Raw genomic sequence first — 288,358 nt, 5'->3', positions numbered from 1 at the left:
ACTGTGTTTGAAAATCTTAAAATCTGAGGTGAATTATGTAATTTTCTATATTTATTCATGGAAAATGAGATTTAGGTGAGGCAAACCTGGGGACAAAGAAAAAGCATTAATCCAAAATGGATTGTAATATCTTTAAAAGGAAATCATCCCAAAAGAGTGTATATATCCATGGCTGCATGTCATTAATAAGCAATTTCTTTGAAAATGCTGCAGGTCTGAGGAGAAAAATAAATACAAAAGTGAATAAATAAAAAATGGAAAGATGCTCTTGTGGCTCGGCTACCGAGTGAGAGGTCAAGGTCATTTTAGAGAAAGGTAAAAGCAAGACTACACCTACTTTGACACCTGACCATTTGCCACTGATGGGGAAGCGTACCGTTAAAGCCTATTATCCTCACATACTCATATCACAGTGTTGTTGTGTACCATATATCCTCCTAGATTCCTGAAATTCTCATTAAAAAAATATTTAGCCTTGTTAGTTTCCACCAGATGAGAAATCCCACACTGGAATAGAATTTGAGACAGAGAATAGATATTTACCAGATACCAGTGCTGAATAAACATAGAATAGGGACTCCTTCGTGTGGGTGCATCATTCACTTTGGGGGGTTATCTTATACAGCGGATCATCAGTGCTGAGCATGGAATCTGCAGTATGACTTAGGTGCTTCAGAGGACATCCCAGTTACACAGTAATCAAAAAAGAGATCTCAGGGAATATCATCCAAGCAGAATGTGGATTTGAGGGGATGGAATTGGGAAATATATTCGTGACTTTCCACCTGCATCCAGTACCTGTCTCAGTGAATAAATATGAACTGAGTGTCCATCATGCACTTTTCACTGACAGACAGTTGCTTGCAAAATGCAATCTTACAATATATGAAATCATATTCACACTCTACTTGTTCATATGTAAATCACACATAAAGGTGTTGTAACATCCCTTACAATATGGACAAACCAGTGAATAACACTGGAGTGGCTAAGTACCCAAGCCAAACCCAATTGTCATCTGCACCTGGTGTAAATATTTTATTGGATTCTTGATTGAATCATAATTTGCACAGTAAATCTAAAGTTGTATTCAGTAAGACCATGAATTCATTAGGAAGGTGTTTACTGAAATTAATAAATTATCAGTAAACAGCAGAGTCCTTTTCATGAAGACTTCCATGCATTATTTATTTATTTATATTTTGCAACCAGAGGAGTCCTGCTGTGCTGACAATTAGAAAGACACGTTTTCTTCAGCCAGTGTAACTTTAAGATAATTGATTATTGTCTGTGAACCTCTTTAAGCACAAAAGGAAAGATTCCATGACTCTGACAGAACATTTCTTTCTTAAGAAAATGGGGACAATCTAAAGTTGCACCATTCTTTCTTATTCATGAGGCTTAATTGTGCTTGTGATTTGACACTTCACCTGTATATAATAGGTGAATAGTCATTATGTTGACACAGAATGGTGTAAATGCTGTAAAATAAATCACACACACAAAATTATTCCAGTAAATTATGCTTCAAAATATTCAAAAATAAGGTCACATTGGCCCATAGTGAAAACTGCTGAGGGAATATGTGCCTTTCTAAGTGCAGAGTTGCGAACAGGAAGTTTTGTTATGTGTTAAGATACTTTAATGAGTGTAAAAACCAACTATTCCATTTGTACCTTTTGTAAAGACCTACAGTACATGAAATTGGCTCAAGCATAGTAGTGTTTGTACACAGAAATGCATTAAACCAGAAACAGTAAGGGAAACCTTTGACCATATTCTTATGTATTTATACAGGTTCAGAAAATGTATTCCTCTGTATTCTTTTATTTCTGCTCTATTTTTCAAAAAGAATACGCCAGTCAGTGTGATACAGTCGGACACAGAAAGGTCTATGTTCAGGATAGATCAAAAGCCTGATATCTAATATAGCACACGACTAACAACTGGGTACAATCTAGCCAGCTAACTTCCTTTGTTCTTCCAAAAAGCATTATACATAATTGTAAAACATTGTTTGGAAATATGTCATTAGGTATGCTAGTCTACAGACTACAACAGACTCGCACTTTGTCAATGTTTTTGGAAGTTTTTTGGGGAAAATGCTGCAATACCAACTGCACCAACTTTTTAAAAAATTGAGTGTTAATCCATATTTTTGTCGAAACATTTCACTCTGGAACAAAATGTTACATTGACAACCCAATGGACCAATAAACTGACATTTCAATCCCTTGAGCCATGTGGCAGGGGTGGAAACAAGTCATCAAAGTCCTCTACTAAAGTCATATTTAGGATTGTAACCTGGGGGATGATAAAAAAAACAAACAAACAAAAAAAACAGTTGCTGAACAACAGCCAATATTGCATCAGGATACTGTAAGTTGCATACTCAAAAAGCCACAGTATGATGGCATGGCTTGTTCTCATACAAACACAGACCCCTTTTGTGTCTAAATGTGCATTACAAACATATACTACAAAGTGATTTACAGAATAAATCATAGGAGTTGGAGAATCATCCATCTATCCATTTTGTTCTGCTCATCCAAACATGCCAAAAGAATGTCATTCCTCAAGAGACTGCATGTAGCTAGGAAGTGGAAGTCTGCTACAGAAGATTTGTTATAAGCACATCCAGAAGAGGATGGATGGATGGATGGATGGATAAATAGATGGATGGATGTTTTTGAGCTGCATGCTGATATCAAGGCTGCCTCATCTCATTTTTAAAGCAAAGATTTAATGTGTGAGCAATAGACTATATGCGGTAATAAGTAATGTGACACATTTCTTTGCTGTTACCAAAGTTTGGTAATTAGTTTGTTTGTTTTTTCCCAATGAGAAATGCTTTTTTAAAAATGAATGTATTCAGTTAACGTCCACCTATTTCAATAGACTTTTACTCAACTGTCGTGTCCTAAAGAGTCAGTTGTGACAAATTGACCCACATTTTTGTAGAGACTCTAATGTCTAGTCTGGAAAAAAGAGGTGGTAAGATTCAAATGAAACCGAATAAAATTCCCCATCTGGTAAATAAATAAGTAAGCATCTAAATAAGCACCAAGCAACCATGGATTGCTTTGAAGTCAACAGTGGCTGGAGGTTTAGATGGATGTCTTGTTACTTGCCCATGGCTACAACACGCAGTGGACCAGCCAGCCATTAGGGTCCTGTACCACCTGGCCAATGATCTTCTTTTGGAAATGCCCAGCTGAATCCACCTGCCTGCTAAGATAATCTGGAACGTATAATAAATGACATGGTCCACATGCACTAAAGTAACGCCATGCACTTAGTCTTTTTTTTTTTATCTGGCTGACAAGGCTACGATTCCTCAGGAAGTTGTAAATAGCTGGAAAGTTCAAATGAATGACAATGAAAACCTGAATTACTCTCTCAAACATTGGGTTAATTCTTTTGTATTTCATTTATGATACAATACAGTTGTGATAACCAAATCTTTGGTTTCCTTACCTCAATTGCTAAATTTAGCAGGATATTTTTCAGTACTACAAGAGTTAAGAGAAGTTTTAGAGGGAAAGGAGTAGACTGGAAAACAAGAGATATAAGGTTAGAGGTTCTGCATGTTTGGCTTGCAGTTGCTGCTTTTGTGTAACTGTCGAAAAACTAGCCAAACTAGACCTGTAGGGAAATCAGCTTCATAAGAGAATAGCATTAGAATTATTACGCACAACCACTTCATGTTAAGTTTTGGAAGCAAAACATATTTGCCTTAAGTACAGCTTCTATAGTGATATACACCAGTAAGTTTTCAATCACACCCGTTACTGAGTAAATTAAAATTAAAAAAAAAACATTGCGCTTCGGAAATACTGCAGGGAATGATGGGTAGTAGAACAAATTGCCGCTAAGGTCACGTTAAAGATGGAGTCTGACATCGGTGTTACGGATCCAGCGAAAAAAGAAGCCCCGTCGAATTCTGCTGACCCTGAACTCGAAGAAACGGATGTGAACCCCTGGCCGTATTTAAGGGACCATTTCGGCTTCAAGTGCAAGAAAGGCAACAGCTTTATTATGCAGTGTAAGCTGTGTTTGCCCAGAGAGACCGAGTTAGCAGCTTTTAAAAATTCCACATCAAACCTGCGCAAGCATGTAGAGGTAAGTTAAATACAACTCGTACCGTTATGGTAGCAAAAAGGCTGTGTTCAAATTAATCACATTACGTTAAGACATCTGTGAAGAACACAGGTAACGTTGGTTGGTACTAGCAACTTGCTGTAATCGGGCACGTTGTTGTCCACGCAACTTACATTTTTTTTACTGGGTTGGTAAATTGCCAAAAGAAAATGTGTTTACCTACGTTTTTCCTGTTTGTTAATAATAATAATTTATTTAAAAAAATAGTTAAATTAAAGACAGAAGCGGCTACTTTCTTACTTAACCCACATATGTTCACACTGCAGGCAAAAGAATAACAGAGCGCTCACTTACCTTAGATTAGTCAAAGACAGCTGACTTCTGTTACTTGTTAATTAGCACTTGCAACCTCCCGTTAACTAGCCTGTTACTGTCCAATAAAACAAAACACGAGGTATATTGGTATAATTTACCAGCGGTAGCTATGTAATGCATTGATGTCTTATTAGGGACGTCAAAAAACTTTCTCTCAAACTTAACACTGGCCTGCCTGCCTCAGCTGCCTTCGAGCGTCTCTTTAGCTGTGCTGGACTACTGTTCACTGCAAAGTGAGCAAGGATGAACTCTACTAACTTTGAAAATCAACTGCTCCTCAAAATTAACAGGAAGTTCAGAGAGTAACACTCTAGGATGGATACAAAGGAACTTTATTCTAGAGGTACAGTAGGGCAGGGCCAAGTTTAAAAAATTAAAAAACATTTTTAAAGCAGCTGCCGTTCAGTTCAGTACTTGTTCTCTTATTTGACAGTTTAGAACACATTCTCATGTGAAAGAATGATATGGTTTTGTATTGAAAACACTGTGATACCTGACAGTTTGGTTGATTGGTTTGGTGACCATTATCCATTTTCATGTATATACTTGCAGTTTAACTGCCACTGCACTTTAATTTGTAAAGTTTTTCTTTTCACTAAAAAAGAACTACTTTGAGATTTCTATCCCACTGTCTTTTTTTGCACTACTCAGAAGCGGCTGTCCTCCTGCTGACAGAAAAGTAACTATGTAACTTTTACTCTGAGTACATTTTAAATGAGCTACTTTTTACTTTTACTTGAGTACATTTTTAGACAGGTAATTTTACTTGTACTTGAGTAAAATTTCAGCAAAGTAATAGTGCTTTTACTTGAGTAAAATATTTTAGTACTCTTTCCACCTCTGGTTCTCAGTCATAATGCTTCTCTTATGTTTTTCATTTGCACAGTGCCATATGAAAGTACATGTAAAATGAAGCTAAACAGAAGCTATAAGCCTGTTTTTAAATGCAGGTCAGGTTTTCATATCTGGCTGAGAAGAAGATCCAACAATTAAATGGCGAGCCTTCTAGTTTGGTTTCCAAAAATCCAGATCTCCAGATCTCCATTGCCCTGTAACAGACGGATCAACTGTCTGCCTTGTGGTTGGAGTGTGGCAGTGACATGGATTACAACCAACTTGAACACATACATATAAGGACTGCACCCTGAGCCTACCAACACTGATGGGTCTCATATGCATTCTAATTTACCACCTTAACATGTCAGAACCCCAGTTTAGTTATATTTTAAGTGCTCAAATATGCTTTCAAATAGAGATATACCAAATGTAACAAATTACCAATATCCTCTATTTTGTTACTGTTTTATATGGGAATATGTGCACCCAGCTTTTGTTTTCCAGGTAAGACAACCAACAATAGCAAATATCTTTCTTATGTTCACAAGGCATTCCTTCCGTTAAGAGTTGATGTCCTGCTCTTGTAATATCTAGTAAACAAAGCTATAAGTTTTCTTCTTTAAAATGATTTTGTTACTATATGATCATAAGCTACTGTGCTATGTCAGTGGTTGCTTATACATGTATTTTTCATGCATTTAGATTGGGATTGTTATGGATGGAGGTTAGAGTGGGAGTCTGTCTGATCACATTTGTTCTGGATGCACTCTTCTGTGAAATCATGAATTGGAGAAAATGTCTCCAGGGAGCCATCAAAACCAGACACCCACTGTTGATCTTTATGACCACAGGATTTTTTCTGCTATGGGACACCAACTGTGTACGAAATGTCTCAAGCTCAGATCAGGAAAAAAAATCATCAACAAACAACAATATATATTCTACAAAACCAACATATGTCCGTTGGGTTTTTAAAACACTTTAATCCTACACTAGTTTAGGTTAAGCAGCCCAACACAAAGAGAAATCCATTATTTTCATTTACTATTTAATCAACACATGACACGCTCACATAGCTTAATTAACAAAGGCTTCACAATAGAAGGGGCATAATGAAGTAGGAGCATAACATTTTAAAGTCATGCAGTATATAGTTGCTGTATCCTTTTCTGGAAGTGAAAGAGAAGCTTGTGGCCTTTTCTGCAGAGTGATAAAGGACAGACATCAGCTGCAGAACTTGCTTGAGCTCAAATATTTAGAGGTCGTTAGATTTGTCTTTACTAGCACATCTAAAAGGGGCTCAGTCCTGGCTTGGAGTAATGCTGGTGCCATTATATATATATTTTTTATATTCTCTCTCATAATGAAGTTGAGTTTTGTCGAAGCATGTAAAAGCCATATCTGAAAACTCATCATACCTGTTGGATTTTGCTTTTGGTAAAATCTCCCCGAGTTCCTGCCAGTAGTTTGAGAAGGGCCTTGTTAAATGTTAATCGTATTTAAATATCATAAAGAAATTAAATGTCCTGTGTTCTCTACAGACATTCAACAGGTTTATGTTTATTTGATGACCCTAATGAACTGAAATAAGAGAGGGCACTTAAGCCAAGTTGGATATTGATGATCACATGATACAATATTTTGGAAACAAAGCTGACAGCAACCTTATCAATTGATTAATAAGCCATATCACATAAATGGTTATGCATTTTATGGTATTAAGAGACTGAAGGCTGAAGTATCTAAATGTTTAATGAATGCGCATCTAGAGAATGATTCTCAAAACAACAATGACGATGCAAAAATATAAAGATGGAGAGGGGGAAAAAAGAACAATATCTTCTATATTTTTAAGGCTTTTTCACAGCGTGAATTTCTTCTGGCTTTAATGTTTTTACCAATATGTAGTAAGACTTCAAAGTTGCATTTATACATTTTGTTTAATTATGAATATGTTTTAAATTATATGGGACAACCAAAGTGTCAGATGTAGCCTGTGGGTCATACAATACCCAGGTCTGCCAGAAGGAATCTTTGGACTTCGTACACTGGATCCTGAAATTGCAGAGTTATGAGAAAGTTCTGTTGAGCTTTGGGAATAGTCATGACACCATTATGAGACATGTGCATAATTCTATGATGGAAGTTTCATGGAGGGGTTTCCTTAGCCCTGAAGAAAACATGTCAAAAGGGATTTCAACATGGAATAGAAAGGGATAGTCTATTGAAATAATGTCAAAGGATGTGAGGGTATATGTCAATCAATTTAAGGTAATATAATGCTTCTATTGGACTTCATCCATATTATTGAGACCAGGGTTAAGAAATATACTAAACTACTTACAATACGAGACTGATGACAGTCACCTACTTGACAGTTTAAGACCTGTATATTTGAGAATTCTTTTTTAGTTGAAATGAGTAGAGAGAAGGACATAGTCACATTTAGCCCTACTGTCCTTTATTTGTTCTCATCTAAGTATTGATTTAAATAGGCCTTTCTCTTTTACTTATTATTGTTATGCAGAATAATCTTTTGAGATATGTCTTATTTAGACATCACTGTTTTCGATATATTGTACTCTTGTTGACAATCAAGGCCAGCTCTGAACATGGTCACGATTAGGTGTGGGGTTTGGTGTTGAAGTGAAACAAGAATATAAAAAAATACAAACTGTTATTCTGGAAAAAAAAGGGAAAGAAAGTGTGAATATCTTTCAAAGAATAAAACTCTCCTATGCTTTGCCCCTCTGTTAAACCCTTTTGGCAGTTGTGTCTCTTTCATAACTTGCTCCAAAAACGAAAAAGTACAATGTTTTTATACCTGGGGACAGAGAAACAGGAACACTGTTGGGACTAGAAAGAACCCCCTCCCCCCCCCCTAAAAAAAAAAAGAAAAGAAAAGAAAGAGAGACAGAGAGAGATGCTGGAAATTAGTGCAACCATTCTTCACCTGGATGGCCCAGATTCGAGTGCCCATGACAGCAAAGCCACCTACTGGATTGTCCTTGAGCAGTACACTAAATCCCTAAGAGGAGATATCAATGTCTTTGGTTCTGAAGGGTCTCAACTCTCTGTGGAATAGAACAAAAAGAACCCAACAAAGTTCACAAGGTTCAAAAATAATGCAAATCATATGTTTGCTATTGTGCTGCACACTTCCAGATGAAACTTGAATAATACAGAAGAGCAGTACAATATAATTTCAAGCTATTTGAAACAGTCTAGTACAATCTAAACCAAAGTTTCGTTTTCAAAATCTTGACAAAAGAACATTTTAAAAAAGATTTTATTGTAAAAGATTACAATAACAGAAAATGTTCATGTTTTTCTTCTCTATTCCCTGTAGAGAAAAAAAAGACCTATTTTTTTACTCATGCTTTGTTGACTTATGATATTAAAAATCAGACCTGTATTGTAATGACAGGGGATATATTACATGGCAATTACAATTACAATGACATTCTGTCATTCAATTGGGGAAAAAAGGAAAGAAATAACAAGTTCCAACTCAAAAGATGACCCGCTGTCATCTCTGTTTCACACAGTTAGTCTGCGTCCACCATGAGCAGTTTCAAACAGAGTTACAGAGCTTTTATTGGAAATTTGAAAGGAAACATTCTTTGCAAATGTGGCCGAATTGTACAAAGCATTCGAAATGTGAAAATTAGGATATTCTCAACAAGAAAAAATAATACTTTCCAGAATGCATTGGCCTATTGTTAATATTTCAACAACGCAGTCTTATTTACATTTGAACTTATTTCCATTGGACTGCCGGCTTCACGTCAGACATTCACAGATGGTATTTACAGCCTCCCTGCATTACAGCGGTCCAACTTGGAAAAATCAGGAGAAAAACATGGATGCCCTTGAGTCCCCCCTCAACTCCTGCCACCCAAGCCAAACATAATACACTCATTCCAGTAGTGGCAAATATTCATGCAGTTTCTCCACCCTTCCAAAACTACATCCAAAAAGGTAAACAAGTCATAAGCATTCATACTGTTCACAGCTACTCCTGTTTTCACTGTCCCATTGAGTTTTGTTATTTATTCCAAGAGTAAGAGTAAGAGCTATCAATCTGTCAATCCTTTCCGTGTCCGGGCCGGGTGAGGTTTCCCGTGTTGAGTCAAATTAAGCCGCAGGCTCCACTCCTGATCAATTTTTTTAAAAGGAAAAAGTCACATAAAATATCCCAAATATTATTTTAGAAAGCTAAAAAAAATAAATAAAAGCTATAACCAAATCTTTATAGTTTTCTAGACCCTCCCATATAAGCTGCAGTAATACACAGACCACCTCATTGAACATAAATATAGCTTCCACAGATGGCTCCTATTAACTGTTAAATCAAATTCTATTAGGAACAAAATGGTCTTATAAATTTTGTTTTAGGCAAAAGTAAAGTACTATAATTGCTTCATAAATCAAGAATGAATAACAGCGTACACCCTGTTAATTTACAGACGAAGGTGACAATTGTGATTTTCTTTCTCATATAATACATTTATTGAAAGAATCTCACCCAGTCGAGAGGAATTTTCGTGTGTGTGTGTTTTAACAAATTGACATGCTTCACTTATTTGGTTTAGGGAGGACCACAAGTTAGAGCTATTTTAAGTATATCACTACAGACAATTCTTTTCCTGGTGTTTTGGTTGACATCTCTTGATTTTCCCATTTCAAAGAAACAGGCTCTTACCAGGGAGAGGTAAGTGACGGAAGTGACGGGGAAAGGTAAGCGACCCATGTTGTAGGTGACGTCAGACGCCGGAGATTTGGCGGAAAAAAAAAAAAGCGAATGGTAGCATAGAATTTAACAAAGTTTCTTTAAACTTCAGTATTGCCAAATAAACTAACCAACTGTCATATAACTAACAACATCTGTCCTATCATCTCTAACACCCTGGAGGACAACGAGGAGAGTTTAGACGCTCTCCAAGAATACATCGACCGGTGCTTTGAAGATTTAGTAATGAAGAAGGCCCAGAGCGCGTCTTCCCCGGCCAAAGCTGAGACGCCGTCATCTAAAAGATATCGCCCGGCAGACTCCCCCGGCACAACATCGCCTGCCGGCAAAGATATCGTCGACATCCTGGAGTCAATCGATAAGCGATTGTCCAGTTTCGATGCAAGGCTGTCCCTGGTGGAGATCTTACACCGGGAATTTAAATCTCTAAAAGAATCCCTGGAGTTCAGCCAGCGGCAGGTGGAAACACTTGCTGCGGAAAACGCCACGCTACGGGACTCGGTCAAATCTCTAACCGATAATGTGACCCAATTAAACATAGAAAATAAAAAAATAAAAGAGACCGTTATAGATTTACAAGCCCGTAGCATGAGAGATAATCTGGTGTTTTCTGGTATTCCAGAGTCTGCCGGAGAGGACCCGGAAACGACCGTGAGAAGCTTCATTAAAATCCACCTGAAGCTGCCGGAGGACACGGTGAAAAACATAGGGTTCGATAGAGTGCATCGCATAGGGGCTCCGAAGACAGGAAGTGGGAGACCACGTCCTATTGTAGCCAAATTCGGCCACTTCAAGCAGAAGGAGCAGGTGAAGAGTCGCGGCAGAGAGCTGAAAGGAACGGATTTCAGCGTGAACGATCAGTTCCCCAGAGAGATCCTGGAACGACGCAGGGTCCTCTTCCCAGTCCGACGTAGTTTTATCCAGAAAGGCTCCCGGGCTGTCATCGCCGTGGACCGGCTCTACGTGGACGGACAACTCTACCGCGACCCTGGCACCACTCCATGGCTGTATTGACCGCACACCAGATAAGAATCCGCTACACTATTCTCTTCACTCACACTCTCTTGTATTAACTTTTGCTTAACTATGTAATTTCAGTTTGCTAATTTAGTATAACGTCACCGTCACTCTCCGCCAATGCTTTAATTGGAATGTTTCTGTTTTTATTTCTTTTTTCCTCTCTCTCTCTTGTCGCGCACCTTGCTCTTTGGTTTATTTGCTTCTCTTTTCTATCACTATGTCGATCACCTGTTTCCCTATCCATTCACAAACGACACTGTCTATTTCTACATGCTTACTCTGCACGATCACGCACACACATGCGTTTAAAGGCAACACATTTACAACAGCCACACAGCGCACACAGATATAGGACACATGCACACATTTGCTCATATTAGTTATTATGCACACACATAGTCAGACCTATGGAGCTTCTTGCCGTGCATTTTCTTCTCTTTACTTACCAAAAAAAAAAAAAAAAAAAAATGATGTGTTTCCATTTTCCTCACCCGTCTAAGTGAGACACACAGCGTACATCATTAGCCACAAACACACAACTATGGGCATGCTAAGATTTGTCACATGGAATGTGCATGGAGCTGGCTCTAGGGGAAAAAGGTTAAAAATACTTAACCAACTTAAAAAATTACAGGCAGACGTTGTTTTATTACAAGAAACCCACATGCCTGTCACAGGTTTGAATAAACTTAAAACACCTGAGTTTCCTAATGTGTTCTCAGCCTGTTATAATTCTAGACAAAGAGGAGTAGCAATTCTAATACATAAAAATATTAATTTCACAGTACTCGATACAGTTATAGATCCAGAGGGCAGATTCCTAATCGTCAAACTATCTATACTTAACCAAAAGCTAGGTATTGTAAGTATATATGGTCCAAATGTTGATGACCCCTCATTCTTCCACGGTTTTTTTAGTACACTCTCCGAACACCTAGACTGCACAATTGTTCTGGGGGGAGACCTCAACCTGGGACTAAATGAAGAAATGGATAGGCTCAATACAGCAGGAACTCAGCGTAACTGGCAGTCCACAAATATAATCAAACAGTATATGAGCGACTTTGGTCTTTGCGATGCATGGCGCTCCCTTCACCCCAATAGTAAGGAATATACTTTCTTCTCACATGTCCATCACTCCTACTCTCGTTTGGATTATTTTCTGGTCAGCAGCTCACTGCTGAGTAACATTACAGACACTGAGATTCATCCTATAGCTGTCAGCGATCATGCTCCTGTATCTTTAACACTAATACAGATGAATAATACTACACCAAGAAAAAACTGGAGATTTAATACATCACTGCTCAAAGACGAAGAGTTTATCAAATACTTTAAAAAAGAATGGACTCTATATTTAGGCTTTAATGACATTCCTGGAACATCAGCATCTGTCCTCTGGGAAGCAGGGAAAGCCGTGATGAGAGGTAAAATAATCTCTTTCTCATCACATAAGAAGAAAGAAGAAAACAAAAAAATTCAGGAACTAGAGAAAAACATCAAATCCTTAGAAAAAGCCTATGTGTCACACCAAGATCAAGAAATATTAAACAAAATACGCAAGACAAAACTAGAATTAAATGAAATTATTAATAAAAAGACTAAATTCTTAGTACAAAGACTTCGCCTGCAAAATTATGAACACGGTAACAAATCCGGACAATTTCTTGCTAACCAGTTAAAAATCAATAAAGAAAAAACAACTATATGTGCTGTTAAAGATTTATCTGGGAATACAATATATGATCCTAAAAAAATAAATAACATTTTTAGGGATTTCTATGAAACTTTATATACACCACAAATAAACCCATCTAAAAACGAAATTGATCAATTTCTCGACAACATAACTCTTCCAAAATTATTAGACACCCAAGTAATAGCACTGGATTCGCCACTGACGCCAGGTGAACTCCAGGAAGCTCTGATAAGTATGCCCAATAATAAGGCTCCAGGTCCAGATGGTTTTCCAACAGATTTTTACAAAGAATTCTGGACAATTCTGGCACCAGTTTTTCACAGGATGTTGCAGGAAATCAAAGAAAATGGTAGACTACCACCAAATATGAACTCTGCAAATATCAGTCTCTTACAAAAACCAGGCAAAGACCCTGTATATCCCTCAAGCTATCGTCCAATATCCCTTATTAATGTAGACCTTAAAATAATCTGCAAAGCTCTCTCAAAGAGATTAGAGAAAATAACCCCCCTTTTAATTCATCCTGACCAAACTGGTTTTATAAAAGGTAGGCACTCATCAACAAATACACGTAGATTACTTAATTTAATAGACTACTCATGCAGTAAAAACACTGAAACCATAATATTTTCTTTAGATGCAGAAAAAGCATTTGACAGAGTTAACTGGAAATTTCTATTTGCAACTTTACATAAATTTGGTTTTGGATCCTGTTTCATAAACTGGTTAAAAATATTATATAACTCCCCAACAGCTTGTGTCAGAACAAATGACCAAACATCCTCCCGCTTCTCTCTTCTGAGGGGCACCAGACAGGGATGCCCACTCTCCCCTTCACTGTTTGCAATTTTTATTGAGCCATTAGCAGCAGCAATTAGACAGGCTACAACAATTAAGGGCATAAAATGTAAGAATATAGAACATAAAATCAGCCTTTATGCAGATGATGTGTTACTTTTTCTCCAAAACTCACAAACCAATATCTCTGGGGTAATTGCATTGATAAATTCCTTCTCAAGTGTCTCAGATTATTCAATTAACTGGTCGAAATCAACAGTTCTTCCGATTAATTGCTCCTTCCATAATTCTTCTCCTTCCCCACTGCAATGTGGAAATATAAAATATTTAGGTATCAATGTCTCTCCTAAACTTTCAGAATTAACTAAATTAAACCACATCCCACTTTTAAAGACAGTAGAAGGCGACCTGGCTAGATGGAAATCTTTACCCATATCACTCATGGGAAGGGTCACCGCTATAAAAATGATGATCTTGCCAAAAATAAACTATTTATTTTCAATGATCCCAAATAAGCCATCACAAGATTGGTTCAGATCTCTAGACTCGTACATTTCTAAATTCCTTTGGAAAGATAAACCCCCACGTATCAGCTTAAAAACACTACAAAGGACCAAGGATAAAGGAGGATTAGATCTGCCTAACTTTAATCACTATTTTTTAGCCAACAGGCTTCAGTTCATCTCTAGATGGTTTAAACACACCTTCTTAGATGAACCTTGGATAGATGTAGAACAGGCACTATGTAATAACCTAGAAATTTCAGACCTACCATTTATCAGCTCAAACATCAAACGACATGAATGCTTTAAAAGCATCAATATTAGCTCTTCTCTGACAGCATGGTGGGAGTTTCTAAAAATGACAGAGTCTTCATTAATCCCATGCAAACGTACACCTATCTGGAACAACCCGGACATATTACAAAACAATAATATGATAAACTTTTCAGATTGGAGTTGCAAAGGAATTAAATACTTGGAACATATATTGGAAGGAACAGACTTTATTTCGTTTGACAGACTAGTTATACAATATGGGATCAACAAGAAACGATTTTTGGAATATCAACAAATTAAATCCATAGTAAAAAAGAAATTTAATCCCAGTGAAGCTGAATTACAAACACCACCAAGTGTGGTACAATTTCTTAGTCTAAAACCCCCCAAATTATTGTCTAAAATATACAGAACACTTTCTAAAATAGATGAATCAATATCCCTTCCTATTGCAAAATGGGAAGCAGATTTATCAATCAACTTAGACCCAAACCTTTGGTCTCAGATATGCTTAAAAACCTTTCAATGGATCAGAAATCCCAGTTTGCAATTAATACAATACAAAATATTACACAGAGTGCACTATACTGGTCATAGGATGTTCAAGATGGGCTATACGCCTTCCAACAACTGCTCACACTGCACAGCAAATACACCGGACAATTACATCCACGCTCTTTGGTTCTGTCCACCAGTTCAGAAATTTTGGCGTGAGATATGTGAAGACTTATCAAAGTGTCTGAAATGTAACATTCCAGCCTCCCCTTTAGTATGCTTGCTGGGCAACTTGGATGAGGTCACTGCAGAAATAAACACAGCCCACGTTGTTTTTACGGCCCTATGCATTGCCAAGAAAATGGTCCTCATTAACTGGAAAAATAAAAATAATCTTAATTCTAACCAATATAAAAACCATCTAATAGATCACATTAGTCTTGATACAACCTCTGCCATCACATTTGATCAATCCCTTTGGGCTCCTTTGATCGGCTTCATCACCTAGTGGGGGTGGGGGGTCATGGTTTGGTCCTGCCTTCGCTATTGTGGTTGATGTGGGGGTAGGGACGGCCTTAGGGCGTCTGGGGAGTCCCTAGGGACGTTTCCCTGGAGGGCCTAACCTGGGGGCTGTGGCCATGACCTGGTTAGAAGCTCTGGGGCTCTTGGATGGTGTTTTCCTTGTGGCTGCGTACAGCGGAGATGGGGGAGGGTCTGTGCTGGCGGACGTTGGTTACTGGCCTGGTAGCCTGGCTGCCCCTGGGAGGGTCCGGGACGGGCGTGGAGGCTTGGGGGTCTGGGGGTGCTCCGACCCCCGGTCTGGGGTGCTGGCCGGGCCTTGGGGGCTTGGGTCCTGGCTGTTGTGTCGCCGGAGCAGTGGGCGGGTGGGTGCAGGGGGGCTCAGCCCCAGTGCAGGGGACCTCTGGTGCATCGGCCCAACTAGGGGGCTCTCTAACTGGTGGGGAGGTTGTTACATCTTTGCAGGTGGTCTCCTCACTACAGGAGCTCACTCTGCAGGTGGGGGGAGAGATATAGGAGAGGGGGAGAATGAACTCAACCTGGGTGTCTGTTGTCTTGTGTAGTTTGGGAGATGATTGGATGATGGGGTGGGTGCAGTTTTCTCTGGGGTGGAGTCGGGTGGGCTGCCCCGGACTCTGTGGGGCTGGGCAGTGCTGCTGCTGCGGGCCCCGGTCCGGATGGGCCTGGGCCTCCTTGCCCTGGTGGGTTCCAGAGCGTGGGGGTGCCTACTGGGGTCAGCGGGGGAGCTGGCCCCAGGGAGGGACCGCTTGCCCCTCCCTTTCTTCCCTCCCCATCCTCAGCTGCCTCCCTATTCCCGCTCTACCACACCCACCCACACACGCAGGGCTTGGGGTGCAGGTATGTCACCAGGGTGCAGGGGAGGCACTCCCCCTCTGTCCCCTTCTGGCCGCCTGTGCCTCAATTTTATTCTGCAACCTAGACATCCACATTACTCACACTCTCACATAACACATACATATAGGGCCTTGGGGGTGGGCACGTTTTACAGCATCCAGAGGATGGTCGTTGTACTCCAACCCACCTCTGGCGCTGGTGCCCTACCCTCAATTTTAAATGCATTTAGACACTGAGGGTTTTCGGGAGGAGCCGTGCTGCTCTCTGAGAGGAAGCTAGTACCATGCTCTCCTGAGTTTTAAATGCACTTTAGAACAGCACACAACAACATTACATATGAGCGGGCGTAGGGAGGTTTGAGGTCTTCACTCACCCCGGTTCTGTTAGCCGTCAGGGCTGGGGGGCTGGGAGGAGGTGCTGGCCGTCAGACTGGGGTCTGGGATGCGGGGCCTCCCTGCTACTGCAGATAAGGAGGTGGTCCGCTTGCCTCCACCCCAGAGAGAAGGGTTACATCTCCTGGGTCTAGGTGCGGCTTGCCCCTCTGGGGGCGGGGGTACCTGGACCTGAGATATAGAGTATGTTTGGGGAGTGCGACTGTCTGTGCAGTGTCTATTTGTGTCTGTCTACACGTTGGGTGAGTGCCGAGTATTTGGTTGTGCATATGGGGGTGGGAATGCACGTCTGTGTCCGCGTGTGCCTGTTTGTCTGTGTCTATATGTCAGGTTGGGTCTTAGACTAAACCTCTCTGGGTACATCTCAGGCCCTCTAAAGTACGCAGGCCTATCTCCCCTCACCACACTCCCTGCCGGTGGCTGATGCCCTTAGACGTTGGTGTGTTGGTGGTCCTTGTCATCTGGGGCTGGGCGCTCATGCATGTACCGGCTCACTCCTGGTGGCCGATTGGCGGGGCCGGGCGCCTGTGGCCCGGCTGGGCTCCTTCCGGGGGGTGGGATGCCCTCAGGCCTCTGGCCTCTGGGCCTGAAGCTCGGTCCTCTCTGGCACAGCTGGCTGCCGGCGGAGCCCGCGGGCACGCCACTGCAACCCCCTCTGGCCTCTGCTCCATAGCTGCGGGGTGACCTCTCGTTTGGGGCTCTACTCAGCTCTTCCTAGGAGGGTGGCACGGTTCCCCCCCCCTTTGGTGGTCCTCCTCGGGTCCTTGTACTCTGGGGCCTCTGGATATCTGGGGCCTGGATCTCCTCCATACCTGCTTCATACCCTGGTGGACGGGGCTATGGCTCCCCACACTCCCTAGCAGATCGTTACATGGAGAAACCTTTGGAATACAAGCATGCTGATCCACACAGGTATGCACACAGGTGTACACACGGGTGTTCACAGACGCGGACTACACCTTTCTTGGCTGCTGCCTCAAAGCACATTGTGCGCTGTCTATCTTGCGTGCTGCACAATATCGTTTATTATTTAGTATCTACTGTTATCTACTGCTAGCTAGTTTATTGTGATGGTGCTGTTTTTATTATGTTGCTCTTTGTTGTTTGCTTTCTCTTCTGTTTTTTTTCTCCATACAGGTGATCCAGGCGTTTTGTTTGTTTGTTTGTTTGTTTGTTTTTTCCTTTCTTCCCCCCCTTCTCACCGTCTCTTCTCCCCTTTGGTTTTCTTTCTCTCCCTCTCTTTCTTTCATTCTTTCTCCCTGTCCTATCCCCAAGTCACGTCTGTCCCGTTTGTAGCAACCGAAAATAAAATAAATACATAATTATAATAAAGGTCAATCAAATGGACCAATATGGCAAGGCCATGATGATCCACTTGGTAAAATAAATCCGCTTGGCATCTTTCTTGGCCTTAAGACAACAATTCTGATGGCTAAAGATCCAAACGGGACACAAAAAAAAAAAAAAAAAGTATATCACTACATGCTGCTGAGATCCTACACAGACATATCACCGCATGCTCTTACTGTAAAAGATATTAAACGTTTAACCCTCATCATACATGGACGACTGGCTGGGGTCCAACAAAATATTACTAATACTAAACCATATTTCTTGTTAAACCATTATTAGTTGTAATGAATGCAACTATAAGAAGAAATAAAGAGTTCGTTAATTTTCATATTTTGTAAAATAACAAATGTCTACTGCAATACAACTTCCAACTTTTATCTAAAGTACAATCTAAATTATTATTTAAAAGATTACTTACCATCTCTTTATTTTGATAAACCTTTTCAATAATGTTAAGTAAAAATTATTTGTGTTGTATGTATATGATGAAATCAATTGGGGACATTTTATCTCGAATATAAAATAAACGCAATCAACACAGCCAGCCCAGTGATGTAATCTCTCCAAGATGTCCTGTGTCTGTCCTGGGGCCTCCATTGTGTGCCCAAAACACCTCACCTCGGAGTCACCCAGGAAGTATCCTGGTCTAAGGCCAAAAACATGGTGGCAGCTCTACTCTGAACTCCTTCCAACTGATCAAGTTCTTTACCCTATCTCTAAGGTTGAGCACAGACACTCTTCAATGTCAACAATTCTGTGTTTTTCTGTCAATATGGGGTGCTGTGTGTACATTAATGAGGAAAAAAAATGAACTTAAATGATTTTAGCAAATGGCTGCAATATCACAAATAGTGTAAAAATTAACGGGGTCTAAATACTTTCCGTACCCACTGTAGATCAGCCGGAAGATCAACTGGTTTGCTTTTACACTCAGCTTTCTCTTCACCACAAGAAATTGGTACAGTGTCTGCATCACTGCCAAGTCCACACTAATCTGCCTGTCAATCTCCTCCTCCACCATCCCCCCACTCATAAACACCAAGATACTTAAACTCTTCCACTTTGGGCAGCAACTTGTTTCCAACTACAGGTAGGCTCTCCACCCTTCTCTAGCTGAGAACCATCGCCTCAGACTTAGAGGTTTTAGATTTTCTCATCCCAGCCAGTTTAAACTGCAAACATGCCTCAGTTTGAGCTGGAGGTCATGATTGAATGAAGCCAACAAAACCACATCATCTGGAAAAACAGAGACAAGGCCCCACCGCCCACTGGCTGTGCCTAGAAATTCTGTCCAGAAATATTATGAGCAGAATCAGTGACAAATGGCTGCCATGGCAAAGACCAACATCCACCAAGAACGAGTCTGACCTATTGCTGACAATTAGGGCTGCCACAAACGATTATTTTGATAGTCGACTAGTCACCGATTATTTTTGCGATTAGTCGACTAATCAGATCATGCATCCATTGAACATAAAACGTACAGCTTATTGCACCAGCAGCATCTGCTCTTATATAACTATCATTAGCTTACAGCTTTAAGTGTTTAATGTATGTGCTAACTAAAAATAAAGACAAGATGATAGTTTATTAAATTTAAATGAAATTTGCAGATTGTTTCGGTGGAGCTTAATAAACGCAGCCGTCTGCTCCTTGCTATCTAAAATATAACAGGACACCGGAGTATATTCTCGAGCATCTCACGCTTCTGATAATCAGTTGTCTGCTTGACGTTTATTCAGCTGTGTAAAAACTATAACTTTAATCTCAGCCAAACTGATTTACTCAGGAACAAATAAAATACTGAAAAAAGCCAAACAATAACATTTTTAAGTTATCTAAGTAACTTATATATCATGTTTAACCTGAGTAGCAAAAGACGGGCTTGAAAATGATTTGCCGGGAGTCCGGTGTTCTCACCGGCTCTAGTGAGCCTTGCCCCCGGCTAGCTATCGAGCTAGTGGGTAACAGACGTCTCCGAAAACATCGGAGCGCTTTTGAAAATATGTGGTGTCTTGATAAACTGAGCAGAAATTTGAGGCTTACACAGCTACATTCTCGCCTGAAAATATGTTAAACGTTTATTTTGTGACCCAGAAAGACTAATAACAGTAATCTTAAAACTAACTAGCTGCCGCCATTGTTGGAAACTGAGCTGGGCCGCGCTATGAATTCTGGGACACAGTTTCTTCTTCTTCGGGGTTTAACGGCAGCTGGCATCCTTGTACATGCAGTGCTGCCATCTTCTGTTTCAGTCCGTTATTACACTCCTAAATCCTACTACTTATTCCTGCGTCTTTTGGGATCTTACAAAGCTTCAAACGACACGTCGACTATTAAATCAGTCGTCGACGATTTTGATAGTCGACGTAATCGTGACTAGTCGACTAATTGTGGCAGCCCTACTGACAATGTCAAACAACTCTCACTACGGTTGTGCATGAACTGGAAACAGGTAAAAACTAAAGGACAACACACACTACAGGCAGTTATAACAAACAATTTGCCTCGTGCTTTGCTCAGGGCATGCTGAGCAGAATATGAGGCAATGCCTCCTGGCATGTGACAGGAGAAGCAAACTTTCCTATCTGTGGTTCGGGAGCAAAGGTAACACTTTTTTCAAGAGGATGTCCATCGAAGCGTTGCACAGTCACATCAGCAGGGGGAGTTTTCCTCACTCCCAGGAGAGTCATTGCTGCTCAGACTGGGGCTTACATTATAGCAGCATCAGCTCTCTTTTCATGTCTGGCATGACCAGGGTGTCTGTCTGTTTCAGGTAGATCAACTGACTTCTCCAACATGCTGATAACTGGGTACTGTCTGGGTACTTCCACAGCTAGATGATAAATGTAGTGATGGCATCTCAGTTTTTCTTCTTTAAATGACAGAGTAACCCTAGCCTGCTTAATGTGATACTTTAATTTTTGATCCATGGCAAACATTAACTGAATAAATCATTCTATTTTTAAATTAAAAAAGCACCAATCTACATATAAATTGACTGACATTACTATTTGAATATCTCCAATAAAACCATTAAACACAAAGGTAAGTATTTCCCCATGTTCCCATGTACTGGCTGGGAACAAGACTCAAGACTCTTTCATCTTTTTTCTTTGGCTGTTTGTACAGATATATTTAATTACTGACCAGGTAGGGAATGTCCTTCGGAAAATGAGGTTGGACAGGAATATGTGTCTTCATATTCTGGGTCAACTGGGTCACTGTGGCACAAAAAAACCTCCAAAAAACTAAACTGAAACAAATAAACAAAAAAATCATCTGAACTGCTGAACTACGCTACGCTGTTTACTTGTGTTATCTTTGTCTGGTAATTAAATTGATGAAATATTTAAATGTTTGACGATGTAAAACATTTATTTGGGACAAACATACAAAAAAATAGGAAATAAGGACGTGGGCAATAAACCTTTTACATCAAACCATTAAGATATCAATAAAAGTCCAGACCTTCATGTTTAGGGATCAATGTCTATTTGCTATTATCCTACATTTTTAAGACTAAAATAGTTTGACAGCCATATCAGACCTGGTCCTGTCAAAGATTGAAGACCCAAATTCAAACTCTTTATTCAAACTAACCCCCCCCCCCCACACACACACACACACACACACCCCTACCCTTAAAAACAACAACAACAAAAAAAAACCCAAAGCAAAACACCTTTAATATTACAGATGGAAAGAACTAGCAACTCATATAAAAATAAGCCACAGACAAATTTCAGACAGAGATGATACAGACACAGAGAAAACATAATGGACAATGTGACAACAGCTAAACAGAAAGGCAGTAATGGATGGAGAACACAGATAAAGACACAACAAGGACAGTGCAGGGGCCAGAGTACTGAACTTGCATTTTTCTGGGCTGGAGAACCATTATTCATTATGAACTATTTTGCGGTGTAAAACAGTCTAATATTAAAATCAGTATGGTTTTTTACTTTTAAATAAGAGTAGAGGGTAGAGGTCAGAATGGTGGATAGAAAGTGTCTAATCAACCACCTCTGATTTCAATTCAGATTACTTGTTATTCTCTGTCAGTAAAGTGAACAAAACGACACATGCTGGATGGAACAGAGTGACTGTTGGAAAGAAAAGGGTACATGTGATTCCTCATTTACTGGGGAGGAGTTGCTTTTAGACTCAATGAAGCTCATTAAAAAAAATCCACATAGCAAAGACATGAATTAAGCACATAAAGCATTAAAGAACCATATTTTTTAATGGTTTGGTATTTTAAGTAGAAAAAAAGAAAGAAAATTATTTGACATAATTTGTATTTGACAAAGATTGTAGTCAATTTAATTTATCTATGTATGAAACACATCTCAAAATCTGCTGATGTGCAAACCTCCTTTGGAAAATAAAAAAAGAAAGATTTATGTACAGTATAATCTAGCCAACTTTGCACAGTGTTAAATTAATTATCCTCTCTTGATATACAGTAAAGAGAAAATTGGAACAAGAATAAAGTGCAATATTATTCATCACCCAAACATCAATTTTTTCTGTGCTTAGGCTGATATATGTGCTATAGTGCTGCAGGACAAAATCCCTTTCAAATTTATTGATACATCAAACAGAAACTGTGCAGTGCTTGCACCACGGATGTGACAGTTAGGATACTGTAAATCATATGGATTATATATTAAATGTCTCTTCTTACATTATATGCACTAGGGTAAAACGTGTTTATATTTATTTATTTAGGACAGTGCATGTTAATGAACGTAAATGTAAAAAAAAAAAAATTACATGAATGTAAACATGCCAGATTATAGCCAAAGGCTAATTTCCATCTGTTGTCCTTAAACATAAAAAAATAGACATAATAATTCATAAAAATTCATCATTCATTCATAATAAAAACTCCATCACCAAACTTACACATACACACCATTCTGTTCCCAAATAAAACATTAAAACTATACAACTCATACATGATCACACACTTGATTTGTCCATAACCAGTTTTTAACCTTTGCCTTAAACAAATTGAGTGTAGAGCATTCTCTAATGGGTTGAGGAAGACTGTTCCACAGATGGCCACCCTTAACAGAGAGGACGTTCTGCCCAAATGCTGTCCGTCTGTGGGGTATAAACAAGTCTCCTCGGATTGTAGCTCGAGTGGTCCTGTCTGAGCTTTCTTTATGCCTAATGAACTGCTTTAGTGGTGGTGGAGCAAGGGAGTGTAAGACTTTATATATTAAACACACTCTTTTAAGTTTCACTAAGTTATTGAAGTTCAGTAATTTATGTTTTTTTAACACATGACAGTGGTGGTGGGAAGTCGGTTTTTTGTCAAGTAGTTTTAAACTTCTTTTATAAATGTTTTCAATAGTTTTAAGTGTCGTTGGACAAGCAAGTGACCAGGACGTCAAACAATAGTCCATATGAGAGATGATCATTGAGTAAAAATAAGTTTTTGCAACATTCATATTTAAATTATTACGTATATGATTAAAATTTCGATTATTAAATTTAAGTACCTGGGACACTTTATTTATGTGACTCTTGAAGGATAATGTTGGGTCTAGAATGACCCCAAGATATTTAAATTCTGGAGCTAATTCAAGCTCTACTCCATCCAGGAATATGTTTGACTGCTTCAAGTTTAAGGGGCGTTTTGAAAAATACATACAGACAGTTTTTGAGGTGTTCAACATTAGGCATGAGTCCTCCAGCCAGCTATGCATTAATGCTAAAGCAGCTGTAAGATCTTTTGCCACCTGCTGGACACTATTTGCTTGCGTATATATAACTGCATCATCTGCATACATTTGAGCAAATATATTTGGACAGACTTCAGGTAAGTTATTGATAAAAAGAGAGAACAATAAGGGCCCAAGAACAGATCCTTGAGGAACCCCTGTATCACAGTCTAAATATGGAGATTTAACCCCATCCAACACCACACACTGTTTCCTGTGTGAGAGATATGAGGCAAACCACTGAAGAGCCTGACTGGAGATATTAAACTGAGTCAATCTGGACAACAATATCTGATGGTTTACAGAGTCGAAAGCCTTCTTCAGATCTAAAAATACAGCTCCAACACAGGGACTCTTGTCCAGCAAGCTCTTCAAGTTCTCCACTAACATACACAGGGCAGTATCTGTGGAGTGATGTGCCCGAAAGCCAAACTGCAATGGATGTAATGAGGGTTGGGTGTTTTCTAGGTGAGCAGTGAGGAGTTTAACCACCCACTTCTCAGCTATTTTAGATACGACCGGGAGTATGCTTATGGGGCGATAATTAGCCATGTCAGTCTTCACACCTGCTTTGAAAATTGGTGTAACTGCAGCAATTTTCCAATCTGTTGGAACAATGGAATGTTCGAATGACATATTCAAAACATGAGTTGTTGGACGTACAAGCAAATCCATATGTTCCTTTAGGAAATTTGTGTTAATACCATATACATCAAGTGCTTTTGATTGTTTTAAACCTGTAATTAGTTTAGCAACTTCAGTGTCTGAAATATGAGTGATGGTGAACAAATTTTGATCAGCATCATTCACATTATCAGAGCATACGACTGAGTCAAAGCTCTGACTGATCTCCTTAACAGATGAAATAAAGAAAGTGTTTAAGTTACTGGCAATAGATAGAGGCTCTCTAACAATAGAGTTATTTACATAAAGTTCAATTGTATTTTTACTTTTGTTTGAATGACGGCCTAGTAATTTATTTAAGTGTTGCCAGATAATTTTACCATTACCTTTGGCTCTTTCAATTATATTTATAAAAAAATTTGCTTTGGCCTGTCTCAAACTTCTTGTTACTTTGTTCCGCATTGAAGTAAATCTCTGTCTATCCAGAGTTAGACCTGTTTTCAGGAACTGCTTTAGTAATTGATCTCTTGTTTTCATTAAATTCTTGCACTCTTTGTTTAACCAGGGCAAATTAGATGTTGTCTTTATTTTTTGTCGACCTCTAATGGAGTATGTTGATATAACATCCTTAACAATGTCAGTGAAGTGACTGCTGCAGAATTGTGGATCATCACTACACAATAAAGGCTCCCAGTTAACTGATGCTAATGCTTCTGCTACATTTTGTCGCTGACTTCTTGGTATGAATTCATAAAAGGATCTCCTATTAGATGAACTTTGAAAGTCATTCTTAACCCGTGCTTTTATAAGTTTTCTAGAAAATAATATAAAATTGTGGTCTGAAATACCAGTGATAAAATTATAAGATTTAATAATTCGCTCGGGCTTATTACTGAAAACCAGATCTATTTTAGTTTTAGAGTGTCTTGTTATTCTTGTGGGTTGTTCAATGTGTTGAGTAAAGTTCAAAGTCTCCATTATGTCCTTGAGTGTTTTTCTGTCCTTTTCACAGTCCCAGTTGACATTAAAATCTCCCATTACAATTATTTCATTAGACTTATTATTTATAGCATGATATTTAAGTAATATCTGTAGTTGTTCATAAAAAATATTCTTTGCGGAAGGAGGGCGATATAAACAGATCAACGTAAATGACATTTCTGGGGAAAGAGTGATTTTAACAGAAATATGTTCTATTTCGACATCTATTGGTGAACTAAGTAAAGAGCAATCCAGGTGTTTTTTTACATACACAAGTATTCCTCCTCCTCTTGTTCCAATTCTATCCCTTCTGAATACTGTGTACTCTGGAAAGACAACCGCAGACTCAGGAGAAGAACTTGTGAGCCAAGATTCAGAGATACCCAAAATAGAAATGTTGGAATTGCTTAGAATATGTTCCAGTTGCTCATGCTTTGGTAACATACTGCGAATGTTAATGTGTCCACATAGAAGCCCCTTTGGTTTATTTTTAGTGTCCCAGATTACTTTAGCCTGATTAAATGTCTTGCAGATCTTTGTTCCTCTGTAAATTTTAATAGCAGGATTTATTGTCCTTTTGTTGACAATGCTATGAGCATTTAATGATGAGAAACCCTTTACCGGAGACTGTAGTTTTGGTACAGCAGGTGGGGGCCCAGGCAGCCGAGATGGAGGCCCAGGCAGCCGCGTTGGGGGCCAAGGCAGCTGAGGTGGAGGCCCAGACAGCCAAGGTGGAGACCCAGACAGCTGAGGTGGAGGTCCGAGCAGCTGAGGTGGAAGCCCAGGCAGCTGAGGTGTAGGCCCAGGCAGCCAAGATTGAAACCCAGGCAGCTGAGGTGGAGACCCAGGCAGCTGAGGTGGAGGCCCAGGCAGCTGAGGTGGAAGCCCAGCTAGCTGAAATGTAGGCCCAGGCAGCTGAGGTGGAGGCCCAGGCAGCCAAGATTGAAAACCATGCAGCTGAGGTGTAAGCCCAGGCAGCCAAGATTGAAACCCAGGCAGCTGAGGTGGAGGCCCAGGCAGCTGAGGTGGAGGCCCAGGCAGCCGAGGTGGAGGCCCAGGCAGCCAAGATTGAAACCCAGGCAGCTGAGGTGGAAACCCAGGCAGCCGAGGTGGAGGCCCGAGCAGCTGAGGTGAAAGCCCAGCTAGCTGAAATGTAGGCCCAGGCAGCTGAAGTGGAGGCCCAGGCAGCTGAGGTGGAGGCCCAGGCAGCTGAGGTGGAGGCCCAGGCAGCTGAAATGTAGGCCCAGGCAGCTGAGGTGGAGGCCCAGGCAGCTGAAATGTAGGCCCAGGCAGCTGAGGTGGAGGCCCAGGCAGCTGAAATGGAGGCCCAGGCAGCTGAGATGGAGGCCCAGGCAGGCCTAGGCTAACTAGGCTAATTAGTTGTAGCCAGTCCAAATCACTGATGTTTGAATTAGGTCCAGGATTTAGTTCTATATCACCAGCCAAAAGTAGCATCAGAACAAGTTTCAGAATCTCCAGCGACAGTTGTGGTATATTTGATTGTTCATGTTTACCTGGGGGTGGTCTAGCATGACCAAAATCCAAGAATCTTGTGAACAAAAGATGTTGACTCCATTTGGCTGGGAAAGTGGTATAATTATCCAGCTTTCTTGGACATGTCAAACTCCACAGAAGATAAAAATGTATAAAAACAAAAAGACAAGTTGATGTCAAGATCCAGGGGTTTTTAGATGGTTTTTTAGGTGGTTTTTTTGGCAAACGCACAGGACCTGCCAAGCTGTGTGTCTGCACCCTAGCAGCCATCTTGAGAGGGTTTGTGTTCTGCCAAGCAAACACTAAACTGCAGTGGGGGTCACCCTGCTGTCTTTTGGCTTTGGAAACAAACAAAAACAACAAAGCATTTTGAGTTTATGGTTTCCAATTTGTATTTCAGTGCTATTAAATCCCTCGACCCATTTTTTCTCTGAGATTGTAATGCATTTATTCAGCGTCTACTATTTAAGCCCCGTTTTATTATCCATTATCTTTTCTCTTCATCTTTTGTTTCCTTTAAAACACTTCTTGACAAATCTTTTTTAAAGTGTTTTGAGGATTTGACACAATTTGACTTGACTTGTGAATATGTAGCTCTGCAGGATGCATTTAGCTCTCCAAACTAGACTGAAACATTTTATTGAAGGATAAGAGTGCATACGTGTAAACTCAATTGGGAAATTGCTCCTACCATTTCAATGAATTATCTTTTTTTCTCTTCAGCTATGAAAATGAGCACATCTCATGAAAAATGATGGACACAGATACCAAGCAAGTTCTTTTGTATTTCAACACAAAACATCCTCGTGCAGAAAAAAAAAAGAAAAACATGAAGTTAGGAAAATTTATTCAGCTGAAAGCCAGGTTATATTGTAAGTACAGTGCTGCGTTGTACATAAATGACGTGCAGCCTACAGCACCTACAAATAGTAGTAGAACTGGAAAAAAAAGGGATGGTTTCAATCTACCAAACTGGAAACAGGGTGCTTTTGCCACTGGGCTAACTTACAGTGTTAAAGGTGCACACACTGTATTCTTTGTATCTGACAGGGCAAGTTACCAAACTGGTAGCTTTGTTAATGGAACTTACCAGTTTCCTATCTTCAATCTGTGCCAGTGATTAAAGACTGAAGATGACCTTTCTATTTTGATTGCATGTTACTCACCCAAGTTAGGTATTCTGTTTTAATAAAGCACTCTATAAGATTTAAGTGCTCATGAGAAAATATTGCTACCAGTGTTTAACATCAGGCTTTTAAAGTTCCTTGGTTTCTTTTGTTCTTTGTTCATTAAACCCTGTTTGACTGTATTTTAAGACTCCCATGGCACATGCTAATGGCAGCACAATCATTTCCTATGCTTATTTAATGGGGAAGCCTTGGAGGAAAAAATTCCACTCCTGTATCGTGTTTATGAAAGCAGCATGAACACTGACTCTTCCCCTAGCTCTCTAATCAAATTTTGAGTATAAGGGGCACCTGTAGCATATTGCTTAATCTCCCCTTGAACTTGGCTCTCATCTTGGTTCTGCATGACAATGACGGGCACAGGTATGTGAAAATTTCAGTTAATGTGTTTAGATTAGCTGTTAGAGTACATTTGGTGCCTTCATTTCTGTTGTAGTTGTAATTTGATTGAATGGTGGTCTGAACTGTGGCTGTCTTGGCAAAAAAAAAATCATATTTTGCATGGTTGGATCTTAACAAGGTTCAACATGCAAAATAGCCCAAAATAAATTTAAGTAGCCCGAATAAAAAAAGAGCAATTTTTTGATTGATGTTTTGTTTCCTTTACAATATTATACATTAAAGTATAATATTGTAATGGAAACAAAACAATCAAAAAATTGTTGAAACACAAATTACAACATTGTATAAAAATTACAATCATCAACTCAAATACTTGGTTCTAATTGAACAGAAATTTCTATGAACTTGTAAGAACTGTGTAGGACATGAATCAGTCTGTGTCAGATCCTGAATTTGAAATTTCCACTGAAGTCACGGGTAAGAGGCAAGTGGAACCAACATCTAGGCCATTTGGTTTTTGAAGTTTGCAAAGACTGCAAAATTGTGCCAGTGGTAGTTCACTCTTTGCAACATAGTACGCTGTTCTAAACAGATTTTTCAGGTTTATTTTTAGTATGTTATTTGCAATTGGTGTTTGCTCAGGGAAAGATATTGCAGACTGAGCAGTAATGCATTTCTTGCATTTCTCATGGGTTCTAATGGGGGCCTTTCTTAAAATTACTGGTCCCAGTAACAAAGGCGCTTGTCGACTCAGAAATTGAGGGGAAACCAACAACACACCCGGCAGAACATTATGTTATTTACACGAGTGCACACAAGTGGTCCGCATGTGCGCATTTGCTGTCAAAATAAAAGACGCGCAACAGATAAGAAGTTGCACTGTTTTTGTCCGCTAGAGTTTCACGGCACATTCTGCACCAGATCTCTGTGCATTCATCATTTGTTTGAAGCCAGCTCACTTCCTGCAACCACTTTTCCGAGAATACGCGCTTCTTTTGCGGTTCGGACTCCTTCTGACATTTCTTTGGAGGTGGAGGAATGCCAAAGTCATTGCTTAAAGGAGCTTCTTCGACATCTTTAAGAGTTCTAAACAAATGTCTGTCCTCCTCCAGAAAATCTTATGTACGCAAACACGCGTTGCAACTTCTTATCTTGTGCGCGTTTTCTATTTTGACAGCGAATGCGCACCTGCGGACCACTTATGTGCAGCCCTGGTTATTTAGCTTGGCATATTGGAGCCACAGAAATTCTTTTGTCCATGAAACCATAAAGCTGCACTTTCTTTTTGCCTTATAGTCTTATTTGTCATAACTTTTCCGTTTTGTGGTAAGCTTTTCTTTGGCTGTCACTTCTTCCCCCTGACCTGTCTTATTTGGCTCAGCAGAACGGAAATATATATCCTGCTGCTTTTACACACGGACTCACATAACGCTCAGCGATTCTCTGCGCGATCAACCTCTCACATGTTTAAGCTTGCTGCGGGAGATTTCACTTGTCATGTTTGCATAGTAAGCTAACGATTGATAAGACGATGTCAGAGGAATTGGTGCGCAAATTATCGTCACTCACCAATCAGTGCTGTCGCTCTCTATACACAGTTCGCGCGATTGCAAAGTGAAAGCAAAAAACAAGCGCAAATTCAAACGCGAATTATCAATATGTCACATATTGACAGTGGCTCACCGATGCCAATGACATAATTACCCAGCTACATTTCCGAAAGAATGCAAAAGCATTGACATATAATTTTCCTTCCTATGATAGCCCGACGGGCATGGCAGAGATAGATTTTGGTAGCCCGACTGGAAAAATCGCTACCCCCGGGACGTCGGGCTAGCGATTTTGCGAGCCCTGCATGTGGAGAATGTGTGAGCTATGTTTGGGAACGAGTAAATACACAGTTGCAATACTGTAAAAGTAACAAAAAGAGTGCATAATTGTGAATTTGAATAAATAATGGTGGAGTATTCACGAACGATAAGCCACGTCTCCCTGTCTGATCATTTATTTCCTGTTTACAGGACACATATATAGCTGTCTACGGGTGCTGCCACCTGGTAACTGTAACATAAGGAACTTTGAATTCAATACACTGTTTTCACTGACTGATCAGTTATAATTGCTCACTGCTTAAAATCCAAAATGATCCGCTCTGCACCACTCTGTCAGCATGGTCAACCGCAAACTCGCTCCTTGACTTTGAAATTTGGCCCTCCCCTCTTACGTCTACCTAGCATAATCCAGTGTTCGAAATTTACAAGACTAAATGAACCACTTATAAAGCATACCTTACCACCAGTGTGTATACAACTGAATTGACATCTCTTCAATCTTTTATTCAGCTTCAACCCCCCAAAGTCATTTTTCATAGGAAGGCACAATTGCTTTTCCCACAGATAAATGGACAGATTTAAACAGCGAGCAATCACATCAACTGGCAAACTATATACATAAAGGTTTTTCCATGGCCTGCAACACAAAAATTCAAATTTAGTTAAAGGTAATGCACAGAATACACATCAACACTCAAAATGTCCATAATGGGGCTTTAGTAATACTACTCATGCCAAAATGCATTATTTTTATGCATTCTGGCTTTGTATTCCAATAGAACAATTCTGGCCGGGGTTTGTGGGAGAACTGTCGAGGGGCCACAGCATCCCACAGCCTCCCTCTGTTTTAGTTCAAGTTGACTTATTCTTATCGACAATACACAAATTCCTCTAAAACTACTATCTTAATAGAGATTCTCTTCCATTTATCCTTATCATGGTTGCACGTGGGGTTGGGGGGCTGGAGCCTATCCCAGCTACCATAGGGCGAGAGGCATGGTACACCCAGGACAGCTTGCCAATCTGATGCAGGGCTAAGACAGACAACCAGTTGCACTCACATCCACACTTATAAATAATGTAACTGGAGAGACAGAACAAAATTCCCCAAAAATCATTGGCTCCCCTTTATAAAACATGGTGGAAAATTTTAAGAAATGTAGTAGACTTCAACTTTAAAGAACAACTTGATCTAATTATTTTAAAAGTGTCAATTTTTGTTCCACGTGACCTTACTCCTCTTATCCTAACCAGCATGTAGTTAGAAAAGAATTATGATAGGCTAATGTAAACCACATGCTAAGTCTCCCAAGATAGTTACATGGGACTCACTTCACTGTATTATTTGTTTGTTTGAGTAACATGGGGAGCCATGTCACAGTAGGCAGAATTACTGAGTATATTACCTCTGATAGAATGGGCCAAAAACGAGGTACGAGTCTGAATTGCCAAACTACAGAGGTGCGATGACCAAAAAATTCAAATTCACAAGACTGTTGCAACTGAAAGATGGAGGAGAAGTTAAATAGGAAGCTGTTGGCATCATGCAATCTTCAAGCAACACAAGTGAGTTCAAGGTGTTAACTCCACAAAGATATGACCAAGGTAAGGAAGGCTGACACAATATCACCATCAAATAGAAACAGGATGTGGCCAGGATTTTTTCCAATGCCAATTGGAATTAGTATTGCATCACAAATGGACACAAGGTGCCACTTTTGGCAGTATAGAACTATTTCAGTGTTAGCGATGAGCAGTCTGTCCATGAGCTATACTACAAGTCAAAGGTTTGGACCCACCTTATCATTTAATGTTTTTTCTTTATTTTCATGGCAATTCACAGTGTAGATTCTCACTGAAGGCATCAAAACTATGAATGGTCACATACAGAATTATGTAGTAATGAGATGACCTTCGATGAGCTTCATGAGGTAGTCACCTGAAATAGTTTTTCAATGGTCTTAAAGGAGCTCCCAGAGATGTCGAGCACTCTTTGGCCCTTTTGCCTTCACTCTGCGGTCCATCTCATCCCAAACCATCCGACTGGGTTTATATCAGCCTGGAAGAGTGTTTGTGATCATTGTCCTGTTGAAAAATGAATGATGGCCCAACTGAAATCAAACAGCATGGGATGGCATGTCACTGCAGGATACTTTGATAGCCATGCTGGTTCAGTGTGCCTTCGGTTTTGAATAAATCCCCAACAGTGTCACCAGCAAAGAACCCCTACGCCATCACACCTCCTCCTCTGTGCTTCATGGTGGGAACCATGCTTGTAGAGACCATCTGTTCACCTTTTCTGCATCGTAAAAAGACACAGCAGGTGGAACCAAAGATCTCAAATTTGGACTCATCAGACCAAAGCACAGATATTCTTTCTTAGCAGCTATTTGACCATAAAGTCCTGATTCCTGAACAGGAAATGTAGAGATGTGTCTGCTATTGGAACTCTGTGTGCCATTTATCTGGGCTCTAATCTGAGGTTCTGTTAACTTGCAGTTTCTGAGGCTGGTAACTCGAAGGAATTTATCCTCAGCAGCAGAGGTCCGGACTCTGACTACCCTTTGCTTTGGCTTATCACAATAGCTCATAGTGATGTGTCGGTCGCTAACGAAACGGCTCTTAGAGCCGGATCTTTGAAGTGAACGATGCGAGCCGGAGCCGTGTTTTTTTTTTTTTTTCTTTCTCTCACCCTCTCTCTCGCACTTTTTTCCCGCTTCTCTCCGCTCGCGAGCCTTGTGCTTTGCGCTGGAAAGAGGGGCGGTAGTTACACTCGCAGTAGCACAGGAACAGAGCAGAAGGGAGAGAAAGAGAGCCAGGGACAACAACGTCACATTACAAAGGTATAGTAATCATCCACAACTATTTTCAGTTGCGGATGATACAGGATTCAGAAAGTTTATTCATGCAGGCCCATATGACAGAGAATATGCATCTTCTTTTTGTTTTCATATTTTAATTTATATTTAATTGTGTTGTGGTTTGCAGTGTTTTGTGTTGTTTCACTTTGAATTTGTTTAAAAGGAAAAAGCTGAAAATTTAAATAGTTAAAAGTTGAAATGTGAATAGTTGGTTTTTGAATTATATGATTTATTTATTACATTTTATGTGGAGTGAATAAGTAAAAGTATATTTATGGTGGCCCCTAGAGACAAAGCACGTACAAACTCCAAAACACGTAAAAACTCCAAAGCACGTACAAAACACAACAGAAGTGCTCCCGGATGCTAGGGGCAGTGTTGAGCTTTTGTTACCTAGTGGCTACACAAGCCAGCAAGTACCAACGACCGGATTTGGTGTGTGGTAGTAACAGGTAAATGAACCTTTTTTTTTTTTTTTTTTTTTTAATTATTTGAATATATATGAGTGCTTGTGTATAAATACACAAACAATACACATATGCTTTCAATTGTGTAATTTAAGTGATCTAGGTAGCTGTTTTTGAATTTCAGTTAACTCTAGAAATGTGTTTTGGAGTTTGTACGTGCTTTTTGGAGTTTGTACATGCTTTGTCTCTAGGGGCCACCGCATATATTTATATATAAACATAAATAAAACCACTTTTTTTTACATTAGTAATTCCTTTTGTGCATAATTTTATATTATTGTTAATATTAAATTAATTAAAGCAACAAAACAACCTGAAGAGCCGGTTCGGAGCCGAAAGAGCCGGTTCTCTAAAAAGAGCCGGAAATCCCATCACTAATAGGTCACAACCCTGTCAAACACCGAACATTAATCCTAATTATTAAATCTTACACTGCAAGTGACACAATCTTATAATATATAATCTTATAACTACATAGGTTACATGCTTAACATGGTGATTCTCATATATAAAAACACTTCAGTGTAGGGTCAAAGTAAGTGTGTGTGTGTGTGTGTGTGTGTGTGTGATTATATTGTATGATATTTTATCGTGATGTGTTCAGAATCTCTGTTACAGTGTTACTGTTTTGGTTGTGCTGCAAGATGTTGAGTATACATTGGGGGAGGTTAGTTACCAGAGTTGGAGAGTGAGTTATTCAGGAGAACTCTCAGCAGCATTAACTGCCATGTTACTGTACCACCTTAATAAACCATGGTGAAGCAAAATGTCATGTGCTAAAGACTCTACGTGAAAGTTACAGTATATATGTTCAGTGCAGATAGATATATATAGTGTATATAGTTACATGGGTATACATGTCACACAAAGATCCACCACACAACTGATGGTCCCAATCCCATTAAGAAGGCAAGAAGTTCCACAAATGAACCCTTACTAGGCCACTTGTGAACTTTAAACCATTTCAGGTGACTACATCATGAAGGTCATTGAGAGAAAGCCAAGGGTTTGCAGTGTTGTAAACAAAACAAAGAGTGGCGACTTTGAGGAATTTAAAATAATAACATTTTAAATGTTAACTTTTTAAATTTTAAATAAAAATTCCATTCATCTTCCTTCATCTATTTGATGTCTTTAGTATGTAGAAAACTGCAAAGTAGAAAGTCGTAAAAATAAAGAAAAATCATTTACCCTTTATGCCCAATGGGAGAGGGCACGCTCCGTTTTGCGTAACTATTTTAAAGCCCGGTAGATTTGCAACCACATAAGCTAGCACAATAATTTTTTTATATAAAATCGGAGTAGTTGTACTTAGATCTTATGCATTCAGCTTGTCCTAGGTCACAGCTTCCTTCCACATATGGCTTTGCAAAAATGCGCAAAAAGCATTTGTAGCAACAAAAGCAGAATATTCTAGAAACACACTTTGCCGATCTGATCAGCTGTTCGTAACACTTCCTACGATGGAATAAACATCAGCAACGATCTATCTGATGTCCGCCATTACCTGCACAAAACCGGAAGTGATGTCATGTTCATGGAAAATTAATTTTTTCCTGTAGGGCATTTACAAAGATATGCTGGTGTTTTTAAAATTCATGTTTGAGTTTATGCCTTTCTGTATAGTTTCTGGGATGCTTAGAACTCAAATTGCACCTTTGGAAATAGTTTATTTTGATGCATATGCTGTTTTTTATCAATTTTTTTATTATAATATTTATTTTAATTTTCACGCAGTATATAAAAATTGGTGTATCTCAACAAAAAAAACAAACCTATGAAGACACTCAAAATACATGGTTGGAAACTATTTTGTGCAACTGTTTTGCATTTACAGTTTTGAGGGATATCCCTCTAAAATTTCTCTAACTAGAAATATGTGTTATAAAAAAAGATTTTCCATTTTTTGTAGTTACTATGGATTTAGTGCATACTTATTATTAAAATGTGGGATATTACAGTTGTATTGATGTATAGCAACTTGAAATACTCCCAAAAATGGCACTACAACATATAAAAATATAAAGATAAGCTCTGGCGGACTTAGGTCTTAAAGGGTTAAATGAGAAGGTGAGTCCAAACTTGAATGGTAGTGATTATGCTTGATCTTATTCCTGCGAATACTTTACTTAGCTAGCCAGCAAAGGGCTCACAAAAGACGGCAGAATAGATAATACAAAGATGATATACTAAGCCTCTGTCCATGGCTCAAAGTCACTGAAAGATAACTAGATACATCATACTTGGGTAAAATCTGGAAAACATGTTTTTGGCTTAAAATTATACTATAACCAGTATGTTAGCGTACCAAGACAGGGAGTCCTCACATCCTGCTTTGGTGGAGAAATATAAAATAAAATTAAATAAATAAATAATCAGGATCAGCACATCATGTAACAAAATGGTGATTAGATTATTGGTAAGGAGATTAAGGGGCAAGGTTGAATTAACCACAGTACAGTTCACATGCAAAGTCCCTCAGAGCCATTTTAGCTCTCTGTGCACAAAAAGGCGGAATAATAATGTATGATATTACCTCTATTTACCGGTACATAATTGAACACCTTTTGGCTATACTATACAATGCAGACAAGTAATGCAGTGTTGAAAATGAAATTCAATAAAACAGCTCCTCTGAATGCTAGAGATGAATAAAGAGAAGCTCATTAAATTTATCTAAACTACAGGACAAAATTCTGTCTTCTAATTAATGGTACCTGTGAGTAAGTGTTCCACCTTTCTGACATATCGGAATAAAGAAAAGCAAACGCTGCAACATGGAAATGCTTGGAAAAAATATTCATTATGTTAGTCTTTTTGAAAAATACATTTATGTCAAGCTGGAACCCTTAGATGGGTTTGCTTTGATAATAGCTCGTCACAGTTCCATGCAAAAGTTGTCCTGGGCCTAAGACTTTTGCAGGGCCCAGCGCTTTTATGCATATTAATCGTGGAGAATTCATTTAAGCATGACATTTTGACAAAAATCTCCTGCACCAAATGCTATGTTTTATATATTGGTGCATTCCTCTTCTTGCCAGTGGTGAACACCGTGTACTGTGAAAACTTTTCTGAAAAAAGATATACACAGCAGCTGTCAGTCAGTTTGAAACTGTCTCTCCTTGAAACCTTGCAGTGCCTCTGTGGAACACATGGGTTTTTTTGTGGGCTTTTCAATTATAGTCATCTTCATCAAATCTGGTCTGGTCTGGTTGATTCTTCTGGTTCGATATGATGGTGCCTGAAGTGCTCATGTTAAAAGCACACCATCCTTCCCTCCTGCTATGCTGTGACAGTTTTTCGGGGGTAAAAAAAAGCTTGCATGTATTCTCTGTGCTGTGGATGAGTAAAATAGGTGGGAGGAAATACTGTAATAAACAATTACTGCTCATTTATAGTGTAGGATGTTACAAAAATGGATAGATTGACTTAAAAAAAATTATGTCACCTTACAGAAAATCAGGTAGTAATGTTCAGTTATATGCACATAAGTGGTCCGCAGGTGCGCATTTGCTGTCAAAATAAAAGACGCGCACCAGATGAGAAGTCGAAACGCGCGTTAGCGTACATATAAAAGACATTGTTTTTGTGGGATTTTCACGGCACATTCTGCACCACATCTCTGTGCGTTCATTTGTTTGAAGCCAGCTCACCTCCTGCAACCACTTTTCCGAGAATACGCGCTTCTTTTGCGCTTCGGACTCCTTCTGACATTTCTTTGGAGGTGGAGGAACACCAAAGTATTTGCTTAAAGGAGCTTACTTCTTCGACATCTTTAAGAGTTCTAAACAAATGTCTGTCCTCCTCCAGAAAATCTTATGTACGCAAACGCACGTTGCAACTTCTTATCTTGTGCGCATCTTTTATTTTGACAGCGAATGCGCACGTGCGGACCACTTATGTGCACCCCTGGTTATATGTATATAATGTATGCATGCTGAGTTTGTTGTAAGCTATTATTGTTGGTGTGACAAAGAAGGGAAAAACTGATGAAAAAGTTAAATAAGTGTTCAATATTTTCTAAATGTTTAAAAGGGAGTACTGACCAGAGTTTTTGGAAGAAAGAAAATAATGGTCTTTCGTTAGTGTAGAATTCCACTCGGAAAGTTTTGGTTCTAAAAGTGAATCCCTTCTGAATTGGTGGGTAGCTTCCATTACCAGCAGTTGTAGCAAATCTGCTCCATCACCACATTTATCGATTTTTTTTCTCCCCCCTTCCCTTGTTATAGCAAATGTAGGTCATGGAAAAACGATGAAGTAGAAAAAACTTCATATGGTTTACCTGCAGGTTTTTTTTAGATTATAAACAAATATATGTAAAAGAAAGAAGTGTATTTAAAGATTTGGTGTTACCCTTTTAAATGCATAGACAGCAATGATCCTGGGATGGTCCTGGGTTTTTTATTTCTTCTAATCCTTTTTTTAAGCATTTTATTGTATTGTTTATTTTCTTGTGTGAAAATGTACAGAATATAAACAAGAACAGATTAAATTAAATACTAATTGGGTAACAATCATAACTGTCAGTTCTGTGAGATAAAAAAAAACAAACTGAAAATATAAAATACTGCATGAAACATAAAATACTACAAAATAATTAGTATGGTAAGATTGTTCATCCTTACCCACAGTAGGTTTATTCAATTTATAATAGTGATACTGTATCTCTTTTATAAAAGTAAGAAAGATTAAATTTATGAGAGAAAAACACATTAGTTAGTTTATGATTTAGGAGCGAGCGTTTTAGATTTTGGGCCACTATGGATTCAGAGGCATGCTGGTATAGAGTCAAGCGTTCTAATCAGGCACTAATTTACTCTCAGGGTTCAAGGTGAAAGTATTTAGCTCTAATCAAGTGCTTGGTTGGACAGAAAATGTGCTAAAAGCAATGCTCATGGAGTTTGTTTTTTTTGAACCCATATGGAAAAGATATATATAAATCTTATAAAGTTTGTATCTGTCTTGTGTGAAATTTGTATGAAAAGCATACAAGAGTGAAAACAGATATAAGATTCCTTGAAAAATTATATAATGAAACGTGTATGTTTTGGATACTTACTAAAACAATATATGAAAGTAATGAAAAAGTGGCCACTTTTATGAGTAAATCATGTAAGTTTTTACTATTTCTTTTCCATATGGGAATACTTTGCGGTATTTTCTTGAATATCACTTAGTTATCATTCCATTTACTCAAACTGCAACTATTAGTGTCAGATTTATGATATGGACAATCATTTTAATGTTTGTACACCCAACATCTGTTTGGCTTCACAAATTTGTCAAGTGCAAATTGGATCATGACTTTCGTGTCATGTAGTCAATTTATCCATACAAATTTCTTAAAAAGAGAGTTGTTAAAACCAAAACATAATAAGACAGTAAGGGGAACAAAAAGAAATACAGAAGTTCAACAGGTGTATTTTTACGTTTTTTTAACAAATCTGAAGATACTAAGAGTTAAATGCTTTTACGTTTTCATAGTGCCAGATCTAGACTGATAACTGACAAAAAGAAAAAGCAAAAATGTCATTATAAAAACGTCATGAATTCAGGTTAAACTAAGCCTGGTAACACTACTTTTGCTTGTGTTAAATCATTTTCAACCTCATAGGACCAGTAGAATCAGCTGTGTTGAAAATTGTAATTTTCAATTATATTCAACATTCATATTTCCAATAATGGTGTTAGAATGTTAAAACTGTCAAACAATTGTGCTCTAAAAAGATTATGTTAATATGTTATTATTACCATGGTTTACAGGTTTTTCAGAACGTGATACAAATCTTGGATGCTCTCCACCTTGGAGACAGACTTTGTCATTTTTTCTTAAAAAATCTCACTCTAAATAGTTTTTAAGTTTTCAAAGATTCCTGAAAAACACACACACACACACACACACACACACACACTCAGCAAACAAATCACCATATCAAGCATGACTTCAAATAGGCAGAAGCAGAAAAATCAAATTGGCAGGTGATTTCTGAATGGTGAGTGGCCTGAAAAGTGGTAGCTACAGGGGTAACTACTATTATTAAGGTTTGCTGGTTGAAGGCAAAGGACAGAACACAAGAGCTGAAAAATGTGATGCAAGAGAAAGTATAGTTAATCATCCATTCAGTATGGACGATTGTTACGTAGAATTTTTTATATCCTAAAAATAATACATTTTGAATCTCCAAAAGTTGATTCCGTTTATCTGGACGTAGAGTTTTCAGTGGGAGCAACGTTTCGTCATCTCTATTTCGTCACATATGTCATTTGCATATCGACTGAAACCAGCCCACTGAAGGAACAATGGGCTGGGAGGTCAGTTCCTTAATCATAATTATGCAAATTCTCATGACCATTGATCAACAATCAATGAACAAGGCCCACTGATCAATGGCCATGAGTACCATTCACAGAGAGTTGGGGAATGGCTGCAATCACAGCATTGTATGATGGTATGATGGATGATTGAGCATGCATCAAGACTGCGCCAAAAATTGGTCCACCCCAACGATCGGGTCCCCCGACACAGAGTAATATAGTGTACGCTGTTAAGTGCCAGGAGGATTGCCAGGATTTATACATCAGGGAAACCAAACAACCTCTGGCGAAGCAGATGGCACAACGCAGAAGAGCTACCTCGTCAGGCCAGGACTCTGCAGTCTATTTACACCTACAGGCCAGTGGACACTCTTTCAAGGATGAGGATGTACACATCCTGGACAGGGAGGAACACTGGTTTGAGCGCAGAGTCAAGGAGGCCATTTACGTGCAAAGGTAAAGACCATCTCTGAATTGAGGAGGGGGCCTAAGGGTACATCTTTCACCATCATACAATGCTGTGATTGCAGCCATTCCCCAACTCTCTGGGAATGGTATTCATGGCCATTGATCAGTGGGCTTTGATCAGTGGGCCTTGTTCAGTGGTTGTTGATCAATGGTCATGAGAATTTGCATAATTATGATTAAGGAACTGACCTCCCAGCCCATTGTTCCTTCAGTGGTTGGCAGACAGTACCAGGAGAGGATGCTTTACGTGTATGCGATTATGCATAGCAGATGTTGACAGATGTTAGATATATGTGCCTCTGCTGATTTGACTTTTGCACACATTACATATCACTTTGGCTTCATCTGCAGTACTGACTGTAAAATGCTTCCACACAGCAACGCTCCTTTCTATTTGGTTGCCCAAATCCATGTGGGGAGTTTCAGCTAAGTTAATGAGTGACGGGAAGCTATGCTAAAGTTAATTAGTCTATAGCCTTCATCTTGCTGTCTGCAAAACTAACTTAAACGTACCATATAATTCCCACAAGTGCATAAAATTCAACACAACTACACAAGCATCGTTTTAACCTTTTAAACCGAATGTTAACGTTACTCTGTCAACAGCCTATTTGTAAATTACCGAGCTAACAGAGCTACGTAAACTGAGAACATGAGAACACCCGACTACAGTCCTCACTAATACAGCGTAATGGAATAATCTCCCGATTTTCGTGAAAGTTATAAACTGCCTCCGAAACCCAGTTATGGTACAAAATAACCTATTCAACAAAAATAGTGATGCAGTTCAGCCTTTTTTCGCTTATCCAAGCCTTCTCTGTTGCTGTGTGCAGCAGCCCGTGTCAGTCAGCTCTTTTACACATCACTCAGTCATCCAGTCATGCACAGCGGCCTCATAAGGAAACTTAGCTTTTTGATATAGTTTTTCTTGTTCCCGAATATAAATATTTTTTAAAGTATTTGTTCAAAATAAGTATTCGTAAAAAACACGTTATTTGTGCCTTTCTTAATACCGTATATACCGTATATTACGAATACTGATTCAGCTCCACCCCTAATCTATATGCTAATTAGCTAGTGCCAACCTGCACATTGTTTGTGTAATACCACTTTGTCCCTCTAGAGGGCATTCTTTTTATACAGATATGTTTTCACTTCTAGTGAATTCTTCTATTCTTGAAATAGACAAAATTTTACAAAAACATTTTCATATTAGTGCACACACATTCATAAAAGTGCTTATAATTTTAAATTACTGCTGCTTCCCCTCACACACACACACACACACACACTTTCTTACCGTTAATTTGTGGCATTATATGTGTTTAACCTCTTCTTCTTTTTTTATTATAGTTTTCTTCTGTCACGGCGGGGTGCGCCGGTGTGTTTTTTGAAACAGGACCCAAAAGCAGATGTGGACGAGGAGTTGCAGGTTTAAACAGAAAGCGATCCTTTATTTGGATGATAGCAGGAGTTAAACACCCTAAGCAAACTAAAAACACTAAGAAACAAACACTATGAAGTTCTATGACTAAGACTATAACAATGACAATGACTAAGACAACGGTGGGGATAACAGACAACCTGACAATGACATTCAGAAAACAGAGGACTTAAATACACACATGAGGCGATCAGGGGAAGTGGAGACACATGAGGAAACAGCTGACTTGGATATACATAATGATGCAAAGGAAAGAGTAAACTAAATGCAGTGAACAAAGAACAGACTCTTTCAAAATAAAACAGGAAACACGGAGACAGAGACATGAAACGAACTAGACAACGAGCCACACAGACATGACACATAACGGGTAGGCGCACGAACCAGGGAGACCGAGTACAGGGGAAGATGACAGAAACGACAACATGAACTTGACAACATAAGACACACAGACATAAACACATGAAGGGCAAGGGAGACTTAACACAAGGGTAATATAATAACAAATGAGCTAGAATAACTTAATGAACCTAAACAAACAATAAACATCAAAATAGACTAAAACTCAAAACACTGGGTCACACGACCCAGGACCATGACATCTTCCTTTGTAAACTCAGTGTTTCTGCTGGCAGTATACTTATCCTTATTTATGACTGGTTTGATTGACTGAGAATGGTTCCAGTTCTTTCTTGGTTAACTCAGTGGCTTGATAGGCAGCTTTATATGACCACCTATCTGGATTGCCAGTGTTAAATAGTATAGGCCCGTGAATGGTTAGGATGTTTTCAACTTAGGACCCCTTGCATTGCCTATGCTTCTTTGCACACAACTTTTGATGTCTGATTCTCTGGCTCTTAGCATCAGTAGCTTTACTCTACATGTCAGTTTCTGCAACAGGCAATGTGCCATAGAGGTTAAAGTTAAAAATAAACTAGCATTGCTTGTGCACTGGAGTGGCCAATCACTCAGCAACCCCTTTGAGAGCAATGTCATCTATATCACTTTAAGGAATGAAAAACATGTCACCCTATATTATCATAAAAGTTGCAACTGGCCTCTAAAACAATACAAATAAACCACTTAAAGTATAAATGTAATTTGAGATGTAGAAATTAAGCCAGAATAGTGGTTTAAATGCGAGATTACTGAGCATAAAATCATTTAGATACAAAATGCAGCACATGGTGAAAGCCTCTCACAGCTCGCTGAAGTGCAGCTGTGCCCGAGGACCCATTTGTTCAGGTGCAGCAGTTCAACTGAGTTGACAGTCCCACGTACATACAAGTCAAAGCCCCAAACTACCATGTTTAATTCTATAATCTATACATATTGCATTTGAATTTTATTTTTTTAAGAATGCTCAAATAAAATACATGTGCAGCTCCAACATAACTTCAGATTGACAGGCATAGAGTTCTCTACCAAGCCAGTTTGGATGCAGCAAACATATTGCTATTTGGGGTGTTCTCCCCAAAATGTCAACTGTTATCATTTAAAAAATATTGATGCACAGGAACAGTTAAGGAACAGTGAAGAATAATAAAAATTGAGATGTGCCGCAAGGGTACATACCAAATTAAATGCTACACACCTTTTTCCTTACTGCATTGCTTCTCCAAGCATGCAATGGCACTACTAGTTGGCACTGAACTGAATAGGATGGTGTGGAATACAATAATATGGGCATAATTTGGTTTACTTTTACATCCTTAGTTTATTGCTGCAATAGGCCTAGGCTCTTGAAGGGCTTCTGTTTCTTCTTTAATCACTTTTTCCCTGAATATGTGCTTACATACCACTCTGTATTTAACTATATTATTAATCTCTATTAATCTCTGATTCTTTTTTTCCCCTGTTGTCCTCTTGTCACCCCCAACTGGTCACAGCAGATGTCTGCCTTTCCCTGGCCCTAGCTCTGCTGGAGGCTTCTTCCTGTTAAAAGAGAGTTTTTCCTTCCCACTGTTGTCAAGTACATGCTCAAATGAGGTTTCTCTGTATTATTGTAGCCTCCAGGCTGTTTGATCAAATCCATCATTGACAGCTATCACACAGTGGGTTTGCTTTATTTTATGACTAACTAATAGAATACTGAAATCTCTAGAGATCTACCTTTTGCGGCCCATACCCTGGGAGGGGTGATGGGCAGTAGTAGTTGTAGTATTAAAATAGAATACTCCACTTTTGTAAGTCATAGTAACTGTTTTACTTTTTTTTGTTTTTGTTTTAGGAGCCATGGGTTTTTGTGCCATAAAAACAAACAAATAAAAAAATTTCCACTTCATTCAACTGAAATAATGTGCAAAGTTGGCATCAGGCTATAAGTCAGTAGAACAACAAGTACATCCATGTATTTTACAGCCACTTTGGCTAATGGACAGTGAGAAATAAAAATGTTCACAACCCACAAGCTGCTGAAGCAACTCAAGGGTCACAGGTGAAGCTGTTAATGTCTACAAGCTCACACCTTTCTGCCATTAAGACCTGATGACGCAGACAGCTAAAATATGGCTCTGACACTTCCGTGTGGTGAATAATACTTTTAGCATCACTATTTCCTGTGCATAAGTGTGTCACCTACTTCAAAAGAGCAAATGTATGCATGTTGGAGCAAATTTTGTGTTTAATGTGTATGTAATTTTGATCAAGACAATTCTTGCAGTACAATAAGTAGTTATTACTGCAGTTTAATGTCTACAGTAATAATAACGACTCTTTGTCTTCTGCTTGTGACCACACCTGCTGTAGTGTTTTTAATTGCTTATATTATGAAAAAAAAAAAAAAGGAAATATATCAAACAAAAATAAATGACAGCAAATGAAATTTCAAAACTTCCACATCACTTCTTCCTCTGGACTGGAAGACAAGGGTGTGAAGTACAGAAATACAAAACAACCTCTTTGAGAAAACATAACCAAACTCAGGGACCATGACAATGAGAACTGTAACTAATCCTACACAGCAACAATTTTGATTTTTGCCACAACTGTGTGAACCATAAACGGACTTTATATATTAACTTTCAACATTAAAATCTTGCATTTGCACCAAAATATAAATAAGTAGTAAACAAAAATAAAAAATAGCTAGTGAATCTAATGGTATCGACTGTTAGCCATATATTTTCATGCTTTTCTATCTGTGTAAGGAAAATGTACATAGAGAAATATTTACAGGATTTCATATATTCATATGAATCTAGACTTGCACATGGTACATCCACTGCAGAAGCTGAATGTTTACTTATCTTGTTAAGTACTACTACAAACAAACAATGATAGATTAATATCTGGCCGGCTCATGCAGGAAGAGAAACAGACATAATTTCCTGACCTTTTGAAACATGCATGCTGTTAACTTTGAGGCTGTACAGGATTGTGTTATGTTGACTTCTTGGATATGAATTATGTGATAAGCATAAAAAAACAAAAAATGGACATTTATTTGTATGAAAATGCCATGAAATTCAATTAACTAAAAAAGCTTAAAGTTCAGCCTTAGTGTGCCCAGGTTCATGTCATATCTAATGTAAAAGTAAATAAATTATATATATATATATATATATATATATATATATATATATATATATATATATATACCTCCTCTTGGTAAAAGGGGCACATTCCTGCAAAGAGTGACACATACACACATGCACACAAACACACACAGATAAAAGCCAAAATGTTTATGGATGATACAATCTCGGCATGATTGAGCCATAGGTAAGGAGGATTTAAAAAACCTCAATTAGGCGCGGGTGTATTGTGGGAGGATTCCGTGGGGAGAATTGCATTTCTGGAGGAAAGCTAATGCTTTTTACAGTTGGTCACAAATAGATGGGAGGGAAGAGCAAAGAGGTAGGGTCTGATGCCACTTATTGGCCTCAATCATCGAGGGTGATTGGGAGACAGGATGATGGAGAGCTTGCAGCAGAGAGTCCTGCTCCTTCTCCACTCATCGTTCCTCCAGATTCATTTGTATGTGTCAGGGACATTCAGCGTTCTGAGTAGGCTGAATGGATGTATAAATGCAGGTGTACAAAAAGCAATTTAGTTTGCATTTTGTAATATCACTGCAGTGTAGTCTAAGTGTCTTGTCAATACTGAGAAGAGTAACAAAGCTAAAATGACAAGAGAAAGTGAATTTACTGTGCATAGCAACCCCAGTAACCTGAATGCGCACCACATTTTAAACATTATGTTCTGTAATGATTGCCTAATTTTGTAGAACAAGGTGGTCGCATGCCTAATGGAATACAATCAGTACACAAAATGTTGCTAACAGAACAGAACTAGCACAGACAGTGACCTTGGTACTTACCAGGGAGAGAGCCGCATCGAGCAGAATACACAACACACCCAGTCACTCCACAGCTAATGAGAGTGCATTGCTCAGCCTTATCTTCCTAATTAATGATTGAGACATGTCTTGTCAGGTCCTCGTGTGGATTTATGCATGTCAACTCCCTGGGAATGGAAGAGTACCAGCTCAAACAGTAGTGGGACTGTAAGTTGGAAGCAAAAACAATTACCAGGTGAGAGTTTGTGAAGTGTAAAAATATGTTCCCACTGAAGTGCAAATTTGTGAGTTCATTAATATTGTGTGAGCACAACATTTGCATCTTTGTATTTAGTTCATTAAGGTTTGCATATCCCAGTCGCAGGAGAAGCAGCGCTTGTAAACAAACGTCACATGGACTGAACAAGGATCTTATTTATTAACAACTATTAATCTAGAATTAGGTCTGAACAACAGGGGATTCAGAGCAAATCTAGTTCTGGCTGCTGATTAAAGACGGTAAAATTCCTGCCATTAACTGGCTTTGTTTACAACAGCTATTTTGACACATAGCAGGCTAAACACATGTGTAATTGATCAAATTGATTATGGGCCCATTCATTTCATTCTGTCACTATCATTCCAGTGAATCATTGTGACTATACCACTTCCCTGGCTCATATAAATGGAGGGCTTTATTAATGTGAGTAATTATACCTGTGTTTAGCTTGCAATGACATATCAAAATAACAGCTATAAAAACACCCTATTAACTTCTTGTTGGTTTCCTAACGAGAATAGAAAAGAGAAGAAGGCGTGAATGCTGAGTTCAAGTCGTCAAAATGACAAGACTAGGATGTCGTAAATAAATAAACCATATGTGTTATCAAAGCTGCATTCTGATGCCATTAACCAACCACCAACCATGAACCATTAACAGCTCATAATAACTGGGTTGTACTTAAAGTAATAATTTATGTTAAAACCCATCATGTATAAAGGATAAAATGCTGCCATTAAACATGTTATATAGTAGCTTATTAAGCAAGACTACACATTTACATCCATATTTATAAATGACATACTAAAATAATGCTTTATAAAGGATGAATTAAGTATTAATTAATACCTTATTAATGCTTAATAGTGTTAAGTTATTATAAAGTGTTACTGATAAACAGTGTTGGTCAAGTTACTTGAAAAAAGTAATCAGTAACTAATTACTGATTACTTCCCCAAAAAAGTAATCCCGTTACTTTACTGATTACTTATTTTCAAAAGTAATTAGTTACTTAGTTACTTTTAAAACACAATTTGCAACCTGAATAGGTGATAAAGCGATAGATCTTTCAGCCCAATTCTACTTTTTCTGCATAATCCATCATACAAAATGTAATCAAATGGAAAAGTCTCTTTTTAAAACTTGTTTTATTAGTTTTAATCTTTTAACTTTATGCATCAAGCAAAAATTAAATTATATGCACCATTCTCTGACTTGAAGAAATTAGTTTAACATTTAAACCTATTTTCTGCACATTCCAGCACATAAAATATTTTTTTTGTGTTTACACTCAGTCTTTCAAATAGATGCAAGTAAAACACAGCAGAAAATAAATAAAATCAAAGACTAGCGGTCCTGTTGCTCTATTTTCACCTGTAAAGCAGGAGTAGAGTAGACGGAGGTGTGCTCTGGTGCAGGTGTGCCGCAGCGGTCAGTGGAAGGACACGGCAGCTTCTCTGTGAATTTCCCATTACGTGGTAGCGCACTCGGTGCTTGTTTAGGGGTTTTTTTTTTCGCTGTAAAAAGAAGTTTTCTTCCCACGCACAACGGACGTTAATGTTTTTGTCACTTTTTATGGAATCAAACTCAAAATAAGGTCAGTACTTCCACGCTTTAAACGCTGCACGCACACACCCTCTCTCCCGCACTCGATATATTATCCATTGTTAATCTGCACACAGCTGTTGTCACGAATGTCGCACTCGCTTACGTCACTGTCATGAGACATTCTCACAAAAAAATCACGGTTTTAGTAACGCAGTAACGCAGCGTTCCTACGGGAAAGTAACGGTAATCTAATTACCGTTTTTGCAATAGTAATCCCTTACTTTACTCGTTACTTGAAAAAAGTAATCAGATTACAGTAACGCGTTTCCCATCTCTGCTGATAAACCATATGCGTTATGTAAGCTGGGTTCTTGAGTGCTCTCCATTCATGTGGTTGAGCCTTCTGGAAGGGTCATGACATGATCTTTGAATGTTTTTTAATGTCTTTTCCCAGGAGCTGGATTATTTATTTATTTCTATATTTGCCTTATTAGTTGCCTGCCTACACAATGATAATAGTATAGACCATTTTTACACATGCACTACTGCTGTCAAACATTCAGCGCTGCCCGCTGGCAGAGTTGTGTGTGAGAATGTAAATGTCCAATTCAGCTGGATCAGCCAGTAAATGGTCTTTACCTTGCCAGATCATGAGCACAAAGTCCTGTTGAATTCATGGGAGGAAAATGGCAGAACCTCATCTAGAAGATTCACAAACAAGACAGAGTGGTTCCAGTAATGATAAGGAGTCTACTCTAATGCTTGATTATTTTCTCTGCAGTTGCACATTTACACATGTAACTGGTCTGTCTCCAGATCATGTAAAGAATGACTATAAACAAGCAGACCTGTTCGCTTGCTTGTATTTGCAAATATATATCAGCCAATGACATGGCAGATAATCACATTAGACATGGTCAAGGCAATCTGCTGAAGTTCCAACTGAGAATCACAATGGGGAAGTAAGATGATTTTAAGTGACTTGATAGAGTTGTTTGTGGTTGGTCTGAGTATTTTATAAACTGCTGATCTGCTGGGACTTTCTGGCATGACCATCTCTATGTTTATAGAAAATAGTTCAAAAAATAAAATATCCAGTGAGCAGCAGAGATCAAAGGAGAATGTCCAGATTACTTCAAGTTGATAAGAAGGCAAGAGTAATTCAAGTGACCACTTGACACCTGGTGTCACTCTGGTCAGCAAAGAATGAATAACTGAGGCTAGAATTTGCATGATATCTGTAAAATGGTGAAATTCGAATGATAAGGTCAGAATTTGGCATCAACAACATAATAGCATAGGTCCAACCTGCAATGTATCAATAATCCGGCTTGGTGGTCATAGTGTAATGATGTAGGGAAAATTTTCTTGGCACACTTTGGGCCCCCTAATACTAACAGAGCATTATTAAAACACCTCAGCCTACCTGCATATTTCTGCTGACCACGTCTATCTCTTTATGACCACAGCATACCCATCTTCTGGTACCATGTCACAAAGCTTAAAACATCTCAAATGGATTTTTTTACTTACTTTATTTATTTTACTCAAATGGCCTCCACAGTCACCATATCTCAATTTAATAGAGTACCTTTGGGATGTGGTGTAACAGGTCACTCTCACTGTAGATCTGCAACTGATAAATCTACAGGAACTGTGTGCTGCTTCATGTCAACATGGAGTAAAATCTCTGAGCACCTTTTTGAATTTATGGCACAAAAAATCAATGCAGTTCTGAAAGCATCACTAGAAATGTGTTTGTAATGACTGACCAGTGTATGTAGTTATATATTAAAAGATATATCAAATAGAGAATCATGATGCTTAGGAACTGTATTTGATGCCAGGTGCACACTGGTAAGGACTCATTTTTATGCTCTCAAGAACATTACATTCTACACTGTCTTATGACCTGTTGCTTTACAAGTAATACATAAAAAGCTGTGCAGACACAGGCAAAACTGACTTTGCCACATATTCGAACCGCGCTTCTCTTTCAGCATTTCCTTAATTCAAAGGAGGCAACAGCAAGTTCAATGTCAGCAGGTCTGACTGTTCAATTTGTAAAGAAACTCTTACTTTTTCCTGTTCAGTGGTACAAATTAGCTCTGGGGGGATTTTCAGCATTTCACGCTAAACCATGCCAAAATTAATCCCTAACAGATATCACAAAGCTGAGTAAATTTGCATGGTTTTTGAGTATGAGTTTATAGTAATGCACACTCATATGTATCACCTACGTAAAGCTTACAAAAAAAGGTCATTTGACAAGAGTGCTTTGGAGCCACAGAGTGAGCCTATGATTTTGCTGCTGTCAGATTTTAAAACTGTTCCTTTCTCTGCTGTTGTCAGCTGCCATTTCAGTTTCAGATTGATGTAACCCTCCGCCACCCTGTTCAACTCCAGTTTTCATCAAAAACTCTGCTCTCACTGATCTCATCAGCTGTGTTGCTCTACATCACATCCATCAGGGGCTGCTCTTTATTCCTCCTCCACCCCCAAGGCGTTGAATATCCCTGTACACCTCATCCCTTTAAAATGACTTCATAATGGGTTCTAATAATCAAAGACTCCTCATATATTTCTTTGGCTTACCCTATTGTTCAGACAGTCAGATAAACCTATTTGATTACTCTGTAAGACCCTCTGTTCGCTTCTCATCAAAATACAGCCAGGAAAACTTTTCAATTCAATTTCTCTTAGCAAAAAAAATGAATGCACATTAATTCCAAAATGGTAGATATACCTATTTACTATGTAGCTTGTACTATATGATATTTGTTGTCCTGAACAAGACAGTGGATGATTAGCAGAAATCAAATAAAAGCAGATTGCTGTATAAACAGTTGCATTGCGGGGAAAGTAAGTGCTGAGTTACAGTCCTTAATTTTAGAGCACTGAGGCACCAAAACCCTGGAAAACCCAGTGAGTACTGTGATTAAGGCAAAGAGTCGGCACAGCCACTTGACTCTTGACTCAAGTATCGTCTTTCATCTTTACGTTGCTGCTGTGCTGAAAATTTCTTTTAGAACTTTTCTCTTCCCAACAGTGAATTTAAATATATCATTATGAGTCCTGCATATTTATTGGGATGGTTACAGATTAAAATCTGGAACTAAAAATGTATAATCTGAGAATTTATATTTGACTAACAGAGGAGGGCGGTATAAATTGTGGTTTGATGGCTATCAGCTGTCATATTGAGACGATGTCATAAAATGAAATAGAAATATTGCACATTAGTCGCATGTCAACAGAATTGAATCAAATTGAATAAATATCCCCTGCCCACCATCTATAGCTCACTTCACCCAACTGCAGTACATTCATGTTGCCATTATCACTTCCTAAAGTTGAGCAGCCTTTCTAAAAGCAAATGTGAGCCAGTTTATAACTTGTATTGATGGAGCAGCTTTTACTGTCAGGCAGGATTTCTTTATTTTGTTTTGAAGAGACAAGTCTGCACAAAGGAAAAATCTTTTTAAAACGAGTCATGAGGATAATCTAATATTACATAATTACATTGTTTTGGATCAATGTTGAAAGGTGCTGGAGAGAATTAATTTATCAGATAAATGCTGTAGATATAGATGCCAATTTATGATTCTTTCTTTATTTGTCTAATTTAAGCGGCCCTGTCCCCTTATGAATTACGTTTCTCACACAGCTATCCAGCATTCTTGATTATGTTTTTCTCGCCAGACTTAAAAAGAGACAAAAAAAAGACACAGGATGACTGGTTTTGTGAACTTTTCATACTGCCATCAGCCAGACGTAATAATCCGCTGTTGCCCAACATTGCAAAATAATGTATTTCAGTCTGACCTACTTCTAAATGTTTAAACTATAAACGTTACCCCTGCTGGCCGCTTTATACCTTTATCAGGTGTTGGACCTACTTTTGCAACCACTCTAATTCTTTGTGGTGTACATTCAACAAGGTGCTGTGGTCATGAAGGGATTGACATGGTTAATGGGTTGAGGTTGGTGGTGGTGTAATGGTGTGGGAGATATTTTCTTGGCACACTTCATTATCCTTACTACCACACAAGGCAGGATGGATAAATGCTTTTGTTTTGTTAATGCCGAATTTTGACCGTACCATTGAATGATTAGTGGAAATTAGTGGACTTATTAGATCAAGAAGCTATTGTCCAATTTTCTATTGTCCATTTTTGGTGCAAACCGCAGGCCTGTCAGCTAAGAGCAGGAAACAGAGTAGCACCCAGTGTGGTCTTCTGCTGCTGTAGCCCATCTACTTGATTCAGAGATGCTCCTCTGCATAACTTGGTTTTAACAAGTGGTTATGTGAATTACTGTTGCCAGCTCGCAGCAGTCTATTTCGCACTAAATTCTGCGGTCAACAGGATATTTCACCCAGAGAACTGCTGCTCAGTGCTCACTAGGTATTTTTTCACCTTTGGACCATTTTCTGTAAATCCCAGATGTGGTTGTGAAGTGATATTTCAATAGATCAGCAGCTGCTAAAATAGATCATCCAGTCTGGCACCAACAACAATGTCAAGTTCAAAGTCAATTAAGTCACCTTTCATCCCCATTCTGATGCTATATTTGGGTCATCTCCACCATGTCTACATGCATAAATGCATTGAGTTGCTGCCATAAGGCTAATTAGATATTTGTGTTGGCAAGCAGCAGCAAAGTTGTACTAAAAGAAATAATAAGTGGACACTGAGTGTAGCTATATTTATAGGTAAATGAGCAACTTAAATAGAGTATTGTTAGCACTGCACTCATTATATCAAATTACAGTAACGGATGTAAACAGCCATTCATGAAAGACTTAGGAAGTAAGAAATAGCGTGCCACTTTTAAATCCATGTGTAAGTGCAGTGTTAGAGCTGTAGTCCAGTCAGGCAACCTACCTGCTCAAAGTAGAAGAATGGGGAGAAAAAAATTATTTGCAGCTTGAAGTACTATCATATTCATCTCTTATGTCTCTGTTGTTTACACAAACACCACAACTGAATTGGCTGTTGGTAATTGCAGGCTATGTTTTGACCACCTTTCCAAAACGCCCTCTGGAAATTAATTTGGTTCCAAGGTGATCATTTCCCAGATGGACTGAATGATTGTTTCATCAACCTGACTACTGCATTATAAGTCAGCGTATCATTTGAGTAAGACCTTTGCTCTTTCTTTTTTCCCAGCGAGGTAATATGCAGCGCTAAAGTAGGTGCCCACATTATGCAAACAGGTAGAGAGAATGTCATCCATGTAAGTCTCTTTTCCTCAAATAACCTAAGGGGTTGTTTTACAAGGGGTGCAAAGAGAGAACACGTGCCTGTGTCTGTGATGTGTGTATCCCCGCTAGCTGCATATTATCCATTCTGCTGCCGGATTAATGGGGCAATTGATCAACAGCAGACTTGTGCAGAACAGCTGATCACTCACCTACAGCAGGGCAGCGCTGCAACAGCCAGACTGATTACAGATGCATGGCTGGGCCGAGTAGCAGAGGAGCCATCACCGACTCCCTTCTACTCTGACAGCCTGACACTGATAGGGGAAGGCGCTGCAGTTGGAAACCCAGCAGAAGCTGGGGATAGGTTCAACAAGGCAGAAACCTAACAGGGATGAAAACCCAGTTGTAAAGCTCAATCACAGAGCCGAGGGCATGCTCCAAGGGAGATAAATGCTTCTCAGTGGCGTCAATGTAATGACGTACACCTACAAAGACATTTCAGCTGATTGTATAGATAGAGTTACAGATAAAAAGGTTTGTATCAGTGGCTTCTGCTGGAATGGAGAACGACTGTTTCCACTAATTGGTATTTAATTGGCACACACGTCCAGCTCTCTTAAACTATAAACTGTAATCAGCTTAATGACCTGCCTCTCCCTGGGAATAACAGAAAACAGATTTACAGCTTAGCAAATGTAACTTCCACAGTTTCTTTCTTATATGACTGTTACACAGAGAGGTGTGGTGAGGGAAACATCAGACTTCACTCTATCTTAACTGAAGTAATTGCTTTATTGTCTCTTGCCAATATCATGCACATACAGACAGCAACTTCTCAAAATGCCCCCCAATCCAATTCCTGTCCACTTTAAATACTCTAAAGACCACGCCTTCTCAATTCAGACTGGCCTATAATAGAGCTGCAATTGATTGCTCTTTACTGGGAAAACAAGATGGCTGCCACAGAGGTAACCTGCAGAACACTTTGGCTGTGTCCCAATTAAGAGACCGCACGCTTGAAGTACGCATTTTGAGTGCGATTACGTCACCGCCACACGACGACGGCTGCCCCAATTCGAAGTGTACTCCAAGTGTGCCGTCGATTTCCCCAAATATCAAGCGTGGTCCGGTGCACGCTTCGTGGTCCCATATATCCCACAATTCATAGCGCGGCGGTGGGTGTGGATAATTTTGCCGTAAAATACGGCAGACGGCAGAAGGGAGCGGCCGAAGAGTGAACTGTCAAAAGTAAGTACTGAATATGATGTCACTTATATGTGCAAATGTTTAATAATGAAGAACATTAAAACATTACTGTTGACCACATGTCGGCAAAGTTATGTGACATTAGTGATGTTTGTACTTTCAGCGTTAACTTGGTTGTAGAGCCTCTACTATATATATATATATATATATATATATATATATATATATATATATATATATATATATATATATATATATATATGTATATATATATATATATATATATATATATATTAAAAAAATAATCTGGCAATACATATAATATTGGCCACATTATATTTACATTACCACAGTGAGATGATTTTAGTCTTATGAACAACATTAGCTGATTGTTATTTACTAACTAATCTTGAAATGACTGTTCAGTACAGAAATGAAGCCCAACAATCATGTTTTACAGTCCTGTGGTCTCAGCCTCAGATACTCAACTGATCAAAGTGATGTCATGACAAAAATGAATGACCAACAAAACATTTTTTCTCCTTCATTTCTGTCAAACAATGCTGTATGTAATGTTTCTCGCAGTTAGTATCATGGTTGCTAGGCAACCTGAACAGCGAGACGAAGGCTAGACCGTCCCATTTCACAAGCCTCTCACTTCCGCACTTCTCGTACTTATAGTACGCACCGTACGTAGTACGCGTAGTGCACGTACTTCAAGCGTGCGGTCTCTTAATTGGGACACAGCCTTTTTTACATTAGTGCTTCCCAACATTACTCACTACCCCCCTCTTCTGGTCGACACATATCCAGCAAACGGGAAAGACAGTCAGCAATAAGATTCTTCTTACCTGGACAATGCTGGATGGTGAACTGGTATGGCTGGAGGGCTAGGCACCAGCGCAGTATCCTCGCATTTTGATGTTGCTTGGAATGCATCCACACCAGGGGTCTGTGATCTGTCTGAAGAATAAATTCTCTTCCAAGGAGATAATATTTCAATGGATCGATTGCCCACTTAATTGCCAGTCCTTCTTTTTCTACTATAGAATATTTTTCTCCCTGTCAAACAGCTTTTTACTTAAGAAAAGAACAGGTTTTTCTTCACCAGCTTCTCCCTGAGCCAGTACTGCTCCAAGTCCAACATTAGAGGCATCTACCTGTACAACAAATGGTTTGGAAAAATCAGGGCTTTGCAAAACAGGGGCTTCAGAAATCTGTCTCTTTAAAGATTGGAAGGCATGTTCACAGTCTTCATTCCACAACACTTTAGAAGTGTGTTTTCTCGTGAGATCTGTAAGAGGGGCTGCCAAGGTTGAGAAATGGGGAATAAACCTCCGATACCAGCCAACCAAGCCCAGAAATGACCTCACTTGCTCCTTGGTTTTGGGTCTGGGGATTGTTTGTATAGCCTTTACTTTTTCAACTTGTGGCTTTATTTGCCCATGGCCAACAATGTATCCTAGATACTTCATTTCTTCTTGTGCCCAGGCACACTTGCTCACAGTCAAACCAGCCTTCTGGATCTTTGCCATCACAACTTTTAGATGCTGCAGGTGTTCCTCCCAAGACTCACTGTAAATCACCACATCATCCAGGTAGGCAGCTGCAAACCTGGAACAACCATTAAGGATAATGTCCATCAACCTTTGAAAAGTTGCAGGTGCCCCATGAAGACCAAAGGGCAACACAGTGTACTGAAATAAGCCCATTCCTGGAATTTGGAAGGCTGTGTATTCTTTACAGGATGGCTCTAAAGGCACTTGCCAGTAAACCTTACACAAATCTAAGGTTGTAATGTATCTAGCCTTTCCTAGTCTTTCCAGTAGCTCATCAATCCGTGGCATTGGATAAGAATCAAAACAGAAAATACTATTTAGCTTTCTCATGTCTGAACAAAATCGTAGTTGAGGGGAGTCTTCCTTTGGAACAAGTACAATGGGGTTTGACCACTCACTCCTTGATGGCTCAATCACTCCCAGTTCCAGCATCATCTGAACCTCCTTCCTCAACGGTCCCACCATCCATTCTGGTATCCTGTAAGGCTTAAGACGAACAGGTTTTGTGTCTTTCAAGATGATGTTGTGTGTTATGACATCTGTTCGCCCCGGAGTGTCTGAGAACAAAGATGGAAAAGATTGCCTCACCTCATTCAACTGATGCCACTGATCTTCAGTCAGATGTTCAGGAGGGTCTTCAGATTTGGGCATGTCTCTGAATGGACTCATCTCAGCTTCTCCAACCTCCAAAACGCCACTGTCTTCAGGCTGAACATCTTGTACCATCAGGATTTGCTTCACACCTGGTTCTGGGGCATTTCTGTCATGATACTCTTTTAACAAGTTTACATGTAGCAGTTGCTTTGATTTGTGTTTGTCTGGACAGATGACCTCATATGTCACTGGGCCGGTTTTTCTGGCCACAGTATAAGGTCCTTGCCACTTAGCCAGCAACTTACTTGGTCCAGTAGGCAAAAGTACTAAAACTTTTTGGCCAGTAAAAACGTTGAGCAACACGATTATAAGTCTTTGCCTGTCCCAAATGTCCTGACCATGGTACAGTGTGGCCCAAATGCAGAATTACTGATCGGTACTCTTTTGGTACAACAAGTCTGGGTTTCTCCATGTCTGCTATATACAGAAGTTTATCCTTTATTATGAAAGGTTCTCCAGTTACACTTTTAAGCCCTACAGCATTTTCTTTTCCGTCATCCACGTTGCATGCTTTCTTAAAGAGAGTTTTTAAAGATGGATCATTTCCTGTCTTTCTCTAAAATTATTGGGAAACTCCCACTGAAGATCAATAGGTGGAGACATTGGTAAGGTTGGTTCCGGAAGTTTTGCCCTACCACTGTTTTTATTTTTCTCCTGCCTATGTTGTCGTTTTGTTTTCCTGATTTTACTCCCTCCTTCAAATAAGTCATCATCTACATCTGGCAGTGGTTCTAAACCCCTTTTCATTGAACGAGTGACAACAGCACAGGAATAGGCTTCAGAGTTATTGTGAACCAAACTGTCTAAGATTGGTAAGTCTTCTCCCAGAATGACATCATATGCCAACTGATCCAACACTCCTACAGTTAACATACATGCTTGGCCTTCAACTTCAATAGTGACATCTGCTGTTGGATAATCTTTTTGACACCCATGAACACAAGTAATATTTACAGGTTTGTTAAAGTTGCTCAACATAGAAGATTCAACCAAGGTTTGTGAGCTACCAGTGTCAGCAAGAGCCTTTACTGTTTGGCCATTTATTGAAACATCTACCACATGCTTATGTGGCACTAAACCATCACCAGTTAGTTCACCCTCAAGACCTGTGGAGGGAACTACACACAACTCTACTGACTTTGGTTTTCTTAGGGGACATAAAGAAGCTTTATGACCAGGCTGCTGACAGTAATAACAAATGAGATTGTACCTTTGACTGCAATGTATAGGCTTCTTACCACCCCTAGTGTCCAAGCTTTCAACACTAGTCACCCCTGGAGGTTTTACCTCCACAAACCTTGGTCTCCCCACAGTCATCTTTGACTTAGAAGGTTCACTTCACGATGAGCAGCTAGGTAACGTTCAGCCAGATCTGCAGCTTCCTCTCCTGTCTTTGGGTTGTTCTCCTTCACCCATGTGCGGACATCTGGCTGCAGCACGCGAAGAAACTGTTCCAAAATAATTGTTCCGCCAATCTCTTCTTTGCTCCGACTGTCAGGACGCATCCATCGCTTATAGAGTCCCTTTATCCGATTGTAGGTTTCACGCACACTCTCTCCCACTGGTACACTGGTGCTCTGGAACCGGTATCTGTAGGTCTCCTCTGTTACATTAAACTTGGATAACAGCTTTAATGGCATCATAAGAGTCAGACTGTTCTTCATCCATGCCAGCATAAGCATCAAGGGCTTTTCCAGTCAATAACGTGACCACTCTAGCTGCCCATTCAACTTTAGCTATGCGTTCAAATCGTAAAAAGAAACTTTCAGGATCCTCACCTTCCCTGAAGTCAGGTATTCTTGGCTCACCTCCACTGTGTATTTCTGCTCTCTGCACTGGAGCAGGTTGAACAACATGCATTTGAGGCTGTGCATGCAGTGGCTGAGATGGAGGAGGCAGCTCAGCTTGGTCCTCAGTGGCTCCGTGAGCTTTTGGAGTAGGCTTTTATGTCTAAAAGCCTGCTCCACAAAGCCTCTGGCCAGCTTTTCGACAGGCCGACAGTTAAGTATGAAAAGTCAGCAAAAAGAAAATAAAAACCCAATACCTTAAAATCAAGTTTAAGATTTTTAAATCTGAGATTTCAGTATTATGGATGGTATACACCAAAGTATATTCATTTGTAATGCAGAAGCAGACAAACGGAATTCAAGTGGCAGCCAGATCAAAATGTTTCAGTCTTTCTCATCCTTGCTCAGTGCTGCAGTGTCCTTGAACTGCACTTTCTAGTGATCACTTGTCCATCACCCATAAAATATTATGCTCTCAGAGCTGAATATTGCGCTGGGATGGAAGACAGAGAGCCTCAAAATGCACTGCTATAACACAGGGCTGAGTTTGCCGGAGCATTCAATCAATGCAGGAAATGATCACTTGAACCAGTTTATTATATTCTACTGTAAATGATAGCTTTCACACTGTGCAGAATGGAAGCAGTAAAGCTGTAAGATAATGTAATGAGATGTAACTAACTCTCAAATGGTAGACGAGAGAGGCTTCGAGTTGCAGACCCCTGCCTTTTGTCTCGCAGTATAGCGGAGATGCATTATTACCTCTAGTTTATTTTCATAAAGTCTGAGGTTGATGAAGTATAAGTAGATGCTGCTAAACAAGGTGAAATATAGCTCAAACAGAAGTTTTTCAGTGAGACTCAGCTTACAGTTTTCAAGATTGTGGATCTACTTTGAAGGAGGTGACGTTTGAGGAGCTTTTAATGGAAATTCACTTAGTGTTTGGAGCAACTGAATGTTTTTTCTCACTGGCTGAGAGCAAATATCACAGGATTAAGTGGTGCTGCTAGAATCCTCTTCGCATTGTTTAAAAAGATGAGCAGTAGAAGAAATTTCGTCCAGCCAATTTAGGTTGCAGTAGTTAGTGTTTTTTGAGGGTTTTATTTTTTGTAATATGAAAGGGAAAATGGGCTTGCTGCTTGGTTTAGCTCACTAGTCAAGAAAGCAGCAGAGGATCCACCAAAATAGAAAGAATTTTCAAAACAACCAGCAAATTTCAGTCTGATTTCTAAACCTCTTTTCCTCATTACTCCAAAAGCCTTAATAGATCTATAAAGCTATCGGGGGAACACATATTCCAAGCTGTGTACTACACGCTATTCAACTGTTAAAATACACACCACTAATTAGAACCTGTTTCCAAGAAAGGGTTTTCTTGATGCACTCTCAATACAAACTCGGATGTACTTTGTTGTATAATTCATTCAGAAAGAGTATCAAGTTTTTACTCCACTTTTTGCCCTCCATAGTGTCAGTGAAGTGTGTGTTATTTGAAAGCACCTTAAGGCTCATAATGGTGCACCCACAGAGAATTATCAGCTGACAGTTCTTTAAAAAAATATAGATTTTATTTTAAACATACTTGGGCTCACTGCTTTTCGTTTTAGAGTGTACAACACACTGCTTCATTGGACTTTCCACCATTCTCATTAACAGCATTCCCAGCCAAAAATGAAGTTGTTTAATGAGGGATAGACTTTCCAGTTCAAATAGCTCAAATGAATAAAGTTAGCTGACCAACTTAGTGGAGCATTTAGCTGCGGTACAGACAGACTTTTTACTTATTAGTTAGCGGGTACAAAACTTGCTGTGTGGCCAGAGAGACAGATATAAATGAATATGTTAATGTTGTTCATATGTGCTAGATGTTTAATGAGCTAGCTCTTCCTGAACAAATCGAACATTCTAAATTTATAAGGAAACCATATCAATTTGCATTTACGTGTGATACTGCTGGAAAACAGTATATGTTCTACTGTTTGTCCACTCATAGATCATGGGAACACACATCACCATAGGGCTCTTGTTTAGAATGTATCATTGTATAATTTATACACTTAAAACGTTATAGTGTGCGTCTACAGAAAGTCTGTGAGGGACTTGAGGGTTACTTTCTTAAATTTTAATGGGTTGAGGAGATGCTGTCTGGTAAATTTGCTGCAAGATAAAACAGACTTAAATTATACCTCTCATTTCTTTATATTTTGCTTCCCAGGAGCCAGATATTCTTTTAATTTTGCCTTTCACAGCCAAAATAAATAAATAAATAGGAACAAACTGCAGTGTGATGCAAATAGTGTAGCCAGAAAACAAAGAGGAAAAAGCTCAGGGACCGCATCCTTTTGTAGAATATAATCTGATGCTAAAGAAAGTTGTTTGGAACTATGTTGAAACAAGCTAAGGTATTTAGAAAGTCTGGGTTAAGAAAGAACATATATTGTTTGAAAGGCAGTTGCCATAAAGAATCGCAGGTATTGATTACCTGAAGTATAAACTGCGTGAACAGAGGCGAGCTGAATGTGAAGTGAGGAGAAAGGAAGAAAGAGAGAGAGAAGCTAGTTAACAGCTGCTGCATATTTGAGCTGACGAATGGTTCTCCATACTACGTGTAACACTCCTCTGCTGGGCTGTTTCTCATATAGCATAACTGCCCCCCACCCCTGTTATACACACACACACACCACCACCATCACCTCCCCCGCCTCCCCCATTGCATCCCATTCCAGCCTCAGCAGATACCCTCTGCTCTGTTCACTGCGCAGATCCAGCCCTTCAGTGGACTGTGCCATTTGATCCATGCAGAAGATGATTCACGCTTTGCGATCTGGGAAGTAAGGGCGGCGGAGGAATCCCTCCCTCGCCCCCCTCCTCACCACCTCCCCTCCACATCCATAATTCAGCATTTGCGCTTTCTTCCTCTTCCTCCCCTATTTTTCTTCTCCTTTCCTCTCCTCTGACTGCTATTGCTGCTGCTAAACGTGTTTCCTCCTGTACACCATCCACAAGCTGAAGTATCAGTCATCTGTAAACCGCCCATCTGGAACTCAAGCTGCACAGGTAAGGTGAGAGCAAAACAAAGCGCTTTGCCTTTATAAGCTTCAGAGTTTGTGGTGTATGAAATGTATGCTGGCTGAATGCATCTTTCAAAGTCTTGTGGATGAGTCGCTTCCCAATTTATTGTTTAATTCACATTTAGTAGCAATTAGATCTTTTTTTCTTCAGGAAGGATTTGGTGACACTGTTGCTATGGTAGCTTAGTAAACCAGCCAAAAGCTAACTATGTAATGGTCTTTAAGACATCGGGGGTGGGGGCTACATTAGACATTTCTGGAGCATTACTTGATGGCATACAATAAAGTTTAATGTCCCCTTGCAAGTTACTAATCCCAAACCCCACCACAGACAACCAAACGCAATCATGGTTCCCACAGTCTGCAGGCAGCTCTTCCTTTAGCAACTCATAAAGAGAAACATTGAGATAAACATGTGAATTCAGTTACTGAACTCTTGGTGGAGCTAAAAGGAAACTGCACTGTGTTGCTTTGCCAAACAGAAGCACACTTGCTGGCTGAAACCCACTTCTCGGTATTTTATGGTACATCCTGCTTCAGTGGGACTTGGCATATACCAACTGTTGATCACAGGAACTGTGGAAAAATGCGTCAGAGTTTCTACCTTTTAAAATGAAGCTTTTGTATAAATGTGTTGAAATATGCTGCTGAAGGCACTCAGTTACTTATTGTCCTTTTTGCTGGTTGTTTTCCTTCAGAATGGGGGGTGGTAGGGTGGTGGTGGGGGTGGGGGTGAAAAACAAAGATTTTTATGAAGTTAACTGTTGTACTGCATGACAGATTTTTTAGTGCATTCTTCTCTATTATACTCTCTCTCTCTCTCTCTCACTCACACACACACGCACACGCACACACACACACACACACACACACAGCAAAATGTGGCGAGAGGTTGATATGCAACCCCAGCCCGAGGGAAGGGAATTGATTTGATACTCTGTGGCATAGCTTTAAGTTGATTTCATGTTGACTCTCTGTTTTATAATGCAGCCGGTGTAAGACAAGCTGCTGGAAAGAGCAAAAGGGAACAGACAAAGAATGTGTAACATCTCAGTGAGGCTGGCTGTTGATGTGCTCCTACATGAGAAAGTATTGAGGTGCACTGAAGCTGAAGTCTGACGCAAGATTGTCAACACAGCTGGATTTCAAAGAGTCTGGCTCAGAGTGCGATACTGTTGAGATTTTTTTTCAATTGAGTAAGACAACACCCAAAACAGTGATGTTTACTGAGTAAAACAACCTGTGAGAAAGCAGATTTCACCACTTGTTCACTGTAATTGATTTGGACTCTTTCTAGTGTTGGTTTTATGTCATTAAACAGATTCATTTTTTTATTATTATTATTTTTTGTGATATTTGTCATGTCAAGGCTTAGTGTGCCGTACGCGGTCATGTTTTTCCACTTCTGGCTAACAGCATTGTTAAAGATTCTCATTTGAATGGGGCACCAGCAGCACTGTGGTTTAAAAAAAATCCAGTATTTTGCAAATGTATGAATGAAATGGTAAACAGTTTATGTGAACAGTTATATTTGTCTTGAAATGGTATCGTAAAAATTTAGTAGTAGTTAAAAGAATCAAAAACAGAGCATCATCAGTTTTATATCAGATTGGCTGTATTTACATTGATTTAGCCAATGCAAATTTTGTTGTTGTTTTTTCTCTCAAGCAACATTTTTAGCAATGTCACAACTCTCCTGCTAATCTGTCTTTAAAGAGGTGTTCATGCTGTGCACTTCTAAGAGTTCACCTTTAAGTCTCTTTCTGCCACTGATGTCAAAGCCAATGTTGCACCTTGTAGATTGTGAGGCTTAATTTTAATTTTGATAGAATATCAATATAAATTCCTTTGGGGGTGTTTGTTTTTTCTTGTTTTGTTTAGATTTTTGTTTTTGAATGAGTCCTGAATGCAATTATACATCGTGATTAATCTTAATTTGCCAGAAATAGAACAACCATATTGTTTTCAATGGAGCAATAGCTGCGGCATGAACATATTAGAAACCAAGATTTATTTAATTCTATATTGGGTGTGCAGTATGATAAAGAGTTTCTGTCCCTTGTTTACCAAATTGTTCTATTTTGAGTTCACTGGCTCTCCCTAAGTCATTGCATTGACTACAAGAGATTGCGATCAACCTGTTTTTTCGATTACAGCGATTCCGCAGTGACCGTGTTCAGCCGTGATATCAGGCAGTTTTCATGAAACTGTATAGGGGTGGGGGGGAACAACAGCAAGACAAACAAAGGCAACCCACCCGTTGGTAGTGTGATAACATTAGAACAAGTTCTGCTGACATTTTTCTAATTAATGACGTCTTGTGTCAACAGTGTATCCTTTTAAAACTTGGCTCCTGACAGGACTCCTGAGGGCCGTACAGATTAATGACTTGGCAAAGTGTGTTGAACCTAAAGTCAGAGTTTCAGCATCATAAGGGCAATTCTGTTTTTACCGTGCTAGATTTCTATGGTAACATCTGTGCTACAGTACTGGGTTCTTTTATTATTATTATTATATATTTTTCATATATCTGCATCACTTGCTCCCCTTACTCATTCTAGGCAGCTCAAGATCAATCCATTTTGTGCAGAAGAGTTCATAAAGCATCAATTGTCCTCTTCTTTGTAGGCATGCGCAGATTGAGGCTTTGGGTTATGCCATGCCAGCAAAGAAACTGGCTGCCATTAACTTGCTTCATAGTGCACAACTCTGGTCTGCTCTTCAGGTCAGGTCATCTATTCAGCTGTCAGCATATGCTTGATTTCATGTATTTTTCCTACCAACTTACCCAAAGTTACTCTTAGTGAACAGAACACTATTGAACTTTTGGTGGCCATCTTTAGATTTTCCACATATAAAGGTCACAGACACTGTTATGAAACTGTGTGTTTACATTTATCAAAATAGCCTCAGTCTTAGGAAGTCCATACAATACAGCCGAACAAAGGGGGAACTAAATTTATGTCAGATCAGTAAAATAGATACTGTTTGAGGATTACTAATACAATATATAGAACAAATATGTCTTATTGTCAAAAAACATTACCTAATCAGACATTAACAATTATAAAATTGTGACTGTGCACGATTGTGTACAGCCCAGCAGAGGTTCAGGAAATTTCATTATGCGAATGAAATCATGAAACACAGAAGCTGAGGCATAATTCATTAATAATGAACATAATGCTCCTCTTGTTTGAATAGGGCTATTAGCAACGGATGGTCTGCATCTGGGTTTCAGAGCTAACAGGATTCCATTGTTGCACTTTCCGTATAGCTGTTGATTAAAAATGCCTCCAGCAGATAGGTGGAATTACCCAGCTGCTACCTGATACTGGAATATAATAAGTATAATGGTGCCAATGCTAAATTACTTTCATGCCACAGACTGAACTCTGCTTGACATGAACGACATGAAACTTTAAATGAGAACAAGAATTTCACACTTCTCAAATAGCTTGAAATACAGGGTTGAAAGATCCTTTCAATTTTAAGGCTGCAACATATTTTTATATTTGCTGCTTAAAAATCAACATTAACTTTCAGTAATGCAATAGCTATATTTAGTCAGCAGTGTAGGCAACGCTGATGTTTATCTTCTCTATACAATCATAAAGCTCTGCCTTCTTTGTCTGTCTTCAGTCTGTGCGCGATAGATTTCCTTCAGATGGAAAAGCTGCCAAAATGTCTTTCTACTGACATGTCAAACTGCATTCAGAAGAAACTCAAACCTTTATTCTAACCCCTAGCTGACATCTGCCTCTTTTAGAAAATAACACTCCGAACCGTAAAGAAAATGAATCTCCAAGTGGCTGTACTTTAAGAAGCCTAGTGTTAAAGGCAAATGGATGATTGATCACTGTCTTGCTTTAAGAGTGAGGAAGTTGTGAATACAAGAGGGAACTTCACTCTCTGTGAGCACGATACAAAAGAACGTTCTCTTTATTTGCATTTTACCAATTAAAAAGAAGCGTTTCAGTATTTCACATAAGAACTTTTATATTCAAAGTAATGGAGGGGAGAAGACAAAATGTAGTGCAGAGAGTAAGACAATTTAATAAAGCTGGAACTTTGTTCTTTTCATTTTTCCCCTCAAAGTTAGGAAAGTAAGCGGCTTTGTAATTGTTTTCCACCTTTGAGGTTTTGCTCACTTTAAGAGTTTTTTTTTTTTTTTTGAATGTGTCCCAGGGGAAGCATCATGGCTCCAGATCCTCTTTGTGTGTCTAGGGAAGTGCCCTTTAAAAGATTACTTTGATGGCATTTCTTCATCATTACTCAGCTGGAAGTGAAAAGATAGAAAAGCTGTTTGAGAGGGGGTCTAACAAAGCAACAACAGTTCCGGGCAAATCCGAGATGCTTCCTCTAGTTTGAAAACACCTTCACCAGCTGAGCGTCTGTGATTCATACATCTGTTTGTCTCTATTTTAGAAGCTAGAATTATCTGCTTAGCAATGAGAACAAAGGTATTTGGTTTTATAACAAACTTTTCACATCTGGAACTTTTCCAGTTCTTTATGACCTTCACCTTATTTTTCATCTGTGTATCGTTTTGTATTTTTGGCCGTGCAAACTGACCTTTACTATTTACCAATACATTCTCATTTCCATAACACCAAATAGGATAGCATATGTGAGATATGCATAACGTGTTCTTTTCATCTGTGCCACATGGGTCAAGGCAATATTAGACACTGAGAGCAAATTGTTTGAAATGGTTATTTCTTGTCATACAGGTAACCAATATGGTTACAGTATAATAAAAGTCCACAGGAACATATGACAGTGCTCAGAATTTCAAGGCAGCACTGAAAATAAGGATTGAAATGTTGAACTACACATTGTTTGGGTTTAAACTTTAAAAGTTGTCTTGATGCATGCTGAATAACCCAGGTAAGTAAATCCCAAAAGGTTGATTCTGTTCATCTGGATGTAGCGTTTTCAGCAGGAGAAACATTTCATCACTCATCCAAGTGACTTCTTCAGTCTCATCTGACTGCAGGTTTCCCAAACCATATAAACGGTATATTTGTACTTCGAAGAAGTCACTTGGATGAGTGACGAAACATTTCTCCCACTGAAAACGCTACGTCCAGATGAATATAATCAACCTTTTGGGATGAACTTTAAGTTGTGTATAAATACAATAAAGAAACTTAGGTCGTTGTAGAATTACATTCTTTCTTTGCTATCTGCAACAGGTACCAAACATTCACAAATATCTAAATATAAATATAGGTTCCATTCTGTGTTGAGATGATTCAGTAATGTTGAGGTCCGAGCTCTGGGGAGGCCAACAAATGACTAATAGTATTTCCAGATTGTATTGCATGGTGAATCCAGATCTGACAGTACTTTTGTTTCCATTAATTCTGACAACACCATTGTCTGAAAGGCATCCCTATGACAGAGTCTCCACCATGTCTTTAGATCTGCTGCCACTGCTTTTTAGTCCAGTTCTTGCATACTTTGGTATGCCTTCACCTTTTTTCAGTGCTTCCCCTTCTTAAGAAGGGATTTTTCCAATTTCCCCAACTTTCTTTAAGGACAAACTTCACAATATTCTGAGATATATAAAGTTTCTGGCTTATAGCTCTACATATAACCCCCTAAATTACTACATGTCTACAATACTTATGTAGAAATGTGTCCTTTTTAAGGACTGAAAGATCAGTTCACACTATTTGTATCACTTTTCCCAAGAAGGGTAGGAATGTTGTCCCCTGTGTGACAACTCAGATAGAATTAAGAAGCAATGTCTTTTGGATTAAAATGCCCCGTTTCACAATGATAGCCCTCCACAAAATGCTAAAGTGCATTAACATGTGACTCCAAGGACTCCCAACCAACCTACTGAATGTGACAAGAAAGTGAGACCTAGTTGCGATACAGGCTGTAACCTGTTTGGTCTCATTTCATTGATCCCCACTGATTCATTCCACATGGGGCACATTCATTCCACCAGCCATGTGTTTACTTTGATCAATGGGTCCAGTGGGTAAATACAAATGTCTGCTATCTTTTCCCTGCGTCCATACTAATCTCCTTGTACGTTCAGGTGTTGTTAATATATTGCAAAGATACTGATCAACAAAGAACAGAGGTAAAGTCTTTCTTTCTTTCTTTCTTTCTTTTTGAAATGAAAATTATTCTCTCACAAATTTAAGAGAAAACTGGAATGCAGTAAAGCAAAAATGGTTCAAAAATGGAAGATCAAAATCACAGTTTAATGCCTCAAGAGGCAGAAATACCTTCATGTGGCCAGTGAAGTGGATGTTGTTTTGAAAAGGTCCAGTTTTTCCACAGCTGATCTGCAGAGATTGCTCAAAGCAAACTCCACTGTTGTGTTAGGGAAAGAAAATCAAACAAAAAAACAGAAAGTGATATATCTATATATATATGATACATACCAGAGAGAGACAAATGTTGTTGTTTTGAGTGTGTCAACATAATAGGATGACAATATATTTGATCCAAGCCAGTTTATGTAATTAACATTACACACTCTCTCACACACACACACACACACACACACACACACACACACACACACACACACACAGAGGCATTCAAACATTGTGGTGCATACGTTTGTGGATGCGCCCAATCTGTCAAAGTTGTGCTCTGTTTTTGGAGTATCTAAGTGCCTGCTTCAATTCACTGTGGGGATTCCACTCAAAGTGACGGTTTTAACATAGACTCAGGTTTCAAAGCCTAATATCAGACTTTAATGAAATCCTTGAGAAGTTGGATCAATGTAAATACTTCTTTATTATTATAAAATGATGACAAACAAGGTCTGTTTGTAATAATGCAGGAAGTTATTGTAACCTTCCCTCTCTAAAATACTTCAATTAATATCTTGACAAATGAAACTTTCACGATAAAAATAATGTCAATAATGTCACTAAACATCCTTAATGCACAAAAACAGTACTTTTGTATTGAAAGATAAAGACCTTATAGTGTTGGATAGAAACTCCAACAATCAGCCGACTACCTGAGAGCAAACTCTTGGGGACAGTGGCAAGGAAATCTTTCAGGAAGAAACTCTGGCAGAATTGGGCTCAGGGAGGGGCAGTGATCACCCACAACCAACTGGGGGGTGGTGGGAAAGAGAAAAATGATGATCAGATGTGGAGAAAGGACAAAACACAGACTGGGGGAGAAATTTAATGACATTCCATCTGTTCACTGATGCATGACATGTGAGTGAAACGATCGGAGTGGATAAGAAATACTCATTCTGGGTGCATTATGGGAAGTCTCCCAGAAACCTGTAGCAGAATAACGAAGACATGGTTCAGGGCCACCAGATCCAGCCCTAATTACAGTATAAGCTCTATCAAATTGGAAAATTTTAAGCCAAATCTTAAAAGTTAACAGGATACCTATTTCTGAGAACTCCTAAGTGGGAGCTGGTTCCATGGGAGAGAGAGTGCAATCTGACAGTGAAGTGCTCTATTGGGATTTTATGCTTCTATGAGATCCTTTACATCAACATTGTGGCAGCATGTTAACATATGAAAAATGTAAGACAAAATTACATATACAATACTGTGCAAAAGTCTATAGCCATTGTTCTTTATATTTATCTGTTCTTTATATTATGTCTATAACATGAAAACATACATATAGACACAATAAAAGAGTTTGAACCGTTTTAATGAGCTTAAAAGTAAATATTTGGTATGATCACCTTTGATCTTCAACAAAGTCTGAACTCTCATACGAAAGTGTTTTTGTAATTTCTTTAAGTAATCTTCAAAATTAGTTCTCCAGACTTCTTGGAGGCCATTAAAAGCTCTTCTTTGTATGTTAACTGCCTCTTTGTTCCATTCTCTGTCAAGTTAATCCCACACTGCTTCAATAAATTCAAGGTCCAGGCTCTAGGAAGGTCAATCCATGATTTATAGTAATTCCAGATTATATTGCATGATGAATCTCAATCTCATGGTACTTTTAATTCCACTGAAAACACAATTGGCTGAAAGGTATCCCTATGACAAAGCTTTCACCATGTCTCAAGATCTGCTGCAGATTTTCAGTCCAGTCCTTGCATAATTTGGTATACCTCAGCCTTTTTTCCATACTTTCTTCTTAAGAAGGAATGTGTCTGATTTCCTCAAATTTGCATAAAGGCAAACTGCACAACCTGCTGAGATATATCATGTTTCTGGCTTATAGCTCTACCGATGCCTTGTTTTTGCAAAATTTGATGATGGGGCATGATTATACAAGAGCTTGTATGTGAGGAGGAGGATATTAAAGTCAATCTGGTTTTAACAAGGAGCCAGTGAAGAGAGGCTAATATGGGAGATTATGGGAGAACATGTGAAATTCTTGCAGAATTGACTTTGGTAAACCCACTCACTGGAAAGCACACAAATATAGTATTTATTTTAAATATACCAAAAAGATGAGGTTGAGCATGTAATATTTAACCTTGCCTCAGAGTCATAAAAGCTGCTATGATAGACCTCTGTAGCATTAGGTGGTTTTACGTTCACCGTCGGCATTGCAAATGCTGCGCTGACAAGATAAAGTCTCAGTTTTAATCGCTTCCGATTCTAAATTAGCGGTAGGTCTAATAACTACTTTTATGAGTTATTTTCCCCACGTGAAAAAAGTCGTTATCCAGTATCAGCACAGTATGAAAGCAATATTCTCAGCAATAGCAATAAAGCTGCTATGTATCAGGTCACAGGCTTTGACAGTCTTTGTTTAAGAATTCAATGGACCTACAGGGTAAATGACAAACCTCATTCGGTCTCAAAAATATGGCAGTTTGCAACAAACAGCAATCATATTATGCATGTGACCTAATACAATCATAATCTGGCCTCAGCTGAGTCAGATCTCAATGGGTGACATGGAATGACAACATTTAAGCGCATCAAAGGCCATTGAAACGAACGTGCAATGACTGTGTGACTTGTTAAAACTGCTCATTTTAACAAGTCACTTTGTCTTGTCTTGCAACATTACTCAACAAGGAGTGAATGTCACTTGCTGCTAAGGCAATTTGACTTGTGTAAAGAGCTCTCGCAGATCGATTTGACTCTTGAAACTAGATGAGTGGCCTACCTTATTTCAAGATATTGACATAAAAAACAAATCATTGCATTTTTAAAGTAGTAAAACTGATTTCACTCAAGAACACACTTTTTATCTTCCTGAGGTTGAGCGATTTGCTTTAATTTTTATTGCTTCAAGGATTTAGGGGAACTTCTGCAAACCAGCTAAATTACATTCAAGAAAGGTCTATAAGGTAAATATCCATAGATCTATTTTTAACTCTTAAAATGGATTCAGTGCAACAGAAAAAAAATCCCAAATAGATTTACCATAAGAGATATCTCCTGACAGCTGAAAGATAAACTCACATAAAATCAATATGCTAAGCCTCTTAGCAAGATCTATTAACATAGGGCATTAAATTAGCTGCTATTGTCAGTTACTGAAAAATGTTAGGATGCTAGGAAAGATGTGATATTTATATAGATAGCTTTTAATATTTCATTATTTATTTTTGACAACCACCCATCAGGTATTTCATGGGACTGTGGCACAAATGGCCTTGAGTAGGTGAAATGAGGGAGGAGGGGGTTGAGTATTCCAGTGTGGAGGTACAGTCTTTAGCCATGACCTATTCTTTTTGGCCAATGGGAAAGAGAAGTGTGCCGGCATGATTAATGGTCATGATTACCTACTCAGAAAATGTGGTTTTCTGGCCCAGCAGCTTCACTTTTATGACTTAAACCTGGGGCAAGATGTTTCATCATGCAGGCAAAGCTGCACAAAGTGCATAGGCTACAGAAATGATGTGTGATGATGGCCAAACATATCACTGATGAATTGTTTACAGTCATGTGTTTGACCTAAAAGGTAAAGACTCCTGTGGATTATTACATGTTCATTTATGGTGATGTTTACCTAAATCGGCATCAAGAGTTTGCAGCCAGTGAGAAGCTACGCTTCTATTTTGCTCTGTGCTTGTGGGTTCAAAACAAAGAAGAAGAAAAAAAAAAGACTAATTCAATTACAAATTGTAGTGAGCAGGAAAGTGCTTTGTGGTTTAAACACTTCTAAAATTCCCATCAATGCAGGACCCGAGTCTTCACTCGCTGCCTCATATCGTGAAGAAACTGCAGATCAAAAGAATCCACTGAGCCAGGAGGGATTCACTGATGAAACCAAAAGATAGTCTTTGCATTTACCAATCCTGTAATGCGTTTGTGCGTTCAGTCAGGCATTATAACCTGTGCATATGCTGGAGCTTGTGGTTTTGTTTGTCCTTGTTTCTGCAGCACTTGTGTGCTAAGGAGATACCAGATGATGCTCCCAAATCATTAACCTAAAGATAATTCGTGCTACAAATACCACAGTGGCCCTCATTACAACTCAGCAACACTCCACCTCCACCAAATGATTCTCCATCGTGTCACTAAACCTCAAAGGTTAGCCCATCTAAAAGGTTACAGCTGCGTGTGACATTTCCCTTGATGATTTATTTGGCCCTTTTTTTGATAAATATCAACCAGGTTGTTGTTGCCATTTCGACTTACTTACTCATTAAGCTATAATAAGTGACTATATCCTATATCAAGTGAACTGTTGAGGAGGAAACCAGGGTCATATTATTTGTCTATAGTATAAATGAGCATGGATCTTGACAGGGGCATGAAGGCTTGAATGTCATTGCTCAACCGCTACCAGAATTTCACCAGCATCAAAAGCTTTTACAGCACAGTTTGTGGCAAACTGCAACTGACATAAATATTAAAGTCACATTAATTAGAGGGGGGTAACAGAAACATCAAGTGAAGACGAAATCTATCAAATGCTAAGTAGTCTAATAATCTTCCATTTGCTTTTTTTGGCTTTAGAGCAAAATTTCTTGTGGCTCCTGCACTGCCATCCATCACTGAGCAGCTGAAAATATGAGAACTGCTGAGGTCATTCCAACAGTACAGAGATTTTTGAAAGTGAGAAAAGCTCAGTTCTTGGCTCAGTAGTGGCTGCCTCACTGGTAATGATCAACAACCTTATCAAACCCTGGAGATATATTGCAGTCATTTTTTGCGCTGTGGAACCTTAAAATCTTTGTTATAGAAGTTTAAAAAACTTTAGACTGGCACTATATTACCTTTGAAATTTACTTGAAGTGCAGCTGCACTTTTTATGGACAAACAGCAGCCCTTTCTCTCAAAGCCCTTGACTGACTATTTTAGCTTAAAAAAACAAAAAAACTAAACAAAAAAAAAAACTAAACATGTCGGTCTTTTGAGATATCTGATGCTGGCATGCATATTTTTTCATGATCTTGCAAAAAAGGACAAAACTAACAACTCAACATACAGATGTTGGACAGAGATTTTACTATATTGACATTTAAGCAACAAGGCTTTGCTGCTGCTTTTGTTTGTCAATGATTAGATTATAAACAATTATTAGAAATATAGATTTTTGGGGGATAATTTTGTAAATGCCTTATCAACCATATAAACACCATTTTCCTGTATCAAATCGATTCTTCAAAGCACGCAGTACACCTGAGGTGCTGCAACCAGGACACAGAGGAATGAAATGTGTCACTTCTTCCATACCCATTTCCGTGCAGACTCAGTCATTTCTTTAATGATTGGCAGCTCATGTACTGCTGCCAGGGTTCCCACTGCAACAGCTCAGCATTAGGTTTATATGTCGCAGAGCCACTGGGGCACTGGGGAAGTTTGCTGCCACTATGCATTCAGTGTGAAGCTCCAAGCTGTGGTCTCACCCTTACTCCTATGCCAAAGTTTCACTGTACCCTGCTGTTATTTCCTTGAAATATCTCAGTGCCTTGAACAAAAATATTCTAATAGTGCCCCCCAGCTGAATGGCTCAGACGAGACAGTTGGGGGGTGTTTAGACTGAAGATTAAAAAGATAAGGGTTCCCTGGCTTAAATCCTTGCACTGGGAGGAGTGAATCATATGCTTTGTGTGCAAAGAACACGTCCCCAGGCACTGCAGCGGAAATGCTCTGTGGCCTCGAGTGTCGTTGAAATATGTAGTTTTACTAAAGGGCTGAGAAATAAAGTGTATATGTTGTGAAACGGGATCATTCTTCAGAACAAGAATGCAGATTCAGCAAACCTTCGCCAGATTAATAAATATTATTGTGCTGGGGTGTTTAATTCTCGAGCTCGTGTTCATGCTCGATTCAGTCAGTGATCCTCTGAGTCACGTTTTTCACAAAGCAGATTAAACCTGCCGAACAAAAGTGTAGGTGAAATCAAAGCTAGGCTCAAATGATGGAATTCATATTCACACCAGTCAGAGTTAATGTAGCATATATGGTTACTTTAAACGCGTACAAAGCTTTATGGCTTTGGCGAACAAAAAATGCAGTTTCAGCACAATGAACTATAAGCAATCACCGAAAAACTGTAACAGACAAACTGCTGAGTGAACAGAAATTTGTGACAATTAGCACTTTATCAAATGTATTGCACAGAAGCTATTTTCATGACTGAATATTTTTTTAAATCATGCAAGATGATTTCTGCATTGAATAAAGCTTTTATAGAACTGCTTAAGTCCAACTAAACATCCTTTTAGCAGTGCACGCATGTATACTGTAACTTGTCGCTCCTTTAAATGACCCCCTCTGTAATGCAGTGGTTAAATCATACCCCATGCACCACTGATTTCTACATATAGGTACATTTGAACACATTGTGTGCTTAACATATGCAATGTGAAGCTCACTGATGTGGAAAAGAAGAAAAAAAACATGTAGCTCTAATGTAAAGGAACTCCCAGTCGATCTTTTCCATGGTGTGTTTATTTTAACCACATTACATGGCCTGTTAAGCCTGTAACCACCTCTTTGCCGTCATAGTGTGATCATATCTGTGTTAACATTCATTTGGGGAAACATGTTCATTATGTAAAATGTATACATGAAAGTATTGTAATATACCATAAAGGATTTTCAGGATACCCTGTTAAATCATGCTATGATCTACTGTGTGAACAGCTGCATGCTATAGGGTAACAGCAGATAAGAAATCACATATCTCAGAAATGTGAATATGTAAGGAACTCAGGCAAAGTAATGAAAAACCTTTCATCCAAGTCTTTTTCTTTATAACCTATCTTCATCAAAATCTATTTGCATATTTTCTCAACTTTTTGAGAGCTATACTACACTAAGGACAGATTGCATGTCTAGCACAAGGCATTTACAGAAAAACAAGCTCAAATGAGAACCTATGGACTGAATTTAATTTGGAATTTATAGTGTTCTGCACCTGTCTGTGGGAAGAAATGAGAGCAACATGAAATGCATAAAAGTCGCATCTAATGGACAACAGAGCCCTAATGAGGGCCACTGTGGTGTTTGTAACAGGAATTATCTTTAGGTTAATTATAGAGGCATGTGGGGGTGGGGGTCATCAGAGAGTTGCTTAACAAGCAAATGCTGCACAAGCAAACATAAATAGAAGCACAAGCTTTGTTTCATATGGTCAGGCTTTAATGTCTGGATGCTCAAAAGCAGAGACACTCCATAAAGCATTTGGTAAATGCAACATATCAGAGGGTCTTGCGGTTTCATCAATGAATCCCTCCAGGCTCCCTTGAATTATTTGTTCAGCAGCTTCTCTGTGATATGAAACAGGCAATCAAGATTCAGATCGTGTATTGATAGAGATTTTAGAAGTGTTTTAACCTCAGAGCGCTTTCCCGTTCAGTACAATCTGTAATTGAATTAGTCTGTTTTGTTCTCATTTGAACCCACAAGCCTGCAGCAAGATTGAAATTAAGCATCAAACTGGCTAAAAGCTCTTAATTTCAATATATGTAAAATGCTCACATATATACAAATATATAAGGAGTCTTTACCTTTCAGTCTAAACATGCAATCTCTGGTAATTTTGATACTTTTTTTTTGTTTTACGTCTGGGCTACATGTTTGCATTGGGTTGCAGTGGGGTTCCCCCCCCCCAATCCGAAGCTCTACAACAAAAACCCGTCTGGCATGTGTTCTGTATCTAGCAATTGACTTGGGCACCACTCAAGTCTTGTTTCCTCCATTTCTGTCCACAGTTATGAAACATTCAAAACCAAGTTTCTCTGTGTATCCACCCATGGTGCTGAAACACTCAAAGCCCTCTTGCTCACTGTGTGTGTGTGTGTGTGTGTGTGTGTGTGTGTGTGTGTGTGTGTGTGTGTGAATGAAAGTGTTGAGCAGAGTCGCTTCATCTGTCTCTATCCATGGTACTGAAACGTGCTGGTTCAGTCTCTTTACATATACACATTTAAATTGAAAAACAGGATAAATCTCATAATTCCAAGAAAAGAAAGAGCATATACTTCATTTATTGGTTTTAATGTAGTGATGTTTTAGGATATGAGCCATTTAGGACATGAAGCAAACATAAAAGATTTGCTGCTTTTCAGAGACAGAGCTTGATACCGGTCTAATAATACTCCCAGCTATAAGAAAACTGCCGCTGTGCACGGGGCATCCTCTGCAACCATGTGGGACTTTAAAGAAAATCTGCAAGTTCCACATGCCTCCAGGAAATCAGTCATAAATAAAAAATAAAAAAATAATTTAAAAGACTTGATGTGTTTGGCAGCCTGTGCACTTCTTTGGGGAAAAGCTTACCAACATTGGTGGTTTACTGATCAAAGAGTCACCGAAATTACTGATGTATGACAGCAAACGATGCTGTCAGGGAATAATGTAGAATCTTTGTTGGTCACAATTTAATAATTATGGATGTCAGCTGACAGAAAAGTCTCTTCTTTGACAGATGTAGGACAAAGAAAACATATTCTACGGGCTGTACTGGGATTTACACCAGTCAGAAACAACACTAAAACCAGCTACCTAATAATGTACTGGTCCCCTCTTCTGCTTTACTCTGACCCTTTGGCTTCAACATGGGGCATCTGGAGATGTCCAGTGGTGTCTGGCAAAAATACTCTCACAGCAGATCCTCTGGGTCCTGTGAGTTGTGGGGAGGGGCTTCAATGGATTTTGTTTGTTTTTGTAAATCCCTTAATGGATTGAGATTTGTGGAGTTTGGAGGCTCTGCCAGTACCTTGGACTCTATGTCATGTTCCTTAAGCTGCTAATAAGCTGTTGTTGTGTGGGCCCATTGTAGTGTGAGCCTCTATAATCAGAAAGTGTTGTTATGAGTATGGGTACTTGTTCTAGATTAATGTTTAGGTGGGTGGTACAAGTAGAAAGAATGCCACATTGCATTGTAACATCTTAATGTCATTCACCTAAACTGTAAATGGTGTATTGTATACTGTGGATTATGTGCAATATATACCTTACTAACATGAATGAATGTTAAGTAGGTCTATGTTTTGCAACAGAAATGTGTCACATATTATAAGCAACACAAACAACAAGCACAAATCCAAAGTGGCTTCCAAACTAATAGTTCATAAGACCCTTCTGTCTAAGCTAAATCCACTCCTGAATGACAAAGAATAACCTAAATTCACATAAAAGACAGCAGCATCCACTTGAAAAACCCTTTCAATGATATCTTAGCCTTAATGAAGCAAAAACCTCTTGACAGGCACAATACTACACAAGACTGAGCACTGCATTCACTTAAATTAATAATTATCTATGAAACCCATATTTAAACCTTTACAATAATAACATTAATACAATGAAACTCAATCATTGCCACTGGTAAAATAACAAAATGCAAAAGTTCTTAATAATAATAAAAAAGCCAACCTTTTAATAAGTGCTGAGCACAGTGCAGAATAAACTAAATGAAGCTTTATAGCTTCTTTCCGAGTGAAATCTTGACAAAACATTATAAATCACGGCCATTGCCTTTAAATGCTGATACTGCATTTCCCCACTCTGAAACGATTCCTCTGAGGTCTTGGGACGTGGGGTAGAAAATGAATTTGATGACCAAAACTTTAATTATTTGGGCATAAAGTGGAGTCATTGGAAGCGGTCTGTGCCTCACACTAATGCCTGTGACAAGTATATGAACATGGACGTCAAACATAGATATGCCTATAATAAACTGCCACTGTCAGGAAAGGGATGTGTTGGCTTTAAGGACACGTTTTTATTAATACTAGAGTTGCATGAATGTTACATTGATCATATCTAACTAATCAAAGCCATTACACAGAATCGTATTATTGATGGTAAATTATTCATAAATATATGCAGTGAAGTGGTTGTTACTTCAAAATCCAACTTAGCCACCTGAGTAAAACTGAAGCTTGACTTCAGGGACTTCAGGATGTGCATGACGACTCAGAGACAGAGGGTCTTTGTCTATTTGAATCATTTCCCTGTTGAATGATTGCCCCCTCAAGTCTTTGAGCAGCCTAAATATTCCCCACTTTATTACTCATAATGCACTGCTGATTGTATTACTCATATCTGGGCAGACTGGATTACGGTAAAGCCCTTTGACTCTATCACTGTTGATTTCCCTTGAGGCATTAGAATGAACTTTAATGAATCTCCATTTTTACCAAAACCCTTGCTGTGAGCTACCTTAATTTTGCATGCCACGGGCAATAAATGAGTCCAATGCCCAGACATATTAAATGACTAAAGGTGGCAGGTTTTGACCCAAGTCAGCAATTTCTGATTCAGTTCCATCAAGACAAAGTCCTTAATGGAAAAAAGTTGACAACAGAAATTTAATTGTTTCAAGCAGTGACTCGGTGTATTACATGCCAGTGGGTCATGTTTGGTTTGTTGAACACAAAAAATAAAATGTTAGGCAAGAGTGCAATTAGATTCAGTTTAATTAGAATAACAAGAGAAGTTAAAATAACTGGTTGTGTTGTATACAGTATACAAATAATGATTACAGCAACCTTTTTGGAAGAAAGATTTAGGCATTTGCTCTTGATATGTTTTGTCATGTTTGTTTGTTTTTATAGTCATTACACATGCTTTAAAGATGTAATTCTGTTATTTTTCATTATAAATAAAAATAACTCGTAGCAGAAAATTTATTTGCATCAACTTGACTTGTTTGTTTACACCTGTAGATCTGGGTCACTGTATTTTTGTTACTTCTTTGCCTTAAAAAAATGAAAGAAATAAAGCCAAGTGTTGCACCATTCCAGATCCTCCCATAACAAATGAGTATATGCTTTACAGCACATATTTGGTTGATATAATATTTATGCCTGATTTATTCCTAGCTGTGGATTGCTGGATGCAATCCCCAAGCTCCCAAACAGCTATCATTCATTATCAAGCACTTCTCTATCATTTATCCTAAGAAAAGAGGAATAATGCATTCAAACCATATCCATTTAACTATTTGCTTATCACTGATGAGGAAAAATTCAAGCTTATTAGACTCAGCTGATTTGGTAAAGAGCACTGGCTGAATTCTTTAAATGTATTATGCAAACGTGGAAATCCAGAACCTAAATCTAATCTAATAGACAGCGGTGACCTGACATTATTCTTCAACATGATGCAACTATGTTGCAATGTGAGTTAACATTCAGCACATCTGATGCAGGGATTAAGTCAGCACTGTGTGAACCCTCAGTAGCCGCTTCTCCACTGACCTCCACACTGAGCGCAAAGGTTATGTCTTAATTGGATAAGCTTCAGCAATGTTATGTACAGTATGTATCTGCAGTCTTGTCCCTGATGTCTTCTGTAGACAACATTTGTTGGATATTCCTTTAAATGAAATGGGCTTTAAATGCTTGAGTGTTCACCCTGCACTTGTTTGCTAAGAGTGGCGAAACCTAATCGTTGTGGTCAATTCTGGGATTCTAAAAATATTTTACTGTTGGGTGGATGGATTAAATATGACTTTTGTGACAGCTGTAAAGGCTCTTGTCAAAGACAAAACCAGTACATCAGTTGTTATTACCAAAGTCAAAGAGCCACAGCAATGGGTAGTCATAGAAGGGAAACCAGAATACAGCACCATTCATTCTAATCCAAGAACCAGTTTATTTAGATGTAATTGTCTATTTTGAATTCATGTTCTATCTCTCAAGATGCAGCCCCATCACTCTGACCTTGAAACGGTTTGATATCAGACAAATCGTAGAAAAAATATCTGTGATCACCACAAACTAACCATAAATAAGCATAAAATAAAGAATACAGTTTTTATTGTGTGCTGTTGTAAATTCCATCCAACTTGACCTTAAATAAAATGAATACATTATGGTTTGTATTTTTCAGCGATCATGATATTGTCTCATCCCAGTACTCAGGCGCTGACAGTTACAAATTTAAAACCTCACTGTAGCTTGAATAGTCCTGGCATTTTTAAGGTACTTACATTTTAATCTGATAACGTCACGGAAAATAATCATTTTACCAGCTTTGGAGCCCGAGGATGCAGGATTGATTGTTCTTTTTTTAGGCTGCACATTTGTTTATCTCAATGGATTTGAGACCAGTCATGGTGACAGCATGCCAATTTCAAGATCAATTGTTGGCTCCTTGCCTCCGGTCTTTGCATTGCATTATCATAGTAATGACTTCTTGACCCTCCCCCTTAAAGTCTGCATCTGCAATCCCAGTTGTAGAGACAAATGGTATACCTGAAAGTCATTTGTGGTGTGTAATGGATTATTCTCAACAGGATGTTGTGTATTCTCATATCAAGTGTCATTACTGACCATCCACAGAATGGTTATAATGAGCTGTGAAGGTAGCGGTCTGTCGCCCATTAAATGTGCATATTTTGTTTTTATTACCACTTTAGAGTAACCACTTGCAAGTGCTTGCAGTTTTTCCCATCTCTGAATGTTACTGTAAGTATGTAGTGCAGGTAGTGTAGGGCACACATTCTAAGGTTCTATTTTAATTTAACCTAAATCAGCTGTCTCATGCGTTAAACTCTCCAAAGCTCAGAATGACTGTTTTCATGTAGAACTGCAAAAAGTTCAAATAGAAACAAGCTGAGAATTTTTAGATTTTCAGACCTTGGCTAAAACATGTACTGTACAAATTACTAACACACTCTCTATGATAATAAAGAAGTAAAACTGAATAGCTCAATACTTACACGTTTGATCTCTTCGCCCTTCAGCCAAAATGTTCCCAGTTTGCATCTGGTTGGGAACCTCTGTAGCATATCATTCCCCATCTTTGTCATTTTCTAAATTTCCTGTCACCTTTCTACTGCCAGGAATTCACTGAAGATGAAAACATTCCCTACAGATCTTCAAAAGACAGAAATTTAATTTCATCCAGGTAAAAATAGTGAAGGTTGCAGAGATCACATGCTCTTTGCCTGCTGTAACTCATCAAATATTGTGCTATTGAGCAAAGCAGAATTCATACAAAGCTGCAGTGGTTTTACTGGATATTTTGTTAAGTGTTAGTCTGCATCTAAAATTGGCCATTGCTGAAAAGGAATGTGCCTCCTCAGCAAACCCTTCCTGGATTTAAAACATCTCAGAGAGCATTTTACAGGGATTTTACTGGGATCTTCTGTATTAAATGTATTCTTCAAATAGACATGTTATATCCTCAGAATAAGTGTTCCACTCAGTCTGGGTGCAGTGCAAACATGCCTATGGTTGTTTTACATTCAAACCCCTTTACATCACATTACACTTTAGGAATATATATGCTGGCCTTACATGAATTTCAGTCTATAACTATTCAGTTATCCTTTCTGCATGTCACGTACTATGTAGGCGTTGCATTGGAACTATTATAGAAGCTTCAGTCTGTATAGTTTGGACAGTTGAAAAAAAGTGCTGGCTGAGAACAAGGAGAGAGGACCTAATTAGCAAATAAATAAATAAACCAATCCCCCTATTCACAGATGGCTGAAAGGCTGCCATGCTAAATGTCCCTTAGGATAGCAACTTGTCTTTGCTGCCAGGCAGATATTTGGCATTTTAAAAACTGTCAGCAAGCCTCATTTGTTTGCACGCCATCCTGTGCTCATATCTATCTATCTCCCTCTCTCTCTCTCTCTCTCTCTCTCTCATACGGCCACATTACTGTACAACCCTAGTGCAATTAAGGTAACTCCGACCCTCACTGGGTGAAGAAAGAAGCAAGTATTTTTATTCTAAAAAAATTCACACAGTGACTGTGAAGAGAAAGCTAAAAATTTATATTCTAGACTGCAGTTTAATGTGCAGGCCAATTTACTACTTACTGTATATAGAGATTGTGGGTTGCTATTACCAGACAATTGTAGATATAAAAACTTTACAATGTTTTTTTTAACATTTAAAAGTAAATACTGTGAAGCATTCTTACACAGCACTTATTTTCATTTTCTTTAATGAAAAGTTTTATTTTATTGCTTCTTTATGATATTTGCCATATACTGTCACTAAATAATAACACCAACACCAATAGAGTATATCACAGTGAAAACAAAAAATCTGTTATTTTCACAAATTTTTCAATTGAACACTGACAACCAATATCTGACAACCAGTGTCCTTGGGTCTGTACTACTTCCTTCTGGGTACATAAAGTACAATGAAGCTGTATTTTTCCAGCCATCACCTTGTGTCACCTTAAACTAGAAAGATGGGCTGATTGATTTTCCTCTGACAAATCAATGAATTCTTATTCATCCAACCAGGAAGATGTTGCAGAGTTGTTTTAAGGAACATTTCAGGATTGAAAATCTGTCAGATGAATTTTCAGTGGCATTTGTGTGGCTACCAAACAGACTATCGATCTTTAAAGGATCCTAAGCAAAAGAAAAGGTGTTCTGTGTCTGGTTGTCATAGAGACACTGTTATCATATATTAGAATGCATTTTTTTCTCAGTTATTCTCATGATGGGAAGTTTACTAAAGGGGTGGCACAGCAAGCCCCGGATTTGAATTCTTCAGCCAGCTGGGCTCTTTCTGTGTGTTTCTTTCTGAGGAACAGACTCAAGCGCAGACTCTGGGATTAAATCAAACAGTTCTTATTTACAACACCAAGTGAGCTATATACAAAGTGAGTGGAAAGGTCAGGGCTCCAGACATCCACAGGCAGGAAGGGGAAAGGTGCTCCACACTCGATCGCGGATCCACGCTCCTCTTGTCCCAATCTCCGCACACTTGCTCTGTACTAACACCTGACACCAAACTACCAAACACTCACGCTCAGGAATCAGTGAAGAGGGTTACAGCAGGGGTCCAGGAAATCTATGTACAAACAAGCAGAACCAGGAAACCACTGGGGGAAAACATGAGAGATGATGGGAGCTAACGTGTGTCTAAACAACGGTCCAGCAGCGAGAAGCTCTGAGCCACCTCCTTAAGTAGTGGCCAGGGAAGGCAGGATAATGAGCCACAGGTGCGTGATTACTGGCAGGTGCGTGGGAGCCACAGTGAGCTCCGCCCAGGCAGAGCAAAGACAGAAGAGAGAAAGAGCGAAAAAAAACAAAACAAAACATGTAGCCTCACTGGGCCGGCCAGGAAGACACAGGGACCATGACCGTTTGCATGTTATTGTCATAACTGCTGGATCATGACACTTTATAATGTCCACTTTCCTCACTTGCACACTGTCTCACAAGTATCATATATAACCTACATTTATACTAACTTATCCCAAACTCTTTGTCTAATTTCTTTAAAGTGAGGTACTGAAACACAATATTGTTTTTTTTGTTTGCTTGTTTTTTTTTTTTTTTTGTTTTTTTTAATGAAATCACTCTTCTATGAAGCTGGTATCCTTTGTGTGTTGTCCCTTATTTGATGAATGTTTCATTAAATACTTTAGCTGACATACAGTATTTCTTCAGTCTTTGTTATCTTTGAAATAATCAACAATGAATAAATGAAATCAGTAGATTTGAACAAATGTTCACTTCATTTTGACTTTGTTTGAAAAGACTGACAACGAAATTTAAAATGTTTGTTTAATTTTTTTTTGTCTTCTGAAAGAAGCCAGTATAAGCTTCAGGAGGGTGTATGACCTCAAAGTTAACTTATTCATGTGAAGTTACTCTCGAGCATCTCAAAAGAATGTGAAACCAAATTTGGCTGTCTAAATTGTTTACTAAGCTGTAGTCAGGGAAATTAAATATATACGTCTAGAGTCTATTTACTTTCATATTATATTCAGATCTGCCAAATCAAATACGTGGAGCTACCCGCTGTGCAGACCACTTGTGAATAAGGGAGCAGCCAAAAGTAGCTCCTAATAACTGGTTTGTTTGTTTGTGTGTTTTAAACTTGTGCTATTGAAAAAACTGAAAGTTGTGGAGGGTTGCAGGTTTTACAGTGGTGACGTTTAAAGTTCTGCAAAACGGTTTGTGAACAAAGGTTTGATCTGACCGTGCTTCGGATTTATATATCAGACTTTTTTTTGTTGCTCTGTGAAGCATATTCCATATTTAATGCATTCAAATTCTTGCAGTGGGTCCCAAGTTCCATATTTTCCTATCACTTTGTTTATCTTGCTGGCAGTTATATAACCATTGGACAACTCGCTGCAGTTTCCATTGAACATTTTTAGGCCAATACTACAGAATCTTTTTTTTAAATATTACAAATGATGATATTTGGTGATGAAATTGTAGTCATTTAGTCTTTGCTGAGATTTGGCAGTTCAGTAACAATCCAGTTCGTCTGCTGCTGGAAGCAGAAAATGTTTATTTCCTGTGTGCCAGAGGATTTCTTCCCCTGAAAAACCCAGCAGACAGTGGGTGGTTAGAACAGTAAATGAAAGCTTTCTGGAGCTTTGATTTACTTCAGTTGTGTGTTGAACAGTTATTCCTGATGGTACTGCAGTCTGATACAGGCTAGTGCTTGCAAATCCAATACATGTTTCCAAACATGTATAGAAAACTATTGGTAGTAATCTGTCTAAAAAGCCTGCGCTTTAGGATTTAGACCATTTCTTATCCCTTCCTAGGTACCGCACATAACCCCAGGCTCATGCTTGTGGTTCCATTACAGAGAAAAAGAAAGTGTTCTACTTTAGGAAGCAGTGAATCTTGCCCAGCAGTACTGATAGTTTCCTGCTGTGTCTTGATAAATTTGTAATAAATGAAAATTGCCATAAGTGCTCAATTTAAAAGTGCAGTTCGCTTTCATTACAGTTAACACAATATTTAGTTATAAATCCATGTTATCTATGCTAAGATTCTGGAAATAAAATACTACCTTACCTTTTTTTTACAAGGAATTTTTAAACAGCCTGTGGCTCATCATGGCTAACCTCCACAGAGGGCTGTTTTGTAGTTTGGCTGGGCTTGAGCTAATTTTTTTTTTTTTTATTGATTTATTTTACATTCTATAAGTGATTCCAATAGTTTATATTTTATTTTTAAGCAAAATTTGCAAATTCAACATGTAATGTCTTGAAAATAAAAGGTGCTTACATTTTTAGTTTTATCAAGCAGTGCAAATCAAGGTGAGGTGAATCTGGCAACAAATGAACTGAAATGTAGACGTAGTCCATTGAGAGAGTTAAATAAATTCATTAAAAAAATGTTGAAGCTGAAGTTAGGGTTTGCAGAAGTCTGTGGCTGGCAGAAGGGCGTAGGTGGTGTTGTGTGAAGTGGGTAGGCAGGGATCATAGACTGTATATAACAAATGGACGTAGCCCTTGTTATATACATGCTCCGTTTCAAATTAAGTCATTACTATTAGTTGTTGTCAGTCATGATAAATGACAAGAACTTTACAGGCCCTGGTCTTGTCAAGATTCTATAAAAGACATTCCAGACATCGAAGAGTAGTATAGTGAGTATATATAGTGTATACATAAATACACTTAGTGAGTGTATATATATATTTCAGCCTGTATGTGTTGTGCACCCAATCCTTATCAAAGATGTATGCACAATTGTTCCACCCTGGAAAAAGAACAGTTAAAATAAATCATTAAAACCCCCCAAATTACCTTGATATTCACGCCTGTGATGAGTGTATGCAAATATTTGACCACCACTGTAAGAACATTCTATATTTCCTGCAGACAGGCAGTTTAAGTGCAGGTTACACCTATACTTAAAAGACAAGAGAGACTCTTGAGGATGCCAGTGTTCACATTTTGGAATGAGTAGACAGATGATTTGACAGAGGAACAAATGAAATCAACTTCAGTCATTTAAATAAAGCATTTGTCCCACTGAAAACACAACGTCCAGATGAGCAGAATCAACTTTGTGCTATTCAGGTAAATCCAATAAACTTTTTATTACATTTCCTTGTCATCTTCATTATTCATACAGGAAGTTACTGCTTGGCAGTGATCAGATGAGTAGTTAGATGTCAGCCAAAGGAGGATCACTTGAGCTCTTGATAGGATCTGGCGAGGGGCGAACGTTCACGATAGAGTTGATATACTGAAGATGATGATCAGATAATGAAATGCAGGTGCGCCAGCCAGAGACCAGGGACTCTGAGAGAAAGAAAAACTGTCACAAATGTGATAATTTCATCTGTTTTTATATGGTTACACTGAATAATCAATCACTTTTGTGTCTGTGACAAAACCTGTGGCCTACGAATATTAAAATAATTAATATCCAAGAAAATCGGGATTGGATAAATATAACACCGACCATCAGTTTCAGTCAAGGACAATGGAATTATAGATTAAGCACAAATCATGCTTCTAAAATATTAATTATAGTGTAGAAGCAAATCAGATTAATATTGTAATAGTCACATTTATTTATTTATATTTTGAATCATTGCAATGTTTTTGTAAAGACACTGGAGAGTCTGTATTTCTTCCTGGATTGTAATCCTTTTGAATAAAGTGCATGTTTTCTTTTTCCCTTTCCATGATTCATGCATCACTTAAGTACTACAGAAGAGGGAAATGGCAACATGGTAAATCATTTCACATGCTCTGAGGCAGAAACAGTGTTTTATTATTTCACTATGTTTAAATTTATTATATTTTGATTTACATTTAGTGGTTTCACAGGAATTCAGAGAAGAAGGGTTTACAGATGGCCATCTCCCTGCTGGCTTCCAAAGAACTAAAAGCAAAAAATGACAAAATGCATTTTATAAAGAAAAAGATATGCTACTTCACACATTTGAGAAGGTGACTGTCGTTTGTGTTTGGAAAATACAGACCCTGCAGCTGCTGGAACTGCAGAGGTAGTAAAACATTCAATCTATCTTAACTTCTTTTCAGTAGCAATTCAGAAAATGATGTCTCTTTCCTTTTCAGTTCACAGCTTGCAGCTGGACTTGACTTTTATGATTACTGAACAATAAGGGATATTTCGAATGAACCACAGCCTTCTCGTTTGCATACTGGTAGACAGCACATTTTAAAACAGTCTTGCCTTTGTTAACATTCAGTATATCACACTTTCTGAATGTCCATATAGGATAAATCACACTGTGAATTATTTTGGGATAGATTATATTCTAGTTAACTTCAGAATATGTTTACTTTTTTTTTTTTTTAAAAAAGCCATTAGAATAATATGACTTTGGGCAGTTATTAGAGTCTAACCGCTTCACTTTATTTAAGCTGATTCATCATACATTATAATAGAACTAAAGTCCACACTAACTTTACCTTTGATATAAAAATATAAATCACATTTTATTGCAGCTGTGAGTGTGACAGCAGGGTCTATTATGTGCAAACCTCCCATGGCTACATTGCATTGAATATATTTCTGGCTCAGACTCTGAAGTGTGCAAACTTGTTTTTTTCCTGCTCTTGCGGGAACTATATGTCTGATTGTGCCTCAGTCTTTGGTGGCACACACGATAGGGAACACCCACAGTGAGCTTCAGTGCCATTGATTTCCACCTGTGCACAAACCTCTGTCTCTGATAGGCAATCTCAGCTGCCTAAAGAGAAGTACATAATATTAACAGAATGATTAGTAACTATGACTTCTTTTCAAATACAATTTTCTATTCTGGCTAAGGCTTAAGTCCTTAAGTTAATGTAGCCACACTTAAATGCCAACTCAAATCCACCCTAACACCACAAAGTATTGCTACTGAGTGATAAAAAAAAAGGTATATTCACAGAGTATGATTACATCTACAAAGAAAATGTTTTAAAAAAACAAGTAGGAAAAATTAATGTTGCATATTATCTACTTCACTGATTATTAAATTCGTGACTTCAGTTTTTTCTGCAGCTGTTTCACCATCTTGCCCTTGTGCAGCTTTGCAAATGCTGAGGGCAACATATACTAGCCATTATCAATATATTTCCACACAGTGGATGACCTAGGAGCAAAAAATCACAAGGCATTGTGGGGAAAAATATATATATTTAAATAAGTGATAAAAGTAGATTTATTTGCATGAATAATTGTACTGTTTGGTGATTCACTCCACCTGGGGCCCTTTTGACTGTTGAGAGTCAATATGCACTGAATGGCAATAAGTCAGTCTTCCAGCTTCTGTATTTACTAATGATAAAGAAATACTGTGAACCATATCAGGCAGCATGGTGGTGCAGTGGTTAGCGCTGTTGCCTCACAACAAGAACGTGCTGAGTTCAAATTGGCCACCTGGGGCCATTCTGTGTGGAGTTTGCATGTTCTCGCTGTGTACGTGTGGGTTCTCTCCATTGCTGATGCTGAATTGGCTGTATGTGTGAATGTGAACATGAATTGTTGTCTGTCTCCATTTGTGTCAGCCCTGTGACAGACTGCCGACCTGTCCAGGATGTACTCTGCCTCTTGCTCTAGGACTGTTGGGATAGGTTCCTGCCACTAGGTCTCCCTGAACTGAATAACGAGAAGAAAAGAGATAGATATAAAATACACAGAGCACAGTTTGACCTCAAATTTAATGCATCTTGCTCTGTATTCTGAATCCTGCATTAATTTACACATCATCTTTTGTATAAGCGTATAGTAAACTGTGCAGCAGCTCTGCAAAGGAAGGCTTTGACAACAGAACAAATCACATCACAGTTATGCCAATACTGAATGAACACAGCTGCTACAGAAATCAGGCTGGGGCATCGTCCAGAAACATGGTTTGTCACATCTAAAATAAAGCAGAAATATTTTGCACTAGCTGTGTTGTAACTACTGGGAATACTGTTTTATTTAGGTGACAATGCTGACGGTGTATAGTGTGCAACACGCAAGGACATGATGGCCATGTGTTAACTGTAAGTTCACTGGACCATTAACTGTGCTATTCTTACAGTGGCTCAAATTGCCTCAATAGCTGGTGAGTTAAAGACTGTTTAATGACTGTTTAGCACTCACCGGGTATTGTCTAAAAAGGCTGCAGTGCATGTGTGATGATGGCTAAGAATGCACACACAGAAGAAATAAATGGTAACCACTAATGGACACTGCTGAAAGGTAAGCGGAACATTGTTGCTCAGGCATATTTTAGTAACCCCACCACGGATTGGATGACTAGTTAGTTAGTAGTTAGATGACCAGTAGTGCAAGTATATTGTGAGGTGCATATGTAGATGCCAAGTCCTTACACCTTTGAGGAGTCCTCACATTCTGGATTAGGCTTCTGAAGTCTTTACGAGCAAGTTCAGGAGATTGGATCATTTCACTAAAACTTGTCTCTTTGAAATGGCAATTGAAACAAGTCTGGAATCTTGCACCAAAGATGCTGCATAACACGAAACACATTGGACCAGAATATAAAGCTTCCTTTTTCTAATAGTTCAAACTCAACAAGCTACTGTGCAAACAGCGGTAAGTCAAATCCCTGTCAGTAACTTTCCTTGTGGGCCTCACCTTTTACTGTGATGGATTGTAGCAGCTGAGTTATGATCTGTCAAAGGCAAGAAATTTTGATTTTTCCTGAGCTGCATCAGTTCATGCCCTACTGTCACTCTCCCAGTGAAATATTGATGGGAATTATCTCACATGCTGGTGGCCTCACTGAGAAGGTGGGTGTCTGTGTAATACCACTTACTCTAATCCATATTAAAGTGGTCATCTGCAAAGCATAGAGGTGGATCACTTTTTTACTCATGCTGTGGTACATGTGTGAGACTCATATGTGATTCTCACATGCCAGTTAAGATGCGGGTGGTGTTGTGCTGCTTTGTATTTTCCGTCCTGTTTTCTCTTTATTACGTTTTTTTTTCTTTTTTCTGTGAGTGGCAATACTCTTTAATTTTGTACCTGTTGTTGCTCTGAGAATATCTAGCTCTTTTATTTATTAATTTTTTTAACCTTGGTGTTTGGAACCCAGTTCAAGCAGTGCATTCATATTTTATTCTGCTTTTTTTTAATCTTTATTTAACACATTTGGATTAAAGACTTAGTTATTTGGTTAATTTATGGATTTTTTTTAAGTTCATTTTGAAAAGTTTTCAATTTCTTGGTTTGCATGGCTTTATGGGAATCCTATTGGAGGGAGAAGATTTGACTTGCTCTCTATTAGAATGCAATGTCAGCTAAAGCAGAAGCTAAAACAGCCTTTTGTATCTCTAAGTCTTTACAATTTAAAGTAGAAGTAACCAAGGCAACAGGCAACAAGCTTCATAAAGCTGAACTACTTTCCTTGGTGAGTGAATAATCACGTGAGATTTTATCTAAGCTAATGTAGCTAACTATAGTGTTGGCATGTCAGCCAGTATGACACGTTGCTGAAGTAAGTGCCTTTTTGCCAGGTGCAACTTGGTGGTGTAGATGTATCTTTATTACTTTTTTGTAGAGGGGAACATATTTTGTTCTTTACACAGGAAACTTGGGTCACAAGTGTGAGCTGTAGCTCTGCTTGGGTGTGTGTGTAATTGGGTATTGCTGTACCACTGCATTGTTTGTGCTTTGTAGAGGTGTTTAGTGTTTTTGGTTGTGTATGAGAGGTTATGTGCACTCATACGCCATATAAGAAGTTTTGTGAAAGAAATTTACATTGAAATATGGTTTAATACATGATTTAGTAAGCTAAATAAATTAATCATAATTCATGATTTAAAAACTGCTAAAAGAAATTTTGACTTAATATTTAAAATGTTTCATAACTAAGGCAGAAAGGATTTAAAACTTTGTTTAAAACATTGCCTTTTCACTGGGTGATGAAAAGATAAGCTACCTTTGTAGTGTTTAAAAAAGAAAGGTCATACATGAAGTTGTTATTACATTATGTTAAGTGAAATATGGCCACAGATGATTGTAATACCACGACAATAAGGTTTTAATGTTGGCTGGGGTTTTCTTGGATACCTTTTAACTGCTGGCACGGTGGTTAGCACTCTTGCCTCACAGCAAGAAGGTCCCAAGGTCGACTTTCTGTGTGGCGTTTGCATGTTCTCCGTGTTTGCATTTGAGTTCTCTCCTGATACTCCAGCTTCCTCCCACAATCCAAAGACATGCAATTAGTGGGGTTAGGTTAATTGGTGATTCTAAATTGCACATATTTGTGATTGTTAGATTGTTAGTGAGAATAGTTGTTTGTCTCTCTGCATTAATCCTACAACAGACTGGCAACCTGCCCAGGGTATACCCCCTACTCTCGCCCTATGGTATCTGGGATAGGCTCCAGCCCCTCCGTCACCCTGATAAGGATAAGCAGAAGAAAATGGATGGATAGACCTTTTGAAATTCTCTTGAGTTGGAGCTTTGATTTCCCCCTTGGCCTAGGAGGTGGTGAGGTGCCCAAGGACAAGATCTTTTGATCTATTATAGAAGAAATCCTCCTATTCCTTCTCCTTCATTGGTGACATGCGCTAATGTGGTAAGACTAACTGTTGTTTTACTATTACTATTGAGTGCAACACGAAGAAACTAGACGACCCTAGATGACTTGACTAAATACTCCACAGCTCAGAGAAGCGAGTGCTGACTAAACTTTTCTCATTTTCCATACAAAATAACCATTGAGTGGAATGTTATCTAATGTAATCAAAGACTGTACTTAAGAGAAGCACCCAAAATAATTTCATTGATATCACATGTTGTTATTTTTTGTCTTAAGTCTACTGACACCGACTTTATTGTGGCATTTTTTTTTAGTTTTGTTTGTTTGTTTGTAATTACCTTTCATTTCTACCCCGGGGCAAGGTATGCAAAGTACACTAATAATGGTACTGTTTTATTTCAATGTACAGTAAATGCAACTATTTAAGTTATTCATTGCATTCCTGTATTGCCAAATACAGTGAGTGATACAAACTCTGTCAAACCCCCCAGATATTTCGTTGTTGAAGCACACAAAGGACAAAGGATATGTACGTGGTGTTCCCCTGCAGCTGAGCCACACTTGAACTCACAAGTGCCTATTTCCCTAACCTAAACACTAGTTGAATATTTTGCAGCTTGGTGGATGCACTAGTTGGTCACAGTGAACATTTGGTCACATGTTCAGTGTGTATTAAAAACTGAGCACTTAGATGTGGAAAATATATTACAAAAATCCAAAGTGTCAGTGTAATTTAGTAGAAATTTATAACAAATTATAAATGAGTTTGTAATTAAGTAAAAAATACATGAAAAATAATAATTTAAGACAGTATAAGACTAAACCAATGGTGAATTTAAATCTGGGTGGTAAGTCCTACAAATCATATCCTTATGAAGTATTGCACTGCTCCTGGCGCTCTGATGCTTTTGAATGGCTGCCTGGAAGCTTCTTTTTTTTGATCACTTACAAATATGCATTTCCACTTAGTTCTCCTCCATTGTGTCAAAAAATTTAAATCTAGATTGAATTTTAGAGTAAAGAAAAAAGTGAAATCTGATAAGTAGGTCAAGGTCTTACCCTTTTCGCAATGTCACCTCAAACACACCTTAGTTCAGGTCATTTGAGCTTAATATTCACCTTCACCAGAGATGATCCTAACCATAAATGCCCGGTCTTTGCCACATAACCGGATGTTGTAATTCTAATTTTAAGAGAGTTCATGTGGCTGATATGGTATCTTAAGTACTAGTTAACAGTCTTTCAACTTTACAATCATCAAGGATAAAAATATATATATTGTAAACTATTTAGATATCTTTTTATCTTTTTTTAAATCTTTATTTAATGACCAAAACGATATTTTTTCCCTTTTTTTAAACTGAATGTCACAATTATGTTTGATTTGTGTGATTACAAATCAACTTTTTTGTCAATGTTCTGGTCTTCAACCCAGCATTTTGTGTTTGGACATTGAAGTTCTGTTTGTTTGTACATAATGTTCATAGTTTTGCATTTTTTTTTTGATGGATAAAAATGGATTCCAAGTTTCTGTTTCATTATGTCTATTCAGGCAGTTTCTATGTTTGGTGTTCTCCCATGTTGTTCCTGTCTGTCTTATTTTGGTAGCTTCTGTCTCTTTTTCCTGTATCTAGTTTTGCTTTCCCTGTCCCATTGTTTTGATTAGTTTCAGCTGTGTACCCTGGTGTTTCCCATCTCCCTGATTACCTATTCGGTATTTAAAACACCACCTGCTTTTGAGGTTACTGTTGTTTTGTGTCGCACAGCTTATTTTCTGTTGTCTCCTGTCAGTTCTTCCGCATGTTCTCCCATCCAGTTATTTAGTACTTTGGATTATGTTTGCCTTCCCTTAAATTGGCTTTTTTGCAGAGTCTGTTTATCCTACTTCTTAATAAAATTGCATTTTCAATTCAATTCAATTTTATTTATATAGCGCCAAATCACAACAAAAGTCGCCTCAAGGCGCTTCATAGATACAGAGAAAAACCCAACAATCATATGACCCCCTATGAGCAAGCACTTTGGCGACAGTGGGAAGGAAAAACTCCCTTTTAACAGGAAGAAACCTCCGGCAGAACCAGGCTCATGGAAGGGCGGGACCATCTGCTGCGACCAGTTGGGGTGAGAGAAGGAAGACAGGATAAAAGACAGGCTGTGGAAGAGAGACAGAGGTTAATAACAGATATGATTCAATGCAGAGAGGTCTATTAACACATACTGAGTGAGAAAGGTGACTGGGAAGGAAAAACTCAATGCATCATGGGAATCCCCGGCAGCCTACGTCTACTGCAGCACAACTAAGGGAGGATTCAGGGTCACCTGATCCAGCCCTAACTATAGGCTTTACCAAAGAGGAAAGTTTGAAGCCAAATCTTAAAAGTAGAGATAGTGTCTGTCTCCCGAATCCAAACTGGAAGCTGGTTCCACAGAATAGGGGCCTGAAAACTGAAGGCTCTCCCTCCCATTCTACTTATACTCTATATATATATACACACACACACACACACACACACACACACACACACACACACACACACACACACACACACACACACACACAATACTCTAGGAACAGCAAGAAGGCCTGCAGAGCGAGAGCGAAGTGCTCTAATAGGGTGATATGGTACTAAAAGGTCATTAAGATAATATGGGGCCTGATTATTTAAGACCTTGTATGTGAGGAGCAGGATTTTGAATTCAATTCTGGATTTAACAGGAAGCCAATGAAGGGAAGCCAATACAGGAGAAATATTTTGAGTTTATTCAGTCTTGTGAGTTATTATTAGAGTCCTAAAATAGGAATTGTGGTCTCAAGACATCACCTCGGCTCTATTAAATTATATTGGGCATTTTCTAAAGCTATTTCTTGAACTTCTTTGACATCTCTGTAGTTTATAAATCTTTGCTTGCCAAGTACTTTTATAGACCTTTTGTGCCTGAAAACATTCAAAATTCACCACAGATACAAAAATCCATTACTTTAGATAGTAGTGGCCCTATTCATAACTAAGCTATTGAAATTTTAACTGGCCTATAGCACTAATGCCCAGAAGCTATTCAAAATTTTTAATGACTTTATCTCAGAAAACTGATATTTGTGCATTAGTATTAAAAAATGTGTTCTAATTATTTCAACAAGGTATAGTCTCTTTGTCTATTTTGATTAATTTGTGTTTCAGACAGGGTGTCATTTTGCCGCATATCAGAAAGACATTATTAAAAATCCTTTTTTTCATATAGATAAATAAAGGAAGATTCTATGAATATGAATTCTTCTTGCCTAGACTGTCCTTCATTATCCTATACCTCTAACCATGAAAGCAGGTTCCACAAACGAGACTTGCATGCACTCACACAAATACACACAAACACAGATATGCAGGCCGGAGGTCAAAACAAAGTACTGATGCCAGAGGAAAAGATTAGAATGACAAAGGAGAATGGCACTGAGTCAGGAGAGCTGCAAGGAGGAGGACAGCAGAGATGGAGACGCTAAATAATGGCTCTCTTGTGGATAAAATATAACCTCTACTGAAAGAGGGGAAAGCAGTGGAGGAAAGTAACCATAACATTTTAGAGGCAGAGTAAAGAAAAGGAAAAACATGGAGTTCAGAAAGCGAAATAAATCTAAATCAGCATTTAGCTTTATTTTATTCATAGGGTATGTGTATAAGGACTGTCCTTCTGAAAAACTGTATAAAATCACATTTCCTGTCAAGATATTCCATATTCTTACAGATCACATTATTCTCTGAACTGTCACTGTTCTGTGTAAACATTTCAAGATAACTGATAATTCAAACAGAGCCAAGTGGGATGGAAATCAGAGTGTGTTTTTGATAAGTACGTTTCTATATTCTTGCCAGCAATTATTTTGTGAGTGTGAGATTCCCATTCTTCAAGTGGGATCCATCATTTTGGGCTAAAACTGTGAACGTGCAGGTTCAATAGTAGACAGAATCTGGTGGCTTTTATCATCACAAGGCCCATATTGAAGCTTGTACTTGGGGAACATAAATAAATTGGTTCCCTCACAAAAAGCAAAGCAATTTCTTTTTCTTTTTTCTTTTTTTTTTTTTACTAAGTGGGAATGCACAGTAACAGTTACAGCAAAGCCAAAGTAAATTCAGGAGCCTAGAGTACACTGAAGATCTTTTATATTAATTAATGGACACCCTCCATCTATTGCTGAAGGCGGGTTAAAAGAAGGTCAGGCCTCTATTTTATGCATGTCCAATATGAGTAATAAGGTTATTAATCCCCTCACGTGAACCAGAAGTAATGAATGTTCAGCTGCACTATTTTCAAATGAGAAGACAAGTCGGGCTATGAACCTTGAGTCTCATGCTGCTGGCAGTGAGTATAAGTCATAGGAAGAGGAGAGTAGATAAGAGAGGAAAAGGGGCTCTGGTAGGGAGAAATAAAAGGGCACCTAGCAAAATAACTAAAGCATAACTAAATTTGTTAAATTTAATAGAATATTTTATTATATACAATAAAATAGATGATTATCAGCTAGTGACAAAGTAATCAACATTGACGATCACCCTGCTTATTACTGAGGATCAGATACAGACTGCACAAGACCAGTGGAAAACGAGTTAAGGACGTTTTGTCATCTGACATTTCCGAGGGCAAGAATGATCAAACTCAAAAAGGAAACCTAAACTTGGGGACATTTCTATAAGGATAAACTGTGCAACATACAGGTCAGTGCACAATTTGTTGCGTCAGTGACTCATTGCCATAACATATTCCCTTCTACATATGTTTTTTTTTTTTTCATTTAATCTTGATAAATCTATAGCTCTGTTGAAAAAATAGTGGATGAACTATCAAATCCAGGACAATGTACTGCACATCAGTGTAAAGTGTTTTATGTTAGCACTATTCTTACCATCTTAATTTTTTCATCATCATATTTTATACACCTTTTGAGGTATACAGTAAATACAAAGCAAATAATTTAGCAAAGGTAAAAATTTACAGTGCCTTGTCATTTTGCAGTCTATCCTTGAAGGCTCCTTAAAGTCAGCTGCACCTTCCAAATTCTTGTACTGCACACTTGACACAGTCCTCAGTACCACATGATTAACGGACAAGCTAACACATGACCTTCCATAATTGTCCGTATTAGCCACCCAGGCGTAGACCCTTGACATGACCATGTGGACATCATAGAAGGGGGATGAACTCCTCTGGGCAGTTAGAGGCTCTGACTGAAAAAGAGCCTGAGTGGATGAATTAATAATATTGTAATAAAGTGGCAAAAGCGTAACATTATGCATGCACAGTGGGGGCACACTCCTATCATGGCTAAGCAGCATGTCAGCCCCACCCTCAATGGAGCGGAGTGGTGGGAATAGGAGCTACTGCCTGTCAGGATACAACAACAAGGTCAACTGCCGCTTAGCAGCACAGCATTACTTGAATGCCAGTAAAACACATCCCTCTGCCCAGGCTGCTGACCTTGTCTTGTTTAATGAAATGTAGTGACCATGCACAACTTTGCAGCCTGTTAAACAGCCTGTACACTTGCCTGCATGGGAGCAATACCGACTGTGGAGTCTTCCCTCTGAGGCACGAGCTGGCTGATTGGACATTTGAAATTCTGTATTAATAAAGGAAAATGAAATATTACCTTAATGCCAGTGATGCTGCTTAGAGTGAAGGGGTGTACCCAACCCAATTATTTTCCCAAAACATCAAACACTGCTGTCTTACCAAAACCACCGATGTCTCACAGATACACAACTTTGACTTTGCTGCCGTGATGTGTAATAGCACCGATAATAAACAAATAAAAACACATAAAAATCAGCTTAATTTACTCTACACTCACACAGACACTCACGCACTTACTATTTTTACCCATTCTGGCTGCAGTGCCACATCTGGATCTGATTGCACCCACTCAAGACAATGCTTTCAATTTAATCAGACGTGGCTCAGCCAGTCCCAGAATCTCCCATAAGCAGCTCTCAGCTCTCTGCGTCGCTTAAAATAGCACCTGGTCTACTTTTTACAGAAGTCATGTCAAGCTGCACAGAGCAGGTAAGGAGGGCAGACAACTAGATACAGGAATGGCACCGAGAATTTGTTCACTTTCCAAAATATAAAATCCTGTAAAGACTACATACTCTGTTTCTAAAATGCCCCTGTGATTTAAAGTCATGCAAAAGATGAAACACAACTGTGTTGAAGCAGCTAAATTAATCATGAATAACCTTGTTGTTAATGCGTCTTTCACAAGCACATCGCTAATAAGTTTAGTTCCGGGGAATCTAAAATAGAAAATGATTATTTGCTGACTGTGGGATGTTATATTAGTTAGTAATTAGACAAGGAATGAGCAAAACTTAGGAACTATGATTGTGAACTGAAGCATCACCTTGTGATTCGCTAATATAGCTTCTCTGTTCTGGAACTTTATGTACAAATAGCGTGGTATAAGAAGTAATTAGCATTGAGGATACTTACTTATGCAAGCATGCAATGAACTAATTTACTAATGCAGTTTCAGTAGAGTCAGTCAGAGAGTTAGACTCATAATTTGTTGGCTGAAGATACCATTTTTGCATTTTTGCCTTTGCACACCACCATGGTGGATTTTAAATCAAGCACTCAATAATTTCAACTTTAATTTAAGTGGTTTTAGAAAAGTTTAACATTAATTTATAATCCTTTTTAAACAAAATCCCTAATTTTCAGAAGTTAAAGTTGGTTAGACAAACTAACATAATTTTAAATAAAAGAATTGTTTGAAAGGATTACACTATCTCAGAGTGTCAGTTTTTCAGTGACAACTCTTGGTAATAGTTTTTTTTGGAGCCAATCATTTATAAAACAGTAAAGACTAAAAAATAAAGGAACATAGAGGAAGAAAGTGGTGAAAGACACCCAACAAAGGCTCCTGGGGTAGAGTCAAACATGGGCGGCCGCATTGAGCCTTGTGGCATATGGTCTAAACTGGCGCCCTGGGCCTCATATTTAAAATAACAGCAAAAAAGCTCTAAGATAAAAGTTCACTGTAACAACTTCAGATATTATGTCTGCTTCATGTGTCATAAAACTAAAGGGAACAAGTCTCAGCTGGCCACGAAAATGCTTTTCAGCCAATTGTCCAATTAACTTTGAGCCTATGAAAATAGAGAACTGAAAAAAATGGCTGTAAATTCTAAACAGTTAATGAAGTATGTTTGTAAAACTACTTGAACTAAAGCTGAAAGTCTATACTTTATCTACATATTATTTTATTTTAAAGCCTCTTTAAGGGTACAGTGGCAAATCTAAAAAAAAAAAAAAAGTATCTTTGTCCAGCAGATTATGGATCTAAGTGTATTTATTTTATAAAAACTGAGTCTAATGCTTCAATCCTGAGCTGGAAATCTGTGGGAAAAGACAGTGAGGTCGACATAAGCCATCAGACATCAGCTTCATCATAAATACTTAAGCAAATAACAATTACATTTCATTATTAAGAGTCAATTATATAATTTCAAAGTGCAAAGTCCCAAACTGTATACCTCTACTGCTGTCACCTTCTTTCTTTGAGATGTGAATATTCCCACGACATGTGCCTCATCTCATTGCAGCGTCAGCCTTGAAAAGAACTGAAAAAAATAGTTTGAAAGTAATGTAATTTAGCCTACCATGTCAGTCTCCTTGATGGCTGCATCCATCATGGTCAGCAAAGGCTACATCAGTGTTGGCCCCAAGGTTTTGCCAAAGGATGCTTGAATTTTGAATGTCTCACTCAGGTGTCTCAAATCATTGTGTGGAGGAACAGACAAGTCTAAGTGAAAGTGGCAGGGAACACCATGCCCTGCTTATTTTGAACAAGGGACATCTTTCAAATGTTCACACAGAGATTTACATCCACACAAGCTATTAAAATATCCACATAAAGAAAACTTTCAGGGTTATATTTACTGTCTGTGTGAATCTTGCAGAGTAAATGTATCACAGTAGTGTAGGATGGAATATTCCGATGTCATCCATCCAGTGAAAGGGATCACAGGGAAAAAAAAGATCTATTTATGTTTTGTTTACTGTTGACATTTAAGCTGGGTAATGGCTAACTGCCTCATGTTCAGTAGGAGCCTATTTTATCATATTTCATTAGTGTGGCTCATTAGGATCAGATGAAGGCCTGGATCAGGCATTTCAGAGGAGATTCCTGGCTACTGAGTGATGTCTGTGACTCTCCCTCCACCTCAGACTTCAAGTAAAAAAAATACAGCTAGAAAAAAAGAACATCAAAGGCTTTTATCTGCCTTTCATCATGTGGAGGTTGGCAATTTCACAAACCAGTCAATTAGAGCTTATTAAAGCCATCACACTGGTGCGATTCCACATTCAGCCATTTAACTGATCGTTGTATATGCTGCTTTTTATTCATCTGAATTTATAACATTGTCACAGCCTTATGAATAGTAATGAAAACCAGAATTTATTGTTTTGTGTCCGCATTAGTCTTGTTTTGGTGTAATTAATTTTATGAGGGCACCTCGGGATAGATGCCACATTCTGATTCAAGAAAATAAATCAAATTTAGCTTGTTTGTTTATTTTGCTTTTTTCTTTCTTTTGAGATTTCCCTTCTGCCTTTATTTTGATGAGAAATCCACAAAAACAACAAACCACCAAAAAAAAAAAAAAAAACATGGCTTTAAATAAAAGTAGAAAATGATCAAGAACTTGATATTCATGGGATTAGTATTATCGGGGGGGCATCTGTCCTCCTTTTTTTTTAAAAAAGCGTGATAGGTTTATAAATTACAGCACCTTACGGGATTATATTAATCAACTCCTCATGATTATTATAAATCACTTTATCACCTCAGGGAATATTAGCCCACTTCATGCACAGATTTCCTGTCATTAGAAATCCCAACATCTTGTTTTGATGTTTGGCAGAGTGCATTTGAGATGTACACGATTAAGAAAAACGTACACACTTTTTAGGTTGCCTGAATGTCAAAACACAACATTTTTATCCATTTAGTTTTGTCATGTGTAACAAAATCAAATGAATAGAAATAGATACACAGCATTCTCATCATCCAATATTCTGCTTTAGCATCCAACAAAGCCAGTGTGTGTGTGTGTGTGTGTGTGTGTGTGTGTGTGTGTGTTCTTTGATGAATGTTAAAGTGCCCTGTGCTGGTTTGTCAATTTCTGGGACTTTAGTCTTGTACTGGTTCCACCTTGAACTGGTTTCTTGGCTCACTATGAGACAGGAGGCGGATTAATGCCACTTCTTTGAATTCTTGGTAACATCACTAGCAGCAAGAGCTCAACTATGAAAACAAATCTAGAGTTTGCCATCTGTCACAACATTAACTATTGTCCAGGTCCAAAATGAAGAGACAAAGAAAGAAAGGAGAAAGGAGAGACCGAGAGGCATCACTGAAGGCTGCTAAGATTCCTGTGCAACTGGCAATGTTTTGGGGTGCCTAGGCCTATGTCAACATATTTTTTTTTAAGAAACAAGATGATGCCAGGTTTCAAAGCATTTTATTTGGATGCTCCCCAGCTCCCAGAAAAAGTCAAAAAACTGTGAGGCTGCCAGGAGGGAAGACAATTTACTGTAAGCCACCGACAATAAGTGCAGTTAAAGAAGGAAGAGCAAGTGCAAGCTATCTATCTCTGTGAATTAATCTGCGTCATTTTGCATGATCTCATGTGAAATCACTTGTTTTGCAAAAAACATGGGGGTTTAGAAAATTCAAAAAACCTCTTATTAGGTTTCCCATTTCTATATTTAGCATGCAAAAACTGTACGTGCACTGATGATGCAAATTAATGTGCTTTGACCACTGAGTTTTCTGACTAAGGTTATATAATTGCAAAGCTCAGTGTAAGATATCCATCCTAAGTGAGTAAACAATGCTGCTTAGCAGACAAGAAAGTGTGCACAAAAATCATGTCTGTGTTAATCAATTTTACATATAGACATTGCCAATTTAAAAGAATGATGAGATGCAAAGTGATGTCACAAATAACAAACAGCTGCAGGAAGCTTCAAATGGGATATGTAAGAAAAGTGTTTTGCCTCCATATGTTTAAGAAGATATAAATCTGCAGAATTGTGAAGCTGTCTCCTTGTGCCTCTGCTTGTATTGGTTGCTTCCAAGATACATGATAGCATTGTACGGCAGGGGGAAAGACAGTCTTTATTTCACTGCTGTGGCTGCACATTGCAGACCACCGGAAAGCCAGCTGCTGACAGTTTTATGGATCCAAGCGAAGGTTCTCTGCAAACCAAGGCGAACTAAGGTTTATTTGCCCATAGAACAGAATGGCTGTGTTGCCAAACAGTCTTAAATGCACACATTGTTTATCTGTGTATCCTCTGAGAGATTTGTGCTGCTTTCAGATGAGAATATAGGAATGTACAAACACAGTTTTATCCGCAGTGTGAGTGTGTGAATTTACAGAATCTGTTTGTATGGACGTACGAGTCCCTTGGCTGTTTGTGTACTTGCAGTGTTTCATTATGAGTATGCTAGCGTGTCATACAGCATGTGATGATGAGTGCACTGCATGTGAGAGAGTGTGAGCATTTGTCTGTGTAATGTGTGCTGGGCATATGCTGATTTGCTCACAGTAGGGATGGTTTGAAGTATCATGTTACATGCGATGCAGCCGTTCACGAAAACAAATCCACACGCACACATTTTCCTCTGCAAGGAGAAAAGCTCTTAATTATTGAAGAGGGAGCACCATTTTCATGAATTAGCAAACAAAGGCAACACTTAAAAAGAAAAAGCCCCATGGTGTGAAGTGCTACATGGGTGTTGATCCTCTCAACAAGCATGTTTGTACAGTAACTTACCACGCTTAACACTGCCAGGTATACAGAAATGTCCTTTGTTTTTTCTTTTAGAAATCAATTTTGTTTAATTGTTGAGACAGAACAAAACTAATTAAAATACAGTCACTGGAGTCGCATGCACATTATTCAAACACTGCCCACACACACAAATCTGATTGCTAATACTTTAGAATTGTGTGATTTTTGTCTGTATTGTCTTACGCCCCAATCTAGGGGTACAGGAACGCAACATAAGTTTGAAAAGATTGCCCCACCCTGGTCCCCAAAACCATACACAGAGGGAAAACCGATTTCTTAGTGAAGGGTGGTTTATTTTTCTACACTGCAAAATGAAGCTCCGGGGTGAACAAAGGCCAAAATAACAAACAAAACAAGCTAAGTCAGGAGGAGGAGGTGCTATCTAAAACCCTATGTGAACTCAAAAAACCCAAACGAAAGACAAGCGCTACACCTAACTCCCTAACTGAGATAAACAGGAGAAAACAGTGCAAGGGAAAACAATAAGGCAGCTCACCCCTTCTGTTCCAGTGCTATTTACAGTGTGCTATTTACAATGAAAACTAATGTACACACTATATACAGAACTCAGAAAGTCGCAAAAGTCACAGGCACAAATGTCACAGGTTTGGAGGCCAGGGTCAGGTCTGCTGCTGCTGTCAGTGGCTGCCCCGGGACAACTGCTGGTGAGGGATTTTGAATGAGACCACATGACCAGGGGACCAATCAGCAGCCGTCAGCTCATCCCCTCAGGGACCTGCAAAGACTTAAAGACACAGACAAAGAAACAGCCACCAAAACAGATTATGGCCAGGGCCATAACAATTGTTCCTATATTTACATCAGATATCTGCCCAATACTCACCCCCAAAAAAACGATCATATATCAGTAACAATGAGCTGATCGACAACTACATGCTAGTGGCAGCTAGCTAATATAGCATGCTGGAAGCTAACAGCAGTTTAGAGGTATTCCATGTTGCTACATGAACAAGTTGCAAAGGTTTTTTTTAACTGTTATTTTATCTATTAATTACTTTTTTACTAGTGCTGTTAGCATTAATCTCATTAAAATGACGTTAACGCCATAACCACGTTAACGTGGCAAATCTCTGTTAGCGAGTTAACACAGATCGCCCCGTGCAAGGGGCTGCACGGCGCTAAGGCATTCACAGACTAACCGCGCTAACGCATTGATGAGATTAATGCTGACAGTACTATTTTTAACTGGACACTGTGGTCAAGGTAAGGGAACTTCAATGAAGATCTGAGACGACAATACTTTTTCACTCATTAGAAACAGTTTCTGGAAACAAAAAGGACGTTGAGTCAGTGTACTACTTTTATCATACTTATGGTAATATAACGTGTTGTCAGTGTCTCAAGGCATTTAAATATCATTTTATTCCAGCTGTCGTCTGTCCGGTCAACACCTGTGTGTGAGGAGGACATAGGAGAAATTACTGGGACTCTAAATGACAGCATTTAGCAGCTTCTGAAGTTAGAGCAGGTCAAAAAATAGCATCAATACATTTTCTTTTTTTAATATTTTCACAATTAATTTTTAAAAATTTATTATTTCACTAATAAACCCCTACAATTAAGTAAATGAAGGGCTTGGATACGTAACTTGTATACATTTTTAATTTACAAAACTGCTTTAAGTCAAGCTTGAAGTTTTGTTACACATAAAAAAATTATTACCAGTTTCTCCCTCATACTCAAGGATAGATATTATTAATTTAACATAGATAGATAGCGACAGCCAAGGTAGCAATATGAGCTGGATCAACCAATCCCTCCTATGTATGTCTCTAATGAAATATTCCCCTCAAACATGTAACCTTCCAAAAGAGAGAAGCTCATGCATTTCTCCAAAAAAAAAACAACCCCATCAAACAAACAAAAACACCCCGTCTGCATAAACTTAAGCCTTGACACTTCTGCTCTTGTAGATTCACAAGACATTAGCAAGCTTACTATGACAGTCTTAGGAAATAAATGAGTGATTAAAGCAAGTTTAGTAATCCAAATTTCACACTTATGAGAGAATTTCTGAAGTGATGTCTTAAAGTAGCCTGAGGGAGCAGATGGTGAATAGCATTTTATTTGGTGGAAAAAGACGGGCGGGGGAATAAGCTTGCAGCAGTCGCAGTTTACTTTAATTTAATTTTTCATGTCTCGTGAATTGCCTTTAGTTCCATATTTGAGTTTGTTGATGGAAACAGAGAACATTTTGGCCAGAGTGTGCTTCATATCAAATGGATGAAATTTGTAAAAATTACCATTGCAGTCATTTTGAGACTAAAGCTATTGCAGTTGTATATAATTATAGATGAGAGACCTGACTGTGAAATCCATATCAGTATTATAAAATGGGAAAAATAATGTAATTTAAAATTCTGTTTACAAAGAACAAAGAAATATGATATTTAGCTGGTTGTCAGTTTCATCATTTGAGAAATATCACCTGCCTTTTGCTCATTTCTTTTCTTTAAGCTTTCACCCTTAAAAATTCATATAATTCATAAGCCATATTAGTCTGATCTGTACAGCCATCTATAACTCTATTTAAAATTATTTAAATTCAATTGTTAATAAAACCCTATAATTAAGTAATGATAATAGCTTTCAATTATCACACTGTCAGAATTTCCCAAAGTGTGTTCAAAATACATCCTTGGTGGCTCATTTTATTAAAATAATGTCCAGGATCCCTACCAAAGGTGAAAATTAAAGGGCTAAAATAAATAAATAATCAGTTCCAGAAATCAGTGCATTGGGAAAAGTGCTCACTGGGTTGGGCCTGGTATCTTTTGTCTGTAAAGCTTACATTCAACCATAAATTGTCAAAGAAAAGGACCACTTGAATGTTGATGGATAGAAATGAACTTATAGTTCAGTGGTTCTTCTAATCATGCAACCGTCAAGCAACACCGGGACCTTAAAATGTAATACTGTTGTGAACCCCCCACTCGCTATGGAAGCAGGGGAGTATCACCAGATAGAAACAGGAAAATGATGAATTAAACAAGACATTAATGATAGCATAGAAGTACTCAGTTACAAAAGCACTATTGAAGCACCAGTCATATTACCATACAACACAAAACAATTGAAACATGTAGCAAAGAAATAAATATAAATAAAAGAGAATTCTAACAAAAAAGTTTATCACAGAAGTCCATAGGAGGTCAGCAGTCAAAAGAGGAACTGTAATTAGCACAGCAAATGCTTCTAAGCTAATCAGAGGGATGTGTAGATTGCTGCGCACAGAGTCAAAGTATCATCACAACAAGACAATCTAATTAGTGAACAGTGACAACATACATAGCAAAGCAACATGAATTGAAGGTATTCTGACTAACTACTAGGTGTGCTTTTAGAAATGTGGTGTAGCTGGCAATGCAGCTTGACTAAGTGAAACTTAAAGTGAAACTAGGTTAACATAATCCTATTTGTTTTTGTTTTTTTTATGGTGAATTTTGATTTATGACTGCAACTCAGAATATTCAGTGAAATCAGTGGAGAGCTGTCACTGGCTTCATTTCCAGACTCCAAATTTACACTATCCCCAAGTGTGTTTACCAGGTGAGGTGACCGGAAAACACAGAAATTGTGGGGCAGCCATCATGCTATCCCCTGTGAGCTCCATGTACTCAGCAGCACAGTAGTATTTACTGCAGCAATTTTCCATACTAAAACTACATTTTACTTGGTGTTAGGCAGATTATAGGATGGACAAGATCTTTGATGTACTATTGGATTTTCTACAAAATATCTCTGAAATGTTTGCAGCAATGTGTCAGGGGTTCTGTCCAGGTGCGATAACTCGCCACATTTAAGTTTTCAAGGCGCTAAAGATACAGAAGGATCCTGTGAAACCAAAAGGAATCAAGGTGTAACAAGGCTAAACTCTCCAGGTAACAGGCAGTAGACAAAATCCACTTTATATAACTTATTTCATCTAAATTCCTACAATTGGTGTTCGGCACCTGAGACATTACCTGCTTGCCTGTTTGAATTGACATTAACAGATGTGCATATGAGTCATTTATCTCACTTTATTTATCAGTTTACCAGCAAAGACAAAGAAAAGTCACCCTGACAGGTACATGAAACCAACTTTTAAATACAAAAGGATGCACAGGGACACCTGCAGTCAGTGGAACATCTGTGGTATAAGGCGTTGTGCAATGTTCCCTTTGATTTCATCAGATGAAACAACTACATGCTTTTCATGCCATATAAGAACAGTTTGTTATTTTTTTTTTCACCCACTATTTTCCACTTGCACATGTGCTGGCTTGCTAAGTCATAGCCTTTTCTCACAACACCATTCATCTTCTGCCGGTCTGAAGGTTAAGGACCTGCTCACCTGACCACCACATATCACTGATTGCGGTGTAACACAAGTGTGACTGTGTAAGGATGCATGTCACGCTTTGGCTGCACACCACTGGTTCAGCTGGCGTAGTGTGAAAACATTTACAGTTTAAGGGCCCGCTGGGATGCCTGCTTTACAGTGTTGGCTTCATTTCCCTCTTATTTTGAGTGGAACAGGAGGACTGTTGTTGAGATTCTATGCAGACGGAGGGAGAGAGAGGGATGCTCACACTCCCATCGAATGCAATTTGTTTGGTCAAATCTGATATTTATGGCCCACATTGTGTTTAACAAGTGACCTGATTAGGTTTGTGGGTTTCAACTGTGTATCTTTGTTGTCGTTTCCACAATGAGAATGCATATGTCTGTTTGAAGAAGCTAGTAACAACAAAAATGTGTGCTGTAGTTGCTATTCTTATTATGTTTTCCATGACATTGTTCTCCAGTTGAAAGTATGATTAAAATCATATCATTCTCCTTTTACTTTGGCTATTTAATATATTTGTCTATTCTGTTAGCCATGCATCCTGTTCACTGTTTATGCAACTTTATAATAGGGGTTGGAGTGTGTGCAGTTATTCGATAAGTACTGAATTATGAATACTGAAATAAAGTTTAGATAGATACATTTTTTCTCTGTTACCGTGTTTCCCCACCTGTAGAAGGAATTTGTTTTTTCCCCCAAATTTTTAGTTGTGAGGATCTTGTCCCTTTTCAGGGAGCACAACGGTGCCCACTTCCATCTCACCCTATCCACCTCTGTCACACCAATCTCTCTGCATGTTCTTCACTGCATCCCCAAACCTTTTCTGTGATCATATTACTCTTTTTTCCTGCATCTTTAGCATCCTTTGTCCAGTATATCCATTATCTCTTCTCTGCACATGTCCAAACTATCTCAGCATTGCCTCTCCTGTCTTTGTCCCCAAAAAAACTCCACAGGAGCTGTCCCTCTGATATACTAATTTCTAATCTTTTCCATCTGGGTCACTCGTAGTAAAAATCTTGCAGTTTTCAGCTCAGCCTCCTATCATTTTGTTAGTGCCACCATCTCCAAATCACACAGTACAGCAGGTCTCGCTGCCATCTTACTTCTTGCACTTTGCTGCTATCCTTCTGTCACAGATCACCCCTGACACTCATCTCCACCCTGCCTCCACTCTCCTCTCCATCCCTCATATCTTCTGTTTGTTGCGTTAGATGGTTGACCCCAGGTATTTAAACACATCCATCTTTACAATCTCTACTCCTTGAAATTTTCCAGTCCCTCTCATTCACACACGTGTATTCTATCTTGCTTCTACTGACTTCTGCTTCTCTTTGGTGCATACCTCTGCTTCTCCAGGTTATTTTCTGTCAGCTCCCTGCTCCTACTACAGAATGTCAGTTATGATGATACATTCCCCAAATTTCATAGATAGGTGAAACACTACAGCAAACCATCATAAAAGACTAAAACTTGTTTAGAAACTTTTAAAAGTATAATGTTAATGAATACACCCTGTCCACTGAAAGCATCTTTAACCTCCTAAGACCCAAACTCTTCCACGGCATGCATTTTTAATTTCTCTTTGATATTTGGGCATATTGGGGCCCGATGAATGTAAAAACAAAGAATTAACAGATTTTTTTTTTACCTTGTTTTTGTTTTTATGAAAAATAAGAGCCACATATGAGGATATTTGTTTAAAATTTTGATAGAACAGTAGCAGTATAATGTCCTCGTAAGTGGATATCAGGCCCTTATAGAGCAAAACTGAGTATTTTGGTCTAAATAACCCAAAATGTGATGTCCACATATGTGGACGCCAGGTCCTAGGAGGTTAAACATTACGAGGGCTCAGGTCCGATCAATAATGCATTTTTAGTTAAAATGAAAGACTCTAGAAATGTGTTCCTAATTTCAAGTTTGGCCCTACATGATTTCACTGACATTAGATGACTACTGTACCAGACTATTAGCTTTCTTAGGGTAACTACCACTGTGTAACAAAAAACAATTGTGACTTATCCCTGGAAGCTAAGTGTACAGGTTGCACCACTGGTCAAACAAAGATGTGAGAAACTCCTAACACCTTTGTGAAGTAGAAGTTATAGCCACTCCAAATCAATCCAATTCATATTTGGACTTGAGGTCAAGGTCCCACCTAAAAGTGCAATTAATATATGAGATGTATGAAAGGGAAAGGGTGAAGGTGAGAGAAATGAGAGGAGGACAGCGAGACAAATACAGTGGATACACTGACGGTCAGATAGATACAGTAGACAGTCATTTTCTGTGTGCTCTGCATTACCAGCTTCATAATTATGCTTTTCATGCTTTTCATCCAGGGCCACATTACCATGGCACACACCCTACAGGCTGTCTGATTTCTCAAAGGGCCTTTGCATATTGAATCAATTCAAGTGAAACAGAGCCAGCACGACGTAATAGGAAATCCAGCTGCTCAATCCGAGCTAAAAATCCAAACAATGCAAATGTTTTTATTTTATTTTATTTTATTTTATTTTAAAAAAGGCTATTAACATCAATCTATTTATAAGACAAGAATTAGAGTTCACAGCATCCTTTAGATTCTTTCAGATGTTTTTGGTTGTTGGGCAATTAAAAGAGAATATGAAGGCCATACGGGAACAAATGTAGCCTTTTGTCTACTTTGATCGTACTTAGCAAGTATAAGAGGAAGAATTATTTCTGGGATTTCTTTTTTTAATTTATTTTTTTTATTGGGTGAAGTTGTTTTGTGTGCAGCTCTTCTCTCTGTTAGTGACTTTCTTCATTTTTGTGCATTTGGTGATGTAATGAGCATATAAGGTTATTTTCATTGGCTCCCTGTCAAACCGGTCACAGCAGATGGCTGACCTCCCATGAGTCTGGTTCCGCTGGAGAGTTCTTCCTGTTAAAAGGGAATTTTTCCTTCTCACTGTTGCTAACTGCTTGCTCAAAGGGATTGGTGTTTTGCTGGGGTTTTCTCTCTTATTATAGGGTCTGTTCTGTCACCATGTAACCGTGTTCTGTTTAAATAGATTTTCCCTGAGAAAGTTACTCTTTAGTGCCCCCTTCTGGCATGACCTGGTGTAACATGCGCAAATCTGGCTCTGTTCTATGATGTCATCAGAAAGTGCATGCTATTGTTTGGGGAAAAGACTTCTCCTGTTCTCTGCTGTAGTGGCAATTGTCTCCCTTAAGATGGTCTTTAAGGGCATTGTCGGTATGTAATTCTGTTTCATCCTTACTAATGAACAAATCTACTTGAAGAAATGTGATTGCAGTGTTTACTTAATAGAAATGTTTATAAAGAGAGGATTCGCTAACGCTTTTGGCTAAACAAGTCATTTGTACTGTTATTGTGTATTTGTCCTCATCTATGATTTCTAAGAGCATTTCATGTTATTTCTCAGTTTTACCCTACTTCAATTGGCCTAAGTAAAGGGAGTGAAGTCAAACCCTCTTGTCTGCGTGGTCATTTTGAAGGCGTTAGAGGCAGAGGACATTACAGGGTCTTTACATTTAAAATAAAAGCACCTTGAAGATTACATATCATCAGCTCATTACATCACTACCACTTTCCCACTGTGTCATTCTCAATACTGACATCTTTATTCTAGTCCAGTCACTTTCTTGCCCATCTTCTTTGAGCCAATCAGCCTCGACGCTGCGTTGTTTAAATCTGTGCTCTCCATCGTGCTCCCTTTCAGGCTCTCATTCGTGGAATCCACCTACTCCCTATCTCCACCTCACCCAAACCACTCAGAGCTCCATACAAGCTTCAATCTTCATCTTCACCACCAACGTCCAGGGTTCCTGTCCTAAATTCTATCACTACTGGTATTCAATTATACCATGATGGGTCATTCGCGTCATCTACCACATACTTATTACATCATGCGCGCGCGCACACACACACACACACACTTCATGTGATTGGGTCCACTGTGCCAAGGCACGAGTACTAAAGGACACTTTGTGAGTATTTCTGTCACCCCAGCAGCAACAGACAGAACAGCAGCTTTTTACACCATTAAACAAGAAGGTGCTGGACATCTGGAGTTTATTACAACATGTCTTTCATGCCTATCCTCATTTAGCTTCTTGATGCGTTTGACTGTGGTGAAAATGGCACTGTAACCAATTTTCCTCTTTTTGTTTGTAGCATTTTGGTCGGTCTTCAGTACAAAGAAATGATTGCTCTTTGTTATGAACAATGCCTGTAGCTATTTTTCAAGTGTCTGTTCCTTTGTTTCTTCACATGACAAGAAAGGACCTAATTACATTCATTCAGAAAGTGAGCCGTAGTGTTTTCAAGTGTAAGATGGAAACATAAACACACAAAACAAAGCCCAGACATGAGGTCAGTTAGTTGACTTATGTCGATGTTTCTCACTGTCAGCATGGGTCAGTACTAATGCAGTTTGCACTGACAGAAAGGTAGACGGCAACTGTGACTGTAATTGTTTAGATAAAAATCAAATTAACAAAGCAATTAATCAAGTGTGGGAATTATCTTTGTGAAGAATAATAACAATACATTACAGTGAACCTGAGGCTGATTATAGTACCCTGCTAAGCAACAATCAATCTGACTACATTTTTTTAAAGTGGCAATGACTTTTACAATCTCATTCGCCTGCAGCAGTGTACCACTATTTAGATATTCAGTTAAGTTAAGAATAAAATGAATTGAATGCTGGATGCTGACAAACCTTTTCTCTTCATCATGTGGTCATGCCTTTGACATGTGTTTCCACTCCACAATCTCCAGCAAATTGTTGATCACAGAAAAAGTAATTTTTTGCATATACAATAGAAGCTCAAACATGTTTCTAAACTTTATGCCCACTGACGGACATCACATTAAAGGATGCCACAGAAACTGAATAGAAAACATTGATGGTGCCATGTTTACATTTTTGTCCAATTACTCACCATAATGTTTCATCGGTGCTTGTGTTCCTTTCAAAGTGGCGTTTTGTACTCACGATGCAGAATACATTTGTTGTGCAAGGAAAACATCAGTGATGAAGAAGGCTGAAAAAAATTGGCATGCTGTCAAGAACTGAAACACTTTTCTTTGTGCAGGCACCAGAATTTCTCTTCTTTTTCTCCTGTTTTCTCCCCATCGTGTTTGCTCCTGCAAGTGACATTAAATGTGTTTTTGCGGGTGAGTTGAAAATCCATAGCATGTCTTAACCTGCAAATGTGGCCTTATTGTGGGCTAAAAACGTCAGATTCCACACAACCTTTTATTTATGTGTGGCAAAAGTCTGATCGGTGTTTAAAGATTTCTTGGGAAGTTTTGTTTCAGTAGTAACTTCTGACTGGTTTTTGAATTCAAATTCCTGAGAGGGGGAATTAAGAACTCTTCTCTCCCTGTGTCTGCTTGTTTGCTCTCTGGCACTAGTTTAGCTTCCCCCCTCTTTTCACTGCTTCCCGCTGTGTTCTTAAACATTGGCATCTGTGTCTCTGCGGCAGGGTCGGTGGATCAGCTCAGCCGCCGCGGTGGCGGTCACAGCAAAGCTGCGTGCTCCATGTCAATAAGACCTCAGCTCAGCTTCAAGACCCCAGGCTGTCAGAGCCTAAGTCTCATCAGATAGCAGTAGGACTAACAAAAACCTCAGCAGTTCATGCAAATGCATTCTGGTTTTGAGTCTCTCAGTGGTCCTGTGGTTTTTGTGCAAAAACACAGATTCCAGTGATTCCAAAGGCTTACTGGACCAGGGTGGTCCAACAGAATTAAATTATTAACTGCTACAAAATAATATCAAACTGGTGGTCAATGGGATGATTTAAAGGGTGGGGTTGGTGATTTAAGTTAACAATCAGAAAGACAGAAGGCCTGTTTGCCCTGCAGGTCTGTTTACAATGCAGGCACAGCTCAGAAAAGACCAAATCGATCCAGAGCTACTCACCGACTCCAATTACTCTAACAGGAGAATGATGATGGGGATCATCTGGTATGCCACACAAACCCAGTCAGGGTCGCATCGGCCACATCGCCTTCTCATTTTTCACTCAGAATCTCATGGGCTCCAAACAACCGTGAACTGATGATATGTAATCTAGCCTTCCCAGTATGAGATGGGAGTTTGCTGATTTAGAAATATAAGTTTGCTCCTTATTGGGCATAGATGTTTAATGATTAATAATTTAAAGGGTGTAGAGAAGCTGCTGACAACTAAATTGTTAGATGACACTTCTTTTGTTTCTTTTTTTTTTTTTTGCTTTAAATATTGGGCTTCATCTGTATAAAATATGAACAAACCCAAAATAGATGAGCATTTTATCTGTTTTCCACTGGAACAGCAGCTGGTGTTGTTTTGGTTTTTTGGGGTAGTATGTATTTAAAAAAAAGAAAAAAAGGCTGGAGTTGGAAATACTCTTTTCTAAATAAACTGGGAAATTTATTGTGCATATAAAATTACAGGTATACAATAGTTACATTGGTTGTTACATTTAGTCTTGTGACGTTAGCTGAGAAGACGTAGCCGTCAAATTTGAAGGTTCTATTACTTCATAATAGAACACAAATAGTTAAAAAAGGAAGAAAACTGTGTGAAAACAGAATACAACTGAGTCTCTGCAGCACAAACAATTCCACATTGGCACATACACTACACACAACAGAAGACAAATTTTCAGAGTGCTACCACTGTCACAGAAGTCCTGGGGCTAAGAAGCTTTCTGATTTACTTTGGTAATCCCAGCTGTAAGTCCCCTTATGACTGTCAGTGTGCACCGCTGATGCTAAATAAGAGAAGAGAGCGGTACAAAATGTAATTACTTTAAATCTTTATTTTGTTTGGATGCAATTAGCAATGTAACGCTACAATCTTGGGAAGATTTCCATTTATGCCAACGATCTGAAATAATATTAACTGTACAGTCATGGTTTTGGGAGGGCCTGCTAACCACAAAACATTACGAGTTTTGCAGATTTTATATAAATGCCAGTGCTACCTCTACAGAGCAACGTAAATACAGTATGGTTTTTAAAAATGTGCCGTATTGCCCTTGGACATGTTTGCTGCTTTTACATTTTTAAGTGAAAAAACAAAACCCACAGATGAGTGGTTTTTAATGTTTTTACTGATGGTAAATGATGTTAATAAATACAAAAACTGGTCTACAAAGAACAGAGGCATACAGGTTAGCAGCTACTTGCAAGAAGGGGCATTTTGATACATTATTACGAGATGCCTTCTTTCCCCTGGGAGAAACAATCAGACTTGCATGGAGATTGTGATTCTCAGACTGGGTGAAACATAATGCACTTGAGCTGTGTGCTCCACAGTAGAGAGAAAAAATGGCTTTCATTAAATTACACTAAAGTTTATTCATCAGCGATGATAAGCTCTCAGAGGGGCCAGCCATAAGATTGAAATGTGCCATCTCTCACTATATGACGGGAAAAAAATGAAATATTCAATTGATTTTCTTTTTCCTTTTCGAAACGTATATATAAAAGGAAATCTCATGACAGAGTAAAGAGAAGGTGAAGTGACAAAAATGTTGAGCATCACAACCACTGAGCTCATATGTTGGCACTGAGATATGGACAACAGCAATGCAAGTGCTTGAACAGCGTGCCCACAGCTACACAGTGGAGCTTAATAATGAGTGTTATTACAAAGACCAGATGTTCTGCGCATAATCCATTTTCTAATTTGATTAACAAACTGTCAATATAAACTCAGCCTCTTTAGGGAGGCTACATTAAGTTGCATCAAGCACTAATTTAGCTGTCTGGTAACCACTGCAGCTTGTAGCAGGATGTGCACCAGATAGCATGCATATGCGAGTTTGTTTGCCCTTTTAAAAGTAATTTCAAACATATGTCAAACAGTGGTGTTGTCACTGTCCAGATATTATGAAATAGGTATCATTATCCCTCTACTCAGCTGGCAAACACATTCTGAAAATCCTACTAGATGCTTGTGACAGTGAATGTTCCATAATCAATGTGGTTTCTTTGCTAGAAGAAGAAATGTCACAATTAAAGCTAGGATGACTTGAGATGCTGCTGCTTTTGCAGTTACATTTTTACAAATTAAATCAAATTGACTTTGCTCCGGTTTGATTTTCAGTTCCACTGCGTGCATTGGATCTTCATCAACACTAATTGCACTTCAAAGAGGGTAAAAAGATTGAGGGATCTGCCGTGACAGCTCAGGACATGGGTAGTAGGCATGTATCCAGAATACAGTAGTGGAGAGAGAAATGGAAAATATACCCTGCTTGGTTACAAGATAGAGCAAAAAATTAGTTTTCACACTTGCTTGCGTTCATCATCAGAGAGAGAAAGAGGCATATCTGACAGGCTCTAAGTGGTTAAAGCAATCTTAACAAGCCAGCCTTTGGAAAAATTACAAAATGGTAAAACACTTGGCTACCATTTGGACATAGTGAATTAGGATAGTTGCAGTTAAACTCTAGAGCTCTACAGTAAAAGATGGATGGCCGTATCAACGAGCTTTATGATTCAGTTTGACGGGATGACAATTGGGGGTTTTTTTGCTCTGTGTCAGGAAAACTGTTTTCTATTCAAGTTTGTTGATTGCATAAAAGCTTCATATCTCACTTGGGATGGCTGATAGTGACTTGATAGATCCAAGGGCATTAATCTGTCAGGATTCATGACCTGCCATCTTTAGATCATTTTCTCCAGAGTAAAAGTGTTGTCACTTGCACTGGACTCAGTACCTTTGAGTTACACATTATCAAGACCCTGTGTTGCAGCAGAGAAATGTAACCGATAATCTTGATGTGTTGAAAGTTTCTAAGTGTGTGGTCCACACTTATCCAGACGGACAACAGCAAAATTTGTAGCTTTGTGAAGCTTTTGGTGTGAAGAAGCATGAAGATGATCTTAGTCTCAGAGGTGCATGAAATGAGAAAACATCTTTTAACTTCGGTTTAGGAAACAATTCTGAATATTTTGGACCCAATCTTGTTGTGTAAAGTATATACACACCAAAAGTTCTGCATTTTTATCAAAATGGTATCCTCAAAAAACACACTGGCAGCAGCAGGAAGAATTTCATAGTTTGACCCAGTAGTTGAAGCTGTATCATGACCACTTTCATACATATATCAGATGTCAGTGGGGCAGTTTGAGCTCCTGTTGGCAGAGTTGGGACCAGATCTGAGGAGGCAGAGAAATAATTTCAGCGAGTCGATTGACCTGGAGCAACATCTAGTTGAGTGTCTGAGATAAACTACTGGAGAATAATTTCACTTTTTCCATATAACTGTATATTCAGTACCAGTTTTGAGCTACGAGGGCACTTATTGCAAAATGCTGTTGTCTGATTGGTCAGGTATGTTTATTCATACAATCAGAAAAGTCTAACTTTTTAAAATAACGTTTTAAAATAAAACAAATTCTGCAAGTTCGCCCTTCAAAATTACACGGTCGGATTCATGGGCTGCATTAATAGTTGAATCTAAAAAATATTTTTAACCCACAAAACACACAAATTTCACACTGTGTGTAAAGGCCTCCAGGGTCACAAAGGCTGAGGTGTATAATGCATAAGAGTCACCAATGCTCTGCTGACTCAATAACTGCAGAACTGCAAATCTTCTCTTGCAGTTAAATAAAAAATAAAGAAAAAACAATGTGCACCACTAGCTTTGTTATATGGCACATTTAATCTGCAGGTTGCTCAGTACTTTTAGCCATATGGATAAGGTAATCTGACATTTTTGTAGCAACATTCAAATGTGTCAGTCATCCTTTAGTTTTGCAGCGTTATCACGGAATAAAAAAACTGTTTAAATGTTATCTATTCTCAGGAAATCATGTCAGGCATCTTATCACCAACATTTATTCATCATTTCCCGTGTCAGCTCTAAATTGGATTAGTTTACCTAGCACCTATGTGATAATGTGCAACATTTCACACAGGAGGAATTTTATTTATAAATTTGCAGTGAATCCTTAACAAATATGTCATGTTGGATTGTGCGACTGTGGATCGAAAAAGGCTTTTTTTTTTTTTCTTATTCACCTAGCAGCCTTGACTTAACAGACAGTTTTACAAGTTAATGTGGGAAATGACTTTGTTGGAGCTGACAGCTCAGATCACTAATGAGGATTTGGCTTTGTTCTGATTGAGGCACCCCATTCTGAATCAAACAATCGTACATCAAATGAATGATGTTGTTTGCATTTGTCGCTTCCCTTGATGAGGGGGCAGGAAAACAACAGAATCTGTTTGTGTTCGACTCGTTTAACAACCAATTAGTCATAAAGCTTAAGCTTTAAGCACAACTCAACTGGACAAAATGAGAATTCACATTCCCCACTATGTGGAATTAAAAGTGCTTTCTAACTTATAAGCCTATTTTTTTCATGCCAAAACAATATTAACACATTTTCTTTCTTTTTTTTAAGACAGAAAAGTCCTCCCATAGGAGCAAAGTGGCCATTATCAGCGGTGCACGTGCAGTATCACAACCAGCATAGTTGTCATCTCCCTGGTACAGGTTGTTATTCTTCACGCAAGACCTTCATTAGGGAGCCTCTGATTCATTGTCTAGTTAAATCCTTCCTCATCACGTCAGAACGAGGATAATGTGTTAAGGCTGACATGCTGAAATGCAATGTTGCATCGCAAAAAAGTATGAAGAGACAAATCAGGTCATCTCTCTGGTAGCAGCAGCAGCTCAGGAAAATATTTTAGGTGTTTAACCAGACTGTCTATCATTATCTGAAAAGGTAGAAATGACCCTTAAAACAAGAACATTACAGTAAAATCGGAGTCAAGCAAGCGATCCTATCAGTTTGGTTAGATGTTTGGTTAGCTGGCTTTTTTTAAAGTTTTTCTTTTGTGAAGGAAATTGCTAAGAAACATCTGTGCATGACCAGGAAGTTTCTTTTTTAATCGTGATTACAAAAGAAGGGAGTGTATTTATTTATTTTTAATAAAACAGATGTCATCTGTTTTTAACAGACTCAACAGAACACTTTTGTCTCATTTTGTATCATTTTGCTCTCCAGAATTTGACTGTTGTTTAATCATGGCCCAGTTAAAGAAGATACCAGTGAGGGAGAAACCGGTAGGTGTAAGGCATGCAACACCGGGCACTAAGAACATTCCAGTGCTGCCATATGAATAGAGTCGAAGACTTTAATGATGGTGATGGTGATGATTTTTGTTATTATAGCTGGCTCTTTCCAGAACTTGGATGTTTTTGAAAGGTGTCAGAGAAGCATCGTGGTGCAGTTTGACAACTTTTGAATATGATTCAAAGCTGCTCTATGTCTGCAAGGCCAAACACGGGGTTATTTCAGGAGTAACCTTGGTGTAATGTGCTGTAATTTTACAGCTTCCCCTCTATGAGATCTAAGCACATAGTTCCAGCTTTCATTAAAATAGCTGCCATTTTCATCACAACAGATGCCCCTGCACTCAGCACATGTCCAAGGTCATAAATCCAGATTACCTACTTCTTGTGTCGCATCTTGCGCCATCTGGTGTGATTTAAGCAGCAGGCAACAATGTCTTTTTTGTTGTTGTTGTTGTTTTAACTCCAGCCCGTTTCTGACCAAAGAGAAAGATGGTAACTGCTTAGAAATTACTTGGCCACAACTTCAGACAATTAAAAAAAGAGCTTAAAGCTATTAGTGATTCAGCATGCTCCCAAGATTTTTCTTTTTGCTTATTTGTATTTTTGTGTGTTTTGAATTAACATTTGAACTCTTGCTGCTCAGAAGGAATCTGCTTTAAATGACATTTTGCGGCACGATTTGTCTTTTATGTTCTTTTTATGATTCCTTGGAAAACAAAATATAAGCAAGTAAAAGAGTTTGCTGTCTAATTGCACTTGGTTGATTGCTGTTACTCAAACAGGTGACGTGGAAATGATACTGATGAAGCTGTTTAGACAGTGCAGTTGACTTTTACAGTTAAAATTGCAACCTAATGCAACGATACATTATGATAATACATTGTTGTATTTTATGAACATAAAAAGAAAAAGAAGTCATAGTTGTGGAGTGAGTAAATGTTTGGACAGCCAGCTAAGTCAGTGGGAAGATGACACACTCTTTGAAGCTAGTGAGTTTTTCTCATCTTAATTTGGATTTTCTTTTCAGCCCTTCTAACGTCAGATTACTTTAGGTTTTAAGGCTATTTTGCACTCATAATAATGTTCAGTCAAGGACACAGTGACCATTGTGAAAGTGTTCCTACTTGCACTGCCTTATGTAGTTCATTGGTTCATGGATGATTTTGTAGTACAGTCAGTACCCCTTCCAATTCTAATGTTTTACATATCAGAACATAGTCCGAATCATACCAGGAGTTAATGAGGCGAAAAGCAAAAACATGTATGTAAACAACTAAATACCCCCTATGATTCAATAGCTTGTAGAACAACTTTTACCATAATTTTAAGTAGTCGTTTTTCATATGACTATCGGTCTCTCACACATCTCTTCACAGCACTGTTTCTGTTCATTGAGGTTTTTGGGGATGTGTTTCAGCACATTTTCCCCCCACAGCACTTCAAACTGGTTGAGCTCAGAACTTTGATCGGGCCTTTACAATACCTTGATTCTTTTCTTTTTCAGTCATTCTGTTACTCATGTGCTTGGGATCATTCTCCTATTGCATGATGAAATTAGCTTTAACTGTCAGACAGATCACATTTGACTGTAGAATGATTTGCTATATAGATGACTTCATGGCTAACTCACTGACTGAAAGTTTCCCAGGTCCTGTGGCTTCAAAACAAACCCAAATTGTCATCTTTGAACCACCATACTTGACAGTTGGTGTGAGGTGTACAGATGTGCTATGTTTTCTAAGCTGTGCTCTTATGTTCTTTTTAGAAAGTAAAGGTAACTCCTCCAAATAAGCAATACTTGTACATTCTTGTAATTCTAGTTTCTAATTGTACTGTAATGAACTTTAACATTTAACATGCAAACTGAGGCCTGCTGGGTCTGAGATGAAGCTGAGCTGTTTTCCACTGGTGAATAATTATTTTCACTGTAGAATGATGGTTTCAGATAGTTTGGAAATGGCTTTATAACTCCTCACACACTGGTGGGCAGCAACAACTGCTTCTCTAAAATAATTAATGATCTTTCTCTATCAGCCTTTGAGGCTGAAGTCAAGGTTTCTTTTTGTTGCTGTGAGAAGGTCTGAAGGTATGAAAGCTCCTATGCAGTATGCAATATAAAACTTACCTTTTTAATCTTATTCTATGTATTTATCTATTTATTTGTTTTTGTATTATTTTTGTCTCTTGTTGCTCTTAACTGCTTGTTTTTATTTAAAGTTTAAAGCATTATCCTTTTTCATTAGGTGAGATAGTCCCAGGAAAAGGGAAAAGAACATTCACTCATATATATGAGGTATATTTCTGTTCTGGATTCATAAATTTGCTTCTTTTCAGAGCTCTTTGTTGTTGACAGTTATTACAACTTTTGAAGAGTCTCATAATTTAGCAATCTCAGGAATTGTCAAGAGATGACAAATGACAATTCTTAGTGTATCTTATAATAAATCAATGAAGGTGTGATTTAGGAAATTGAGTTCTGAGACCTCACATCTGTAAGTATTCTGATACGCCCTTAGAGGGTTGCATTGTCATTTTGATTGACAAGGCCATAACAAATTATGTAATCTATTAATTACCTGTCATTTTAATTGTCTTTTGTTATGATAATGATGCAAATATTATGGCAGTTCATTTTAAAAATAACTTTATCACAATAATATCTAGTTTACGACACAGTATGCAGTATGCATTTGAGGGCAAAAGATTTACAGTGGCACTGCTCGTGTGGTCACTTTTTATGTCAGCACCCCAAATAGGAGATAATTATTTTCCCCCATAATAACCTCGGGGACCACTGACACACCACAGCTATTGTGCCTAAACAGGCAAATATGAACTAAATTAACTTAAACTGGATCCTCGCTTGATCGGGGACATTGCTCCAGAGGCAGCTGCATGCTGTCTTTTAGTTCTGTATTTTTCCTCAGATAAACCATTTCTCATGTCCTATTTAATTTTTCTCTGAATGTTGAACTGTGAATGCTTCACTGGAACACCGGTAACTAGAATTACCTGTGCTGTCTAATGGCTCTGTCTTGCAAGACTAAAAAATAGGGCAGCAGACTCCTCGCTTTTCACATTCAGTAACCGATTGCAAATAACTATAGCAACTACGTCATTCTTTGTGACGGACTTTCTGAATTTCTGTTTCAAATACACAAGATTCTGACTGAACTCAGAAATTCACATTCATTACTTGCATTCAGAATTTTCAGTTTGTAAATCAGTCACAAACTGGTAGCAGCCTGAGATTTCTACCATTTTATCACCATCTTGGCTCAAAAAGATCTCACAAAAGTGAACTGGCTCTCACAAACCTGGCAACAACATCCAAATTCACTGCACACAGTAGCAATAATCTTGGTTTTTAGATGGTCTCCAAACACTATTTTCCCTAGTGTGACTGTAGCAAAAGCCAGAGTTTTGAGGGACCGTTCCACCTGGGCATTGATCACAAGTTGTCCAGATTGTCTAAAAAAGGGACTTCCTGTAAGCAATAATGATTTTTCTTTCATTTTCCCATATGTTTATTCATGTGCATTTATAGAAATCACTTGATGAGTGATCAAACATGACGTATCTACTGATTTTTTGTTCTTTTTTTTGGTTAATTGTTCTAAGGGTGCAATTTCAGAAAATACACAAAGATTTGAAAAATGTAACTGATTCCCTTATTTTTCCGTTTTTTAACCTCCTGGGACCTGGCGTCCACATATGTGGACATCACATTTTGGGTTATTTAGACCAAAATACTCAATTTTGCTCTACAAGGGCCTGATATCCACTTACGAGGACGTTATACTGCTACTGTTCTATCGACATTTTAAACGAATATCCTCATATGTGGCTCTCATTTTTCTTAGAAACAAAAATTAGGTTAAAAAAAAAATCTGATAATTCTTTGTTTTTACATTCATCAGGTCCCAATCAGCCCAAATATCAAAGAGAAATTAAAAATGCATGCCGTGGAAGAGTTCGGGTCTTAGGAGGTTAAAGTTCAGCCATAACTTTAGAAGACTAATATTTGAACAGTCCATTTATATACTGCTGAAGTGTCAAATAAAACTTCTCCCAAGCTCCAGTGCACAGTCTGATGTTGAGCCAATACATTCAAGAATAAAAAAAATAACGGATTTATATCAAATAACCATTAATGCTTGCTTGACATACACTGGTATCTAATCTTCTGTCTGTAGCGATAACTTTCTGTGCACTAGCTGAAAGTTTTTCCCATCTAGTGAGCTTCTAGGTGTTGAGCGAGACACCTGTCACATTCTGTAAGAAATTACAGAAATAAAAAGTGTTGAATGTCAGCTTGAATGTCAACTGGAGGAAAAAATTAAATCTTATCAGTTGAGGCCATTTAGTGAAGTTTGTACTTCACTCTTTCATTTTCAGGTCGCCTGGTTTGTACCTCGCTCAAGAATTTTATTATGGTTCAGGACACCTTTGTTTTCAAGGAAAGGCACAACAACACTCTAGTATATAATTAGGTATGTGGGTTATGAGCATAATCCATAAGGTGCAAAATCCTTTAAACCAGCATGGCTAAATCACAGAGTTCAGTTGTTGTCAGAACAGTTGTAAACTAACATTAGCTAACAGTGGCGCTACCTAAGCCATTTGGAGAGCACTTGCATAACAATTTCTTTACCACCTAAGTGTTGCAATCAGTGGCCCACAATACAATCTACAATCTCATAACTCTGCTTATGTTATATCTGAGTCTTTTCCCTTTTCTTTCCTCTCCTCCAGTTATGTCTACGTGTCTTGGCTCATTCAGCTGTCCTGCTGGTTTGCTGACATGATCAAAGGACCACACACTAGTTATGTTGTTGTTATTATTATTATTATTTATTTATTTAAAAGGCTTGCAGTTTAAATTTTCAGTATGCTTTCAGTATGCTTGGACAAATTATAACATCACCGTGACACAATAGCCTGTGCTTGGTTGGGGTTGCTATAGAAAGGAAGAGGATATTTTTTAAACTTGCTGAAAGAAATATACCATTAGAATATATGTAATGGCACATGTTCACAAATTATATGAAAAAATAGACATGTTACAGATTAGCAAGGGGATAATCACAGCTTTTCTTCCATGTATCTGTCAGCAGAGTAAATAAACTGTCTTGCCTCCAGATGAAACCCACTGACAAAGTTTGCTTGCTTTTACTTGCATTGCCTTTAGGTAGCAGTGCTTTGACCATAAACAGCAGGTCCAGACACAAAGTAAAAAGTGCTAGCGCTGCTCCTCTCCTGGGTCTCATTTTGAGTGCTGCCCACTGGTGACACTTTGTCCTTTTTATGTAACATTCCTGCTTAGTGCAGCTTTAATTTTGGATTCTCGCTTTAGAATAAACTCAGACACTGCAGTCAGTGGCAATAGCTGTGCCAGGAGGTCTTCTGTATCTGCCAAGGACCACTGAGGATATGGCACTTCTTCACTGTAGCACAGTGGGAGAGCTACTGACACCTTAGTAACCCTGGGCCCTGTGATGGAGAATCTCGCTTTTCCAGGTGGACATGCTCATTGTCCGACTGCCTTATCTCTTCAGGGCCATTCCTCCTGAAGATCACTGGGACTGACAGAGCCGAAGCGTAGGCATTCCTACAGAAATTTCTGTAGCAGGCAAAGCCCCGGAGAGAGTGTTGGCGATGCAAGCAGGAAAAATCTAAGCCGTCTGGACTAAAGGCTGTCTGGAGTATCCTAAACGGTCTCTCTGAGATTTAAAATCTAGTTCGTTAATTACCATCGCTGGGCTATATTAGGGTGAGTGGAGGCTCTCTCTTGCTTTCACTGCCATAGTGTTTAAGTGGTAGTGAAACAATTTAAAGCACCCTTGAGACTGGATCGATGAGATGGCCCATTTGTGTCCTAATCCATTATATTTGACAAGAGATTCTATATCTCAGGATGAATTGTTATTGTGTCACTGAAGCCTGAATGTAGTTTGATGGGATCCCATTACAGAAGAAAAAAAGTTTAAATACAGTCTGACATTGCGCTGTCAGTGTATCTTAATAGAAATTACTTTTTTTTCTTCATAGCAAGAAAATTGAATGACCTGGTATGATTTTTTCTGCAGGTTCTCCCTGAACATATATGGGTTTCCTCCCACAGTTCATGTGTATGAACATGTTAACTGGTCATTTTAAACTGGCTGTAAAGGTCCTTTTAAGGTGCGCCCTGCAGGGGGTGGCAAGAGCACAACAGAGGGAGGTACCCAAGAAATCTGAATATTTATCAAAAATAAAATAAACGTACAAGACTGGTACCTGGTGGATCTACATAAGAATTTAAACACAATCTTGTGTTGGATGTTTGCTTTGCAAACTGTTAAAAAATTATTTCAACCTTTTACTTAAGTAGATTTATTACTGATACTTACGCAGTTTCATAGTGAACAAGGTTCAAAGTGTTCAAAGTATATTTGAAGTACAATTATTAAATGGAATGACATACTGTAGTCCTGATCAGAGATGGGCAGTAACGCGTAATCTGATTACTTTTTTCAAGTAACGAGTAAAGTAAGGGATTACTATTGCAAAAACGGTAATTAGATTACCATTACTTTCCCGTAGGAACGCTGCGTTACTGCGTTACTAAAACCGTGATTTTTTTGCAAGAAGTAAGCGAGTGCGCCGTTAGTGACAACAGCTGTGTGCAGATCAACAATGGATCATATATCGAGTGCAGAGAGAGTATGAGCGTGCAGCGTTTAACGCGTGGAAGTACTGACCTTACTTTGAGTTTGATTCCATAAAAAGTGACAAAAACATTAGTGTCCGTTGTGCGTGGGAAGAAAACTTCTTTTTACAGCGAAAAAAACCCCTAAACAAGCACCGAGTGCGCAACGACATAATGGGAAATTCACTCGCGGATTCTTCCACTGACCGCTGCGGCACACCTGCACCAGGGTAAACCTCCGCCTCCCCACTCTTGCTTTACAGGTGAAAATAGAGCAAAAGGACCGCTAGTCTTTGACTTTATTTATTTTCTGCTGTGTTTTACTTGCATCTATTTGAAAGACTGAGTGTAAACACAAAAAATATTTTATTTTATGTGCTGGAATGTGCAGAAAATAGGTTTAAATGTTAAACTAATTTCTTCAAGTCAGAGAATGGTGCATATAATTTAATTTTTGCTTGATGCATAAAGTTAAAAGATTAAAACTGATAAAACAAGTTAAAAAAAGATACTTTTCCATTTGATTACATTTTGTATGATGGATTATGCAGAAAAAGTAGAATTGGGCTGAAAGATCGATCGCTTTATCACCTATTCAGGTTGTAAATTGTGTTTTTTAAAAGTAACTAAGTAACTAAGTAATTAATTACTTTTGAAAATAAGTAATCAGTAAAGTAACGGGATTACTTTTTGGGGGAAGTAATCAGTAATTAGTTACTGATTACTTTTTTCAAGTAACTTGACCAACACTGGTCCTGATATCATGATACTCACCAGAATCAAAATTGAATCATAATTATTGATTCACTGACGTTCATATTACTTTAATGCTGCAGCCGTTGATGTTTGTAATTACTTGTATATTGCTCGGTAGCTTGATCTATAATAATGCAATTGATCAGCACCATCTAACTAAAGTTTTAAAGTAAGTAGCATGGAGTACAAAGAAGAACAACTGCACCCAAAATAAAGTGGTATGGAAGCAGATGACATTGAAATATTTCAACAAAGTATAAAGTTTTTAAAATACTTGCAGTTAAACACCAGAGGGGGAGGCAATCATATTTCATGGGCCAGGTGCCATGCTACACCCCTGCCCACACTTGACCACAAGCTCGACAGGTGGTTAAGAAAAGAGCTGGATAATAATGTATCTACATATATATTTATTTATCATGTAACCTACTAATGGAAATGTTACGTAATGTTATGTTAGCTACATTTTTTTTTTCCAATTTGGCTTTGTTTTTTACAGAACTAAATTATGTTCACAAACAGACTCACTAGTTGTATTTCTCCAGTGGATGTATTTGTTCCTTCTTTTTCTTTTTTTAATGCTGCCACCTGGTTAGAAAGATTACAGTGATCTGCACCAAAAAAATAAACAAACAAAACAATAAAAAAAAATAAGATAATAATGATTTGTTACAAATCAATCATGCAACAGCAATCTCTTTATCTGTTTATTTCCCTGAGTTAATAAGAAAGGATTAATCAGCTAATAACGTCAAGCCTGGATAAAAGTGTCTTACACTTGCTGTGTGTTGCTTTTCACACAATGCACCTGCTGATGTCCATGTGGGATTTTGCCACCACAGTAACTGGAAATAACGCTGGACTCTGGAGTCTAAACTCTTCTTTCCTGTGCTTGGAATGAGAATTTTATTCCACATTATACAACTTAATGAGGTAAGAGATTAAGATGTTGCCCTTGCATTGCAGAGGCTGTATTAGCACACTGGACTCCAAATGACTCTGCTCAGCAGTTACCTCTCATTGCATTGTTTGGGGCGAGAGTCATGGAGTGGATTCTGATTACTCAACAAATCTGTAATTTGAATGTAAATTCTAGGGGTGGAATTTGGAGTTGGTAGACGGGGATTTCTTATGGCCTCTCAGGTTGACCGGACAATTCGAGACAGAGGTTGAATTATGTGCTGATTCTTGCACAGATAAACAGAGATTTATTTACAATAAGAAACATGAAAATAATGGCATTAGTATTCATATCTAACAGGAGTTTGCAGTTCCTCTGCTAGATTCCTATCATACTTATGATACAAGTTTACTGGGTTGCATTGGTATTTGAAGAACCACAATTCAAAAACAACTTAAATGACAATTATGTCAAATTCTCTGAAACTTTACTTCCAGGACTATAATTGTAACTATGAAAAGGAAAAAGACTGAAATGGACACCACAGAAAGTAGAATAATTTACTATTATATTTTATTCCTTTCATAGATTCGTTGCGACAAAGTAGATCTTCTCTAAGACTTGTCATGTCACACTTAAAAGGTGAAAATGAGGAAGTGTTACATTTGAAAGGCTCTTTCATAGTTGAGGATATGGTCTGAACAAAAGATGTATTTCAACTTCTATATCAACCTCAGAGGTAACTGCCTCTGCCTCCATGGGTCAGCATGCAACGCTGGAGGGCTGTTATGGGTGGATAGTATTGATTGGGCTAGGTGGGCTATTGGGCTAACAGCAACTGACATGGGAGTTCACAGTGAAGATTATGTGATTCTCCAATCTTGGATCCACTCTGTAGAGAGCCTCTAGTTTGTAAGTGTGATGTCTGGAGGTCTGAATTTGTTAAATATGGTGGTAGGGACACAATTCTGACCCTATGGTAAGACATGGTTCTTTTGGACAGTGTAAAGAGGAACCTTACTTCTCTCGTTATTTATATGCTTTTAAAATTCTTACTTTTTTTCTTAAATAACCTACATTTATATTTTACCTTCTGGTAATCTAAAAAGAGACTACAAAGCAGTATTTTAACTTTCAGAGTATTCATAACTCAGCGACCTGTTTCAGTGAGTTGACCTACAAACACAGCTTGTTAGAATAGGTGAGACGATTATCTCACCGGATTCTTTCTGCCATTCTGCTGAACACCAGCTGGAGGCCATATTTAGCAGCAGACGCTGACTTGCGTGACCTCTGCCATTGAGACGCAAGCTGGATTACCTGGTGATATGGTCCTGATTCTCTAATCCCAGATCTGTCTCTCAAAGATTAGCGCTAAGGAAATCAACTGTACGTGAGACTGAGAAGTGACACGCCTCAACTCCCCACAGTGCACCCCACCACTTTTTTTTTTCCTCTCTCTTCTTGAGCCACTCTGCAAGTAGCTCTTAGTAAATAGCTGCTGGTGCAAGTGGTTTTAAAATATTCATTGAGCTATTTCCAGCTTCCCTAAACATTGCTCTCATTAGATAATGATTTTTCCCACAAGCAGGAGAAGGAGGAAGTTTTTTGTTGGGTTTCATCAGAACAAAAACACAGTAGACTTGTCATTTTTACATTTTCACTTCAGACAATCAAACTATGCCCGGATGAAATAATCTGCTCTACAGTAACTTGAAAAGAAAATTTAAAAAAAATAACGGTAGTACTTTAATTAAAAGAAATGTTTTAATTAGTAAATATTATATCAAATGTTCATTTGAACAATTCTTAGCATTTCTTGAGGATTGTTGTCCGAGTTAAATTCTTAATTTACATCTATGAAAAAAAAAGGCCAAGGATAACATAGTCTGACAGAGATAAAAAGTGATTCCCACAACAGAGGGAGGTCCCCAAGAAATTTCAGAAGAGCTATTGGTGTGATGAATTTAAAAAAAAATTTAATTCAAATTTATGTCAATATGTACAGAGAATGTCAGGAGAGAGGTACAACAGCCATCTGTAAAAAACAGTGGAGGCTCTGTCATTGTTAAGGGCTTTATTCCAGCCAGTGGAGTTGGAGATCTTTTAAAAAAGTTGCAGTTGTGAGCACTGAGAAGCAGATTTCGATCAACCATGCAATGCTGGAACACATTTGGCAACACAGTGACAGTGTAGTAAAGTCGTATCTGTGTAGAGAAACACACAATAGAATACTCATGGATTGGCTTCCCCATAGCCCTGATGTCAACATTACTGAAGCAGTGCCAGATCATCTCGACAGAGAATGGAATAAAACTAACTCTTTATCCCAAAAGGTTGATTCTGTTGACATAACGTTTTCAATGGGAGAAACAAAGTGACTTCTTCAGTCTCAGCTGACAGCAGGTTTACCCAACCTTATAAACTTATAAACCTTATAAACATTTGCATAATACCTGAAACTAGCACCACTGAATGAACATGTGCTGTGAGGTCAATTCCCATTAATATGCAAATTCTCATGACAATTCACATCTTTATATATTGCTAGAAAGTAGTTTCAGGAATTGTATAGACATGATATCTATTTTTAATATTGTTAAGATTTTATAGCTTTTTTTTATTATTTCCCAGAAAATACTTGGAGCTAAGGTGTAAACAGCTGAGTTCTGCTGTATCCGAGACACATGGTCTTTGAATTTAATGTCTACTTTGGTGTTATGGAACATAATGAGTGCCTCCCATGGAACACTCTGTGTTGGAGAAAAGAAGCTGAAACAAGGCCTGCATACAAATCGAGACGCTTGCAACATTTGCGAACAGTCTCACTTCTCAGTGGGAGAGCATCTTGTTGCTCCAAGATTATGGAGCCTTATTCTCAAAGGAAAAGATAATGTAATTTGCCAAAGCAGCCATGACTGACTGAGAGAACTATTCTTTCTCTGTAGAAGATTTAAAGCATGCCTGATTATGATCATCTTTTTTTTTGCATCATGTCTTCTTGGATCCAGAGTTTTCCTCAAAATGCTTTTTTACCTTTTGCAAAATTCTTTTGCAAAAGAATTATAATTTTTTTCTTCGTAAATGGTGTTACTCCATGCTATCGTAAGACAGTGTTTGTTCTGCTGAGAAATATGCCTTATATAATCTGAAACTGTCTGTGTGGCCGTGCGCCTTTTGATAATATTGTGCTTAGCAAACTCAGCTCATGGTTACAGGTCAGCAAAGCCAGCTCGCCCACTTAGTTTCTGTTGCAACCCATGTGTTTAAAAAACACATAGAAGGCTCAAGATTAGAAAACATGTAATTATGTTTACAGTAACGCAGCACTGTAAAGCTAAATTCAGTAATCAGATTACATTTACAATTATGTTGTTACTTTATTTACAAAGGTTTTTCAGTTATCTGCATGTTGGGTTGATAGAAAGTAAACAAAAGTAGTGGAGGTGTGGTCTGCATGGCTGGTGCAGCGGGCAGCGCAGCTGGGGCCACTCAGGTAATCAGGCTATAACTATTTTAGTGATGTCGCCACCAAGCTGAGATATGTTAGCTTGAAACTTGCCACACCAAAATAAATGTTCATTTATCTGAAAAACGCTGTGTGTTTTCACAAACATTGAACAAACACGCTTTTGTCTTCCTGTCCACTTCCATGACAACAAGCTGATTTTAGCTGATGTAAAATTGGAAATGAAAAATGGTGGAGCAAAACAGCGATGCAGCTTTTCAGAAGCAGGGATATGGACATTACTTTTATTTTTATTGCACAAAAGGAAAGAGCATGATAGGAAAGTGCAAACTGCGTCCAGAAACGCTTTGTGTTTTTGCAAATATCTGCACAGACAGCATACTAACAGAAAGACAGCCAAGAATCCACAGTGATGATAAAGCTATGAATGCAGACCCCAGCCCAGCGACCAGATCCCGATCTTTAACAAGTAGCAAACTGATGAACAGTCAGACTTGTAGCCTTCGTTTTTCATGCTCGTGTTTCTACAGTAGAATCAATCAGGCGATAGCTTTGAATTCTCCATGAGCTATTATGGGTTTTTTTGTTTCTTTCTATTTTTGTATTTTTTTTTTTTGGGGGGGGGGGTTGCTTTTTGTTCACATGTAAACTTTAAAGAAGGATTGTATGCGTGTCTTCATTAGGAAAGGGATTGGCGTTAGTGTGTGCGACTGTAACTGAGTAATGAGAAAGTAATGTAATGAGTGGTGCAATGAATTACTTTCTCCTTTCTCCAGCGAGTAATTAAGTAAGGTATTGAAAAGTAATGATTGGGTGAAATGCATTAATTTTTTTGTAGTAACGACCACAACACTTGTCATGATTGTCTTTGAATGCCGATGGTGGGCACATCATTGTTTTTCCATCCATCCTTTTCCACTTGTCAAATTCAGAATGAAACGGGGTTCACAGCTTAACAATCTTAGGGTAGGTGTGGGGGGAGGGTGGGGGTGTACACTCTGGACAGGGTGTCTGTCTGCTGTAGGGGAGACGGAGACAGACAACTATTCATGCTTTTGTTCACACCTATTACCAATTTAATATTACCAATTAACCTAATATTCATGACTTTGGACTGTGGGAGAATCCAGAGTACATGACATCAAGGCACACAGAGAGAGCATGAAAGCTCCACAAAGAGGTTTGAAACTGGGATCTTCTTTCTGTGATGTGACAGAGCTAGCCACCACAGTACATGGCATCATTATTTTTGAGACACTGACATCAGTAATTTTGTTTTGTACAGTACTGTGCAAAAGTTCTGAGCCACTCCTCATTTCAGCTTTTTTTGCTAGGAAAATATCAAGGTAGAAAAATGTCTTTCTTTTAATTTCTTTAAGTATTTTCTTGAAACGACTCTTTGGTTGCTGTTTGCTTTTGTTCCAGTCGCTGTCAAGATCATCCCACACTGCTTTAATAATGTTGAAATATGGGCTTTGAAGAAGCCAATCTATAAATTACTGTGGTTTTTTTTTCCATCTATGCTTTCACGTCATTGGCAGTATGTTCTGGATTATTGTCATACTGAACAATTAAGCTGTTGCGAAGCAGATGCTTTCCAGATGGTATTGCATGGTGGATCAAAATCCGGTCATAGTTTTCTGTCTTCCTAATTCCATCAGTTTAGACAAAATCCCCAACACCACTAGCTGAAATGCAGCCCCAAACCAAGACACTCACTATTGTACCTCTTTCCTGACCTCCTCTTTACCTACAATTTTAACAAAAAAAATTATTTGGATTCATCGCTCCATTCCCTTCCTTAAGAATGGCTTTTGTCCTCTGTTATGTGTAGACACAACTATTGAGTGGCTTCCAAACGTTCCTCTGAAAATTGTCAGTTAAAATTTTGAAAGACCTTAAGAAAACCTGGAGAACTACGGCCCAGAACCACTTCAGGAAAAGTTTAAATGTTCTGGTTCACTGGAAGCAAATTAAAGAACAAAGAAATGAGGGCTTGTTTAAGATTTAATCAAGAGTCTGTTTTGTGTGCCTACATTATTTCATACCTTAACATATGAAAAACAATAAAATCCATGTTAACACATTTTAATAAATGGCAGTTTTACCTGGTTACAAACAAATACACCAGTTAAAGAAAAACAGGAAAATGCAAAATAACAAACAAAAAAATCGCTAACATATAATAAATCGCTATTCATATGTATCATGTTGATAACAACAATGTTTATATTTGTAAATTAAAAATATTACATTTATTAATCATGTAAATTCCCTGCACCTGTCATAGACGTCCACATGGTGTTCAAAAACATTGCCCAGTAAAGTTCAAATGTTCAGCGTCATATCAATGTCCAGGTCGGGTCATGGTTTGACGTCCAAATTGTGGACCAAGTTTTGAGTAGGAGGAAATAATATCATTACTTACACTTGTACTTGCCCAATTAAAGGGCTTCATAAGACTTCATAACATAGTAATAAAAAATCAAAATGGGTATGAGTGTACGTTTATTCCTTCGTGGCCAATGACAACAATAGGTCAAATAATATCATCAGAAAAAAAAATATGTTGGTAATTAGTGTTTAAGTCTCTATAATATTATTTTTATTAGTTATGTTTTGTTTGTTTTTTTTTACTTCAGTCTAACATTCACTACCAAAAAATTATATATAACTAAAACTTCACATATTTTAACTTTCTGTAATCATTTCCTGTCTATAGTGTAAGACTATTTGAGTGACACAGGTGTTTCCACATTGCTTCCTCTTAATCTGAATGACATCTGACAGTGTGGATTTCCCCTGAATATTTTTTCCCTCCCAGGCTTCAGGCACCTTTCAGCTTGTCTCATCTGCAGCAAATCCCTTCCAGACATTTAGGTGGTGTTGCTGTAGAAAACACGCCTGTCACTTCATGTTTTATCACATGCTCTTGACTCAGCAATGAGTGAGAACCTCTTAAAGCCACAACCAAATTGTAACTTGTATCCATGCCAGTGATGCCTTTGAACTAACTGTGTTTAACCATCTGAAAGGGTGTAAAAGATATTGGAAATGATCCACGGGCTTATTAGTGTTAGTATAGCTTTTTTGCTGTGAATGAAACACAAGATGAGACAGAGGCTGACTGGGACTTCAGCACTAAAAGGACATTATTCTAATTGGTCCCTTGAATGTTACAATCCCCATGTATCCCTGCCATTATAAGAAAAGATTGCAATTTCACTTGTCACAAAATATTACCTTCATTTTATATGTGCACAGCACCATCTAAAAGCTTCAGAGAGCTTGTTTAGCAGAGGGGTATCCTTCAAGAAACCACAGTATTTTGTAAGCAATACTTTCTCCTAGAATAATAACACAGAAGGTAAATGTAAAAGGCAATTTACAGTAGTAAGTTTTGCATGCAAATTTCAGCTTTTTGTAATATTTATATTATTATTGATTAATAGTTAATTATTGCATTATTCCACCAAGCTAATGTATTTATCAAGTTGAGGGTTAAGGGTTAGAAATTAGCATAGTTAAGTAAAGTGCAAAGTGTGTGATTGAACATTTTGACCTATGACTTTCTGCATCCATCCATAAATTACTGGGTATTTCTTTACATAGATTACTGAAGATCATCTGTTTCTTAACAACTAAAAGTCTGGAAGCTGTAGGCTGACATTTTAAAGGCAATGTCGTTTTTACATGGCCTGTTTGCTTTGTATTAATACATGCAATAATGAGCTATAATTGATTATAGTGCAGCAAAAGCTGATAGAAAATGAAAAATAATAATGGCTAAACAATGCACCCACCCCGCTGGGTTTTAGGAGCTACTTAAGATATATTTTATGTCAATATTGCAAAGACTTTGAAATACAGTGTAATCAGAATGGTCACATGCAATATTGTCAGATTCTCTTAAAAATACCTTACATGGAAGCATATTATTAAATCAACTTTAAATTATGTCTTGATCCATTTACTGACTTAGATATCACATAAGCAGTTTAAGTGACAACACCATTTCTACAGATAGGATCCCAAATGACAGTGTGACATGAAAGATGTTCCACTGCTGTGTTGAAGCAATACTCTGACCAGATTCTGATACCCGAATCAGTCTCGGATGTATTGCATTTTGAGCCCATCAAATTAGCCGTTACCACAGCCTGACATGCACAAAATGTGACAACATGTTGTTAGGCAGACCACAACTGGTTGTTCATTTTAATAGCAATATGCCATGTAAACACTCAAATTAATATAAATATGGAAAGCTGATTTCTGGAACAATATTTCTCCTGGCTTGCTGATGATGTTGATGTCTGCTAGCATGGTATCTCGATTGGTCTATGCTTTTTGCATTGCAACAATATGAGTAAAATAGTTTAGTTGTTTGTTTGTTTTTTTAACATTTATACCATATTTGCTTCAACTATGACATGATGCACAGCTCACTCAGTGGTAGTTGACTCTCTGTCAGCTGCACTGAGATATGTTATGTTGGCCTACCATGAACCGGCAGCTTATCACAAAGAGGAATAAGTTTATGGACTTCTCACTGGAAGGTCTACAAAGCATGTGCATCTGCTGCTACCTGCTGTAACATCTGTAATGTCTACAGATAACTTTTGCACAAGTGGCCCACTGAAGAAAAGGAAATATGGAGGTGGCTTCACATCTTAGCCACCCCCCCTAAACACAACTCCAAGGGGATTTGTGTTTCATCCCAAGATTGAACCAGGGACCTTTTACTTATTTTGAAAATGTGTAAACCGATACACTCTGGAGCAATTGCTGGACATATAGCTAAAAGTGGCAAAATAAGTAACAATCAGCAGTAAAGGACTTTTTATATGTTATAAACATGCCTAACTTAAACATAAAACAGCTGAAAGGGGGTATGCACACTGCCCACTCAAAAGTTAGAATTTATTTAAAAGGAAATAGATAGGCATATTGCACACAATTCATACCATGAACATTTTGCAGACAGAAGACTGGAAATACAGATGGTCAGACTATAAATTGAAGCTGTTGTTGTTGTTGTTTTTATCTCAATTTGATCAGTTGTTATTTGTTCAGCTTTTGAACTGTTCAAACAAAATCACAAAGTAAAGGCAATACTATGATGGACTGCAGCTTAGGAAAATTCTGCAAAAGAAAAATAAAACAGCAATAAAAACAGAAATTGAATAACATACAAAAGAAGTTCAATAAAACACAATAGAAAAGACTGACCAGCTGTGGAAGTGACAGAATTCAGACAGAATGTGACTCATTGTAATGAAACATGTTTAAAAGAATATATATATATATATTCTCTTATTAAAAAAAATAATAATACCAATACCTTGTTAAACAAGATCATGGTTAAACATTTTCAGAAACTACTCTTATTAATGCCTTTAAATGATCAAGTTCATCTGAACTATGCTGACATCCGTTTCTCCCACACTTACACAAGTGTTATTCAAATGACATATAGCTCAATTTTCCAGGTTCAGAGTACAACCTTGGCAGAACTTTGTTAAAGCAATTCTGGTTTACAAATCAGTCACCTTCACACTCATTGCATCAATAGGGGAGAGTTCATGGTGTCTCATATCAATCCTCTCACACAATCTTCTCAACCTAATGAGCGAGTCGTTGTTGATTGCTTATTTGTCCCAAAATCCTCTTTTCAACCTTGCTTACTGGGTAGCAGTAAACTGATGCTGGTATTTGTTAAGGGAACAAAACCCATATCATCACGAAAAGTACAAGGCAGGCTATGTTAAGGAGCTATTCAATACAGTGATGTACCCCTTGGAGTCACCTTTCATTTCATTTTCACAACGTGGAGTCATGTAGTCATAGATATGTACTATTATTACCCGTCCCATGAGGTTTGTCAAACCAAAAGATGAAATGAATCCATGTTTTCAGCCTCTTCTGGTGCATTGCTCTTAATGCATTTGCTGTTAACTATTATTCGCCATGCAGTCTCTCATCCAGCTATTAGGACAGATGATTCAATGCCTTGTGGTCACTGTGCCTGACCTGATATTAACGTTCCGACTTGGATTTCATCCACAGCTGCAGTACTCAGACGCAGTATTGATCACATCAATGATTCAAAGGGTAAAGGGAGTCACAAGCAGCAGACAAATGACAATAATAAACAAATATGCCATCACTGATAGTATTTAAATTTAGAGCATCGTTTTATTTTTATTTGCAGCTGTCAGCTAAGACAAAATACGTATGATTTGTCTTTATTGAATTAAAGGATGAATCAGTGGTGTATGTTAAGGCTGTGGCTTCCAAGGAAAACGATTGTCCAGCTTCTCTGTAGAAACATTGCAACAGCTCAGCTATGTTTCTTATGTGTATTTGAATGGAATAAAAAAAAAAAAACTCACAGCATTTCAAAAGATTCAGATACATACATATCCTACTTAGTTGTAAACAGTATGTAATCAGATTGCCTATCCAAGCTGTCTTAGGGCAAGAGGCAGAGTACACCCTGGACAGGTCGCCAGTCTGTCGCAGGGCTAACACATAGACACATGCCTGTTTATATAACGTATATAACGCAGCACTGAAGGTCCACATAATACATCGAAGAAATTTGGAAACACCAGGACTCTTCCTAGAGCTGGCACCCCAGCCAATCTGAGTGATTGGGGTAGAGAACTTTTAATCAGGGAGATGACCAAGAACCAGATGGTCCCTCTGACAGAGCTCCAGCATTGCTCTTTACAGAGAGCAGAATCTTCCAGAAGGACAACCATTTTTGCAGGATTTTGCTAATCAGGCATGTAGTGTCCAGAACATTTCTAAGTAAAAGGCAAAGTTTGACTAAAGGCAACTGGACTCAGGTTATGCTGGAGGAAACCAGGAAATGAACAACACCACCCCTGTAGTGAAGCATGGTGGTGGCAGCATCATGCTGTGGGAATGGTTTTCAGCTGCAGGAACTGAAAGACTAGTCATTGTCAAGGGACCGATAGATGCAGCAATGTACAGAGACATCCTTGATGATGATAACCGACTCCATAGTGCTCTTGAACTCAGACTGGGGTGAAGTTTTGTTTTCCAGTAGAAAGAATACCCACTTATGTATTATATATTTTTACTGAATCCTTATTACAATAGACTGAGCTTCTGATGTATGTAAATGGTAAATAGCCTGTATTTGTATAGCGCTTTACTTAGTCCCTATGGACCCCAAAGCACTTTACACTACATTCAGTCATCCACCCATTCACACACTGGTGATGGCAAGCTACATTGTAGCCACAGCTGCCCCGGGGAGCACTGACAGAGGCGAGGCTGCCGGACACTGGCGCCACCGGGCCCTCTGACCACCACCAGTAGGCAACGGGTGAAGTGTCTTGCTCAAGGACACAACCACCGAGACTGTCGGAGCCGGGGTTCGAACTGGCAACCTTCCAATTACAAGACCAACTGCCAACTCTTGAGCCACGATCGCCCCATGTACAAAAATGTACAAAAAGTATGATAAAATACATGAAACATTAGGAACTATGCTCTAGAACTTTAATTATGCTGAGTGCCTCAGTGTGAACTAAAAGTCTTTGAGTGAGTCCTGATTGGTTACATTGGCTCTATAGCTAATCTCCAAATATTCTATGGTTTTTGAATTACTGATATAATTTTATAATCTACACACATAAAATTCAGTCTCATGTAAGCGTGACTGCAAGAAAGAAAGGCACCCACCTACCATGGCATAGAAACACGCTTCACAATCACACATACAGTATCTGATGGTGTAAACCGCGCCATACGTGATGTTAAGTAATTCATTCACAACTACATTTTAGCACTGCCATTTAAAAATGGAATAGAAAAGTTTTCACACTTCAAAACAATGAGACACCTTTAAAGCAGAATAAAATTTCACTCAATAACAGCGGAATTAATTACCACAAGGTGAAAGTTAACAAATGCTACTTGATTTCCAGTCTCAATTGTAACTTTTACAGATGGGATTGTCAAGACACTAAAGAAGGTGGACACCTGAAGAAGATGCACAACCATTTTTTTTGCATAAAGCTTGGCTATCTGCAGCTTAATAGCAAGATCTGATTCGTCTTCCCAAAAGAGATGATGATCAGTTTTGTAAGAGGGTGGCCTAGAGTTAGATAGACCAGTATTCTTTCAATATAGACGTATCATCTACTTGTTTTGAATAGCTGTAGCAATTTAAATGTAAGATTTTAAAATCCATTTATTATTGTAAAAGTGATGTATATTAGTACATATCTTGATCTTAACCTTACAGTAACTTAAAAGCTATAAACTGAAAAATTGAAAATATCATTATGTGAGATTCAGTTCCTGGTCTCTCCTGTTCAAACATTAATTAAAAGTACTTGCACCACTACTACTCTGTCTATGCAGACTTTATAGATATTTTATAAAACAGTTAAAGCACATGTTATTTCAGGAACATTTAAGATGGCAGGAACAAATAGCAGATGATTCTCTCACTGGAGGGTTTGATAGATCTGGCATGCTGTACCTCCCTCACAGCTGAATAACTGAACAGAGGACAAAAAGCAGGATTACAGGAATATCTACTATTTTTCAACAGGTTACCTTGGAGCCCCCAGTTAAGCTTTAAGATATGACAGCTGGGACTTGACTCATCCCTGATATTAGCGGAGTCACTACAAACCAACAGTTTATCTTTTTCTTTTCTGTTTTGGTTATACTCTCTCAATGGCAATTTGTATTTGCTAAAATATTGCTTGTATAATGCACAAACTCAAGTGGATTTTAGGAATCTTACATTTTAAAAGTGTGTAATATAGTCCTATAGGACTGCAGACTAGACTAATTTCCTTTAGTTATAGTCTTCCTTTGAACTGACAAAGTTCTCAGCTTTAACTGGTTTATTGTCATTTTTTCACCCATCAAAGTTCTTTCTCAGGCGCCAAAGTTGGAACCAAAATAGCTGAAATACTAAGTTGAAGGAAATGGAGAATTTTCCTACTTTCTTGCAAATTACAGTGCATTTTCCAACCTTGCATCCTAAAAGAAATCCTAACAATAGGTATAGAAAAATGTTTAGTTGCTGCATTAATAGAATATTTTGCAACTGAGTGTTTTGAACATATTTGTTGACATATACAATTAGCCACTAATGTAAAGTATTTATCCTGGTTACACAGAGAAAGACAAGCATTCTGACACGACATCACTAATCAAAGTTCCTTTTTTCTTTTCCATTTAAATATTTTATAAACTCTCCCACTAGGATTTATAAGCCTTGCCAGTGTCTCTTTTCAGAAACATAATTTCTTGAGTTTAGTCATCATTTACAAAAATGGAGCTCAGCTACATGATGTCACTCAAAAGTACAAACGATAGGTTTGAAAGTTGATGACTTTGTTCTGTTATAGGGTTGATGCTTTTCTTTTCAGATGTAATGTTTGCTGTTTGTCAGATGTTACAGTTATTACAGTTTGCCTTTACAGCTGATAATTCAAGAAAGATGTGACTTGAGGGTACTAAGTGTTTCCAGTGAGTGTCTAGGCTAGATGCTTAAACTTCCCGAAAAATCTGTGACACATCAAGTGCAGTTTTAAAATCATTTACACCCTATGTGTAATCCATCATGGCACAAAGACAGCACATCAAATGCTCAAACTGTTTCGTTTGGTTTGAGTTTTTTAAAGAAATATGTGCTCATTTGGAATGTGTTCATGTTGCAAAAACTTTGGGATATGAAAACATCTTCTGACAGTCATAGTGATGTGAAATATGATCTACCTTCATTTGCACCACTATTTTCCTTTTTGTCGTTCTTTAGTTGTTTGTTTATTTGTGTATAAATCAGAAGTCATTTTAAAGGGATGCACCTTTACCATGGAAACCCAGTCACGATTAGTGGGTTATTATCAGTGACCACCTTGCTGAGGTGGAGGACGTATTTTGTCACTTGTAAAGCTTCTTCTATCTCTGTCGTAGGCTTTTGTTAAAGTTACAGCCAGTGACGGCCACTTAGACTTCCTATTTTGTGCATCTTGTATTGCAAATCCAACGCTTGGAGTCTTCTTAGTGTCTCATAAAAGAATAAGGAAACAAGATCATATAATTTAGCAATTTAACTTCTGCTCAGTCATTTCTCCAACAGCCTTTGGAGGTCAATGACCTTTGCAACTAAGCCTAAAAGCAGAGCTAAAAGTCTACATTTTAATCACATTTTCACTGTTATTATTTCAAATCCATTGTGTTTCTGTAATTAGGCAAATTTATAAAATCAGGCTACTTTCAAAGGCCCTTCAAAACTATAAGTTATACCATTTTCCAAAAGCATATTTTAATGTAATAATTTTAACTAATATCATGTATTCTTTTAAAAGTTCTCTAAATCCTTTAGCTACTCAGCAGATTTTCTAAAACATTAACTGTAGACACTCAGATATTCACAAACCATTGTGCATGAGATACTGTAGTGTTGCAGCCCTTTAGAGGCAGCGTGCTCTTCAGCAAGACGTTTGATGCATTCTAATGAGGAAACAATGTTTCCATAGTCGGCGGAAAAAACAGCGATTTGTTTGATTCCTGAGCAGCAATTTGTTTTGGCTGGTTAAGTGCTCATGTGTAACAGTACTCCAAGTATGCTCCACAGAGGGAAAAGTGCTACATGGATTTTAAATGTTAGGGCAGTGTGTAACCTTGATGCTCGTCAGCAACATATAAATTAAATGTGCTGTGGAAGGAAAACAAATTCCCAGTCCTACTCTGCTGATATGTGTCTCCCAGCTTCAGTATAGCCGGCTGCCTCTGCCATTTGTCTGTGTCCACAGCAGTTCCAGTGCACACACCCGCCCAAACCAGCAGCTTGAAATGAGATTCACTCAAGTGCATAATCCCTCAGTTCTGCTTAGCTGTGATTAATTGACCAAATATCTCTTATATATGAAGTGTCCACAGAACCGTTCACAATTAAAATAAAGAAATAAATAAATAAACTGGCTATCTTGTACAACACAACGTCCTCACAAGTTAATCGCTTACAAACTTGTCCAAGGAGCACACTGTAATCTCAGAGTATCGTTAAAAGCTCTTCCCCGTTTAGCCCCCCTGGCAAAATGATTTACTGACACGCCATTAAAAACCCGTCAGGGAAATAGACATCATGCAGAGAAATGGCCCTGCAGATCGATACCCAAGTAACCTCTGAAGCAATGTGTAGCTTGTCATAAGGAAGAAGCATTCGTGTTTACAGTTTCATACTCATAATTTCAAGGAAGTTATTTAGGCCTTCATTATTAAACCATCGTTGAAATCATTCACTTCTTGTCACCTTCATACAGGTTTACTGGCTATGTGCTACTCTTTGATGAAACTTTACATTTTACCATATTGTGAACTTCATACATTTTTTTTAAACTTGAACCTGGTGTATTTTATATGTCATAATAAACATGTGATCCCTTAAACACATGCAGTCTTAAATAGAATCAGGAAGTTGTCACCTAATAGCTTAAAGTGGAGTTTAGAGGGAGAAAATAATTAATCAGCTATAATTTAAGTGCTGGTTACCACAAGCAATTATAACTTTATGGACAGTAATAGTGACTGGAGTTTCTGAGAAACCAGAATGTATGGATTGCTTTATATCAGTCAGCCAGAATAACATGTCCTCATCTCACTTATGCCACCAAAGATTTTACAATACTTTCAAGTGAACTGGAATCCTGGCCTCCTTTATGACTGAAGAGCAGAGAAGTAGTAATTCTGTCACACTATTCATAGCGATGCAACATTCGACCATTCATGGAAACGATCAACAATACTGACAAAGTGCTGCAGACCATATAAATGTTAACTATAAGTACTGGTTGCATGTCAGTAGCCTCCTAAACTCAGTATAAACTGGATATAAACTCCCTTATTCCAGATTTGAGGTATAGTCAATGATCAAAATGCAATGAGAGACAATTTTTGCATTGTCAGCTTTTTGTATGATCATGAATTCATTTTTTACTTTGGGTTTAGGTTCAATCTGGATCAGTATTAATGGACAGAATACTACCTCATTCTGAAACAAATCATAAAAAAAGGAGCAGGAAAGGAGTTACACTCATAAGGAATTATAGTCTCCAGCAGGAAAATACATGAAACATTTATTGTTTTTCACAGTAAGAGCACATTACGGGTGAACTAAGCTGTGCATTTTAACTGCATCTGCTTGATATTGTAGTTTCAAAACAGCAGACATCAGCTGTCACATTGTTACAGAGTCAAGTGTAAGTGCATTAACCATTCTCTTTTCCTAAGTGTTTATCAATTCTCCTTTGCAACTTTCCTCGATATCATGATGGTTTCCACCAAGTTCTAGGAAAATCAATTAGGAAAAGGAGATAGGAGGCAATATTTCTGAGTATTTCACCTTACCCAAACATTCAAAGTAAAACAAGAAGTAACCCAAACTGACACTGAGACATGACATTTAACACTAAAGATGACGACAAAGACTGGGGAAGACATGAGGCAGGAAAACTAGAGGCACAAGGAAAGTAACCAAACTTAAAGTCAAACCAAAACACAAGACTAACAATACAAAATCTCAGGAGCATGATTTTGTGTTTGCCAGACACATGAGTTGAAAGTCAGAGGTTTTGTACAGAACAGAGCAGACTTCAGTGACAAAAGTGACACAGTAATTAAGTAAAAGGAGGAGATTGGATGGAGGTGGGTTGCAAAGAGGCTTGCATATGTGCAGCAACTGTAAAGTGACCAAAGCAACTTAAATATCTCACACTATTTGGAATTTGCCAATTGGACACAAGGAATTGTGGCTTGGCACTCAGACTAGCTGATGTCAACAATGTGGTCTGCCTGATATAACATTACAAACGATTCTCTTCTAAACCTAATCCAGAAAAATCAGCTATAACGTCTATAAGTGATGCATATATTACACAGCAGAGTCAATAAAGGCTTTTAAAATTAGTTGTGTATGAATATTTAATCTGTGGGAGACAGCCCTGACTACCTGTACTGATATTGGTGCAAAGCATTGCCAGTGGATATAAATACAATTCTTAAACTTAAAATAATTGGGATGATATTTTGCAACTAACTAAAACCAGAAAGCTGCATGCTCTAATTTTTTTAGAAACACAAACAGCAATAATTTAGGACGACATATGAAGGACCAAAAGTAACACCAGGATTATGATTTAAACCAGCTACTTGTACTGCACAAATGCCTGTGAAAGTGTAAAATACAGCCTGAACATCTGGCAGTAATGGAAAAGTCAAATCCTCATGAAGTGTGAGAGGGGTTTTTTTTGGGGGTTTTTTTGTTTAAGTGCTAAGACTAAAAACACCTGCCTGCCGTTTCAAGGAGAGTCATTACTTTGTTTAATATACTGAGCACATCCATTTTAGAATGTTTTTGAAGCTGTATGCCAACTCTGGATCCAGACCAGAAACACAGTTGTCTTGGCAGGAAGAACTAGGCTTGGATGATAGATGAAGCTGGAGGCAGTGTGCTGAGGAACCGATGCCTTCGAGACCCCTGTCTCTCCATGTCCACTTCCTTCTGACTCTCATCTTGCTGTTCTCCTCCTCGTCTCTGACGCCTAATCTGTCTCCTCAGCAAGCACACTCTGGTTTACAGAACCCCGTGATGCATCAGCCTCCATTCTCTTCATGTCTCCTCTGTGGCCTAATTGATGGCAGAACACTAACAAGTTGCCCTCCCTCAATCTCTCCAACGTATCCTGGTCTTGAAGGGCCTCTCTCTCCCCCACTCCTGTACTCATCCTCCACCCCCACTCTCCCATTTCACCGCTGTGTTCATTATTCATTAAGTTTCCCTTTGGATCCAGAGAGAGCAATAGCATAGCTGGATTCATAGGCGGACTCAACAGCTGGCCCAAGGGTAGCTGAGTGATGTGAATGTGTGTGTGCAGAAGAGAGCGGTAAAGAGTGGTTGACTGATGGAAAGGAAAGAGTGAAAGTCAAATAATGCAGAGCACCGTGCTGAAAAAGAGTTTCCAAACAGTGTAATTGGCCTCTGAACCCATGAAACACAGTGCAGCCAAGCTGAGAAGTGCTGGTTATAGGAGATGATTGTATTTTGAAACTAAAAAAGGACTGTCGTTAAGCTACGAGGCGGAATGCACTCATGGACTCGGGATAAAAAGTAGACTTATTTTGTGTGTTGTTTTAGCAGAACAGTTCTATAGAATATCTGTATAATTTCAAGACATATTGTTTGCCGTTTACCCTAGTAATCATTAAACAACTGGACTTCTTGGTGTTTCCTACACTGAATAACTGCAATGCCCTTAGAGTTTTTCATCTGTTTGGTTTTTCCTTGTTCGTCTAATGGCTCTTTTTTGCCTTTGTCTCCAGTTCACCCTGTCAGTGTTCATTGTTTTGTCTTTGTTTTAGTCTGAAGTCACCTCATGCTTTATTTTAGTATTCAGTTTATTTGGTGTCTCTTTGGTTGGTTTGCTACCTTTGTTTTCTTCCTTTCGCCCTAATCGTTTCCACTTGTGGCTCATTTCCTGTCAGCTCCCCATACAGTGCCAAGTGTTTCTTGTCAATTGTGTCACTGCTGTGAACCTGTCTCAGCTTTATTTCCCATGTTCTTGGTCACCTATTGGATTCACTCTTGTTTACATTTTAGATTATTCTTTGTTGGACTCATCTGTTAATTGCTGGGTATTCACTATGTTTCATTTGTTGCCCCATTGTACCAATGTTACCTCCAACAGGTTCATGAAAGAACACTTTTATTCCTTGTATTCTGCCTCTGTTAGTTTTTTTGTTTGCATTTAGATCCTATTTTTCTTCTGAAGTGAAACGCTAAATCAGGACAAAGTTGTAGTATATCATTATTATTAATGATATCATCACTGCACCATCAAGTCATCATTAAAAAGGACAATAATGAATGGCATATACATAAATCAAAAAATAAAATAAACAAAAGAACAAAAACTTGTGTATGGCAATGTATAAAAATACTAGGGAGCTACACAGCTGGCAACAAAGACATATTAAATAACTAAAGCAAGATGCACAAGAAAAGTGACTCTCAAAATTAAATGGAAAGTCAAGAGACAGAACTCGGGATAGCTAGCCAAACACTACAAAGTGAGAAAGCTTGAAAGAAACACCTGCAGTAGAGGATGCCAACAGGATGCACAGCAAGCTAGAAGAATAAAAGAATAATTAAGGACATGGCAGAGTATAATTTTACATGGTTAACTTTAAATCAATTAATACTGCCATTTCACTCAAGTCCACAAATTAGTGATTATTTTGGTGACTGTCACCAACTGGATAACTTACACACAGATCCACACAGACGTTAGAGACACTAAATAGGCAGATTCTGACCACCTATTATTATTATTGTTATTATACTGGACTTCTATGGATTTACTCAGATAATAACATCTAAGACATTTAGCTAATTTAATCCATTTTCACTAACAGGCTAAAAGATTGTTTAGTGGTTTACTTTTGTGTGCTGGGGATTAGAGAATTAATATTTGACCAGCTGTTGAATATATTAAAATAAGTTTTGGATATTCTGTGACGCTGTTTGTTCATGCTGTGAATCTGTGCATTTATTCTTGGGTCAAGTTGTGGCCAGACAAACAACATCTAAAAGCCCCAAGGGACAGACACTGTGACAGCCTGACAGTGACATGAGATGTGCTGACACTTGAGTAGGAAAGTTTTTGTGGCTGAAGATGCAGCTTCAAATTTCATAGAGCATTGTAAAGCAATACAAGGACAGATTCAAAATAAAACATAAACCTTTATTCAGTGGCTCAGTACATTACATATGCACAGCAAGGCCAGAACTGACCAATACATCATTCTGTTTTTTCACAAAGGAATCTATTCTGTATGGAAAAATTAAAATTCAGTTAGTTTAAAAATTCAGTTGGTATGAATACATGGGACAGCTGGAGTCAGTTCATGGATCTTAATTTATAATAAATGTTGTTTTTGTTTGATAAGCTACATAAATGACTCATAGGTCAGTGTTAAGTATTAAAAACACACCTACATAATTTAAGATATCAACCAGTGTTGTGTCTACATAAAAACAACTTGGCAAAGTACCTGTTTTAAACTGCTTTTAGGACACTTTATTGCTAGCAGCATGTCACAAAAATCACATAATTTGTTCCCATTTCTTTAGCTGAATCAATGAAAAACGCCAATGATAACACAACTTGATAGGCACTAAAAAGGTGATTTAGAAACAGTTTTTAAGCAGGAACAGAAAGCGTGTAGTGTGTCCTGAAAAAAGTCATATCCTTAAGAAATATCTAAAAAATCCAACAAAGACCTGACACGGGGTCTTAGAAATGCATCCTTTGGCCCTTCAATTGAACCTGTTCACTGAAACCTTGTTAGAAATGGTCTCAGTGGAAGGATGGTTGTCAAGAAGCCATTCTTAGAGAAGGGAAAAAGTGAGAAAACAATGAGTTATTAGTCAAGAACTGGACTGAAAACCAGTGGTAACTGGTCTTATGAAGTGAAGAGACCAAATGTTGTTAATATATTTGGAGGAGGTTGAAAGATGTATAACAGAACAAGAAGCTGATTGTACTGTAGTTCCATGTATGGTTGCACATTTCATTAAACTACTGTATCCTAGCATTTTCCTAGCAAAAGATGCACACATGAGGGATGGCCCAAGACTTTTGCACAGTGTCTTCACTATTTAGACCATGTCCAAATGGGAAACATGAGACAGCAAATTTATAATGGGTAAGGTCAACGCATGTGGAAAACCACACTCCTTATGCCTGGAGTCTTTATAATTGTAACAATGAGGTTAATGTGTAAAACTTTTGAGTGCTTAAAGACACTGCAGACAACAGTATGCTGGAGCAGAAACTAATGTATATAGTAAACCCAGGAGGGATATGTTTTCATTTCTTTGAGACATAAAAGATAACAATAAGCTAGTAGAAGAAATTTCAAATTTTGAAATCTATACATTTTCGTCTTAGAAAATGCCAGAGAAGCAATTTAAACTTTATAAATCTTCACCCTGTTTTACTTGAATACCACGGCTTAGATGTTGACCTCACTCCCTCAAGCCTTCTGAACTCACCGAAGTAATTGCTAGCCATGCTTCGCTTATGGCACTATTGAGATTCTGGAGGATGAAAGTGCTCAACTCCTAGTGGTTCAGAAATCTCAACCAGAGAATCTAACGGATGCTACATGTTTTTAACGAGTGCTCCGTTTTAAAGCTAAGTATGTTTGATTGGGTTGAAAGCTTTTGAAATATTATATCACATATAAATGGGTTTTTTTCCCCATCAGAAAATTATTTTATAAGGAAAAAAAAATCAGAAACAGACCCTCCTGCTAGCACTGCTCTGGGCAAAGATCAACCTCAGAAGTGTACCTTTTATCCCTCCAAATCGCAGACCAATTATTTGGTCAGGCATGTTCATAATAATAATAATAATACTAATAATAATAATATTAATAATAATAATATTAATAATAATAATAAAAACAACAATAATATTAGGGCTTTAAGCTACTACTTTAAGCATCCTGTCCCTTGATGAAAGTATTTAGACAACAAAGTACACTGCTATGTTCCATGTTGGAGTAATTTTGTCCTGTTTTTTCCGTGTCTACTGTAGCCTACAGAAACAGTTTTGCAATATAAAAAAATATATTATAGTCCTGTGTTGCATGGAAGCTTTACAGTGTATTACTACCAGTTGTTTGGTAGTTATTATCCTTTAAAGTGCTAAAGTTTAAATTTAGCACTGAGTTGAATCCCTGTAGAGACTTTGTCATTGTGGGCGACATCGCTGTTTGCATTTATATTTTGGTGCTGGTGTGTCAGCTTTGCACGAGTGAAACTGAGCTGTTTATGCTGGATTTTGAGCTAAAATATCATAAGCTAAAGAAAAGAAACAACTTCAGAGCCAAGTGAGCCAATGCGTGTATAGTCAGGACCATGAAAACAAAAAAAACAAAAACAAAACAAAAAAAATTGGCACATGTCTACATTGATAAAATACAAGGTACTGAATTAGCATAATGTGAAACATAAATACAATTACAGTGTATTCAGTTTTCTTTCACAAAGACATTATCCATATGTCAATCAATATACTGTGTGTACACATCTCATATTACTTCCAAGCATACTTGTTACAGTTGTGGCATAGGACACGCCAGAGCAACAGTGTAGATTTAATGCAGCACTATAAATCAAGCATTAATTTAGTGTTACTGGTGCAATCTCACATTTTATTGATATAATAAAGTACTACACATCTATATGCGTAAAAACATCATCCCTCATGCTAAACTGGGACTCAACTTGCATGCCATCACCTGTGTACCTTGTTTGATGAATTCTGGCAAGATATCAACTTAAATCAGCTTCTCTCATGATTGTGCTACTATTTGCAACTCACAGTTATAACACAGCTGATGAAATACTGCTTCTGAAAATTTTAACAACCACCCTGAAGATGAGCACTGGCCAGACATGCTCATTTGCTACAGAAATCTTGACAATGGTAGCTATTTGCTGGCTGAACCTTCATAATTTTGTCAGCCATACAAAACACTGGAAATCCCATTTTCACAACAATCACATTCAAAACTCAACATGACAAACAACCAATACATCACCACTAAATTAGCAGTTTGAACGTAAACACACACATTCATGTGAGTCTTTTTGCCGGCCAGTACAATATATAACATTTTATGCCTACTTTTCTGCTTTTTCATTTCTTTATGTTGATGATGAATTATGTCTGGGCTTGAGCAACTGAGTTACACTGAGGTCTGATTCAACTATAAGAATTTCAGTTATGCTGTAATTTATGACTGAACTGTAGCTTGCTGTTTATAATTTTCCCCCTCGAGGGCATCAGCATTTACTTTCTTCTACTGTCCATTCATGTGGTTTAATGCTTTTGTTTACTATTCATTTCAATGCTTTGAGTCAGAATTGCTAACAGCAATGTGCTATGAATTCATAAATCTTAAATCACAAACTTTTGATTTAAAAAATATATATTTTTATTTTAACAATTGGAAAACTCAGTGTGGGGCAGGTAAAAGAAAACAGAAAGACAATTTGGAACTGAATGAGTTTTAAACACTTAAAATGAGAACTTAATATTTAGTCTGTTGCTCCCACTGTTCTAAACACCAATTTGATTTAGAGTCTCTTGTGCTTTTAAAATGAAACTCTAGCTTCAAGTGAAAAACAGACTAGAACACATATACACTCACCAACCACTTTATTAGGTATACCTGTTCAGGTGCTCGTTAATGGAAATATCTAATCATATGGTATGGAATCATGATGACCTGCTGTAATTCAATCCAAACACCAGGATGGGGGAAAAAAAGGTGATTTAAGTGAATTTGAATGTGGCATGGTGGTTGATGCCAGATGGGCTGGTCTGAGGATTTTAGAATCTGCAGGTCTACTGGGATTTTCCCCACACAGCCATCTCTAGGGTTTACAAAGAATGGTCCAAAAAAGACAAAGTATCCAGTGAGTGACAGTCCTCTAGGAGAAAATGCCTTGCTGATACCAGAGGTCTGAGGAGAAAGACACAGACTGTTTTGAGCTAACAGGAAGGTAACAGTAGCTCAAATAAATGCTTTATCCAACCAGCTTCTGCATTCAGAGATGCTCTTCAGCATAACACATTCAACTTGAAACAGATGGGCTATGGCAGCAGAAGACCACACTAAGTGCTACTCCGGTGAGCTAAGAAGAGAAAACTGCACAATTCAACCAGGCTCATTACGACTGGACGACAGAAAATTTGTTAAACACCATCATGTCTGATAAGTTTCAATTTCTGCTGTAACATTCAAACGCTACAGTCAGAATTCAGTGTAAACAACATGAAAGTATGGCTCCATCCTGCCTTGTATCAATGATTCAGGCTACTGCTGGTGGTGGGGTTGCAATGCTGTGAGAGATATTGTGATGCTATCATGTCAGTATGGGCCAAAATCTGTGTTTCCAGCACCTTGCTGAATATATGCCACAAATAATTAAGGCACTTCTGAAGGCAAAAGAAGGGTCCAATCTAGTGGTAGCAAGGTGTAATTAATGAAATGTTCAATGTAAGTAACTTTTTTTTTAGATGATTTACACATGAACATAATAAAAATGATATTTAGAAAACGGTAAAACACCCTCAGTAACTTTTTAAAGCCTTTAAACTTTCAATTTGCCATTTTTTTCAGTTTCAAAGTACACCTCTTCCCATGAAGTAGTGTTCGTTGTGTTCTGTATTCTGCTGGGACGCTCTAAGAAGGTAGGCTGTCTGGTGCTCTGTGTGTGTGTGAGTGTGTAAGAAAATGAGAATGGGATAACGTATCGCTTCCTGATCACTATCTTACATAATCACGTGTTAACAGAGAAAGACAGGAGAAGAGGAAGAGAGGGAGATAATGGAGAGAGGTGGGGGAGCGGAGGGGGGAGAGGGGGGGGGGGGGGCGCTGCGAGGCGAGTTTCAGAGCCGTGGATTGATCTGAAAACCGACCAATCCCGCGCCTTCCTCGACTTGAGCCGCCGCAGTAACCGGGCACGATTGGAGGATTCATTGGCGGAGAGATGCGCACACACGCACCGACTCGGCTCTCGTCCGGTCGCTCGCACATACGCGCACACGCACACGGGAAGGAAGGGAGAGTGTCGGCTCTCTGCAAGCCGCGCTGTGAAGCTTTGCCCTGGAGAGGATGACAGTGGTAGAGGAAGGGAATTGAAAGAGACGCAGAAAAGCAGAGGATGGGGAAAAAACTCAAACGCGAGCATTCTTTTCGCCCTTAATCAGCTGTCATGTGGGTTCAGGGGGGTGCGCGTGGACAGGTAAGAGAAAAATAAGTTTGTCTGGCTTTTTTCGCTGTCTAACCTATTTTAAGTTGCCATTTGTATGTGTGCGTTTAACTCTCGGTGGCGTCCTTGTGCCTCCGCGTATACGCTGCTGTGCTTCATAGACCTGGTAAATAAATTGCCTGGGGGTCTTGCGCGTGTGAGTACGCGCTTCTAAGCCGAGTTTGACCGTGCGCGCGTTTGCATTTTCACCCCGCGTGAAATTGAGCACTAGGCGGAAAGAAACGGACATAAGAAGGTGGGGGGAAAAAGTAAAAGAGTGCGCACACGTCATTTTTTGGGGTTATCAGAAGTATATTTGGCTCTGAGGCGTTTCGGTCTTTTCTCCCGGGGTGTTGTTTCACACATCGGCTCGGTGGAGTTATGAATGATGGACAGGCTGCTCTAACAGAGTGGGAGTTGGAGGCTAACCGATACCTCTGATGTGTGTGCCGCACCAGTGTAGCCAGACTGAATTTTACGCGCACTGCAGGAAACAAGAGTCCACTCATTGACTGCAGCTTCTCTAAGTAGAGCTTTCTCTCTCCGCACCAGACCCCGTCTCTCTGTAGGGAGACAGAAATAAAGGCGCATTTAGAGTGAATGCCTCAGTTATCTGAATTCTGGGAGATGCTTTGACAGTCGTGTGTGTGTGTGTGTGTGTGTGTGTGTGTGTGTGTGTGTGTGTGTGTGTGTGTAAAAATGCCTAAGGCAAGTGTCAGTTGTTTAGCTGTCCCTGTTAATGTTGCGTTGATTGGCTCCTGGTAAGCACAGGGTGGATTGTATAGCTGCCAGTCTTGCACTGCATCTTTCAGGGATCCTCACCTCTTTGATGTGTTTGCAAATGTTTGAGAAAAAAGATGCCAAGTGTCATGCAATTCAGTGGCATGTTTTGGGCTGCAGTGTCTGGGAAAAGGATGATATTTGCTTCATAGCTGAATACTGAATGGCTTTATTAGAAACCATCTGGTTGCTACTGTTGGAGTTCTGACATTGATGTAGACAAAAATGCAAATCCTGTTTCTTATGAAAAAGGCTCTGTGTACGAATGTTCCTTTTCTTTATTTGGGGCCCTGGGAATACTCACAGTGGATACTATTCCAATTGCCAATTTAGATATAATTAGAGGAAAAACAAATCTGTATTTTAGTATCAGTTAATTTGTCAAACATTTGCCAGATACTTGGCCAAGGGTTTAGTTGATAGGATGTGAAAGATGACTTAAAATGCCCATAAGAGTATTCCATGGTGCAAAAATCACTAAAGGCCCACATTTGGAAAGCTTTTACCAACACTTACTTCGTACTTCTGCATTATAGGTGGCTCCAATAATTAATCAATCAAACATCATTGATTCGTTTCAGAGCCAGACTGAAGACCAGTAGTTTGGTGACAACAGTGACCTTCTGTATGTAAAAGGCATCACATACTTGCATTCATTTCATGAAGGAAAGGCCCTCTGCAGAACCGTGCTACAAATTGCCAGTCTTATCTTTCTGTGTTTGCCTGGATAAGCCATTATCACCTATTTTTCTAATATTTGTCAGAAGATGTTACAGGAGCACCACACGATTACCGACCTAAGCTCTGAATTAATTATCACAGCCTTCAAAGTCCAGTTAAAACGATAGCAGGAACATAACACAGCAAGTGTTAACTTTATCATAATTTCTATGCATGTTGTTGAAGAAAAACTGAGGCAGCTGACTGGGTTCTAAAGAGGCCTTAAGTGTTGGTGCTTGAATCTGAAATGTACTGGTCATCTGCCCAATTTAATCTGGCAAGTGGAAGAGTCTGGAATAGCATGGCAACATATGCAAAACATAACCCACCAGCTGCACTAGCAAAAAGATAGTAAGTTTTACAAATTATAATGAACTTCTTTGAAATAATGAGTGAATGATTGGAGTTAAATTCATTTTCTAAAAACGTACACACACACACACACGAGCAAATCATGTAATTCCAGCATTTAACAGACCAGATGATCATGTGGGATGCATCTATCCAATAAGATGGAGTGGCACATTAGAGATCATTACCTGCCTGGTAATAATCCAAGGTGAAATGCAGATGTACTAAAGTAGCCTGACTTGACTTCATTAGACACTCTTGGTTGATATGGAAGATTTTTCTTTTCTCCAAAGTGTCCAGAGCTAATTGCACCATTCAGTCAAATTTGATTTTAAGCAAGCTGCATTTAAAATCATCTGTAAGTGTTTGAATATCACGCTGTGTATAATGCATATGGTTCATAGTGTGATAAATGCATCAAGGCCAAAGTGAACATGTTAATCACTGAAATCCTTGTTTGATGCGAGTTATGCAAACATTACCATCAAGTCAAGTGTCAACTGAAGTGTGAAAAATTTAGCAATTATCAGTCACTCATTAAAGTGTGTTTGTAACAGAGCAGGCATCTTAAACACTCAGCATGGCAGCTACAAAATAACAGTTTGTCAAACTAGGTGCAATTTCAGAGCAGGCATTCAAATTATAGGAAAGCTACACTCAGCTACCCCCTGCTAGCCACAAACAACTGTGCCAAAGAACTCTGAAAGGCAATGTTTTGATCGTTTCTTTGATAAGTTTGTCTAACTGAACACCAAGGTTCTGTCATATCTCTAGGAGACTAGACAGCAATAAGAACAGTGGATTGTTATTGCTCCAACAGCACATTCAAAAAGGTCATTTAAAAGATGAATCATGCCTCCAAACAATCTCTTCCCAGAGAGCAAAGGTGGTCATACTCGCCCTATGTGTGCTCAATAGCACATAAAACATAAGAACATAATTCAAGGAAGAATAATAGATTCGGAAAAGCAAGTGTTGACGAGTCTTGTCAGCACTGCAATCTTCTTCTAAATCCAGGATGGTGAAATAATCCCCTGCTTGTAATGCAGCAGTGTGACTGTATTGTGTGGCTTGCAGTGTTAAATGATGTATGGGATTTTGTTGTTAAACTTCTGCAACATGACACCTTGATGGGAATGTATTCATACACGCAAAAATGAGTTCTCAAATTGAGAGTTAATCATGCACTAAACACTGTATTTTAAATTCCCAGCAGGGGCAGCATTCATTAATTTGAAACAAGTAAGAAAAAAAAAAGAAAAAAAGAAAGAAATAGCTAATTTGAACAGCTGATGGAGGGAGAAAAAGCAGCCTTAATAAAAAATTAAGGAACTGAGAGAATCCAGGGGACACCTTTACCAGGATATAATTGAAAATGATTGTTGCAAATGAGGTGCAGAGCAAAGTAAAAAAATAAATCTTTCAAGCTGAATTGTAACCCATTCTGGTTTCATCACTGCTTTTTCAGTAAAACAGTTTTAAGATTTGTAGAAAATCATTTAAATGGGGTGAAGTCTGTTGGATTCACTGATATCATACTGTCTGGAGCTCATATTTTATCACATATTCCTGATATTTTGGTATATAATCCATTGTCCTAAGGTAGGTGCCTATTGTACACTTGTTAACCAGTTTAGTTAATCAGGATCGGTGCTTACTAGCATCCATTGTGAGATAGTTATAAGATAGTCATTAGCATTCCTTAACAGGCACCTTTTGCTAAAGTTTCTGTGCTCTCCTGTTCACGCTATTGAAGTTGCAATTATGGACAGTTAGTTGATCAGGTCTTGGAAAAGTCCATGTCTTGGCCCACACTGCTTAACTGATACGTGGCCATGGCTCAGATCAAATAATCCTGGAGGAGCCTTGGTCTTCTTTTCTTAGAAGAAAGGCAAAGAAAAATCAGTGATTCAGCAAAACCAAATAACACAAAGCGGGCTCATTAATACCCACCAGTAAGAGCCTGAATCATTTCTTCTACTTTTAACTCACCATTTCAGGTAAGTTGGCATCTAGCGTTTCCTATATTTTGATTTAGGGTTTCACTGCTTACAGTGGAACTCCGAGCAGTCTGCATCACCCTGACATTATTGCACTATGGGTGTCTTCTGTATGGGGGAGAGCAACATTAGAATGATTCATCTCCTACTCTCACTGTCAGTGACGAAAGAGCAGTAAAGCATTTCCTTATAGAGCACTCACCACTATAAATGGGAGTGTGATCATTGGCAAGCCTGTAGGCCATTGCTTTGTGGTTTCTCAGTAACACAAAGTGAATGATAAACCTGTTCCTATTTGGCTAAAGAATGAATCCATAACCAGAGTTTTTCGTTGAACGATTTTGGAGGAATTCTTTTGGCTTTTATTGTGAATTTTTTTTTAAACTTTAGGATCCTTAAAATGACTCGTCCAATCTTAACAGGAGCCCCGTCTCCAGCATCTGCTAACTTTCAGCAGACAAAAGCCCCAGCTCACAGCTCTCTAAGCACTGAAACATGCCTTTTAAGGATTTAGTTGAAACACTGGTCTCTTGTACAGGAGACAGGCTTTGTGTTCTGTCAGAATGAGTATAGTGCCATTAAGGAGAATTACATAAAAACAATGCATCTAAAAATCAGTTTTTGCACAATGCTTTATTTAAATGAAGACAAAAGTGTATGATGTGAAATATAAATTAATGAAAATGTAGGTGTCCTGTAAAAGAGAGAAAAAAGGAAAGTATATGAGAGCATTTTGTCTGAATATTTGTCCAGTGTTTTATTGGAAGAATGACTTTGCCAGCCATGAAAACAGAGCCATTTGATTGCCAATGTGCTGCATGAATACTTAATGTACTATTAGAGGGGCTGGATTTCCATTTCACATTTGTTAGGGTTTGTTCAGAGACTTTCCCTTTTTTTTCTCTTTTTATTACATAGCTCTTACGGATGAACTGTCATTATGTAATCACTGTGCATTTGTGACTGGGATCCTGAAGGCTGCCTCACAGTATTTTATTTTCTTCTTTGCTTGAGTGTGTTGTGGATACGCCTTTTTGGTCACACTCACCATATTCACCTGGTTACATCTTTTATTATACGTAGTCCCAAGTACAAAAATTCCAGTAAGAACTCTAGAACGTCAGAATGTAAATCTAGAGTAATGTGGCTGATATTTAGCATTATGCTCAAGAACAGTTCAACACTGTTTATGCACATTTATTCATTTCATTATGTCCAAAATGGGATTAAACCTCTGGTGAAAGAAACACATTCTTTTCATTAACAGGAGACATCTCAAGACATATTGTGTTAGCGTTAATAGGACTTTAAGGAATACAATCCATCTACAGTAGTGTGTGAAAGTCTAGAGTCAATCCACATTTGTTCATATTTTTCTACAAGGCACTCAGACTTTCTAGTAATTTTTAAAGTTGTCTTCTGCAATAGATCTTCAGGCTTTCTGAAGGTCGAAAGACTTTTTAGTTTGTTGAGCCACTTAACATCGGCTTATGACTCAAGAAATAAACCAGTGTTGTGTCTACACATAGCAGACAGTTTTGCAAAGAACACATTTTAAGTTGCAACTTTAGGAAAATTTGTTGAAAATGGAAACAAATTATATGGTTTTGTGACAGGCTGCTAGTAACAAAGATAACAGTTTCACAGGAATAAAATTTTCTGCACCAGCAAGTGGAATCCCTAAAGAGCTATCAGTTGAAAATTTAGCATCTCTCAGCATGGTGTGTGTCACAGTCTGTTCTTAAAAGATTTGAGGAGTGGATAAATGGAGAATCGGTGAACAGAATTTGAAAGTCATCTCCTTAAGAAACAGGGAAAAGAAATCCAGCAAAGACTTGAAATGAGACCTGAGAGATGCATCTGGAACTTCAGTGTATCCATCTGCTGTTTGTGGAAACCTCATCAGAATTGGTTGGTAAAATGTTTATCATACTATACATCCAAACTTGAGGGGCATTACATCCACAAACTCAGGTGGAAGTAACAACTCAGGGTAAATACCTCAGGGTCCTGTTCATGAGCATACAGGGGAAGAGGAGGCTGAAAGATTGACAGATGGATCTGTGCAGTTTGTAGTAATGTAGATAATGTACTTTTGTTCTGTTGAAAGGAGAGCGATGCCAAGAGGCAAAAACTGATGATTTATCTACATTTCTACCCATGACCCCATCGCCACGAGCTGTGAGTGACCAAAACGAAAAGATTATAGATATCAGCCCCTGTTGACAGACTGATATCATAAAATCAATGTTTTTGTATTACAGTATGCACTTTTGTTCTTTTTTGTGTATTTTTTTAACAATGTATAAAACCCTAAGCTTGACCTTAATCATAGTTCTAACCTTGTTGTTTCATTTACAACCATAAAATTAGAAATGCATCAATAATGTCGTGTAAAGATGAGTATTATTATTAGTAGTACTATGTTGACTGCCTTCAGCCTTTAATCAAATAAGATGGCATTTGCCAATGTTTAGCTGTTGCGTCACATCAGTTTTACTCTCACAGAGGAAGAAAAAAAAAAAAGAAAAACCTTTTTTTTAGTTTTAGGTAATAAAATTAAATGAGTTGGTACAAAAAGTTTAAAATATGTCAAGTTTACATTTGAAGTCCTTGAAGTGGTGTGCTCCTTATACCTATGATGATATGTTTTTGAAGGCTGTATGGACTCGTCCTTTAATCAAGGAAGACGAGCTAAATCATTATAGAGGGGCCCAAAGTACAGCTAATGTTCCTAATCACCAAAAAACAAAACAAAACAAAAAAAAAAACACAACACAAGCATACCCTCCAAGGTGAGGTGTGTTTGAGATGCCCAACTGGCATGAGACCTCAGATCAGACCCAAGAAACAGAAAAAAGATGTGTCTTAACTGGCTTGGGGAGCCTTTTGTGTCTCTAAGGGAGAGCTAGAGGAGATGGCAGGGGAGACTGAGGTCTCAGTGGGTCTGCTCTGACTGCACCCCCCAAGACCTAGACTTGAATAACAGGCAGAAAATGGAGGGATGGCTTGATGGGTGGAATGCAGACTAATTCAGAAGTCATGTAGTGAGCTGACAGAGTCAAGTCGGTAAGTTGTCTGTGTCACAGAGCGGAGAAACCCTGGTGTGTGGTGCTGATAAAACATTAGTGTGCTCTGAGTCTGTCAGACCTGTTCACCCTTCACGTGCATTTCTGGCATGCGAAAGAGATGTTAATTGGGCCATGTCAATGCTTTATGAGAGTGAGAGGGCAAGATGGGGGATGGATAGGGTATCCATACTGATTCACAGGCCTGAGGAACACGAGGGAAGCATGGGAGGCTGTCCACTAGAGTTAGACAACACATGGAATTTTAACACCCCTTGAGTTACTCCTGGTAATTGTTAAAGTTAGAAAACAGTCTAACAAGCTATTGAAACTTCAATTCTACTCCAACATCACCTTTTAGAGGAGTTTAACATTACTGTTCCCACATTGCAAGAATGGTGCCATGCTTGCTCTTTTCCTTATCCCAGTTTAAATTTTAGACTTTGAATTGTATTTATACCTAAGTATTCATACGTAATATTTCTGAAATAACAAAAATATAATTTATCCTGTCACAACACTGACTGTACTGACTCACTGCCATTACTGTTAGTTCTCGAGCCAAGTTGCGTGGCGTGTAATCAGCCTGTAGTCTTAAGACTCATGATTGAACCATCCATTTTGTAACATCTGCCTGCTACCGCAGCACAACGACTGTACGTGTGAGCTTGTAAACTGGCACATGGTTTGACAGTTTGACTTACTCACGCACATTCAATTCATTTCAATGCATGGAGAGACACTTTGTTGCCAAACATTTTTGCATTGCATTTTATTTGTGGCATTGCACCAAGTACCACCAATTTCTCTATAACGAGCAAACCAAAAAGGCCAATTTGATATTCTTTTGCAAGAATGCATTAAAAACTAAATCCAGAATCTGGAAAATAAAATGGTTTGTCAGAAACTGACATTTGCTTTTGGAGCACGAGGCAACATTAGACATTTTCAGATTTGTCGACTGGATTATAAATCACGAGAAATCTAATTTGCAATATTTTTGAGTACACAATAAGATCTGAAGACATCAACACAGGCCTGGGTAAAGTTGATTGTAGCAGTGATAATCTTGTATTACTCAAATCTCCTAGCACAGAATATACTGAACTCTATACATCCATCCATTTTCTTCGACTCATTCCATGCAATTCAGGGCTAGAGAGTATCCCAGCGGTCATAGGGAAAAAGGTGGGGTACCCCCTGGACAGGTTGCCAGACTATTAAAGACTACAATCAAACCTCCAGCCACTTTAGAGTTGCATAGAGAAGCAGCACAGGCACATGCAAACTCAACATAAAACTGTCCCAGTGGGTATATTTGAACCCAGGATCTTTTTTTGCAATGAGGCAACAGAGCTAACCATCACACCAAGGAGCTAAAGACCATAGTCAGAAATGTATAAAACTCAACAAAAAGGAATGTAGATTGCATCAAGACATGGAAACCTGCATTAAGCCAGGGTGGTGAAACAAAACGTACCATGTGTCAGGTCTCACTCTAATTACTGAAAAAGTAATTGTTGGAGGAACGATAAACAGAAAACTGAAGGAATTGAAATCTAGGAAACCCCAGTGGTGATTCAGAGAACATAAATTGTGAGTGAATCAGATTCTCAAATTCATAATAAACAGGGCTAGATTACGTTAACGATATTACAGTTATTTTAGTTTTTGACAGTCCTGAAAGTTATGTACATATAAAAAAAATATGAAACCTTTACTGCCCCCGTCTGCCCACAGTCCGCTGTACATACACCTCCTTACACGTTTCTATGACTATTCTCTCCTCTCACTGCCTCTGCCGTCTGCATCACCAGCTTATTCTTTATTTGGATGATGAGGTGGCATATTTGTCTGTTGATGCTCCTAACACCCTCCCTGCTAGTCTCTGTGGGCACTTGAAAAGCAGTGCGGCAAGCATCTGCGAAACCCCCAAATCTCTCGCACTTCATCCTCTCATGAGGGAATCTACCTGGCAGCAAGAAAGCAAGCTTATCTGTGTATGAAATGCTAATGTGAATAGCCTCAGCCCTACTTTGTGGATGAGAGCACAGACACCCTCCTTGTTGTAAAACCCACCTGCTCTCTGTGTTTTAGCATGTGTGAAACAGTGAAGCCTGCCAAACTCCAGTAGCTTCAGCCTGAATTTAGACTCCTCAGACATGAAGAGAACCGAGTGCTGTAGGTGATATGAATATGTTTCCAGTCTGAATCCACCTTGTGCCTTTTTCTCTTGTTCTGTTTGACTTAAATCCCCAAAAGCATGGTGTTCATTCAAGTAGTGCTACAATGAGTTGGTGGAAAATTATTCAACAAATTCTCTGAGCAATTAGTCATTTATTAATGCAGTATGGCCAATATTTCTTGGACCAGCTCCTAGCTATTAAATGTGATCATCAATGCCTTTTTTGTTTGTTTGTTTGTTTGTTTGTTTTGATAAAAAATAAATTCATCATTTTGAAGGTTCATTATAGGATTTATAACATTCATTATTTCCATCTCAAATTCATTTCATCCTTATTTAGTTGACATTGCTATCAAGGAAATATGGATGAAAACAGTGTAGATTTAAAATTCTCCTCAGTCCCCTTTTCCCCCTGCATTTAGACTTATAGTGCTGAATTACCACTGAAAACTAATAATGTATGGGCCTGTCACAATACTAGATACCCAAGAAAATACTCAATACCATTTTTGATACAATGGCATTATTTTTTTAAATAAAAAAAATTATTACAAAACAATGAAAGACAACACTAGTTATCTAACAAAAACAGCCGAAAAGGTAATTTAACTGTAAGGTATATAGTTTCCTGTAGGCAGTGCAAAGAAACAAAACAAAAACACAAAGAAGACAGTGTTTTTTGGTTGTTTGAGGCCATATTTTTGTTGCTGATCAAAGAGAGATGGTAAAATAGGCTTCCACTCTTTCTGTGTGGTTACGGGTAGACTTTTTCTCAGCATCAATCTGGGATTTTAAGAAAAACATAACACTTCTTAAGACATTAATAATTGTGCTATGCTTTAAATTAGAACTGTATCTTAACGTTACAGATGGGCAATATTGATGTTGTTTGGTGCCCAGCTCCAGTATTACAGTCATATTTTAATTATCCATAGCTGCTTGTCACTACCTTAATGATAAGTTAGCAGAATATGGCTCTCAGACAATTGCCAATAAACACGTTGTAATAAATATTAATATTTAAAAGTCAAGTCAAGTCAACTTTATTTGTCAATTCTGCCACATGTACAGGACATACAGAGAATAGAAATTTCGTTACTCTCAAACCCTAGATTAAAAAAATGCAAATAAAATAATTAAAAATAAAAATTTAAATAAATACAATACAATTTTACATATAACAAGAAAACTATGCAATATACAATATACAATATTCAAGTAAGGATAAATGACCATGAGTGTAAACCAGGCAGAGTAGTGCAAATAAGCAAATAGTGCAAATGGAGATTAGTAATATACGGTAAGAGATGGTATAACAACAAAGTCTTATGAGATACTGGCAGTCCAACGCTCCACAAAGTGACTGGTAACTGGTGCAGGCCAGTGAGTGAAGTCAGAGGCCTGCACCAGTTACCAGTCACTTTGTGGAGCGTTGGACTGCCAGTATCTCATAGAGATACAAGTGTGACGGCCAGGTTCACATACATGATACTTTACAGTTTTACATGTTTTAAACCTCAGCGTTGGTGAGATTTGAGCTTTACTGGCCTCTCAAAATTCCTCTTAAAGTGTTACTCAGTGCCGTGAATGTCAACTACTTCAGCTGCTAGTGAGGGAGGCTGTGAGCCTGTCTGCAGTGGTGCTGTGTGAACTACAACACTACTGCTGGTATTGATACTGTTGTAAATTAGTATATAATCAAGTGGTAATATATAGTTTTCTTCCCCTAATCTCTAACGCTACCAAAAGTAAAGAAAAAACAAAGAAACAAAGAACCAAAAAAAAGACTGCAGGTGACCTTTTGGAGCATTTTTCAGTGCAGCTATACAATCTCTTATAGAAATGGAAAAAAGCATAGTAACAATGAACTGACCATTTCATAGAAAGTGATTAAATAGCGACACAAAATGATGCGTGCTTGTTGAACCGGCTCATTTTATGTTCTTCCTTGATTACAAAACAAACAAACAAAAAAAAGATAAATAATAAGCTCCTACATTTAGGCATTTGGCAGTGTGCTGTAGTCTGTGTGCATAATTTTGATGGACCTCTGCTGGAGTGTTTTGCTGCACTCAAAGTGAAGAGACACGATGATGATGCGAGCTGAAAAACTGTGTTTTTTCCCTGCAGTGGCCAGCAGATGGGTGCTGTCTACTCCATCCTGGCAATCCTCCTGTATGAGGAGAGCTCAAGAAATCCAACCATTAAACACACAACAGATGGGACATTTTCCATCTTCCGCCCAGCTCTCATTAAGCAGCCAAACAACATATAGTGTGGCTGACGAGTGCAGGCATGTTTTCTAATTTGACACCAAGAAGGGAAAAAAAGTCTGGGAAGGAGTCCTGCTTCACAGATATAATTAAGGTTGTTTAACTTGTCAACATGGGGAGATGAAACCATTAGAGGCTTTGAAGAACTACACGTTTTGTGTGTGTGCTATGGATCATATTGAGAGAAACGTGTAATGTAATGTGGGGCATCTCTGCAGTATTGAATGACAGACTGTGTAAAGCACCAGTTTTAGTTATCTAATACTAGACGTACCATTAGGGCTGCACGATTTTGCATAAAATGAGAATCACGAATTTTTTGGCTTAGAATTGAGATCACGATTCTCTCACGATTTTCTTTTCCAACATAAATATTTATTGCACTTATTAACTGCACATCAACTTCGTAACAATTGAGACTGAACATAAAAACAATAAATAAACATAAAAACAACAAATGTCTCACGTTTTGTGGTTGCCGCAAAATGTTGTACTGCTTGAAATTCCGTCTCCACCGTTGCTCGACACTGCGTGTATAGAGCAGGTAGTGCAACAATAGAAAAATAGTTGCGGGACGGCACTGTGTAGCGTTTGTCTAGGGTGTTGATCATTTTCCTAAATCCCTCGTTTTGCACAGTGTTGATGGGAGCCATATCTTTGGTCAGGTGATAAGTAATAGCCTCCGTAATTTCTTTGTGCCTGCGGGAGTTCGACGTGTACAGGGAAGCGCTGTATAAGGTTCCCGTTATTGATGTTTGGGTGGTTGACCGGGACGGATTTTCTCCTGTCACTTTCTTGTCATCCCTGACGTGTTCTCCGTTGTTTTTTCCCTGCTAATTTTAGCATTACACGGCACAGCTTCTGTATCACGTGGTATAAGGCTCCGCCCTTGTCATTTGTTGAGCAGGAAGAGTGAGCGCTTGTTTTCATGCAGACTACGTCCCGGATCAAAATGCGGTACAATCGTCGTCGTCTTTTTTTTTTTTTTTTAAATCGTTGTCATTTGGAAATGAGATCGCACATAAGTATGAATCGAGATCGCGATTTTCTAACGATTAATCGTGCAGCCCTACGTACCATAATAACTTTTTAAGATGGTCAGCGCTATGTGGTATTGAGTAGGTGCTCATAAACATCGGTCATATGGACCTGGTTTGGGTTTAGGCAGTCAGAAGTTGAGCAGAAAAATATAATCTGCAAATTATGCCGGGCGACAGTAATAGCCAAGAGAAGGAGTATAAGTAATTTGTTTTATCACCTGAAAATGAAGCATGTTTTGGAATATGAGGAAAGCCAAAAACTGCGCCTTTCACAAACGCCCAGTCAGTCAGGTGGAAAGAAAAAAGGTGTCCCTACACACTAATAGACTGATATTCTCCAAGCCTTTTCTAAAGGCACATTTTGCACTTTATTTTAAACAATTTAGAATTTTGTGTTTTATCGATATTTTACTTGTATTTTTTTACTCAAAAGATTTTTGCGCATTTGTCTTCATTTTTATTTGTCATTTAAGAATTGTGTCACATTGAAAACAAGAAAACTTTTGCACAATAAATGTCCTTAAAATGGCATGCTATACTGTTCAGTCATTTTGACATACAGAAGAAAAGAATCATTACTGCACATGCTTCAAATTTTACTGCAATATGGATTTTAGGCCATATCGCCCTAATGCTGATCATTGGTGGAATATCTTTGTGTAACACATCGTTGTACGCATGATTCAGTGTTTACCATTCTTGTTGGGACACTTAGTGTTAACCGGAGTTTGATTGTACATATGTGCAGCTATGCTCACTGTGTTCACTCGAGTGCCAAAGACGAACTTCTGTTAAGGGAGACAACAAAGGCTAATCTAATTCTCGCTTTCATTTTGCCAATCTTTGCTTTGCCAAGTCAAGTGAGAAATGGTGCATTTTAGGTCTGAGGTAATCAAAGCTAAGGGTTAGGACAGATGGTGTTTGGAGGGCTGTTTACTAGAAGGACAAGTTGCTGTTGACTTTGGGAGAAATGGTGGGAGGGGGTGACTGACACACCATCCTGCCTACATGACTCAGTGGGAGTCATTACTGCAATGGGCCTAATTACCTTCAGGCCTAATCTGTGTTTAAAAACCTGCTGCTTATTGCTTTTAATTACCCACAAGTGTTGGAAGAAGATTGAAATGCAAGGCTGGAGCATTGGTCTCTTGTGTTTCTGCATTTGCCATGTGCATGAGAGAGAGAGAATATATGCAGGAATGTTTACAATATGCCACCTTTTCAAGCTTCTCACGCCTAGTTGTAGGTACTCTGAAGTTCGGAGTCTCCTGCCCTCTGTCGATTGAAGGCTTTTACTTCCCTCATTCTCTGCAGCACAAGTGTTTTTGACAGCCCAGTATTCTCTGTTTTTTTATCCCACAAAATACATCTTCATTTAAAATGTTAGTCAGTCAGTCAAGTTAAAATACTCAGCTCGCTCTTTCTTCTTGCCTAAAATGATGAGGGCAGATTCTCACTTCTTTAGATCTTGGTTTGACAAGATGAGGGAAATGTTATCTATATAACTTACTCATGATTAATATATGATCTCGGGGCTGTTTTGTGCCGACCATCCTTGGGGTATGCAATGTGATCAAAGTTGATTCTTGCAGGTACTGGAATATATGCTCATAGTAACTTGGAGAAGAAAACAGTAAAATAAAGGTACTCACACACACACACTAATGGAAAAAGTTTGGGAAGTTCTATTAAAAGCAGCAGTGTAGAGCAGTAGGATGTTAGAGCCTTTCCAGTGTAGTGTTAATGTTGGTATTTTGTCCTTAGGGGTCTTGGAATTTTGGGATGTTAGAGAGACAAGTGTGTGATTTGCAATGTGGGTTGCCTGTCTGAACTGCAGGACATATTTCTGGTTTAAAAACTCGCAATATTCTCTTGAGGAAGACCAACACCTGAGCACCACTTGCTGTAACACAAAAACTGTATTATTGTAGGGTAGCTTTCATCTGTAAGAGTCATTTTCTTAAAGCTGTTTGGACCTCTAATGCATCAAGACTGGAAGGTTTTTTTGGGAAATCAGCACCAACTAAAGCCAGATTGCATCTTAGAAAGCTTATGCCAGAGTTGTAAGATCAGGCATTTGGGTCAATAAACTAACCACTAAAGCAGTCCATTCAGACATGATTTCCTGCATACTCTAATAAGATTTCATTGTGGAAATATTACCGCTTGGGTAAACCTCTGAATTCCTGGCATCTCTCTACAGCCTATTTGTCTCCAATTTCATGGAACCTCCAGGGTTTGCCACACATTCAGAGGATTGCCCTGCTTGTGAAGCTGATCAGACTAATCTCCTTTCTTTCATCAACAATGAGCTGGGTCGAATGACCCAACAGACTCTAGCTAAACAGTGGTTATTTTTAGAACTGGTACAGATCAATCAAATGTGATTTTTACAGTTCTCATAAAAGTAACTTTTCAATTTCAATATTGTAGTAAATAGGTAAATTGTGTTAACAGGGAGTCATTAGACAAATTCCAAACAGCTGGGCATCTTACTGTTAGTCCTCAGTTACAGAGAACTGAGCAAAGAATAGTTAAAAACTTTGTGAAGAAAAAATGATCCATAAATTGTCTCCGCTTGCCTTTCTGTAAAAGTCACCACACACCACTGATCTCTCTAAATCCAACACTTGCCTCAGGTGTGGTTTTAAGGATAAATATCTCTTATAGTATGTTAAGTTTTACATATTTGTTTTAAATAGGATTGTTTTAGGACAAGGACAGGACAAGGAGTCTGACAAAGCAAATTAGTTAAAGACTTCAAAGGTTTGGCAAATCCTTTGCATTGATTTGCAGCATTGACCAGAACAACAATGAGGACAGATCAGCAGCACTTATTGCTAAGATTTGCTTGCTGAATAACCAAAAAACCCTTTAGGCAGTTAAACTCAGCTGAGAAGCAACATCAGAGAACAGAATCTCAGATGAAGGTAAGAAATAGTGGTTTTACACCCCCAGGGTCTTTATGGATAAGGCGGAGATGGGCAGCAGGAAGGATGTGCAATAGATGATCAAAAGGTAAAGTGAAGCACATGGGCAGATAGATTATTGGAAAAGAGAGTGGTGTTGACAGCATGGGAGAACAAAAGTGATGAAGACAACAGAGCAGCAAGATTAGCACATATGACCAAAAAGATTAGGGACTCCTTATTGACCTTAAAGAAGCCAGAAGTACAAAACTGTAGCGGGGGGATTTTAAAAGACTACCTAGAACATCATAATTAGAATAATAAACCACTAGAAGACAGACAAGTCTATGTTGTCTGGCTGCTTCTATTGTGACACTTGGCAACTAAATTGTTGTCTTTCTTTTCAGAAAATGTTCCTTTTTTAAAGAGGAGACTAAATCACTCAATGGACCTATTAGTGAAAAATATGCCATTAAATTGGCTTCTTTCAAGCATCCATTAAAACAAGTTTATTGAGAGCCCTTTCTGAATCAACAGAAACACCAGAAACATAAAATTATGTTCAGGCCTCAGGAACATTTCACAGCAGTGTTTCAGTCTGATTTCACATAATCACATATTGCTGTGTCACTAATTTTTCTTTGTTGCTTGTTTCCCTGTACTCACTTCAGCTCTCTTGTTTACCTTCTTCAGCTCAGTGTAACATTGCCTGAGACTACAGGCAACAAACAGGTTCCATAAACTGGTGGAAAATGTTTGTATTTCTCTCCTCTGTGAGGTGACAAGTCAAGAGTCTCTTTTGCTGTGGCCGTCGCTCTCTAGCTGGCCCTTTTTGTTCTGAGGATAGAACAGTAGTTCACTGATATGTGTTTTGACCCACCCCTGTGTTCTGCTGTCTAGTGTTTGACACAGACAAAGCCGATGCTGTGAAATCGAATGCAGTGGGTGAGCTCTCAGCAGGAGGCCAAAACATTAGCTATTAGCAGCAGGCGACAGACGCCTGTTCTCCATCTCTGCCATACTGAATTGAGGTGCATCTCTTCTGCGTTTTCCAACATCTCTTCCACCATATTGGTCCGTCATTTTGTTTTATCTTTCTGCGTTTTAAAGTGTTTCATCTCCCGTAGTGTCATCAGCGGGTGTGATTACGTGCAAAAACGATTGGCTCTGCTGAGGTCTTATTAAATTTAAGTTGTTTACAGGACCAGTCGAGTCACTGCGATTGAGTTTTCCAGTTCCCATGAATAAAAGAGGAGACAGAGATATATTTTTTCAAGTTGTTTGAAGTTTAGAGAGAACAAAAGTAGAAGAAAAAGTATGTAAAAGGTTGAAGTACCACCAATTGTGGGAGAAGTCAAGGCGGCTGATCGTTCTTCCCCATCCCCGAACAACAGGACAGTGATATCAAACACACATCACCATTGGTTTTGGAATGAATAAAGCAGGCTAACATTAAGGTTCTTGAATGGCCTTTTCTTGGCCAAATTGGTAGAGTTATTTTAAATTGGTTGGTTTCCTGGCAAGAGGCATACTCATAAGCAGAGTGTTAAAATGTCTTGTCAAAACTAGAAGACAGAAGCTTGTTGATGGGTACCAAAGGCATCTGGTCAAGGTGCAACCTGCTAAGGGATATTTAACCAAATATCCCATAGCTGATATTCATGCCTGTATGTATAATTTAAAAAAAACAAACAAACCCTGGGATCCTGGAAGAGCAGTGTGAAGAAGGCTCACAACATCATAAATGACTCCTCCTTTCCAAACCACAAACAATTCACTGTGTTTCCCTCTGGGAGGTGGTACAGGCTCCAATCCCAAACCAGCTTCTTCCACACAGCCAATAGACTGCTAAATTCTGGACTCTAGCAACACACACAAAGTTTGCTGGTGGTTTTTGTTTTGTGTATATACTGTATATATACACACATACACATTTTTTTTTTTTTTTGCAAAGGGTTCTCAATATTCTTTTCAGTGCTGCCTAGTAGGGCTGCACAATTTTGCATAAAATGAGAATCACGATTTTTTTGGCTTAGAATTGAGATCACGATTCTCTCACGATTTTCTTTTCCAATATAAATATTTATTGCACTTATTAACTGCACATCAACTTCGTAACAGTTGAAACTGAACATAAAAACAATAAATAAACATAAAAACAACAAATGTCTCACGTTTTGTGGTTGCCGCAAAATGTTGTACTGCTTGAAATTCCGTCTCACCGCCGTTGCTCGACACTGCATGTATAGAGCAGGTAGTGCAACAATAGAAAAATAGTTGCGGGACAGCACTATGTGTAGCGTTTGTCTAGGGTGTTGATCATTTTCCTAAATCCCTCATTTTGCACAGTGTTGATGGGAGCCATATCTTTGGTCAGGTGATAAGTAATAGCCTCCGTAATTTCTTTGTGCCTGCGGGAGTTCGACGGGTATAGGGAAGCGCTGTATAAGGTTCCCGTTATTGATGTTTGGGTGATTGACCGGGACGGATTTTCTCCTGTCACTTTCTTGTCATCCCTGACGTGTTCTCCGTTGTTTTTTCCCTGCTAATTTTAGCATCACAGGAAGAGTGAGCGCTTGTTTTCATGCAGATTACGTCCCGGATCAAAATGCGGTACAATCGTCGTCTTTTTTTTTTTTTTAAATCGTTGTCATTTGGAAATGAGATCGCACATAAGTATGAATCGAGATCGCGATTTTCTAACGATTAATCGTGCAGCCCTACTGCCTAGTTCAGGATTTTAATATGGCAGTGTAGGGGATTGACTCCCTGTTGGAGCCAGCCTTAAGTGGCCTCTAGAGATATAGTTTCTGGCACTTTGGGATTGGCTTCATTTTTCAGCCCTTGAGGTTGCCACTTGGAAAAATCAGAAATATTTGTAGAAGGAGCTTTTATGCCAATATGCTTTTGTTTGCAGATACAGATATTTGTAATGTAATACATCTTTCTGTACTATTTATTTTGGTTGTATTGTTGTATTTAAATAAATGTCCTTGCTCATATGGGCCTTTGGCTATAGAAAAAACTGTCCTACTACTGTACAGTAGTTGGATCAAATCCATTAAAACCAGTTAACCCACATTGGATTTGTTGTTAGAAAAATATCAAATATTTGATGATTGTTGGTATCTTTATCCTTTAAAGCTATTGTAGAAACATTTGGTTTGGCATACTTTGTCAATGCAGTACTTTTCATTATATTATCCCAGTTAAGTTCATGCACAAAATCATATTGAAATACAACTGACGCGCTTACAAATGTAGACAGTCTAGCAAACATTCTGCCAAAATCTTTGCGGTTGCCTGTGCTGCATAACCCATCCTGTTAAACGCTGCACATATTTAAACATGCCGTGGGCTGAAGACTGCTCAAAACAATATAATCATCATAAAAGGGGGCAAATTATTTCCATTGATGGAGCCAGATGCTGTTGATTTCATGGCTCCCTGAAATGTATTTTGCTTAGAATCAGCACGATAATCAGACAATTAGGAGGCTGATTGAAGTGAGCCCCAGGAGGCGAAAGTGAAACTACTGGAAAAGATATTCTGACACCCAGTCTGACTTGCTCAGGTACCTCAAACGGTTCACCAGTGCTTTCCCATGTAGGAAAATGTTTTACACTGTCACTGAATTGTATTATTGAGTCAGAAAAATTATTGTGATCCAAGAAACAAACCTTAAAATCTCTAAAACACTTTATTTATGATATTGCTTTACAATTTTCTGCAGGGTTTGGTATAATTTTCTCAGATATAGGTGGAGAGCAGGGGAAGCAGAATTTGGGCGTAGCTACCTATAGAGATGAAAATCATTTCCAAGATTACAGGTTTAGTGTGTGGTTGAGTATTTATCCTGCTCAGCTTTAATCCAAGACTTTGTACCACACCACTTTTCCTTTCCTTTGACTGCACGGGCTGGCATTCAGTATTTCACATTACAACCACTGCACTTAGTGAACATGACCAACAACTATAGTTTAGCTCAATAATTTGTGTGTAAAGATATTTAATACATGGGGATTAGCCAAGGAGTTCTGAGCACATCTTAATCCACATGGAGAAAAAAAATATTTATAAAAAAAATAATTCAGTGATTATCCTTCAAAGTATGTGACAGTGGTAAGTTGCATTAATATCCTGTTTCAGCATTTCTCTCTAATGTTGACACATGCATTGTAAGAGATAGAAGCACACTTTGATATATAACAGGATAAAGGAGCTGACAGACTTAAAATGCAAGTATTTGTCCTCTTGATAATCCCTGTGAAGCAGCTATTCTGCTGTAACACTTGAATGCTAGACCAACTCTCTGCTGTACGTTAGTATTCAAGACTGTGGAGCATTTTATTATGTATGGGGGGAAGAGAAGGGAAACAAAGTACAAACACGTTTTTCCTCTTTGTGTTTATTTACTTTTTTTTTTGTTTTACATTTTTTGTATTCTTGTACTGTATTTGTGTTTATTCACACTTCCTTTATTATTTCATGTTCGAATGGAGAACTTAAGTTTTAATTTAAAAGCAAAAGACACGGGCAGAGGTTTTTAATTAAAAAATGCATTATAAATAGTTTAGTGTAATATTTGACATTATTACTTGCTTCAAACATGGGTTTTTGTCATAAGCATTTTTTTTTTAAACTTCCTGTCTTCTCTCACCACTGGTCATGGCAGGTGGCCGCCCCTCCCTGAGTCAGTTTCTGCCAGAGGTTTCTTCCTCATAAAAGGGAGTTTTTCCCTCCCACTGTCGCAAAGTGCTTGCTCATATAGGTCCATATGATTGTTTATAAAGTGCCAAATCACAACAAGAGAAAAACCCAACAAAGTTGAATTGAAAAGTGGAATTGAAATGTCAGTCAATATGTTCCAATTCTACGTCTGGATGCAGTCAACATGCATTACAGATGCTTTCTGTAAATATGGAGCGGACATGTATCCTGTCACATGCCTAGTATGCGTGATTAGCCAAAACAAGACTTAGAGTCTGCTAACCCTATTTTTGCTTTACTGTGAAGGTGAAATTCAAATGTTTGACACGGTACATTAACTGTATACTCTAAACTAGAGATGGACCGATCCGATATTACGTATCGGTCTGATACTGACGTAAATTACTGGATCGGATATCGGAGAGAAATAAAAAATGTAATCCGATCCATTAAATATCACAAAAGCTCCTCACAAAACTTGCGACACCGACGTGCTGCGGTTATGAGCTGAGTTATGCGGAGCAGTGTGCTCACGTGATAGAGCGGCTGTGTGTATTTGTAGCCTCGCTACCAAACCGGCATTTCATCTCCGGGGAAGTTATCCCAGAGAGAAGTAAAGCAAGTGTGTAAGTTCATCTCTGAATGTTTGTAAAGCATTCCCACGTTAAGCTTAACAACCGATATATGGAGCGAGTGCCTCTTCTCTCCCCCTCCTGTTGCTACTTCAATCATGAAACTGATCAATGATCAGCTGATCGGCTTTTCTGTCGCGACTCCGTCTCTCTTGTTTGTTTTTGGCCCACTTTGCACTAGAGAGAGGAAACCAGCGGCTGAACAACAGCAGCACGTTTAACCTTGATAAGCTGTTGTTAGAATTTATTTAGTATTACTTTCTATACCAGGATCTTTTTCTACGCAGCTGATGGCTGGTAACTGTGCAGGGGCGGATCTAGCAAAGTTTTGACAGGGGGCCAGATGGGGCATTAACAGGGAAGAGGGGGGCACAAAGACATACTTTTCTTTCTTATTCTCATTTAAAATGTCTAGCTTTTAATAAATAATTATCCGAATCTTACACCCAAAGTTTTAATCTGATGTAAAATGTATAGAAGTCCATTACTGTATATAGTAACTGTTAAGTCTAATATACCCTAGTAAGCTATACTACCTTTTCCTTTAGGAAGATACCATCTGTGCAGTCTGCAATTCTGTTGAAGAAAGATGATGAATCTATTTAATTATTCTTGAAAAATAATTTAATTCTGTGCAATTTTTTTTTTCACACTGCATCAAATTAAAGTTGATTACGTCGATTAAGCATCATGAGGTGGAGGGTGGGGGGTGGTTCCCTATTTTTTGTTTTTTTGCTGGGAGTTTGCAACCCTATTAGTTAGAAATATTAAGCAACCCAAGTAATCTTTAAAATACCAGAATAGGAAGGATGGAGTAGGTTTAAGTTTATTAGATTGATCAGTTTTGCTGAACTATGAAATATTTTGGGTGCAGTGTATTTTTTACATACAGGTATAACAGAATAGCTTTAGTGTTGTTGTTTATTTAAAATTGAGTATGAACTTATACAAAATGCAGAAATATATTAAAAAACTGTTTTATTGATTAAAAAAAACACTATATCGGATTCATATCGGTATCGGCAGATATCCAAATTTATGATATCGGTATCGGACATAAAGTGGTATCGTGCCATCTCTACTCTAAACATGATTTACAAAAATGGTGCAAACTTGTCCATGACATAAATATATTAACAGCAGTGATGTCTCTGGGGCATTTTAAACGTAAAAATATTCTTTAATGCCTTTGTTAAACCAAACTTCAGTGTCAAGAGTCCAGGTGTAATGGCTGTTTTGTTTTGGCCTAAGGTAATTTCAACATTTGTGTTCATTGAAGTTGGTAACAGTGGACAGCTGTCCAGCTAAGTACTTTTAGCTTTGCACATTACAAGGAAAAGAAAAAACCCAACAAAACTCAATGTGCGTCTCTGTGTCTTTACAGTTATACCTACTACTAATGCACAATTTTTCCTCCTCCTGTGTGCCTGTGCAGTTTCAAACTTGGTAGGGAAAGAGGCTATGTAGAATCACATATCACACACTGAAGTTGGACATTTTTCTTTAGTTGTGGCATCAAACTGAAGGGCATTTCAGAATAGCAAGGTCACATTGAAAAATTTCCTCAGCAAAAAAAAGAAAAAAGAAAATGAGCAGTGAATACTGATGTCATGCTTCAGCAGCAGTTAAATAGCACATCTAGCTTTAAAATACACCCCAGAAATCAGACAGTTCACTCACTCATACCTCCTCCTTAAAGGCCACTGAGTTAAAGGTGCGCCTGTAATGCACGCATTCTTTTTAAAGGGAATTCAGGGACTGACTGGGGGAGGTGCTTCACTTGAATGCACACTAAGAGAAATCCAGCAGTGCTTGCAGTTATTTTTTACTACTTTAATTCCATCTTCGATACTGTATATAATTTTGATTTAGGAAAAATATTCCTTCTCGCTTTTTCCATTCCACTGCCATCTGAAAATCACCTTCTGCCTTACGTCTGAGTGGCTTGATGTCTGTCCTTTTCATTATAAATGTGTTTCTTCCTGCCACATTTATTATTCACTGTGCATGTGGCACAGTCTTCAGTCTCACAGTACGCCTTAGCTGTATTTAAAACATCCACATTTAAAAAAAAAAATAAAGCTAACAGGAGGTTTTAAAGTCCTCGTTTGGGTCACACTGTTGCGATCCATGAATCCGACCTTACAGGGCAGGATCAGTCACCAAGCGCTCTGACCTCATAGGCACGGACAACCTTTTTAACAGCACTGTTACTCAACAAGTCAGAAGATGTTTTGTTATCTGCATAATGGCAAAATTGGCTGCAATACTGAAACAGGATTTCTTGCTGCTTTTTGTGTTTTTGTTTATCACAGTCAGCCAGTTTGAAGTGGGCATCCTCATCTGTAAGGATTTACGAGCCGCAATTTAATTGGAGGGAATTAGTGAACATTTAGCTTCTAATATCCATCAAATTAATCTCTAACTCTGTGTTTCTCTTCCCTCTTCTCTCTCTCCCAGGAAATCCAGAATGGCTTCCGGGATTAACCTCTGCTCTTCATAGATCTACCGAGAAGTTCACGTCCATGTGTACAGCCTTTCTTAGTCGGGGAAATTCCATAATGTAAATGTATATCGCTTTGGGTCATGAACCTTAGAGGATCCTCCCGGACCATCCCATCTATAGTTTGGATTTAGATTCCTCTTTTTCTGGGACTACTGCACAGGTCTGCAGCGGTGGCTGTAGGTGGCGGCTACAGCGGCGGCGGTGGGAGGACCTTGCCACCTCGAAACGCGGGGATAACTTTACAAAAGCACACGCCACCATGAGGATATCCACCACCTCTTGTCTGTGTCCCTTTCTGGTCTGCCTCTGTTTCATCCAGAGGTGCTCTGGGGCGAGCCATCACGTTCCTACCAAAGTGCCCTCCAAGAACCAGACCAAACTGGCTAACGGGGAGACGGAGGTGCACCACAGGCCTAAGCGTGGATGGATCTGGAACCAATTCTTTGTTTTAGAAGAACACATGGGACCAGATGCACAGTATGTGGGAAAGGTAGGGTTTTTATTCAATTGACTGAAACGTGGAGGTGTGGATAATGATGATGATTATTATTATTTTATAACAGTTTACAAAAGGAGTAAGCTGTTTTATTGCTGTGTCGGCATTATACATGTGCCCCCCCACACCAAATCCCTTGTCTTCTGATGTGAAATATTCAGGTCTCATTTGTAAAGGTGTGTAGTTCTGACATTATGATGTCCAACCAATTCTGTCATGATAATGTCCAATAATGTGTTCTTCTCTGGAGTTAATAAGTGCCTCTCAGCATGCCTACAACTCTGGGAAGCCAGCTATGCGCAAGAGTGGATTAAGGCTGAAAGTGAGAGTAGCCCTCTACATCAAGCCATCTTTGAAGTGAAATATTAGATTTGGTTTCTCTGTGGGAAATAAACCCAGATTTGATCAGATGGTGGGAAATTAACCACTTCAGTAAGAAATTGGACACTGGCACAGTAAGCTGGGGTGGCTCGTCATTGGAAATGTTACAAGTGCCACCGGAGTGTCAGAGTGACTGATATCCCTCACAGTGGAAAACATAGTAGTGGGTGTTCTTCCTGGTTGTGCAAGGTATGATGCAGCCTAGTGTTGGCGTTTGGTTTTGACTTTTCTGTCAGCTCCACAATAAGCCACAGGGAGCTGGTTAAGTCCTCTGCTTGCAGATTGCCTGCCCTTATCTCCTGAAATGTGAAAATGTGTTTCTCCGCTGCAGTGATCATTATTCTAGGCACTCAGGCACAGACTAATCCTCAACTGCGCTCTGAGAAAAAGGGAATGAGAAAGGCAGAACGCTTCTCTGACTCCACATATGTCTGTATTTCAACAATGGTACTATTTGAAGGGGAAAGAAAGGAAAGAGGGATGACATGGTTGGACAAAGGGTGAGATGGGAAAAAAAAAGCATCAGCAAATATCTCTTTCAACCTTAAATGTCTGCTATTTGTGCCAATCTGGGATCTTTATTGTTGAAAAGTTTTCTTTTTTCCCTAATATATTGTAAAATCCCACAACGGCACTCCCAGAAAACCAAAAATATATAATCCTTATCATCGATGAGGCATCGCATCCTTAGTAGAAGCAGTAATAAACAATAGCTGCACCATATCTGGGGCACCGGTTTGTTGATGCACTTACTGCGTAAACATGGTTACTTTTATATTAAATTTGTCCACTGCTTTGAAGTTCACGATTGTTAAGTTTGCTGACTGCTCTGTGCTAGATCTGCTGCTACCTTAAGGGTACTGTTGTTCTGTGTGTTCACTATGTGTTTGTGTGAGTGTTTGTTTGTGTGTGTGTGTGTGGAGGGTGATGCTGATGAAAGCAAAGTAAACACAAACAGCTAATCCTGGATGATAATAAAGCACTGAGAAGAAACATAAACATTATTAAGGAGTCAATTTGACATGCATGTTTAAAGAGATGAGGTCTCCAGATGGTAAGCACAAAAAACATTTAATTATGTGGGTTGAGACAAGTGTGCAGTGTCCTAATGTGGCCAGGAGACAGAATGACCCTTAATTAGACGAAGATAAGAGAGGAGGACGAGGAGGAGGAGAAGGAGGAAGAGGAGGGGGAGGATTAATGCACTTGGCACATTTGTTTTTTTTTCCTTTTCCCCCCCTTTGCTTGATTAGAAAACTCTGGACATTAGCAAGCAGCAAATGAGCAGCTCCACTGCAGGGAAGTTTGAAACAGACGTTCCGTGATCATTAAAAAATTCAGATAAAGTCATTGCATGGTCAAAATAAATAAATAAATAAATAAAAAGATGTCCTGTGTGCTAGGACATCTACACAGTCAAACATACGTGTCTATCGCATTGTAAGATTTGGCCTTTGACAGTCAGATATCTCAGGTGAACTTTTTATCAATACTTTCACATACGACAGCATAGAGAGACGTCTGGGAATAAGTGAAACGGCTAGTCTGTCAAGAACATTTTAATCCCCCGAGGTATCCTATAATCCCCAGTGACACCTTTCTGGGGGGGTTGATGCATTTGGAAAATGACAGCTTCGTGCATGAGTGAGACGCAAATGCTTGGCAGGGGACAGGGCTTGTCCAGAGAGTAGACAGGAGACAACCCATTCTCCCAATGGGAGGTGCGAATGTCTCCATGTCAGTCAGCTCAGCAGGCTGCTTTGAAGTCGTAAGACAGGTACAGATTGGACCGTAATTTTTTGAAGATGATGGAAATCCCCAAACCCTGAATACAGTATATGAGTGAAGCTTCACTGACTACTGTGACGTAGTGGAAGCTGTTGGAACCAGATCCCCTAGTCAGAAAAAAAAAAAAAAAAAAACTTCAAGTGAGTTTCACTGGGTACGCGCCTGCCGCTAAAGTATACCTTAAATAATGCGATATTTGACGGAGTGGGAGCTGCAGCCCAAACTAGAGGGAACACCAGTTGTCTTATCCTGTGTTCATTTGCAGAGCAAAGTGGCAACCTCTAAGATGGCTAAATGTTTTATTCATGCATCTAAAAATGGATTGTGCTTTGACAGAATCAGGCAACTGTCTTGTTGTATGTATAGTAATAGCGCAACAGTGCGAAGAAGAAGAAGAAAAAGAGCAAAGTAAAGTTTTACATAACATTTCTTTTCATCATCATTCTTCACAAGAGCGTTCAGATGTTTTCAGCATTAAACCATTGAAGCGTTACATGAAGTAACAAGAGAAATTTCACAGCCAGCATCTCACCATTAAGCTGTGCTGTTGGAAACTTTCTAAAAAAGGGCAGAAAAATATTCAGCAACCACTGAGAAATATTTAGGGACACAGTCCATCCGCAAAGGCGAGGATGTGTGTCTGTATGCATGCAAGAGCGCTAAAGATGCACTTTTCAGTATTGATTGCACTAAAATTACTGTTCAGATGTTGGTAAAACATGCACGGATCGACTGGCCACTTTGAGTTGATGTAGGTATAAATGTCAGCTGGTTTGGTTTCAGCCTGATCTGTGACACCAAACTTGCAGAGCTGATAGTGCGCTATTAATGACATGTTAAAAGCTGAAATACCTTCGTCTTTGATGTGCCTGTTAATTTAAAACTGAAATATTTTCCATTCATATGCACATCAAATAGATTTTTAGGAGCTGCACAGTGAATAATTTAGAACAGCAACATCATATTTATAGTCCTACTTGATTTATTTACAAATCAAGTAGAAACTTATCTGAAGCTTTCTGGGCCGTGTTCCAGGAAGCAGGTTTAGTGAAGAGTGTATTAACACTGAGATGAGGGAAACTCGGAGTTTTCCTTTAAAAAGAAAAACTTAAACTTTGATTTCCTTAATGAGGCAACAGACCATGTCAACCTAACCTGCTCGCTGGCAAGCTTTCTTCAAAAAACAAAAAACTTGACTCCTCCCCTCCTGATGCACCTGAGCTAAGCGATTGACATTTGGAGTCATTTCATCATTCTTCAGAGCGCATTAATTTGCATCAGTTTACGCTCAGGTTAGACATTAGCTTGTTATTTCCATCCGTCCATTTGTTTTCCCTCTGCCTATACAGTTAAGGGTTGCAATGTGACAGCCAATGCCTGCGGTCACAGGGCGAGAGGCAGGGTGCACCCTGGACAGGTCTCCAATCTGTCGCAGGGCTAACACACAGAGACAACCGTTCACGCTCACATTCACACCTCAAGTCCGTTTAGAATCAGCAGCTGGCCTAACATCAGTTCCTCTACACTGAAACATTTACTGTTTCCTATTGTAGGAATCTTTTTTTTTTTTTTTTTTTTTTTTAAAATAAAACACTGATGAAGGATTGTGATCAGCAACACTCACAGTTTGGATCTTGGAGATGATGTGAACATGAGTCATGTTTCTAAAACTGGATTAAAAGCAGATTTTTAATATTTCATATCTTAAAAATATGCTGGCACGATGAAATACAGTAAAATGCTGGGCAACATTTTTAAATGTATGTTGTCTGAAGTTTGAACCTCCACATCTCCAGGAAATCAACTAAATGAGTCTTACTGGTTCTGAAAGTCACAGACCTGTAAGTAAACTGTTTAATCCCACACTAAACTGTGGGATTCCAGCTACATTTATTAACTATAATAAATGTAAAGTTGATAAATGATGACTGCATGGCACTGAATAAAAGGACATCATCATCATCATCATCATCCACACCGACATGGATTTATATTCCTCACTCCACTGGATTAAAAATTAAGGTGTTGCTGTTTATTTACAAGTTGCCATGGTGAATATAGGCAATAAGCTCCATTGATAACGATCCTTTTTTTTTTCCCATTAGTCATGGATGCACTTAACTCCGGTCGAACACGTTCACAGCTGTTTGAAACAAATCTGGTTAACGCAGCATCTTAAGTTAGACTCCTTGTTGAACAAGGTGCTGGTTTTATTTACCAATGTTTGAGCAGAAGCCTGTACTATAAAGGAAATATTTCACCCCGAGCAGGTAACTTATTTAATAAAATTTTATAAAATAGTCAATTATGATAAGTCTGTTGCTTACAGTGTCTGCATTTTTACTAGTTTTGCTTCCTGGCTTCAAATAGGTTAAGCTTTATTAGCACACACGCACACACGCACACACACACGTTGCTTTTTGTTTGTATTGCATTTTAATTTTCCTTCAAATTAAAATCAGCTGCTCGGTTTACGGGACACTTAATTGTAATCATGCATGGAGGTTAAAGCCTGGGCTGACTTAGATTCATGTGACGGCTTATTCTGACTGCAGGCATCAGGGTAAGTGAATATAGAAATCATACAGATTCTGTGGGTATGTTGAAATTGCTTTCCAGTGCAGGCCTCAGGTTTGGCTTCTCTGCAGGTAAACATGCAGAGAGCAAAATGGTAAAGACATTTGTCAAAATCCATTCTAAACAACTCGCTATAGTCTGACAATGATTTCACTTTATGAGGTTTGTTTTTTAAATTTATCAGAGTTTGTAAACACTGACTGGCAGATAGTGTCATAGCATGAGGGTTGCAGACGAGAGAGGATCCAAATGCAGGACATAAAGGCAGACGATAAACAAAAGCAAGCTCTTTATTGGCCAATTTAGAGTCTAAAAAACTAAAAGTCCAAGAAAACAGGAAAGCAAAAACACAGTTAGTAAAACATCCAAAATTATCAAAGTCCAAATGATTTGATAAAATAGGAATCCGGAAAAACAAAAGCCTTGGAATTAAAAAAAAAAGGAACAAAGAGGGCTGCACAAAACAGATTTAGCACAACAGGGAGCACAGACAAATGAGCTGACGAAGAGGAAGACAAGACTATTTATACTCTCAGGACAGATTGGGGGATGACAAACAGGAGGGGAATGAGACACAGGTGAAAGCAATTAACGCAGGTGAAAAAGAAATTCAGGGGAGGAATCACAGGATGCAAAAGAGAGCTAACCTTTAAAATGGGAAGTAATTAGAAGTAGATGGAAAATGAAAAAAAATGTAGGAAAATAGGAGCAATGGCAACAGACAAAGAAACAGTGAGGGAACTTAAACTGACATTAATAAATAAATAAGACGTATTAGATTTTAAAAGTAATAAATGAAAAATCACAGAATCACAAAAAAACTAGCAATGGGAGAGCCCATAATCATGTGGAAGAAAAAATGATTAAGAATGAAACCCAAACAGTTTGGATAATTTGTGTACTTTTTATTATTAATAATAAAATAATAATGATTAATGAATAATTTCAGTATCAATTAGGTTAGCTATTAGCAAGGTTATTGACTAAAATGGCATGTAAAAAAACAAACAAAAACAAAAACAAAAAAAAAAAAGATATTTAAAGGTTAAAACAAATTGAAACACCTAAAAAAAACAAACAAAAAAAACCCTGTAATATTTGTAAAATAAATAAATAAATAAAATGTTATTCTAATTTAGCTGGTAGATGTGTTCGCAGAGACATTGGATGTCTACAAGAGTAAGACTCAGCTGCTTTCAAAATGTGTGTTCTGATTGTAATACCTGTGCACATGTCCCTAAATGTTGGCGTATATCCATTAAGGATATCCATATACATTAAGATTCAAACTAACACTGAAACTACTCTTGAAACTAACACAAACTAAACTAAGTTGAAAAGAAAAAGTCAAAACAAAATAAAATTAAAACCTTATTAAAAAACTTTGGGTATGAGTATACAACCAACTTTTGCATGATGACCATATTGTATGAACACAAAATTAAGTTTAAAGAAACCAAATGATTTATTATAATCAGCAGTCTTCATTTGGAAAAGCTGATCAATATGTTTTTATATATTCTAAACGCAACGCAATTACTCTTTGACCAAAGAGAACAATTAAAAAGCGTAAGCTGTGTTAAGTAAATTACACTTCAGAAAATGATAACTATGTAGACAAGCCTTATTTCCAAGGTGCACTCCCTCCTCTTTTTGCTGAAGCACTCAACAATATTAGCACAATTTAGATACTTGGAGCCTCAACCATTTGCCTTCACTCACTATGACTGACTATGAGGCAGAGGCTTCAAGTTTTCAAAAGCTGATGTGCTCACATTTTCATTTCTCTCATTCAAATATCAAATTTAGCAGCGGTTAGAGGCAGAGCTGTTAAATTAGTGTCAGAGTTGCTTCCGGGACAGTGATAATCTTATTACTGTATATCAAGAAGTAAACCACCCTTCTGCGAAGACAACGACTCATTCCGTTTCCCCCCAGATGTCAAAATAGAGGACAACTATTAGGGCGGATCCGCGATGTGCATCAACGGCATGTCTTCAGCACGCCCCTCATCACCACCTCTTGATGTATGGTCATTAGGCGGGTGCTTCATCATCAGGGTTTACTGTGACTGTTACAAATCAATTGAATAGAAGGGGGTGCTCAGAAGAGTTGATTGGGAGGGAGCATGGTCAAAATGTGGTGATAATCAGACAATCAAGCACGCCCACATAAAAAGTGATTAAGTCCTCTTGAGTGGAGCATAAGAGCCGCGATTTAATCAAAAACAAACCCATCCCCTTCACTAATTGCAAATATGAAGCCAAGACATTGATTATCAGCAAGGGTGCATAGCCTCCTCATTTCTCTTTCCTTTCCAAGCCCCCACCCTCACCACACTTGCCATGCACATTGTTGATGAAATAAATGTTCTTCGGTGTGACTCTCACCTTCAACTCCTGTGCATGCTTTAGAAAGACCTTCATTCAACATCAAAGCAATGTTTCAGAAACAGCATGAACTAAATGTGTCTATTCTTTGTCTAGTGCTTTTCTGATTAACAGAGTTGTGAAACTACGACAGTGCACATACACTGGTAAACAAAGATGTTGACCTAGAATTATGGACTCGCTGCTTTGTGTCCCACTAGTCCCCAGGCTGATTTAACTGGTCATAAAATTAACATGCGACTGAACATTAGCTTTCTGGAAAACCAATTAGAAATAAGATAAGATTCATTTCTGGAAAAAGGTTGTATTTGACATGTAATATGAAATCTGATCGAGAATTTTACGTACTTCGTTTTCTGTCTGCATGGAGAACATTCTTCTTCACTCAGTTCATATTGATTGGACATATCAGCTCCATAGTGGCTTCCTTTAAACAAACATAGAGAAAACAAGACAAGCTAGGCACATACATTATGTGGATCTCTACACTGAATAGTACAAAGTCATTAGAAAGGGCATTCACCAATAATGCAATCCAACGAGACACATACATTATCAGGCTTTGTACAATGAAAGGGATAGGTCTAGTGAAGGAGAGAAAAGAAGTGTAAGGGGGGAAACAGATGAAGGTCAAACTGCGTAGCCACTAATAATGTATCAGGATGGCACTCAGAAGAGCGTATCACAGCTAGTGTGATGTAATTGTTAATAGGGCTGTTCGATATAACGATATATATCGGATGACGATATAAAAACGTCTATCGTTTCATTTTACGCTATCGTTTGTTTCGTGGTGTCGCAAAATAAACTGTTTACGGCAATATTTTTTCATCGTTTCGATGGTCACTGTAGTGGCTATATTCATTTCTTAAAGTTCTCTCTTTCTCTTATATTTAATACTGTTTTTAATGCGTTGTGGTTAGCAACAACGACGGTAACACCATCGCGTGTCCGCTTGTTTATCTTCCACATAAACCTTTTACAATAAAGCTCAAGCTCCTGTTGAGACTTTTCAAAATAAACTGAATCACGTGAAAGAGCAGATTATTTACGGATGAGAAGTAAAAAAGAGCCGCCAGGTGCTAAAAAATAAACCTTAGACTCAAACGTTAGAACAGGCTTTTCCCCGCAGCACGCCGTGTAATAAATACTCACAAAGAAAACGGCGGCCGTTACAACTTATGTCTAAAAATGTATAGTTTCATGCATCGGTTAAAACACTCGACTCCAGGTACATGACGCGCACTTCCCGCAAGTCGAGCTGCCCGAGAGTCACAGAATTTACAGAAAATGTTACATTTTTGTGATTTATATCGTTATCGGGACGATAGAATTCTTATATCGGGATATGAGATTTTGGTCATATCGCACAGCCCTAATTGTTAAGATTCTGTTACATGTCATGTGCTGCTTTCTTTTTTAGGAAGTTGATATTTGCACACTACATTTAAGTTCACAGGCAGGCTTTAAGTAATTTTCCCGTCTCCACCTGTAATGGGAGAAGAGTTATTCCAGTTTGAATAGCACACCGCTTCTAAGCCTTTTGCCTGATTGCTGCAGAACCAGGCAGTCATTCAGCTCTCTTTCTTCAGCAGAGAAGAATGGAAGGAAGAGAATTGTTGGCATGGTGGTTATGTCTAAGCCACAGCTTAATGCCTTAATAGTTCATGTTCCAATATTTCATAAATTGAGACTTTTAATCTTTACCTAGAATTTTGTTGCCATTGCATTTAGAACTGTTTGTTCTCTGTATGTTGTTGGTTGCAAAATAGCTATGTAGGGGGACTAAACAGCTCCTAGATAATGTCCCTTTTAGTAGTAAAATCTGTTGGCAGAAAATTGCTAATTCAATATTTGATGGGTCAAGCTTAGGGATATGTGGTTTTGATGTGTTTCTTTCTCATGATAAAGCAAAGGATTTAATATCTTTCAGCTGTGAAATCTGAATCTGTCAAATTTGTATTCACATCCGTTTGGTGTAAAGTTTCATTGGCTCACTGTACCCTGTGAGTCAGCTAGTCTCTGAAGTCTTTCATGTCTACTTACTTGTACCTTTGAAATTACATTTCTAAAGCACAACCTTCACCCGAAAGTTTTGACAGAGCATGCTTGCCAGGTTAGGCTTGATAACTGGGCAGACAATGTCGATTTCATTCACATTTTTCACACCAACTGCAGATTGATACTTATACTGAGTTTTAATCAGCAGCACAGACACAGACTGGGACTTGACACTGCATTGACACTGATTGGGTCAGTCACTATAACATGCAGACAATTGTTCTTACCCCGAGGACAAGACAAGTACACACGGAAAATTACCTTCAGATGGAGAATGCACACCAGCCATTTTTGTTCTTACCACCATTGAAACGTTAGAGAATACAAAACATGAAGGTTTTTCATAGAGAAAGTTATTATCTTCTCATAAGAGACAACCCTGAGAACTATACCAAAAAAGAGGAGAACTGCTGTTTGAAGAAACTTAATCTATAGTGTCAGGACCTTCAAAAGTCACAAATTTCCTTTGGAGAGCCGATGTTTTTCTTCATTTTTTTTTAGGGACAAAAAAGCAAGGCTTTGGCTGCAATAACCAAGGTATTGGATGCCATATCCCCTGAGACATGGACTGTGGCTCAAGTAGGGCTGCTCGATTATGGCAAAAATGATAATCACGATTATTTTCACTGAAATTGAGATCTCGATTATTTGACGATATTTATTTAACCCTTTAAGACCTACCATAGAACCAAGTCCGCCAGAGCTTTTTTTTTTTTTTTTTTTTTTTTTTTTTTAAATACATGCTGTAGTGCCATTTTTGGGAGCATTTCAAGTTGCTATACATCAATACAACCATTATAGCCCAGATTTTAATAATATGTATGCATTAAGTCCATAGTAATTACATTAATTGCAAAAAAGTGCAATAAACTACAAAAAAATTAAAAATCGTTTTTGTTTTTTTTACATATATTTCTACTTGGGGAAATTTAAGAGGCTTATCCCTCAAAACTTTAAATACAAAAAAGTTGCAAAAAATAGTTTCCCACCACAGGAAATTTATTTTGAGTGTCTTCATAGTTTTATTTTGGAGATACCGCAATTTTTATATACTGCAGGAAAAACAAAAAACAATCCTATGATGCAAATTTGCAAAGAAAACAGCATGTGCATCAAAATAAACTATTTCCAGCAGTGCAATTCGAGTTCTAAGCATTCCAGAAACTATTCAGAAAAGTAAAGAGTCAAACATGACTTATAAAAACACCAGTATAGGCTTTTAAGGCCTACAAGTAAAAAACTACATTTTCCGCGAAAATGACGTCACTTCCGGTTTCAGACAGGAAATGGCGGACATGCGATAGTTCGCGTTGACCTCTTTTTCAATGTGGGAAGTGTTACGAACAGCTGATCGGAAGCGTGTTTCTGGAATATTATGTTTTTGTTCCTGCAAGCGCTTTTTATGCAATTTTTGCAAAGCTTTATGTGGAAGGAAACCGTGACCGAGGACAAGCTGATGGCATAAGATGTAAGTACAACTCCTCCGGTTTCATATGCAAAACAAATTATTGCGCTAGCTTACGCGGTTCCGGTTCTACAGTGATTTAAAGGGTTAACAATAACAATGTATTGAATAATGACTTTAAAAAATAATATAAAAATAGTGTGCAAATACTGATAACAGTGCAAATGTTTGCAATATAAAAAATAAATGAAAAATGTAAACATCTATGTTTAGTGAACTTTGCAGTGTTGCTGTAGCAAAGTTTACACACTATGTCTACTTGATCCACGTCTGACTCCGCGAACCCATAATGTTTCCTCACCACTGAAGTTTTTTTTTTTTACCTCTCTTTTCAACCAACGGCAGTCACTCTCCTCTCCAAATAACTTCTGCTGAGCTTTCCGAGCTTCCCTTGGATTCCTCTTAATTGTTGTGATGCATGTTCGAAATGCAGAAAGGTGCGCTCGATTTGCCACACGGAGCAGCGCGAGAGTAAAGCACGAAGGCGGGGCTAATAATCGGCTCAGTCATTTTTAATGATCGTTGAAAGCCCAGATCGTAATCGTGATTAAAATTCGATTAATTGAGCAGCCCTAGGCTCAAGTCCAAAAAGTTTGACACCAAAGTGGATGTGAAAAAATAAAAGCACCAAGTGGAGGACAAGGAGCTGTTAGCCTAAGATTCAATTCAATTCAATTTTCATTTGTATAGTGCCAAATTACAACAGTTGCCTCAAGGCGCTTTGAGTAGAAAGCGACTGCTGTTATATAACAAATATTAAACTAGGGCATAATCACTATTTTGTAGAAATGTTGCAGTTGTGGGACAGCTACTATTATGAAAGCCGAGACTCTCACGAAGTGCAGAGTTCCCTATCAGAATATTTTAAAAGAAAAATGTACACTTAAGCCTTTCAGCTAAGATTTTATATTCTTTGCATCTTTTAAAATTGTGTTTATTTTATGAGCTTTTTTTTTTTTATTGTTGTTGGTTTTCAGAATATAAGTAAATTCAGTTAAGAAATTGAGGGATCACACATTTATGTATGAAATATTTCTTTGCACAGTTTAAACACAGCAGTGGTTTTATTTATTGACTGTAAATACTGAGGCCCTGGTGCCAGTGTTACTAAGTGAATTTTTAAAGCTCTCCTGGTTAATTTACATGAAGTTATGAAATATTTTACACTTAACTCTTTTTTCACCCATTTTAAATTAGATATGAAGAGAGGGTCCAGTAACTTAATTATTATAGCAGATGACATTTCTGGGTACACAATTTCTTTGAACCTAACAATAAAAAATCTGTTGTGGCACGTACTCATCAGAAATATTGCTGCATTTAAGTGTATGTATGTGAGCATGGTGAGTTGTGGGGCATTTTGGAGCATGAACTAAATTAAATCACCAAAGAATGAACAGTCGCAGAGGGAGAGAGAAGGCTAAATGAGCTGGAGTGGCTTTTATCCTGGCTCCCCAGACCAGATATGCCAAATCAGCTGATTACTTCAGCTGAGCTTTGCCATGGTGTGTTCAGGGACATCTACATAGAAAGACAGGTGCTGTCCACATATTACCGCAGAGTTTGTTAGACAGGGTCCTTTTACAGGGAGGGTAAAGTATGAAACCACATTTGTAAGGCTATATAACTGTGTGACCCTCTTATTAATTAAGTCTACTCTTAAAGATTTAATAAATAAACCAGAAGAATTGTGTGAAAAGTGAAAAGTGTGTGAGTGTGTGAATGTGTGTGTGAATGGGTGGATGACTGGATGTGTAAAGCGCTTTGGGGTCCTTAGGGACTAGTAAAGCGCTATACAAATACAGGCCATTTACCAATTGCACATAGTGCAAGATTAGCAACAATAAATATAATTAAACCAGCTATAACTCAACATAGCAATCTTATATTACAACAAAAACAAATCAAAAATAAGCAAAAGAAAAGAAAAATACTATACTATTTGATTATTTTGATCAGTTGTTAATGTGAACCCTTTCAAAGGCTGGTAGTCAGCTGGTAATCTGACAGGGCTCGTCAGTGTGGAGCATTTATATGCTACCCAGGATTGCATGAGTTACACAGGGCGCCGTGGTTTCTCCCACCATCAAAAAATGTGCCAAGATTATGCTGCCTGTCTCATCCCAAGACACTCGCGGAAAACACATTTCAAATATGTTTCCTGGTTAAATGTTAAAAATGTGCGAAGGATATGCAGGTGTAGAAGAAATTGTTCGTGTGCTGCTCAGTTATGGTAATTTGCGGGTGCAATTTTTCACATCGTGCTTTAGTAACTCATAATTTGTAATTTGAGAATTTCTATTTGTCATCAACTGTGACAGACTAAATGGGCGATTCTGTTACTGTAATCATAAGTTACAGCTTTAGTTTGATTACGTCTGACCCATTAACTTTATTATGTTTTCCAGCATGACTACAATGAGTAAAATCCATGTTTAATGTTGCAGAACTTATGTTCTAGCTGCAGATTTCTTTCAGGTTGGAGGATTCCTCTCTTCCTCAAATCTCTTCTCTTCCTGTAATTGGCTTGACAGTACCAAAAGTAAACTGGTTGGCTCTGAGTACCAATTAGCTTGTGAACACAAACAGTTGCAAGCCACTCTCAAGAATGAGTCTACGTAGCCCAAACTGTGAAAATATACAGCATGTTGACAAAAGAAAGTGAAGATACACTATAGATACCGGGTTGCTCCTGTGGGCATATGATGAAAGCACAAGGTTGGTTTTCTTTGACGTTGGAGTGTTTTTGCTATGCAGCTTTAGAGCTCCAGACTCTGTTGATCTCTTTAAACTCCTCAGAAATGCATTTCCAGCTGCCAGCCACATGCCAATCATCTATTCGACTAGTCTTTAATATAGTCACCAGTAGAGGCAGAGAGATAAACACAATCCCGTTTTGATGGCCTGTGGATGAAAAGAATTCCTCAAAGATTTTGTGCAGAGATATCAAAACAACAAGGTTTAGAGGTTATATTTCACCTTCCTCATAAATTCTTGGACTTTTCCTGGCAGCATTTGTGAAAGATTGTCATGCATTTTCATTTATTATTTACTGCAAGACTTGGACATTGTCATCATTTTCAATCCCCCATCATCTGGATTGCCACACATGGTCTTGATGTATGCTAAGTTCACATCAAGCCCGCTCTGTGGTTTAACAAAATTGACACTAATTGCATTAAGGCAGGATGTCATGAAATTTTCCGTGTGATCAAAATTAATGAAGTATAAATAAAATATTCTAACACTGAAGGCGGAATGTAGTGGAAGCACCCACTGCAGAGAAATAAAGCTTAGTTTTCAAAATAGTGTGACAGAAAATTGCCACAAGCTTTTTTTGGTACAGTTAGGGGAGGAAATATGTGAAGTATAAATGTCCCCCTTAATAGCAGTGATGGGGACCATAAAGGGACAGTCAGGGTACAGTCCTGGGTAAAGTCTATTAAGTTTCACGGTATTTAGGATTAAATAGGTTATCAGACTTTTTAAAATAATGTTGATTTAAACCCCAAAGTAGGCGGATTTTGTAAAATTACTCGACATTTGGGTGATTTGGTTCACCTGTGGCCTGGAAGGGAAAATAATATCTAGGGAAAAAAGTTTGAAAGTCCACCTCTATGTTTAGAAACTATTTATTTCTGTTTATGGTATAATGGATGGTTACCTACAGCAATGTTATGATTCACCCAGAATTCATCCAAATCAACTGACACGACAAAAATGAAGGGAGGGGGCTATTTTTGAACATGAATACATTTGAAAAGCTGATCTTTTCACATGAGGATCAAGTCCACTCACACCCTCTCACTTTAATACATACACCTTGCTAATTCCAGGTCATCTTCTGAACTGTTTTCATTCTTTTTGGTACAGATTCAACAAGGTGTTGGAAACATTTTTTTAGAGATTTTGGTCTATTGTGACTGTGTCACGCAGTTGCTGCAGATTTGTTGGCTGAACATCCATAATGCAAGTCTACTGTTCCACCACATCCCAAAGGGATGGAGTGAGAGCTGATGACTGTGGAAGGCATTTGTGAACTCATTGTCATGTTCAACAAACAAGTTTGAGAAGATTTGAGCTTTGGGACATGGTTTTTTATCTTGTTAGAAGCAGCTGTCAGAATGCTGACACGGTCAGCAACAATACTCAGGTAGACTGAGGTGTTTAAAATATTGTTTAGTAGGGAATAAGGAGCCCAGAGTGTGCCAAGAAATTATCCCCTGCACCATTATACCACCACCGTTAGCCTGAACTGCTGATGCCCAGAAGGATGGATCCATGCTTTCATGTCGTGCCAAGTTCTGACCCTGCCATCCAAAAGTTGCAGCAGAAATCAAGACTCGTCAGACCAGGCGACATTTTTTTTTTTCAATCTTTGCAAATTGTTAGCATTTCTCATTTGACAGGAGTGGCGCATGATGTGGTTTTCTACAACTGTAGCTCCTGTGCTTACATTTCCCATGTGCTGTACATTCAGAGAAGTGTTTCTGCATACTTTAGTTTAACAAGTTGTGTATTATTCACTGTTGCCTTTCTATCAGCTGAAAGCTGACCTATCAGCCGTGACCTCTGGCATCAACAAAAAACTGCCATACACTGGATACGCTCTCTTTTTCAGATCATTCTCCATAAACACTGGCACAAACAACCATGCCACATTCAAAGACATGTAACTCCACAGTTTCCCTTATTCTGATGCTCAGTTTGAACTTTAGCACATCATGTTGACTATGTCTACATTCTTAAATGCACTGAATTGCTGCCAAGCTGGAAATAAACTTGCATTAACAAGCAGTTGTACAGATGCAAAAAGTGGCTGATGAGTAAATGTTATAAACTCTGAAATATTAAATGTAATGAAGGGGAAATTTACCTCAGTTATATTTTGCTGAACACCTATGGTTGTGATTTACTTTTTATAGCAGAACCGTGTCTTCTAAGGCAGCAAGGTAAATGGACTAGAGAAACTCTAAAAATGCTGAAGAGACCATATTTGTTAGGAGAGAAGGTTGGGGAGCTTGAACATGTTGATGATCAAAATGGACAGACTATTTATCAAAGGCATTGCATGTGCTACATGTCTATCAAGACGATGATTCAAGACCACTAACCATACTGAGCAGGCATCCGTATTGCTCATTAAACTCCTTTGAGTTAAACGTTCATTGTCTTATTGTTTTATTCTCAGCTGCTGTACTTTGAGCCTATGGTCTTTATGTAATGACCCACAACCTGTTAACAATCATTCATCATCCATAGATTTTGGAAGGCAATCATCACCATGTGCATCATTGGTTGTGCTTTTGCCAAGCATAATATATTAACTCCTTCAAAACAAGTCAATGGCTAAATTAGCAGTCTGACTGGAGGCAAAATTGTTTATGAGCTGGAGCAGAGTGCTGCTTGATAGAAGCGAATACGTGCATGTTGAAGATATAGAATTGAACTGTTAAGTAATATCTGTAATTCTCTATGTTTGAATTATTTAATATATTGGGTGATTCGATTATCCTTCTACAGCCAACACTTGAAGCTAATATTTCTAAATTGCTGGAACTGAATTAAAAGTGGGTCAAATCATGTCTGAAAAGTAACTTGTGTCCACTAGTATGTGGACACATCCTGATTTCTTGCTTTGTAGGTTCATATTAGTACAATCAAGAAGCTGATTAACCACCTAATTCAACAGGATCTTTGACTGCTTATCTAATTACAGGCTTGATATTTACCACAGAAAGGACAGTCAGCTCTCATCAAGAGTCAGGCTGCAATCAGCTGCAGCTTTCTAATTAGTCATTTATTTGCTAGTCCAGGTTTTGATTAGATGTGGCCAGAGGACCTCTGCTGAGGACATGTTAAATAACTCTGTGCATTCTATAACGGTTGTACATTTTAGACTATGTGTCCTTCTTTTGCTATTCTAATTCAGCTTTTCTTTTACTCACGTGAAAGTGAAAATAGAGCAGCGCTTTAACATCACATGTCCTATTGCATGTTACAGAGAGGTTATACAGCTTTTCTTGTGGTGCAAAAAGCAAACACAAAAAAGACACAATATGATGAGTCTTAGTCAATAACGAGTGCACTCCTAAATGCGCTCAATGAATTGAATGGTAAGATGAATTGCTACTATATTTAGGTTACTTTGAAAATGGGCTGTCTTGTCTTCAGTTCTGCACTTCAAAACATTTTAGCTGTGTCCTAATTCAGACGCTGCACCAGTCCTTTTTCTTCTCCCCCCCACAATAAAATCAAAGCTGCTAGCTGGCTACTTATTAAAAATCCTTGATGGCACATTACCAAGACTTTCATATACACTAAAAATAATCACTTTAATTATTTATAGAAATAAACAATTCTTTGTCAAATGATTTTCAGTATACAGGGAGTGCAGAATTATTAGGCAAATCAGTATTTTGTCCACTTCATCCTCTTCATGCATGTTGTCTTACTCCAAGCTGTATAGGCTCGAAAGCCTACTACCAATTAAGCATATTAGGTGATGTGCATCTCTGTAATGAGAAGGGGTGTGGTCTAATGACATCAACACCCTATATCAGGTGTGCATAATTATTAGGCAACGTCCTTTCCTTTGGCAAAATGGGTCAAAAGAAGGACTTGACAGGCTCAGAAAAGTCAAAAAATAGTGAGATATCTTGCAGAGGGATGCAGCAGTCTCAAAATTGCAAAGCTTCTGAAGCGTGATCATCGAACAATCAAGCGTTTCATTCAAAATAGTCAACAGGGTCGCAAGAAGCGTGTGGAAAAACCAAGGCGCAAAATAACTGCCCATGAACTGAGAAAAGTCAAGCGTGCAGCTGCCAAGATGCCACTTGCCACCAGTTTGGCCATATTTCAGAGCTGCAACATCACTGGAGTGCCCAAAAGCACAAGGTGTGCAATACTCAGAGACATGGCCAAGGTAAGAAAGGCTGAAAGACGACCACCACTGAACAAGACACACAAGCTGAAACGTCAAGACTGGGCCAAGAAATATCTCAAGACTGATTTTTCTAAGGTTTTATGGACTGATGAAATGAGAGTGAGTCTTGATGGGCCAGATGGATGGGCCCGTGGCTGGATTGGTAAAGGGCAGAGAGCTCCAGTTTGACTTAGACGCCAGCAAGGTGGAGGTGGAGTACTGGTTTGGGCTGGTATCATCAAAGATGAGCTTGTGGGGCCTTTTCGGGTTGAGGATGGAGTCAAGCTCAACTCCCAGTCCTACTGCCAGTTACTGGAAGACACCTTCTTCAAGCAGTGGTACAGGAAGAAGTCTGCATCCTTCAAGAAAAACATGATTTTCATGCAGGACAATGCTCCATCACACGCGTCCAAGTACTCCACAGCGTGGCTGGCAAGAAAGGGTATAAAAGAAGAAAAACTAATGACATGGCCTCCTTGTTCACCTGATCTGAACCCCATTGAGAACCTGTGGTCCATCATCAAATGTGAGATTTACAAGGAGGGAAAACAGTACACCTCTCTGAACAGTGTCTGGGAGGCTGTGGTTGCTGCTGCACGCAATGTTGATGGTGAACAGATCAAAACACTGACAGAATCCATGGATGGCAGGCTTTTGAGTGTCCTTGCAAAGAAAGGTGGCTATATTGGTCGCTGATTTGTTTTTGTTTTGTTTTTGAATGTCAGAAATGTATATTTGTGAATGTGGAGATGTTATATTGGTTTCACTGGTAAAAATAAATAATCGAAATGGGTATATATTTGTTTTTTGTTAAGTTGCCTAATAATTATGCACAGTAATAGTCACCTGCACACACAGATATCCCCCTAAAATAGCTAAAACTAAAAACTACTTCCAAAAACATTCAGCTTTGATATTAATGAGTTTTTTGGGTTCATTGAGAACATGGTTGTTGTTCAATAATAAAATTAATCCTCAAAAATACAACTTGCCTAATAATTCTGCACTCCCTGTAAGCCTTTGTGACTCTTACTTTGTAAAATGATACAGCCAGAAAGCTAAATACTTGTACCAGTTATGTTCCATTGGTTTAAAGTTCTCATTAATGTCTTGTGCTAATACAAAAGCAACTGCTTCACAGTAATGTTGCTCCAGTGTTTCTATGAGAGCCTTACTGCTTTTTTATCTCATCTAGGAAATGGGTCTAATTGCTGTGGTTTGAGAGTGTGTGCTATGCAGAGGGTTTTCTATCTTATTTGGTTTAGGTTTGTATTATAATACTGCATATACTGTACATTATCATCATTTGGTCCTTGTCAAACTGAATTTGGGAGAGTCTGATCCATCTCAAGGACAAAAAGGTTGATATTTTTAAGCTGACAAAGCACTGAGGAAATTCTTTATTGCATTCAGTGTTTTTAAGTTGCATATCGCTGAGCCCAAACTCGATATGTCAGTGGGGAAGGTTATTTGTTGACAAACTAGTTTAGGCATCTAAGGCTTTGACTTGTGTCTCCCTGGAAACACTGCTGCTGCACCCCTGCAAATCAAATGAGTCAAACGAGTCCCAGGTTGTTCCTTGTCTGTGTTTGCATTTTTTTTTAATAAATACTGATTTTTTTTTAATGTTTTTTTCTTTAGCGTGTCTATGATTTACCCTCTGTGGTCCTCTGTTAGGAACTGTTGGTGACTGTGAAAATTTAGTGCTATGACAGATGCTGCTAATTGTCATTGAACAGAACTGTGACTGTGATTTATTACTTCTCAGCTGAAAATAGTTAATGTGATAAATCTTTTCCACTGATCCACTGAAAATATCAGTTTGTATGAGTTTATGTTCTTTCACCTTTTGTGTTGTGCTGCTTACTGTTTAGTCTTTACAACTAATATAAATTATTTATTTAGTGCATATGTGCCTACATCTATGTGTCTCCATAGACTAAATCTTCCCTCAAACCAGATGCTTTTTTATTGCTTAAAGATGAAAAAATTTAATTGTTCAAATCTGAATCTTAATACTATTGTATCCTTCTTTTGACATTCTGTAAAATAGTAAAATATTATTCCTATCTAACAGCCTGCTGAGCTGTGGGGATAAAAATCTTAAACCCTTTGGTAACAGTTATGGCTTAATAAGTGGCTTGGTTTCCTCTTCTTCTTCTTCTCTCCCCTGGTGAGAAAAAAGAGCAGCTTTGGAAGGATTGTCCCCCAAAAACTTCAATCTCCAGGGATGCATTACTTTAGCACGAGCCAGAGATAGGATTTTCAAGTTAGATGTTACAATTCTAATACTAATTTTAATATTTTTCAACAGTATTTTATCAGTTTATCTACAGATCATTTCCAAGACTCCAAAGCCTTCATGTTACTAAGACCAAAATCTGCAGATATTCCAATTAATTTCATGATGAAGTTGTAATTAAAATGAGAAAAGTTTAAAACAGACTTTAAAACAGACTTTAAGTGTGCCTTAGTAATTTTATCTTGCAGGTATTTTGCAGTTGTTAAGAAGAAATTTGACTTTTCACTGTTTTTTCTCCATATTCACACACACTTTGTCTGTTTTTCATTCCAGCTTCACTCAAACTCAGACAAAGGTGATGGATCTGTCAGGTACATTCTGAGCGGCGAAGGAGCTGGGACTATATTTATCATCGATGAAGTGACAGGGGATATTCATGCCACTAAGAGCTTGGATCGGGAGCGGAAAACACATTATGTCCTCCATGCGCAAGCATTGGACCGTAACACAGAGGAGGCCCTGGAACCAAAGTCAGAATTCATCATCAAAGTACAAGACATCAATGACAATGCACCCAAATTTCCAGATGGACCCTTTGTAGCTTCGGTCCCTGAGATGTCTGAAGTGGGTGAGTAGCTCTTCAAAATATACTGGACCTTCAAGTGATTGTTCTCTATTGCCAATAGCAGTAAGCCTCCATTTGAATGGTTTGAGAGATGAAAAACTTTTGTTGCTTTTCAAATCTTCTTCATGTTTATAATCCTTTTTAATCCATCATCTTAAAAAAAGAAAAAAACGTAAAACAAAACAATAAATTACAGTTAGATCTTTGACTTTACACACTAAAGTACAACCCAAAGCTCCAACAAGATGGATTTAAAGATATAAGTGTGAAGAACCACTATCAAATATGTCATTACCCTGTGCAGCATTCTGGTTTGTCCTCTGCGATAATGTTCTCCAGAATGTTTGATGTTCTGTAAGCCAGCAAAGTCCTCTTTCTCATCTTTGTTTTCTGGTTGCTGCGATGGTTTCCGTCCCTGGTGGGCAGGTCTTTACAAAGCACTCAATAGTGGCTCTGCAGCAATCCCCGCCATTGAGACAGTGAAGTCTTCCATATCACGGAGAAAAGTAAAGCCTCTATCCACCTCCACCGAGACAGCGTCTCATACGCATAGCATCTTGTGGCGAACATCTATGTAGTATTTCTTTACTCTCTTTTTCTGTTTTTAGGTTGTGTGAACAATAGCCACCATTTTCTCAGTCCAGTGGATTCTGCCTCACGACACAATAGCTCAAAAACGTTACTCTAATATTTCACAACACTCTTTCAAAATATGTAGGTTGTCCAAATGGTAGCCAAACTGCTGTCAGAGCAATTTTACTCCGTATACAATGTGATAGTAAATTCTTGGCGCTGACAGTTTGTTGAAAACATTCCATTTCTATCCATCTGTCTAAAGGAATCCTGAGTTACTGGAAAATTCTTTAAACAGAAAATTAATAACTTCATCAGCTCCATGCAGGAGCGAGACGGAAATGTGATAAAAGAAATTAAATATGCAAACCCCAGCAGACCTGTACGCTCCCTCTTTATAAACAGTCAATATCTTCCTGGTTGTGTTCATGATTATTCATGGCAGGCCTCATGAACATATATTTCTAGTCAGTATATTTCTTTCTCAGAAGTGTCAGGCGCATGAAAGTGTGCTTTAGCACTGTATGCTGTGATACCTTGTTTACAGACTATCATTGGGTTTGGGTCCAGTTTCAGGTACATTAAAGGGAGAGTCATCCTCTTACACATGTCTTAAACTCCACATGAAACGGTCGTGATTAAAAAAATTCAGCAGCTGCTGTAATCGTCAGCACAAATGAATTCATTATAGGTTAATGAAAACAGCACTAATTTCTGTATTGGCATCCTTAGTTTAGTTCTAACAAGACTTCTTATTCTAAAGTTTCCATGTTCGCTGCAAACTTCGTCATCGGTTACACAATAAGAATCAATCACCATTGATGACCCAAGGGAGGAAATCAAGGACTGTGAAGAGGAAAATAATTAGCCTTTTTTCCCCCCACCCCCTCTTTTGCTCATGTCCATTAAAGTAATTCCTCTTTGGTTTGGCATCTGCAGCATCAAATCGGCTGTAACAATCAACTGTCATCACACTCTAAAGCACTAATCCCCCTGCATTTGTCAATACTGGAGCTCCCAAGTGTGGGAAAGGGCTGTCTTGGAGTATAGCAACTAATTGGTTGTGATGTTCTTTTTCCTGTCTAAATTGATCAGGTTGTCCAACTGTTTCATTCCTTTTATTTAATTGAACAGTTATATTTTGAGTACAAGATGAAAGGAGTATCAATTTCCTGCTTTATCTTTCCCACTTGAGATGGAGTTATAGTTGCTCTTTTCTTTAAAGGGAAAAGTTAGTGGTTTCAAAACCCAAAGGCTTGGATAGCCCTCTGTTTAAATGAATAGTTTAGATTAAATGAGTGTTATTGGGAATATAAATGTTATTGATAAGAATGTTAAGCAGAATCTCACAATCAGGTAAGTCTTAAACTCTTAATGAGCATAATAAAATGTAATGGTTGCACTCATTTGACTTATTTTTTTTTATCTCTTGCTATTTCCAGTAGATGCTGTTATCTATCAGAAAGCACAGATACATTTTGTTCTAATGTACTTGTAGCACATGTTGTTTTTGCTTTCACATTTCAAGTTAATTTATCCCAAACTAGGAAAGAAGCAAACACAAGAGACTTGACAAAAATATTGCTAAAGTCTTTAAATAAGGTAATGAAATTAGATGTAAAAATTGTAAACAGGGTTTAGCTTAAGCAATGTTCTCCATAGTTCAGCTGGTAAAAGTTTCCAGCCTCCACTTTAGTTAGAGTGGTTGTGTAAGACATGATGGTCAAGCAGCCACCAGCTATTTGTGGTGTAAAAGTGTTAATCCCTAGGAAGACTGCAACATGAAATGAAGGTACAGTGACCTTAAAAGTCCTGAAAAAAAAAACAGATTTCCATTTAACTTCTCTGTTCTTTTAGAAATGAGATTTAAGTGTTCATTTTCTGCTGAGTACAATCAGACCTTTTAATGTAGCACTCATCAAGTTAATAACTGTAAATATACGGTACATATATACACTGAGTACTTGAGTTGAAGTGCGTTGTGAGCAAAGCCAAGCACACTGTACAGTGTATTAGGGCAGCATAATGAGTGCATTATCACCCAGAATATGCGTTAACACAAACCCGTTACCGCCTCTTCCAGCAGCCGTACACACAAAAACATTATATATGCTATCCCTGTGGGGACACTCCCTCATATAACGCAGCCTTTAGCCCCTTAACCCTACCTTAACCACCATAAATTAGAATCTAACCTGAACATTAATTCTAAACGTAATCCTGAAATGAAGTCTTTACCCTCAAAAAACACAGTCTGGTCCTGTCTGCATGGCTCCGTTTGCAGTCAGTTTAAAGTCTCTACTGGGATATTACAGCAAAACAATACCCGCACACATACACGCAAACACCAAATAGAAAGCAGAGTAAAGCTGTTTTGTCGTTTCTGCTACGATTTATAGAGACGTTGCTTATGCCTGTAACACGGAACAAGCTAAGGTCTGTCAGTTAAATCATGTTCTAATAAGTTTTAATTGACAGATGATTTAGAACCAGTTGAGTTTCCAGAGCAATCCCAGAGGTGATGAAGTCCAAATAATTCCCGGCACAATTTCCGCTACGAGGCTGAGAGTACACAAGCATACTGTGAGGTACACGCGTCATTATGGCTGGCATTTTCCTCTGCTCCAGCAGGATTCCAAGGAAAAAATAAATCATATTTGGTGGGACACAGTAGAGTGAGTTTCCCTTTTTCAGTTTTCTTGTTTAATATAGTTTAATTCTCTAAGGAGCACAAGAAAGCAAGTGTCCAGAAGGCCTTAACATATTTATACTTTATCTATCTGCATGCCTCTAGATCTACCTCTAAATACACATGTACATATATAATGTTTTAGCCTGTAGTCCAATTACAGTCTACTCATCAAGTAATTATAACGAGTTAATGAACCTTGTAATGAGTAACACTCCAAGTGTTTAATTTCTAAATAACAAAAAAAAAAAATCTATTTTTTACATTCAAGCATAATCGGAAACACAAATGATCTTTTTACATGACATGACATAGCTCATGACATTCTGCAGGCAAGATTTTTTTAAATTTAGTTTCATTTATTTATTTATTGCAACAATAGTTCAGAATTTATTTATTTTTTTTAGAAAGATGGTTTTGCGCAGAGGGCAGCTGTTAATATGAAATGTAGTTTTAGTTGCACCTCAGCTCATTGGATAAGTTAAGAGATGCCCAGCATTTTAAATATCATTCTGAATCTAGCACTGTTATCCCATATTCAAATTACTATTATTATTATTTTGCATGGAAATTTTTTTTTTTTTTTACATGAATCTATTTGTTAAAAAAAAACAATTGCACAGTTATAGCTTGGGTTGTGGCAAGAAGGTCATCAAGGATAAAACTGCCAAATCAAACGTGGAGCTGCCCGCTGTGGTGACGTCTTGTGGCAAAGAAGCAGCTGAAAGTAGCCATAACTCATAATTGCATTAACATTTGTAAACCTTTTAAAGAAACAACAAGAATAATGTGCTGGGTTTTTGTTTGTTTGTTTGTTTGTTTGTTTTTTAAGGCACATCTGTGTTGCAAGTCACAGCAACCGATGCGGACGACCCCACCTATGGAAACAGTGCCAGAATAGTCTACAGTATCCTACAAGGACAGCCATATTTCTCTGTTGACCCCAAAACAGGTATGGCATAACTGCATGCTTGGGACAATAATGCATCCATGCTCTTGAAAGCATGGTAACAATGAGTTATAAATGGGAGGTATAACTTTGATGTCGATGTCCTAAAATGATGTGTGCGTCATGCTGTGAAGTCTTTGCTTCTCACAGTGGAACGTCCTGTTCTGTTATTGCAGCACGTCTCATATCGTAAAAGCTAAAGCAGCCACAGCAGAGTTATGGACTGCTCATACAGTGCAGCTGCTGTATTGTTGAGCATGCGATCCACTTTTTGTGAGCAATAACTGACTCCTCAGGGGTCAAAGGGGGCATTTGTTGAGATGCCTTCAGAAGCCATTGTTTCTTACCTTTTTTGAAAGGGGTTGGTGGGGGCCGCACAGCAGGCAGCGCTCAGTGTTTTTTAAAGTCTATTTTTTGTCCAGGGAGGCTAATAGAATCTATTAAATGTTAATAAAGCATCTAAAGTGCAAGACATATATAACTTTTATATAATGTAAAAAAGCACGGAGGACTGTGCATGTGCATACATGTCTGACGTTTTGCACGCTTGCCTCTGTTGCTCCTGCTGCTGTTGGTTAACATGAACAACACTCTACTTGTAGGAATTGATTCATTGCTGTCTGGAACAAGTATTGGTCCCTTTGAGACCATACCGCCCATGTAAAACATGAATTCTTTGCTGAATTAGCAACACAAATAAATTGCTGAATATTTTGGATTTGCCTCGAGGGAAAAGGCAGTAGGGATTGATGGAGCAATTTCACAAGGGTGTGGTGATTCAGAAGCAATGCCGATTTTTGAATGAAAATTGGCTCTCTCGTGCAATGTAGCATATTTTATCCTCCCAGCTACTGGATTTGTAGCTTTCTATTTAAGTCACGTTTTTGAGGTATGCCTCTGCCAGATAGACACTGGCACTTTAAATTCATATGTCTACAGAACTAACTTTTGCGATTTTGAAATTTTGTCACAGCTTTTGTAAAATTGTGACATTATTTGCCACCAAAATAACATTTGATGGGATCACAGTGAACTTTACCTATAATTATTTCACCCTCGAGTCCACATGGGCATAAGCATAAGGATTTTCTCTTAGCCATTCCTGAGACAACATGTTCACGAAAATGGGATGTACAGATCAACATATGTATGGACAAGTGTACAAAAAAAAAGCTCTCTTTGGGCACGATTGCCGCCAGCTTGGAGGCATAACAATGATTAATCACCAGTGATTTCCTTTTCCTTTTTCCATATGCAGAGTGTTTTTGACACATCAGATGGCTTGTTTTGCTTGAGCTGACTAGGCATCTTGTCTTCATTGTAATTCAGCATGGGGTGCAGAGGAGGAGGGGGGGATGCGATCGAAGGCTTTTCCAGCTGCACACTCTGCACAGCGCTGTTCCACCTACACATATTTATACGAGTTGGCTTTTGTTTTTGCCACTAGCAAACCGCACTCCTCCCTCAAATTAGGACAAGGGCCTTCAGCGGTCAGTGGAAAATGTGCAGGTTACTCTTGCATGTGGTCTTTAATATGCCAAGTCCAAGTCTTAAAGCTGTTGGAGTTGGCATGCTGCCACGTTTGAGTGCCACAATGGAGAAATGAAGCTGCTTCTGCATCTGTCTCACAGTGCATTCGATTGCTTACACCCTCTCCTAGCCTCATGTACCTGGCTCCCACTATGCTTAAACTGCAGAGACGCTGTCATGGGAAACACACATATTAGTAGCAAGATTACAAGAACACACAGACAAAGACAAACAGACACACACATACACACACGCACCTCTTCCCATTTGACCTTGGTCTGGTGGCCTGATGCAGCAGTGATAGATTTTACAAGACTCATGAGGTAGACAGAAAGATCACTTAAGGACAGGGGAATAATAGCATTTGGCCTGCACATATGGCATTGAGGGAATACCCAAAGGATTTTCTCAGACTTGACCCAAATCCTCACTAAGAAACAAAGTGAACAGTTTTACCTGTGCTTTCTCCCGAGCACAGTGGTTTTAACATTATCATCCCAACCCTACTTGTGTTATGAGATGGATGAATTGTGTTAAATGCTAAATTGACCACAATTACAGTGCATTACTCTTTTCAAAATGCTGACATTACAGGTTGTCTTAGCAAAGCATTCAAAAATTGTTGTTTCAGCTCCTGAAGCATTTGTGTATCCAATTAAGTAATTTTTAATGCCTTGCAGCTGTCTGATTAAATAAAATTACTTTACCTTAATGTCCCTGATCAAACTAAAGGGCACCTGCGGTTGTTGCTGTGGGGTACTTTATACCTTTCAGTAATCAGAAATATCATGTATATACTGCCAAAACATTTATATTTTAGGACTCGGATTTCCCAAAAAACCCTCAAATAACAAACAAACCATTCTTGGATGTATTATTTAGTTTATGTAAGCTTTTCAAGTGAAAAAAGAAATCTGTCAGCTATTCAAAAAGGATTACTTGATCTAATTTGCAAATTAAGTCCATCCATTTGTTTCCGCCTAACCTTATTAGGGTCACGGAGGGGCTGGAGCCTATCCCAGCTACCAGAGGGTGAGAGGCGGGGTACACTTTGGACAGGCTGCCCAAAGTGAAACTGCAAATTAAGTGTTAGCTTAATTTATAACATCCCATAAAGCTTTAAACACTTCCTGAAACAGCCAAGCTTGACATTGGTTTACATTCATGTTTGCTACTTCACAATTTTTAAAAAGGTTAACACACATAGTTATAATATGAAAAAAGGCTTTCTTTAACCTTTTTAATGCTATAGCTGTAGGTCACTGATTCTAAGAGTGTGATGCATTTAAAATTGTGGATACAACACATAAAACATTTGTATCAAGAAACCAGTATAAGCTAGATATCAAAGCATTTGGTGAAGGACGTGGTGTCAAACTGATGTTTTGTTCTTCCTAGAGTTTCCTACATACCAGATATTAAAACACAAATAAACATCTGAGATATTTACCTAACCGTGGTCCAATTCTGTTTTACACTGGTCATTTCAAGGTCAGTCACAGACTGATGAGACAGATGTGCTGAAGCGCCCGTACATTTGGGTCACTCAAAGGTTCCTTTGTGCTGGGACTTACCCTGACAAAAGGAGCTAAATATGGTCCACAGTCTCTGCAGTGCAGAAACAGAAGAGAAGGTACTTCAAGTAAAAGAATGAACAGTTCCTAGGTTGTAAATTTGCCTATAAATAATACTGATACAACTGGTAATGATGGAAGGCCAGAGGGGACAGTGTGTGCAGAAAAAAAGAAAATGAGGCCACAGAATCCGTTTTCATTTGTAATTTTTCCCATGTTGCATAGAAAATAGTAAATTTGTATGCAGGCACATACTGTATATAACATAATAGGGTTTTTGCCTACTCTAGCGATATGATGTGCAATTTAAATGCTCTGATTTGTCAGGGCAGATAATGACAGCGTTTGACAGAATAATATTTCTATCACAACCATTTCAATTCACCAGTATGTGTAATATTTAGGATCTGACATCTGGATAAAGCTCATTAAGTCCTTCTAAGCTTCAAGAATCAGAACAGGAGAACCAGATTTAATGGTTAAAGGTGCCCGGCAGTCTGTCTTACTGATATAATTAATTACGATGATACCGGTTTAATAAAAGAGTAAGTAAAGAGGAGATTGCTAAAGCAGAAAAAGAAAAAAGGTAATGACTGAATTAGCCCGTGGACACTGTCATGATTTTAACATTATTTACTGTGAAACCAAGTATTTCCAAGAAATGTTATGAATTGTCTTAAACAACAGTTTCACAGATAATCAAAAGACGTATATGTATGTATATTAAAGTAACACTGACATTGCTACCAAATGTGCATTTTAAACAGACTGCTGCTAGAAATATGATTGCATGCTAGCTTAAACTTTGCCAATAAATGTGCGAATAATGTAAATAGTATTTATGCAGAGCCAAATGTACACGGTGTCCCTGGTATTATACAAAGCAAATGTAATTTAGAGGTGTGTTATATTATTCACTTGTCAGAAATTGATGCACAGAGACTCTGCAGCTGCACGCTACAACAGCATCACATATACTAGAAGTGTACACAAGCTTATCAGTGATTACCCCGTGTGTTGCTAACTTCAACACTCTTAAAACAATGCAATTTTTTTTTTTTTTGCGCATGGAATTATTGTATATAGCATTTTCCTAGAAATGGATTTAACAAAAAAGAAGTGCTTTGATATTTGACATTTTTCTTAACATATTAAATTGTTGCCAAGAGGTAAATGAGACGACTACAACTTCTGCAGGGGGAAACATGCAAATTGTCTACCGGCACTTTTAAACTCACCAATTCACTGGATTATTCTTATTATTTTCTTCTTTCCTCTTTTCCACTTCAAACTACAGCAGCTTTCATGCTGTCTCTGCTTGTCGCCTACACTTTTTCTGGAGAGTACCATATTAATAACTGAACTTTACAGTTGCCGGTAAGTGGATTTTACCCTTGAGCAAAGGCAGGCTAGATGTTTTATCTTAATTCCAGCCTTGACACTGGACTATCTGCTGAAGGCTATAGAGTTAGATAACATTTACAGAAGTGATGCATTATATGGACATCTGTAAAACTAACATTTTAAAAACATTTGGCGGTTAAAAGTTTCCAATACGAGTCACAAATCATGTCAAGGTGCCCTTTGAGGAAGGACCTGGAAACCCCTACCTGCTGCGTTTGTTGTGACTTGTCTGGGGATTTGGGTCAAACAGAAGAGATGAAGCACAAGGACAACAGAGAATTAGACAGACAGACTGAACCGCTTTCTGCTGAGTCAATGTTAATCACTGCAGAGAAAGAGCCCAACATGCTGCACGGGTGTGCATCTGACACATATTTCTCTGTGATGGCTCTGTCCCTTTTTATCCGAGTGCTGTTGAACTTTTTAAGAAATATTGATAGTCTGATGTGGGAAGCTTAGTGACTTGCTATCTCTGTTAAGAACATTCACTGCAATGGATTTGCTTGATTGCATGGTTTGGAAATCACAAAACTGCAAGCCAGCAAATTTAGTAAGCAAAAAGTCAGCAAAAGATGGTGACAGCATTTATCCTTTTAATGCTGTGGTTGGGTTGTAACTCCTGTTTTTACTACAGTGCATCTGTCACAGAGACATCAAAGTGGTTCCTTTTGAGTCTTGCCCCTTAACCCTTCTTCACTTTTATATCTCCCCTCACACACACACACACACACACACACACACACACACACACACACACACACAGAGAGAGAGAGAAAGACAAACCACAGTACAGGCCCACTAAGTCCCCTTTGCATCTTAAATAGGCTAATTTCTCTGCTGATCTGGGATTTGTGACTGTTCGAGTTTACTGATGGAGCTGACACAGATCAAGACATTTTCACCGTTAATGGATTAAGTCTTACCTCTTGAATCAGGGAAAGTCATTTGTGGTGTAGGCTTGAGCAGCCCAATCAGTTTTTCACAGTTAGATAGATGGACTGATATATATAAACAGAGAGAAAAGTTTGTAAAGTAACAAGAAGCCGTGTTTTTGTGCGATATCTTTGATTATTCAAGCGGCTTTTGCTGAAGCTATCTACCTTTTTTTTCCGGGAAATGCTCTTCGAGTTCAGACACACAGGGATAACATCGTATTGGAAGGGCAAAAAACCAAGATTCCTGAAGCTGGAGATTGAAGAGCGCTTTAGTAATCTCCTATAATCCGTTTTGTTCACCCAGGAGATTGTCCTCCTTTAGAAGTTTCCAGCCAGACAAAGAGGTGGATAGTATGATGGTATCAACTCTAATAGACTGGGGAGGTTGAGGAAAAGGCTAACCACCTCACTGTGTCAAATGGGCCTAGGTTGAAGGAAGTCAGCTCTTTCTCAATTATTTTCTAAATTAACTGACGAGCTCCACTGAGATTTAGCAGAGACTTTCTGAGGTATTACAGCTCAGAAATGGTCAGGATAGGGAGTTCAGGGGTGCGATCTTTGTGTCAAAGTACTGACATACCTTTCAGGTACTTGCACTTTCTGAAGAATACCCTCATCGCCTTTTCTGTATTGTTAAAGAACTTTTATTTAATACTGAATGCAGTTTGCTGATTGTACATTACTACAATAAATGCATTGCAACAGCTGTGAAAGAACGGTCACACGTTGCAGGAGGTGTTATGTCATTTGCTTGTTTGATTTTAAATGTCTGATAGTTGTCCATCCTCATTATTGTGAATACCAGTGGAATTCCCATAGTAAAAGAAGAAAACCTCATACTTTCGTGTTTGCTCATTGTTCCTAAAACCACTGCCGTGAAATATTGCTGAGGAGCGATGCACCCTCATGAGTAAAGGGGTAATAAGAGACTTGAAAGGTCAGATCGTCTGTCTTGGTGTGGTTTTAATGGAAAGCATGGCCACTTGCCAAGGTCTGTGTGTCTCAAGGACCCCAGGTTAAGTAATGCCAAGACTGCAGTTAATAACAAAGGCCTTCCAATAGAGTTTGCAAAGCTCGCATCATTACATGAAAATGGCTGCAAGCACTTTGATTAGTTTTAAAACTAAGAAAAGCAGCAGAGCCATGCTGAGATCTGGCATTTGAAAAGAACACTGTGACAAGAATAAAATGCTTGTGCTCTAATGAAAGCTTTTCAATGAAAATCTGGAGTATTTTCATCTCCTGGAGAGGCTTAAAAGACAAACATTGTGTTTTTACCCTCTCTGATAATATATTTTATATCTGAAATATGTTAGTTATTATATTTAATTATTTAATGTCTTTTTTATTATTTTATAATAATAATAATGTAAAACATATGCCCATTTTAAACATTCCATAGAATGGTTATTAATTATGTGCAATGACTGCTCGTTGACTCAGATATCTAATCACTTGGTAACATGGTAACAACTCAATGCACTGATGCATGTAGGTATGGTCCAGATGACCCAGCATCAGAATGGGGAAGATAGGTGATTTAAGTGACTTTGAGTGTTACATAGTTGTTGGTGCCAGACAGACTGGCCTGAAACTGCTGTTCTACTGGGACTTACCTGCAAGACAAAAAAGACAAAACATCCAGTTAGTGGCAGTTTGCTGGGCAAAATGCCTTGTTGATGCCTGAGGTCAGAGGAGATTGGCTTCAGGCATATAGGAAGTCAAGAGTAAATCAAATAACAACTTATTACAACCAAGGTATGCAGAAGAGCATTTCTGAATGCTAAATATGTCCAAACCTGTTAGCTTAGCACAGGAAATTCTCATAGGCTCACCAAAGTTGGACAATAGAAGTTTGGAAAAATGTTGCCTGGTCTAATGAGTGTCAATTTATGCTGCAATAATCAGATGATAGGGTATCAATAAATCAGTGTATCAATGGCTCAGATTGCCAACACTGGCAGTTTAATGGTATGGGGTGTTCTTTCTTGGCATACATTGAAACGTGAGAATTGTTTAAATTTCACAGCCATCTTCCAACGACTGCAAATGGCAGAATACCACGGGCGACCATGGTTCAGGGGGTTGGGAAGCTCATCTTGTAACTGGAAGGTTGCCGGTTCGATCCCCAGCTCTGTCTGTCTTGGTTGTTGTGTCCTTGGGCAAGACACTTCACCCTACCGCCTACTGGTGATGGCCAGAGGGGCCGATGGCGCGATATGGCAGCCTCGCTTCTGTCAGTCTGTCCCAGGGAAGCTGTGGCTACAACTGTAGCTGCCTCCACCAGTGTGTGAATGTGAGAGTGAATGAATAGCGGAGTTGTAAAGCGCTTTGGGGGTCTCGAAAAGCGCTATATAAGTGCAATCCATTATTATTATGCTTAAAAGCATGTCACCAAAAAACTGCTTAAATGTAGGTTTACTTTGTTTCGCATTAACCACCCACGTTTCTCTGAGGCCTGAGTTTGAGTCCAGTTTAAATATTGTGACTTTTAAAAAATAATAATACTTATTATTATAGTCTATTAAAAAACAGGTAAGTGACCCTGGCCTCTTTATAGAAAATCTGTAAGAATGAGCCATGAGGCAAATGTGAACAAGAGGAATCCATAGGTCAGAGTTTATAAAGAGTGGTAAGAGTTATATTCACAGCTCATGGTTTAAGTTTACATATTTAACCTCCTAAGACCCGAACTCTTTCATGGCATGCATTTTTAATTTCTCTTTGATATTTGGGCACGTTGGGACCTGATGAATGTAAAAACAAAGAATTTCCAGATTTTTTTTTTTTTTTTTTTTTTTTTTTTACCTGATTTTTGTTTCTGAGAGAAATGAGATCCACATAGGAGGACATTCGTTTTAAATTTCAGTAGAACAGTGGCAGTATAATGTCCTCGTAACTGGATATCAGGCCCTTGTGGAACAAAATGTATTATTTTGGTCTAGACATCCCAAAATGTGATGTCCACATATGTTGACGCCAGGTCCTAGGAGGTTAAAGCTTGCATTAAGATTACACAGTCACATTGGGGGAAATCCTGGATGCCTTTTTTAGTAAATTCCTTTTCCTCATAAAGCCTGCCTTTATATTTAGATAGTACTTGTCCACTCTGGTCTTGATATTTAAAGTGTGGCAAGGCTTTTGTTGATTCACTACTAATGAATCCCAGTTCACTAGCACTCTGTGGGACTTCAGCCACTGCTCTGTGTGACAGGTGATGTTTAACCTAAGATCCCCTGGATCTTAATACTATTGGCTGCCTTACTCCTTGACCCACTTTTAATGATTATTCAGCCTGAGGCAAGTGGATTAGTTTCTGTCTATAGTCCAGGAGAAAAGAAAGAGGAAAATGGCCCATCGTATAACTCAGGTATATAGCTGCCTCTTTTGGGGAATTTTGGAAATCATAGCCCTGCCTTAATTCACTTAACTCAATTTTTTTTAAATGCTGAGTTTAGAACACAAATCAGATGGTGATAACTTACTTGGACCCTAACCAGGATCAAGGTTTACCATTCACATTAATGACACGTTTTTGTGAAAGTGTGATATAGTCTGCATTTTTAATACTTTGTATGGCACAACAGAAAATGCCACAAATGATGATGCCACAAAAACTGTAAACCTTAAACCTGACTATGAAAAGTCAGTCTGTGATTGGAGTTTGTCTTTAGTAATTTTGTGTGACTATACATTATTACATTAACTTCTCCTGATATCCAAATAGCACCTAAGCTGCTTCTTCTTCACGCTGTTCACCCATTCACACGTCAACATCACTCTTTTTAGAAAGCGGTATAAAATCAGCTTTCAGACATTGTGTAGCAGCGAATAATCAAATGTAAAATGCTGTATTTTCCTCCACTTCATTAAAGAGCTATAGCATCACACACCTGCAGCAACAGCATCTATACTGTCCCCATATTGCAATAGGTGCTGTGAGCATTTTATGAACATAACACAGGAGTAGTAATTTCTTTTATTATTTTAATATTCTGACTTTCCATTGTGATCTTATGTAGCCTTATTACATCCCTCTCTCTCTATAGCAAATTGCTTCACTGCTTCAGACTCACAGTTTCTGCAGTGAAATCATTCTGAACAAAACTCCCACTCAGGATGAATCCAATGGCACTAGAGTTACATTTTTAATTTCAGCTAAATCCAAATATTGTTTCCCCTGGAGAATCATCACATTTTTTTCCTCTACCATATCAAGTGGATTATTGCAGATAGTTTAGTTTTGCTGCTTAAAAGCAGCTTGCTTGCAGTAGTGGCACGGCTGGATGCATGAAATTGATCTAACCACTCTGTGAATTTAAAAAAAAAAAAAAAAAAAAAGGGGGGGGGGGGGCAACAGACAGACAGTTGACCCAGTAATGAAAACAATTCACTATACTGTGACACAGCCCCCATCCCACTGCTCACATATCACAGTTTAACCCCTGTTAAATCGTCCAAATGCAAGTGTTTTACATCAAATATAATAATATCTAAACTTAGTCTTCCTATGATAGAAATACAATACTGTAATTCTCTTTTGTGAGTTCAAGTTTGAAGATAACTGTAAAGAAGGTGACCTTATAATAGAGCAAAATTAAGATACAAAAGGGATGTTTTTTAAATGGGCTCATGAAGTTGATTTGATTTTTTGTAGAATGTAAGCAGCAGGTGTGGGACACACAACCCCCTTATGTCAGGGCAACTTCATATAGAAATGAATAAAATAGCCAAACAATGAGAAAAACGTGGATTTATCATGCAACACAGTTGATGGGAAACCTGTAAAAAGCCAGTTTAGGTTTTTCCGAGACCTTAGAAATGCCTCGATTAATTCTCTCATGTTGATTGTTGAATCACAACAGGAATCGACAGCAGCAATGTGGATTTCACCCTGTGATCAACACCAACCTGCAGGTGTCACTGCACTGCACCGGGACAACCCCTGTGAATTATGGCAGGGTTCAGAAGTTCAAAAGAACACGAGTTCAGTGGTTGCCAGAGGGTCTCTGCTGTGGGGAAAAGCACAATTTACAATCAACGCTCATGTAACAGAACATATTAGATCAGGCTCCATGTGCTGCTGTGGTTTCAGGAACAAAGATGGCGAATTAAGCCCCGAGCACAGATATAGACATACACGCACACAAAGCTATATAGGCTAACAAATAAGATACAGTTGCAGTCAAACACACACACAAACACATTCCCATGAACCTATTACATTCAATAAATCACCTACTAATGGCAACACAGGAAGCTAATACTGCTTCCATCTTTTTAGCTTGTTATTGTGCTGTGATTCACCTGTGCACAGTTTCTAATAGTGGGAAGAGTTCTGGTCATATATCACCGAGTTAGCATTGTGAAAGTTCATGGCAGTGTTTGCTGTGTTATTGTAGTAATAAATGTGACAAATTGGGTCCCCCAGAAAGTTGCATTCTGCCTTAATCCAAGGTTGCATAGTCATTTCTTATAACATAATGAATAACCTTGACAGTGAGAGGTGAGGAAAATCAAAGATAAAGAGGCGCGGTATTATAGTGTTAGCCTTTAAGAAGAATAGTGACACAGCGCTGTGTCAGTGGTACTAAAGAGGTGTTGGTAAGAAAAAAATATAGCAATGTAACAGTGAAAAAAGTATATTCTGTCTGTTCTCTAGATAACATGTTTTTTATTTATTAGTTTTTAACTGCAAAGTTATTAACCTAGTTTATGTTTTGTGTTTATTTTTTCCCTCTCAAATGTTGCACAGGAATCATCAGGACTGCCTTAGCTAACATGGATCGAGAAGCCAGGGAACATTACACTGTTGTCATCCAAGCCAAAGACATGGCAGGTCAAGTTGGAGGCCTCTCTGGTTCCACCACCATCAACATCACACTGACAGATGTCAATGACAACCCGCCCAAGTTTCCCCAGAGTATGTACAATGCACCTGAAGATGATGTTTGACCTAACAAAGTTTAGTACTATTTTAAGGGGCATTATAGTAAATTATTATGCTGCAGAACTGACCTCCTCCAATTGCATTTGTGCTGGAATATCATGCAATTCCGTTTAGGAGATTGGATGGCAGCGCATTTTAACCTGGCAAACTAGCCACAAGGTGAATGTACAGTAGTTAAATAACCAGTGCCAATGTTGACATCTTAGTTTGCTTATCTGAATACATTAGCTTCTGCTGCATTGCATGACCATGCAGGCTTGGCCTTGGGCAGAACACTTACAACACACCTGCCTGAGGCAGTTACAATAAAGAGGCATTTATAAGAGGAAGTTTCCACTGTATTTTAAGTGTGTTACGTTAAAGGGAAGGCGTTTCTAAAAGTCCTAATGCGTTTGCACAGGAAACATGGGGCTGTTTTTCTGCAGCATATATTGTCATTTCATACTGTAAATTTCACCAACTCAGCAGTCAGCTGTGATGAATGGTACTTGTTTTGTAACTGTGTATCCTCACATTGGAGTCAAATTTTCCATAATTAGCTGTTTAAATTAAATGAGCATTTCATCAAAACCCTGTGTTTTGCAGTCTGAATTTTCTCAATTATAATGATAAATTTAAGTAATGACAAAGTTGTGATTCTTTGTCTTTGGAAGTGCCTCATCAAGTATAATCCCCCTCGGCTCTGAGTTTTTTCCATTTGTGCTGCAATGAAAAAAAAAAACTATTTCAAGACCATCAACATTTTCTGAATAATCATCTGCCTCTGAGTTTGATGTGCTCCACTGCAGCGCTATCAACCTAAGTTTCTCATTTAATGACAATTGAAACACAGCAAAATATTTTTAATTACATTCCCCGAGGAACAAGTGGTTACACATTAGAATTGCTTAGCTAAGGCCTTTTAGGAGAATACTCAGACAAGTGTATGAGGCAGAGGAGGCAGATTATGTGTTTAAAATTGTTCTGCTGTCTCTAAATGGATACGTATCAATGTTTATCCACAGAAAACTACCAGCTCTACGTTCCTGAATCAGCTCAAGTAGGGAAACCTGTAGGAAAGATCAAAGCCAATGATGAGGACCTTGGCGTCAATGCGGACATTCGGTACAGCATCATCAATTCGGAGGGGGCCAACATGTTCTCAATTTCTGCAGACAGAGACACGAGGGAAGGAATCATCAGCCTAAAAAAGGTAAGTGCATTCTCACTTTAGTGCTTGGAACATTTGCTTAAAATGTCGTTGGAACATAGACCATTAGGATAAAATCCTTATATCACAGATCTATCACATGCAGTGTTGTAATAGCATATAGGGACAATTGATTTATGCACTAATTTCACCACAAAGTACACACAGTTGTGTTTGTGGAGTTGGTCCAGAAAGCGTGTTGTTGTTTGGAATTAATGGGTCAGCTTTAGGATTTTTTAAAGTGGGCTTGTACTATTTACCAGCAGGTAAATGAAGCTGTTATATGAATCTCTTCAAAACCACTAGATGGTTATTTTACCCAGCAGAAAACAACCAACTGAGGAAGCAATAAACTAGAAACTCCTTTGGTCTGTGAGGTAAAATAATCCCTTCTGCTATAACAGTCTCACTTTCTTGATAGAAATGATGGCAAGATTAAGCCATAATACTTTAGTCTCTTTTTATGTGGCTAAAAACTGGGGGCACGCCTACTCCCATACACACTAGGCCCTGACCACAGATATAAATTCCTCACTACCCCGTTTTAAAAAACGAAAAAAAAAGAAAAAGAAATAGTGGGTGCGATTAAATTAATTGTACTATGAGCATGCTAATCATGTGGCCCCTGTGGGGCTTTTTCCCCAACAGCCTCTGAACTTCGAGAGGAAGAAGACCTACACGCTCAACATCGAGGGGGTGAATACACATGTGGATCCTCGTTTTTCCTATCTTGGCTCTTTCAAAGACACTGCCACCCTTAAAATTACAGTTGGGGATGTGGACGAAGCCCCTGTGTTTTCTATGGATTATTATATCATGGATGTTTATGAAAACTCACCAAGTGGCACGGAGGTGGGGGCTGTAACAGCTCGAGATCCTGACAGCAGGAACAGTCATGTCAGGTGAGATACTCTTATTACATTTACCAACATATACAATCTGCTGTAAGAATTATAGACATTTCAGAAGAAGGGAAGTACTTAAACACTGGATAGTTGTGAAGTCATTTAAAGTTTTTTATATTTTGTTTTTATTTTTAATCTACATCTGTCTTCCAGCTACTTGGCACCTACAGTAACTATATTAGTTTAGTTGACTTTTAGACTTTAGTTAGACTTTTTTTCAGTTTGCCAAGCAAAATCAGCTGGGAATAAAGCATAACAAGTGATGTAGCCCATGGATAGTATCTTTAAGCACCACGTGTGAAATGTTAAAAACTGCGCATTATTTAGAAGACTTACAGTCCGTAAGTCTCGAGCAACCCCTCATTTAATCATATCTTTTGGGAAAATTGGAAATAAGTGGAGTTATGTATCATAACATGTATAGTGTAAACATCCAAGGTACACAGTACATAAGGCAAAAGCAGAGTTTTTACAATTCTGAGCTTGAAAGTCAATATTTGGTATGACCACCCTTATTCTTCAATAGAGTCTGCTGAACTATTAGCCAGGCTTTCTTTTAATGTATTTAAGTAGTCTTGAGGAATAGTTATCTAACACTGTTAAAGGACATTTCAAAGCTTTTCTCTGGAATTTGGTTGCCTTTTATTCCATTCTATGTTGAGATTTGGGCTCTGGGGAGACTCCATGGTCAATAGTGTTCTATTGATATTTATTTTATATTTATTTTTGCATCCAGATATGCTTTTACTGTGCTAGTATTGTGTTTGGGATCATTGTCATGCTAAAAAATGAAACTATTACCATTGTCAGATGCTCTGCAGATGGTATTCCATGGTGGATCCAAATCTGATGGTACTTCTCTGTGTCAAAATTCCATCAATTCACCACTGTCTGAAATGCACCCCCAAATCATGACAGATCCCCCACTATGTTTTACACATGGCCTCAGACACTCACTATTATAGTCTCCTGACTCCCTCTGTATATATTAATAGTTTGAACCAAAATTTTCAAATTTGCATTCATCACCCCATAAGACCCATTGGTGGGATTTCTGGTGTAGTTTAGTGTAATCTGGCACACCCCAGCCTTTTCTCCCTGTTTCCCTTTAGTAACAATCAAGACCTCAAGACCATATCTGATTTAACCTGATATCATGACAAAGCGTGTAATAGATGCGCTGGTCCACCGTGTCCATTTCACGCTTTAGCTCTCCAAAACTTGAAATGTACACGCGTGCAGAAGTTGCAGTAACAGCTGAGGGGAATATTTTATTTCAAGCCAGCATGAAAATAATCATGGGGAGAACATTTAAGCAGAAATTATTAACACATTTACATGTGCATACATGTTAGTCGCATAGCGTAATCAATTCTGATGATTAAGGACCCTGGTATGCATTTAATATTTTTTTTTGCTCACTACTGACTTCCTGGCTTTGAATATATCATCTCCCCGTGCTTGTAATTTCAGCATGTGTGTCCATTTGACGGTTTGGAGAGGCAAAGCGTCAAATGGACACAGTGGACCAGCTTGTTTATTACACATTTTGCTGTGATACTGAGTCATATGATGAGGTTTCAGTAAACAGTACGTGGATCATCTTCAGGGGCAGATGCGTCTCTCATGTCCTGTGTAAAAATAAACAAATAAAAGAAAATAAGCAAAGAGTGAAAAAGCTACCAGTGTCCAAAAAAGGCCTTGGAAGACCTTTAGAAAGCCTGGAGAACTATCACTCAATGCCACTTTAAAAATGCAAGAATGTCTGTCTCTTTCCAAGAAAATTATAATTTCTCTATGTTCTTTATATTCTCAGTGTCTAAAGGGTTTTTCCATGGTGCTGTACAACATCATGTTTTATAGATGCCCTGCAACATTTCAAATAGACTCTTGTCTTATCCTGATACTAGAATTGTAGATAAACACAAACACAAAAAACAACTGCAGTGTAGATTGTGAGCCTAGTGAATCTGAATTTTTTGGCATCAGACGGCTGGTTATTTTGTCTCTACGCTTATGAAGTAACCTGAGGCAATGCAACTGCTTAGCACATTTGTATGCACTATAAACACATGGTTTTGTACTGTTGAAAGAAGATTGGTATTAGCCTTAGGCAGTGGACTAATCCTAGGTTGTCTCTCTGAACAGGTATCTCATTTCATGACATTACACTCAAGCAACTGTCCTGCTTGTAATCATTTGAATTCTCTTTATAGCCTTGATGTAAATGGCGGACCAGCTGTAAACATGATACTCCTCTTCAGATGAAGTATTGCTGTTATATCAATAAGAAGCAATCCTATATTGCTGTTAACCTCTTATGCCGTGGACCACAGAGCAATGGTTTTTTTTAAACAGCAGCATGGCACTTCACATTTTTGGGTGATACTACATATAGTGTGAATAGTAGGTGACCAAGAAAATTACATTATTATTCAAAGATTATGAGTTAAAATGGGGGCATGGATGCAGACAAGGTACGATACACAAAACCCAGTTCTTAATGACAATTTTATTTAGTTATTAACACTAAAATACTCTAAAACCACATAAACTGACTGTAGCAAAGTCTAGAGACAGTATAGGACACACATTTTAACAAACTAAAGATCTGAGACTGGTACATGACAAGGCATGCTCCAGAGGTTTGTAAGAGAGTTGCAGTTAAGGATGTATGGGAAAAGCTGTGTCAGCCATTATCAGCATCAGCTGGACTCAAACTGGAACATATTGGCTCATGAAGTGCAAAAGAAAAAAAATGTGGACTGACACTGAAGGTTTATTTTCATTAGTACATACCCTAAGGTGATATAAAGGGGTTACATGGGGGGGAATATATATACCCAGAACTCTGAATTGTAATCTCTCCCAGTAATTTGTTTATCCAGGGCATCATGCAGTGCCTAAAGACTCTTCCATTAATGCTGGAGCCTGATGGGAGCTGCAGTGGGGCATGTCATAAGCACAAGATTGTTTAGGTTCTTGATACTGTACTGTTGCAGCAGCAAACAGTTACAGTAAGCCACTGGTTGAATTCATCTATCTGCTAGTCACCTCCTACGCAGCTTAAGCAAACGAAAGTTGTGACCTCAAATGTTGAAGTATGTCACAGCTTTCCCCGAAGCAGAAGCAAATTTTATCAGTCAACATCGATTTGACCTTTAACTTCAACAAATTAAAATACATGTTCCTTTTTGCAGGCATTTTAGGCCCAGTTGGTGTATGATGCTTCCTGAATCTCACAGCAGCAAACATCTCTGTTTAATATTAAGGTCCTTTAACCATGGAGAGCTTTATTTATTTATTTTTTCATTTAACATAGCAAGGTTTTTAGGGTGTGTGGTTTTTAAAGTTTGACTAATAGAAGAGTAGAAACTTGGGCACAAGAAGAGTCTTATTTGCACATTGGTCAGGGTGTCACACTCCAACAGCTACTGAAGGAGCAGTCTAGCAAATAACCAGCAGGAGAATTTCAGTAAATGTACAGCTGCAGGTGTGCAGTTGATGTCTATAAGGTGTCCCATGGAAATGGGTGGAGGTGGTGAAGGCCACAGATATTAATACACACCTTTTTTTTTCTGCATGACAGTGACCAATTGCAAGTGTACTTTCCATTTCCATATCCATTGTGGCCGGCTTCAAATGATGCTCAATGCATCAACTTCAAGGACAAAGCTAATGAAAACTTTTACTCATGCTATAACAACTGTAAACATGAGCCAAAGACTTTATTATGTATTTTTATTACTCCACAGTAGCCACATTATGCTTCAGACTTATTTATATCTACATACATCCTGGGATCTATTTTTCCGTCTAAAATTAATCAAAGGGGCAAAATGTCTGGAATGAGTCCACTGCTGAGCAAAGAAAGCCACAAATCGTTTGTCCATCTCCTTATTTTTACTACTCACTTGCTTGGATGGTAATTTGAAAAGGAATTTATGATGTTTATACACTATCAAAAACAAGCTGTTCTTCCATTAAGGACAGTGTCCCTTTAAAAACCTTCTCACTGGCTGGTCCTAGCAAATGAAAGACTTGAAAAGCAGGTGGCCAAGTTGTGACAATATTAGATATAAATACACACTGACATCATACACCCAAGAGTAGAAAAAACTGTCAGAAGCAAGAAATTACGTGCACTGACTCTAATCACATCAATAACATGACAGAAATACGAATATGAAAGAAAACACTAAAATCACAACAGGTTTACTTCTGACATTTTCATGGCATGCATTTTTATTTATTCCTTCTAATTAACTCTAATTAACTGCAATGAAATGTGCACATACCGGAGCGTTTACATACACGTAAATTCAATAAGTTACTGCTCCCTAAAAGGCACTTACAATGTGGAAATGCTTAAACCCCAAGCCCATCAGTCTTCATCCACTTATCCAGTTCAGGGTCATGGTTGGGCTGAAGCTGCTGTAGGGCATGGCACTGGATACACCCTGGACTGGTCACCAATCACTCTCACATTCACAACTACGGCCAGTTTAGAATAATCATTTAACCTAACAGTCATGTCTGTGGGAGAAAGCTGGAGTACCTGGAGAGAATCCACCCAGACACTGGGAGGATGTGCAAATGTCCCTTCTTGCTTTGAGACATATATCCAAACCACTAGATTAGTCTGCTGCCCAAACCTCAAGTCATTATTATTATTATTATTATTATTATTGTTGTTGTTTTAATCTAACCTTTCTATATTTATATATAGAAAGCATATATTTACTATGTACAGTATTGTTACTCCACATTGTCTGCTCTCTCTAACTCTCACTCACCTTAGTTTTAGGTTGGCATGTCTCTGTTAGTGAGACTTTTGTTATATTACAATCAAAACCTATTGTTGGCAGTTATAACCACTTTTACTAAGTGGACAGTTGGCCCATGGCATTGTATCACAACTGTTCTGTAGTTGCCAATACTGAAACAATTCGAAATATTTTTGTTGCTTTTAATAATGCAGAACCCAAAAGTTAAGAAATGGAGGGTGGAGGTTTAAAAATACAGGATTTTTCCTTTCATACTCTGCCTGAATGCTTCCTGTGTTGACTTAGATGGAGCACCAGAGATGTTGCTATAATTGTGAGTGCAAGGTACATGACAGCTGCCGCCCTGCTAATGTGCTGCTCAAGCTACACCGTCTATTTAGGCAGGCTGTGTTCTTCATACCTTTGAAACTTCACTCAGAATTTTAATGCCAGAAAGGTTATTTAATTTAGAAACAGTCTGGATTTCTTTCCATTTTATTAAGTCTATGTTGGGATTTTTCTGCTTCTTTTCCAGCAAAGATGAATTACCAGTCAGAACTTTTTTTTGGAATAATATCATAACCAACTGTATGCAGAGGTTTGTTTGCGTTACCTGGCATTGTATCCGGAGCTTAACATAATATATGAAATATATTATATGATTCAGCTCATTAATCATTATTCTGCCTTATTTTTCACATCTAGACCAAAGCAAACAGGTCAAGATTAATCAAACCAAGACTAATTAATCAACTGTTTGGCATTTGTGTTGTCACAGACAAAGTAAAGGTTTCACGAATTTAAAAGTACGCAATCATTAGTCTTTACTTTTCTCCTTGTTCAGATTTCACAAGTCTACATATAAATGATGGTTTATGGTTTAAAATACCAAAAATAATCAAGTCCAGGTTTGAAGAGGATTTTCAAAGCTATGAAGCTGGTCTATTGTAGAAAAGAAACTATATATATTTTTAAACTTACATTTTGGAGTTGGTTTCAAACAGCATTATGGTTTTAATTGGGATACTAAATTCCTTTTCACATTGGAGTGGTAAAAAAAAGAAGTATTTCCCTCTGTCCATTATTCTATTCATTTTTCAAAGTTTCTTTTGGATAATACTATCACTTGCTGTATTGGTGTCAGTCGCACCACACAGATATGACACCCGTTAACTTAATCAGCCATAAAACTCCCTATCACAGCATCTCTAATTATGTCTGTTTTGCATGAGGTGAGCTTCGTCGTCCTTGATGAATGTTGTACAGTTTGAAATGTCTGGAAAACAGGGTGAAGATTTGTTTTTCTGATTCATGTATTAATCTTGACAAGCTGTGAAAGATTTGTAGTAAAACAAAAAGGTAATCTACATATGAAAGACTTTTCCTTGCGTTCCTTGAGGAATTCCTGGTCCATTCTCGCAGTACATTACTTGCGCTGTTCATCACGTAAAGAAGAAGGCAGCAAGAAGTATTCTGATAACATCCACTTGAACACTGAAAGCTAAACAAGTGTGCCTCTGCTTCTTGTGTCTGCATCAGAATGTAAAATTCAGCAGTGTTTGCCTCTCTTTGATCATCAGAAGTCTGCCCATGCATGCGATGAAATAAATATGTGATTGAAGTGACATTTGAAATGTTGGGAAATGGTTTGAAATTGACATCTGAATAATCAAATGAGTTTTCCAGAGGTCTTTACCTCTGATTGCTCTTATACATTATCATATTTATTAGGAATAGTTTTGAAATGTTTTTTGGCCTAGTTACCATTACTCACAGCACAGATCCCCATCTTCAGCCAGTATTAACTGACTGCATCAATTGTAGTATCAAACAGACTCATTAAAGTAAGACGGGAAACAGTGAAATACCACTAAAATCTACCATTATAATTATTATAGTGTTTTACCATTTTTAAACACTGTGTATAAATTAAAATCTTAGGTTAAATGAGTAGTTAAACGATTGGCAGTTTATATTAAAAAAAAAAATAGAACAAAACATATTTTTAGTGTTGTGCATTGTGTACGTTTCACTGTGGTTATCTGACATGCCATCAAACAATATGCTTTTCTTCTGAAGACCTTTACTTTTACAGCTGAAAGGATGTCATGCTCTTATGAGCCTGAAAATTAAATAAATCATGACAACATTACTACTGCAGGTTCCAGGAACACAGGCAATCTGAGCTCAAATATTCAATAAATGCAGTCCTGGTATCAGTAAACCCACTGCATTTCTACCTCTCATGTCGATTGAAAATTGTCGACTTAAGGGTATATTGCACAGGAGAATGAATGCTGGATCAAAGGTATAAATAGGTCATTAAGAGATAAATTAGGGAATACGTAGTCAATGCTCACTTTGTGCTTGAACTCTTGAGAAGCACTGGAGCTCATTTCTGCTTTGTATTCCACAGACTCCTTTGCATTCAGTTTGATAACACTGTTGCTAGAAAGCCATTACAAGAGTGTAAACATTGCCAGGAGAACACTGCCTTTTGTTATTATTAAATATTGAAGATAATTGCTCTTGACTTAGAAATGTGTATTTTCAGAACATTCTGTCAAGACCTAAAGTCCATTTAAAAGCTGTAGGGATTATTCTATTCATGTGCTTTAGTGGAGGTACCAGGCTTTGAAAATCACAGGAGCATAAATATGTCTCCTTTGGCTCATGCTGCCTCGGCACTTCAGTCACGTCAGTGTGTCAGTTTGTTCTTGTTGTGCTTTACTAAATCTTATTAATTCAGGATTTTGTTTTACTTTTTTTTTTTGGTTTTTTGAAACATAAAATGGACATAAACAAAAACAAATATTTGTTGCATAGTTTTTCGACTCTGGCTTGGTAGACTTTAAGCCAGGGTCAAAACACAATGCCCTTGCATAATATCCTGAGGCTTCTATAACTTGGTACTGAAAAGGATACTAAAAGAATTATATACAAAGATGCAGCAGGGATAGACTCCACACCCTGGTGATTTTGAATTGGATAACCAGAAAATAGATGGATGGATTGGTGTACGCTTGACCAGTATTGCTCAGTGATGGTGGTTGCGTATTGTCATCTGTGGGTCTAAAGGAGCTTCCAAGAGTTTTGTTTTGTTTTTTTTAATCTCCTAATCACATTATCAAGATTGTGTTGGAAAAATGCTGCAAACTTGAGGAACCAACTTTAAAAGAGTTTATTTATATCATCTTATTTTAGTTATTTTTTGTATGACCAGAGGAATTCCATCAGGCGTGGTAACAATTAATTAAAATTTTGCCGATCTCCTCTTTACGAAATGTCTGTTCCTTGTGCAACTCTGGACCGCTTCACATTTTCCTGCAGATTTTAGATTTTTCTAGCCACTTACCCTTGTGCATTTGCAATTTCACCTCAATGAGCAAACAGTGTGTGAGACTAACCCCTTAATGTCACAATTCTAGAATAATCACTGGTAATAAAAGCTCCAGGACTCTGACACCAGACTTGTTTCTTTTCTTGTTTTTCTTTTTTATTTGTTTTCCATGAATGAATGTGGAGGCCAAGCCTAAAGGTGGCACACAAGGTCAGGAACTGACCATGAGCATCATTATTTCTTCCAAATACAGAGTTGTGCACAGGGAATTCATCCCCTGAGGTCAGATTGTTAAAACAGGGTACAGCTGTAATGTCCTAAGGCATCTGGGAAGAGCAAAACATGCGGTGTGGGCCATTGTTTACCATAGCAGAAGGCAATGAAAATACAAGAGCTTTTCAGCCTTGCCGAAACAATCTTTCCATGCCACCTGCTGTACTCACCAGATTAGCCTCCCTGCGAGTTTGTCCTCTTCCTCAATATGGCATTAAAGTTGAAGCATTGCTGTCTTGTCACATTGGGTGAGATCCAGCAAGCTTCTCAAATGTGCAAGTGGTCAGGACAGGACTAAATAAGAATTATCTAAAAGTAGCAGCGGCACAGAGAATGGTAAAGGGATGGAAAACAAGACTACCTATTAAAAACAGATGCAGTTTTGATTTTTGTGATTTTACCTCATATATTTTTGTTTTGTTTTAATGTCTCTTACGGGCCATTTAAATTTATGCAATTTAGGTAAGTTAAGTAAATACTTAAAGTTTTAAAATTCTTTATTATACATTAAAAGTATTTTACACACAAAATAGGAAACGAAGAACAAAATTAGTACAGAATGGCACTTTTAGAGATTTTAGGTCGTTGATAAACACGTTGCTGTGGCGTAGTGTTAATGAAATACTGAAATGTCCAGTTAGATTAGTGTTTAAGAAATTTGTGTTTATTTCTTTATGCTTTGCTTCCAAGACTTTCTTGTAATGTTTGTAATTTTTTAAAGTGATCTTGACCAATAGTTCTCTAGGCTCAAGAAATAGGAAAAGGCTTTCCAAAAAAACAAGGGAAACAGGAAGAATAGACTGAGGTAGGCCAAATTACACAGGAACTGACAGCAGGTTTAGAAGTTTTTGGTTTGAATTTTCATGATACACAGAGATAAGGACAGAGGCTCAACAGTGACCTCCTTATACACGGGAGAGGTTCGGTCATGGTTTGGGCCTGCCTTTCAGCCTGTGATGTTGGGGGTCTTGTCAGAATTGATGGAATCAATGAAAACATATACTTTCAGATTTTGATCTTCCATGCAAAACCATCTGGTAGGATTTGACTGGCAATGGTGTCATTTCTCAACACAACAATGGTTCTAAACAAACATACCTGGATAGAAAAAAACGAACAAGCATGAAATATAAAGGTGGTCGTACCAAATATTTACTTCAAGCTTGGTAGAACTGGGAGACTTGTAGAATTGGACAAACTCTGGGTTTTGCCTTATTCAATGTATTTCTATGTATGAATGCACAATAAATAAATTGCTGCTCTTATTCACCTTTTTACTGGCAAAATAAAAGAAGTGAGGGGTGCGTTCAGACTTTTGGCCATGTGAAGAGTGATTGTCATTTATGCTCAAGTCTGTTTAGCACTAAATGGATTATTTAGCTTTTGAATTTCCTAGAATACAGTAAGATATTAGCATTTCAAAAACTTTATGACATCTCAATGTAAAGAACAGTGTGTAGATATCCTTATCCTGACAACACTGACATCTCTAACAGAGGGTTTCGCTGTGGGTTTGTACTGCACATTCCAAATGTATACATAACATCAAATACAATCTTGTTTTTCTTTCAATAGATACTTCTTGGACAGAAAAGAGGAAGGTATAAATTATTTCAGAGTCGACGAATACAGTGGAGTTATATATACAACACTGCCCCTGGACAGGGAAGATATGCCTTGGCACAACATCACTGTTATGGCCTCGGAGGTTGGTAGGTATCCAGGTTGCTTTCCGTATACAAAATGTTTACAAGAGTAAGTAAATGCAATGCCACTGGTACATCTGTTTACTCTTATGTGAATGTTCATGAGTGGGTAGTGGTGATACCAGCTGTATTTTGCTATGCTTCATCTTAACAAAGCTTATATGAAGTAACAACTTGCCTTTTCTTGTAGCCCTACAATTTCAGGTAGTTAATTAAAGTTTAATTTTACACTTATAGTATTTAACAAAGTGGATTTTTTTTGTTTTATAAATCCATAAAAATTAAATGTACTGTTTGTTAAAGGTAAATAAGCAAATTGGGAGATGCACTGCACATAATGAACTGAACAGTCATAAGCACTTGAAAATGCTGTAATGCATTCGGTTGAAAGAGGGACTCAAGAGATTGATCAATCTTTCCACTCTTGTTTTGTTTTGCCTCAAGCTAATAAGAAACATTATAAATCAGAATCGCATTCAAATTATGGTTGAGTTCTGTGCCATGACAGCAAGATGATTCAAAAAGCAGAAATTACAAAATAGGTGTGTGCTGTAGTTCTACCCCGAGTTTGTTTTTTTCTTAAATGCTCTCCCACCAGATAACAAGACACCCTGCGGGGATCATATACTCAGACAGAGGGTAAAATTGGAGTCCAAATCAATATCACCAAAATAAAAGGTTCCAAAAGGAATGAATCTGCACTGAACAGCTTCCATTTATCTACTGAGCAAAAAATGTATGTAGATAATCGTATTTGAAGATGCATCAGTACAGTGTATGTTAATGGACACTTTCATTGCTGCAGATTTGTAGCAGTTATTTAATTTTCTATATTAAATGTTTGGAATACAAACAAAAACACATTATGTACTATAATTTTGTCAATACTTGTTCTATCCAGTTCTTCGATTGAAAACTAGTTAATAAAATCATATTATGGCTCACAGGTGTACCAACTTCTAAATATATAAAAAATTATATTCCTCTTATTTTGACATACAGACCATAAATGTGTGTTATTTGAGCTATGCTGCAAAAATCAAATGTAATTTGAATGGTAAATTAAAAAGGGAAAATTATTTTTCTAATCATTATTAAGAAAACTGCTTAAAGTCAAGTAATTAAAGTTTTGTAGTTAACCAAAAAAGGTGTGCAGTCTGTGGACTGTTTATATTTTATCCACGTTTAACTCAATGCACCAAGATGCCTAAATGGGATTATTAACAGCAATACAAAAATAATCAACAGATTTAAACAGTCCAGTGTAAGTAATGGAATTAACAGTCTGAAGACTTGAGAAAACAACAGTGAAGGATAATATTTGCATATTGATTAGAATGTGGAGTATAATTTTTTCTTATAATTAACTAAAAAAATCGAATTAGTCTCAATTGTTTCAGTGTCCTTTCCTGCAGTGAAAATTAATTAAATCAATACATGCCCCTCTAACTCCAACTGCTATCAGGTAACTTGGATAATTTGTAATCACAATTAGGCAAATCTCTTGCCAGGCGAGTGGGATTCTGAATGCTAATGTTTCTTTTAACTTCTCTTTAGTATTCAAGGATACAGTTACATGCCAAGACACTGTCAAAAGGCAGAATGATAAATTTTTACCTCTTTGAATGAGCAAGGACACAGTGTCATCGAGACAAAGCACCAAACAGTTCACTGTGAACCATCCTGTAGAGATTTTATCCTGAAAAGGCGTGGGAATAGATGGACTGTCCAAACTGAGAAAGTGAATTAGAGGATGAACGTATGATAAAATAACATTTTAGTGTTTGGGGGTTTAAATTGGTAGTTTATGGTGGAAATATTGTCTTGGAATACCATTGGTGCAAAGTCAAATCTTCAATAGGTGGTGAAAAAAATGTAAGTAAAGTAAGTAAAGATGTAGGAGCATTCATTTAAATCAAAGACATGAATACCTGCGTTAACTGTGTGTGTGTGTGTGTGTGTGTGTGTGTGTGTGTGTGTGTGTGTATGTATGTATGTATGTATGTATGTATATATATATATATACACACACACACACACACACACACACACACACACATATATATGTATTATTTTTTTTCTTTCACTGAAGGTTCTGCTGAGGAAGCATGCTATTTTTCAGCACTGTTCTGGTAACACTCATAATGTAAAACATACTCGCACCTGGAAGCTACAAAACAACTCTTCTGTCAGTGACAGAGGAGCTGCAGGCTGCTGAGGTTAACTAGATTGCTCAAGGGCCCTTGCTGTGGGGCCAGAGAAAAATTACATGTGACCTGTATACTCCCAGTCATAAGAGTAGCTCAATCTGCCATTTTCAGACACTTGCATTATAACAGTACATTTAGCCCTGCTTTTTTTTTTTTTTTTTTTTGCTTAGTACTGATGCTGTTTCAGGTGGTCTTCGTAGGTCATAAAAGCCTTTTTCTTAGACAATTTTGCACTCTTGGACCTGTAACATCCTGTAAATACTAATGTTCTTCACATTACACAGATAATAAAAAAATGTTTCACTAAATTGAGTTTAAAAATTAACCATTGAGTATATTTTTTAATCTTTCAAAGTGAATATTTTACATGTAAGATGGGTTATGTATTATAACCAAGAACTACAACTGAAAAAAAAAATGCCATGATTATATAAATTTTAATAAACAAAGTTGATCAGTGCTTTTATAATGACAAACCGACAGACAAAACCCATAAACACTCTAACAGGAAGAGCACACCATGCCCTAGTTTGAAATGTTGAATGTTTCACTTTTCTATTAAGGTTCACGCTTGGCTTTTATCTTTTTTGTCTCTTTTTCTTTTCTTTCTCTGCTTCAGACAATCCCAGCCTTCTCAGTCACGTTCCTGTAACTGTTCAGGTCCTCGATGTGAATGACAATCCGCCAGAAATAGCAACAGATGAGGAAGTTATTGTCTGTGAGAGCTCAAGACCGGGACAAGTAAGTGTCGGGGACTCGCCTAGAAAAACACAAAAACACCTATTTCCGTTTTTTGGTTTTTTTTCCTCTTAATCTCTGACTTCAAACATTAAAACATTCCTTCAAGTCAAAAACACCTCAGAAGTAAAGTGTTGAGCGCTGTCCATTAAGCACAGTCATTTCCCTGACTACATGAATTCTGCACCGAACTGTTGTTTCCCTCAGCAGTTCGGGTTGCTCACCGAGAGCTGAGCAATAAGAGACTGCGAAGGCACTGGAGAGAGCTGCTTAATCATCCCTCATTCAAAATGAGTATCTCAGCAGCAAACCATGACAGCTCTAAATCGAAGCTCATTCCAATTTGCGCTCAGTAGTCTTTGATTCATTCAAATTAAGAAGGTTTTTTGAGATACAGCGCGATCAGCAGCATGGAAAATGGCTGAAAGGCTGGTTCGGCAAAGGATGATGAAGTAAAGACTAGGAAGACACAACTAAATACATTTTTAATAGTTTTGAGCTGTTGGAAGAAAAGTTTGAAGAAAAGTTCGAATGAAAGTTTGTATTAAATTTGTATTAAGGTTACATTGTTGCCTGAGGGTTCTTGGCTCAGGGGATTAACTGGTAAGTATTATAATGCACTGAATGAGACAGCAGGATACCACTATTCAGAAGACAATGCATTTAAAAACTGAGCTTCTCATTAATGTTTTAGAATATGTTTGTATTTCTTTTTAATACCACAGCAATTAGATTCTTTTCTTTTTCATTTGTTGGAAGATGACAATCAAAATTTTGACACAATACCTCTTGCCAATAAAGAAGTAACGTTTTTTCACACCTATATTTAGTTATATATATGTTATATTTAGTGGTACACTGTAAATGGTTGGGAACTGGTTCTTATATAGCTCTTTTTTACTAACTGAGCACTTTTTTTGCCTTTTACGGTGCATTTAAGTTCAAGCAGATTTTTTTAAAGCTTGAGGTGTCCCATGGTTAAAATTAAAAAATGAGTTACTGTTACAGCAATACTGGCCAATTGCTAAAGGAGTAAAAATACTTGACTTTTGTATAAGTGACCTCGTGTGTTTAACACATTTATTAGACCAATAACAAAACACAAATATTTTAGAAACATGTTGAAAATTAAAAATTACATTCAGCTACTAAGACACTTGTTTTCTGTTTAGGGATTATAGCAATAATAATTGAAAAAGTAATAATGTTCTTTACTATTTTTTGGCTTTTTTTGTAAAACTGTATATTTGAAAATCCATGAATGGCAACAATAACTACATCTTAGCATTAGAAATGTAATTTAAATTAAAGAGCTTCCACATACTGGCGGATTAATCATTACATAAACATGAAGCACGAGTTTAGTAATTAGCAGTACTTTTAATTTAGTGCAGCTGTGGCATAAACCTTACATTAGGTGGTGGTTAAGCAGTGTACATGAACAACTTTTAGAAAAGCAGGGATGATAACACTTTTCAAGATGGGCTGTTTAGTTTTATAGGTGACTCTTTCAATGCAACAAATTCAGTATGAATTCTCACTTCAGCAGTCACTGGGCTGTTCTGGTGTATAATTTGACATTGTGTGACATGTAGGATTTATTTATTTATTTACACTAAACTAATTTACTAATTAGATCAAAGATCACTGGACATGTTCAACCCAAAAGATGCCTACAATAAGAGCTGATTGTCACTATCTGCCAAACAATGGATTAATGGAAGACAAATTTGCACCCGCTATCAAACCATGCAGACATTTTCATGCTGACAGCAAATTGTATAGCTCCATCTTGTTTGCAAACATCCCACTGAGTTTTAAGAATGATCGTTTTAGCATGTGTCTTTTTTCCCACACTGATTAAAATGACAACAATTAGAACTTAGCTTTTGAGCCCTTAGAAGAAAGAGAGCTCTGCTCCACTCAGCCACTCTGTCAAGCATGACATCCACATAAGTACAAATAGACACAAAGGACAGAGGCTTGAGCAAGCACACCAGGAGAAGAAGAAAAAAATGCCCCTAATCTCACATTTAAACTTTTTCTCGGTGACAGAGGGTATCAGGTCATTGTTTTCTCTCCTCACAATCTCTCCTCGCTCTCACTGTGTCTTTTACCAATTAAGCGTAGTAATCTGACAGAAGTGGCAGTAAGGTTGCCCCGAGAGCACGTCTTTCATTGTTAGATTCCAGCTCCCCCTTGCACAAGCCAAAAGCTCTCAGATGCAAGTGTCACAACTAGATAGTCTCCTTCGAGCACCGCACACAAGTAAAGAAAAAATAGTTACATGAGCATTTGGCTGTAGGTCAGAGGCACTCTTGACTGTGACTAATTATGATCATCAAATCACAAGACATGCTAGAGAAACTAAATCAGCTCCTTGTCCTATGTGCAATCAGAGTTAGTGTTTCAAAGCGGTGTGGCAGATAATTAAATGTTGCAGGTGTCGTCTCTGGAACGTGATTTATCCTTTGTCTTGTGAACAACAGGTGATCCAGACTGTCACAGCAGTGGATAAGGATGACTTTGCCAACGGACAGCGGTTTTCCTTTGCTTCACCAAGCCAGCTACCAGTTAATCCCAACTTTACCCTTAAGGACAATGAAGGTAATCAAAGTGATCAATATGTTTGTTTGCATTCCTTATGAGTTTTGCACTCTGCCTACAGAGATATCCTCATTGCTCACGCTTCGAGATCCAATAAGCTGCACTGATATTCCTGCACCTTGGAGGTGCAATAAAAATATTCTCTCTGTCAGCTGGGTATGGTAAGCATCTGAAGACTCAAATGCTGCCAGTAGTACCCACTGTGAGTCAGGTTTGCATGAAACATAAGCATCATAGAGGGTTGGCATGTTTGAGCATTGTGTTGTCAAATGGATTACCTGCTCAGGCACTCTCTTTCCACCTCCTGTGTGCATTATTTTGTTCCAGCCCAGGGCCAACAGTGGGTGTTACCATGGCAACAATTTCGGTCTTAGGGGAATACCTAGCCCTGGGTTGGTCTGCAATCACAGGGCTTTTAAAAGCTCTCAGCCTGAAGATCTCACAGTTTCCCACTGAGAAGAGGAGTTCACAGCACTCCAGAAGAATCTCTGAGCCAGAGAGGGGCATAAAAACAGAGAGGAAGGTAGTATGAGAGAGATCAAAAAAATCAATGTGATAACCAGAGATGAGTCTGTTTAGCCCTTGGTCCAGTTACTTCCCACCACAAGAATTCCCTTGCCTACTTCAACTACATTAAAGTGCAGAGGGAAGTTTTGCTGCATTCATGTAAGTGGCACTCAAAGACATCCCTCACTCCCTGCCCACCTCCACACCTAAGGGGTACATAAATCAAACAGGGCAAAGATCGACTTTAGCACTGCTCCAAAAACATTTCAGTGGATACACAGTATAAGTAGTTAATTTGGCTCCTGTTTTTTTTAGCAGTTTTACACATGACATGCATACAGAGCAGCTCTGCAGTCAGCTATTGAACCTCCAGATAGTGGTGTGGTGCAAGAGTTTTTCAGAGGAAGCCAGAAAGTTTGAGTTTGCTATAAATCCTACAACTGTTTTAGATATGTCGGGGTGTGTGTGTGTGTGTGTGTGTGTGTGACTGTCCTGGAAAAACACTTGTTAAATATAGTTCTTATTTTTGTCACTTTAAAGGGTATGAAGACATACACCTCCACTGTCACAAAAACATCTCTTGCTGATTTGCCATATGCTGTGTTGAAGTGACCATATTTAGCATTTTTGGGTTTTACCTTAGGGTGTTACATTCCTTTTTTGTGCACATTAAAAGCCTGCCAGGTAATAAAGCCCAAAGTTTTCGGCAAAGGGAGAAAGCAGTGCAGACAAACTGCCTGCAAGGCTTCATTAGGAGTATATAAATTTCTTCCTCCAAATGTTGTGAGCAAACAAGTTTTCCTGGCTTCACTCTTGGCATCTGAGTTACTGAAACGCGCAGTGGATTAATTTTATTTTTGATGGCACTCTGTAGTGTTGGCACCTTGTGCAGTTAATGTGGTTAAAGTATAAGCTGAAATTTTATGCCCATACCTAAACAAAATTGAAAGAAAGTGATCTAGAACTACAACAGTACTATATAGGTTCTGCTTTGGGCCATGTTGCTTCTCTCTACAGAGTTTTATGACATGGGCCAGTTCCTGTTTGGAACAAAGGATTAAACTTAGCTCTTGGAGTTGTACTAAACATGCACTGATTACAAAATGTTCTTGGCTGATTTCAAATATACTCTGAGTGTGACTTGCCTATACCAATTTCTAAGAAACAGTAACTGACAGCATATATGAACAAAACTCAACTTCTTCTCTGTGGAAACTTTTTCATAACAAAGACATTATTAAAATTAACAATTTCCCCCAAACTCCAGTAACTTACAGGATCTTCTCTCACTCTCACAACTGACAATATATTGTTATCCTACTGAAAAGCAACATAAATAAGGATCTGAAAATGAATTGCTGTACACCTGCCTTCACCTCATGTATTTTACCTTACCAATCAAAAGCAGGTGCATCAGATTTATACAACAAAACTAATGTCAGATTCTGTCACACATCATTTTCCAATATGTTCAGGGCTCGCAAAATTTCAAAATCCCTGGTAGCCCTTCGGGCAGGGACTCTTCAGTTTTTGGTAGCCCGAATAAAAAAGAGAGCAATTTTTTGATTGATGTTTTGTTTCCTGTTTTGTTTCCTTTACAATATTATACTTTAATGTATAATATTGTAAAGGAAACAAAACATTAATCAAAAAATTGTTGAAAAACAAATTACAACATTGTATAAAAATTACAATCATCAACTCAGATACTTGGTTCTAATTGAACAGAAATTTCTATGAACTTGTAAGAACTGTGTAGGACATGAATCAGTCTGTGTCAGATCCTGAATTTGAAATTTCCACTGAAGTCACGGGTAAGAGGCAAGTGGGACCAAGATCGAGGCCATTTGCTTTTTGAAGTTTGCAAAGACTGCTAAATTTTGCCAGTGGTAGTTCACTCTTTGCAACGTAGTACGCTGTTTTAAACTGATTTTCAGGTTTATTTTTAGTATGTTATTTGCAATTGGTGTTTGTTCTGGGAAAGATATTGCAGACTGAGCAATAATGCATTTCTTGCATTTCTCATGGGTTCTAATGGGGGCCTTTCTTAAAATGACTGGTCCCAGTAACAAAGGCGCTTGTTGACTCAGAAATCGAGGGAAAACCAACAACACACCCGGCAGAACATCATGTTATTTACACGGGTGCACATAAGTGGTCCGCATGTGCGCATTCGCTGTCAAAATAAAAGACGCGCACCAGATAAGAAGTTGCAACGCGCGTTTGCGTCCATAAAAAAGGCACTGTTTTTGTCCGCTAGAGTGGGATTTTCACGGCACATTCCACACCACATCTCTGTGCGTTCATCATTTGTTTGAAGCCAGCTCACCTCCTGCAACCACTTTTCCGAGAATACGCGCTTCTTTTGTGGTTCGGACTCCTTCTGACATTTCTTTGGAGGTGGGGGAACACCAAAGTAATTGCTTAAAGGAGCTTGCTTCTTCGACATCTTTAAGAGTTCTAAACAAATGTCTGTCCTCCTCCAGAAAATCTTATGTACACAAACACGGGTTGCAACTTCTTATCTTGTGCGCGTTTTTTATTTTGACAGCGAATGCGCACCTGCGGACCACTTATGTGCAGCCCTGGTTATTTAGCTCGTCATATTGCAGCCACAGAAATTCTTTTGTCCATGAAACCATAAAGCTGCACTTTCTTTTTGCCTTATAGTCTGATTTGTCATAACTTTTCCGTTTTGTGGTAAGCTTTTCTTTGGCTGTCACTTCTTCACCCTGACCTGTCTTATTTGACTCAGCAGAACTAAAATATATATCCTGCTGCTTTTACACACACACTCACATAACGCTCAGCGATTCTCTGCGCGATCAACCTCTCACATGTTTAAGCTTGCTGCGGGAGATTTCACTTGTCATGTTTGCATAGTAAGCTAACGATTGATAAGACGATGTCAGAGGAATTGGTGCGCAAATTATCGTCACTCACCAATCAGTACTGTCGCTCTCTATACACAGTTCGCAAAGTGAAAGCAAAAAACAAGCGCAAATTCAAACGCGATTTCAATATGTCACATATTGACAGTGGCTCACCGATGCCAATGACATAATTACCCAGCTACATTTCCGAAAGAATGCAAAAGCATTGACATATATTTTTTCTTCCTACGATAGCCCGACGGGCAGGGCAGAGATAGATTTTGGTAGCCCGACTGGAAAAATCGCTAGCCCCGGGACGTCGGGCTAGCGATTTTGCGAGCTCTGATGTTTATAACTTCACCAGGTAACAGGACATTGACCCCTTTCTCTTCACTTTTATTCTTAGTGCTTCAAAGCTAAGTTCTTCTCTTGACTCTAGAATTTTTATTCATGGCATCTTTCATCTTTTACTGTTCGCTGCTGGCTTGTGGCTGATTCTGAGCTCTCGATAGCTTTAGTGTTAGCCACTTTTCCTTTGTTAGCTTGATTAAACTGTCCACGTTAAGTGTCTCAGTAGGTTACAAATGTTTTTCAACTGGTTTACTTTTGCAAACTTTGTTTCTTCGTTCACTTTCGCGCTAACAGTGTAGCATGGAGCTGTGAGTGTTTGTGCGACTGTTTACCTCTGTCACAGTGACCATCCAGTCACTAATCCGAGCTTTAAACACTGGAAATCAGTTGATTCTGGTCAACTGATGTTCCTGAGATGCACCTGGGAGACAGAGGAGAAAGGACACTTGCCAAAGGAGCTATTATTAATTTAAATTTCTTTGTGGAAGTGTTTTTGTCTTGAGTGTATTACCTGGAATATGCCAAACACAGTGGGAGGGTGTCTCTTTAAACAACTCATTATTATTAATATTGTTATTGTTAACATTATTTATTAATGCAAAGCTAAGAAAAGGGACAACATCAAGCTGTCACAGTGAGACAGTAATTCTTTGCTTTGCTCTTTGCTTTTCTTTGTTTTTTTTATTGTGACAGGGGTATTTTATGGTTTTGAACTTTAGAAATAAAATGATGCTCTTCACAGCAGACAGTATCAAAGTGTAAATGCATAGTGAGGTGAAAGGGGAAGTCAACATTTTTCTTTGGTGCCTGCTTCACTGTAAAAGTTTAATCCAGTGATTTACAGACCTTTGGTCCTGGCAGCTTTTCTGTGTAGGGATAAAAGCTCCTGATAGGGTATAACAGGGTAAATTGGTTTCACGTTACAGATAAGAGTGATTCAAAGCCCTTCTTGGATCTGAGTCTTTTGAAAGATCTGCTTGTATTAGGGAAACCAGGGCATCTTCCTGGAGCCAGGTGTTAGAGGCTAGTGCTTCATGGGTAATGCATGCCTGTGACTATAAGATAGGCAAGGACTGCATCATTCAAGTTTTTAAAGCTTTTGAAAATCTACACGTCCAGTCCACATACCCATCATTTGAAAATATTTCTCACTCTTGCAAAATGTTTCTCTCAAAAGTTCTTAGATTTATTATAACAGAACCGTCTGCAGTAAAATATTCCCAAAGCATTAAATAAAAGGAGCTCTTCATTCTTGAAGGATCGATGGCAAGAGTTAGGTTTTTTTTCATGCTGTTTGAGTAATAGTGCTTTTCATTTTAGATTTCGTTGAGATTTGAGTGCATACCATCTCAGAGGCTCTTGGTTTTTGACATAGTAGATCTTTTATATAATCCCATAAAGGATCACCCAATTATGTGTTATGGCATGGAAAGAGTTTTTTAGAGATACATTATACCAAAAGGAAGAAAATCACATTACACGTTATACAATAATCATAATTTGTAACTTTCAAACCTCCTAGTATTTCCCCATTATGTTAGCATAGAAGTACTAATGACTATCTTAACTCAAGATGTGCAGTTGTCCAGATGAAGGATTGACACCTCCAAGTTCTCTCGGAAGCACATGTGCTTCTATTCCCACATAGCATTGAGCTTACCATTTGGCACTTTCTGATCTTTTAATTCGCTTGCCTACTCATTTATACTACAATTCCTTGTCCACTTAGAATGATTCATATCACCTTTTATTCTAAAGTCGTCTCTCATCTGCATAAATCGCTCTCTGAAATGTTAAGCTGCTGGACTCAGAATTCATGTGGTTTCAGTTCGCTCAAATATTAGAGCCTACATGTGCTGCACTCAGAAAATGGTGTAAAAAACATATGCGTAGCTTTTTGCTTGCACTCTGTGTTAGAAGGTATCTGCCTGCTCACGATATATGAGTGAGAGTGAGAGCGAGGCACAGTGAGCCATACTGTTGACTCCACTGTCTGATAATTAAAGTAAGCTCTTCACACTCAAAGCAGCTTCTTTCATTTCTGTTGTAGCAGACCAACAGTTGGTAGCAGCTTTCTGCCAAGGCCTAATACCCCCCTCTGTTGTTGTGCAACTGATGAAAATCCCTCTCAGTCACTCACACGGCTAACTCTCTCATGACCTCCTTTCCGTCTCAGTTACCATTTGCACAATGGATCGCCATGAAACGTGAATTATGGTGGCTTTGTGCCCAGATTTTTGTGTGAGAAAAACAGGTTCATCTGGACTCACTGATATATTTTTAACTAATTAACCAATTACATCTGCAATAGAATCCACCCTTTCATTCCTGATATTAAGTATTCGCTTTAAAAGAAGATGACAGCTAAAGTTCTGTGTGTTTTGGGGTTTTTTTTTTCCATCAAGCTATTTCTTTACTTCACCATATCACATCTAATATCATGTTACTGCTAATGCGCTTCCTGCAGAGATGTGCAACAGCACTGACTCTGTTTCACAAAATCACATCAGCAAAGAGGTTGAGTGAGGATTTTTAGCTAAAAAGGAAAACACAGATTTAGTCTTAAAATTAGATCAGTGCCTTCTGCTTGCAGTGGAGCTGAAGCCAGGACACCTGAAATACTGAGCTGTCATGCAGACGTGTTGATGCAGCTGAAGTGGTGGATGCACTACAATAACTGCAGGTCAAACTCCTACAGTGTATTAGGCACCATTAAAGCTGAAAAGCAAGGGGATGCTTCTGCTCAGCTGCTCTGGGAAAGCACTTTGTGACAAACCTATTCTGTTAAAAGCCCTTTAAATATAGTCAACTTGACTATGCCTACATTACAATGACTGAAAATTGAATGCCTCTTTGATCTTGTTATCTGTCACATTGTGATGGCATTTTCTTCTAAAAAGGCAATTAAACTAAGGCTATCATCTCTGAATAAGCCACATACGTAAATAGATCAGTCGATTTCTGAAAGTATCTTCTTCCACTATACAGAAGGCGTTATAATATTTCAGTTAATCAGCCGTTCTGAAAGTAACGCTGTCACGCCACAGCAATATGGGACGTTTAATTAGCTTTTATGTCATTCACACTTCACTTGCAATTGGTGTTACGCTGCTAGATTCCCAAGCACCTATTATCTGCTGAAACAGCATTGTTTGTGTAGACCTGTCATGTGCTGCTTTGTCAAAACCTATAGCAAACAACTAAACGCTGTCACAAACGCACACTGAAAGATTTGATTAGTTTTCCTTTTATTCATTTGAAGTTCAATTGGTTTTCTAAATGATCAGTCGTAACATTTTCTTGTGTCTGTGAGTTTTTTATTTTGTTTTTTCATCTATATTTTCTTAACTCTCCTAACTACTTCCAGTCTTTTATTTTGAAGGCTAATCCCTCAGGATTTTAATTCCTCATGTTCTTCTCTTCCCAACCTCACCAGTGTCTGTTTAAGGTTATCTGTGTCTTATCGCTCTTCTCCCCAGTGTGTAGTTTGTCTGTGTGTCTTTCCTACTGTAGGTCTTTGTCAAGCACTTGTGCACCCTTTGTGTGTTTCCTGAGTTAGTCTTTTTCCCCTGTTGGAAATTTTCTTTTTTACTTGTGGATTTTTTTCCCCCCTGCAACCCTGCTGCAGGCTCTTTTGTTGTTTCACAATGTTGAGATTAGAGTTCCTTTTAGTCATACCTCCTAGCGGGTCAGTCTAGCTTTTTTGTTTGCAACTGGGTCCATTTTTTTTTAACTTAACACAAAATCATGGGGGCAAAAACTCATATGCATAAGCTTATGTTATCATGAAAGGCCACAGCAGTCACGTTTTATAATTGAACAAATGTGATGCAGTAACAAAGAGGTACACAACGGCATCCTGCAAAAGTAAAAAGATGAACCCATAATTAACTAAACATGCAAAACACAACCCTTTATCACACATGATAACCGTAAACTCAAACACAAACTGCTATCTGTTGTCACTGAACATATTGTCATAAATTAAGCTGAGTCCCATTAATCTTTGTTCAATGTAAGGAGGAGTCATATGAAACACTGGAAAGAAGTGTTGATTGTGCATGAAATGTCTTGTATTTTCTCAAGAAAGATATATTAGGGCACAGTCACATAAGCCTAGACACAGGTCGATGATCCTCGTAGTAAGTTCCTCTGGCTGTGACCAGTGTCACTGGATGACAAAGAGGGCAGTGCAGCAAATCCTCCTTGCGATTACTTGGAATTCCTCTGCAAAATTCCCATGGTCGCCCATAGTTTGGAAGATGCCAACCTGTCTGAAAACACTTGCCTTTTATTCTCCAAACTACAGTGAAACTTCAAAAAGTGCAATACAAAGTGGATACAGAACAATCACCACCAAAATAAATGTTGGTAGTTACCTACAACTTTTACTTTGAAAGCAAGCCTTGTCCATTTTCACTGGACTTCACTGTCACTCAGCGAGGAGTCTGCGAGTGCTTGCAGACAAGCCAGTGTCATCCTTGCAAACCACGGGTTACTTTGGCAACCTGCTACCAATCAAAAAGAGGCTTTTAGTGCACCATTGTATACCTCTTATCAATCAATGTCATTTCCACTCATCAATCAGTCATACAAAGCACATTTTTCCTTTACAACACTTTTCCCTGACTTAGTCTCCAGGCCTGTGTGAATGGGACTTTGAAATCAATTTCACAACAACTGACAGAAACCTTGCACTTAGTTGTCAAACAAGCATTTTCCCCTTACAACCAGTGGCTATCAGAAGGTCACAACGATGTCTCTAGGAGTGTGTGATTGAAATCTAACCTAACCTATATATTTAGTCTGATTAGTCTCATTGTACAGTTTCTCAACCCAGTAACCTTTAGCAGTAGTTTGGTTGTTAAACTGCTTGCCAGCAGACATTAACCTGGTTAGCTTGAGCTACACTACATGAAAATCCTCATCAGTTTTAGTGTTTTCATATAGTACGTCAGAGCATATAAGCCCTCCCACAATATCAAATCTTTGGTAGCATTATAGTTTCACAGTGAATTATAACCTTAATTGAATTGGCAGAAAACTGTGTTTCTACATTATTCACTCAATTTCAAGTGACCTTATTTTCTCTGATAAAAGCTTATTTGGAAAAACGAAAAAGCACCTATTTTGTTTAAATAGGTCATAAGACATTGTGCTTATGATGTGCTACCATACCACATTAAAAAAGTTATTTTTTCTGCCTTTCTTTGGAAACTAGCCAGTGTCATTCATCTGTGATAAATGATACAGTCTCAGCATCCAAAGTAAAAGAAGTTTCAGCAGCATTGAGTGATTTATAAGGTGACACAGGGATTGGTGCCTTGTGCCAAGATTGTCAGATTTGATTCCTCGCCTTACACTTTGACACACTTCTTTACTGAACCTTATCAGAAAGTGTTTTTTAATACTCTTTGATATTGTAAATTAAACTGTTATCTGAGTCTTATGAATTAACTGTGAGATTGTTGCCACAAATTCAATATATTGGCACATCATACTTACCCTTAAATTAATTAATAAAAGTATTGCTGAGTCTGTAACACCTAAATAAACATATTTTCTTATTGTTTGTATGTATAAGCCTGTACAAACATCTGCAATGACTGTAATCATTAACTTTAAGTACCCACGTTTACTCTGTGACCCAGAATATATTTTCCCAAAAATAGTGGAACTATAGAACGATGTTAAATTTCAAGTGGCAGCTAAGAAGAAAGTTCGTGCTGAATCCCATCAGCGGCACCTACACACACCCACCAAAGTTCACAAGGAATCCAACTAAGTGCATGTGTAGGCAAGTGTGAAGTCTGCAGAGATGTTGTTGCCTCGCATGTGTCTATTGTTGGTTTATTTTAACTCTGTTTTATTTTTTTCAGGCACACTTCATATGTTCTATAGAGCATCAGAACAAGGATTCCCTATTCACACTATGAACATTACCAATAGGAAAATACAACCCTGAGCACACAATTGAGTTCATAATTGACTCATTATTGAGTAAAGACATTGCCACTAACTATCCTGATCATCTCTGCATGTCTACCAAACTTATTTGATAGGTCTTTATAATAACCATGATTAATAAACTGTAACATTGTAGTGAATTAAACTGCAGTTTTCATCTGTTTGAATAGAGAGCAGTTTCACTATATCTTTTATTTTGTTATTAATCATTATTAACCCTTAGATGTCAAAACACAACTTGTGTTCATCTCTCACAGAACAACAGCACAAATGGGGACCTTGGTACAAACTGACACTAGCAATTTCTAAACAGTGTGCATCATAAAATATTGTGTGTGTGTATTGATACCATCAGAATGTCACGGCAGCAGTGTCATAACTAATGATTAGTATTAATGCTGTTATTTGTCATTTCATGGTTAAGAGCAAAATAAGGCAATAATAAAGTTTAAATAACTGGCTATTTAAATTTTATCATAACCACATTTTATGAAACTTACTTTTTTCTGCTGTAAAATTTCTGATGCACTGTATAATAAATGCCTTATCTCAAAAAAGGAGAGACTGGAATGAATAAGTGGCACAAAAGTTATGTAAGTGATAACCAACATCATGCTAATGCTTCTGGTAAAGTAAAAAAAAAAAAAAAAGGCCATTTTAAAACCCAGTGTTAGGAGGCTTTCACCATGCTGTAGCAGACACCAGGAAAAAAGGAGCATTTTTTCTAGTGATTGCCAAAATATTACTTTCCTAATACTTTCCTAAAAACCAGATCTTCTCTCATGTGCTGTTTGATCACCTGTCATGTACTGCAAGAAATGCCACATGGTATTGGAGACGCCACATGGTTAAACTGAGACTTTACGAAAGAGTACTGTGTTTCCTCTCACGTGGATTCACTGTGCTTGCAGATGGCCCTTCTCGCTGCAGTATTAATCAACAAGCACAGAGCTCTCCTCCACCCACCTGTGATGACAGGAGGTTTAATGTGAAATTAGCATGACATAATTGATGCGAACTTCCTCGCTGTGGTCTGTACAAGGACCTATGCTGCTGTGGAACTGTGCTTCAAAGTGCAAAAGCTCTGTTGGAGAACATCACTTACACAGAGCTTGTTTGTCTCTGTTTGCTTTAGCCTCCTTCTCCATCCTCAATACTCCTTCCTTTGGCTCAAACATACATACACTCCTTCTCCATTCATCCCCATGCATCCCTCTCTTCTGCTCTCATCTTCCACCTCTCCATCTTTCTCTCTTATTATTTGCATCTCTCACACTGCACTCTCTCAAAACCCCCACCCATCTGCTTGCTGATACAGTGATACTGCGAGTCTGACTTAATAAAGCTTGAAGTACGTGTTGTCATTCCAACTGTCGATCATTATAATTATTCATAGATGGAGCAGAGATTGGAGTGGGAGGCGAGGTCTCTGAGCAGCAGAGCGATAGTACAGCATGGCGGAGGTGTTTTCACTGAGTGCAGAGAAAAGGTTGCCCTTGTGCACGATTCAGCATTTTTGAAACCTGAAATACTGCACGAATATGTATCAGCATGCAATGTGTCATCTGCTAGTTTCTGGGTAGCCAGTCATGTGAGGCCCAAGTTATTCATCCAGGTAGCTGATTCACCCATGCTTATAGCTAAAATGAACAGGGATGGCAAAGCTGGTTCTGTTCAAGGATAGTACTTTGATACATCATCATCATTATCTTTACGTTATTATACACCTACATGTCTTACGTCCAGTTATGTGCAATACCTTAAAAGTCCTGCTTATGCTGCTGTCCAAGTGTTCATGTTACATCTGTTAATGTTTCCAGATTTTTTGTCCCTCTCTGCACACCAATGCACGTTTGTCTTCAAATTCATAAATCTACCGCCAAATATTAAGATTTGCACTAGTATGTATCGCACTTAAGTTGTTACTTAAACCTGCAATGCATCTCTTACACTGGAAGAGGGGAAATTCCTTTTCCAAATCGAATATACAATACAATATAACTATCCAGTTTTATGTGTAGCTCATATTTTAAATATGTATTTGTCGTTATGCACACACCTATACCAGCAGCAGCTAAGTTGTTATTAATATCCCAAAGGAATTAAAAATAAAAGATCTCTAAAGCTTGGTGAAGCTGCAGCATATAATTATATATCTGCATAATAATCTGCAACTGATGCCACCTCAAAACCCTCTGTTCCCATTAAAAATCTATTAATGGAATTTACTAATAAGGCACTGTGTCAATTTTGCAGATTAAAGGCGTAGACACAAGTATTTATGCAGCTGGCCGTTTTGGGAGTTTCCTTTTTGGAGCTCAAAATCTTGGAAGGAGAGTTTTCCAATTGGTCATGCAAACCTGATTTACTATCCTTTGCTGTAGGCAGTTTACGGCAATTTTATTGTTTTTGGAATGCCAGAGGCATCAAAACAAGTGTTTTATTGGCATGGGTGAATCCCGTCCTGTTGCTCTTCACTTAGTCATCCTGAATGTTTGAAAACCAAGCCTCACATATGAATCTTGCCCTTTATCAGAGCTTCCAGTATTATCCAGAGAATTACTTTTTAAACCCTCAAGATCACACACAGCTCAAATACAATTTCTTTGAGAAGAATTTGCTCTCTATCAAATTCATATTGAATTTCCTTCAATTACCTTTCATTGATCTGAATTGCTAAACTCTTCCAGGGGAGAAATACACCAAGTAGACCTGAGCTTACATTATATTGTATATGTATTTTTCTTAGTAGATGACTTGCTTTCTCAGTGGTTCTTCTCATATTTTGGCCCACTACTTTGATGGTGTTGACTCATTGAAAGCAACTGCAACACGTGTCTTTGTTTAAAGATGATTGTACTGTTGGAAGATGTTGTTTGATTTTTTGTCTCCTGCTAATTTACTTTGCTTTGTAAATCCAGCCCTTAGATTTTATATATCTGTATTTTCATTATTAAAATAAATATTTGCTACTATACTCCCCAGTCTGTCCAATAGATGTGGTGAGTGCACACGATTATAAAATGGTACATTCAGGGTAAAGGTTAGTAAAGTATTCCAAAGATGATTTTTCAGTGATTTTGTGTGTCTTCTCATTTGCTTCAGTTTTATTGCTCAGCCTTGGTATAGAACCTACTAGAAGTCTACCTCATTTGCTTTTTTCCCCAGCCTTTTTACTTTTGTTTATCTAAGTAACATGTTTCGTTAACAGAAATGTTTCTGCAAGGGCCAAGGTGATCTGCTCTTTTGCAGCACATTAAAATAGTAAATGAATACCTTTGAAATTAATTAGCTTTGGCACACAGGAAAGCTGTAGGGTTTGTAAGAAATCGACCAGCTTCGAATACTTCAAAAGAAGAAGAAGAAAAAGCATTCACAATACCCAGTGAATGCTTTTTTTGATGTATTTAGCTAATGACACTTATACATAAACAGGAAATTATATACTTCACAGGAAGAGACATCTGACTAAAAAGACGAACCAGAGAATGAGTCTTTTTAACCAAGGACACCATTTTTTTTATTAACTCTTTACTTTTGTTTTTCTTTTACAGACAGTACAGCCAGCATTATTGCAAGACGACGCCGTTTCAACCACCTGACACAGGAGCTCTACGAGCTGCCCATTGTAGTGTGGGACGGTGGGGAGCCTTCGCTGAGCGGAACCAGCACCTTGACCCTGCGGGTGTGCCCATGCCAGCGCCATGGCAGGATCCGGATGTGCCAAGGCGAAGCATTCCTATCATCAGCAGGTCTCAGCACGGGGGCCTTGATTGCCATCCTGCTGTGCATCGTTATCCTGCTGGGTAAGTTGGGACAGCCACTGTGGGGACTTCGGCAGGGGGGCGCTGCCCGGGGGCAAATATATGGAGGCCATGGATGGAGGAGATGGACCATAGAAGTGCAAGGAAGAGGGGGAGGTTTTGAAAAGCTATGACAAGGGCAGAGGATGAAAAGGCGTGTGAGGACACAGGTAGAATCTGGAATGAGGGTAGCGAGAGTTAGAAGAAAAAGAAGAGCATGTGAAGGACAGAAGAGCGGGAGAGCACACAAAGAGGAGTTTAGAAGGAAGGTGACTAAAAAGGAGATGAGAAGGACAAAGACAGTAAAAGGTGAGAGGAATGATGATTGTAGGGTCAATACGAGAAGAGAGAGGCGGTGCGTACAACTGACAGGCTATTATGAATGACGCTGTGCCACTTGAAGACGGGAACTTTTTTAGTCTGAGGCAACTCGATTCAGAAAGAAATGTGAATCCAATCAATTTCTTTAAAATTGGGAATTTAGTTTGAGTCTTCTGTCTTACTTACAATCAAATCTATCTTTTTTTTAATCCTTCCATCACTCCCTGCAGGGAAAGTGTTTGACATTGCATGTTGTGACTAGAAGAGCATAGGACAAGCTTGGAAGGATATGGTGACAGCCAACATAGATACCACTCTGCTGATTTCATGTGTGAAGGATGTGTTATGCGCCACGAATATAAAAGACCATCAGAAATACAGTGAAAATACACAGGGCTTATTTGGTGTTGCCAGCTTGTCACAGCACCGAGAAAACATATCTTCAATGAAAATGCATGCCTTGTTACTATGGCAACTCCTCTTTGCAGTGACAGTAAGTGATTATATATAAACTTGGAAATATGATCTGGCCGCATGAATTTAGAATGTTGGACAGCAAGCATCAGAGGTCAGACCAAAAAAAAAAATCTTTGACATATATTGAAAATTCAAACAGAAGATCGAATGAAAATTGTTGAATTTACTAAAGGTGTGAGGATTGCTGCAAACCAAAGTACATCAGAACATGATTAGGGAAAACTATGTAATAACAAAGGTTCATCAATGCTCCTCTCCCCTCCTCTCTTTACTGATTGTCTGTGGACATTAGTGCATGAAGGTTATGCATATTCATACCAGCTTTCTTCATCCTCTATGCCAGCCTCTGGCTGAGGCGAACAAAAGGCCATCACCACTGTTTGGTGCAAACCCTTGAGTGAGAGACACATGCTGAATCACTAATCATCAGCACAAGAAAGAGCCTGTTTTGAACAGAGAAGCAAAGAGAACGAGGAAGAGACACAAAATATCACACCTGCTTTCTTTTTGTGTTTCACCTGTGTTGTATTTTGCTTTCACACTTTCTAGTCTCAGGTTCTTTGTCTCTCACGTAGCGCCTCTCGACAGAGGGTCACCCGAAGAAATTTGAGATTTTGTCAGTGTGTCCCAGTCAAAAAAAAAATACATTCCAGTCCGTTTACCTTCCCATCATTTTTCTTGCCCGTGTCGTTTTTCATAATTCAACATCTTTTCACCATTCCTCAAAATTTGGCACCTCTGCACCATTCTTTTACCAAATATAATGAAGAAGTAGCTTAATGTCGGATTGAAATGATGGTGCGCGTTCTCTAAACATGATATGCTCATTTTTTTTAATTCCCCTGGGAGACTTCTTTTGCATGTCATACACTCCTCTCCCCCATTACTGTCAGGCTAAGCATCTCAGTGTGTTTAGGCTTTGGTACTAGCATGCAACATGTATCTCGACATTTACCGCATAATGACGTTAAACTTACAGGCCTTTAATCATCTTCCATTATATTGCTGTCATTGTGATCAGACCTCAGTGCAAATTAGGAAGAGCTTATGTACACATGGAGTATCCCAAGTCAAAGAAAGCAACCCAATGTGCATGCACTGATTATTTTGAAACTCTTTGCAGCCTTTGAGAGTTTGCTTAAGCTAATTAATGTGCAATAATGAATATGCTATAAAACCTGGACCAGAAAATACAAAAATCTTTTTTTTAAAACATGTAAACTATAGCTAGCTGTTTAGTAAAGAGAAGTGGTACCAAATCAGTGTATCGCCTAAACACACAGCGCGCACAATTTCAGTTCTTGCTCATCTTTGCTTGTCAGTGTGACTTGTCTGTGGCTGATTGTTTTCTGTTTGTCCGATTAATGTCCGTGCTTTATCTCTGTGCCCTCTAATAAGCCATTTAATTAGGCCTGCAGCAAACCAGAAAGGGATGCAAACTAATGATTCAGCTGATAATGACCTTTACGCATGCCTTAAATAGCTTAAAATATTCATAAGCCCATCATTGTTTGGATGTAGTTTCCAATACTAATATTAACTCACTATGGAGGAAATAGTACACTATTACTTTACTAGCTGGGTTAAATGAGGAATTTTAGAATAATCTCTACAGCCTCCTTGATATCTAAACGCTTATGAGTTTGTACTGACACAGATTACCATAAATATCATTTCAAGGGTAAGATTTAAGTTCATTTTAGCATCTTATTTTATGTAATAAGCCTTGAAACTTGCCTTTCGTTTTAGTACAAATAAAATGGCTACTAGGCAAAGTGTCAGTGTTAGTCTGATTGAGTCATTCTTTTCCTTCAGGACTCCATCTCTTAGTTACAAACCACATTTTTTTCTAATAATGATTTTAAAGCCTTTCTTGCATATTTGAAATATAAATAATGAACTCCATGGCTTGCATATTGATCCATAAAAATAATAGAAGTTCTGTAGCAATGTTCCAGTTAACCAAGTTTTGCTCTCTTTGACCTTTGGTTTGATGCTTATGAGTTTCCACTTACTTATTATATCACACAGGGCAAAATTTCTAAGCTACTCCTCATTTCTTTAGTCTTGCTTCCAAGGAGCCAGACACATGGTCCATTGGTCTTGAGCAATAGGCTTTCTGAAAGTTTCTCTGTGGACACTGACTGCTACTATTTCACTCATTTTCAGTCCAGTCCTTGTACCTGATCATTTTAGGAGGGAACACACAAAAAAGGAAAAAAAAAAAACAAACTATTTGTGCTTTAGTTGAATCTATGAAAAAGTCCACAGATAACACAGTTTAACAGGCGTAATATAGTATTTCACAACAACGTGATTTCCAAAGACCAATTAGCCAAAGGTTCAGAGTGTCTTGGCATGTTGTCCAGCATGTCATTAAAAAGTTAAGGAAACTGGTTAAGTAACTGGAAGATAACAGAAAGGCTGCTGTGCAGAAGTCATGGATTTACCTCCCCAGAGTCTGGACCTCAAAATTAGTGAACCATTCTGGGATCATCTTGACAGAGAACAGAGTAAAAAGAGCTTTGGAATGTCCTTCAGGAAGCCTGGAGAACTATTCCTGAGGACTAGTTAAAGAAATTTCAAGTAAGATTGTCTAAGACGGTTCATGTTGAAGAATAAAGGTGTTCATACCAAATATTGACTTTCAAGCTTGTTAGAATTGTACAAATCCTTTTTTGCCTTATATGCTGTATTTCCATATTGCTCTACCTAGTTCCCATTTTTCTAGCAAAATATTAAGAAATGAGCAGCGGCTAAAGACTTTCGCACACTACTGTAGAAACCTAATTTTATAATACAACACAGTCTTGTTGTATAATCTCCTATAATCACATAATAAATGTGACTTGTGCAACAGTCTTTACTGTAACTGACACAAATCTGTAGACTCAAATAGTGCTTCCAGTGCCATGAGTGTTATACTGAGCAACACATGTACCCTATAGCTGATATAGGCTAGCCACATGGAATGACCTGAATAGCCCATTATGAAGCTTTAATGGAGAAAGTGTATTCCAATATAGTTTCCACAGTGGACAGGAATATACTTTAAATGCAAGTAGATCATGAACTGTGGAAAGTGCTGTCTGGTGTATGAAATGCCAGCAAGTAATAAAGGTGCATTTTCTCAGAGTCTCAGTAACATTTTTACTGTATGCTAAGGTTGTTTACCTCTAAATCACAGCGAGGCATTAAACTGCAGATAGCGCAAGAGAGACGTGGTGCAAAACAGTTTTAACCGTATCAGCTACAACACGTGCATGACAAAGTTAAATAAATAATCAAAAAATAAATTGTTTCCTTTTTCTGCTCAGTGATTTTCCCAAGTTGCCTCACACAGTCACATGGTGGCTTTGTGTAATTGGTTGCTTTAAACAAGCTGAGTGATAAGCACTGTCCCAGACAAATTGCATTTCTCACCCTCTATAACCCCACTTGGGCAAAGCACCAGGTGGAATAAAGTTTAGGGGGGTTTTGTACAGATTAATCACCCTTTTTTTAAAAAAATAATAATAATATTAAAACACAAGCATGGAAAAACACTCAGTGGTGAAACTTGAGTGTAATCACTTTATTCATCAGGTGTATGAGGGTATAGTGAGACAGTTTTTTTGTGTGTGTCTCACTGCACCAAAGTTGTTATCTTGCCATTAAAAAAATCAAATATTAAAGACATGAAAAAATGTCTCTTTATACATTTCACTATTTGAGTCCTCATGCTTAACTTAAGGAGGCTAGTTTAATTCAGATCCATAGATCTAATCTAATAAGAAGCCAAGCAGTGTTACAAAGTTGCAAAAATAAAAGGGTGTTTTGTGTAATGTATAGATTTTTTTAGTTCTGATGAAACTCTGCACTTTGGTTTTACTTTTTTTCTTACCTACAAAATTGAACTACTGGTATAAAGTCTCCAGTGGTTGACTAACTCAAGTTTGAAGAGAGGATGTTTTGAGGTACACTGACAACAGAACTTCTTCATAGTCAGTTACAGCATGCCGAATCTACTGCAATATGTATACAAAAAATGTTTTGCTTGAATAAATACATTAGATCGGGTAAATGCATCGGTGCATCCCTGAGGTTATGAAAGCTGAATCCTGTTACTCTTTATCCAACACATCACCTTCCTATCTCTCACCTTGTATGCGTTAGGTGCCTCATCATTACAGGCCGATCTAACACAATAGTGTGTTGCTTTTAGGTGAATATAGAATATAACAGTTAGATGTGCAATGCCAAAATGCACTATTTGTTTAAAAATTCTTGGAGTGAACCCTTGTGTTTTTCTCCTGGTAGCTTTCAATGCAGCTTCAGTGTGAAGCCCAGTCGGCTCTGCAGTAATACTGATATATCTCACTTGTCTGTGCTAATGTAACTTAATGAACTCCTTTTAGATATTGCACTGCTGTAAAAATTTTCTTCCCTCACTGAAGCCATTTTATTAAATAAATGTTCACGTTAACATATTGCTAAGAGGTCATCATTAACCCAAAGAAGCATAACTCTCATTAGCTGCAGTAACAAGTTTCAAACTCTAGCACGTTATCAAGTATTACTTGACTTCATGACTTCATTAAGAGTTGGAAAATATATTTTACACTGTAAGCTACTTGTCAGTACAGACATTTGGCAACATCAGGCCGTATTTTCTTTAATGTAGATGAGCAGGCACATTCTTTCTATTCACATAAAACTTAGAGGCCATTGCATGAGAAAAGTATTTGAAATGTTGGACATTTTGATTGAATATGAGGTTGAATTGGCTCCAGCAATGACTCTGATGTGCACATCGCCACCGTGTCAATCGTTAGCATTCAAATAATAATCAGGGATTCATTGCTAATGATTTCTAATGCTTCTTACTGGCATGTAGCTTTTTAGCCCTGTGTTATTTTAAGCATCCTGGTGGAAATTATATACTGTATATATGCCAAAAAACCCAGCTTTGGTGCAGTGAATTTTTTTTAAGAAACAAACACATTTAACAGGCCCGATATTAGCACATAGCACATTAGCATCTTTTAACTGTCCTCACCGTGATTAGCACTAACACTGCAAAAAATCTTTTTTCTGTGTTGCAGCAATTGTAGTCCTGTTTATTACTCTAAGGCGGAGCAAGAAAGAGCCCCTTATCATCTCTGAAGAAGACATTAGAGAGAATGTGGTCACCTATGATGACGAGGGCGGTGGCGAGGAGGACACGGAGGCTTTCGACATCATCGCTCTTCGTAACCCGGCTGCCGCAGAGGAGCTCAAGTTCCGACGGGACATTCGCCCAGAGGGGAGGAAACATTGCGGCCCGCCCCGCATCCATCGCAGCCCGTCTGTGGAGCTGGATGAGGTGGATGTGCATGAATTCGTCAAGCAGAAACTAGTGGAGGCCGACATGGACACTAGCGTGCCGCCGTACGATTCACTTCAGACCTACGCTTACGAGGGTCAGGGCTCACCTACAGGATCCATCAGTCCTTTAGACTCACCCGGCACACATTCGGAGCAGGATTTTAACTATCTGGATAACTGGGGACCCCAGTTCCAGAAACTAGCAGAACTCTACGGAGATCCAGAGTCAGATGTGACGACCTAGTCTGTGATTTCAGTCTTGTTCAAACCAAATCTGTTTGAAATCCGTTTTTCAGATTTTCAGTGAAGGATATCAACAAACAGATATGCTAACTGTTTCAGTGGTTTCCAACTTATACTGTTGAACTAAAAAGGACTGCTCTATTTTTATTTATTTTGTTTTTCATTTTGTCCCTTTGGATCATGGGTCGTTCATCTGGAAGCATTAAATCAGATTTTGAAAAGGAAAAACATAAATATGGGGAAAGGAAAATGATATTTTCCTTGTTGTATATTTTTTAATGCTCAATAAAGTCCTGAAATCCATATAAGTGGATATGTGAAAATTTGTACATTTGTCTTCTTCCTCCAAGCATGGATATACAGCACAGCATGGAATTATCATGGTGGGAGGCATTAGCAAAGCTATTCATGATTCAACACACAGAGGATGGTGCTGAGGCAGCCATATGCGCAACAATGAAACCTCCAGCAAAATGAGCTTACAATGTGTTTTGTTTATTTTATGTGGTTGTTAGGCTGACTTCTCACTTGTTAACTAAGAAAAAGGAAAGTACTTACTTATCCAGTTAACCATCTATACCCCAATAATGTTCGAGAGTCGTGAGAATTCCCAAAGAAAGAAAGAAATGGGAAATCTGGTGAACACTAAACACCTCTCTATTTAAGATTTATAATTTTAGACTTTCATCTCTTTCTCATCCTATTGTTCGTCTGACTGCACTATGTTTTCCCTTATCCTCTTCCTCCTTACCTGTAGCCTCATTTCCTGAACTGAAGTCAGAAAACAGGCATCAGCATGCTTAAACATGCTTATGACCCTTCTTGCTCTGGACAGCTGACAACAAGGTGGCTAAATACCAACTGATGATGAACCTTTATGCTAGCTAATGTTAGGCTCAAGTATCCTAAAAATCACACTTTCCTGTAATAAGCAGATTGATTAAATTCCCACTTTGTAAGAGTTTATTTGCTAATTCCCTGAGTCTGACAATAGAAAAGTTAAGGATATTCTCAGCAAATCATCATTCATATTGGTTAAAAGTGAACTGATTCGTCGGACTCATTTCACAAAGTTTAACAGCCTCATCCAGAGCAAACAGATGTCGACGCTTCACATCTGAGGTGAAACACTGACCAGAACATTTAAAGTATCTCGGGTACAAATGTAAAACACTACAGAATATTTCATTGGCATGTCTATTTTTTCTGTGTTGGTGTTATTCAAATAAATTCAAATATAAGGTCTCAAAAATGATTTCATAGTTGCTAGTAGAAAATTGCTGGCCATCCACTGCAGTTATAGGGAAAGAGCACATGCGGCCATAAAGGGGTGCAGAGGGCTGAGGTATATATATTTGCAAACAATAAATGTACAGTGCGTCTGCATGTATTCACAGTGCTTTACTTGTTCCACATTTTGTCATGTTACAGCCTAATTCCAAAATGGATGAAATTCATTTCTCACCTTAAAATTCTACACATACCATAATTACAAAGATTATTAAAAAAGAAAATAATAATCCACAGATATTCACAGCCTTTTCCATGAAAGTCAAGCTCACTTGCATTCGTCTGTGAGATGTTTCTACAATTTTCAGTGTTACTCTGTCCTTTTCGAAGGTTCCCCCTTCTCCACAAATATTTCTGCAGCCCTTCACCAATCAAGCCTGTATGGCATAATGGCCAGATGGAAGCCACTACATGACAGCTCACCTAAATACCCTGGTCTGATCAAACAAAGATTGAACTCTTTGGTCTGAATGCCAAGTGTTATATCTGGAGAAAACCAGGCACCACTCATCATCTGGCTAATACATCCGTACAGTGAAGCATGGCAGTGGGGATGTTTTTCAGCAGCAAGACCTGTGAGACTAGTCAGGGTCGATGGAAAGATGAATGCAGCAATGTACAGAGACATCCTTGATGATAACCTGCTCCAAAGCACTCTGGACCTTGGAAGGATTATCTTCCAATAGGACAACAACCCTAAGAACAGAGCCAACATAACAAAGGAGTGGCTTTGTGAGCACTCTGTGAATGTCTCTGAGTGACCCAGCTCGAGCCCAGACTTGAACCCAACTGAACATCTCTGGAAATATTGGAGAATGACCATCCAAACTGGTAGAGTTTGGGAGGATCTGCAAAGAAGAATGGAAGAAATTGCTCCAAAATAGGTGAGCCAAGCTTGTAGCATCTTACCCAAAAAGACTAAAGGCTATTATTGCTGCCAAAAGTGCTTTAACAAAGTATTAAGCAAAGGCTGTGTATGCTTGTGTAAGTTAAATTTTTTGTTTTTGATTTTTACTAAATTTGCAATAATTTCAAGTAAACTGTTTTCACTTTGTCACTATGGTGCATTATGGGTAGAATTATGAGGTGAAAGATTAATTTAAACAGTTTTGGCCATAACATGGCAAAATGTGTGGGAGGGAAAGTGTTTCCATTAATATTTTTCCTTTCAAGATTTTTTATTTTTATTTTTTTTTAGAAAGAGAACACAGAGAAAAAAGATGCAACCTCGATATCCTTAATATCCACTGGAGTCACTTCATGGTCGACTTTTCAATTTTAATGGGTGTTGTGGAGCCTTTCTTCAGAAGCTGTTTACTACAGACCGGACATTTCTGAAAACACAACTCAAAGTCCAAAAGGTGATGAAGTCAATTTTTGATTTCTCTAGCTTTTCACATTCATATATTATAACTGGCCAACTCTTTCTTGCTCTCACTGCTTGATTTTCTGCTGCAAGCAAGGTAGAGAGAGCAATTAGTGTATTACAGGCACACCTTTGTCAGGCTCACACAGGGATAAAATATCCAGGGGCATATTCAATCCCCAAAACAGTCCACACAATTTTGCTGTGGCTTCTGGATTTTGCCAGTTTTGTCAAATGCCTTCACATAGAAATTAACATAACTAGCTTTTACACAGGTCTTTGATAAAAAGCACAATGTGCTTTCATTTAGGTTATTACAGGACGCAAAACCTATTAAACACATATCAGAACCTGTAGAAATGTTATAGCACTACCCAGCCCTAACTACATTTTTCTGACATGCTCTTGTTCAATGTTGGTTGCCTCAGAAATGCTGACGATGCTCTCAAGAAAGACAAAGGGAACATAATGAATATTTCAGACCCCCCCACTCATAACTATAAAAATCGTCTGCTTCATTCTTTCTGCCTCCATGTTTCCTTGCTCAACATTTCCCTCTGCTAACAGAACAGACTTGACTTGCTTTTGGCATTTTTCACAATTTGATTGAAACAGAGAGACAGGCACAGAAATCTTTCTAGCATGTTTGAGGAGCCCGAGGCTGGCCCCCAAGCAAGGGTCACATCATTCACCGAGAGCCAAGCAGAGAACTTCCTGAAACTGACATCCAGTGGCTACTTTTCCATTTCTTCTATTTGAGGTGTTTTGAATCAAAATCATTTGACTATCAGGGAAAAACAGCAACAGTTAGTCAAATCTTAATTGCCATAATCCTTTACATGTCCCCCCATCCTTCATAAAATCATTCTTTACTGGTGTGACTGCCAAGGGAACTATATCGTACAAATCTGTAAATTTCTGATGACTCATAGGCTTCTAAATCATCTAAATGTCAAGTGAAAATTTAAAGTACAGAAAACATGGAGTCATGCTCCGGACGATGTTGGCCTCAACCTAAATGGTTGAAGATTGAAAGCGGTATGCATTTACAAAGCAGGTAGGGTCAAAATGTACTTTACCACATTTTCCTCTTTCAGCCAAAACATATTTTGATTCAATCTCTGTGGCAAATTGTTGCAATGTTCATCTATGTACCAAAATGATTTGTTGATTAGTTTAGAAACAATGTTTCCACCACCAATTAAGCCCGCGTTTTCTTTGTCAGTCAGAAACATTCTCTGGCTAATGAGCATTCAGTTTTATAAGCGATCAACATGAACCTGGAATGTAGACTGTGGGATGTTTGGACTATGCACACTTCATCTATTACTGCCTAATCAAAATAACTATGATATACAACTTTTACAAAGTCTTTTCGTTAGTGTTACTGAATGTTGCCCCTTTCACGCAGCCGTCCAGTGTTTCTTAAATTGACATATGTAGCACTTTAAGTGGGGGAATTTGAGGGCAATTTGAGGTCCACTGTGAAGAAGCTGGAGGCTCCATGTGTAGGTTCTGAGTCATCCAGGTCACTGTAGTATTAAGCACTTGAGTTAAAGGAAACTGGACTTCATTTTAGGTTCTTGGAGATGTTTCAACTCTCATACGAGAGGTCCCATCTAACAAAAAGGCTCTAAGATGAGAGGTGAAACTTCTACTTGCCTTCTACTTGTGCTTGTGATGTCTCTCTCAATCTCCTCCATCCAATGAAGAAAATCTCTTTTGACCAATCCATCCATTAAGTGTCCTGCAACTGATTTTGGTTAATCAAGTTTAAACTTTCCTATAGTTGATGATGTCGAAGTCAATAAACAGCCTCAGGGGAGGAAATCATTTTACTTTCTCTAAATGATTTAGCTGCACAATTAGCCAATTTTACTATATGTAATTAAGGATCCTATTTCATTTGAAGGCATTGAGTTTGACCCCTAATGGATAGTGTGATCTTTATGCTACACTGCGGCCTCTCCTCACGAGCCTAATGACATGAAATGAACATAATTTCCCAAGCTGATGTAATATCATTCTATTGTGCACAGCATGTTCTTATCACGTCCATAGGCATGCAATTTGTGCAAAAGATAAGTCTTGCGGAGAGTGAAGCTTTTTAAGGGAAAGAGATTTTTTCATCCATGACTGGAAAAACTAATCTCGAGGCAATTAGTTACTTGTTAGGAAATTAAGCATACATGACACTTACAGAACGAGTTCTAGCTGAAAAATGAAATCAAATGGCAACTAATTAAAAAGTAGTGTAAAGTTTCCAGAAGAGTGCTAAATTGGGCTTTTGTAAAAAGTGAATGGTAAGATAAGTGTTAGACACAGACAGAAGTTTACATGGATTAAACCGTCACTCCCTGAATAAAGATTTCTTATGGAGCCACAATCTATCAAAGCACTGCCCCTATGTTTCTGCGATAAGGCAGGGGTAATATCTCAACCGTATGAGGATATTTGTTGGGGAAAAAGCTCCCCAGGTTTTTATCTTTTGTCAAAAGAAGCAGAATGGATTATCTAAGAAAATACTAGTCCTTCTGCAAATGGTTATGATATTTTACTGCCTCCTTCGCCCATAACACCTTCATATGTTTTGGGGATGGAACCATGCATTTTATAGTAGAGTTTGTTTACAGTGCAAATTGCATACTAAAACAGCTTTAATTGCACTTTAAGGTGTTTCTCTCCCTTTTTTTTTTTAATTATATTTTTACTGAGGACCAGTAGACCCAACCAGTGCTGCTCTTCATAGCATTTGAGGTCAGAAGGTGCCAAGCAGGTATGAAGCTTTCACATGGATTATGGTTTAATGGAGAATACTTTGCATATTATAAATGTTCATGACTCTGGAGTATGTGAAGGTGAACTGGAAATAAAAGATCAAAGAGAGCAAAAATCCTTTCAAATTCAAGCTCATGATCATTAAAGTTGTTTTACCCAAAGTCTGTGCTGCAGAGGTTTGTTTGCTTTTTAAAAAGTACTTTGTAGAAGTTGGAATATCATCTTATAAGATGCAAAGTGACTTATCAGTGTCACTTATCCCACTGATGTTTATAACTGTTGAGAGGTTATAATGGGAAAACTGTGTGCCTCTGAGTTCAGTCTTTAAAAATGAGGTTTTTTTTAGAAAACACAATTATATAACTGATTTATGTAGCTTTTACTGGTTTCAGGAAATACAGACGGATTTTTTTCTTTCTTTCTTTCTTTTTTTTTAGCTTTGTCTTCCTAATACTTCACTTCTGCAGTAACAGATAATTTCCAGTGACATGATAGAATAAACAATGAAGGACCTAAACTCATGGCTTACAATAGCACCATCATGGAGACAGCTGACCTAGATAGCCTTGAAAAGTTGTGCAGGAGGGGAATGGGGACAGGCTGCTGCTGACTTCCTTCACTACTGTGTGACTAATATAAAGCTACATCATGAAATTGAAACCTCTTCACAAACAAGAGAAAAATTAACATTCTTTTTAATGCACATTGAGCAAACCGTGATTGCAAAAATGCTTGTGTTAAGGTGGAACTCAATCAGTAGTCTGAACTGCACAGTAAGATTAATTAGTTAAAAAATAGTGTTACATGTAAAAATAATGTTATTTATTTAATTTTTTTTTGTTAGTTTAGTTCTGATTAGTATAGTTTTAAATACCAGTATATTAGCACTCAGAGGCTAATTAATATTATTTAAGTGTACGATTGACAAAAAAATTTAACAGGTTACAGGTTATAATACAAATGTCACTGTAAAAATTTCATTTAAGTACTCTAAAAAGGTTTTGAGCCACCTCTTATTTATTTTTTGTTTTCTTCCAAATTTCCACATTTAGTTTGGAAATGGTTTTAGTGAATTGAAACACTGAAACAAAATATAGTGAAATGCAGTATTTAAGGTAAAAACAAACAAACAAACAAAAAAACCCATAAAAGAGTTTGTATAATTTTATTAAGCTTGGAAGTCAGTATTTGGTATGACCACATTTATTCTTCAGCACAACATGAACTCTGTTAGGCAAGCTCACACTTTCTTTAAGTAGTCTTCACCTCCATTTCCAACAGGTTTTACAGATGGCTGTAGACATTCAGTATTATACCTCTCTCCTAATCGCCTCTACATACAGCTTACAATAGCGAACAGAAAAATCAAGTTTGGATTTATCACTCTATAACAACTTTTTCCCTGGTTTTCAGTCCACTTCCTGTCTAATTTGAAATTGCCTTTTTTGTGCAAAAATATAATTTTATGTCAGTTAAACTGTGATTATGTTCATTTTTCATACATAAAATTAAAGAAATGAAAGCAAATAATGTGTTATACTGTCAGGTTCAAAGTGCTCAAACTTGTGTCTTTTCCTTGCTCTCTCTCTCAAGTTCCCTGTCTTGTCTCCACTGGCTTATCTTAATGTTAAAAAAGTTTACTTGTCATAGGCTGTTTAGAAAAAATGGGTTTTAAGATTCTGGGATTGGGCCTTTACATTGTGTTTGTATTGTAAGTTTATAGTGACTATAAATGGAGAAGGAATATATTAAGTTAACACACAGGGGATAATGAACCACTCCAAAATGACGCATTGGATCTCTTTGGAGTGACAAACCAATGCTGTGTAAGTTTAGGCAAAACATCCTCATATCAAATCTTTGCTCCAACGTCAGGGTTCCATGCACTAATTAGTCCCTGATGTGGCTCTTTTCCCACATAAGCTTTCCTACTGAAACAGGAAAGTTTTCGTTGGACACCTTATGTGAAATTATTTACATAAAAAAGTGATGTTTTAACTTTGAACAAGTTCTACTCCCTCTATTTCTACTCTTCTTTTAAAGTTGCATTTGGTTGTTGATTTGTTTGTGTTTGGATACATTTACACTTCCAGTCTACATTGTAGTTATCTTGCCATAAAACTTACATAATGTTAAAGTAAGGAATTAGATATCCAGTAAGAATCTATAACTAAAGAACAAACAGTGAGTCATTCACAAAGTTTTTCATCTTCTGAGAACATGTGTTAGATTTGAAGACTGCTAATATGTGAGTTAAGACAGCTGCAAGCAATTTGTACAGCCCTTCACTAATAATAGAGAAGTGATACCTTCCTTGCTGTGAACAGCTCCTGATACCTTCCCAACTGTCAACAGCCCCATAAACAAAACAAGTGATTACTGCAGTTGTATTACAAGCATTAACAATTCATCAAGGTTCTCTGCTCCCCCCCAACCCCCCACCACTCTGACAGTTGGAAATCACACCAGTCTAAATGATTAAGTGTTAAATAAGCCATATGTACTGCACACATGGCATAACTAATGTATTCCTTGAGCTCATTTGGGAGAATCACACTTTCCTGCATCAAATTAAAATTAGGTGTTTTTAACTTGGTAATTTTGGTCTCTTGTGGGATTAATGTAAGCCTGTGTGCTGTCAGCACCGTATGAGTGTGTTCAGGTCTCATCAGAGTTCACAGGCTTAATTCAACATACTGTTTTAACATCTGTGATACCCACAATTACTACACGTGCCAGCATTCGCAAATTCCTTAAAATTCATTCACGTCTATGAGCCTACTTGGCAAAATTTTGGAACATAAGAAAAAGATACACAAATAGAAAATTTGTGATATTACTTACATGGTTTATTGTAGGTATTTGGTGTTGATTTATTTATTTGAGGTGGTCTATAGCAACTTTATGCACAGACAGAGAAAAAGGGGGAAAACATACAGGCGGTCTGATAAGAACTTAATTAAATATTTGTACTGACTTCAAGGAAATCAACTATGTGCAAATTCAATTGCTCTTAATTTTTAAAGCCAGTAAAATGTTTATAAAGACAGGTACATTATACTACTTGGCTACTAGGACTAGAGCCCCTGAAGACTCAGGGTGTGCAGAAACAAGTCTTTCTTCATCCCTTCAAGTTATCTTGTCACTGTAGTATCATAAGCTTTGAGTGCAAAATCCTATCCATCTTCATAACGTCTTGTCCAATTCAGGGTCATCGGAGGACAGGAGTCTATCCCTGCTGACAATGGATGAGAAGGAGAAAACACCCTGGACAAGCTACCAGTGTCACAGGGCTAACACAAAGTCAGAGATCCATGCTTGAGATGCTATTTCAATTTCTCCAACTGAAATAACATCTCAAGTATCCCGCCTTGGTATGGTGGGTGGAACCCAAAGTGCCTGGTAAGAAGTCACAAGGCACATGGAAAACATTCAACTCCACACAGAAAAACTGTAGCTGAATGGCAGGTTCAGCTGGGGAACCTTCTTTCCATTACAAAACAGCGCTAAAGAAATGTTAATGATAAGAAGAAAGTACATACATTAGTCTGGTTGCCAAGCTCAATTCTTTATTAAGCAGGAAAATAATCAAACAGTTTGTACATTAAAAACACGGATATGGGTGGTTTATTAGCACATACTCCTAAATTACATTTCAAATTAAAATAAGGATTAACAGATGAATTCCATCTTGTTAAATTTGTTCACATGTTTTACTATAGGGTCTTTACAGAAATAGAAAAACCCATGTGAATGGGGACTACGTGCACTACCGCCAATTTTCAATTATATGGGTAATGTGCAGAGCCACGACAACTACGGGTGCATAACGTTGTTTAGCTATACAATGAAGATATAGAAAATAGTAAGTTGAGTTAACATGTGTGCAAATGAGAAGGACACAGGCTGAAATGTGAACATATAGAGAACAAAGTTTGTGAAGGTAGATTTAAAATCCTGTGGTCAACCATCTAAATCAGCGCACAGTGCATAAGAGACATGTACAGGGAGTGCAGAATTATTAGACAAATGAGTATTTTGTCCACATCATCCTCTTCATGCATGTTGTCATACTCCAAGCTGTATAGGCTCGAAAGCCTACTACCAATTAAGCATATTAGGTGATGTGCATCTCTGTAATGAGAAGGGGTGTGGTCTAATGACATCAACACCCTATATCAGGTGTGCATAATTATTAGGCAACGTCCTTTCCTTTGGCAAAATGGGTCAAAAGAAGGACTTGACAGGCTCAGAAAAGTCAAAAATAGTGAGATATCTTGCAGAGGGATGCAGCAGTCTCAAAATTGCAAAGCTTCTGAAGCGTGATCATCGAACAATCAAGCGTTTCATTCAAAATAGTCAACAGGGTCGCAAGAAGCGTGTGGAAAAACCAAGGCGCCAAATAACTGCCCATGAACTGAGAAAAGTCAAGCGTGCAGCTGCCAAGATGCCACTTGCCACCAGTTTGGCCATATTTCAGAGCTGCAACATCACTGGAGTGCCCAAAAGCACAAGGTGTGCAATACTCAGAGACATGGCCAAGGTAAGAAAGGCTGAAAGACGACCACCACTGAACAAGACACACAAGCTGAAACGTCAAGACTGGGCCAAGAAATATCTCAAGACTGATTTTTCTAAGGTTTTATGGACTGATGAAATGAGAGTGAGTCTTGATGGGCCAGATGGATGGGCCCGTGGCTGGATTGGTAAAGGGCAGAGAGCTCCAGTCCGACTCAGATGCCAGCAAGGTGGAGGTGGAGTACTGGTTTGGGCTGGTATCATCAAAGATGAGCTTGTGGGGCCTTTTCGGGTTGAGGATGGAGTCAAGCTCAACTCCCAGTCCTACTGCCAGTTTCTGGAAGACACCTTCTTCAAGCAGTGGTACAGGAAGAAGTCTGCATCCTTCAAGAAAAACATGATTTTCATGCAGGACAATGCTCCATCACACGCGTCCAAGTACTCCACAGCGTGGCTGGCAAGAAAGGGTATAAAAGAAGAAAAACTAATGACATGGCCTCCTTGTTCACCTGATCTGGACCCCATTGAGAACCTGTGGTCCATCATCAAATGTGAGATTTACAAGGAGGGAAAACAGTACACCTCTCTGAACAGTGTCTGGGAGGCTGTGGTTGCTGCTGCACGCAATGTTGATGGTGAACAGATCAAAACACTGACAGAATCCATGGATGGCAGGCTTTTGAGTGTCCTTGCAAAGAAAGGTGGCTATATTGGTCGCTGATTTGTTTTTGTTTTGTTTTTGAATGTCAGAAATGTATATTTGTGAATGTGGAGATGTTATATTGGTTTCACTGGTAAAAATAAATAATCGAAATGGGTATATATTTGTTTTTTGTTAAGTTGCCTAATAATTATGCACAGTAATAGTCACCTGCACACACAGATATCCCCCTAAAATAGCTAAAACTAAAAACAAACTAAAAACTACTTCCAAAAACATTCAGCTTTGATATTAATGAGTTTTTTGGGTTCATTGAGAACATGGTTGTTGTTCAATAATAAAATTAATCCTCAAAAATACAACTTGCCTAATAATTCTGCACTCCCTGTAGAAGACTGCAGGCAAGATGCAGTCGGTGGAGATAATTGCCAGGGATGATTCTCATAAAAGGATACCCACAAGAATTAAGGAAATGTTTACAAAATGTCAGTGAGATCTCATATGAAGTCTCGTTTGGAGATGGTGGCACTAACAAAAAAAGGAAAGAAGAGGCTGAGCGAGATGACAAGATTGCTAAGATTTTTGGCCAGGACAGGCACAATTAAGAATTAGTGTATCAGAAGGACAGCTAAGGTCGAGCAGTTTGGGGAAAAAAGGTAGAGATGCTGACATGTTGGACATGTGCAAAAGAGGGATAGTGAATATACTGCATGAAGGGTTTTGAATATGGAGCTTTCAGGCAGGAGGAAAACAGGAACCACAGAGAAGACACACGGATGTAGTGAAGGGAGACATCCAGAAGGTTGGTGTGACAGAGGAGGATGCTAGAATAAGGTGAGATGGAGGCAGATGGTCCACTGTGATGACCCCTATAGAGAACTGTTGAAAGAAGAAGGCAAATCCACATGCAGACAGCACGACAGACAGTAATAAACAGAAATGCCAGTTTCAAAACAGAAAACTAACAGTGTTGATGCATGCTCAATCATCCAGGTAAGTAAGTCCCAAAATGTCCAGATGAACAGAATCAACCTTTTGGGAGAAAACTAACAGAAGCAACTGGAAAAAGAAAGCAAAGCTGTGAAAAATGGTCACTCCTTTGAAGAGAGGAGAAGAGAGGAGTATGACAATATGCCTGGATCACATACTAGCAGTGCAACAGCACACAACTTGTACGTGCTAAAGTTAACACGAATGCACCACCATGTGAAGGTGAAAGTGAGGTAATAATCAGCCTTCACATTTTTGTTTTGTCTTTATAATACAAATGTGCAGCCATGAGCTATGTTGTTAATAAGCTGGAACACTGTCGCTGATTCTTTTCACCTATTATGGTGCTCTAACACTTGGTTTTGTGATGTAGAGCACAGATGTCTGTTTTATAGAATTCACTTTATTCATAATTGTCTTCCACGCAGTGCATTTCACTGTTGCTGGATGTTTTATATGCCATTACATGCTACATGCCTTTATTTCTTTCATTTGCCATTACCAGTATATAATGGTGTGTCTAAATGTGATATTGCAAGACTGAGCGAGCTGCCTGTGTGGAGTGCATATGGCCACTAATGGCCAATTTTTGTTTTAATCAGTGTGTATAATAATAACAGTTGTGGCATGCTCTAAGGAGCAGAGGCAAGAGATTGAATACACTGAGTAGAGAAAGGAACCTTATTGATGCTTTGCCCTGCTGACTATCTTGCACTGGGGCCTGGTCATGTCAAAGCCAAACACAGTATAATAGCTGCAAACTGTTGAGTTCTATGTCAGATTGTATGTCAGTGTTAACCAAATTAGCTAAACCCCAGCAGCAAATCAGATGCATTGCAGACTGCATGAAACCCTACCTGTGAATGTGAAAGAAAAGGAAATTGCTAGTATGAGAATTAAGTTCTACTTAGAGTAGGGGGAGAAAAATAGGTTTTGATCATCAGCCCATTTATCTACGGTGGGAGAGGCGAGGATGATACAGTCTCCTGTGTTCTTCATTGACAGGATTGCTTGGGATGCCAGGTGTACTCATTTGTCTTTGAAATTATTGGAAATTAAGAGGATAATGAGGTCTTCAGGGAGACGCCGATGAGTGTGTCTGACATTCAGCTGAATGAGGGACAGAATATATAAAACACTTTGATTTGCCTTCATAAGAGACAAAACCACGGAGCTTTCTCAAACTCCTGTCTGTGAAAGGAAGGCCACGGCACTATTTCACTTCTGTTAACAATCATTAAGGATAACAGAAAGTAACTGTCAAGTTATACAGTGCACAATGGACCATTTTCTCTTTTAGCAGCATTAAATACCCTGGTTGAAGGGTTGTTAAAATAATACACTTGAGTCCTTTTGACAAATTCTAGTGATTTATTTTTTAATAATAAATAAGAGTCGTCTAGCCTAAAAAAAAAAAAAAAGAAGCAAAAATTGAGATTTTTTGTTTCTGGCTTGTTTTGCTTTTGTTCCAGGGTGTGAAAAAATATTTATGTGGTTTTCAGTACTCCTTCTAGTGCAGCTACATTGCATTTTATTGGTGTAACTGAGATATGCTTAAAAGACCCCAGAGACTTCTGTAAGGACACCTGAGGCTGAAACTACATCAAATATTTTGAAATGGGTAGAGAAAAAATTGCTACTTCCTACAAAATAATGTTTGCAGTGTAGGGAATGGAACTGGACACATTATGAGTACTGTAGAAACTAACATTTGTCATAGACAATGCACAGGTTAGGCTTAAATGCAAACATTCTGAGAGGTAGAGCCATTTATTTATAAGCTTTTATAATATCTGTTTTTGAAAGTCCAAAAAACAAAATCATGTAAATTTCCAGAACGATAAGAAATGCAATCCCAGAAACATGCAAGTAAACACACAAGGCAAATAAGCCGGCAGAACACGATATGATGCAACACAAAAAAGAGATGAAAAGACATGGCTATTTATACTGGGACACACTGAAAGTTGCCAAGGGAAGTGGGAAAAGATGGCCAACACAAAGCAGATGAAACTAATCAAGATAAACAAGACAGCACAATTAAAAGTACAAAGACGCAGAAAACAAACAACTATTATAATAAAACAGTGGCAAGAACCTAAAACACTCAAACTTGAAATAGAAGGACACAAGGTTATAAAAACAATCATAACAATAAGGGTTAATACAAATTAAACCCTAATGGAAAATCAACAGGAACTCGAATAAGCAACTAAGACTCAAAATCCTAAAGAGCGAGAAAATTAAGCATAAGGAATATTATAAACAGTAAGCAACAAATAATAAAGAAGAATTCAAAGTCATGACAACATCGGATAATGTTTATAGTGTTTAACAAGAGAGCAACATTCATAGCAGCAGTGGAATCATAAACAAAACACAAGCTATTCCAAGCTATATATAAGCTATATATAATCCCTGCTGACAAGCTATATATATATATATATATATGTGTGTGTGTATGTGTGTGTGTGTGTGATGTATTTCTGCTTGTTTCATACGCGTGTGTTTTTACCTGAAGCTAGGAACAGTGCTCACTTACTCATCTTTGAGCTAAATAACTTCTTATTGCTTCCAAAATAAGGAGAAAGATGAAAAGCAGAACTTACAGGCAGATTAAGAAGGAACATCAAACAGGTAGAAACTGGGCGGTGACTGTAGTTGTTGTTTGAAAAATTGTTTGCAAAACTGATTTGAGGAATTTTTTCAGAAGGCTGTTTCTTCTTTTGCTTGAGGCATCCTTCATGGGAACATCAAAGAAAAATCCTCTCACATCAGTATTTTGCAAAACTAAGACAGGAAAACAGTTAAAAACTACAAAAGCAGACATGTACAAACGTGGACAGTAAGTTTTCTCATCTCAGGAGATTTCCCTGCTGAGAACTGGGTAAAATCATTTTTTATGAAGTGTGTGTTGTGTGAGGAACACAATTGATTCTCCAGACTCCAGTTTCAGCTCCAGGCTCCGGGGAAATATTTGCAACCCATATGTGTGGATGACATATTGAAATCATACAGCTGTGTTGAATCTTGTCCCAGTTACTCATAAGCTAATATGTGGATCCTGCATGGTGGCTGCCTCATAGTGTAGTTGTGTCCCAGCTGACTAGACAAATCTCCAAGGCAAGTTTATTTAATATGATGCTTGAGAAGGAATAAACAAATAAATGAAACCCTGCAACATAAGAGTTTTATTATTTCTCTGACTGTATTCCCTCTGCGATGTTTGATACAAAAATACAAATAAAAAGGGCATAAGAAGGAGCCAATTGGTGATAGGAGCATCCATACTTTCCAAATTGTCTTTGAAATGATATCTCTCACTGTGGCTCTCGCTCTATCTATAGTGATGTGAAAAAGTGTTTGCCCCACTTATTTCTTATTTTTTTCTGTCTGTCACACTTAAATGTTTCACAACAACAAGCAAGTTTAAATATTAGACAAAGATAAAAACAAGCAAACACAAAATGCAGTTTTTAAATTAAGGCATTTATGATTAAGAGGGGAAAAATCCAAACCTGCATGGCCCTGTGTGAGAAAGTAATCGTACCCCCATTATAACATAAATTATGTATGGTGTATCACATGTTTCGACCGTTGAGTTCAATTTCTCTAGCCACGCCCAGGCCTGATTACTGCCACACCTGTATCAATCAAAAAATTGCTTAAACAGGACCCGCCTGACAACGCAGACAAGACCAAAGATCCTCAAAAGCCAGACATCATGCATCAAGCCAAGGACATTCAGAAACAATTGAGTGTTCGGGGGGCAAAAATGACCTGCATGGCAGAGTTCCAAGATGAAAACCACTGCTGACAGGAACATAAAGGCTTGTTTCAGTTTTGCCAGAAAACAGCTTGACTCCTAAGACTTTTGGGAAAATACTCAGGACTGATGAGACAAAAGTTGATACTTTTTGGAAGGTGTGTGTCCCATAACATCTAGCATAAAAGTAACACAGCATATTATGGAACAATAAATTCTGCCGTCTACCAAAACTTCTCCAAGGAGAATGTCCGGCCATCTGATTGTGCTGTCAAGCTGAAGCACACTGAATGGCTTAAGAAATTCAATACGAAGACTTTGGAGTGGCCTAGTCAAAGTCCTGACCTGAATCCGATTGAGATGCTGTGACATGACCTTAAAAAGGCTGTTCATGCTTGAAAACCCTCCGATGTGGCTCAGTTCCAACAATTCTGCATAGATTCCATAATTCCCCCACAGCGCTGCAAAAGACTCATTCCCAGTTATTGCAAACACTTGATTCCAGTTGTTGCTCCTAATGGTAGCCCAATAAGTTGTTAGGTTTAGGGGGCAACTGCTGTTTTACACAGGCCAATGCAGGGTTGGATCCCCGCTTGATAATAAACACCTTCATTTAGAAAGTGCATTTTGTGTTTACTTGTGTTATCTTTGTCTAATATTTACATTTTTTGATGATTTGTAACATTTAAGTGTGACAAGTATACAAAAAAATGGAAATTGTGAAGGAGACAAACACTTTTTCATACTACTCTCTATTGTTCTATATAGTTTTCTCCTTAAATGTGAGCATTTAACTTTTCAGTCTTTCAAAAAGATATCTCATGACAAAGTATGCAAGCTTTTTTCCTACGTTTATTACAAACAGTAAAGTTTGCCAGAAAAAAAGTCCTTACACTATCTTCTGTTTCTTTCAAAGTATTGTGCAGGATAAATGTTGTAGTTGCCAAGAACCAATGTTTTTGGTGTGCTATGTTTTGGTTATAACTGACATAATTAAATCCCATAAAAACAACCCAGTGAGGTAAATGACAGAGTCTGGGGTAGTTTCCTACAGCGCCCCCTAAAGAACACAGCAAGCATTTATTTTAAAAAGCTTTTTGTTACCCATTAGTAAAATTTGCATTACTAACTTCTTCATTCCCAAGCAATGTACTGCAAATTGCTGTGAAACTATGTGAGCAATTGCTCTGTTAGTCGTGTTATAATCTTCTGGCAGTTAACCATAAGAGTCCTCCCGTCAATGATGAAAAATAACCGTGAACCGAAGGGGCTTCTTGCTGTTCGGCAACAGTGTTAATGCTGAGCCAAATCTGCAGCCATAATAAGATTCACTCTCCAGCAGTCAGAGTGAACTCGCCTCATTTTCTTTCGAAATATCATGTATAAATATAATACAGGCTTGTGTCTGGTCATCGAGCAGATGCAATAATTAAAGACACAGTTGCTCACTGTCGTTACACCTGGGGGTGGCTTAGTAGGCTTTAATATGATACTTAATGATCATACAGGGCAGCCTTTTTTCAAGCTTTAGGTAAAACTAAAATGTTACAGGACAGTAAAGTACAAGTATTGTAATGTAGAGGAAAACATACTGCAGCACAACACAAAATATTACAAGCTACACATCTAACCCAGTTTTAATATCTACCTTGCCTGGGGAGGACCCTGAAGGACAGTGGGGATTGGGACTATTTATGTGGTTAGGCTGCCAGTACACCCAAACGCTAGTGTGAACTTTTAGGAAAACTGATGAAAATCATATGCTACAGCTACAGGAAACAGCACTGGTGAAGTGCAAGTGCTCTGGTGACGAAACTAAAAAAAACTATGCAAACTGACTCGATGATTCCCCTAAAACCAAACATATATCGAAATCAGAGCTATAAGAACAAGAACAACCTGGGATAAAATCTGCTAGAAAAAGTAAATTACTGTTGATATGCTTGGTTGTGTTGTGTAATACATCTGGCTGTCTTTCAGTGAATTTCAAAGTGTGTGATTACTGGACTGATAAACATCTTGCCTGGTCTGATTACTTCATTAGGAAGCTAAGATATTTCCGCTGCTGCATGATAAGGTACCTTTACCCAAGGATGAAGGCCTCATATCCATCACCATCCTACATGTCTGAGACACTAATCTCTCATTGAGCAGCATCAAATGCACTGAGGCAGTGCATTCAGCTCTGCTAACAGATCAAAGACAGACAAATTGAAATGGAATGGGTTTGAATATTTGCAAAAAATGAAATATCATTTCAAAGTCTGAAAATATGATTGAGCTATTTTGATGTAGCATTTAGGGAGAACCTCTTTCGAATGGGTAGCCTTCATCAAAAAAGAAAAAAAAAACACCAACAAAACAAACAAAAACTTAATTGATGCTTAATGTAACCGCTAAAAAAGGTGGCTAATAAACCATCTCATTTTATGGAGGGCTTCATCTACACTTTTACAGCTGAAATACATCTGTCAATTACACAGAAGAAGCATAATAAAATGTATCTCTTTCGAAATGATGTTTCATTTTGTCTCTATATTGCATGAGGACCCCATATTGAATATTGAAAAAAAAGTTGAGTCATTTTAAACAGGATACCAACTAATGAATGATTGTCAAAGAAAATAAGAGCCTTTGTCCTTTGCAATAGCATGTTACCACCCCAACTATCTGTCAGGAACTGGGTCTGTGGCCCAGCATTTTCAGTTCTTTTTGATCTCTTTTGTTATATTTTGAAGATGACGTAGAATTCTTCTCACCTAAGTGTTCTGTGTTACCTGTTATGTATTTCTTGTCTGCATGTTTCATGTTTTTCCAAGCTTGTGTGTCATGTCTATGTCTCAGTGTTTCCTGTGTTATTTTGAAAGTCTTGTGTTTCTTTGTTCAGAGTGTTTAGTTTTACTCTTCCCCTGTGATATCGTTATGTTCATTTGAGTCAGTTGTTTCCCCAGGTGTTTCCACTTCCCCTGATCAGCTCTTGTGTGTATTTAAGTCCTCTGTCTTCCTTTGTTCAGTGTCAGGTTGTTTGCGTTTCTTTGTCCATATCTTGTCAGATTCAGGTCTTCTATGGCTCAGCTCAGGTCTTGTCCTTCATAGTTTCCCACATATACCTGCTCTGAATCATGTTCATGTCTTTGTCATAGTAACACAGTTTAGTGTTTCTCAGTTCAGGTTTTAGTTTAGTGTTCACCTTGCCATATTTTTGAACTACTGTTATCAGCCATAATAAACGGCTGTTTTTTAATTCATTCAAGTTGTGTTCCACGTTCCGGTTTTTTGTCTGCACTTGGGTCCTTTATTCATTCTCTACACAGTCAGCCTTTGCCAGACTGAGTCAAATGGATAAGGTTGAGCCAACATCTAAAGGTTTCAATGGGTAAATTTTCAGAATTGGCAATGGCATAGGAGGAAAAGAGAAAAACTAAAAGCCAAAAACCCTACTTAGAGACATTAACTAATCCTGTGAAGAGAAAAGAAAATTGCTGATGTGCTTCATAATTACATTTTCTAACTAACCAAAAGTAAAAAGAATGCTGTGGCCCTAAACCTAGTATAGTCTAAATTAAATTAATACAAAGTTCAGACTCAGAATGGGTTAAAGAACTAAAAACCAAGCATATATAAAGAGAAAACAGAGGTTTTCCCTTTATGTATGCTTGTTTCTGTCCCAGAGGCATGAACAAAGGTTGTCAAATACAACCATCAGCAACTACTACTATCTATAATAATAATAATAATAAACTTTATTTATAAAGCACACTAAAAAACCAAGGGTATACCAAGGTGCTTGACAAAAATAAAATAGGAAAAGGGAGATGGGAGGGAAAAGAGAAAGGACCTGGCACGTATCAATTATAAAAACCTTGACAATCATAAGATATAAAAGTAGTTCACAAGCATAACGGATAAAAATGTACAACGCACACCAAGTGTTAACTAGGTGGAAAGGCAAGATTAAACAAATAAGTCTTCAGCCGTGATTTAAACAGTGGCATAGAGTCAGACGTCCGGATAGCAACAGGAAGGTTGTTCCATAAGACCGGGGCAGCTACAGCAAACGCACGGTCACCACGAGACTTCAGCCGAGAACGAGGTTGCTCCAGAAGAATTTGGGTAGCAGATCTAAGTGCTCTGACAGGAGTGTGTAACCTGAGAAGCTCATTGAGGTAGCTCGGCGCCAAGTTATTAATGGTTTTGTAGGTGAAAAGTAATATTTTAAATTGAGTACGGTATTTAATTGGAAGCCAGTGCAAGCCAGCAAGAACAGGAGTGATGGAAGAAAACTTCCTGCTACCTGTCAAAAGGCGTGCCGCTGCATTCTGGACAGTCTGCAATCTAACGAGAAGGGTGGAGGAAAGACCAATGTAAAGAGAGTTGCAGTAGTCCAACCTGGAAGTCACGAATGCGTGAATGAGTTTTTCCAGGTCAATGTGCGGAATATAGCGCTTAGCCTTAGAAATGAGGCGCAGCTGATTAAAACTAGACCTCACAACAGCAGACACTTGCTTGTCAAATTTAAGCGAGCTATCCAGTAGTATGCCCAAATTACTGGCATAATCAGAAGGAGAGCTAGCAAAAGGCATCAGAGCAGCACACAGTTGGTCGCGGGGGATTTTACTATCAAACACCACAATCTCAGTTTTCTTTTCGTTCAGGACAAGAGAATTACTCTTGAACCAACCTTTAACCTCACGCATGCATTCACGAAAATAGTGAAAAGACATAGCAAGATCGTCAGTAATCTCAAAATAAATCTGTATATCATCAGCATAGCAATGAAAGGCAATATTATACTTCTCAAAAATTGCCCCAAGAGGGAGCAGATATAGCGAAAAGAGAATAGGGCCTAATACAGATCCTTGAGGCACACCACAGCGTACAGGTACCGAGGAAGATGAGAAGTTGCCCAAATTAACCGAAAAAGACCTGTCAGCAAGATAAGATTTAAACCAGTTGAGGGCAGTGCCTCTTATACCCACAGTATGCTCAAGTCTTAGTAGAAGAATGTTATGATCGACCATATCAAAAGCAGAGGAAAGGTCCAATAAGACCAGGACAACAGAGCGTCCAGAGTCAGTGCTTACAAATAGGTCATTGAGAACTCTAAGCAAGGCCGTTTCAGTGCTGTGCCGTGGCTTAAAGGCAGACTGAAATTTCTCTGCAATGTTGTTTGCGTCTAAGTACGCCTGAAGCTGAGAGAGAACTAGTCGCTCCAGGATCTTGGACAGAAACGGAAGCTTAGAGATCGGTCGATAGTTCAAAAGATCATAACAATCAAGATTCTTCTTTTTCAGAATAGGCTGGACTACAGCATGCTTAAAGGCCAGTGGGACAGATCCAGAGAGTAGAGAAAAATTCATTAAGAATAAAATGCTCGGTCCAATTACATCAAAGCAGCCCTTAACAATGCGTGATGGGAGAATATCAAACGCAGCATTGGTGTTTTTCAGTTGATCAACCAGCTGCTTCAGAGTCGAAAGCGACACGGGCTCAAATTGATGAAAAGTTGAATTACACTCAGAGGAAAAGACAGGACAAGAGGCAGACGAAGAGGAAAGCTTAAGGGATGAAACCTTATCTAAAAAAAGAATTTGAAAACGCTCACAAAGAGCTTGTGAATACAGTAAAGGCATATCAGGACAGGGATTAACAACAGAATTAAAAATTTTAAATAGCATACGGGGGTTGTGACCATTAGCCACAATGACTTTGGAAAGAAAAGATGCCTTAGCCATTCTAGCAGCAGTTTGAAACTGTGAGCGGCTGGTCCGTAACATATCATAAGAAACCTGAAGTTTATCTTTTTTCCACCTCCTCTCATCACGGCGACAGACACGTCGTAAGGCACGTGTAGTATCATTTAGCCAGCAATGAGAGTAGGTTCTAGGGCGCTTCATTTTGATGGGAGCAACAGAATCAAGAATAAAAGAACAAACAGATAACAGGATATTAGCACAACCATCAACCGAACAGAGAGAACAGTCATCAGGTACAGCCAAATCAGAGGTAGATGAGAATAATGATAGCAAAGTATCAGCATAACCATCAGATGAGCGAACTGAGCAGCAGTCAGGAATTATAGGCGCCAAATCTAAAAAAGACACAGCAAACTTTGACACAGCTTCAGAGCTGAGTATGCGTAGCGGACGAGAAAGAGCTCCAGGCTGCAGTCCAGCGGCAGATGAGCCAATATCAAAGGAAATTAGAAAATGATCTGAAATCCCAGTGTCATTTATATCCTTAATACAAATATCCAGGCCATACGTAAAGACCAAGTCCAAAATATGGCCTTTAACGTGGGTTGGTTCATTTACCCTTTGAAGGAGGTTAAAAGAGTCCATTAAAGCAAGAAAGTCTTTAGCAAGCAGGTCATCCTTACAACAGATGTGTATGTTAAAATCACCAAGAATAAGAACAGAATCATATTTAAAAAGAACGGAACCCAAGAAGTCGGCAAAGTCCGAGATAAAACACTTGTTATATTTGGGCGGTCGATAGACCAACACACACAAAGTGGTCGTGGAAGCAGTCATCTCCAATAACTGGACTTCAAAACTAGCAAAGTTAGGTGAGGAAAGTTGCCGAACATTATATACGTTTTTAAAAACCGAGGCTAAACCACCTCCCCTACCAGAAAGCCTCGGTGAACTAAAAAAGGCACAGTCCAAAGGAAGAAGTTCAGAGAAAGGAATGAGCTCACCAGGGCGAATCCAGGTTTCTGTAAGGAATAAAACATCAAGGCCACTAGTAGAGAATAAGTCATTTAAAACAAAGGTCTTATTTACCAGCGACCTGACATTAAGCAGTGCCATCCGTGGCCAGGGTACTAAGTCACCTCTAGAAGCACGAGGCAGAGTGCATAGATTGCTTCGACAAACTCCCCGTCGGCGCGATGTTATCCAAATCCGAGTAGGAAAGCGTGTCGCAGAGCGGGCAGATGCTTGGTGATCAGCCGGGTAAATCCAGCGACAAGTAAGCAGTTTAGTGTCCGGGCAATCCAGGGAGGAGGGAAAAAATGATGGCGTGTCCAGATTAACATGTACATGGTCCGTAATTCTGGCTCTGAGAAAGGCCCTGAGACGGACGCGACGGCCGCTCCGTCTTCCCCGCTTCCTGTAGCGTTTCTTGTGGAGACTAGGAAGCGGTAGGTAGGAGAAGCCGCAGGACGAATCCAGTTGTGGTAAGTTAGCGCTGCCCACACTCCAGCAGGGGTCGGCCCGAAACGAATGAAAAGAACGAAGATTTAAAAGTGTTTGCCTGTCATATGTAATCAGTCCACAACCACTAGATAAACATAAGACTAGAAAAATAAAGATAAAAAACACAGTGCCGAGGTCCATAAGGGAAGGTAAGGGAAAAAGGGAGGGTAAAAAGCGGCGAGACGGACGGCAAGCCAAGTACACCGGCGCCATCTTACTGAGCAGAAAGTAAGAAAGAAAGCTATAAGTATATTCTAGGTTAAACATACACAAACAACACAACACTGATGCTGCAAAGTTGATGTGAATGAAAAATTGGCAGCCCTTTTAAAGTACCTGCTGTGACAAGTGCTGGAATCTTACTGGCTCACAGGACTGAGGTGTTGGTCCAATCAGCATTGAGGAAAATAGGGCTATAGGTGGAGAAGCTGAAGGCAAAATGAAACACAGTTGCAAATCCCAATTGGTACTTCAATGTTTTTATATTATGTGCTTGACTTCTTGGTTCTACTCAACATAATTAGAAAATGTAAACTAGTATCATAAGAAATGATGATTTGAGCAATACTGTACTTTCAACTTTCCTAGTTTGTTGATAAAGAACTTCACTGCCATGCACAGAGCTGTAACAGCTACACCATCCAGTAAGTTCAGATATACACTGTGATGCCAACACAGACTGTGGGATGAACCTCGGGGCCCCAAATCAGTGCCAACTTTTGCAAATGTCCTTAAATCTGACCGTTATATTGCATAAATTTTTTTTGAAAGTCAGGTGAAATACTTCAACGCTCATCAAAACGTTAAGGGATAATAGGCTGGTCACCATCTCACAAAAAGAAATGTCTACCCTCATATTTGTCGAACCACCACTGCGAAATCATGCGGAGCCCCCAATAGTTTCCTTGTGTGTGTGTCACTGTAACACAACTTGCAAGCTAACTGACCCATTAAAATAGCAGAAAATGCCTCTTTACGCTGTAGCAAAAGACATGCCTATATCAAGTAACAGGAAATAATATTTAATGTGATTTAAAAACAAATATTTTATTTACTTTAAACATGTAAGCCTTTTAAATGTTTTATCATTTTGCATATGGTTGATAAGATGAACAGAATTAATAATGCATTCGGATAGGATAATTTGTCTTGCATACCTATGCAAAGCATTTCCTGATGCCTCCTTTTCCTTTTTTCAGTTGGAACGAGCTGCCAGATTTGGTTTATTTGATCTATCTGAAACTGTCACAATGCAAATTTCTATAACCTTCTGACCCTTTATATTTATCTAAATCGGTATATAAGCATGATTTAAAAACAAAAGATGAAAATGTGAGTCAATAAGTTTATAAATTAAAAAAGCTGAATTTTTGCAAGATCTCGCAAAAGATCATCGTACTTTTTTTCCCCTCCTATGTGCCTTGCAGGGCTCTGTAGAATTTAAAGCTGACAGAAATTTACATATTTATTTTTAAGACCTGTAATTATATTTTCAACTTTCATTTTAAAGTTTGCTTTAATTTACAAAGTCATAAAAAAACGTTTATATTTAGAAACGTGTTATGTAGGATTAAATGATTTTAAATGTTAAAAAATGATCAATGTTTGAAGAATAATATCCTAAATGTTTATTTAATGAAATTACCTTGAATCTATATCTGCTTCTTCTAACATACCAAATCAACTGAAATAAAATCTGTTTTTCAAAAAAATAAGCACAATGTGCTCATACACAATCAATGTGTTTGAAACAGATGTTACAAAAGTTCATTAAACAGTAGCATAATATTTTATTTTGGTTCATTTTTTCTTGTTGGGTTTATTTTTTATAGTTAGGAGACATACTGTTCCCCATAACTATATCTGTCGAGATTTATTATAGACAGAATTCATGGCCCAGGTCAAAATTGATTTGGAATATATTGTGAAATATGAACTGTATGTAAAGGTAAAGGTTTGTCCATCCTTTGGGCCCCAGGACAGTAGAGGGACTCTAAGTGGTTGCTAATACTGCTTTGTTACTAGAAGCCAAACTGAAGACAATAAAATGCCTTGTGGAAAAACATCTTGAGCTACTGTTGTCATTGGTGGATATTTCATAATTCCCAACTTGGTGGGTGTGTGTGTGTGTGTTTATTTGCCTTTATCCGACTGAACTCAAGTATTGACATGCAACAAAAGAAATAATTTTAAATAAATCACATCCTTTTTTCTTTGGAATACTGACACACTTCTATTTGGCTGAAAATATGAGGAACTGACTCATTAGTAATGCCAACATTTATTAAGTAAGACTGGTAGCAGTCTTTGCCTCACCATCTGTGCTTGGTGAATAACATCCACATTTCACAGCTGGTGTTCAGCACTGACAACTATACTGTATGTTTGCTTGGGTGAACACATAAGAGAAACAAACGAACCAAGAAGAAACAAAAACAGCACTGCAGAAACATTTTAGATGTGCTTCACAGCATAGAGCTCTATAGCTGTGTATATACTTGTGACAGATCACCTACCTCTTTTCTTTCTCTGTGGTGCTTCACTTGAAACTGTCAATAAAAATCAAGGGACATCACATACCATATTCCTAGTTAGACTGCATTTCAGACACCTTGGGATTCTAAAATGTCAAACAACACACTTGAAAAGTTCGATGAAACAGTTCTTGGAGGTGGAGTTCTGAGCTGGAAATTTGGGCTTTATCACATATGATTTCTAGTAGCAGATGGTATGACATCACTTCTTACAGCAAGATATGCAAAAGTAAATTGCTTAATATTACATTTAAAATTCGCTATATTTAAACTTAAATTATATATGAGTAAATCATCTCTTTGTCCTACCTTCCTCCCCTCACCCTAACCAGATGGTTCACCCTACATGAGCCTGGTTCTGCCAGAAGTTTCTTCCTGTTAAAAGGGAGTTTTTCCTTCCCACTCTAAACAAAACAGTTGATAATAGGGGATCATTGTGATTGTTGGGGTTTTCTCTGTTTTGTCTGTCTGTAGGGTCTTTAACTTACAATATAACAACAACTGTTGTTGTGATTTGGTGCTATACAAATAAAATTGAAGTGAAGCAGAATCTAAACTATAGAAACTAAAAAAGCAGACCAAAGCAAAAACAACACCAAACCATGCAGGGGGTAGATAATTTACAGACAGTAAACTTGTGTAAAGCTTTTCCGACACATAAACTTGTACTCTTGAAAGAATCTGAGGTATGTGCCTCACACTTCAGACACTGCATACACATATATATATATTTTTTGAGAAAGTCGAGCCTGTTACGGCGATGTGAAAATGGGGGGAAAAAAATTCAAGATGGAATTTAACATAAATAAATTAGTTTAACAGCTCTTCCTTATTTTATATAATTTATCTGTTTTTATACATTTACCATACAGTTAGCAAATGACTGGATTCCTGCACAGTGGTGGTTTTGCAAATTCAAATTGACCATTTTTTTGTCTGTGTAGTTTGGTGGTGGTGCACAACTTTAGGCTGGCCTTCTCCTTTGTTTGTCTGATGCCATGAGGGCCATCTGCCATTCTTATTCACCTGCTCTGTTTTTTTGGAATGTCACATCTTTATTTGAGTGGTGAGAAAATTTCATTTTGCAAACTCAAAACCCCCCAAAAACCCATAATAGAAGCATGTTTGTAAAGCCTCGCTTCAGTTATGGTGACTGTTCACAGATTGCCTACCTACAACGACCTGCATCACTGTTAAAACACACATGAAATGCATAATTGTATGAAAACTTATATTTCCTATGCATATCCAGACTGAAACACGTATGTCTTTTTTAAAAACTACCCTGTTTTAGTTGTGGTAGCTACCTGGGTTATGCGCCACTTCAGTATCATCGATTTACTATTGCTGTATGATTTATTACTATTACTGAAGGGTACTTGCCACCGAGCTAACATTGTTAGCTGCCGTTAGCTGAGGTTAGCTCAAAGACTGCAGACTGTTAGATTTTGCTAGCTGCAAATAATCATGTGCAGTTCTGAAAGCAGTCTATGAACTAACCTCACCTAACACCAGCTAACAATGTTAGCTCGTTGGCGAGTAGCCGTCAGTAATAGTAATAAATCTCACAGTAATAGTAGATTCATGTAGTTGTGAAAAGCATGACAATATATTAAGTAATCCAAAGTATTCAGAATATGTTACTCACATTGAGTAACATAACGGAATAGGTTACAAAATACATTATGGGGGAAGTATTCTGTAATCTGTAGTGGAATACATTTTAAAAGTAACCTTCCCAACACTGCCTAGATTATATTATAACATTAGAGAATCGTTGACACCCATCTTATGTCCAGTAAGCAATGATTTGTTGTAAAAACAGGTTGAATTCAACAGCATTTCAATTACTTATTTTACCTCAAAGTAAGAAACCAAGCAAAAAAAAAATTCATTTAATCAAATTTGGCCAGTTTTATATTTCAACACCTGTTCCGCATCATAAATAAAACGTTTTCAGATAAATAAAAAACAGAGAGGTTCTTGTCACTTCATGGTTTGTGATAAGAATGACTGCAAACAGGTCTAAAAAGAAATGTATTTACTTGTGTAACATGTGAATTTTTTACACTAAGTGATTCAGACAAGTAACATTTCAATAACTAAACACTACTTTTTATTCATGAAAGCCTTTCATTCCAGTATGAATACAGAATTTTACTTAAAACCACTCTTACAACATACAGTACAGTACTGCGTGGTTGTAGGTGATCTGTCATGTTATGATGAGTCTTGCTTAAACGATCTCTCAGCAGCACCATTAAGATGGTATATGTCACAAAGTGTGACCATAGACTTTTTTTCTTTTTAAGTGCCTGGGTAGGAGTTACTGCTGATATTTTCATTCTTGCTGCAATGAGGGCCCATGGGTATTTCTAACACATTAGTGCTTTAGAGGATAGCTCCAAGCCAGTGCCATACCACTATGTTTGAACTCAGAAAAGACAGGGTGTTTCTTTTTGTAGTCATTAATGGATCCATTTTCTTTATAGATATCCTCCCATTTCTGAACTGCACTGAGCCATGATGGCTGAATAAAGAGATGTAATGCAATGTTAAGTATCTGATATAATAGACTGTTTAGTGTAGAAGCTGTGTCATTCACCATAACATAATAAATATTTTGCAAGAGTTAGCGCAAATCTGGCTTCAACATTAAAAGCTAAATGACTGTCACTTTGACTACATTCAAAACTGAGTAAAGCATATATTGGATGAATCAGAAACACCTTTACATCAGAGACAGCACAGCACTTTTTACCTGGGTATATACTAAAATAGAATTAGAATAGAACTTCTGTTTATAAGAAATGGAAAGAAGATAATATAAGTCCAATTAATGGAAAAAAACAAAAAACAAGAACTATAGAAAAATGTTTGATAAATAATAGTAAAATTAAAAAAAAATAGTTTATATAACATAATTAGTGGATTCAAAATTTAAAAAAAGAACTAAAAAAGAACAGATGTTTCTTTAGGTTGGAGGTGAAGTTGTTTGACGCTGAGAGCAGCTTGGTTGCTGGCAAACAGAGCTTGCATTGCACGGTCAGATTTCACCCATCCCTTTCTTCTTTAAATGTGAAGTGGTGTCAGAATTTTCAAGTAAGAAATGCATTCCTGCCCGTGCACTGCTGGCTCTGTTGTGTTGGCTGCGGGCCCATTGTGTAACTGACGCCACCAACATTAACAGGACACTTATATTAGAGCTTCTTAGTGCATGTTTTGTTTGGGTTTCCAGCAGTGAGTAGAATTACCAAAGTTAGAGAAGGAGTAGCCTAACATCTGAGCAGTGTTGGGAAGGTTACTTTTAAAATGTACTCCACTACAGATTACAGAATACATGCCCCAAAATGTATTTTGTAACATATTCTGTTACGTTACTCAATGAGAGTAACGTATTCTGAATACTTTGGAATGCTTAATATATTGTCATGCTTTTTACAACTACATGAATGTACTATTGCTATGTGTTTTATTACTATTACTGAAGGTTACTCGCCATACCAATACCAACTAGATTTTTCAATCTTAATATAAAAAGAGTAACAGTAGGGTGGACATTAGGTAAGGCTGCACTTTTTTCAGCGATCTCATATAGAAAACTATAAAACAGGTCCGTGGCTCCAAACTGTAATAAAGGGACCTCTGGCTAATACGTCGGGTTCTGTGTCACAGTGGTTATTATTATATTTACATGCTTTCATCTCCTGTTTCTGGTCGGTGACAACTCGTTCTTTTCCACTCTCCTTTTTCTCCCTCCTTCGCGCTCACAGACACATAACGGGTATGGAAGTCCATTCTCCCTGCAGCAGGACTACACTGCCCATGAGGCTACATTCTTTAGATCTATGCCTGTAACACTCTGCCTATTGCCTTCATATTAAATCATTTTTTGAATAATAATTACAAAAAAATATTTCTTCACGTCATTAGGCAAGTAGTGGTTACATGGGCCGCGAGATTGAGACACAGGCATGAAAGCCTCTTAATGCGTGTTTTGTTTGGGTTTCCACCATCGTGTAATTACCAAAAATATAGAGTTCATAGCCTTATGAAACAGGAAAACACCGCCATGTAATCCATTTATTTCAACAAAGTAACTGTATTCTGAATACCACCTTTTTAAACGGTAACTGTAACGGAATACAGTTACTCATATTTTGTATTTTAAATACATAACACCGGTACATGTATTCCGTTACCCCCAACACTGAATGTAAGACATATATACAATTTATTTACTAAGATCATTCATTAGAGCACATATACACAAATAACCTTTCTGTAAAAGATCGCTGCATGCCCCTGGTGTAAAAGGGCTAATACATATGAAAATGGTTTGCCAAAAATGGTGCAGTAAGGTGATGACATGCAGATTTAACTCAGACCGATAGAAACTATACCTAGTATTTATACCTGTCTTTTTTGTACTATTAAGTTATCTCTTTTTAAATTGTTATTTATCTCTGGGGCAGAGGTTTTCACACTCCATTATTTCCAACAGGCTGTTCAATTTCTGCTGGACGTGGAACTGTGGTGATCAGGTGGCCACATTGTATTGTATTTATGTGTGATTGTAGGAACACGATGCCTCATTAGACCTTTAGTGCCCTGGCTCACCGCAGCCCCATCCAAACACAATAGCCCCTCTTATTATATCTGTCTCTCGCCCACCTGACCACTCCATGGAGAGCTACGGCAGCCATACTCAAGCTGTTCGAGATCATTGGCGACTGGGACCTTTTGTATATTGTAACATCTGCACACTGGCTGCTTGTGAAAAGGTCTGGCACTCAAAAAAAAATCTGCTTTTTTTTCTTACCTGCCTCTCTGAACTCTATCCGCTGTTTTTTCTCTCTCTGCTCTTTTTCATTCTCTTGAGGCTGTATATAATTTCGATTTGACCAACCTTACTTGATATTACTCAGCATTTTCTCCCTTATTACGTTTCACCAACCACTTCCCTGATGGCTTTGGCTTTCCTGTAACCAAGCCATCTCTATAACATAGCTGTTCCATCTAATCTGAACCCAACATACATTCACATACACATCTGTGTTCTCCATCTCTAGCTCCCCACCTGTATATATCTTGATGAATGATGAATGTTTACATATGATACAGTATGTTTTGGCATGAAGCACAGTATTGGGAATTTTTTTTATAGAATAATATGAAAGACTTGTAACAGTGTTACAGTTTTTCCATCTATTCACCTTAAAGTTATAAAATACAATGCTTACTTAGTGCAGGCAGTATGCACTGTGTGTCCGTGTCTTGTAGGTTTCCGATGGTGGTTTTTGATTATTCTATGATTACTTAAAAAACCTATAAAGCTCCACCTAAACAATTATTTTGAATGAATAATTAAGTATTAAATTACCCACATTGAATAAGTAGGAAGAACATAACCAAAAAATACCTACAACATGTGACATGCAATACTCTTTTCATATGAGATGTTATGTTTATATGTAAAAATTAACTCAGTTCAGTTTAATTATATAGCATACAAATCACAACAACAGTTGCCTCAAGGTAGTTTACATTTCATGGTAAAGACCTACAATAATACAAAGAAAACAGAGAAAAACAGATGTTCACACAAGGCCATGAACACCTGCTTAGGGCCACATAAAGAAAATTCACGGTCAAATATGTTTTGATTAATGGGTCATTAATTGCCACAAACACCAGAGAAGGTAAACTACAGCAGAGAGCTTATTCCAATTATGCTCATTAATTGAGTATAGATTTGTTGTGACACACCCCAGCTGATAAAACTTGGGACAGCATGACAGATTAATAAGACTCAAAGCAACAAACAACGAGCAACTTCTGAATCCGGAAATGTTTGTTTTTTGCTAGGCGGAATTTACTTATTAAATAAATTCAGTTCATGCTCCTTTTTTGTTATCTGTCTAAAAATAATGAATAAGAAGAAATGGAGAGTCTTGTAAATGTATTAACACAAAAGTAAATTGGCTATTTTCATAAATATTCAGACCCTTGGTTAAGACATTCTCAGTTGCACTCTGGTGCCTCCTACTGTCTATGGTCCTTGAGATGCTTCTTCAGCTTGATTGGAGTTCACCTATGCATAATTAAATTTATTGTACAGAAGTAATTGACACAGACCCGAAATGCCATTTTTTGCCTATATAAAGTTTTCCAGGGGATCTTATATAGTAGAGCAAAATGATGACATGTAGTCAAAAGAATTACTCACAGAACGGCAAGAAAGGTGTCAGGGCTTGTGTCTTGTGTGGATACGAGGAAAGGAGGACCCAAACGCTGGACTCACAGGTAGGTGAAGGCTGGTGTTTATTATGACGTGATGATCGGCTAAACATAAGATGACTGGCTGAACTGAACACACGCTCAGAGTAGACAACATCAACATCAATGCACGACACTGAACAGAGAGAAACTGAGGGTTTAAGTACACTAGCTAATGATGATGATTAGGGACCGGTGAGATCGCAGCTGAACATAATGAAACAGGAAATAGAACTAATGACACAGAGAGAGGGCTGGCACGGTGAAACGGGAAACATGAATGTGGAACATAAACTGAACATGAACTGAAAACACCAGGTGAACCACCCAGGAACCCTGACAAAAGGATTGTTTTGAGGTACGGATCTGAGGAAGGGTAACTGAAAGTGCCAATCTACAACGATAGCATTAATGTTTTTATAATGACAGACATATGAAACAGCCAACAGGCTCTTAGTTTTAGTCCTAATAGAGGACAGGAAGACATTTAATCAAAAGATATCCAAGAGTTCTTTTTGTGGTGAACATCCACACGCTATCACTAAAACCTCTTCTTATGAGAAGACCCATATCAGTCTGTTGGGAACTTAATGACTTTCTGATTGTGACAAGCAAAATTCTTGAATCTGATGAAATTAAGCTAGAATTCCTAATTGTGTGTCTGATGGAAACCAGACACCAGACAACCAGCTAACCAGAGCATCATATACAATATTAATGCTTTCCCAACAGTCAAGCATGGCAGTGACATTATGAGGATGTTTTTTTGTGACCCTGTGAACGACTAGTTCAAGCAAATAGTAAGTATTTGGGGTTAAATATGGAAAGACAAAGAGAAATGCTAAGTAATTCCAGTAAGGTAATAACTTTAAGGATCCCACTAGTTAAACCAAGGAGTGACTCTAAAGAACACTTTAGTCAGGATGTCAGACCACAAATAAAACGATATTAATATAAAATATAATGTTTAATATAAACATTTATTTATTAAGAGTACTTGTTAAGGAAATGTATTATGGCAAAATTATTGTTACAGATATCTGTCTTCTTTTATAGGTGAGAAAAAGTAAACAGCCTAACTGGAAACATCACCAACTGGTACAGGATGTGGATGACCAAAAAACTCTGCAGCAGGAAAAAATAGCAGAACACCACCAACATCCATCTGCTGAACATCAGTGGTGTTGGTGAACCCTAGGGATATTAAAACATAATATATTCTTACAACCTGTTCAACCAGTTACCATCTGGCAAGTGATACAGAGCACTGCCACATTTCTTGGCTTTTTAAGCCAGGAAAAAGAAACTTCTGCAGGCTGCTGAACTAATCTTAGACACCATCAAAGTAGCTGGGCAAATTACCAAATTACTTTAGGTTCTTTTTAAATTATTATTAAAATTTCAGGTTAGATTTCTTTCTGGAACTACTGCAGTTTCCTTTTGGGACTTTGTGTTGGATAGTTATAATGACATCTTAAATTTTCTGATAGCTGTAAAGTGTAATTGTAGAAATTTAACTGGTTTGTTTACTTTGTTTGCTTCAATTAAATACACCTTTTGCACATATTTTATGGTGTAATATATATATATATGTATGCTTGGATTTCTGAACTAATAGAAGTCCTGATCTGACGTGTGAATGGCAATGGACCTTTCCAATGGATGCCCACTTTTAAAAAAATATTATAGCCAAAGATAATAACTTCTAAGCACTTACTGTATTTGAACCTAATTGTTCATACAGTGCCCAAATACAGTCCACAGTGCATATCAGTGACCAAAAACAGAGTCAAAGCTATAAAGAGGTACCCTTAGGGTAAAGAAGAGTGGGAATTTCTGCAACAGATAGTATGCCTATGCAGAACTCTGCTCTCGACATCAAGGAGTCATTCTGGGATTAAAGAAGAACCAGAAGCAAAGAGCAAAAGAGATGACCTCTTTTAGATGCTTAGAACAATGTATCTGCCAAGTGCCTTTAAAGAGAGTATTTCTAGGCAAATTGGTGATTGTGTTAAACAACAGCTACATATTTAAAAATATGTATATTTTATAAACAAAAACACATTGTGCCATTGGGCCAGATTTAATATCAGCTTGTGCCAGCACAAAAAGCCTCTTTGGCATTAAAAAGCTACTGTTGGGATTTAGTAAAGAGGAGCAGTGTCAGTTTTATGACTGAATTCTCACCCTAAATGTTTAGAGGCCAGTCCTGAATTTCTTCACCTGACAATGCAAAACTGAACTGAACTGAATCCCAATACAGGACACATAAAAGTCTTGTATTGGGAGCAGTTTGTGAGGAAAGTGGTTTACAGTCTTTCAGATTTGTAGTCACGCTGAGATCAGTACACTAAAATTTGCATGCATGTTTTTTTGTTTCTCAGCATTGTGCATACACTGAGCAATTTTCGTGTTATTTTCTTTCTTTCTTTTATTTGTAGTACCAGAGCTATTACGTATTACACAGCATGCATACCATTTTTAAATTCTGTCAAACTGCACTCAATAATGTCTGTTACTTTAATGTCTGAATTTTACAGTGTGCATACTGAGTTAAAAAGTTCCTACAACTTCACACAGAACACACTGAGGTTTGGTATCTGACGGTAAATAATATTTTGTGTTCTACACATTGTATATATCAGTTTATTTCAGTAGATTTCAAGTTCATATTGGTGGAATAGTTTCTAAGAACACAGCCAAAGTAAAGTGCCACAGCCAAGATTTAGGCTGTGTGGCTGATTCAAATTCAGGCAACCTCATGTGTTAACACAATTACATAATTAGTTAGAGTGCATCCTTATACTGATGTCAACTTCAGACAGACACTGATGCTATTTAGTGGACGTGAGCTCAGTTCCACGTCAGCTGCTACATTATCAAACAGAACGCATAGTGCCAAGGCTTTCCTCTGGACTCTCTGTCATTATGTTGTTGATTCTGCATGTGTACACTCTTAGCTGCCTGTCATCCCACATTCAGCACACTCCATGATTAATGAGTCATTGAGTCGGGGGAGAGGAGGAGGGGGGTCATCTCAGCTGGTGTCAACAACACTGGCGGTGTGTGCTAAGGCTCCTGTGCTCTTCATCACACACTGGACACTATTACCCCATCTACACTGGCTGCACAGTCCAAACAGTCCAGAAGAAGAACTTGTCCGCTGTCGTCTAGATGTCCCTGCCAGTTACCAACTTGGAGGGGGTTGTTAGAAAAACATACCACTCCCACTGGCGAGGACCCAAATTAACGACATCAAGCATGGCTAGTGTGAAGAGGAAGGTCTATCCATCTCACTTTCTTCTGTCTGATAATAGCATCCAGTGTCTGGTGGTAATAGCCTCCCTATGCCATGCAGAGTGCAGTCACATATTAATGAATGCTACCATTTGCATGCACAAGCAGTTTCTGAGGGTCTATCAAAGCAAATTGCTTTATCTGGAATGAACGTGACCCCCACCAATGACTGAGTTTTATAAATAACCCATTATCCATCTAAAGCATAATTATATCATTTATGTCAGTTTGTTGCAGGGCCCTACTAATCCTGTCCTTATATGTACCTGGGTGTAATTGATAAACCGGCTGGTGGCGAAAATTATGTGCTGAAAATTAAGGCTACAGTTGTGGGTACATGTTATAGTTGGTGACATGGCTAGCGGTTTTATACATATATTTCCCAGGAATATCAGATTCCAACAAATGCTTAATTTTGGTCTGAACAGTATAAAATTAATATACAACAAAACTGTTGATTCATTGCACACTTAAATCAATCATGAATGTGTGGTTCACACTAACCTCAAGGCCCTTTTTTTCTCCCCACCCCACAGTAGTTCAATCCAGGTTATTTTAGCATTTTTCACTCATTGGATATTATTTTCATAGCATATAGACCTCTGGTTGTATTTGAATAATTATTAGGTTCAAAGAAAGAGCATACAGATAATATCAATTATACTGTCAAGGATATATTATCTTTTGTGTTTGCTTTGATTGTGTTAATAAGCACTCGGGTATTTTTATTTTTGCATATCCAAGCTTCTTATCTTTTCCACTTTGCATCATAACCCTTTAAGAAACAAAGCTTTGGTTTATGCAAAGCATGCATTATATGCATATACTGGTACAGGAAAATTCTTTCAAGGAATTTGTAACAGCGGGTATAGTATTCTTGGTGCCTGTATTGTATGCTATCCTTTTATCGACTGGGCCAACAACACAGTTTAACATAAGCTGTACTAATAATTTTTCAAGAATGTGTTTATTTGTGTGTAATGTGGGGATATTAGCATGCGTGTTGGATCTACGTCACTACCCTCACCTATGGTCACGAGCTGTGGGTAGTGACCGAAAGAACGAGCTCGCGAATACAAGCGGCAGAAATGGGTTTCCTCTGAAGGGTGGCTGGCCTCTCCCTTACAGATAAGGTGAGAAGTTAGGCCATTTGGGAGGAGCTCAGAGTAGAGCTGCTGCTCCTCCACATCGAAAGGAGCCAGTTAAGGTGGTTTGGGCACCTGACAAGGATGCCCCCTGGGCGCCTCCTGGGTGAGGGTTTCCGGGCATATCCCACCGGGAGGAGGCCCCGGGGCAGACCCAGGACATGCTGGAGAGATTATATCTCTAAGCTGGCCTGGGAAAGCCTTGGTGTTCCCCCGGACAAGCTGGAGGAGGTGGCTGGGGAGAGGGAGGTCTGGGCTTCTCTGCTAGGGCTGCTGCCCCCGCGACCCGGCCCCGGATAAGCGGAAGAAAATGGATGGATGTTGGATGATATGATTACAGGTGGATACTTAAAATATGTTAGTTCACCCCTGGCATTAGAATGGTCTGGACCTGACTTCCCAGTTTAACAGACAGTTAAATATTTGCTCATTATTACTGTTTATAAAGACCATATGCCTACACAGACCAATTTTGCAAACCTCTATTAAGCCACACCTGCATGATATCCGACCTGTTGGCCCACAGTTTTAACAAGTCAAATCCAAACCACTCTAGTACTGCAAACATCTTAAAAGATAAACTGCACATTCACTCACAAGTGCTTTGTAATTTTGCTCATGACATTGTCTAAAAGCACAGCACTGTGCCAGATTTGCACAGTTGAAACAGTCCTTTGAATACACACGCCTAAAATAAAGTATATGAGGCCCAGAATACCTCTGAATGTGGTCCAAGTGATCGGATCTTATTGCTGTAGGTGTGGGACCAGTCTCTGGACAACAGCGATTTTTATTTTCTTTGAATCAGGTAAAAAGAAGAGAAGTCGCTTTGTGTTTACACCGATTGTGGATTATACACTTTTGAATGTGTTGACATTATTGAAGTTTTTCTGACACATTGGCAACAATAACACTATGAAAAAAATGACTGTTAGATAACACACACATTGTGCTTTAAAGTTTTTATATTATGTGTATTTTGAAGTATAATAAGAAAGAAAAGACAAACTCCATGGAAGTGGGGAAAAAAAGAGAAGAATAGGCAGGCCTGTACAAAAGAATACAAGGTCAGAAGCCTTGAGTACAAGAGAGTCGCTTCTTGAATTTTTATTGGCATTGTGCAAAAGGCAAAATTACGCAATATGATTAAAATAACTTGGAACGGCGCATTGCATCTTGCTTTCTTTTTATTTGTCCTATTTCTTGCCTCGAAGATGCTTCATAACCACATAAAATAGAAACCTTGTAACACAGTAATTCCTGGATTTCATTTAATGTAATACTTTGAAGATTACCAAGAGTGACTCATCCAATTTGATTTTCCTTTTTGGTAAATATGTCAAAAGAGAAAGTTACACCTTTCTTTAGCCAGCATTATCCATTAAGGCGATTTGCTGGGATACGCCCAGTTTCATACAAGTTAAGAGCTCACTGCGTTACTGCGCATCCAGATGCTTTTCCAGATCCTATTACAAGCCTGTATGTTAAAAAAAAAAACCCTTTGGTGGATTAACCTGAGTGAAAACCCACTAAGTGGGGAAGAAGGAGCAAGCAATAGTGTAGTTGCTTATACACGTTAGCAAGCTCTATGTATGAATGAATGACTCACTGCATTATCAGGTAAGTGTCAAAGTGTGGGAACACAGCAGGCGGAGAGAAGCCTGACTGCACTATTTTGATGGTGCGGTTATCGACATGCTATCACACCGCCTGTGTGTTTAGAGGTGTCACCATTAATTAGAGCTTCACCATTAGAGCTTCAATTGTTGGTTTATTCTGACTGCCACTGATGTGAACTGTAAATAGTCTAATCACACTCTTATCACTGAAATGTTTTTGGTTTTATCAAAGCAAAAGAATTATACTTCTCTCTGTTAGTTTCTCTCGTGGCATGCTGGGTATTGGTGTTTACACATGCAGAGTAGAATGGGAATCAGTGTTTCCCTCAAATGTCCTGAATTAATATTTGCCTCAACTTTGGGGGTATTCCTCACATTGATGGCTACATTATCCATGGTGCAACTATCACTTCTCTACACTTTAGATTTATTATTAAGACACTATCTTTTTGGGGTAATTTTCCCAACTGCCAGATCCAATATTTTACTTTTTGGAGGTATTATGCAAAATATTTGTTTTTTTGGGGGGTATCTTTTCAGTAACTGTTCACAGCTTTTGCAATTTCAGCGCATTTAGATTTTAGAAGTGAAAAATAATCATAAATGTGAATTTCCTCAGAGGTGTATTACTTATTTTTCATTGGTAAAATCCATCTGCGGAGTCCTGTTCTGACTACAGATGTTTTTGTACTCACACTAAAGCCTTAAGACAATTCATTCATCTCTCATTCAATTTCATTGACTCAGCAGTGAAATTAACATGATACTCTGGCACATAAACAGCTGTGTTCATTGTGCAGATGGTGTTTTGTGAACACTTTGATGAGCTGTAATAAAACAACACATCTATATAACAGGACACTACAAAAAATAAAATGGCAACTAGCAGCTGAAAACGGAGATTGTGGGTCAGAATTCAGAATCCTAGCTGGCAATTAAAAACACGAGCATGCGATGAATGCGGCCTGATGCTGTCTGTGGGAAATGAAGTGGGGGGAAGAGCACGTACACACTGCCTTTGTGTTATAAACAAAGTGATAATACCCTGGATGTGCTTCACCTGCATTTAATGTCTGTGCAGGCAGGCAGATATGCTAATGTGACGTGCATGTGAGGAGTATGAACAATTGCTCAGCCAAGCCCTTCTCCCTTGGGGAGAGTGTGCTGCGGAGAGGTGTTCGACTTCCTAGTTTTTGCAAACAGTTCTGCAGCCAGGGTGCACTGAGCATTCTGAAGTAGTGGGTAATTAAATGCAAAAATGGGATTAGCACGGTGCACTCCATTCCCTGTTTCCATGTGATTCCAACAACACGATACGGCCCTGCTAAAGCCAGGGATAAAGAGAACTGCTGTGCACTGCAGTGCAGATTACATAAGATTAGAACACACACATTTTCCAAATAATTACCATCGGCTGCTTTTTTCAATAGAGTTCTCAAGCTCTTTGTCACTGCCCTTTATTGTATCTTTAAGAACTGCTATTCAGTAACTACTGTATGTGTCCTGACAGGAGAAAATGGCAGTAATACACAGCAGGTCACTTTTATGCTTAGGCTGCAGTATCACAGCTGGAGTCTGTATATGTTGCAGCTCTACAGAGAAGCATACAGCAGTCACATTGTCCCTCTTTCTTCCCACTATCAAAACCATCCCCAAATAACCTTTCCATACTGCAGATGAGGACAAGAGTAAATTTAAATTACCATGAAATCCCTTTATTGCAAACCTATTTCATGTGATACATCAAAGGCAACCAGGGCTTCTAAATTACAGAGAGAGTGTGGTGCAGATTTGACTGATATGAGCTCTGTTGTCCAGGATGGCTATCAACTTAAATTAAAGGTAGTCTCTAACTTCTTTCTTGATTAGATCGCACTGTAATTGCTACAGTCTCCAACTGTAAAAATGTGATTTTTATTCTTAAAATAATATTGTGGTGTACTTCATGCTGGGTTCATCAAACACACATAAACTGAGAGGTGGAAATGAGCCTTGCTTTAGATGAGGCATTTTGATAAAATTACTTCTGGAGAGTTATCTAAATCGGACACTAGTGGACCATGAAAAGGCACTTATCTTTCAGTTATTCTGTGCATGGTGCATGTCTGTGGCTGATCCTTACTTTATGTGGTCTTCCACCCCAGTATCTTAAGTAAGAAATGTTAATTATTTGTGAATAGCAGTGGTCAATCAGGAAGTGCATCACATTCTGTCTGTTTCCTGTTATACTTTTTCCTATTTCACAGTCCAGCTGTTGGGCTGCCTGATAGCATCCAGATTCACCCGGGTTTCCTCATGCCTTTGCACTCCAGTTGCAATGATAAGATGGCTCCTACATTAGGGGAATTCTACTGGACAGGATACAGATGCACACTCCCTCATCCATAAAAAAAAACAAAAAACACACACAACCCCCTTTGCAGGAGATTATTACAAAGTTGAAGGTCAGGAAGGAATATTTTCTTCAGCAGAAAAATGCAAGAAGTAACAACAAAGGTATGGCAGTGAAAGGTGGTTTTCTTCCTTCCAGTTGTGTGAAATAATGTGAGGGAGAGGTCTGAAGTCATCCATGCATATAATCAGTAATCAAAATCTATGCTGGCTGTAATAGCCTTTGCCTGCTGCTAGATTGAATTTGAATGTGCTATAATGGCTGCATTTGGAAGCCTTTCACAGTATTTAATCACCTTGGATAATTAAGACTACACTCTGGAAATGGTAACAGCAGACATAAAAATTCTTGAAACTGGTAACTGTTGCTTTACTGGTAGATGTTTTTTTTTTTTAAATAATGAAATAATGAAACAGTATGTACACTATACATAAAAAATGATGTTTTTTTCTCCCCTCAGACTTTTGCATCTTTTACAACTCTGGATCCAATTAAAATGCATTTTTATGTGCTGTTCAAAGATTTGCAAATAAAACTTTAAATTTGTCTCAAAACCAATGATAAGCAGTTTTCTGCGTCATGATTTTATCTTAACACATGTATGATTGTGTAGCTGTCTGGGAGTGCCTGTGATTTTTTTTTTACCTCTCTCACCAAGATGATTATTAGTTATTATTAATCTCTGGGTCTCTTCCACAGCGTGTCTTTGTCCTGCCTTCCTCCCCTAACCCCATCCCCAGATTGCTGCCCCTCCCTGAGCCTGTTTCTGCTGGAGGTTTCTTCCTGTTAAAATCTAGTTTTTTACTCCCCACTGTCGCCAAAGCACTTGCTAATAGGGGGGTCATCTGATTTGTTTTTTTTTTCTGTATTATTAGGGTCTGCATAGGTTCTCAGTCATCCAGGGTACAGTAATCTAAGGAGCTTGGAAAGAAAAGGACCTGGACTTCTATAAGTTTCTTGAAGAACTTTGCCCTCTCATTCGAGAAGCTTCTTTAGTTCTAAGACCAAATGGTGGAGAGTCCCAAGTATTTAAGGCCTAGTGGGAGTTGTCCCTTAAGACGGTTTTTGACCCACTATTAATCATGTGCCTCATCACATGACCCAAGGTGTAAAAAAGGGTTTAATTTTCAGTTTATTTTTAATGATTTTTTTAATGATCTGAAAATCTTTGCTTATTTTTTTAAATATATATTTATGTATATGTGCATTTAAGTATAAAAGTATTATAAATGTGGAGTATTTGTCAAGAAGGCAATTTATTTTTT

General features: G+C 38.2%; 1 protein-coding gene across 2 annotated transcripts; it reads left to right on the top strand.

Moving 5' to 3' along the window:
• The first annotated feature begins 61,035 nt into the window (after positions 1-61,035).
• Positions 61,036-247,582, top strand: LOC146380587 (cadherin-18). Of its 2 annotated transcripts, none has more exons than XM_084939783.1 (12): positions 61,036-61,305; positions 173,038-173,573; positions 193,742-194,036; positions 198,128-198,247; positions 209,443-209,610; positions 210,642-210,829; positions 211,475-211,728; positions 221,686-221,822; positions 224,646-224,767; positions 227,254-227,371; positions 240,624-240,875; positions 246,755-247,582. In XM_084939783.1, the coding sequence occupies exons 2-12, from the start codon at positions 173,343-173,345 to the stop codon at positions 247,258-247,260; spliced, it is 2,391 nt and encodes a 796-aa protein (XP_084795909.1). In that variant the 5' UTR covers positions 61,036-61,305; positions 173,038-173,342; the 3' UTR covers positions 247,261-247,582. The 2 variants fall into 2 exon arrangements, with proteins under 2 accessions (XP_084795909.1, XP_084795908.1); XM_084939782.1 differs by lacking the exon at positions 61,036-61,305 and adding an exon at positions 149,656-149,903.
• The last annotated feature ends 40,776 nt before the right edge of the window (positions 247,583-288,358 follow it).

This window comes from Perissodus microlepis, chromosome 9 (assembly GCF_051167445.1).
Source record: "Perissodus microlepis isolate ML-2025 ecotype Zambia chromosome 9, ASM5116744v1, whole genome shotgun sequence".
Lineage (NCBI taxonomy): Eukaryota > Metazoa > Chordata > Actinopteri > Cichliformes > Cichlidae > Perissodus > Perissodus microlepis.
This window is presented reverse-complemented; position numbering and strand designations above follow the sequence as displayed.

Bases quoted from the DNA above. Each gene is read 5' to 3' on its own strand.
- LOC146380587 (XM_084939783.1), top strand. From the start codon at position 173,343: ATGAGGATATCCACCACCTCTTGTCTGTGTCCCTTTCTGGTCTGCCTC. The intron at 209,611-210,641 runs GTATGTACAATG...GTTTATCCACAG, and splicing joins CCCGCCCAAGTTTCCCCAGA to AAAACTACCAGCTCTACGTT. The intron at 211,729-221,685 runs GTGAGATACTCT...TTCTTTCAATAG, and splicing joins AGCAGGAACAGTCATGTCAG to ATACTTCTTGGACAGAAAAG.